The sequence below is a fragment of the Cupressus sempervirens genome, chromosome 1 (assembly GCF_028749045.1).
Source record: "Cupressus sempervirens isolate cs-2001-9-10 chromosome 1, ASM2874904v1, whole genome shotgun sequence".
Classification (NCBI taxonomy): Eukaryota; Viridiplantae; Streptophyta; class Pinopsida; order Cupressales; family Cupressaceae; genus Cupressus; species Cupressus sempervirens.
In genome coordinates this window covers 420445976-420734333 of record NC_143118.1, presented here as the reverse complement: position 1 = coordinate 420734333, position 288358 = coordinate 420445976, and the positions used below count along the sequence as shown (strand labels likewise).

General features: G+C 33.7%; 1 pseudogene; it reads right to left on the bottom strand.

Annotated features, from left to right (window-relative positions):
* Window positions 1-51377: 51377 nt before the first annotated feature.
* LOC149578079 (kinesin-like protein KIN-14R) lies at window positions 51378-251027 on the bottom strand (annotated as a pseudogene).
* Window positions 251028-288358: the final 37331 nt, after the last annotated feature.

The window sequence follows — 288358 nt, the reverse complement described above, 5'->3', positions numbered from 1 at the left end:
TAATAATCCAATTACCATTTAATTCATTAAATCAAATCTAATCTCATGCATAAAAAATTCATAACACTTGAACACAATAATTTGGTGACCCAAAAACCTTCCAAATAGAAAGTAAAACTAGGGTGGGGATGATACCCACAAAACTTTAATATTGCAGCATAAACTTGGCCTATTAATGCTTACAATGATCACTTCTGATGATTTTCCCTATTGGGAGCAATTAGGATTGCTAGGTCCACCTTGTCAGAGGTTTTACAAACACAAACTTAAGTATGCACTCGATAAAGAGATTTGTGAAGAAACTATTAAGTCTACCTTGTTAAACGATTTGAACTGGTTCACCTATCAGGATGAAACAATAGATCTCTAACTTACAATTAAATTGTTGATAGAGATTCTTTGAAGTACTAATCACCTTTATGTGATAGATGTGACTTTGCTACTCCTTTGCTAATATGGCCTTACAATACACTTTATATACTATTAATTCACATTCACATACTTCTATTTCACATTATTTTTCACACATTTATGCTTACTTGGATATGATACAATACATTACATATATATATATCAATCCAATTCACATAATTACAAAGTTGGCCAATATACATGTTAACACCATTATTACAAAGTTAGCCCATATGTAGATACTCGAGTTTTGAAGACTGACTTGATGAAGTTATGATAGTAAACATCCATTATCACTACTTGGGATCATCATGCATTTAGTAGAAGTAGAAGCTCGGTCCTTACTAATCATCTCAATGTAGTCTTGAACTTGGTCTATACTAGTGACTTGGTAGATACTGTATAACTTGGTAGAAACTAAATTACTTGTTTAGCATGATGGTACTTAGTAAACACTAATCATCACATACCTTGGTTAACACTTACTTTGCTTCACATGAACTCCTTTCTTGATAGAAACTGCAAAGCTTGGTAACCACTGAAATGTTTGGGTTAAACTACTGGACTTAACACTACTTGATTCTTCTTGGTTTGAACTACTATTCTTCACATTAAATAAATTCACTTGGTAACCACTAGAATGCTTGGTAGGAATTGTAGAGCTTGGTGGGTACAAAATTACATGGCAAACAATGTAGACTATTCAATGAGCTCGGTAGCCATACATAACCTAAATAAGTGTTGCCACTAATAAAGGACTACTAAATGTCAACAAATTAATAGCTCTACAAAATCTTTAAAGATCCAATTGAAGCACTAGCTAGTCTTGATCCACACTCTAGTAGAAACCTCCAAGGAAAATCTCAACTTGTGCTCATAAGCCCACAAAGCAATCTCATTGTTTTCCAAGCCGTAGCTACTAGCAATTCTAAAACTTCATCCAAGATTGAAGAGTAAACTACCACACATATAGTTCTCTATCCACACACTCTAAAAATATTTTCTCACTCAACTAATCCATCTTCCATGCTTTTCTCCAAGTTGGATGATTAATCAAAATCCTACTATAAACTACCTCACATTCAGTGCTCTATTCACAAACTTAGGAAAAACTCACTCTTCAGCTACTCTCCACACTCACTCCTCCAAATGAATGAATGAAGCATCACTAAATACTTCACCACAAAACTACTCATACCAATATAAGCCACAATTCAATCCAAAATGCTAAAATCTAAATAAATTTAATATTAAATACTTGAAGAGCCACATGGTGGCCTCCAACAGAAATTAAATTTCCAAAAATTGATACCGGAGTAAAATCAAAAAAATCTCCTAGCCTCAATTGAATTAGAACTTATGATTTGAACTAATGGTAGTAGTTTAGGTCCTCTACTAACATTTTAGTTCACTAAGGCTGATTCATTAAGGATATCTTCACATTCACCTCGGAAGTCACACATAGAAACCCATTGCGCAAACTACCAAAAATTGATACTCTAGGAGAATTTACATATCTCCAAACTTATAATGAATTTAGGACTTGAGACCTTAAACAAAGATATTACTCTAGGCCTTCTTCAGTCCTTGAACTTCGCATCCTCTAACTCATTGTGCAAAATTATTTACATGGCCTACAATAGGCACCCAAAAACCAGAAAATACATTTCCAACAGTGTGGTTAAACATCTCAAACTTCAACTCAATCCATCCAATCTCTATGCAATCATGAGGAAAGGTTCTCCAGTGTGTTTCCAACACATCACTAACCATGAAAAGATTAAATGCACCAAAATTCAAGCTTGATGCTCCTGCATTAGACTCCCCAGTTAAATAGTAAAGTATGTAACATACTTTGATGACCAAAGAAAGATCTGCAACCAACTTCATCTTTACCAAAGGCTTCCACCTAAACTAGAACAACTAAACCAACATGCAAATCATTCACATCTACATCACTCTATCAAATACTAGAATCTTGATCATCCAATAAGCATGCACACTCTTAGGAACAAGCTAAACATAATGCTTCATCAGAGACCCTCATTGACATCGACAACTAGTGAATCATTACTAGCAACAACAAACCCCACATCAGTAGCAACAAACTCTACATCTATAGAAATATGTAGATTTCCATCAACACATTGCAAAATCAAACACCAACAACCTCATTGCTCACAAAAATATTCTTTGCAACACACAACTCATCACCAATAGCAACCAAATCATCCATGACCAAGTGCTCTTTAATTTCCATGCCAAACCCAACCGACTAAACAAAAAATCCAATGTCTATCCCAGCATCAAAAAGGTTAAGAATGTCTTTAGCAACAACCTTCAACTACTCTAGAAGTTATATATCATACTCCACAATCTAATCAATAAAACCAAATTCAACCATGCTATGCCATCTTCTCTGACCAACAAGTCTCTTAACTAGCCAAAAAACTCTCTTCCAAATCGGTAGACTCTAGCTCCACAAAATTCTATGAAATTCCTTCCTCATACCATCCTTATTGTTAGAGTTATTTATTACTATAGTTTCTTTAGCTCTCTTAAGTGCATATAATTAATATTTTATATTAATTATAATGCACAAACCTAGTTTTCTTTCCTTCAGGGTTTTGTTCACCTTAAAAGGTTGAACTTTTGTATTTTTGTTATATAACTTAGAATACATTTTTCACTCTCACATTCTTGAGAACTTCTAAGCTCTACTTTTTTCATTTTATGGTTTCTCTTCATTGTAGGATATTTGCATGCAAGTGTTCTTGAGGATCTATGAAGTTGGTTTTCTCAACTTCTACACTTATCTCGATCAGCTAAACTAGTTTCAAATTGAGAAACCTCCTTATCTCAATTTGTCAAACTAGCTTCAACCCAAGTAGACATCATAGAAAACTTCCTTTCCAGCACATCAAGAATATTTACAATCATCTCAAGGTCTAATTCTCTTAGATCCATCTCCCAAGATCTTCGTAGACCCTCTGCAACAAATCCTTCCTACGCTCCTTGTGACAAAAATGAATTGTTTGCAAGTTAGGTCGCAACCTACCACCTCTCATGAACAATTAGGAACCACATCACAAGTCTAGGACCATGAATTTGCAATCCAAAAACTCTTTATGATCTTGCCTCAACAAGATCAATCTTCCATCTTTGCAACCATAGATACATCTGCATGTCCTCCCAAGGTCTTGGTGCAAACTACCTCAACTTCAATGATCTATCTACATGCTTAGTGACACCCTTTGTTCTAATGCCACCTAATGTAATGCAAGGTAGGAGAATCCCAAAAGGATATGTCCTAGCCCCTAGAAAATAAACATACAACAAAAACACAACAATGCTAGATCTGATATCAAAATAAAATAATTTATTCATAATATAAATATTACATGCAAGATGTTAGGCTCTAAGGCCTTCCTGGTAAAAGCCAAATAAAATGAAACTAATAGTTTTGCAAGATCCCTCAAGATCTAACCCAAACACTAGCTAGTCCAGATCCACACTCTAGTAGAAACCTCCAAGGAAGATCTCAACTTGTGCTTGCAAGCCTACTAAGGAATCTACTTGTTTTCCAAACCATAGCTACCAACTCTTCTCAAACTTCATCCAAGATCTAAGTGTAAACTACCTCACATTTGGCACTCTATCGACACACTCCAAAAATCTTCTCTCACGTAGCTACTGCATCTTCCATGCTCTTCTCTAAGCTAGATGATTAATCACAATCCTATTGTAAACTACCTCACATTCAGTGCTTTGTTCATAGAGTCAGGAAAAACTTGCTCTTTAGCTACTCTTCACACTCACTCCTCCCTCGAATGAATGGATCATCACTAAAGAATTCATCAAAACCCCACTTATACCAATATAAGCCACAAGTTGGCCTTAAATGCTAAAAACTAAATAAACTTAATATTAAATACTTAAAGAGCCACAAGTTAGCTTCCAATAGAAACTAAATGTCCAAAAATTGATACCCAAGAAAAATCGTGATATCTCCTAGCCTTGATTGAATTAGAAATTTTGCTTCCAAATAAAGTTTTTACTTTAGGTCCTCTACAATCCCTTTAGTTTCCTAAGGCTTATTCATTAAATATATCTTCTCATTCATCTTGGAAGTCACGCATAGAAACTCGTTGCATAAACTACCAAAAATTGTTACTCCAGGAGAATTTCCATATGTCCCAACTTATAATAAATTTATAACTTGTGACCTTAACCAGAAATATTAATATAGGTCCTCTTAAATCCCTTAACTTTTCATCCTCTAACTCATTGTGCAAAATTATCTACACGGCTTACAATAGGTACGTAGAAACTAGAAAGCACATCTCCAACAACAAGGTAAAATGGCTCAAACTTCAACTCAATCCATCCAATCTCTATGCAATCATGAGGAAAGGTTGTCCAATGTGTCTCAACACATCCTTAACCATGAAAAATATAACTCCATCAAAATCAAATCTCGATGCTCTTGCATCACCACCTTATTTAGGACCTAGGGCCCGTGTACCAAATTTAGTAGCCAAATAATCACTAGGAGAAAATTATTTGATGAATTACACTGAAAATTTACTTTTTTGATACACTTTTTATATAGGGCACTAGCACCCACTTGACTCTGTGGAAGGGGTCGACATGCGCATTTCCCTAATTATGTCCCCTAATGTAGCATGAAATGTGGCGGCCACACTACTTTAATATGTATTTTAATGGAATTTTGAAATTTAATGCACAATTTGCCTATCAAAATCAACAAAGATGAAAAACTAAAATTACCCTTTCCTACATCTCAAAATCATGAAACTAGGCATACTTTTTTTAGTAAAAATCAAATTACAAAGTAATGTTTAATTTAATAATAATTTAAGTAAGTATAATAAGTTTCCAAAAGTGGTAGACATAAAAATAAAATAAAATAAGTAAATCATATCCAAAAAATACAAAATTTATCTTCTACAATAGAGAAGAGAGTCATCTTCAAGAATATATAAAATTTTGATTTTTTGGTATAAATTTGATAGAGGAATGATGGTGGGAGATGAAACCTATCAATTTCAGAAAAGTTTTACATTGAAAAGTTCTAACACAAAAAATATAGATAGAAAATGAATATTTCTTTTCTCATGTAGTAGCTATACATGTTTTTAGATACTTATTTTAAGTTTTGATTAAAAATAATAATTGCATATAATTTATTTATTTATTTTGGGTGGGGCATAAAACCTCTAATTTTGACCAATAAAAAAATCTTAATAAATTTAAATAACATGTCAATCATTATTTTGAAAAAAATAAAAAATTATATTCATAATAGTCATCCTACATTATACATTTCTTCAATTTATATCATACTAAAATTCCTAATAAAAATATCATATTTTAGTAATTGAAGATTATGAGTTTTAATATTGTTAACATTTTCCTTTATGAAAGTGTGACAATTGAGAGTACCTTTACCCATATTAGGGATTAACACATGTGACAAATGGGAGTAACTAGAAGAAGCTTGAGACCTTGGGGAAATAGGTAAACAACCATGTACCACCAGCTAGGAGTGCCCATGGAAAGTTAATTGACGATCGATTATGCACATGTATATTGTAATGTTTAAGTCATCAATTCATGGGTAACATTGGATTTTAAATAAAGATTAGGAAATATGATGTCCAAAGAGATAGTTCATGAAAAATGAAGTATAAGGGACACTTTTATTAAAAAATATCAAATTCAAAGTGCTAAATCAAACAATAAACAAGAATGCTTAGGATATAACCATCTAATAGGTTTTTACTAGGTACACATCAAAATAGAATCTCACACAAAGATTTTAACATTTTAAAACACAAGGTAATGTTATAATAATCTAAGTATGAATATTTTATCGACAACACATGTAATATGTACCTATGTGATAAGATGATAGTAAATGTCTATCGTTACCTATAAGATTATTCAACCTGTAGATTTTTTTTAAAGTTAATTCAATTTTAATGAAAAACTACATATGGTATAGAATGTATTGGTGAGAAAATAAAAAAATAGAATGTATTGGTAAGAAAATTGAAATACAAAATTTTATGGTGAGAAAATCAAAACACAAATAGTGTTCTAGTGGACTTGCTAGTCCAATCCATACTACTTGTTTAGTAATTAAGGGCAATGGCTATCCATCCCCATCATTCAATGGGGCTCAATTTCATGGTCCATCATGAATGGCTTATTATCCATGTTCATAATTCCTTGAGCCTATAGCTACATGATTTTCATGATAGTACCATCAGTTGGTTGGTAGTGGCTAAATGATAAACTAAGCAATAAATTCAAGAGATTCTATAGAATTAGAAAAGTTTGAAAAAAAACATAAGTGTCCCCTTTGTAAATATATATTGTTAGTTTACTCTTTAGATTAACTATTTTACTGTACATGGTTTTTAAATTTTATATTAAGAAAATACGAATAAAAATATTTAAAAATATATCAAATATATAATTAAATAAAATGATTATATGTTATATATATATATATAAATCTTATTAAATTTGGTAAATTACAATTATTTAAATTTATTAAATATAATATATTTAATTTTTATCATTAAAATATATTTATTTTAGTGTTATTTTTCTCGTTTTGTACTTCATATTCTAATTTTTATTAAATATAAAAATTAAGTATTTTTACAATCCTCCAAATCCCTTTGATTTATTACTATGGACCATGGCATCCAACCCATCAAACATAATCATTGTTGTAATTAAGTATATGCTACTACTAGTGGCAAGTGAGAAAAATTGAATGAATCAACTCATTTTCATTGTGAACACTTCAAACTGAGTTAGATTTTATAGAGTGCATATTTATTCTTTTCATAAGTGAAAACTATATCTATATATCTATATGTATATCTCTAGTGAAAATTTTGCTCTCATATATCTAGTGAAAACTCCACTCTCATATCTCTATTGGAAGTTATGCTCTCATATCTATAGTTATAACTCCACTCTCATGTAATAAAATCTTCACCATAAAAAATGATATCTTGAGTACCATTAAATATAGCTACTCAATGTCACCAAGGACAAGAAATATAGATGAGGAATGACATGTATAGAGCTTCCTATTTATCTATTTATACTGCTTATGATAAACATAGTTCACAAATAAAACTACAAAGAATATTTGTGTAATGATAGTCACATTATGCAAAGAATATATTGCTAGTCATGGCTACACTAATGATCACTAGAGAGATGCAGTTTGGCTCAACATAATATTGTGGGTGCACTGTAAATACGTTCAAGAAGATACAAGGGTTAAGGCAAGTAGGAAAATTTATCCATGAATACATAGAGGAAATTTACTAAGTCCTTATTAGGGTAGGGCATGCAAAAGCAAACAAGGAAAAGGTTTCACATTACCTTAATGGGTTAAGACATAGGATTCAAGAGGAGTCAAGTATGGTTAGAATGAATAGTATTGAAGAGGAATACTAGTTTACCTTGCAAGTTGAAGAGAAGATAAACAAAAAGTTTGATGAAAGGAAAAGAGGGTGCAGTCAAGGAGCAAGGCATAGTGGTAGGGCATTTGGAGGCCAAAATAAGAACCAGAAGGAAAATGAAGATGTGGATTACATCCAAAACTAGAGGAATGAGGGTTTCAACCACTCCTATGATTAGAACTTTGGTGATCAGAGAGGAAGAGGTAGAGGATGTGGACAAGGTTCAAGAAGAGGATGCTTCCGTGGTACTTATTTTCACTGCAATGAAGAAGGTCATTGTGCCTACAAATTCCCTCACCACCAAGGAAGGACAAATAGGAGAGTTGATGGTCAAGTAATGGTTTCTCATGTGGATGATGATGCACAATCATCACATTTAGAGGATACAGAAAGACGAGAGGTTTTGTTTAATGAAAGGGTCTTGCTAAGTGGTGAGACTAAACCTAGACAAAGGAGGAGGTTTTTTTGTACTAGGTGCAAGTGTGAGGGTAAATTTTGTGATTTGATTATTGATGGTGGTAGTAATGAAAATTTGGTGTCAAATGAAATGGTCTCAAACCTAAAGCTCAAGAGGGAGAAACATCCCCAATCCTATCAGATTGCTTACATACAAGATTATCATAAGGTCCTAGTTAGTGAGAAATATTTGGTAAAGTTCAAGATTGGTAGTTACCATGATGATGCTCTTTATGACATTATCCTAGTGGATGTATTCAATTTATTGTTGGAAAGGTCGTGCTAGTTTGATAGACATGCTATACATGATGGTCATGCAAATATATATGTTTCAACAAAGGATGAAGTTTTCCACAAATTGAAGCCCTTAATAAAGGAGGGTTAAAAGGTATGAAATAGTGCTAGGGTATTTCTTGTTGATGGATGAAAATTTTTGGATGGCATGAAACATTACCATATGTGTTATGCTTTAATTCCTAGAAAGGATAAGGAAGGTAGTAGTGGAGTTCCACTTGAAGTTTTAGGTTTATTAAGTGAACATGGAGATACCATCTCTAATAATGTTCCATAAGGGTTACCACCAATATGGGAAATTAGTCATCCAATAGATTTAGTCCTTGGAGCTAGTTTTCCTATAAAGGATGCTCATAGGATGACTCCTACTATGACTAAGGAGCTAAACAAACAAGTTCAAGAGTTGTTAAGGAAATGTTTTATTCGAGAGATCTTGATTCCATGTGCACTACCTATAGTGTTGGCACCAAATAGGGATGAGAGTGGAGAATGTGTATAGACTCTCAGGCTATAAATAAAATAACTATTAAGTATTGATATTCATTTCCAAGGATAGATGATCTTGTGGACTACTTGACTGGAGCTTAGTACTTCACAAGGATAGATCTCAAGAGTGGTTATCACCAGATATGGATATGAGAGGGAGATGAGTGAAAGACTACATTCAAGACCAAGGAGGGTCTATATGAGTGATTAGTCATGCCCTTTGGACTAACCAAAGCACCAAGAACCTTCATGCGGCTTATGAATTAGGTACTAAAGATTTTTTTGGGAAAATTTGTTATTGTCTATTTGGATAATATTTTGATTTTTTAGTAAGTCTTTGGATGAACATTTATTGCACATTTGTAGTGTCCTCGAAAGGTTGAGGGAAGAGAAATTGTTGATTAATTAGAATTACATATCATTGTCAAAAGGGAGTTAGTCTATTTGGGGTTTGTTATATCAGTTGAAGGTCTGAAAATGGACTGAGAGAAGGTGAAGGTCATCTTGGAATGGCCTACTCCAAGGTCTTCCACTAACATGAGGTCATTCTATGGCCTGGCTAGTTTTTATAGGAAGTTCATTAGGAAATTTAGTAGTATATGTGTGCCCCTAACTAAAAAAATGAGGGGGGATAGAAAAGAGTTCAAGTGGACTATAGGAGCTGTAAGGAGATTTGAATTGTTGAAGAAGAAGGTGACAAAGCAACCTATGTTGGCACTTCCTAATTTCAACAATGTGTTCCAAGTGGCTTGCAATGTTAGTGGTAGTTCTACTAGGGCTATGTTGAGCCAAGAAGGTAAACCTATTGCCTATTTTGGTGAAAATTTTAATGATACAAAGAAGTATTATGTTTATGATCAAGAGTTCTATAAAATAGTTTAGGCCTTAAAGAAATGGAGACATTATTTGTTTCCAAAAGAATTTGTTTTTTATACTTACCATTAGGCATTATAGTACCTAAATATCAAAGGTAAATTGAATTAGAGATATTTGAAATGTGTAGAGTTCATTCAAAGATATACATTTGTATTGAAACATAGAAGTGAAAGGTCTAATAGGCTAACAGAAATGTAAGTTAAAGTGGTTGGGCTTGATGAACTCAAGAATTTGAATCCTAAGGACCTTGACTTTGTAGAGGTTTGGAAGGCTTGCAAAGAACCTATTACTCTAGACAAGATTAGGTGGATAGATTACATGATTCAAGATGGTATGTTGTTAAAGGGTAGTCAATTGTATATTTAAAGGAGTTCCATGAGGGAGAACTTGATCAAGGAGAAACATAGTGGAGGGATGATAGGATACTTTGGTTAAGATAAGACCATTGCCCTTAATAGTGAACATTATTTTTGGCCTCAATTGTCACAGGATATGAAGATGTTTATGCAAATTTTTTGGTTTTTTTAAAGAGCCAAAGGATTTAGTCAAAATATTGGACTCTATCAGCCATTTCCTATTCCATCAAAGCATTGGGAGTACATAAGTATGGATTTTGTTCTTGGATTGCTGAGGAAACAAAGGGGTAATGACTTAGTATATGTGGTGGTTGATAGGTTCTCCAAGATGGTACATTTCATTCCATTCCACAAGACTCATGATGCAATGAATATGGCATATTTATTTTTTAGAGAGGTGGTGAGGCTACATGGTCTTTGAAAAAGTATTATTTCTGATAGAGATACTAAATTTGTTGGGTATTTTTTGAGGAAATTTTGGAAGAAGATAAAGACTGAATTGAAATTCAGTTCTACATATCATTTGCAAATTGATTGACAAAAAGAAGTAGTGAACAAAAGTCTAGGCAATTTGCTGAGGTGCTTCATAAGAGATAAGCCCAAGGGATTGGTTTTGATTCTACCACAAGAAAAAATTTCTTACAAGAGGAGTATTGGTAGATCACCATTCCAAATTTGGTATGGGAGTAGTCCAAGGATTGCACTAGGGATAAGGAAGATGGAGCAAGGAGAGACACCAAGTGCTAAGGAAAAAGACTTTGTTGAACATGTCAAGAACCTATATGAGGAGGTGAATGCACATATTGCCAAGATGAACCTAGAGTATAAGTATAGTGTAGATCAAAAGAGGAGATGTAAGGAGTTCCAAGTTGGGGATTTGGTTATGGTATACTTGAGGAAGAAATGATTTTCGGTGGGTACCTACAACAAGAAAAAGATGAAGAAATTTGGTCCCTACAAAATTTTTAAGAAACATGATTCAAGAAATGCATGTAAGGTAGAGTTGCTAGATAGGATTCACATTTATCCTATTTTTAATATTGTGGACTTAACATAATATCATGATGATGTTGTAGAGAATGAGTTGATGCTAGAGCCATGCCCAATTCCTACTCCTGGGAAGGAAGTGATTGAAGAAATTCTTGATAAACATGTTGGCCAGAGTACCTGAAACATGTAGGTGAAATGGAAAGGATTATTATTGGAAGATTCAACTTGAATATCTATGGCAAATGTTTCCTATTTGCATTTTCCTCTACCATCTATAAAGTAACAAGGTTACTTTTCAATTTACCCCAGGTGTCTAATGTAGGAGCATCTAGTGATGTAAGGACAATCCTGTATCACCCAAAAATATGCTTAGTGTTAGTTTCTGTTTAATGTGCTTTTATTTCTAGATACCCATTTGGGTCAAATAGATATTCCAACTCTCGTAGTTCCACTATTGGTTTTTTGGGTTAGTGTTGTTTAGCACCTTGGGATATGTGCCAATGTAGAAAATAGGATATTTTGTAATTGAGCCATAATTATGATGAGTTAGAGGGTGTAATTTGGAGGGGTGATTATACTTGTAATTTAAAGCTCTGTAGAAAAAGAATCAAGTCAAAAGGCTTTATGGTTTGAATGTTATTGCAGTTTTGAGTTAGCTGGAGACCCCTTAAGAGTGCTTCAAAGTTAGATTTGAGGCACTAAGCATCCTTTTAGGGGCCTAAAAAATGGGGGATGAGTGATTCTCTTACATAGGCTATATAAAACTTGGAGAGATTTCCAAAAATGTAAATTGTTTATCAATCAGTCTCAAATCAAAAGCTACGCATTCCACAAGTTGGACTACCATTTCTATATTCTTCTAATATTGCACCAACTTCTTATCTATTTTCTAGCACCTTCTATTTTGGTGGGGGATTCCAAATGATATATTCTAATATTTTCTCCTAACCCTAAACCTGATTTAGGTTACTTAAGGTCATTTCTGGCATTGTAAATGCAATTTTTTCGGTGGAGTTTGGGAGAAGGTACTGTGAGGAGTGTTTTTGTCTAGAATTAGAAAACATTGTATGCCCCTAGGGTAAATTATTGAGTCTATTTTCATTGTACTAAATATAATAACATATCACTTATGATAATAATATTCCCCTTTTTCTATTGTGTTTATTTTGTTTTGGGTTGTGCCCTCATCACGAATAAACTCAATATTTGTGAAATAGTCTTTTCAAGGGATACAAACTAAGATTTGTACTTATGAAAGGTTTGGTTAAAATAAAATTCCATCTATAATAATATTATTTCCTTTAGTTCTCCCCATAAATAATTTTCTATCTATTTATTGAATATAAATATAAGAGTCCTTTAGAACCCATAACAATCATGTCTTAGTGTTATAAAAGTTAAAAAATTCAACATGTTCAAGAAAGAAAAGCATGGCATGAAATAAATAAAGATAGTTATTTTAAAAAAATATTAATCACTTTAGATATTTTTTTTTGGAAACTTCAAAGGATTTGTGTGAATTCATTGATCCTAGTAGTAAAATAGGGCAAAGTAACACATTTTTAAATCTTACACTTTTTGATATTTAAAAAAAAATGTACATATTCTATCAAATAAAGAAAGAATATTTTTAAAAATATTAATAGTAATATTTCTTTGAAAAAAGATATAAAATCCTTACCATAACCATGATATATTAGCTTGTTGTTTTACAAAGAGTTATGTAACCATTGCACTGCCTTACAACACTATGTATGAAAAACATACCTATCTGATGAATGAGATATTGAATATATTATTTCTCTCTTCCTTATTACACATTTTTATGATAGAAACTCTAGAAAGGGCTCCGATAATCCATTTAGCACACAATATTTCCAAGGGACTCTCTAAAATCCATGATGCTCAAAATTTGAGGCCCATAGGAAATCTCTAAGAAAGTTCTAAAGTGTAGACTAAAAAGCTAGAGTGGGAATCTAGTAGGAAGAGTAGTAGATATGGGTAGGAGGAAAAAGCTTGGAGAAAACATTGAATTTACCAGTCAATAAATGAGGTTATGTAAGTCAATAATCCAATGTTTTGGAAATATTTTGAAGCATAGAATTCCAAATGACCTAGGCAGAGCTTGAAGGGCATACTGAATACCCAAAAAATAGAACCTTTCTCCATGTCCAATCCATTTCCACTAATATTGTACAAACCATGATAGAGTAGGTAGAAAGGAGTGCTTGTAGTAGAGCCCCCTTTTCCTTTGAGTTAAAGACCTAGTCTGGAGTTTCTATCAAAACTCCATTACAAAAACTAATTGGCATTTTAGATTTTGAAGAATTTCCTCCCTCCAAAAAAAGTGTAACCCACTATTGTGAGTTCACCTAGAAGCTAAACAAAAAGTGTTGAAACATTGGACAGCATTCAATACATTATCCTTTTCTATAAGGTGAGTGAAAAAAGGTTCATCAACATAATGTCAATTGACAAGATGAGTAGGAGACTCAAGAAAGGTTCATTCCTTTAATATGAGTAAAGGATATGGAATTGGCTAGCAGGTACCCAAACCCTTCAACAACAAAAACTTACAAAGCTAGGGCAATAGGACATCACTGACGGACTAAGTGATAGAGGATAAAATCTTCATATTGCCTAATATTGATGGTGATGCAAGTAAAAGCATCCCTAGAAAGAATCTCAATAGATTGGAGAAAGACTAATCCAAATTCTAAAGTTTTAATAATAGAAATAAATCTCTAGTGATTAAAGTAAGAGAGAAATAATCTTTTTGTGATGATTATTGGAAATATTATTAGATGCTAAGTTACTAAGAGGGGAGGAGTGAATCAATAACATGTAAAATTTAATCCTTAAATACCAATTAATCCTTCATATGTATTATGATCTAGTTGCATGCATGAGAAATTGAAAAGATGAAAGCATAGATAAAACTTTTATCATACAATTTGGTGACCCAGAAACCTTCCAAATAGAAAGTAAAACTATGCTGGCTTTAGTGGTGCAGTATAAAGTTGGCATGTTAAGGCTTACAATGATCACTTATAATGATCCGCCCTATTAGGAGCAATAAGCACAGCTAGGTCTACCTTGCTAAAGGATTTATGAACATACAATAAAGTATGCACCCAATAAAGAGATTTACATAAGACTATTATGTCTATCTTGTTAAAGGATTTGACTGATCCACTTGTTAGGGTGAAACAATAGCTTGATCTCTAATCTATAACTTGGTTTTCTGAATGAGATACCTTTGATTGTAAATTTACCTTTCTATGATAGATAAATATTTTCTACTCCTTATACTACTTATGGCCTTATACTTCACTTCTTCTACTCTCTTCTTCTTATTACATTACTTTTGATACTCTATTTCACTTTTTTTTTCACACTTTGAATGTGATACAATACATCACATATATACCAATCCAATTAATCAAATTACAAAGTTGGCGAAAATGCAAGTTTACACAAAATGCACAAAGTCAGCCCATACTATAGGAACTTGAGTTCTTGAGACTGACTCAGTGAGGCTCTAATACTCAACATCCACTACCAATGCTTGACATCATCATGCACTCAGTAGATGTAGAAGCTCAGTACATACTGATCACTTCCAAATAGTCTTAAATTTTGTCTGCACTACTGACTCAATGAATACTGTGAAACTTGGCATATAAACTGAATCACTTGGTTGACACTAAGTTTCTTGGTTAACACTAGATTCTCACTATTGTAACTAGGAACTTGGTAGTAAATATAGAGCTCATTTCAAATTGGGATGCTCAACACAAACTAAAACTATCCAAGGGCCCAAGTAGCAACTGGAATGCTTGGTTGACACTATTAACTATACAATATGATCGATAGATGCTTACAATCTCAATAAGTGTATGCCACTAATAACAAACATGATTGTAGTGTCTACAATCTACCCCTTTGGCATCAATGAAAAAAGCACTTATTAGTCAAAACTAAATTCAAAAAGTTCATTAACACCTTTATCCATCACTGTATGACTCCAACTTGGTAGAGTATACTAGTTTTAAAAATTGGTTTTGTAAGAGATGTACTTTTATACATGAATAATGTGATAATGCTCCCCATACATAATATACAATATACTTTACATCTGATATATACATCTTATCTACAATCTTCAATCTTTTCCCTTTTATTCAATCTTCTCCCCCTTATTAAATATACATCTTTAGTGTTCAATCTTCTCCAATCTTCTCCCCCTTTTTGACATTAATGCCAAAGATTTATGCTATATATAATATACAACAATGCCAAAATGTGACAAGAAATATAAATGTACCTTCAAGATTAGTGTGAAAGTCTTGTCCCAATTCTCTTCCAACACCTTTCTTGTGTGCAATGCAATCTACACTTCTACTGATAGATCAATCATATGATCTATAATGGATAATTTATTGTCATGGATGAGCATTTTCTCATGTGCAATGTGTTTCGACAATACATCCATGTTTAGGAGAATCATGTTCTGAATAGATATCAATGTAGCTCTTATTCTTGCCTCTTCTCTTAGCAATTCTGCCTACTTATCAGTTAGAAATCTAATTTTATTAAAGTGGTTAGAGCTTGAACTCAGGTCAAGTTGCTACTATTGTGCACTTGCCTTAAGATCCTCATCAATTTTTGACAATTTATCTTTTATTTCCTAAGTAAAATTTGATATGTCATAAAATTTACCAAATAGAGAAGATACATTGTTGTAGGTGGTCTCTAGTGAGCCTAGAATAGTAGATAATTCTACTTGATGGATGGCAATTTTTTGAGCAATAAGTTCCAAAACTTTATTCTCAAATATCTTTTCAGCTCTCTACAATAAATTCTCTTGTCCATTTAGATCTTCATTGTATCTTTGGACTACCTCTGATAACTAATTCAAAATTGGTTGAGAAGTATAAACCTCTATGGCTATAGCCTTTGAAATGATATTCTTGGCATCCTCTATTATCTGGAATTCTTCATTCCACTCCTCTCTAAGCCTCTACTACTTGGATTTCTTCTGATGAAGTTCTTTGAATGTTTTTATTTGATTAAGATTGAGATTATAAATATCCTGATTAGGAATGCCAATCTCCTCATCAAGATCTATGTCTTCTTCCTTTTCTTTACCTTTACTCAAAAATGTTGTGCTCGGGCGAGGCTTGGTCTCAATTGTCCTTGCACTTGTTAATTGCATGCTAGGAATAGAAAAAAATATAGAAATGGTTGGGCTTGCAAAAAAGTAAATATTGTACTTATTTCCAAAATAGAAATAATAGAAGTTACCAAAACTACTGTAAAAGGGAGTGTTTTCTACTTGGTAGATGAAGTTCCTAACACTTCAGTCAATGTGGTGCTAAGCTTGATAGGTACAAAGATTGATTGAGTGATTGTGCCAGCTATATTTGACATAATCATTCCTATTGAAGCTTTCTTTGGGCTAGAATTTTTCATAACTTTTCTTTAAGAATGAGGAAGTGGGGCTATGACTATTGCAACAATTTTCACTAGGTCAGTCTCCTCAACATCTTGTACATCTTCCTTGATAGCTTCCTACCCCTGTTCATCTTCATCATCAACATTATCAAAATGAGTGACTTCTTCATCATCAATCTCTTCATCCTTTTGTAGTTCATCATCATCCTTCTCCTTCTCACTAACACTAAGTACAAAATCACTTAGCTTGTGAAGAAGATAAACATTCTCCCAAGTGTTTGTGGTATTCCTTACTATATGATCAATATTATTTAATAATACAAGACAAGTATTGAATTTCAAAGTGAGCTTTTCTTCATTTTTCATTAGAGATTCATTTACCTCCTTGTCACTTAAATGTGGCATGACTTGCCTCAAGGTTTTCTCATATATGTATCTTGCTATTTTCATGGAAAATTACCATCTTAGCTTTATTTTTTCCATGAAAACATTAGGAATTTGAAGTGCAAGTTGGTCAGGAGAGTACTTCCACTTACCCACCTTAGATATAACCAATTATTTTATTTTCTTATACTCCTCTTTAGTCCTAGTTTCATACTTCAATTCTTTGAAGTTTGTTATACCAGCCGTCAATTCTAATTCCTTCAACCTTTCTTGGAAGGTGGGTGGAGGCTTCTTGAATATTATATCTCTTCCTTCCTTGTCTTCTTTCTTCCTGGATGCCTGGTGCAGGAGCACCTAGGTATTTCTTTATTTTTGGCTTGTAGTGATGCTAGCCACATCACTATTCTAATAATAGGTCCTATGTGGTCCTTAGGTGAGTTTAGGAGACTTGGCAAGACCCAAAGTGACCAAGTTGCTAGAAGTTGCCGACTATTGTCAACTAGGTGACTTAGGTCCGAAAAAGGCTAAAATGGTCTAGAAAGGTTCCAATGGCTTTGAATTATTTATTTGAAGTCATTTTATGCATATTATATGTCTACTTTGTTTTTGTGCCAAATTTGGAGGTCTAACTCCATGTAGAACAAAAGTTGCTGAAATGTTGTCATGTTGTCATGACAACATTTTCTTGCAAAAAGCAACTTTTTGGCATTTGTGTGTTTAGAACATCCTAACTGTTTAGAACAGTTATGGAACTGATGGAGGAGCCTTTAAAAATGTGAGGACAGCCATTTTCAGGGGGTTGGACAAGTTGGTTTTGCATTTTGTACAAATTGAGCAAGTATTTGGTTGCCGGTTTTATGCATTTGAAGGCATTTTTAATAAAGGAGGATTGAATGGCCTGATTTTTGTGTTGGAAAAGTTCTGAACTATTGTTTTTAATCTTTTGGTAGTGTTGGTTTGATCATTTTAATTCGTTTGCATTAGTGTAGAAAATTCTTTTTGTTCTTGGCAAGTTGCTGATCTGAACAGGGCTGCACTTAGAAAATGGGATCTTAGGGCCACTTCCCACCATTGGAAACCTCTGGTATTTTGGGATTTGGAACTAGGATCCATGTAAATTATGTATCAAGAAGGAGGGCCCTTGAAAGCATCAGCAAGCATTTTTAAGGTGATGCCCTAGGCAAGCCAAATGCAACTTGGCTAGGAATCACAGTTGGAAAATGAGTTATGGAGAGGATTGAGTGTACAAATACCTTAATCCGGCTGCACAGTGAGTAATGAGAAGGTCTAACCTTGCTCCAGCCCAAAGGAGAGGTCTTGGAAAGGTGTCTAAGGTGGTTTTCCATCACAACAGCGATAAAGCACTTGAAATCCTCATTTTTGGCCTAAAACTGTACTTTCATTGTACGGAAAGTTTGGAGGCTAGAAAATTATAGAATCTTGAAGTACTCTAAAAAGGGTATCAAAAAATATAATTTTTTTGTAGGGTTGTTAAGAAGTTTTTCAATAAATCTTGTTTCCAACTATTTAGGAGGGCTAATTCCTAGTAGCCTTTTTGGAGCAATTTGGTGTATCTTCCCTAGTAGATTGAATGCGCCTATGAAATCAGCATTTTTTAGGGTCACAGATGTTAGAAGGAGTCTTAAAAACCCCTAGATGAAGAACTGGTACCCTTGGAGCTATAGATGGACTTGAGGGTTAATAGCGGACTGGAGTCGGCTAGTAAAAAATTTGATGTTACTTTGTTGGTGTACCCCCAACTGAAGGATTAGGATCTCTTGAGCAAGGTCCTAGTAATTATAGGGTGTGAAGAAGCCCTAGTGGGTCTAGTGAATGACCTAAGGTAGCCCTGAGAGAGAGCTTGGGGTTTGGAAGCAAGGTTGGGGTGTTACATTAGAGTGGTATCAGAGCCAGTTAAAGATTTGGGAAAGGTAGTTAATGTTGGAAGCCACTGAAGAATCAGTAGGAGAATCCATGATGGTGACAAATGTGGAGTTAGCTAAAGAAGTTGATGAGCAAAGGCAAAGAAATCAACTTCTTGAAGAAGCACTAGAAGAGGTGAAGCAAAAACTAGATGCAGTTGTAGAGGCAGCCAAGAAAAGAGATGAAGAAGAAGATGGGAATGGTAAAAAGGTAGCAGAGGAAGATATTGTACTTGAACCTGATCCTATCTTGCAAGAAGAGCCCTTCTTGAAGGCAATCAAAGCCTTAGGAGGTAAAGCTTTGGAAGGAGTGCCACTTTTCAGTGGTAAGATGGATATTGATGCAGTTATGGATTGGTTAGAGGGTATGGAGAACCACTTTGAGTGTGAGGGTATCTCAGAGGCACAGAAGGTTAAGGTTGCTAAGTCAAGGCTTAGAGGCTCAGCCTTAACATGGTGGAAGTATGTACAAGATGAAAGAGTCAGCATGGGCAAGAATCCAATTGCAAATTAGAGTGCTATGGCAAACAAAATCAAGGAGAACTTCCTACCTGAAGACTTTGAGATCCAACTCCATAAAAAGAGGCAAGGACTGAAGAAAAAAGATCTTGATGTGACCTCCTACACTAAAGAATTTCAGAGGTTGTGTTTGAGATCCAACAAGCAAGAAGAGGAGTCACTCAAGGTGGCAAGGTATCTTGGTGGCTTGAAGTGGAACATTCAAGAGGAGCTTAGCTTATGGGCCCCTACCACTATCCAAAGATGTCATCAGCTAGCTTTGAAGGTAGAAGAAAAGAACAAGAGGAAAGGAGATTCTAACTTCAAAGATAGAGGCAAAGGCAGAAATCAAAAAAATCAAAGAGGAGACTACCAAGGCAAAGGTAGTGATCAAAAGAGCCAAAGTGAAAGCAAACCCATGGAGCAAACTATTGACCACTCTTCAAGAGGTGGTTATAATAGAGGGAGAGGAAATCAAGGAGGATCAAGTAGGGGTAGAGGAGGTAGGAGCAGCTCTTACTTTGCAACAATGAAGTGTTACAATTGTGGTCAACTAGGCCATCCTGCCTATAGGTGCCAGGACAAACCCTCTTCCTCAAGCCAAGATAAAAGGCTAGCATATGCACAAGAAGATAATAGAAGTTGCAAGGATGTTGACATAGACCATATTGAGTCTGAAAAAGGTGAGAAACTCATGTTTAGGAGGGTGCTGAACAAGCAACCAGCTTCTAATGAGCCTAGACATAGAAGGGCATTGTTTAGGATCAAGTGCCAGATCCTAGGAAAAGTATGCAAGGTGGTGGTTGATTCTGGATCAACTAATAATGTAATATCAGAGGAGGCTGTTACAAAGCTCAAACTAAAGAAGATACCTCATGACAACCCTTACAAGGTCACATGGCTTAACAAAGGGCAAAGCATCCTAGTGAATGAACAAGCATGGGTGGACTTCTCAATTGCAGGATATAAAGACCGCTTATTATGTGATATTTTGCCAATGGATGCTTATCATCTTTTGCTAGGGAGACCTTGGCAATTTGATAGGGAAGTGGTCTATGATGGCAAGGAAAATACCATAACATTTAAGAAAGGAAGCAAGACCTTCAAAATTCAGTCATTGTTAGAAGGGGATGAACCATAGTCCAAGGTGCCTAATGTGCTACTATGTGGAGAGAAAGAGTTTATTAGAGACCTCAAGCATGAGGAGAGCTAAGGATTTGCAGTCATACTAAAGGCTGCAAGTGAAGAAAAGCCAGTCCAAGAACCTTTACCAGCAGAGGTACAAGAGTTGCTTGTAAAGTATAAGGAGATTGTTAGTGATGGTACACCAGCTACCCTACCACCAAGAAGAGTTATCAGCCATCAAATTGACTTTGTTCTAGGTGCCTCACTACCTAATAAGGAAGCCTACAAGTTAACCCCAGATCAGAACCTTGAAGTGGCAAGACAAGTCCAAGAGTTGATGGACCAAGGTTTGATCCAAAAGAGCATAAGCCCTTGTGCAGTCCCGGTGGTTTTGGCATCCAAGAAGGGAGGAAAATGGAGGTTGTGTACTGACTCAAGGGCCATTAACTGCATTACAATCAGGTATAGGTTTCCTATTCCAAGAATTGAAGACCTTATGGATTATCTAGGAGGTGCTATGTATTTCACTAAGCTGGACTTGAAAAGTGGGTATCACCAAATTAGAATAAATGAGGGAGATGAATGGAAGACAACATTTAAGACTACTAATGGTCTTTATGAATGGCTTGTGATGCCATTTGGTCTTTCCAATGCCCCTAGCACCTTCATGAGGCTCATGAATGAAGTGCTCAAAGACTTCACAGGAAGATTTGTGGTGGTGTATTTGGATGATATCCTCATCTACAACAAGACCAAAGAGGAACATGTCAAGCATGTAGAAGCAGTTTTGAAGAGGCTTCATGAGGAGAAGCTATCTATCAACCTTGAGAAGTGTGACTTCTTCAAGCAAGAGTTGGTGTATCTAGGCTTTGTGGTGTCTAAAGGAACTTTGAAGATGGACAAGGAGAAAGTTGCTGCTATCCTAAGTTGGCCTACACCTACCACATCTAGTGAGGTAAGAAGTTTCCACGGTTTGTCTCAATTTTATAGGAAGTTCATTAGGAACTTTAGTGGTATTTGTGCACCATTAAAGGGGGGAGTCAAGTCCAAGTTTAGGTGGACTTTAGAGGCTGAAAAGTCATTTGATATGTTAAAAAAACAAGTAGCTACTCAACCCATCCTAAAATTGCCTAGCTTTGAAAAGTTGTTCACCTTAGAATGTGATGCAAGTGGCCTAGCAGTGGGTGGGGTGTTGAGTCAAGAAGGTAGACTAGTAGCCTTCTATAGTGAAAAGCTAAATGAGGCCAAGAAGAAATACTCATCCTATGATCTAGAATTGTATGCCTTAGTCCAGTGTCTTAGGAAGTGGAGACACTATTTGTTGCCAAAAGAATTTGTTGTGTTTACAGATAATCAAGCTCTTAGCTACATCAACACACAGGAGAAGTTGAGCTACAGGCACTTGAAGTGGATGGAATATTTGTAGGCCTTCACCTTTACAATCAAGCATAAGAAAGGACAAATGAACAAGGTTGCTGATGCATTAAGTAGAAGGGTTTTAACAGTCCAAGAGATTCAGCTCCATAGCATTGGAGTGGAGAGTTTTCAGAATCTTTACAAGAATGATGAGGACTTTGCTGAAGCCTATAAGGTATGCATGGATTTTGGAAACCACTTTCATAGCAGATTTTCAGAATACACTTTGCAAAATGGGTTGCTATTTAAGGGTAACTAGTTGTGTGTACCAAGAGGTTCCATGAGAGAGAACCTAATACAAGAGAAGCATAATGGCAGCTCTAGTGGGCATTTTGGTATTAGCAAGACAATAGAACTAGTGCAAAGGTTCTATTATTGGCCTAAATTGGTCAAAGATGTAACCAAGTATGTGGAGCAATGTATGGGGTGTATGAAGGCAAAAGGAGGAATGAGCAATGCAGGTCTTTACCAGCCCTTACCAATTCCTAGCAGACCATGGGATTATGTAAGTATGGATTTCATTGTTGGTTTGCCTAAAACTAAGCAAGGGTATGATAGCATTTATGTTGTTGTTGATAGATTCAGTAGAATGGGACATTTCATTCCATGTAAGACAACTAATGATGCAAGTCATATAGCTCATTTGTTTTTCAAAGAGGTTGTAAGGATTCATGGACTTCCATTAAGCATTGTGTCGGATCGAGATGTGAAATTCATGAGTCACTTTTGGAAGACTTTACGGAAGAAGCTTGGCACTAACATGTCTTTTGGTTCAGCTTACCATCCTCAAACTGATGGTCAAACTGAGGTGGTTAATAGAACTTTAGATAACCTTCTTAGGTGCCTAACTAAGGAGTATGGTCAGACTTGGGATGTTATCATCTCACAAGCAGAATATGCCTACAATGATAGCAAGAATAGGACTACCGAAAAGAGTCCTTTTGAAATTGTTTATGGCATGCACCCAAGAGGTGTGTGTGAACTAAGGTGTCTTGGAAACATGGATCAGATTAGTGGTCAAGCTGAAGACTTTGTACAAACCATGAAGGAGATTTAGGAGCAAGTCAAGAAGACTATTCAAGACAACACTCTAAAACTCAAAGCCAAGGTGGATGAAAAGAAGAAGGATGTTTAGTTTGCTGTTGGGGACTATGTGATGGTCCATTTGAACAAATCAAGGCTTCAAAAAGGCATTCCTATTAAGTTACAGATGAAGAGGGTAGGGCCTTGCAAAATATTGGCTAAATATGGAGCAAATGCCTATAAGGTAGATTTACCTTCCGATTTGGGCATATCCCCTATTTTTAATGTGCAAGACTTGGTGGCATACAAAGGTGACCCATCTCAGCTCAGTCCTGATGTTCATGAAGATCTTGAACTTGCTTCAACACCTACAAACAACAAGTTGGAGGTAGAAAAGGTGTTAGATTCAAGGGTAAAGAAGACTACAAGGCACAAGGTTTACATGGAACACCTCATCAAATGGACGGAGAAACCAATTTCAGAGGCTACATGGGTTGCTGAGATAGAGTTCAAGAAGGTTGGCATACCTCTAGATTTGTTGCAAACTGATCCACCTTGAGTTCTTTGTTGGAGGGGGAGTATGGTGCAGGAGCACCTAGGTAGGCTAAGTGTGAAACCTAGGTATTTCTTTATTTTTGGCTTGTAGTGATGGTAGACACATCACTATTCTAATAATAGGTCCTATGTGGTCCTTAGGTGAGTTTAGGAGACTTGGCAAGACCCAAAGTGACCAAGTTGCTAGAAGTTGCCGACTATTGTCAACTAGGTGACTTAGGTCCGGAAAAGGCTAAAATGGTCTAGAAAGGTTCCAATGGCTTTGAATTGTTTATTTGAAGTCATTTTATGCATATTATATGTCTACTTTTTTTTTGTGCCAAATTTGGAGGTCTAACTCCATGTAGAACAAAAGTTGCTGAAATGTTGTCATGTTGTCATGACAACATTTTCTTGCAAAAAGCAACTTTTTGGCATTTGTGTGTTTAGAACATCCTAACTATTTAGAAAAGTTATGGAACTGATGGAGGAGCCTTTAAAAATGTGAGGACAGCCATTTTCAGGGGGTTGGACAAGTTGGTTTTGCATTTTGTACGAATTGAGCAAGTATTTGGTTGCCGGTTTTATGCATTTGAAGGCATTTTTAATAGGGGAGGATTGAATGGCCTGATTTTTGTGTTGGAAAAGTTCTAAACTATTGTTTTTAATCTTTTGGTAGTGTTGGTTTGATCATTTTAATTTTTTTGCATTAGTGTAGAAAAATCTTTTTGTTCTTGGCAAGTTGCTGATCTGAACAGGGCTGCACTTAGAAAATGGGATCTTAGGGCCACTTCCCACCATTGGAAACCTATGGTATTTTGGGATTTGGAACTAGGATCCATGTACATTATGTATCAAGAAGGAGGGCCCTTGAAAGCATCAGCAAGCATTTTTAGGGTGATGCCCTAGGCAAGCCAAATGCAACTTGGCTAGGAATCACAGTTGGAAAATGAGTTATGGAGAGGATTGAGTGTACAAATACCTTAATCCGGCTGCATAGCAATTAATGAGAAGGTCTAACCTTGCTCCAGTCCAAAGGAGAGGTCTTGGAAAGGTGTCTAAGGTGGTTTTCCATCACAACAGCGATAAAGCACTTGAAATCCTCATTTTTGGCCTAAAACTATACTTTCATTGTACGGAAATTTTGGAGGCTAGAAAATTACAGAATCTTGAAGTACTCTAAAAAGGGTATCCAAAAATATAATTTTTTTGTAGGGTTGTTAAGAAGTTTTTCAAGAAATCTTGTTTCCAGCTATTTAGGAGGGCTAATTCCTAGTAGCCTTTTTGGAGCAATTTGGTGTATCTTCCCTAGTAGATTGAATGCGCCTATGAAATCAGCATTTTTTAGGGTCATGGATGTTAGAAGGAGTCTAAAAAAACCCTAGATGAAGAACTGGTACCCTTGGAGCTATAGATGGACTTGAGGGTTAATAGCGGACTGGAGCCGGCTAGTAAGAAATTTGATGTTACTTTGTTGGTGTACCCCCAACTGAAGGATTAGGATCTCTTGAGTAAGGTCCTAGTAATTATAAGGTGTGAAGAAGCCCTAGTGGGTCTAGTGAATGACCTAAGGTAGCCCTGAGAGAGAGCTTGGGGTTTGGAAGCAAGGTTGGGGTGTTACATCAATGCCCTTCTAGTGAACATAATAGTTTTGGTAGGCTTGGTAATGATTACCTTGCCTTTCTTCTTCAATGGATCTTCATCTTCTACTTCTTCATCTTCTCCTTTTCCTCTAGTCAACAAGAGAGGGGTGCTAGTTTTTAGCTTGGTAATCCTCCTTTTGCCCTTGTAGACTACCTAATGGAGTTTGATATCAAGCTCTATTCTAGCCTTTTCCTCATCATAGGTGCCAAAGTATGCAGCTTTAGAATCAATAGGTTCATTGACCAATGCCTTAATCATGTCTTTGGTTTCATCAATGTTTACCTGATAACAAACAAATGTATACTTTGTCACTATCAACCATCAAACAAATATCATCTTTATAATAATCAAACAACTTATTTGGAATCCTAAACCTATTGTTTATCTTTTCTTTGAATGCATCAAAGTAATTTTCCAAGATACTTGCATAATTCTCTCCTGTTTTGGCAATATATTCATTAATTTACTAAAGAGCTAGTACATCCTTTATCCAAATTATTATACCTTTAAAAGGGAAAAACTTTTGGACATTGAAGAATAAAAAAGTCAAGAGGGAACTAAAATTACATAGATTATTCTTGGAAGTTGTGATGATCTCCATGTTTTTTTTTAGCTACTTCAACATCAACTCAACAAGGTCATGTGACAGGTGATTCTTTACCACCTTGTATGCCAATTCAACAACTTCACATGATATTGTTCAGTCTTCTCAAGTTGTATATCTTGCATGTGATGATATGAATGCTGAACTTGAGTTCCATATCAATCACACTACTTATTTTTATTCCCCTTCTATCCCACTCGGCAAGGGTTTTCTTTTCTAGCTCAACCTGACTTAGGGTTTTTGTCATTTTCTCTTTTGTCAACGAGGGAAGACTAGTGATCCTATGGAACATCTTCTTAGTTATTGAAATTGGTTTTTCCAACCATATCTAACCATTTTGTGGATGACTATGGATACATCTTATCCATTTTATTTGGAATTCTTGTGGCATATGTAGAATATGGGTTAAATCTTTTGCTTCAAGATGTTGATGTTCCATTTTCAACACACCATTAACTCATAGTTTCTCAAGGGTTTCATCAATTTCTAATGTACTGATATCTTGAATAACACACTTGAAAGGCAAATGAATATCATATATTAACAATACCTTTGGTAGAATCTGTGACTGGGCTTCACTGAAATATAGGGTTTTTGCAATTCTAGGAGTTATCTTGAAATATAGTGCCTTCCATTTCACAACTCAAACCAACATGTCTAAACCTTTTTTTCACTTCCTACTGGTAGATTCCATCTTCACTCTATAGAGTTTGGGAGGATACGAAACAATTTTCCCAAATCACTTGAATGCTCAAAGAATCACTTTTCACAAATAGCTCTTGAGAATTCATGGCAAAAAAAGACTTTGATTTTTCCCTTTTTATAGAATTTCACCACAAATGCTTAGTATTATTGTTTACTTAAATGACATAATTCCATCCACTTCACTTGCATTAAATGCTTGGCAGAGTCTTTCATAACTTGGTAACCACACAAAACTTTAGTTACTCCCAACCTTGCTTGGTAGAGTCTGAAACCTAACCTTACTTGGTAAGATAGTAACTTGATAGTTACTACAATCTTTTACTTAGTGATTCCTTTGCATCTTGAATTCTTATCTGGATCTTTCATCCTATTAACTAGAATTGATATTAGATATCTTCTTCAGTATCCTAATTCTAGTACTCTTTTGATAAATCAAGTGTAAAAGGTGGAGTCACCCAATTCTTGAGTGAATTGTTCATCATAGCTTGGACTTACATTCTCAAAAGATTTTGGAACTCATTTTTGTCTCATTTTCTTTTTGATGTTATTGGCTATTCCTTCTTGTCATCTTCAATTCTTCCAATGTTCACACAATTCTTGGCAAGATAAGCAAGTTCAATACAAATGAAACATCTTCTGGTAGTATCTCTTGTCCTCATATGATTATTTATACAATTCATTCCAATGTGTCCAAATTCTCCATAGTAATTACATCTGCACCAAGTGTTATAGTCTGAGCCAAATATAGCTTTCACAATCTATTCTATTAGGTTAAGTATCATAGTTTTGCATCTTGATGACTTGTACCCAAGCTTCTTACATCTATGACATTTGCCTTCAAAATTAGGTTTATCTTTGCATCTATTATCCCTATGACCCTACTAATTGCAATTTTAGCACTTTCCATTGAATTTTGGTTTACCATTGCTCCAACATTTTTTTGATGTATGACCTATGTTACCATAGTGACTACAAGTAGATCTTTGATTATTTTGAGCTCCTTTCTTTGATGATTCACCTTCTTTTGTATATCCAATTCCTGCTTTTCCTTTTTGTCTATAATGACTTTTCTCATTCAACTAATTATATCTACTTGAGATTTCATCACTCTCTCATTGGTTTTCCTTTAAGTGTTTAGATCATTCTGCAACCTTTCATTCTATGATCTTAGATTCATGATTTATTCATTTGCATTGGTAAGTTGATTAATGGAGTTAGCTTGCTAAAGGAATAAATCTTGAATCTCATTATTCTTTCCTTCCATTTCTTCTTTTGTCTTGTTTTACTCTTCCATAAGTTCACATATTCTTATTGACTAAATTTCTTTCTCTCTTCTTAGTTTTCTTACTTCTTCTTGAAGTGAACCTTTATTTTATAATAGTTATTTGATTTCTTCATTGGCTTCATTTAGGCTGCTTGTTAAATGGAGCTCTTTAATTCTTTCTTTAGTGTAGAGATGGTCATTCGTTTGGATTGCAAGATCTTTTGTTCTTTTTAGGGATTGAGATAGTTGCTTTTTTTCTTTCTTGAGTTGTGTAATAGCCATTTCCAAATCTAGCTTCTCATTATCAATAGCCTTGTTAAGTCTGAATATCTCCATAGCCTTTGATCTTTTCTCAGTATGTTAAACTTTTCTCTAAGAACCACAAAATATCATATTCCAATTGTTGGAAATAATATGAAATTCTAAGTTATTAAGAGGGGAGGGGTCAATCAGTAACATGTAAAATTTAATCCTTAAATACCAATTAATCCTTCATATGTATTTTGGTCTAGTTGCATGCATGAGAAAGTGGAAACATGAAATCATACATAATAGTTTTAACATGAAATTTGGTTACTTAGAAACCTTCAAAATAGAAAGTAAAATTGGGGTGGATATGATACCCACAATCTTTAGTACTATAGTATAAAGTTGGCTTGTTAAGTCTCACAATGATTACTTCAGATGATTTTCCCTGTTAGGAGCAATAAGGACTGCTAGGTCCACCTTGCTAAAGGATTTACAAACATACAATGAAGTATGCACTCAGTAAATAGATTTACATAACACGATTAGGTCTAGCTTGTTAAAGGATTTAACTGATCCACCTATTAGGATGAAACGACAACTTGGTCTTTGATCTACAACTTCATTTGTTGAATGAGATACCTTTGAGTGTAAAATCACTTTGCTATAATAGATAAATATTTGTTGCTCCTTATACTACTTATGGCCTTGTACTTTGCTTATTTTTCTCTCTTCTACTTATTACATTACATTTTATATTCTATTTCATAATTAATTTTCAAACTTTGGATGTCGTACAATATATTACATATATATCGATCCAATTAATCAAATTAAAAAGTTGGAAAAAATACAAGTTTATAGAAAATGCACAAAATTGGTCCATATTGCAAGAACTCAGGTTCTGAAGACTAACTCAATGAGGTTATGATACTTGGCATCCACTATCAATGCTTGGCATCATCATGCACTTAGTAGAATAGAAGCTCATTCCATACTGATCACTTCGAAGTATTCTTTAACATAGTCTACACTGGTGATTTAGTGAATACTATGAAACTTGGTATATAAACTAAATGACTTGTTTAACGCTGAGTTGCTTGATCAACACTAGATTCTCACTATTGTAATTGGGAACTTAGTAGCAACTGTAGAGCTCAATTTACACTGAGATGCTCAATCCAAACTAAAAATTTCCAAGGGACTCAGTAGCAACTAAAAATGCTTGGTTAACAATGTTAATAGTACAATATTCTTGGTAGATGCTTACAATCTGAATAAGTGTATGTCACTAATAACAAAAATGACTGTAATTTCAACAATGACTATATTAAGGAAAATCCAATGAATGTATCTAAAAATATTGCAAATGAATATGTTTCATAGTGGGATTTGAAGGACATAGTAAAAAATACTCCTTTTGAAAATGCTAACATTGAGATTCATGATCCTATATATTTAGCTGATTATTAGAATGTTTTTGAATTAGTTAAGGTAGGTTTGTGGTATCTTTATATATATGTATGTATGTTCATTAAAATAAAATTTTATATTTAAATTTTCACTTTATAAACATATCTATTTTTATGTACATGTTAGAGATATTTTTTCTATCCAAACCTTAGCCAATAATGTAGAAAATGTAGACTATTATATTCTAGGATGCACAAACATAGAACACAATTTTCTAGAAGGAACTATAAATTTTGATGGATAGTCATATCCAATTAGATGAGTTATTGTTTAAGGAATATATTATAATAAAAAAAGGATAGACAAAAGTGGTATTGACTTTATTGAATACATGCTTGGGGAGTTTTTTTACATTACAATAACCATGTTATAGTGCCAAAGTTGAAATTTGACACAATAGAAATAAGAGGACATCATGGAAATCAAAAGTGGAAACTATCTATTGAAGAACATGAACAAATTCTAGAGATAATAAAAAATAGAGAGGATCCTAATAATACAATGTTTTTGGAGCTCTAGTTCGACTATTTGTAATTATTTTCCAAAGAGTTCTTGTACTTTTATATTTACTCCATACACATCATTTTGGATATATATTTTATAAATTTATATAAATTAAATCATGGATCTTGGATATGTACTAAATTATGAACATGTATTTTAGTTTATATTCTGTGTATGGTTTGATGTATATATGTATTTTGGATGATGTTATTTATGTTTTAATAGTTAATCATTTTATGTATACTCTTTTAGGAAATCCTCTTAGGGTCTTCCCTTAAGACATCATCTTAGGACCTCCCCTTAGGAAATCCTCTTGTGATTCCCCTTTAAGACCTCTCCTTAGGACCTCCCCTTAAGACAACCTCTTAGGACCATTTAGTGATTAAATGCTCTTGTCTATTCTTTAGTGTACATTATTTATGTTCACATGTATTCTTTACTAATTAAAGGAAATCTTATGTATTCTATAGCATGTATTACATTCTTTATCATCATATGTATTATTTATTATATTTTTGTGTTCTTATAAGTATTAAATTTAGTGATTAAATGTTGTAACACATGTATTCTTTAGTGTACCCTTTATGTTCTTAAATATGTATTAAATTTATTGATTAAATTTTGTAACACATGTGAAAAGAAACATGAACATAACATGTAAATCTACAAAATAATACATCTCTAAAACAAAAATATGAATATTGAAAACATACATGCATTCAACATGAATATGTGTAACATGTGAACATAAACATGAACATAACATGTACATCTATAAAATAACACATCTATGAAATAATCTACCCATGTAAAATTTATCAAAAATACCATCTAAAATATCTCCAAAATAGCACATCAAATGTATCCAAATAACCTAAAAACCATCAAGGTCTCCATATCAATTATACCCAAACAATATAACAAAACATGGAGGTCTCCATATCAAATGTATCCAAATAACATAAAAACCATCAAATTCTCCATATAAAATGTATCCAAATAACATGTATAGATTGTTGAAACAAAAAATTTAATTGCTTATTATCTTTGGCGTTACACAAAATGTGAAGTCTTTACAAGTTAGTGTCAAGATCACTTAGGAAATGAAGATAGTTTATAGTATCTATTGAGCATTTTAGATCAAAACCAAGTTTAAAGATAGTATATGCCAAGCTTCACTCAGTTACCAAAGGAATTCAGTTTAGGATGCAATGTTAACCGAGTTCATATAGTTAACAAAGAAATTATGAAGAAATTCTTTTTTGAGTTAGTGTTGATGGAGATGAGTTTGCCAATGAAGGATTTTCTTGAATCAATATATTTAGTTTGATGAATTTATTTGTTAAGACTAGCCAACTTAAGGGATAAATTTTGAATATTTGTAAGTGTATTCAAGTCGACTTGACAAGGAAAAAGATATAAGTATAAGCTGAATTTGTGGGATTGAATAAGAGAATCATGGGATTGAAAAGATAATCCTATGAAGTGAATTAGAAAGATAGAAGAATATCCTGAGTTGACCAAGCTACAATGTTTTATCTAATCAAGGAGGATCAAGTATTCAAGCAAAAATAGAAATCTATAATCAATGATATAGTTGAATCGGCAATTAGGTCATATCATTTTTACTCTCTAACAAATGTGCTAGCATATCAAATGTCTTAATAGAGTTATCTTAACAACTATTTTCCAAATCCTCTAACAAGGTGGAATTTCCAGATTGAAGTGTTTAAATACCTCTAGCAAGGCCACTCCTAATAGGGTGATTAAATCATTTAACATTTTCACACCCAACTATATGTTTTATAATCTTTAACAGGGTTGGTTCCTAACAAGGCTCACCTTAAAAGAGTGAAAAAAGTAACTAGTTACAATTGGTGGTTTCTTTCCAACTTGGCTTTCCATGTTAAGTCCTAGTGTCCTATGTGTTCATGTTATTTATTTTTGCAACTAAGATAATTGTGGTTAATAACATTAAACATATTAAGAAGCATTTATTTCAATGATTTTTGAGTAGTAGAAATTCTTAGTGTTTTCTGAGTGATTCAATGGTAATCGAGTTACAACAGTATCTTCAATTTCAACAAATTTTGGTTTTGATTTGTATTGACATCTAAGGGATCTAGGATTTATTTTTGTGGTAACTAATTCACCCCTCCCTTTTTAGTTACCCATCTTATATTTCCAACATATATATATCAACATCAATGAAATAGAAATCTAAAATAAAACAACTTTACTATAGATATACATGTAGATCAAACACATCACCCTCCTAATCCATGACCCTAAAAGGCTCTATGATCTAGGTTTGAACCCTATGTTAAATGAACGAAATTTGTTTTAAATCTAGAGTTATAAATTATGTATAGACATTATATCACATGTATATATCAAATATATATAAATTTTAATGTAGCAATGACTCATGTCATGTAGGATCTATTGGGTATTGAAGAGAAATGCAACATATTGTCACTAAGGCCCTATAGAACATATGTATGAACAAAAGTTAGATTGAATTAGGAATGTATGTATGTCTCTAGATACATGTATTTAAGCTCAATTACCTTAATCTTATAAGTGTAAATTATAGTAACAAATAATGTTAAACATTTATAAATATATTTATCATAGCATCATGTAATTATCTACCAATCTAATTGATATCTAAATCATGTCATGATAAAACAACTTGGTCCAAGTCCATCATTTTATCTAAAAGCATGATTTCATACCATGGGGGCCTGAGTATGGGGGGTTCTATAGGATGTCCTACAAGATCTAGGTGGGTGGGGGGTGGGTCTTGTAGGGCCTCACATAGGAGTAAGTGTTGTAGAAGGTGTAGGAGTGTCCTCCTATCTCCATGAACCCTATCATCATGTTGTGGATGATAGAATATAAATGATTTGTCCACCAATGTCACTAAGAGGAATCTCTCTAACTATCAATAATGAATGATATGAACCAAGAAGATTAGATGTTAAATAGAATGCCATATGATACAATGCATCCACATATAATATAGAACAAGCCTCTAGTGGAGATGGTATATCTTTAATCTCATAGGCATCAACAACTCCTATAGTAGAGGTTGTGACTATTGGAATGGTACCACAAGATCATAACATATATCTTCCTATTCAATCTAAAGGCACCTCCTATAACTACATAGAAACTATGACAATGCTAGAATAGATCTAAGTCCTGACTGTATCATCTAGAGCTATCACACATAGAAAAGCCATCTGTGGAGCTCTCAGCATCACCAAAAGGTTTGGACCCACCATTACCCATTTATGAATGGGCATAAGGGTGTCCATAGATCTAAATCTCTTTGGTAGTCTACTAAGGCCCTATCATTTATGATCCATAAAATCTATATAATCTACATCATGATGTAAATGAAATTCTACAATTAATTATTTTTAAAAATAAAGAGGAAAATCACCCTTCTCTGGCCACCTATAATGTGTAGCTAACCAACAAGAATATATAAATTGTAAAATAAGGTGATATATACACTTCATATCCAAATAACCTCTAACCATAGACCTATCTATATCAAATGGAAACATGCTCTTCACCATAGCAGTGGAGACATCTGTATCAATTTGTCTATATTTTAGAGTTTTGATGACACTATGAGAAAGAGAAGAGTAAAATGTCTCAAAACTAATATCATCATATTGGTTCTATGAACTAATCATCTAAATCATATGAAATAACTCATATTTCATAGCATTAATCTTCTCCCTATTAGGGAGGGTGGTAGAAGCCAAAAGTGTAGAACCTAGGAACACAATAGCCTGAGATAGCCTAGCAACTATATCTCTAAATAAATGGTCTCTCTCCTTAGTTGATGATGTTTTTCTATGCATTATATAAGACTCAGCACTATGATCCCCTCTCTGAGTGCTACTATCCCCTAAGGATGTATGTGTACCACCAATACTAGATCCCATAATGTATGATATACCAAGATGATATGTTTGTAAATGTAGAGCTAAGATATGTAAGTATATCAATTTGAAAGTTAAATTTAACTTAAAACATGTATGTATATATATGTACAAAGTTGAAAAACTAAAAAATATAGACCATCTTATTTAACACTCATGTTAAATATATATCACCTTGATGTATAGCTTATGTATGGGAACAAAAAATATACACATGTATGTGTGATAAAAAAATAATTTGAAATTAATTAAATATTAAGTTAACTTTGTACCTAAATTTTTAGTACATGTTAACTAATTTCTAGCTATATGTCTGAACAAATTTTCCAAGTTTCATATAGATGTAAGTCTATTATATATATATTGAAATTGGTTAAATTTTAAGTTTTCATGTTTGAACAACTAGAAGTTATTCTACTTTAGTTCTACCTAATGTTTCACTACATGTTAGTTCTAGATATGTTAAAAATGTTTGATATATATAAATACCTATATAGGTGGGTAAAAGTACAAAGTTGTGTCACCTTTTAAGCTGACTTATTAGAATGACTAAATTTGAGCATTTCTATCTAGAAATATTTTCTTTCAAACATATGATCTTGTTAAAATTATTCTAGCTGAGTTATATATGGTCTCACACTTTTCCAGTGGTAAATGTCTATTAAATGCATGTTTTATACTAGTTAGTATCCAATTACTAAAAAAATACAATTATTTCATAAAACTAACATTTCAATAACTCTTACTATTTATTATGATATTTTTTTAATAACATATATACACCATTTTATAGAGCTCAAAGTCAAAAATATTCTCATATAGAGTTCATAGTGTTCTAATTAGATATAGTATATTGTAATTAAAAAATTCTACAAGTACATATTTTAACACTCAAGAAGATGCTGATTTTGAGAAAGAAAAAATAATTTAAAAAATTAAAAATTATATGATGTTCTAGAGGTGAGAGTCCTCTTCCAGAATCTATAATTTTTTGTTTGGTTGGAATAGATTTATTTAGATTTATTTTTAAAAATGTGGTGGGAGATGAAAACTATCGATTTGAATAAGTTGAAATTTGAATAATTATAAAAGATAAAATATAGGTCTAAAGCCAAATTTTATTTTTGATTGTTCTAGCTATATATATTATTGATAACATTATCTAAGATCAAAGGTAAATAAGTTTATTTCCATATAGTTTTGTGGTGGGAACTAGACCCCTAATTTCCATCATTTTTCAACAACTAAAATTTATCTTTAAAAAATATGAAAATATATAATTTCTTATTCCAAATAATTATTAAAAATTATAGTCCTAAAATTCATCCATTTCTACACATTTCATTAGTCTACTTCATTCTAAAATTCTAAATAATATTACCAATTTTATTTCATTGAATGTGAACAACTACACTTTTGTTAGCCTTTTCCTTTGTAAAATGGTGACATAGATTTGTGCTTTTACCCAGGTTTACTATGTTAAGATTTTTTCAAATGTAATTAGTTTAATTATCTAGGTTTGAACTTGAGTTTTTTTATGTTTGATGTAAAATCTATATGTGTGATTAAGTAGATATTTAATTAAAAAATACTATAGTACTCTATCCAAAATTTTATTTAACTATATGAAAAAATTAACTAGTCTAAATAACTAACTACAAAACAAACAAAAAAACTAGCTACCACTTATAGTCAAAACACCCAAATCCACTCCTCAAAATCTGAAAGCTACAGTAGTGAAAATGACCTCCCAAAAGCAATTTTGGTGTATATATATATTGTCTTGTACCCTTTTGGCCATAACTATCTTGGCCAAAAGGGTTTCAGCTGTAACCTTGGCTTCCATGTCACTGTAGGAAAGCAACATATATGTATGACTGATATTGTTATGGTGAAAACCTTTTTGGTCATAGGCTCATTTTGGTTCTAACCCCTCAAGATATCCCAATGGGTGACACATGTTTGTGATTTTACCCATGTATTTGTATATGTGTCTATGTGTTTGTGTGTGTGTGTGTGTACAAACATATATTACTTACATGCAAAACCATTAGACTAAATCTTATGTTGTCAAATATTTATTCTTTCTTGATCAATGTTTTCAAAAGAAAATCTAAATTAATGAGTCACATAGCTCCTATCATTTATCTTATCATTATGAATATAGAAATTCACCTCCTTGATGATAATGTAGTCATTTTTAATACTTTCTACCCCATTCAAATAAAATTATATATTTATATAGGTCACTTCTATAAATATCTAAACTTGGTTAGAAACAAATATTGTGCTTGAAGCTATGATTGAGAGGAAAAGATGTAGTTCTAAGAAAAATATACAATTAAATGAATGTAACTACATGGTTAAGAATTTTTAGATTCACAATGATGTTTGGCTTTCCATTGTGCACCATGATAATTATGAATATGTGAATAAATTATAGTACCAAAAATGGTCATCAAGTCAAGATAGTCTATCCACTCTCCTCAAATACATTTTTTTTGTATTCTTCTTGAGTCTTTATTTTGTATAAATTATATTCAAATTTCTTCCACCTAACTAATTTTATAACATAAATATTCTCAGTTTGAAATGGAAATTTCTTTAAATATCCATAATGAGTGCATTCACATTTTATACACTAGACATTGAATGCATCTCCATCCTCTAACTTATTAGATTGACTGGACTTCACAAATTGCTTTGTACTCCCAAAAAAAATCGTATCTTTATTTTCTTCTTCAAGGAAATTTTTGTATGATGTACAATATAGATGAAACTCAATATGATTTCTAAATTAACAAGATTCATGAACCTTAATTATGAATTTCTTTTAACTACTTTCACATGCATAAATTATTGCATGAATGGACCAAACAACTCACCTTGTGTTGTATCAATAAAATGTTTGAATGTGAAACTTTTCTATCCTTATCTACATCTTTTATTTGTATAACATCCATTATATTAGATGATTTCTTACATTGTTGGATATTTTGTCTTTTCAAGGAATTTTGACAATAATTACCTTGTTGTTTTCAATATATTTGTCCACAATATTTATTATTTAAATATATTTTTGAATGGTTATTCCTTATACATTTAGTAAACCAAAAATTGCTTGAACTTTTGTTTTACATTATAGCCTCAATATAGATATCATATTCATCAATGCTCTATGTTCATTAGCAAAATCATTTCAATATAGATATCATATTCATCAATGCTCTATGTTCATTAGCAAAAGCATTTCTTTGACATTTAATATTAACATTCAAAGCACCAAGAAAAACTTCAACTACTATTTGTTTTACTTGACCTTCTAAGTTTTTCCTATTGTTGACTCCCAACAACTCTAGAAGTTGTGGAATTCCTTTTTTTCTAAATAATTTGACAAAGAATTATTCTTTCCCTATAAAAAAATTTATGACAAAAATATTGTTCCCACATTTTCTAAAATGTAATTTTATGATGGTATTAGGTAACATTTAGTCCATGAAACTTGATTAAAAAGATAATGTTCATTCAATCCCATCAAATTTTCTATTAAGAAAAACATATTTTGATTATAGGTACCAATATCTTCCTGATCTTTGTATGTGTTAAAATTGGTTAGACACACACTTCAACATGATCATTATCTGATGGATCATCTGAATGAACATGGGATTTTTCATCCAAAATAACCAAAAGGTTGATCTATTGTCTCCTAAATAGAATGATTTTGCTAATCACTCTTAGATTGAGAAGCTAGCAACCAGACATCTAGAATGACGTATGCAATATTTATGCTAGATGATATGCAATATTAATCGAGAAATAAAGAGACATTTTAATCTAAATGAATGCATAGTTTAGCTAGATGATATAGAAAATATGAGAGTCTTAAGCTAATAATGCAAGAGTAATTGAGTCAATAATTTAGCATAAGTTTGATCCTATTCAATTGCCAACCTTCTGAATGAGGAATTGAGAGTTTCTTAAATAGAATCTAAGAATTGATCAACAGTCAAGATCAAACTAAATGAATAGTCAAGAAAAACTAAAGAATATTCAATAAGAATAGAAAGTTTCCATATGATAAGGAAGTTAATTGATTTCTTTTGAGTGGAATAAGGAGTTAACTAATTTAATTCCTTTTCTGATTTCAGTCCACTAAGAGTTTCCATTTCTGAACTGAAGAGAAGATTTGGATAATATATTTAATTTAATAAAATGTGACCTCATAAATGTATAATCTTAATTAATTAAATAATTAAATTCAATAAACTAAAATGAGGATATATTTCATTAAATTAAATACATTTAAATCCTTAATGTGTATTTTAGGAAAAGGGATAGATTTAATTTAATAAAACTACTAGGACTCGTAATTAAATTAAATTGATTAATAGGTTTACCTTTGCCAATTCAATTAGACTTAGGAATTAAATAGAATATGTAATTAATTTAGATTAGAGATTTTTTACATTTGACATTTAGGTCAAGTAGCGATTATTAGAATTTAGAACTGCCTAGTAAAATAGGACTTTAAGATTTCAATTAATAGATCAAAATAGGTTTAGCATGGCAATGTGCTAGTTTTGGGGTATTACATTTTCCTCTCTTTGAATGAATGTGCGAGAAGCATGTTTGACTCAAAGAAATCAAAAGTATGAAGTATAGATCAGGAAATGAGATTGGTTTTGAAATTGATGATACAAAGACCAATTAATAAGACTTTTAAGGTTATCTCGAGAATGAAGCATAACCTTAGGGGATCCAAATAGAACACCTAGATACAAAAATTGATAAGCTTTTTAAGGATATCTCAAGAATGAAGTTTAACCTTAGGGAACTTAGATAGAACACCTAGATACCAAAATTGATAAGCTTTTTAAGGTTATCTACAAAATGAATTTTAGCCATAGGGACTCTAGATAGAACACTTAGATACCAAAATTAATAGAGAAAAGATTGTATAACTTCATAGAATTGTTCCCAAAATGAGACTCAATTCTCAGGAGTCAGGGTTAGACTATCTTGACACCTATCCATTAGAAGATTACAAGATTAATCATGATTCATAGAATTATCCTCAAAATGAGGTATAATCCTCAGGACTCAGGGTTAGACTATCCTAATACTTTTCCATTCAAAGGTGATTGCAATCAAGAGCTTAGAATTATCCCTAGAATAGAGCTCAATCCTTAGCAAGAGTTAGGATTATCTCTGGATTGAATCTTAATCCTCAGTAAGAATTTGGAATCATGTCTAGAACAAAGCTTAATCCCCTAGAGTCTAGATAGAACACCTAAATAATGGTCCATAAAAGAGATAACAAGGCCTATCATGAGTCATAGAATCATCCCCAGAATGAGTCTTGATCCTCTAGAGTTAGGGCTAGACTATCTTGATACATATCCATCAGACTATGGTAAGGATCATTATAAGTGTGATTAGTTGATCAAAAGGTGAGATAGATGACATAGATGTCACATAGAAGGAACAAATATTCCTTGAGTGATGAGATGCCCCAAGTGATGAGGACATAAGATTTAGATTGAGTTGAAGCTAGTTTTGAATGATTCAATGATGTAATCATTCAATCTCCTTAGGAGCAAAGTTGAAAGATAGCACATAAGAATAGTGATGCAGAGTAGTATAATGAGAGATACTACAAAAATCCAAGGTTTAGAAGAATATAGAAGAGATCAAAAGGATCATAAGAAAATTTGGAGTCAATTCAAAGTGATTTCAAGGTCCAAAAGACCAAGTTTGATCAAAGTTGACCAAATTTGACCAGATTTGACCATTTTGTAGAAATTTTAAATTTTTTTAAGAAAACATGATTTGAAAAGATTCCAAGATTCAAAATGTATTAGAAAAATGTACTATACAAGAATTCAATCATGTTGGTCCCAAAATTTTAAAATTTAATTTTGAGTTGTTTCAGTGTGTTAGATTTTGAATTTGATCCTAGAAATGAGTTTAGAGCAGTCATATTAGCCAAGGGGGTGATTAATTGATCACTTCTATAGTTAAGAAGATGATACATTAAAGTAACCAACAACCTCTCCTGCCAAAAGATGCAAGTAAAGTAGTGATCAAAATGTGCTCTTATGCAAGTGGAGTATGCAATGCAACCCTAAGTATGGTTACTAAAATCGTACAATTATCATCACCAAGTGTTTAGTGAAAATCACAAACATCATACAACTCTCACTAACATTGCAATCATGAGACTATGAATATGACACATGTTCTAGTTTTGTTAGGATTTAATGTAAGCATTCAAGGCACAAGAAGCCAAAATGACTAGAACATTTCTCCCTTTTCATATAACAAGTGAATATAAAAATCAAAGCATAAATGTTAGGATGACTAGAATGTTTCTTGCATGAAGACACACCAGACATAGGAGAGATCCTTCTTATACTAAGTAATTAGTAAATATTCTATCCACAATGACCCTTGCATTCATAACTTGATACTAAAATATGCTAAGTATACTTGGATGGTATGTGTATGATCATGGAGTGCCAAAAAGTGGCAATCTGAAAAATCTGGAGTTCTAAAATATCTCAAACCATTTCAAAATATTTTTCAACTTTTTTCCCACCCACCCTAATACTAAATGCAAAAACTTAATATATTTATAAGGTCTACTATATTTTTTGAGACCAAACCTATATGGTCAACTTTAAAAACATCTTAAACATGTGCTTTTGGCCTATTTTTATGTGATTTTTACTTCAAACATGTAGCTAACAACTTTATTTTCACCAAAATTTGATGAAATGAAAAGGGTTTCTTAAGAATGTTCTTATCCTTTCATAAATGTAAGGTTCATCAAATTATGATTTTAGTAAGTAATTATTACTTATTTTCTAATGAAATTACGTATAAAGTGCTAACTGACACACTACTTGAAAAGCAACTATAACTTTAAAAAGGTGAAACATTTTTTAAATCCAAAAGATGCATCACATTCTATGTTTCTTCTACTATAAGGAAAAAAAATGAAAAATTGAATTTTGTAGAGTTTTGAATTAGTTAAGGTGGTCAGACACGAGAGTTTTTTAATTCCAAAAATACTAAAGTCAAAAATTAATTACTAATTATTTATTTAGAATTAAAATACCCAAAAATATGTGTCACATCCAAGCATGAGTCTAATACCTATATCTAGAATATTATTTAAAAATATTATCATTTGTTTTTTATTAAGGTGGTCAGACATACGTCTACTTGTTATTTTTGTTCTGAAATTTTTGTAATATTGCATTAAAATTCAAAATTTTGACCAATCATTTTTTTTTTTTTTTTGAGATAAGTCCTAGTAATTTAGAAACTAGATTCAATTTTCTAGAGATTCTTTTCTCTCAAATTTTTGATATAAAGTTAATAACAAGTAGAAAATTACATGCCAAGTTGACATAACCTTGATTTTTTGATTTTTTTGCCACTTAAGAGCATAGTTTAGTTGAAGGGTTGAAGATTCCTCTCATGGGTATAACTCCAGTCACCTATATGTTTTCTTAGTAGGATGACTATCGATATTTTCTATAGCATAGAGAATTCACTCAAACAAGAAAGGAAAATAACCAAACCCAGTGAATGGTCCATATAAAATGAGATGAGGTACACAGGGCCATCCAATGCAAGATAGAGGCTCTTATAGAGGACACCCTTTAAATATGGATGCTTCAGATAATTAGAACTAAACCATCAAATAGAAAGAAAAGAAAATATCATGACCCTAGTCCTTGATTCTCTAATCAAAAGAGACATCATCAATTTTCTCAAAGGAACATGATAAAGAGAAAGAAAAACAAAGAAGGAAAAGCTTACAATAACACAGACCATGTTAATGTTTTAAGTAAAATATCTATGTTATAAGATTGATGTCAAGTGTTAATGTTTAGAACATTATGAAATAAATCTCTTTAGTAAGGTGACAAAACTAGATAGATCAAATCAGAACAATAGGTGATTGAAGTCAAGGAGGTATCTTTAGTCAGACAAACCTTAGTAGGAAACTAAGTGATAGTAGACAGACACAATTAGAACAATTGGTGACTGACATGATAGAGATTTTTCATGAGAGGAATCTCAATAGTGACATAGACAATAGTAGGAGATGCAATTAGAATAGTTGGTGATTGACATCATAGATCTTTCATGAGAGGAACTCAAAAGTGACACAAGAGATAGTACACAGATGCAGTTAGAACAACTAGTGACTAACGTGAGAGATCTTTTGTGATAGGAAATTTAAAAAATGTGACACAATTGATAGTAGGAAAAAATAGTTAGAACAACTAGTGACTAACACGATAGATATTCCCGTGACACTATAAGGTGTTTTCCCTAAGACTAGGACAAGACTAAGTCCATGGATGTAGAAGTGAAAGCAACAAACTAAAGCAAGAAAGTAATAGTACAAGAGCTAGAAGATGTGCTGCAACATGTAGCATTCAAAATAAGAGGTGCATGTTTACTAGGTTTTCACCTTCTTTGAAAAGATTCTTTTTTTACTACCATCATGCCTACTTCCTAGGTTTTCATCAATGGGACTATTTTGTTTTTCAACTTTTTTGGATTTTTTGGACTTTTGGATTTTTTTGGGTATTACCAAGGTGCCTATTTCTAGGTTTTACTAGGACAATAATTTTTTTTAGGACTTTTTGCAATTTTTTGACATTTTTCGAACATTTTTAAAATTTTAGAACTTTTTTAAAGATTACTAACTCTTAAGAAGAATCATATCATTATTTTCAAGTGTCTAACAAGGTGTAGGACAAGACATATTAGCAAGTTGGTGGATAAGTAGAGATGGATAGACAAGGAGTATGAAGTGAGTGAAAGTGATCCTCAAGAGTTGGCTCTCCAAGAGTACCCAAGCTAGGGAAAATGTAAAATAGCCATATGAAGTAGGTTTTGGATAATCAATGAAATTTGATGAGAGAGATAGAATGATTTCATGAAAGAAAGTAATCCAAAAGAGTCGACATGTCAAGAATGCTCTAAAAATAATAATTTACCTTTACTTTTGATCAAGACCAGGGGGTCAAGTGGATGGGATAGTGATAGGATAACATGATTAGAATTGAAGGTAATGGAGGCTATGACTAAGTGACTTGGGATAATAGGGATGGTGATAGAAAATTTGGTGGATCATATAACCCATGCTCATGAATAACTAAAAAGCATCAAGATTAAAGAGGAAAAATGGAATGGACAAATTAGGGAAGAATTTTGCTTGATGCCTATTTGCTAAGTTTTCATCATGGTGCTTGTCCAAGGTGTTACAAGAAGTAGTTCTCACTATATGACAAATTTATTTATCTTTAATTTTTCTACCAAGGTGCCTATTTCCATGTTTTCACCAAGGAACTTTTATTTTATTTTATTTAATATTTTATGTTTTTTGGAAAGAATTCAAGCCTTTTTCAATTTGAATAGTACTCCTATTGGAGAGAAGTTATGATAAGACAAGACCATAGAAATGTATGCTCAAATATGGTGATAGGGTAATGGAAGGGAGATAGTAGAAAAGATATATGGAGGATAAGGTTTTAGGCTATGGATGAGATAAATGGGATGGAAGGATAAATGGTGGTAGGATAGGTAATAGTATATTTAAAGGGATGTACAAGGGATTAAGAAAATGTGGGCAAGATAAACATTGAAACACACCTTGAAGGGTAGTGGAATGATGGAGCAAATATGGATAAAATAGTTTGAGGTTTTGATGTATAAGACCTAGTAGAATAATTTTGGAGAAAGATGGAGTGGAAGACTTTAGAATCTTTGGAGGAAGATGAAGTGGAAGCCTTTGGAAGATGGAATGTAAACTTTGATTTTCTTTCAAATTTCAAGTCTTTCAAAAGAGACATGGGAATCCATATAACTTTACAGTTATCTTTACTTTTGGATGCTTTAGAGCATATTTCTTCAACGGTGTATTTAGGAACCCATATTTTCTTCAATTTTTTTTCTTTTTCTAGTGGACCTTTGTCATCTCTTGAATAGTTTTGTTTTTGAATTCACATGTCAATTAGAGGAGACATAGTGATCATTTTTAAATGGATTCTAATGTTTATTTTTAATTTGATCATCCAAATTACTTCTAAAAGGCTTGGGGCTTGTGGATGAAGAAGTTTGGTATGGTTGGTTTAGATGGAACACTTTACGTGAAGGACTCAAGGATGTATGTCTTTGTTGATCTTGAGATAGGGTAGGAGAAGTAGGTAATGAGATAATAGTGGAATTAGGAGATGAAGGAACATAAGGCCCCAAAATAGATGGAAGGTTTGAGGGCTTTATCTTAGATGGATAAGGACCAAGAATAGATTTAGAAGATATAAATGGATATTGGATATGGATATAACCATTATTAGAGTGAGCAACATGGCCTAGGCCATTTAAAGACTTGTGAATAACTTTAATAGGAGCAACACCTTTGATAGAACTTAAAGATTGAGTATAATTTTGAAGTGAGTATGGATAAGTGGAACAAGAGGGGATACTTTGATCTTGACAAGAATTTTTGGATAGCATAGGAAAAGTATTTTTCTCTTGATCTTCAGTAATCTCATTAGGGATGGTGGAAGGAATAACTTGATCTTTCCTAGTAGTGAGGCATGATATGGGAGATGGAGGATTATGTGGCTCTTGAGATGGAGGGATGACATCTTGAGGGATATGAGAGGGTTCTTGATCTTGATCTTTAGATTTTTTGAAATCTTCTTCAAATGGATCCATTTCTAAGGACAAGGTAGAATGCAGAGTTTTCATGGTAGGTTATTGAAGAGAGGGAATAATACGAGTACCAAGGCATGAAAATTTTGGATCTTTAGTTTGAGTAGTATGAGAGAGTTTTGTAGCTAAGTCAAGACTAGCTTGGGTTTCTTTTAAAGGCAACCATTGAGGGTAAACATAGTCAATAGAAAAATAATTAGGTACTTTGTTTGGTGGAGGTATGCTAGAAAGCTTAGGTGCTTTAGAAGGTGATGGAATGCTGGAATAAGTAGAAGTTTCATTTGAACCATTACTAGACATGGTTTCATGATCTTGATCAAGCTTGAGAGCAGCATGTTTAATAGATAAGTTCTTAAGTTTTTCAATTATCCAAACATCATATAGGTCTTGGATTTTATTTTTCAACTCCATGTAATGTGAAGTTTTATGTAGATTGTGTCTATGATAGGAACAATAATTACTCATAAAGAAGACTCTATCCAAATGGACTTTAGCTAACACAATTAGTTTCTTTTGAAGAAGTTCTTCCAAAGTTGATTCATAAGATCTTCCCAAAAGGGTGAAATCAAACTTTGGTTTAGGTTCCCAATGTTTTTCTTCAAATATATTTCTATATTTCTTCGGTGTTTCTAAATTTTGTTGAGATGGATTGGACTCAACATTATAGGAAGGTCAATAATACCACAAGGAAAATTTGTTTAATGATGTTTCATCTTCCTCTGGCATTCTTTCACATTGAACACTCATTGATTGGAATTTTTTCTTCACTTTTGCAATGAATATCTTTTCTTCCTCACTAGGGATATTGGATTTAGTGCATTTTTTTGTTAGCCATTGTGATGGCCTAGGTTTATGTGAACCTACACACATAAAAGGTTTGATAGGTTTAGTCTAACGCAATACCTAAAATGTAGTCTCAAAGTAGGTTCAAGTTAAAACAAGGGTGGTGTTTCCAAGATATAAATATTTGAAAGAGTGGCTAGAACAACTGATAGATTGACTATCATGACAATAATGGACAACAACATAGTAGAAAAAGTAGAATAGTGGAGAAAAGAGACTTGTTTAGATGTGGGTAATAAGTGTTCAACTGAGATAGTTTAGTTTGAACTAGTTGCAAATAGAGTTGTGTAGGGAGTCTTCTTAACATACACCAATGAAGATTCAAGAAGATAGTAGAGTTATCATTTTCAAGTAGTTTCTCATCAAATGTTTAACTCAGCATTTCAACAATTTTGACCTATTTGATGTTTATGCATATTTTGGACTTTGAATACTCAAACACTCCAAAAACATCAACATTCCTATCGTGGCTTTCAACTAGAATATACAAAGCTCAACTATAGGGTGTCCTTGATATACACAAGGTATGTGACGCTCAAATTTGTAGCTGAAAGAGAATAATGCCACACAGTTAAGAGGAGATGATAACCTAATTCTCCACCTTCACTTCCCAAGGGTGTAAAATTCATTGGGGCTTAGCCAAGAGTGACAAGATTATACTTCCAAGAGAGGTGTCTTTTGATTCACCTCCTGATATTTAGACTTCGCTAGAAAATGAGAGGTTATGTCATCCCAAGGGGTGATGAAATCCCCAAGCAAGCCTCCTAAAAATAAAACAATTTCACTTATTTCTTGTGCACTCAAGATCACTTGAAGGTGTAAGAGAAGTGAATATGTAGGTGGCCTTGGGGTTTAAAAGACACTTCTTCTTTCCCAATGAATCTTCACATTTCATAATCTATTCTTGAAGACATTCGTGTTTAGCATATAGGGTTCTTTCTAGCTTATAGTGTAGTCAACAGAAGAAATTGAGAGTTCAACAACAAAAGTAAATTGACCATCATCAACATAAGAAATTGATAGGGAAAAGAGCTTGTTCCTTTATACATTCAAGATTGAATGAGTGTTCTTTTTAAGCACCAAACTTGAGTGTTAAATATTCATTCAAATGAAAGTACGTAAATTTCCTTTAATCATTCAAGGTTGTGTTTTAGCATGTATTCTAGTAAAACAAATTAGATTTTAGTTCATGGCATACAAGATTAATTTTAGCAAACTTAATTTAATGAAAAACTTATCAATTTATTAATATACACAAGATTGAATTTGATTGTTCTATGTTTGAAGAAATTCAAGAGTGTGTTTGGATTTTGGATTTAATTGGAGCATTCATTCAAAGACAAATGATTAATCATTCAATTTCATTCCTTCCTAATTTAAAATCCTCCCATGTCTTCTTCCTTGCCACTTTACACAAATCCGCAATAAATTTGTGTTGATTAAAAGTCCAAGATTTGCATCGTGAGTTAATCTTCTTATGAAATACATTTAAAAAAATATTAAAAAATTATTTAGAGCAAAGAAATCTAATTTTTTTATTGTGAGCTCCTAATAGCATCCCAAACTTGCACTAAAATTTTCAATGATTTGTGTGATAAATTCTTATGAAACATCATAATTTTTTTTATTAAAGATAGCCATTTCATCAAAAAAATCTGAAATTTTTACTAGAAGCTCCTGAAAGTGTCCCAAATACTCAATAAAATGTCTAGACCAAAATTCCTTGATTTGGGTGATAAATGAATTTTTTTATAATGAAAAATCATAACAAAATTATGAAAAATCATTAAAAAATCACAAAAAATAATCTAAAATAAAACTTTTGGATCACAATCCCATGATTTGGGTGATAGATGATTTTATTATGAAAAATCATAAATTTTTTGACTAAAAATAGAATTTTGATCAAAAAAATCTAAAATTGTTTCTGTTACTGATGCATATCCATATAAACCTAAAAAGAATATTCTATTGTTTAATTCAATAATTTGTGTCCAAAATGATATTTTTAATGAAAAATAACATTAAAAAAATAAAAAATTGAAAATCAAACCACAATTTACTTTTTTCTAATATCTGAGCATGTGCATATAAGACAACAAAATTCTTTTTTCCCAATTCATTGATTTGAGCCCAAAATGATTCTTTTTTTGAAAAAATCATAAAAATCATAAGAATATCACAAATCAATCCAAAAAATTTGATTTTTTTTTTTTTTCTAAAAGCATCAAGATAAACTTGGAAAAGGAAATTTCATTAATAATTTCCATGTCTTTTAGGAGATATGAAAAATTCTTTAAAAAATTGCAAGAAAAAGTTAATCAGCATCTGAAAAGGAAAAATTTGATGCCAAATATCAAGTTCAGCCCCACAGTGGGTGCCTAAAATGTATGTGCTAAACTTGGTTAGACATAGACTTCAACATGATCATTATCTAAGAGATCATCCCAGAATGAACATGGGATCGCTAGTACAAAAACAACAATATATTACTAAATAAACTACTAAAAATTGTAGATATGTGACCAATGGTAGTTTATTTCTAGATATTTATCTCTCAACCAAATTTATGACTAAACTATTTTAATCATTGATTAGGTCATTGGTTTAGTCATTTATTTTTGGTACTTGGTAGTTTATATGGTAGTTTATTTGGTAGTTTTTTGGGTAGTATATATGGTAGTATATTTGGTAGTTGATTTAGTAGTATATTTGGTAGTATATATGGTATTATATTTGGTAGTATATATGGTAGTTTATCTGGTAGTATATGGTAGTATATTTGGTAATATATTTGGTAGTTTATTTGGTAGTTTATTTAATCATCAATTTAGTCATATTAGGGCACAATGGAATTGAACCACCATCCTCCTACTCATAAAAGTAGGCGCTCTTCCATTGAGCTAGTACCCTTTAAAGAATAATGCAAAAAAATTATAAAGTTGTCTTCCCAACATTAGATCTACTATGTTCATGGTCACTGTAACATGATATACTATTCTCAAAGAACACAAATTTTAGTTATTATGAAAAAAAAAAATTCTAAATCTAAATATCAATAAAAATTCAATAATTTAAAATTCTTCTATTAGCAATTTAGTTGATCTTACTTAACTATATGAAGTTAGATGTCATTTAATTTGAGCGACATCATGGATTCTAATAGGTCTTAATCGATACCATATTATTATTGCAATATACTTGGTCACTTCCCTAGATGCCTACATCTACACCTAAAAGGTAGCATATCAACACAAAATTACTTGATTCTTATTATTAATATAACATATTATAACTAAATAAAATATTGATTTCTTACCATAAGCTAATTACACCATTTAATTCATCCTCCAACATATCCCTAATCAACTATTAAGCTGTCAATACCAACTCTAACCCATAACACCTTCTAACATCTAATATCCACAAGGTTACTAACCTAAGCCCCCTCTAATTTATTATTATTATTTAGAAGATGTTGACCAAAAACATCAAAATATACAAATCATACTTATAAGGCCTAGTTTCAAAACTATACACATTTAAAATAGAACATACTTTTTCTTCTAACACTAGTTACCTCTAACACATCACTTCGATTAATAACTAAGAACCCATACCTTTCCAATATAAAATTCTAAATTCTAAATACCAATAACAAAACATATAATTCTAATTCTAATTATCATACTAACATTCCCCTCTTGCTAAAAATATATACTATACCACTGATCAACTACATTATTTTAATTGTACTAATTATTATCTTACCTATTTACACTAACTTATCTAAATCTACTTGCTTATCACTAAAATCCAACTAATCTTCTAATCAATTGACATGCTAATAAATGTGTCACCAATTAAATCCTTAACTAACTCACCATTAACTAAACCTAAATGCTAGCTAACTTATCTTTACCACCCATTCCAGCCACTAATTACAATAATGCTAAAAATTTACAAAGTTGTCTTCTTGACATTAGATCGACCATGTTCATGGTCACTGTAGCATGATATACACTTCTCAAAGAACACAAATTTTAGTTATTATGAAAAAATAAATCTAAATCTAAATACCAATAACAATTCAACAATTTAAAATTCTTCTATTAGTGGTTTAACTAATCTTACTTAATTATATGAAGTTAGATGTCATTTAATTTGAATGGCATTATGGATTATGTTAGGTCTTAATCGATACCATATTCTTATTGAAATATACTTGGCCACTTCCCTAGATGTCTAAATCTGCACCTAAAAGGTAGCCTAGCGACACAAAATTACTTGATTCTGATTATATACATAACATATCACAACTAAATTAAAAATTAATTACTTACCATAAGCTAATTACAACATTTTATTCATCGTCCAACATATCCCTAATCAACTATCAAGTTGTCTATACCAACTCTAACCCATAACACCTTCTAACATCTAATATCCACAAGGTTACTAACCTAAGCCCCCTCTAATTTATTATTATTATTTATAATATGTTGACCAAAAACACCAAAATATACAAATCATACTTATGAGACCTAGTTTCAAAACTATACACATTTAAAACACAACATACTTTTTCTTCTAACACTATTTACCTCTAACACATCACCTCAACTAATAACTAAGAACCAATAACTTTCCACTATAAAATTTAAAATTATAAATACCAATAACAAAACATATAATTCTAATTCTAATTATCATACTAACAATCCCCTCTTTCAAAAAATATATACTATACCACTTATCAACTACATTATTTAAATTGCACTAATTACTATCTTACCTATTTATACTAACTTATCTAAATCTACAACTTATTACTAAAATCCAACTTATCTTCTAATCTACCTTCCTACTTCTAATCAATTGACATGCTAATAAATGTGTCACCAATTAAATCCAACTAACCATTAACTAAACCTAAATGCTAGCTAACTTTTCTTTACCACCCATTCTAATGACTAACTACAACATTCTTTCGTAAATCTAGTCACTGGCTTCTTAATAACTACCTACTAATTATCTAATACCAAGCTCTTCTTCCATAAGCACTTACTCCCAAGTCATGGGTGCAATCTCCTAGTCTAGTACCTTTCTAAGCTATCAGCGCAAAAAGGTATGCATGGGGGTTTGCGATCAACATGGGATGGGGGGAGTGTAAAGGGGATAGAAATAATGTGGGGCAATGTAAATTTTTTCACAATTATTATCGCAAAATCAACTTTTTTGGGCCATGCGAGACACCCCTTCCTAGGTATCTTGCCACATTCATGTGAAATGTTTTTTTAATTTTTTTAACATGTGTAAAATGAGATTTCATTGGGAGTCTCAGTGGATGACCACACACAGGGATAAGACACCCTTCTTTATTAATATATGTACTTTTTTTGATGTGACTAGAGAACCCAACATAAATCATGGGATTCTCATGATTTAGTCTCATTATTAGTTTTATAGGTTATTATTAAGGTTAGTATATGATATTTACTTTATTTCTTCTCTTTCCTATCTGTTAGATTCTTTAGAATATTCCTAATTATTATTTTGATCTGTATTAGAGACTGGTTGGGAATTACTTCTCTTCACTCCCATACAAAAACCACAGAGTTGAAAGTGCACCTACAACATGTGATTACTTATGAGAACTTACTCTATATTGTCTATTTGGTTCTATGTCTTGAAATCTACTAGAAAAGTAGGGTGAGCACAATGTTTCACTTATATCATTTTTATTAGGACTGATTTGTACAAACATGAGAGCTTTTGAGTCTCCTGCAAATATAACTAATCTTAGATTGTCGCAAGTTGTTTCAATCAGCTCAAGATAGAGTAACAACTAAAAAAAAGAAAATATAAATCTAGACATTTAGAAAGGAAAGGTTCACACCTAATGAATCTTGTAGTAGATGTGTTAACTTGGAGTTTTTGTATCCAAACAAAAGATCATAGAAATTGAGAAAGTTGCACTCTTTCAATGTATAGAACATAAAAAATAAAGAGAGAAAGAGATTTTGTTATCAAAAAAACCTAAATGGAATGTGACTATTCTTGGTTGCTAGAGAAGATATTACATCCCCAAGTGTAGAGAGTGATTTTTTAATGTTTTGTGCCTCTTTAAGGTGCTCTCTTTGAACATTAGTTTTAGCAACTCGCTCACTACCTGCAAGATCCACGAGCCAAAGCTTGCTTCTGGTGCACTCTCCATTAATCAAATTCTCACCTCTAATCATCAAACAAAGTATAATGAAAAATACCAATACACAAGGAATTATTGAAAATCAAACATATGATCCAAATCCAATGCACAAAACAAAACATAAAAATTTCAAATGATTTTTATGTAAGATATTGTAGTAGGATTGAAAATTTTGGAGTAGTTATGTGCCAAGGCATCAAAAACCTAATTTATGAGTGAGACTAAAGCATGAGATACAAATTAAAGCATTAAAATTTTGATTAAATTATCTTTAGGGGTATCACATACCAGTGTGAATGACTAATGTGTTCATTAGCATTAGTTGAGCTAACAGCTTGAGCACTACTTCCAGTTTGCAACACCTCCCAGACCTCACTCCTACTATCCACTTGAGATCCAACAAGCCCTGGAACATGATGAACCCTTTCAACTACCTATTTTACCTACAACCTATCAATAAAACATGCAAAAATTTCAAATAATTTGGCTTATTATCAATATTTGAGAGCTATATAATGACAAGATAAATCATGAAGCAGTAAATGTGTTTAGGATTTACTTCATTATGGTTTGTCCTATTTGAGCAGGAGCTACAAGTAAATCTTAGATTTTCTCATTGTATACATACTTTTAGAACACTAATAGAGATATCATACTTCACTTTTCCTTTTCTTTCATGAGCTACTCTGAAGAGCTCCTCCAATGTTTGATAGTTGACACCTCAGTTTTCTTTTGTTCCTTCTATTGCAAATGTCTTCCCAGTTCTAGTTTGTCCATATGCAAAGATGCAAACATTGTACACATCCAAAATTGGAATGGAAATAGGTGTAATATTAGCAAAAACATCCTCTACCAGAATAATAATAGTTACAAATGAGTTGTTCCTAAAAATTATGTACTTCTCTTCTTGACATGACAATAAAAATGAGTTTCAACTTAATAATTTACAAATCTTATAGCATCTGTAAATAACATATACGTTGATTGTCTTGTCAGGTAGAAACTGAATCAAATCTGAAGACTTTTTTTTTAGCCCCATTTTTCCATATGATGATCTCACAGTCTTTGGCATCATCAAACTCTACTACAGAAATGACTCCTTGCATGTCTCTTCAACACTCAATGGGTGGCACCTACAGAAGACTCTAAAATTTCCTATAGAAAAAAAAAACTATGACTTCAACATTTACCCCAATGACCTAATTGTTTCAATGTAGATAATAAGAAACATGAAATTATTTACATGCCTTTGAGCTCCAACAGTTTAATATAGAATTTCTTGCATGCTTTACATTCTTATACAAACCTTGCTTTTAGTTCAATGAACTAGACTTTCAGTTCTTCGTGCTGATCAACTATAGAATAAAAAATTATAAAAAATACTAGCTCCTTGAAGGTTTGCAATGAAAAATAAAAAATAGTTCAAACATTTTAAATCTTATGTAGAGCTTGCACAACATAATTCATTCCACTCATATCAGAAAATGATGAGACATGAGAATTGGCCTCCTTTGAGACTTTACCATAGTCACTCTTCAGCATCTGCTATTCCTAGAAACAAATCAAAAGAATGCTTAGATTACACAGTGTATGCATAGAGAAAAACAACTTTTTGATAATACAAAATATTTTTCTTAGTTCCTACCTTTAGTTTTTTCACTCAATAGGTGCATTTTAGAGACCCACATTTTCTTCTCACTCTCATGCTAGTCTTGCAGACCCACAATTAAATTTATCTAAATTTTAGCCACTCCTATGTTTGTTCATACATGCAACATGCTTTGAAGTGGTTTATTAATGAAGTAGGGTACTTATTACAATGAATCACTTAGATTTGAAACCAGGTATACAACCTCCACATTAAATGGTTACCACATTGATGCGGCTTGGAAAATGTGGCAATGAAGTTAGGTTTAGATGAGGCAGCAACCTTCCTGGCTATTGTTACAAAGACTATAAAGTAATACAAGGGTGGCCCAATCCTAAATAATTAATAGTTAAGTTTGTAGATAGGCCTAAGTAGATTGAATTCACATTTGCCTCCATAAAGCTCATATTTTTGAAATCAACACAACAAGATAAACCTTCAGAATGCTCTGACTAACAGAAATCAAGAAATGACACTCAAATTCAATAGGCAAATAGGTTCTCAAGACAAAATATCTTCTCTTCTATCATTCCTTATCCATCTTATATTAGTCTCAAGGATACTAATCTGTTTCCTCATATAAGATTTGAAAGATGACAAGGGACTCCTTTGGAGTGGAACATTTGAAATATTCTACAACAACATCATTGTTTGTATGGAAAAAAATCTTAGCAAGTAGTGGGAAGGAACAAAAATGAGAAAGAAAAAGTTTCCAAATCTTCACAAGATGATTTTTTTAAGCATCTACCAATTGATTCCTTTGATGAACAAACACACATGCAAATATTCATCCATATGATGGGGTTTCTTACAATTAAAAAGTACTTGCTAGTTTTAACCAATTGCTATGGTTTGAGGTGAATAATTACTAATTGATGCATTCAGTTAGAAGGAATTTTTCTTTGGAGATTGACATCCTCCATTGTTCAAGGATATGATGATATGCCATAGGAAATTACTACTCTAGATGCCACTGAGGTAGGAATTTGAATTTTTAGTGATGACATAAAGTCTTGAAGTTGTGTTTTATATCTATCTATTTCATGGTAATTTATTTTCACCTTTCATCAACTATTAGATGCAAGTCAAAAAAATAAGTTCTAGTTGATATTTTATGTATGTTTATAGTTAGGAAAAAGATAAGAGTGACTATCAAAGGAGAATACATAGGATATATAGGGAAAAAAAAATCATATCAAACAATTGTACAAGCAATAATCTAACCTTTAATAGTGAATAATGAGTAACAAAAATACTCCAACATGAATTTGGAATTCCATAGCTCACATTCGATTGCATATACATTTTTATAAACTCAAATCCAACAATTATCAAGCCTATGCAACAAATCCAATACTTGTATAAGAATATTAATAAAATAAGGCATATTAGGGTGAGTACCTTAAATGGATGGTTATGTGTAGGAAGGATTAAAAGGTAGAGTGGTGCCATTAGACATGATGATGCGTCACTTTTCCAACACTCCAATACCTATCTGAGTTGGCACATTTTTTGGCTTCTATGGCCCATGTTTACACCTCTTATCATTTGAGGGTTCTCAAAAAATATTGATGGTATACTTTGTCTTTGCACTACAGTTGAAAGGCTTGGATCTTGGATCTTGAGGATCCACAACTAATACCTTGGCTTCCTAGGTCTCTTTTGATGGTTGATGTTTGGAACAACTTGACTTTGACTCCTTGTTCTACTCTTTAGCTACTTCTTGATTTTTTCTTTACCTTTGCCATATTTAGGTTTCGCCTCTGGTGCAACCACCTCTCTTGTTGCTGCCATTGAACATCCTTTTTCTTGCTCCATTTGGTTTCTTTGTTAAATTCTTTAAAAAAATTATTTATTGCATGGATGAACTTAGGGTTTTGAGAAGTAGTCACATCAAAATTGCTTACCTGCACACCACATCTTGGGTTTCTACTAAGCTATTCTTTGAATGTTTCTACAATAATCCAATCAGATCAATTCAATCCCTAACTAGTCATTGGGTATCAAGTATGTGCAACAATAGCCTATATTGTAGGTAATCCTATAAAAAAAAAAATTGAGTAGATGTTTTTGGCATCAACATGATAATTTCCCCAACATCTACTTGCCCGGTAAATTAATGATCTTGTAGATTTAGAATGAAAAGGTTATATGGAAGGGTTATTTTATTTTCAGCTATATATATATATATATATATATATATATATATATATATATATATATATATATATATATATATATATATATATATATATATATATATATATATATATATATATATGTATGTATGTATGTATGTATGTATGTATGTATGTATGTATGTATGTATGTATGTATGTATGTATGTATGTATGTATGTATGTATGTATGTATGTATAATTTTTTTTTAATTTCTTTATTTTTCTTTATTAAAATGATATATGTTAAGTATAATTTAAATAGAATGCTTTGTTTTATGAATAAAATATTTATAATGTTAGGTAATTATTATGTAAATATCATTTGAAAATAGTAATTTGATATATATATATATATATATATATATATATATATATATATATATATATATATATATATATATATATATATATATATATATATATATATAATTATAATTATAATTAAAAATTATTAGATAAATAAAATAAAATCATTTGTAATCTGTACAAATAATTTTTTTTGTTCTAGTCAAGTTTAATACACAATAATAATTAGCAATTAATCTAGGCTTCATTAGCAATTAAAAAAGAAATTCTTTTCTTAAGGAAAATCTCAAAATTTATCATCCATCACCCTATTTTAGCTCTTGATGGTTCAAATCAACTCTCATTATTGTCATTATAACTTTCTTTCAATTAGATCACCACTATACTTTCTCAATATAACCATACACATGACTCTATCATCTCAATCTAAGAATTTATGTTACCACTTCAAGCTAATCATAATAGATAGTCTAAGTATTACCCATCAACTTAACAAATAATAGATTGATTTTAGTGTGCTTTAGAGTTCCTTTTATTTCTAGCCTCAAACATTTGAATTAATGCAATAATGAATGTTTTTCAATATTAAGAAACTAGTGAAAACAAAAATTTGATCTCTAGTGTCGTGGGACTAATTTTGAGTGTGACATAGATGAACCTAGGTAAAGAATCACCATGTTTTCATATACAAAGGAGCTCAAAAATATTATTAAGAGATGATTTGGTTAATAGAAACAAGAGTTTGAGTATAAGACAACATAAGTGTATTTTTGACATAAACAATTTAACATAGTTGTTATTAGTAGCATATATTTTCTATAGCTCTTATTTAATTTGAAAAATGAACCACCTTAGACATTTTAAAGTAAAAAATAAGTTTTAAATTAAAATATAATAATAAAAAAACTAAAAAATATATTCATCTAATTATTAATAAATAATTAAATCTTATTAAGTTATAATTAATAAAATAAAATAGAAATTATATCTAAATTAAAAGTTAAAATGTGATAAGTTAGAGGTTCAACATAAAAATTTAATTCTAAATTTTATTAAAGTAATATTAATAAAACTCTTAAATTATGTAATAATTATATAAAATTCATAAAATATAATTAAATAAAAAAATGTAAATTAAATCTAATAATAAAGTGCATTCAAGATGGAGTAGTATTGCGATGAGTGACCTCCTAGTAAGTGTTGATCTTTCACCTTTGTAAGCATCATCAAGATGTAATGAGTGCTAAGTGTTGTGTTCATTCTCATGAGGGATGAGTTTATGTGATGAACTACTAATCATGAAATATGGGTCAATGGGTTTGTCTAGAAAACTACATAATTAAAAGCTAATAGCAATATGCCAAGCTCTAGATTATTATAAAATTTGAAGGAAATAAGAATATAGGTGTGACATTAATGATTTAGTAATATTTTTGGTTATTTATTTGGTCATTTATTTAGTCATTTACTTTTTCCTAATCAATTATTTAATTGTAATTTATGTAATCACCAAATTAATCATTTATTTAGTCATCTATACTTGTAAATTACAAAATAATAGTAGAATTTGATCATTTTTAGTCATGTGACTAAAATGTTTAGTGTTGTGACTAAAAATTTTAGTCACATGGTCATTTATTTACCAAATTTCTACTAGTGGATTGTTCATCTGAAATAACCAAATAGTCAATCTGTTTTCTCCTAACTAAAATGATTTTGCCAATTGCTCTCAGATTGAGAAGCTAGCAATGAAACATCTATAATGGAGGATTTTATCTATATGATATGCAATATTTATGCTAGATGAGATGTAATATTAATATAGAAATAAAGAGAGCATTTTAATATAAATGAACACATGTTTCAGCTAGATGAAAGTGCAAATATGAGAGGCTTAAGCTAAGAATTCAAGAGTTATTGAGTCAACAATTCAACATAAGTTTGATACTATTCGTTTGCCAATTTTATGAGTGAGGAATTGAGAGTTTCTTAAATAGTATCCAAGAATTGATCAATGATCAAGATCAAATTGAATGAATGGTCAAGATCTGAAGAAGATTAAGTTAGAATAGAAAGTTTCCCTATGAAAAGGAAGTTAACTGATTGTTTTTGAGTGGAATAAGGAGTTAACTAATTTAATTCCTTTTTTGATTTCAGTCTACTCAGAGTTTCCATTTATGAACTAAAGAGAAGATTTGGAAACTATATTTAATTTAATAAAATATGACCTCATAAATGCATAATCTTAATTAATTGAATTATTAAATTCAATAAACTAAAATTAGGATATATTTTATTACAAAAAAATACATTTAATTCATTAATGTGTATTTTAGAAAAAGGGATAGACTTAATTTAATACAATTGCTAGCACTCATAATTAAATTAAATTTATTAATAAGTTTACCTTTACTAATTCAATTAGACTTAGGAATTAAATAGAATATGTAGTTAATGCTAATTAGAGATGACACTTAGGTTAAGTAGTAATTATCATAATTTAGAATTTCCTAGTAAAATAGGACTTTAAGATTGATTAATAGATAGAATTGGTTAGCATGGCAATGTGACAATTTTTTGGTATTAGAATCTTAACTTGTATTTTTGTCAACATTAATAGGTACATTTTCATTGTCAACAACTTCTTAAGCACATTTTGTATGTCATTTCATTTTTTTGTTTTTTAGTCCTTCAAATTTCCTTCCCTTATTGCTTTGATTGCCTATTACACTTGAAGTATTCAAATAAATATCTTTAATACTCAATGAAAAATTTGTTTTTCACTACTTCATCCCAAAGCACCAATTTAGTAGCCAAATAATCTCTAGGATTGAATTATTTGATGAATTTGATTTAAAAATTACTAATTGGATGCCTTCTTTAAATGAGCTGTTAACACCCACGTAACTGTCTGGAAGGGACCAACTTGTACATTGGCTTAATTGAGTCCCCTAATTTGGCTTGCCACATGGAAACCACATTACCTAAATATGTATTTGAGTGAAATAATGAAATGTAAGGTTAAATTGTCCTATTAGAACTTAAAAAACTATTTAAAACTAGAAATACCCTTTCCTAGATATTAGAATGTTGAACCTAAGCATTTTTTTAAGAAATTGGATTAGAAAGATAATGTTTGATTTATTAAATAATGAAGGTAGGTATATTCAGTTTCCGAAAGAGGAAGACTGCAAAAGAAAAGAAAATTAGTTAAATTATATCCAAAAAATAAAAAAATTATCTTCTATAATAAATGAGAGAGTCATCTTCATGAATATATAATATTTTTTAGGGGAATGATTGTGTGAGACAAAAGCTATCAATTTCTAAAAAGTTTTACTTTAAAAAGTTATAACTCACAAAATATAGATTAAAAATAAGCTTTATTTTATCTTGCAATAGCTATTCATGTCCTCTAGTACATATTTTTTAATTAAGATTAAAAATAATAACTAGATATATTTTTCCCAGGGTGCATGAAACTTCTAATTTTTAGCAATAAAAATTATCTTAAATTTTTTAAAGAACGTGTCAATCTTTATCTTATAAAATTAAAATTTTATATTCATAATCTTCCTATTGGTTTATAATTTCATCAATTTACATCATATTCAAATTCTTATTAGAAATATCAAATATTGGTAATTGAAGTTTATTAGTTTTAACATTGTAATGGTTAAGTCATTAGTTGATGGGTAACATTAGTCTTTAATTAAGGATTAGGAAATATGATATGTCAAAAGAGATAATTCATGAAGAATCAAGTCTAAGGGACATTTATATTAGGATATATCAAATTTGAAGTGGTAAAACAACCAACAACCAACAATTCTTAGGATATAACCATCAAAGAGGTTTTAACTAAGTACACATCAAAATAGAAGCTCACATAAAGATTTTAAAATTTTAAAACTTAAGGTAAAATTATAATAACCTAAGTAAGAATATCTTTAGACCACACATGTAGCATGTACCTATGGGATATATTTCCCTTCTTATATACCTAAATGAAGTTTGTTACTCTTAATCCTTTAGTCAGATTCATTACACAAGCACTTAAAATTCCTTTATATTTTGAAGGTTCCAACAACCTCTACAGAGGAAGAGGATACAAATTATGTAAACTCTTAAATTCTATATTCTAAGGATGGAAATTAAGGCATTGAGGTTAATTTAGATTTGTAACCCATTTCCCTTATGTATAACTATAGAATTTCTTAGGTTTTCAACAAGAAAATCCTTATCTTTTAAAATATAAGGGCTCCTCTCTACCCCATTTTACATAGGCCTTCTTTGTATGAATCACCTTACTATGTCTAGTAAGAGTAAAAAAATTCATGTTTTTAGGATAGTGTTTCGATGGAATAGAGGCCATATTTCAAAGATATCTCCCTAAAGACTCTCCTCCAATGAATTTTGATTTGAAAAGGTTCCATAATTTTTAGAAATTGAGAGAAATATTGTGGTGTATTAGTCTAGAACAAATAAGTGGATACTTCACAAATTCAATAAGATAAATTGAAGCATACAAAAATAAATATCATTTAGAAAGGAGTAAAAAGGATTCCTTTGTGTTGAGGGAAATAATATGATGAACTCTCTAAGTCAAGTGTTGAAGCAATGAAGACAACTATGGTGCTAATTCGCCCCTAAGAAAAAAAATTGAAAACTGTTAATGATAATCTCTTCATTGGACTATATTTTACCTAGAAGGTCATTAAGCATATCACAAACAACATTAGGATAATGGTTACCAAGTATGCAATAATAAATCTATGATATGGACTGATTGTTGATGTAGAAGTAGGAGATATAAATATGCAAGGGTCTATTAATGGGGACAATGGACCATGTAGTAGAACACAGAGAAATGTGAAGATAGTTGGAGTCCAATTTTCTAGTGACATAAATAATTTCAAATAGAAGATTGTTGACAAATCCTAGCTTGAGGGTGAATCCATCTTGAGGCTTTCAAATGCTTCATGAATTTTTTTTGTGTTTTTTTTTTAATAATATTTGTCTTACTTTTCTACTAATATTTTTCTGTAATGCTTATCTTCTTTAATTCTAGGTATTATTTTTGTAAATACAATTTTGGATTCCATTGAAACCTAGTTGAATATTGTATACAAAAATTGTCAATATAAAAAAATAATAATATAAAACTATATTATCAACCCTACTTATAAAAAAAACATTTCCTTAAATTTTTCAAAAAAAAAAAAAGGTTATAAAGAAGCATTCCAACAATCTAATTTAATAAAATAACTTTTATGATATATAACACTAATAGCTATCATTACCTACATGACTATTCAACCCATAGAAAACTAATAGCTATAAATTTTTTTTAAGTTGCATTCAATTTTAAAGGAAAACTACATATGGTATAGAATGTATTGGCAAGAAAATGAAAACAGAATGTATTGGGGAGAAAAGTGAAACATAGAATATGGTGGGAAGAAAATTGAAACACAAATAGTGGTCTACTGGAGGGACCAGTCTAATCCATAGTACTTGTTTAGTAATTAAGGGCAATGACTATCCAAAAATATCATGAAATGCTATACTAAAATAGATAAATCATCCTCATAAAATATTTTATCACCCAAACGATAATTTAGTTACATATATCATGTAGATTAAATTTAATATGACAATTAGATTGACTATATATGAGATTTCTATCTATTTTGAGTAAATTATACATATGGAACACAATAATTATTACCTAATATTTTATTTAATAAAGTTCATAACTAAGCCAATACAATAAAGGGATCAATAAGTAATATTCCTTCTATAGGATCATGGCGTGCTAAAAAGTGGTGATATGAAAAATATGTTGTCTTCAAATGTCTCAAACCATTTCAAAATCTAATCCAACTTTTTTTCCCAACCACCCTAATAATAAATGAAAATAATTATTACCTTTATAATGCCTAGTATATGTTTTGATACAAAATCTAAATGTCAACTTAAAAAATGTCCAAACAATGTATTTTTTGCCTATTCTTATTGTTGAAAATAATTGTTCAATTGTATATTGTCTTTGTTGTTACATGAAATTTCATGTCTTTGCTAGTTAGTGTCTTTCAAGCTCACTTGAGTGATGGAGATAGTTTCTAGTGTCTGTTGAGCATTCTAGAGATGATCAAGTTCAAAGATAGTATCTGTCAAGTTCACTCAGACAACAAAGGAATTTTGGAGGAAGATAGTGTCAATTGAGTTCACTAAGGCACTAAAGACAATTTGGCATAGAACCAGTGTTAACCAACCTTAATCAATTGTGAGAGAGAATTTAGTTTAGGATGTAGTGTTTACTGAGTTCACATGGTTAACAAATGAAATCTGAAGAAAGTTTTTTTCTAAGTTAGTGCTGACCAAGTTGGGTTAGCTAATGAAGCTTTTGTTGAATCAACAAATTTTGTTTCATGTATTTATTTATTAATTCTATGCATCATAAGGCATGAATATTGAATATTTGTAAGTGTATTCAAGCTGACTTGACAAGGAAAAATATATAAGTATAAGGTGAAGTTGTTGGATTAAATAAGAGAAGCCTAGGATTGAAAAGATAAATCAAGGAAGCAAATTGGAAGGATAGAAGAGTATCTTGAGTTGACCAGGCTACAAAGTTTTATCCAATCAAGGAGGATAAAGTATTCAAGTCAGGACAAAGATCTAAAATCAGCAATATAGTTGCATCAACAATTAAGTAGTATCATTTTGACTCTCTAATAATTTTAGTATTGCATCAAATCTCTTAATAGAATTAGCTTAACTATTTTCCAAATCCTCTAAAAATATGGCATTTCTAGATTGAAGTGTCTAAAGACCTCTAACAAGGCCACTCATAAGATGGTTATTAAATCATTTAATAGGGTCACACCTAATAGTTTGTTCTTTAACCTTTAACAAGTTTTCCTCCTAATAAGGATCACTTTAGAAGAGTGAAAAAAAAAAACTAGTTTCAATTGGTGGTTTTTCTAAAATTGGATTTCTATGTTAAATCCATGTTTCATGTGTTCGTGTTATTTTTTTCATGATTCTACAACTAAGTTAATTAAGGTTAATCACATTAAACATCTTAAGAAGTATTAATTTTAGTGATTTTTGAGTAACAATAATTCTTACTGTTTGCATAGTGATTCAATGCTAACTAAGTTACAACAATATTTTCAATTTTAGAAAAGTTTGGTTTTGATTTGTATTAACATCTAAGGGATCTAGGAAATATTTTTTGGTAACTGATTCACCCCTCCCATATTAGTTACTCCTCTTATATTTCCAACAATTGGTGTCAAAGCTTTTGCTGCTTGTAGAGAAGGTTCCAAGGACCTAAGTTAAAGATTAGGATGTCTTACAGAAGGGAGATTGCTAAGATAAACATAGATAACTTCAAAGCTCGGTAGGAAATCATGAGATTGCATTTGGAAATAATTGGAGACTCAAACTTAAAGTACCTAGACACCAAATAGGTGGCACCTACTGGACTTATGACTATTGAACAAATTATAGAAAAGAATAATCATAACATTATCATGATTTTTATTGCCTCAACTCAAATATGCTAAATTTGATGAATTCAAAGACTATGGTACTATTTATGAGATGTGGATAAAGATGAAAGTCATCTATGGAGGAGAAGATAATGTGAGGAGACCTAAAGTAGAAAGTCTTAGAGGTTAAATTGATCAAAACAGGATGAGAGAGGATGAGAACATTGCTAAAGATTCTTATAGTAGTGATTAAGATGAAATGGTCTACATTGTTGTTAATGATGAATTAGATGATGAGAATGAAAAGATGACCCTTATCTCACATGTTAGTAAGAATGATACATGGATTATTGATAGTGGTTATTCTCACCATACGATTGGTGAAAAATCTAAACATGAGAACTTGGTATACTATGATGGTTGAAGTGTTAGGTTTGTCAATGATGAACCATGCTATGTGAAAGGTAAAGGTTGTATTGCACTAACCAATGATCTCAAATGTGATAATGATTATTTGGTTGAAGGACTAAAGTATAATCTGCTTAGTGTGGTTCAATTGAAAAACATTAGATTTAGGGTAGAATTCATGAATAGATAGGCTAATCTTTTGGATGGGAAAGGAAATCTGGTTGGGATTGGGAAGAAAACAAAAGGTAACCAATTCAACCTAGATCTAAATGAAATTTCATGTTTCCTAGATCAAGTAGAACAAAGTTGGAGATGGTATAAGAGGTTATATCATGTTAACTTTGATAACTTGGTAAACATAAGAAAGAATAAAAGGGTTAGAGGCATTCAAATCTCAACAAACTTGACATGGGCATATACAAGAATTGTCAAATTGGGAAGATGGGAAAGACAAATTTTAAAAGAAAAAACTATCATTTTGAAGTAGTGCTGGAGTTGGTTCATAAAGACCCTTGTGGAACTATTAGCATAGAAAGCTACACAAGAGATAAGTACTTTATTTTATTTGTTGATGGTTATTTTAGAATAGTGATAATTATGTATTTGAAGGATAAATCAAAAGATTTTTAAAAGTTCAAATGTTATCTGGCTAGAGTGGAGAAAGAAATAGGAATAAACTAAAATGTTTAAGATTAGACAGAGGAGGAGAATTCACTTCTAACAAATTCAATGAATTTTGCAATGAATGAGGAATCAAATGAAAAGTGTCTACACCTAACACACCTCAACAAAATGACATTGCTATCAAATACTAGAAGAAAGAAAACAAAACTGTGGTTCATACCTTGAACCAATTAAATTTGGAGAAAGAATTAGAGAAAACACCGTATGGGTTATGGTATGACTATAAACCTAATTTTTTTAATTTGAAAGTATTTAGAAGAAAATGTTGTATTTGGAAGTAGTCAAGAAAAGGAAAATTTAATGTGAAAATTGATGAAGGTATATTTTTGGGATATTTCAATACAAGAAAAGTATACAAATTTTTGAATATACCTACTCATAAAGTTATAGAAAGTGTACATGTAAAAATTGATGATTTTGTAGAAAAGAGCAAAAAGCAAAGTAGTAAGGAACATAAAAGCTATAAAAAATTTATTTACTATGATCATGGAACTTTATCTAATGCAATTGGAAGTTAGCAGTCTTCACCACCCATGTCCTTAAAATCTCCAGTTCAACCTAAGCTGCAACCAATGCAACCTGATTCATTAGAAGGACCTGAGTTTTAGCTAGTTAAAATTGAGTCACAGTATGATGCACCTGAGTCATAATCAATGGGATCTGATCATGTTTCAAAAGATCATGGTGAACCTAGTGATTTCAAAAATAAGGAGCCTAGACTTGTTGGATATGTTAGAAGGTATCATGCACCTAAGAAAATCATTGGAGATTAGTCAATTGGTACAATGGTAGGGAAAAAATTAAAAGGTACATGTTTTCTTACTGAATTTGAACCAAGACCTTTTTAAAAATGCAATAGAGAATGGAAGTTGGATTAAAGCAATGAATGAAGAAATTGATTAGAAAGAAAGGAGTAAAACTTGGACTCTTATTCCTAGACCCAAGGATGAAAATGAAATTGGCACAAAATGGGTATTCAAAAATAAGTTGAATGAGGATGGAGATGTTTCAAGAAATAAGGCAAGGATAGTTTGGAAGGGTTAAGCTCAAGAGGAAGGCATTGACTATGGAGAAACGTTTTCTCTTGTTGCTAGACTAGAAGGTAGAATATTCCTTGCATATGTAGCACACAAAGCATTTAAAGTGTATAAGATGGATGTGAAATCAATATTCCTAAATGAAATCTTAGAAGAGGAAGTCTACATTGAGTAGGCATAAGGTTTCATTGATCCTAGAAAAAGGGACATGTTTTGTAGATTACACAAAAAATCTCTATATGGTCTCAAAAAAGCCCCCAAAGCCTAGTATGAGAGATTACATAAGTATCTCATAAAGATTTCTTTTCAAAAAGCCAATGAGATCAATAACCTATACATCAAAGAAGGACCAAATAAGAAAATTATGTTGGTAAAAAATCTTTGTAGATGATACATTGTTTATTGGAAATGATTATTTGTGCAAATATTTTTCGAGGAAATGAGTAAGAAATTTGAGATGTCAATTTTTAAAGAGATCAAATTCATAATTGGCTTGTAGATTCAATAGAAGAAGGATGATATCTATAGTAATCAATTAGAATATATCAAGGAGATACTAAAGAAGTTTGGAATGGAAGATTCTAGACTAGGTGGAACACCTATGTCTACTAGATATAAGCTTTCAAAAGATGATGATTGAAAAGAGGTAGATAAAACTATATACATATTAATGATTGAAAAACTTAGTATGATGTGCATACAAGACTTGATATAGAATTAGCAATTACAATGGTGGCAAGCTTATCTTTTACTCAAAAAGAAAATTACATGATGGCAATAAAAATAATCATGAGGTTTCTAAATGATACTCAAGATGATGGTTTGTGGTATAAAAAGAGAGGTAACTTTGAATTGAAAGTATTCACTGATGGTGATTAGGAAAGAAGCATTAATGATAGAAAGAGCACTAGTGGTGGGGCATTATTTATTGGAAAGAGGCTAGTGTCTTGGAAAAGAAAGAAGTGGAACTATATTTAATAGTCTATATTAGAAGCTGAATATGCTGCAGCAGCAGTCAATTGTTCAAATATTGTTTGGTTCAAACAACTATTGACAGGTGTGAAAGAAGAGATCGAGGATCCAATTTTTTTTCTATGATAACATTGATAGTGCAATTAACATTTCCAAGAATCCTAAGATGTATACCAAAACCAATAACATTACAATTAAGTATCATTTATTAAGAGAGTTAGTGCAAGATAAGGACGTAAGATTAGAATATGTGAATACAAAAGAACCAAATGCAAACATATTCACCAAACCAATACCTAAGGATGCATTTTTTAATCTAAAAAGTAACCTAGGGGTCATTCCCCTATCTAAATATCACTATTAAAATTTTAGTGATGCATCAACCAAGCATGTTGAATATCAAAAAAGTTGATGCAATATTGCAAAGGGAAGATTGCATATGAATCAGTACATCAAGTACATGGGAAGTCTATTCAATGCTATTTTTGGCATCAGATGTCAAAGAGAGAGAGTTCATCATCAATATCAAGAAATATTTTTTTTTTAATGCTCTTGGCATAAAGGGGGAGTTTTTGGTCAAGTCACATGAAGAGTAAAGAAGAAAGTTTTTCGATAGAGGTAGAAAATGCAATTGAAGTAATCAAAGAATCATTATAGAGGGAGAGATTGATATCAGAGGGAGTTCACACTGATAGAAGAAGTTCTAGTGTATGAGAATAAAAATGAAACTTAGTTTATTTTCTTTCTATTTTTCTCTAAAATTTTATTTTACTATAACATGTTATATTTTCATCAATGCCAAAGAGGGAGATTGTTGAAAATAGTTGTTCAATTGTGTATTGTCTTTGATGTTACAAAAAAATGTCAAGTCTTTTCTAGTCAGTATCTATCAAGATCACTTGGAAAATGAAGACATTTTCTAGTGTCTATTGAGAATTCTAGAGATAATCAAGTTTGAGGAAAGTGTCTATCGAATTCACTCAAGAACCAAAGGAAGTTTGAAGGAAGACAATGGCTCTTGAGTTCACTTGAGAACCAAAGAGAAGTTGGCATGGAACCCATGTTAACAAATATCACTTAGTTACCAAAGAAAATTTAGTTTATGATATAGTGTTAACTTAGTTCACATAGTTATTAAAGGAAGTTTTAAGAAAGACTTTTCTAATTTAGTGGTGACTGAGCTGGGTCAGCTAATAAGAGATTTTCTTAAATCAACACATTTAGTTTAATGAATTTATATCTTAAGTCTAGTGAACTTAAGGGATGAATATTGAATATTTGTAAGTGTATTCAAGCCAACTTCACAAGGTAAAATTTATAATTATAAGGTCATGTTGTGGGATTGAATAGGAGAAGCATGGGATTGAAAAGATAAATCAAGGAAGTGAATTGGAAGGATGGAAAAGTATCCTTAGCTAAATGAGTTGCAAAGTTTTATCCAATTGAGGAGGATCAAGTATTCAAGTTAGAACAAGGATCTAAAATAAGCAATATAGTTGCATCAATAATCAGGTTGTATCATTATTAATCTTTAATAATTGTATTAGTGTTTCAAATCTCTTAACAAAGTTAGGTTAACAACTATTTTCCAAATCCTCTAACTAGATGGCATTTCTGGATTGAAGTGCCTAAAGATCTCTAACAAGGCCACTCCTAAAATGGTGATTAAATCCTTCAATAGGGTCACACCTAATAGTGTGTTTTGTAAAACTTAATATGGTTGGATATGAACAAGGCTCACTTAAAAAGAGTGAAAAAAGTAATAACTAGTTGTAATTCATGGTTTTTCCCAAATTGGCTTTCCATATTAAATCCTAGTGTCATATGTGTTCATGTTATTTTCTTTATGATTTTGCAACTAAGTTAGTTAAGGTTAATCACATTAAACATCTTAAGAAGCATTTATTTTAGTGTTTGTTGAGTAACAATAATTAATAGTATTTGTGGAGCAATTCAATGCTAACTAAGTTACAACAATATTTTTAGTTTCTATAGAGTTTGGTTTTGATTTTTATTGACATCTAAGGGATCTAGGATTTATTTTTATAGTAACTGATTCACCTCTTCCCTGTCAGTTACACCTCTTATATTTCCAATACTTGTGTGTTTTTTACTTCAAACATGTAGCTGATGACTTTAATCATCAAAATTGAATGAAATAAAAGGTGTTTCTTAAGAATGTTCTTAGGTTCCATAAATGTAAGGTTTATCAAATTATGAGTTTACTAAGAAATTATTATTTATTTTCTAATTAATTAATGTATAAAATGTTGACTAGCACACTACTTGAAAAACAACCATAACATTCAAATGGTACAACATTTTCGAAATCCAAAAGATATATCCTATTCTATGGCTCTTTTGCTAGAAGGAAATAAAAAAGAAAAATTGAACTTTGAAGATTTTTGAATAAGTTAAGGTGGTTAGACATGAGAGCTTTTTATTCCAAAAATACTAAAATAGAAAATTAATAATTATTTATTTATTGAGAATAAAAATACACAAAAATATTTGTCACATCTAGGCATGAGTCTACTTCCTCTATCTAGAATATTATTTAAAAATATTATCATTTGATTTTGATTAAGGTGGTCAAACATATGTATGCTTCTTATTTTTGTCCTGAAATTTTTGTACTATTGCATTAAAATTCAAAATTTTGACCAATCAATTTATATTTTTGTCAAATAAGGCCTAGTAGTTTAGAAACTAAATTCAATTTCCTACAGATTATTTTTTTTCAACTTTTTGATATAAAGTTTTTATAAAGTAGAAAATTACACGTCGGGTTGACATAACCTTCATTTGCTAATTTTTTTATTGCCACTCAAGAGCATACTTTGGTTGACCATGATCCTGCACATACCCTTATCTTAGATATTCATAGTCAATGGGTACAAGTTAAGATCTATACTTACTCCTCAAAGGTTAAATTAAAATAAAATTCTATCTCAAATAAGATTATTGCCATTATTGTGCTCCAAAGAGCATTTTTAATTTATTTATTACATAAAAATAGAGAAGTGCTTCAAAATCCATAACTATCATCTACTAGTATTATAACAGTTTAAAACAAAACAACATTTTCTAGAGAGGAAAGTATGTGACCAAAGATATAAACATAATTATTTTTCGTAACTCTCAATCACTTTAGATTTTTATTTTTTTATGAAATTCAAAGGATTCATGTGAATTCATTTATCCTAGTAGAAAAATAGGGAAAAATAAAGCACTTTTAAATATTAAATTTCTTGATTTTTTTTTAAAAAATGTACATATTCTAGCAAGACAAGAAGGAATTTTGAAAAGTAATATTGTATTGAAGAAAAAACATAAAATTCTTACCATGACCATGATTTTACCTTGTAGTTATGAAAATAGTTATGTAATTAGTTATGTAACCATTGATCTGTGTTACAATGCTATGTATGAAATACCTACCTATTTGATAAATGAGATATTAAATATATTATTTATCTATTCCTTCTTTGGTATTTTGTATGACAAAAACTCTAGAAAGGGCTCTGAAAACCCATTTAACACATAAGGAAATACCTTGTTTTTGGGTAGAAATCATGCCAAACCATTAAGACTTCTTGGGTGAGAAACAATATTCGTAGATGAATTTTTGAAATCCATGATGCCTAGAATTAAAATCCTAGAGGAAATCTCTGACAAGCTCCTCTAGTTTAAAGTAAGAGGATCAAGAGGGAGCCATGTAGGGAGAGTAGCATACATGGGTAGCAACCAATATGTTGGACAAAATTTTGAATTTACCAACCAACAAAAGAAGCTTGGTAAGCCAAAAAAATAATATTTTGGAAATGTTCTCAAGCACAGAGTTTGAAAGGTCCACATCCAAAGGATGATAGGAAAAAATAATACCAAAATAATGAAACATTTCTCCATGTTGAATCTAATTCAACTGATATTGTTGAAGCCACATTAGAGAAAGAAGAAAGGACTTTTTTTAGCAAAGTGTATTGTTCCTTTTAATAGAAGACCTAGAAGAAGAAAAAAAAGTGTCTAGTCATTGGAGAGCATTCAAGACATTATCCTTGGGAGGGGCAATGCATTTAACATGACTAGAGGAGATGGAATGAATCAAAAAGTACCCAAACCCTTCAATAGTCAGAATATATGAAGCAAAATTTAGAGGAATTTCCTAGTGGATGGACTGAATGAGGATAAAAAACTCATATTTCCTACCATTGATGGTGATGCAAGAAAAACCATCTCTAAAAAGTATCTCCATAGATTGGAGAAATATGGTCAAAATCCTAAATCTTCAAGTAAAGAAAGAATGAAATGACATTCTATATTATCATAAGACTTGGAAAAATCAATTTTGAGAAAGAGAGCTTGCCACTCAAAACTATAGGCCTATTGCCTACCTTTCTAGACAATAATGATGTTTTTCTAGGATATATAAGAATTTGATTAAACTAGATTACTCTGAATGAACAATAATTGGTAGGAGATGATAAATTTTAAGCATTAGGGCTTTGGCCATAATCTTGGTGGAGACATTTAGCAAGGTAATGGGTTTCCAATTATAGATACCTTTAGAATCATAATATTTAGGTATGAATTTGATATTTTCTTCATCAATAATGTTACCTTAATACTTAGAATGATAGCCTTGTAGGTAGACATTTTATTTTTAAATGAAAGTTAAAAAAGGAATGAAATATGTAACTCATTCAATAGAAATCATGTTTGATAAAAAATTGTTGTTTTGGATAGTGCATATGTAGAAAGCCTCTTTTTTTTCCATACTAAATGAATTCATTCTATAGTACAGATAGCCGCACATAATGACAGATCAAGGCCATGTTATTAAGAGCTTGTGGTAAAGATGGGTTTCATTCTAACACCTGGAAATAATATTCTAAAGCCTTAGTATGCTCCCCATTACTTGTGTGGAGGAGGATTTTCTTAGTCTAGATCATTTTTTAATAGGTCCCATAGGAAACATCCATCTTTTAAAAAATTGTACAAGATTTACACATATTATTTAATTAAGTCTTTTGTTAAAAAAAATTTACACCATTCTCTTCTCTTCTATCTCTAATTGAATGTGATAAAAACCAACATGTTTTTCTTTTTCTCAAATACCCTAATATTTATCTCTACATAACCTCGATTAACCCATAAAAACAAAAATTATGACTTCCACATTGTCCTACACTTCTAAATTCTTATCTAACTAGATAGAACAATTCATTTTTCAACAAAACCCTCTTGCCTACCTTGTTATAATTTGCATTCTTCTCACCACCTCATCGCCTTTGGAATATTATCTCTCTCTCTCTCTCTCTCTCTCTCTCTCTCTCTCTCTCTCTCTCTCTCTCTCTCTCTCTCTCTCTCTCTCTCTCTCTCTCTCTTTTAAACCTTTGATTTCAGGTTAACAAGAGCTCTACAACTTCCTACCTTTGTGCCTAATTGAAACCATGGTGCATTCCTTTTCTATCCTTGGCGGGGTGGAGTTCTCCTCCCTCACCCCTCCCTCCTCCACAAGGCTAGGTGCAAGACTCTCTAGACTTTTTTCTCGTCCTTTCTACTAATACTTAGAATGTGTAAGATGGGTCTTGGTCTACTCAAGGTTTTAATCTACTTAAGGAATTTGGGGATCCTAATGAGTTGACATGTTTGGGACCCCGACCCCTTAGGGGACCCACAAAGGATTTGAGTCACATGAGAATAGATCCCCTCAAACAACACTAGAAGGAGGTAGTTGTTGGATCCAAGAGTCCTATGGAGACTAGGGAAAAACCAATGGTGGTTTCAGGTGTTACAGGGCTAGAGATTTCTCTCCTAGATTTTGTAGTTGGCTTAATTTCCTTGGGACTCACTATTGGCCTTATTGGTAAATTTGATTCTTTTAGACCTACTCTAGACATGGTTAGGAAATGGTCCTCTTCAAGATAGAGACTATTTGGATTGGTAATAGCCATCCTAATTATAGGCTCCCTCTTCCTATTCAAATTCACTATCAAGATAGACTAGAACACCATCTTTGCAAACTCTTACTATTATGGAAATGATAATGGGGGTTCCCTTCATTTAATAAAATCACAATAAAAACAAGGAAACAACAAAAAATGCGAGAAAAAAATATGGACTTCTTATTATCACTGCAAATGCTAAATTACAAAATTCACAAGTATAATTTGCTAACCCACATAGGCACCTTCATTACAATAATCTGCAAGAAAATGCTATGAGCTACACTGAGAGCTATCATAGAAAATGTTAGATCCTTTTCTAAATAGGAATTTTTGTGCCACCTGAGAAGGTTCTAGACATAGAAACTTAATACCTAGGGATGACATACCCTAACAATGCATATAGATTCTGCCAAATACATCTTTCACAATTATTTTAGATGCTTTGGGTAGCCCTACTTTGAAAGGCCATAACTCTTGCACTGTTGCTTTGATTGGCTATTATAACCACTTTTCAAAAACTCTAGCTCCTGATCTACAAACTTGGAATGGCACAAGTACCCTTCCCTCAAATTTTTGAACCTCATCCAATTACTCTAAGGCCTCCAACAATGAGCCTAAAAGATTTTCTACAAACTTTTCTATCATTGAGATTTTTATCGTAGGCTTAGAAGTCTAAAATGAACCTTCGTGTAGAAAATTAGTACATTTTGAGCTTGTATGACAAACTTACTAAAAATTGTAAGTTTCCATAAATAGTAGTCACCCTATCTACTTGTCCTTACTAAAATAGAAAGACTAAAAATAAGAATATTTTTGGGTGATACAAGATTGCTCTTACTTTGAGAAGTGGCTCCATCATGTCTAAGGTGTTTAGAGAAAAACCATTATGGTTAACCTCCTCCCATGCTAGCCAAGATGAATCCTCTACTGGCCTTCCTTTCCATTTTACTAGATAATCCTCATAAGTTATGTTCCTTATAATTTTTTCAACATGACTATCCAATATCTCCTCAATCTCCTTTGTAGCCAAACTAGATGTTGGAATACTCTACTACACTTTTGCAACTTCATCTCCATCACCTCATTCGTAATACTCTATCAAATCTAAAATATTCAATTCAACAGGCAACTCCACTTCATAAGCATTTCCAAAATCATGCTTTTTCACTATCTTGCACTATCCAAACTTCTTCATCTTCAACTTATTATATGTTCCCATGGGAAAACACTCCTTTCTCAAATGAAAGATGAGTTCATCTTCAATCTAAAATTCCTTATACCTCCTTTTCACATCTTCCTTAGCCTTATACTATATATTCATATTGATGATGTGCTTCCTCACCTCCTCATGGGTGTTCTTCAAATGTTCAGCAAACTCTAATGCTTTAGCACTACTTATCTCTCTTTTATCCAACTGCCTCAATTCAAAAGCATTCTTGGGAGTACTCACATATATAATCTGGAATGGTGATTTACTAGTACTTCTGTTGACAAAATTATTATATGCTAATTCTACATATGGTAAAATCATATCCCATCCTTTTGGCTTGTCTCCAACCAAACATCTCAATAAATTTCCCAAACTCCTATTCACCACTTATGTCTATCCATTAGACTATGGATGGTTTGATGAAGTGAACTTCAACTTTGTCTTTAATTTCTTCCACAATGTATCTCAATCTAAAACTATACTCTTTGGTAGAACATGTAGTCTAACCACTTCTCTAAAAAAAAAAAAAAATTTGCTACATGAACAACATCACTTGTCTTCTTGCAAGGAATAAAATGTGCCATCTTTGAAAACCTATGAACCACCACAAAATTATAGTCATGCCCACACTATGTCCTCGGTAATCCAAGAACAAAATCCATGCTAACATCCTCCCATGACTTTTTTGGTACAAGTAATGGTGGATACAACCGTGTATTCTACTTCACTCCTTTTGCCATCTGATATACCCTACAACTCTGTACAAACTTCTTCACATCTTGTTGCAACTATGGCCAGTAATAATTCTCAACAACCAAAGCTATGGTTTTATATCTGCCAAATTGTCTAACCAATCCTCCACTATGCTTCTTCTTGATGAGATTCTCTCTCATTGAACTTCTAGGAATGTACAACTAGCTTCCCTTAAACAACATACTATCTTGGATCTTGAAATACAACCACTTTTTCTTGTTAAGTGTAACAAGTTTTGTACAAGCCTTCCATGCTTCACCAAAATTAAGATCATCTAGATGCAAATTACTAAGTTCTTTGAACCCAACCACATCTATCTACATTTCTGTCAGCAAAAGTTGTCTTCTACTAAGAGCATTTGCAACTTTGTTAGACTTCCCACTCCTGTGTTCCAAAACAAATGTATAACTCTACAAAAACTCAATTGACTTTGGTTTAATTGTCTTTGACTATTCAAATATTGTAAAGTTTGATGATTAGTATACCAAAAAAAATCCTTAGGAAGAAGATATTGGGGTAAAAGTACAAAGTTGTGTCACCTTTTAGGCTCACTTAGTAGAATGATTGAATTTGAGTCAATTTTATTCAAACATATGATCTAGATAAATTATTACTAAATAAGTTATATATTCTCTTACACTTTTCCATTTGGAAATGTCCATTAAAAGCATAGTTTATACTAGTTTGTATCAAATTACTAAAGAAATAAATTTATTTTAGAATAATGGAATTTCAATAACCCTTACTATTTTTTATGATGTTTTTCTAATAACATATAAATACCATTTTATAGAGCTTAAAGTCAACAATATTCTAATATAGAGTTTATAGTGTTTTCATTAGATATAGCATATTGTAATTAATAAATTCTACAACTACATATTTTAACACTCGAAAAGATGTTGATTTTGATAAAGAAAAAATATTAAATCATATCAATTTTTTTAAAATTATATCACATTCTAGAGGAGAGAGTTCTCTTATGGAATGTATAATTTTTCTTTTGGTTAGAATATATTTAATTGGAAAAATGTGGTGGGAGATGAAAACTATCAATTTTAGATAAGTTGAAATTGAATCACTAAAAAAAAAGAAAATATAGGTCTCAAACTGATTTTTATTTTTTATTGTTCTATCTATATATGTTATCTATAACATAGTGTGAGATCAAAGGAAAATAAGTTTATTTCCATATAGTTTTGTGGTGGGAACTAGAGCCCTAATTTTTAGCATTTAGCACCTAAAAATTTATTTATAAAAATTAGGAAAATACATTAGTTCTCATTCCAAATAATTATTAAAGTTTATAATCCTAAACTTCATCCATTTCTATGCATTACATTAGTTTACTTCATATTAATATTCAAAATAATAGTCCTAGTTTTATATCATTGAAGGTGAATAGTTATACTTTTGTTAGCCTTTTCCTTTACAAAAAGGTGACATAGGTTTGTGCTTTTACCCAGTGTCTCCACTTCTTCAATGCTTGAACTACAACATAAAATTCATGATCATAAACATAATATTTTCTTTTTGCATAATTCAAATTCTCACTAAAATAAGCAACACATTTACCTCCTTAGCTCATAGAAGCTCCTATTAGAGTACCAATAGCATCATAGTCTACTTGAAACACCTTGTTAAAATCAGGAATTGGTAAAATACACTGCTCAGTAACTTCAACTAATTAAAACTCTTATTTACTCCTATAACCCACTTAAATTAGTTTCTATTCCCTCTCATTATTTTAGTCAAGGGTCCACAAATATTGCTAAAACCTCTTATGAACTTTCTATAAAAACTAGCCAATACATGAAATGATCTTATCTTTGTCACACTCCTTGGAGTAGGCCATTAAAGGATAGCCTTCATTTTCTCTGGGTCTATTTTTAGCTAAGACTACAAATCCATCATTCGTTATAAAACTACACTTCTTCAGGTTTATCAACAACTTTTCTTCCATCAACTTATAAAACACCTTTCAAATATGAATCAAATGATCCTACAATGTCTTATTAAGATCAATATATCATCTAGGTAAACAATGAAAGGCTTACCTAGAAAGTACTTCAGTAACTCATTCATGAGCCATATGAAAGTGCTTAGTTCATTGGTTAACCCAAAAATCATGACTAACCACTCATATAATCATTATTTTGTCTTGAAAGTAGTCTTCTACTCATCACCTTCTCTGACACGAATCTGACGGTATCCACTCTTCAAATTAATCTTTGTGAAACACTTGGCCCCACTAAAATAGTCCATAATATCATCCATCCTTGGCAACATAAATCTATACTTAATTGTAATCTTGTTGATAGCATGAGAATCTATGCACATCCTCTATTCTCCATTCTTCTTTGGTGATTATATGGATGGTAAAACACATGTACTTAGACTCTCCTAAATCAACCTCTTCTACAATAACTCATGAACTTTTCTATTCAACTCTTCACATTCTTTTGGTGTCATTCATCTTTGGAGAATTAGATACTTGAACCAAATCAATCTGGTGATTGACTTTCCTCATTGGGAGCAATCCATCAGGTACATTATCTGATACAATGTCAAAAAACTCTCCCAACATATCTGTAACTTTTGCAAGTACCTTCTCTACTTCTTCTTCATTATCTTTAGGAATTATAGAAAACCACATATGTTCACACTTCATACCTTTGAGAAACTCCTTTTCATGAACAAAACATATTCTGGCTACACTACATACCTTTTCTTCTTTCTCCTTGAATGGTTTGAACTTATGTTTCACTCTATCCTTGGTCAGAGTCTACATATTTGCTCACCCATTGTGCACATCATGTCTATCAAACTACCATGGCCTACCTAGAAACATATGACATATATCTATAGGTATGATATCATATAATATCTCATCTTGGTAGCTTCCAATCTTGAACTTCATTGAGCACTACCCATTGACCATGATGTTGTGGTCATCTTGTACCCAAGAAATATGGTATGGACATGAATGTTTCAATTTCTTCAAATTCAACTTTGTTACCATCATTTTTGATACCAGATTGTTAGTACTTGCACCATCAATGAGTAGAATAGAGCACTTATCTTCACATATGCACCCTATGTGAAACAAGCTCCTTCTTTGATTAGATCCATTCTCACCACTCAATAGGAGTCTTTTGTTAACTAGGACTTATCCTCTTTTATCATCTTTAGAATGTGATGATTTGGCATCTTCATCAACATGTGCAACTTTGGCCTAGCCTTCTATTCTTTAATATGTCATTCCTTGGCATAGGGTACATTCAAATGCTCTATTCCTTTCTTCTCCATAGTGAAAACATTTCCCATAGAAACATATCATCTAGATCATTTTCCTTTGCCTCTTCCTATTTAATCTTGATTATTCTGATCATGAAAATGATTGGATTTATTTCCCCTCTAGTTTAAACTACTACTTCCATCATCATCCTTATTCTTATAAGCATCATTAAAACCACCATAAGATCATCTATTGAGGATTCCACCATGACCTCTTCCACTATTCTTGTTGTCAAACTTCCTGCTTAGTTTCTCTTCCACTCTTAGGGAAAACTGCTATGCTTCCTCAATATTGTTCAATCAAACTAGATTTAGCTTATCTTAAATACTTGGCCTTAACCCATTAAGATAATAGGCCAGTTTCTCCTTATTAGCTTCTACATGGCTGATTCTAATGAGAACTCAGTAGAACTCTTCAGTATACTCTTGAATAGATTTTCTTGCTTGCTTCAACTCATGCAATTTCTTCAAAATATCAAGCTTATAATCCACAAGAATAAATTTTCACTTTAGTTAAGCTTGCATCCAATCCCACCTAGTGATTTTGTCCTTTCCTTTTCTATTTCACTCCAACTGAACCTCCTACCACTACATCTTCACATATGCCTTCAATTTCACCTTCACAAACTTGACCCTATCAAGATCATCAATATCTTAATACTAAAAGCACTCCTCCAATTCATTGATTCAATCAATCAACTTCTTTGGGTTAAGATTTCCCTAAAATGTTGGAACTTCAAACTTAGGTATTTTTCCAATCTTAGAGATGGCCTTAAAAAGCCTTTCTTCCTCTAGGTTTAGAACTGCCTCTAGTTTGGCATTTTCTTCTTCTTCATCCTTATCGTTGATTTCATCTCTTATGGGACAATTTATTGCTCTGCACATTTGTTCCTTCAATGTTTTCATTTGTCTTTGGAGGGCTCTCTTCATGGAGGCATTTTCGTGCTTTCACTACAACACTAGTGGAAAATGCCTCATAGTTAGTGATCTATCTACACACTCAGCCCAAACCATGGTCCTAGTGAAAACTACCTCATAGTTAGTGATCTATCCACAAACTTAGGAACTCTAGCTCTAATACCACTTGATGACAGGTGCTTCCCTTGATTCCTCAAACTCATATCAAAAAAAAAGAAACAACATCAAATGCAAGAAAAAAATATGGACTTGTTATTATCATTGCAAAAGTAGAATTAGAAAATTGACAAGTATAATTTGCTAACCCACTTGGGCACCTTCATTTTAGTAATTTGCAAGAGAAAGCCATGAACTACACTTAGATATGTCCTAAACAATGTTTGAGCTTTTCTTAAATAGGAAATTTTATGCCACCCGAGAAGGTCCTAAACATTAAAACTTAATACCTAGGGATGACATACACTAACAATACATATAAAGCTAGCCAAATACATCTTTGACAATTATTTTAGATATTTCCGATAGCCTAACTTTGAAAAGCCATAACTCTCAAACCATTTCTTTGATTAGCTATTATACGACTTTTCAAAAATACTAGCTCCTAATTTAAAGGCTTAGAATGGTGCAAACACCCTTCCATTGATTTTTTGGAGCTCATCCTAGTACTCTAAGGCCTCCAATGGTTAGCTTGAAGATTTTTCTACAAATGTTTCAACTAAAAATCTGCAATAAATTCTTTGATACTTAAGCTAGAGAAATGATATTTTTATGGTAGGATTATAAGTATAAAATGAACCTTCATGTAGAAAATGAGAACATTATGTGCTTGTATGAAAAACTTACTAAAAGTAGAAAGTTCCCATAAATAGTAACCACCCTATCTACTAGTCCTTATTAAAATAGAAAAAATAAAAGTAAAAATAATTTTTGGTGATGCAAGATTTCTCTTACACTTAGGATGCTCCTATATTAGGAAAGCATCCATTGATTATCATTACATGGAAACCAAGGTTCTACCCTAATTGAGACCTATTCAGTTTGGTGTCTGTTTGGGTTAGGTTACCTAGGTTTCTATAACAATATTGGGATGAGAGACTATTTAGATGGATCAGGGATTCCATTGGACACTTCATTGATGTAGATTTAACCACTAGCTCCAAGACCAAGCTAGGTATTGCTATAATTTGTGTGAATGTAGGGATGAATAAAAATTTACTAACTATAGTGGCTCTCAAATTAAAATGGGGGCTTGGTCACAATAGATTTATACATTAATGTAGCTCGCTATTTCCAAAACTATAATATGTTTGGTCATTTTATTGTGGACTACAAGTAGAATGAGAAATTTAAGGAGAAAGTCTCCTCACCTAGAGTGGTTATGATGGAGTGTTCAAAGAATTCATATCCTAAGGACTAGGCCAAAGGGGGTACCCTAGTGATCATGGAGATGGTGGAGGTATATGCTTCTAGTGAATAAGAGAAACCCTTGAAAGAGGATGAGAAATGAAAAAAGGAAAAGGAGTGCGAGAGGACCCTAGAAATGTGAGATACCAATAACTTAGAAAAGGGGGAGACTACTAAAAATACTAATATGGTTGAAGAAAATTTCTTAACTTGAAGAAGGGGAGATTTATGCATTGCATATGAAGAAGGTTACCCATTTTGTTAGGGGAAAGAGAATTTATTCTTCAACTTCTTTGATGAGGAGGGATGTCTCGAGACTACAAAACCCTATCACATCTCCCAGGTAAAGGGAAATTGCTTACCTTTTAGGGATGAAAATTGAGATGTGGAACTATTGGATATTATTGAAATAAATTCATCAACCTAGAATAGAAATAGTTTTGACATTCTAGATAGGGATGGTTGAACTATCCCAAAAATGAAGGGAAGAGGAGGTAAAAAAGAAGATGTTGGCACACTAGTGAAAGCAAGGAGGCCACCAACTAGAAACCTCTAAATTAAGGAGAGAACATAAGATATAGAAAAGGTAAAATAGAGTACATTGGTTGAGATCCAAACTCACAAAATATGAAGATAATATCTTGGAATGTGAGAGGGATAAATAGCCCTAGGAAGTAGTATGAAGTCAAACAAAAGATTACTGAGCTTAAGGTTGACATTATTATTTTGCATGAAGTGAAAGTGATGAAGTACATTTTCAATAAAGTGCCTAAATATTGATGGCCAAGAACTAAGTTATCTTATAGTGTTGCGATGGGTGCTTTAGGAGGCATAGTGAAACTCTAGAACCATACAGAGTGATGGGGAGAGAAATCTTCCTAAACCCCCATTTTTTGGTGGTGGGCTTGTTAGAAACAATAGTCCACAAAGATAATTGAGAAAGGGGGGTGGGGGGGGCTGAATCAGTTATCCAATTAAAACATTTATCATCCTTAATTAATCTTAAACATTCATCCAAAGTAAATAGCAACCATAACAAGATGCACATACACAATTACACTAGATTTGTTAACTAGGGAAACCCTTGATTAGAGAGAAAACCCCAGTGGAAATGATTCCCACAAAGATATATATATAACTTGTTAAAGGATGGACCCTATTACGAGCCTATAAACACATTTAGTACATAAGAGTGACTGTTAGGAGACTTTGAATCCCTATTAGGAGATTGTAACCCCATTAGGAGTTGTGTTAACCTTGTTAGGAAAGACCATTGAACTTAGTGTCCAACTGATCTCTCAACTATTACTTGTAGAATAATTGTTTGTATTTTACTTTAACATCTTTCCTCTATCCTATAAACTAGAACAATCATTTTTAGACCTTATAGACTAGGTCACGAACCTCAAATCCAAATATCAAACCTTAGATCACTAAATAAAGCTTTAAAATGAAGTCTTCTCCAACTTCGCTCTGCTTTGCTTATCCTCACATATCAAATTGTTTGCACTATTTTTGTTTCTTTCAATCATTCATACCATCATAAAAAAAGCAAAGGAAAATGCCCTTCCTTTATATTGAATCCATAAAACAATTCCTTGAGTTGGTTGTTACACCATCTCAATAAATTATTATAGGACCTCATTAGGAACATGTTACACTTAGTGATAACATTAATCAGTCACCTTGTAACTGGGATAACTTTTTGTACATGTAATATTATGATGAGAGACCTTAGCCACACCACCACCAAAATTATTTCTACATGCCTTCAACCTTGCTTCTTAGAATAACAACTCTACTAAGAAATATAACAAGTTTACCAAAACATGCTTCTGTAAACTCTATCTTAGAACAATCATCATCAAAACTTGCATAACTTCTTCTAGACATAATTTATTTTTCTCCTAATTTTATCTTCATATACAAGACACTTATTAGTATCTATATTTAACCTCACTAGTGATAGTACTCAATGATCTATCTTTACCAACTTCATATTTCTATTGTTATTCTATCAAATACCATAGAAAATTGTTATGTTGACATCAATGAAAAATAGAGTCATGAATGTAACATACCATCACAATAATGATCTAATCATGTTTCTACAATACTCCCACACAGAAGTATCATTAGAATTCATGGTTCCAATAGGGTTTCACTGGAAAATCTTGTAACAAGAACTTATTTAACTTCTGTGCACCCTATACTTGTAATGGGTGGCTTTTGGTCTGAGAGGAGGAAATAATTTTTTTCAATACCATGAGGTATAAGAGTATTTTATGTATGAGATACTTTAATACCCTTTTGTATCATTTAGAAAATTTGGGTGGGTTGGAGGACTTCTTTGAGAGTATGCATGACTTAGCAAGTTTTCTTAGGAGAAATGATTTAATATATATTGATCTTCAAGGAACCCCTTACACCTAGTTGAGTAATAGATTAGGGAACAATCAGATTTAGGTTAGGCTTGATCATATCCTTATCTTGGTGAGATACAACATTATCCCACCCACCTCCTTAAATTCCTACATGAGGACTATCCCTAATCACTCCATGTTTTTTTTCTCATGGAAGTAGAACCAGGTAAACACACAAATACCCTTTAGGTACTAGATAATATGGAACTCTTGAATAGAGTTCAGAGAATGTGTTGCCCAATCATGGAGCATACCAGTCCAAGGATCTACTATGATTTGCATGGCTAGGAAACATGAAAGAATTCACAAAGAGGTTAGAGGATGGAGCAAGGCATCTTTTTGCAATATTGTCAAGGAAAAGAAGATAACTAAAAAGAAATTAGAATCCCTCCAAGCTAGTATTGCAAGTGGTGTTTCCTCTATGGATCATTGTAATAAAGAAAAGAAATGTTAGACTAAGTGTAAATCACTATTAGAATAAGAGGAAATATTTCAAAAGCAATAGTCTAGATTTTAATGGCTAAAGGAGGGTGATATGAACACTACCTTCTTCCATAGATTAGCATCAAACTAAAAAAAAGAGACACACTATCAATCTATTGGAAGACAAAAATTGAAAGGAAATGTTAGAGTTGAATGAGATAGAGGATTGGCCCTCTAAATACTTTTATGAGATCTACAACCCTCGCCATGTAAAATTAGTTTTAATACTCAAGAGGATGTGTTAAGGGTTATGTACATGATGGTGAATGATAAGATGAACAATGATTTGACTACCAAATTTATGGAGGAAGTGAGGAAACTTGTTTTTAGTATGAACAAGTTCAAAGCACCAGGCTTGCATAGATTTCCTCCTTTTTTTCAATAATTTTTGGATATTTTCAAGTATGATGTTACACATGGTGTAGGTAAATTTTCTAAGAATGACCAAGCTACTTAAGGAACTCAACCAAAATATCATACTATTAATAGCTAATATAGAGAGGGACCAGGATATCTTGAGGAATTCAGGCCCATAAGCCTCTATAAAAAAATTTATAAGATCCTCTCTAAGGTCATGTCGAGTCATATAAATACTTTTCTTAATAAGTTTATTGCTTCATACCATAATGGTTTTGTCCTTGACATACATATTCTTGATGTGGTCATCACCACCCATGAGGTGTTACATTCTTTGGAAAGGTATAGGAACCTAGGTATGGCTCCAAAACTTGATATTTCCAAACCCTATGATAAGATAAGGAGCAAATTTTTATTGGACATTCTAATCAAATTAGGATTTAAGGAGAAGTTTAATAGTATTTGCCAGGTTATTTTTAATATTGTTTAGTTCTCAATCCTAAAAAATGGGGCCCAAGAATTTTTTTTTCCTCCTCTCAAGGGCTTAGGAAAGGGGACCCCCTCTCTCCTTACTTATTCATTAGTGTAGTGGAGGTGATGGGAAGAAACTTAAAATCCTTGGCTGGAAGTAGCATGATAAAAGGAATTAAGCCTACCACATCTAGCCCCATGCAGGCGATCCAACAATTTGTCAATGAAACCTTCCTATTTGGCCAATCTTCTATTCATGAAGCTAGATCTTGGAAGACCCATCTTAACCACTATAAGAGGGTTTCAAGACAATGCATAAACTATCAACAAAGACAAGTGTATTTCCTTAATACAGATATGGACCTAAGGAGGAAAATCATCAGAACTCTAGAATGCCAAGAGGTGTGCTTACCAAATACCTATCTTGGTCTCCCTATCGTAGTGAAAGAAGTAACCTCACAATATTGGAATTGGCTAGTGGAACATTTATAGAGAAAGCTTGTAGACTAGATAGGTAAAATTATAAGACATGTGGGAAAACTTTAGCTTCTTGAACCCTTATTATAGGGCATCCTCATGCATTCCCTCTCACTCTTTAAACTCTAGGGAAGATACAAAGAGATTAATAAAAAAATTCAAATAAATTTCCTATGGTCTAGAATGGAGGAAGAGCACATAATAAGTTTAGTTAGCTAGGAGAAATTTTGCCAACCTAAGTCAATGGGGATCATTTCATGGTGGGAAAAGGGAACAATGTTGATTTTTGGGAACAATGTATATTAAAATGCCTCCTCATACATTGTCCCTCTACTATGGAGGTTTGGAGGGAGGTTCTCTCCTTGTGGGAGACTTAGTGGCTCTGTTAGGATTAAACCATGAATAGAAATAATAATTATATTGTAAAAATAACCAATAACAAAATATAATAGATCACACAGAAAAGAACACAACACACCAAGATTTAATGTGGTTCACTCAATCCCTAAGCTACATCCACCAAACAACAAGTCTGATATTCTTACAATCTAGTGATTACAACCTGATTACAATCCGTAATCCCTTACAGCTTAATACCAACACAAGAACTAATTTTGCATCACAACTTATGAAAATAATTCCTAACCCTAAGCTATTTTATACAAGTATTAAACAGCTTTAGGGTTACTACATGTTGGCCATAAATTAGTCATTACTTTAGTGGTGAATCTACGAATGTTAAATCTATGAATAGCACAAAAAAATAATTCTTTGAGCCTCAAAGAATTTTTTAAGTATGTACAATACTTTCCAAATTAGTCACCACATACTAACAATCTCCCACTTGGGAAATGATTAGGCTCCACACTAGACAACAATCTCGCACTTGGAGACTGATGCTATAGCTATGTTGCTACTCCATGAGGCTCCCACTAGATCCACCCACCCTGGACCCTACTATTCTTTTATTCATGTTCAATCTAAAAGACCAACCAAAGCTAAAGAGGAGTTCAACTTCTCCCTTGTTACTCCCTTTGTCAACATATCTGTTGGATTTTCATTTGTACGTATCTTCTCCAGCTTGAACTATCCATCTTCCAAAATTGATCAAATGAAATGGTACTACAGCTATATGTGTTTGGTCTTGGAATGCAAAGCTGAATTCTTTGCAAGATGAATGACACTTTGACTATCTATAAACAAATAATTATCCTTCTGAGGATGTCCCAATTCTTCTAAGAAGAACTGAAGCCATATCATCTCCTTGGCTACCTCTATAGCAACAACATACTCTGCCTCTATAGTGGATAGAGCATTAATCCTATGTAACCTAGAAACTTAGCTCATGGCTACCCCACCAACAGTAAAGACATAACCTATAGTACTCCGCATAGTATCAATATCCCCTACCAAATTTGAGTCAACATAGCCTTGTAAATCAATAGTAGAGCCCAAAAAGTGTAGACACTTATTTGATATTCCTTTCAAATATATGAGAGTCCATTTGACTACATTCCAATGCTCAATTCTTGGATGATTCATATACCTACTAACAACTCCCACTACATGTGATGTCTTATCAATGCAAAAATCAAGCTTCCTATAGCTGAAGCATAGGGTAAAGGTGTGTTGAAAACCTTAGCATTCTCCATAGAGAAATGTTGGAACACCTTCTCAACATAATCAGCGTGAGATAGCATCAATGTTCTATTCTTCCTATCTCTACAAATCTTCATACCAAAGATTTATTTTGTTGCCCCCAAATCCTTCATAGAAAATTCATGTGCTAACTGGCATTTTAGTAGCTTAATATGATCCATGTTAGACCCATCTACAAGCATATCATCAACATATAAACATAAAATAATTTAGCTATAATCATCCAACCTCTTAAAGTAAACATTGATCTGACTGACACCTACTAAAACCATGCTCATGCATAAAACTATCAAATTTTAGATACCATTGTCGAGGTTCTTGCCTCAAGCCATATAAACTTTTTTTCAATTTGCACACTAAGTTCTCCTTACCTTTGACCTTAAATCCCTGTGGCTGTGCCATATATATTTCTTCATCCAAATCACCATGAAGAAAGGCTATTTTTTCATCAAGCTACTCTAAATGCAAATCTTTAGTAGCCACATGACTTAAAATAGTACAAATAGAAGTCATCTTAACAATAGGAGAAAATATCTCATCAAAATCAATTCCTTTTTTATGTGCAAATCCTTTCACAACTAACCTAGCTTTAAATATTTTCTTACCTCCTTCCTCTTCTTTCAACCTATAAACTCACTTATTCTATAAAGCCTTTTTATCTACAAGCAACTTACACAAATCCCATCTCTTATTCTTTAGCAAAGAGTCCATTTCATCTTTCATTGTAGACTCCCATTGAATCTTAGTGTGCACTTGCACAACTTCATCATAACATTCAGGTTCGCACACGTCAGCTAGTAAAATTGAATACAAAGAGGGAGAAAATCTTTTTAGAGGTCTAACTTTTCTAGTTGACTGTCTAATATTCACCGATGTGTGTTGTATTTTTTGTTTTGGTTGTTGCACATTATAAGGAATGGTTGGAACTTCAACTTTTGGTGTATCATCCAGTACTACATAATCATCTTCTTTCTTCTCATGTTGCTACAACAAATCTTTGTACAATACTTTCTCATTGAATATGACATTCCTAGTTCTTAAAAATTTATAATTTTCAAAATCCCAAAGCCTATAACCAAATTCATTAATGCCATATCACCCAAATACACATTTCTTTGACTTAGCTTCTAGCTTGGTTCTATTTTTAGAATCTATGTGAGCAAATACTTCACAACTGAAGGTTTTGAGAAAAGAATAATTTACCTTCTTACTAGTCCATGCTTCCTCTAGAATACCACAACCCAAAGGAGTAGAGGGACCTCTATTAATCAAAGATATAGCAATATTGATAGCCTCCACCCACATGTGTAAGGGAAACCTAGCATGCAACCTCATGCTCCTTGCATGCTCCATTATAGTCCTATTCGTGCATTCAGCCACTCCATTTTCCTATGGAGTTCTTAGAATAGTTTTCTATCGACAAATACCATTAGTGGAGAAATAATCTTCAAATTCATGACTGCAACATTCACCACCATTATCAGATCTGAGACATTTTAATTTCTTACTAGTCTTATTTTCAACCAAGCATTTCCATTTTTAAAAAGTTTTAAATACAATAGCTTTCTGTCTAAGAAAATAAAGCCATACTTTTGTAGTTCCATTATCAATAAATGTAACATAATAATCAAAGCCACCAAGGGAAGATACATGAGCTGGTCCCCATACATCAGTATGCACGAGCTCTAATTTCTCCCAAATCTTCACAAAACCCACTCTCTTTTGTTTTCCAAACATGCAACTTTCACAGAAATCCATATTAACACATTTTAGATCTAGTAAAACTTTCTTTGAATGAATTACTTTCATACCTTTCTCACTCATGTGCCCAAGTCTATTGTGCCACAGTACTGTATAAGAATCTACACTAGCTATTTGTTCTTCCTCCTCAACTGTAGCAATTGTTCCTAAATATTCATTTTTTTCTAAAACAATTAAAGTAGAAGGAATAATATGAACTATACAAAGATATAAGGTGCCTGCTCTCACACCTTTTTCTACTACAAGGGAACCTTTTGAAACCTTCCAATTTTTATCATTAAAAGTAACTACACAACCCTCATCACTAATTTTCCCTGCTAAAATTAAATTCCAACTTAGCCTTGGAACATGTCTTACCTCATGTAGTAGCCAATGATTCTCATTTTGTAACTTAATCTTAATTTTTCCCTTTCCAACAATCTGATAGGGTTCATTATCCCCCAAATAAACAAGTCCAAAATCCCCTTGGACATAATCAATAAAATAACGTGTATGAGGTGTAGCATGAAATGAAGCACTAGAATCTAAAACCCATGAATCATCAAAACTTTTTAAAGATATAATCAAAGAATCCTCTTCAAATTTGTTACTTACCACATTTGCCTCCTTATCTCCATCTAGTTTATATCCTTCACTTTTCTTTTGATTCCAACAATCTTTTTTTTTGTGACCTGGTTTCCCAATGTAATTGTAGTCATTTGGTCCTCTTGATTGAAGCCTCCTCCCCTTTGACTTTCCTCTTGATTTCCTATGACTTCCAAAATTACTTCCTCTCTCAATCTATGAGGCCTCTCCCTAACCCATTGTAGCATAGTGATAATTTATTATTTTGATACTCATGACTTGATATGTTGAGACACTATTGGATACACTAAACATATTGTGTTATTTCATATTGTGTGATGTTTACTTTTAGATATTTAATTTTTTCATTTAAATATTTTATGAACATGTATTTTGATGAAGTGAGTGAATTCAGAATTAACACTTTGATTATGCAATTTTAATGATTGAGAATATGAGTAGAATGAGATGAACAACTGATTATTTGAAAGAAGAATATTTTAATTTATGAGATTTCCATAATATGTTATCTATATATGTGCATGTGATTTTCTTGAGCTATTGATATGTACAATGAGTGTACAGGATATTTTAGCCAAGAAACCTAACAGAGAAATAAAATTGAACCCTATGCACCATTTGTGAAAACCTCATTTTTTGTATTTTATTTGTATCATGAGATGTATGAAGGTATCATTCTGTAATTAGTAAATGTTAATGTTTCGTAACAATGTTCTTATGATTTTTCTTGACACTCGTGAATTGTATATGCATCCCAACATGATAGTTAGGGTTAATTGAGTAACCTAAAGATCTAAGTTAGACTAAGTTAGTGACTCTATTGCTAATCAATTTATAATCAAGATTAATTACCCCTAATATAGATTAGTTTTTAATCTACATTTTTAAGGTTGTTAGATGGTCCTAAAATTTCCTAACAGGCTCATCTCAAACTTGTTCATTTTCCATAACCTAATTTTTGAAGGTAGGAATACTTCACCTCTTTTGGTTTCATGTTGTGCTTCATGTTTTGATTTTATTGCTTATGTATGATTGTGTGTGTGTTGAGTATGTTGTGAGGATTGGAAACAAATTTTCTTAAATGTCTTTCCTTTGTGTTGTGTTTTGAAGTTATGAAGGGATTGTTTGGGTGTATTTGCATTACTCACCTTTGGATAGGGAAGAAGTGGCCATGTATGGGGAAATATCTTCAATTGGACTCCAATAGTGTAGAGTCTCTTCTCAAGATGAGAAGAGGGAGAGAGGGTAGGGTGTTGTGGGCCCCTACTCATTAGCACAAACCATGTATGAGTTTTGGCATGTAACAATGGAAGAATAGAAGTTATTTAGTTTATAGCTCCGATAGGGCATCTATTTTGGTATTGTGTCTGACATCTCTTGTTAGAAAAATCCACCTTCTCCCTAGTTTTGGTTCAATGTCAAACCTATTGTAAAAACCCAGTATGGGAGTGAATGTCTAATTTTGTATTTATGTCATGATTAGTTGTCTCCTGGTCAATTTATATTCTCTCCACGATCATCATGATGTTTTGAAAAATTTGAAATGGATCCCTTGTCAAGGGCCAAGAAAGAAATTCAGCTTGTTATTGAAATTCAGTTTTGTTGAGGAAATTTCTCCTTGGGATTGAAATCATGTGTAAAATGTATTTAAACTTATTGTTGAAGTGGCAACGATGTCGAGTTTTCTTCCTAGTTCTTTCCCGGTAGAGAATTTGAATCAAGTGGTCAATAAAATAATGATTGAGTAATATCATTGCTTATGAGATCTATGTATTTTCAATTATATGCACATGTGTATTGAAAAGTAGATAAAAATTGTGACATGCAATTTATGCAATTTTGAGTTCAATTATGTTAAGAAAAAATAATGATATGGTTGATATTTCAATTCAATTTCTTACTTATTAGGACATAAAATAAATCTTGCATTATTGTGAAAAAAACTATTGAACTTTATGTTATAAACTCATTTAGAAAAAAAAATAAAAAACCCCTTGTGTTTAAAATAAATTGTTTGGAAAATTCTATACTTAAACAACATAAGCACTAAAAAAAAAAACATTTCCAAGAGCCAAAATAGCCTCTGGATTTTGTATGGGAGAGAGACTAATTACTTTCTTTGCAACAGAGCATCAAAGGATTCTTTGAAATATTCCTTTTTGATATTTTTGTTAAATTATATAATAAAATAAAAGAAACCAAACAAAAAAATAAATAAAAAAAAAAAAAACAAAAATCCTACGAAATAAACTTTTTTATATTTAATGCCCTTACCCTTAAGTTTTGTACAACCCTGCATAGCCTTGTGCATTCATTATTTTATTCTCTGGCTAACCTTTCATACCCACTGACTAGCAAAGAAAGACCTTCTTTTAAAAAAAAATTTGGGGGAGGGGGGGCTACAGTTTGGTGGAAGTGCATTTAAAGCACAGAGTTAATGCAAGGGGGGGGGGGGGGGTACATTTAACATTTGAAATTTTAAAAAAAAAAACTTTATTTTAAAAGAAAGTGATGTGGGGGGAAATTAATTATATAGGTTAGTACTTTTGCTAAGTTAGTTCTAATTTAAGTTAGTTTTGAATTGAGTTTTAGTTAAATTTAGTTTAAGTTTAGTTTTTTTTATTATATTATTAATGTTACTTTAGATTTGTTTTAATTAAGTAGTTTGTATAATAAATTTAATTTATATGTTTTTTCTTTATTATTCTTTTATAATTTAGTTTTGTTATAATGTGATTATTAGTTAGTATTATTTAAAGTAGTGGTTAGTAATTGTATATTGAGTTTAGTTTAGGTCAGTTATTTAAATAAAGTTTTAAATTTAGTTTTGTTTAGTTAGTATTTTTTTTTAGATATGTAAGTTAAATTTAAATGTTTTCTTAGTATTAAGTAATTAGTACGTTTTAAATATTAGCTTACTTTATTATTAGATTTTAATTTAGTTTTAGATAGAATGTAGTATTAGTTTTAGAATACTTATTAATTTTTAATTTAAAAGTTAAAATTCGAATATTTTAGATGGTGTTAAAAAAAACATTAAGTGACATATTTTTTTTATTATTCTTTTGTCTTAGTTATAATAAAAGGGTGTTTTGTTGTATTAAATTAAACAAATTTAATTTGACATATGATAGATGTGATGTTATACTAATTAATGAGTTCCTTTTTCTACTTTCAAATATTTAGATCTGTATTTATTTATATTGTGATTTGAATGATTTAAAAGTATTATTTATTAACATTTTTTTAAAGTAAGTAAAAGTGGCATATGTTAATTTTTTTAATAAATTGAATTTGGGTTGTTTAAATTAATTAATCGATTATACAATGAAAATTTAAATTTGACAATCTATTCATACACATTGGCTTTAAACTAAAATAGAAATGTTAGGACACTGTTGGGGGAACCATGTTGTTGTCTAAATGTATACCTATGTCTTAACTAATTTAAACTTATAAAACTTAGTGAGCTTAATTATGATTACTTTAAAAACAAAAATAAAAAACACGTGTTTTTGCCCTTGCATTTTGGGGATGACATTTTGGTATCAGAGCCTATGTTTGAACACTAGGAACCATAAACCATTATGCTTTTGAAACATAAACTAAAATTTAAATTGTGTATGATGCCTCCCATTACACGAAGCAACCAATGAGGTAGAGGTCATAAGGCAAGATGTGGTAGAGCAGGATAGGAGGACGGACCACCAAAACCTCCACCACCACCACCGAACCCAAACTAGGACATTTTGGATGCCCTTCAAACATTGATTGGTGTAGTGTAGTAGAGGGTAGTACTTGTAGTACAGCCAGGGTAGCAGATTCTATAGTGAAAGTAGAGGGACCTGGAAGAGGCAGAGAGAGGAGTAGGAGTCCCCCACTGAGGCAGGTAGAGGGATGAGGCGAGCATGAGGGTGATTCAATACATCAAAGAGGACCACTACTTGATAGACCTCCTAGACATATAAGAGATGATATCAGGGAGTTGATATGACTCAAGCCACCATTCTTTACTAGTTCCATAGAGGGAATAGTAGTAGAGGCTTGGTTACAGAGTCTTCAACGGAGCTTTGGATTATGTCCTTATGGGAGTAATTTGAAGGCACGTCTAGCAATCCATCAATTAAGAGGAGATGCCTCCAATTGATGGCATTAGGAAGAGACTATAAGAGTAGTGAGGATGGATACCCTCATATGGAAGTCATTCTTGAAGAGATTTTGAGAGAGGTACCTGTTTGATCACTTCAAACAAAAGCAGATAGAGGAATTTCATTCTCTATATCAGAGGGGTCTTACAGTAGCTTAGTATGAGAGAAAGTTTCTTGAGCTCCTTTCCTATGTTGAATACATGAAGGATGAGAAAATGTGAGTTCATCACTTCATCATGGCCCTAAATTTCTCACTCTAGGGTCTAGTCTATTTTCCCTTCCCTACCACCTTCAGACAGTTAGTTGAGATAGCACTAGTTGCTAAGGATACTTAGGGTAGACAAGAGTCACGAGATCGATCTTAGAATCAAAACTCTACCCAGCAAAAACCCCCTTTGAAAGGGAATCAGAACTATACAATAGGGTCCTTTAAGGGCCAACAGTCTTAGTAGTAGAAACCAAAATAGTAGTAGTAGAAACCTTCACAAGATTATCAAGGCTCCAAGCCCAAATAGTGGCATTCATAGGGCCCCAGACAGGATCAAAATGTTCAGGTCCCATAGTCACAGTCAGTGAAGACTCAATAGTCTTCTAGGGGTGGATATAGTGGATCTAGTAGGTTAGGAGGCCTAGAGTAGTCTGGATCATAGGGTGCAAGATCTTATACCCAAAGACCATGCTACACTTGTGGTGGCATGGGTTATATAGCTAGAGAGTGTCTGCAGGGACAGTCATCCCGTGGCCAGAGAGGAGCTTTTTTAGAGCTAACAATTGGTGACATGGGTAGATCCCATAGAGTTTTTGTAGTAGTTAACAACCACCAGGTTGATCATTAGGCCATAATTATTGAGGCTACAGGTATATTACAAGGTAGTATGGTTGTTTTTTATTCTATTTTGGAGCTACTAATTCTTTTATATCTCCATATGTAGTGGAGCGTTACAGGCTAGTGGTAGTTAGACAAAATGTCAGTTGGGAAGTAGAGTTAGCCTCAAGATTTAGAGTGTTAGTTAGTTCCATGGTGCATGATTGCCAGATTACGCCCATAGCGCCAAGATGGATTATCGACAGAAGAGGGTGGAATGTGTGGATGAAGATGGTATCTCTAGAGAGATCTTCAAGGTAAAGATACTAGTATCCCTTCCTATGATTTTTTCTATGCAACTTATGTGGTGCATGTGAAAGAGGTGTTAGTTGTTTGCTATCACCATTAGTGATAGAGAGGAAGATTCAGAGGGAAATCCATCCCTCGATGATTTTCCAATCCTACAAGAGTTTGTAGATGTGTTTTCCTTAGAGCTCCCTGGTATACCTCCACCTAGAGTAGTGGAATTTCATATAGATCTTGTGCTAGCAGCCAAGCCAGTTTCAAGAGCACCATATAGGATGACTACTCATGAGCTCAATGAACTAAAGACTCAATTGGAGGAACTCTTAGAGAAGGGGCATATTCAACCTAGTGTGTCACCTTGGGGTGTACTAGTGATCTTTATAAAGAAGAAGGATGAATCACTTAGGTTGTGTATTGATTATCAGCAATTGAACAAAGTAACCATCAAGAACTAGTATCCTCTTCCTAGAATTGATGATCTCTTCAATCAGTTGTAGGGTGCCCAAGTATTTTCAAAGATTAATCTGAATTCAGGTTATCATCAATTGAGGATTGTGGATAGTGATATCCCCAAGACTACATTTCGTATGAGGTATGGTCACTATGAGTTCACCATGGTACAATTTGGCCTCATGAATGCTCTAGCTGTATTCATGAGCCTCATGAATTAAGTATTCCACACTTTTTTGGATAAGTTTGTGGTTTTTTTCCTTGATGAAATTATGATATATTCTTGTGATGAGAAGGAACATGAGGAGCATGTTAGACAAGTATTGCAAAAGTTGAGAGAGAATCAGTTGTTTGGCAGCTTATCAAAGTGTGTATTCTATAGACCTAAGATACATTATTTTGATCATGTCATATCAGGTGATGGTGTCTCAGTAGACCCATCAAATATTATGGTCATCATGGATTGACCAACACCTACCAGTATCACTGAAGTGAGGAGCTTTATGGGATTAGCAGGATATTACCAATGCTTCATTGCAGGATTCTCTAAATTGGCACACCCTATCACCTCTCTTTAGAAGAAATGGAAGAAGTATGAGTGGATAGAGAAGAGTGATAGAGCTTTTCAAGAGCTCAAGAGAGCCCTCTTGAGTGCACTAATTCTTGCAGTACTAGATCCTTCTATAGATTTTATGGTGTGCACAGATGCATCTTTGGATGGTAGAGGGGTAGTTCTTATGTAGGATGGATGACCTATTTCCTTTGAGTCTAGAAAGTTGAAAACTCATGAACTCAACTAGCCTACTCACAACCTAGAACATGTGGTAGTGGTTCATGCCTTAGTGAGGTGGAAACACTTCCTTCTAGGTCATAGATTCAAGCTCCATTCTGACCACCAGAGCTTGCAATACATATTTACTCAGTCGAACCTTAATGCTAAGAAAAGAAGGTGGATGGAGTTCCTTTGTGAGTACAATTTTGATGTTCATTACATTAAGGGAAAGGAGAATGTGGTTGCAGATGCCTTAAGTAGAAGGAATCATGAGATTTCCTTTGTGACTACTTGCACTAACTTGAGAGAGTGGATCCTACATCATTTGCCAGCAGATGAGCTTTATGCAAAAGTTAGTCAGATAGTGCATTCTTAGAGACCCTTGGAAGGGAAGTATTTAGAGTATTATTTGGATTCTAATGAACTTTTATGTCATAGAGGACATATGTATGTACCTTCCATTTGGGGGTTATGTGATCTTATTGTACTTGAGGCTCACAGAGCACCCTATGCAGCACACCCCAGTGTTAAGAATTTGCATGCAAATCTAAGGTAGTTGTATCACTAACCAGGCATGAGAGTGCAGATTGCTAACATAGTTGTGAGATGCCTTTAGTGTTAGAGGGTGAAGGTAGGGCACTGTCATCCTAGTTGGCTTCTTTAGACTCATGAGATTGTAGAGTAGAAGTGGGATGCTATATCTATGGATTTTACTATTGGTCTCCCCATGTCATCTCATTTCCATGATGCCATTTTAGTGACAGTTGACACATTGACCAAGGTTTCCCATTTCTCACCCATGTGTAATACATACAAATCACAAGACATAGCTCAAGTGTTCTTGCAAGACATTGTCAGACTTCATGGTATTCCCCATAAGATCATCTCTAATAGAGACTCATTGTTCACTTCATCCTTTTGGAGAGAGTTGCAGGTAGTTTTGGGCACTAGGCTCAATTTTAGTATAGCGTACCATCCTCAGACCGATGGTCAGATCGAGTGAGTGAATCATGTTTTGGAGGACATGTTATGCATGTACATGATGGATCATTAGGTCAAATGAGAGGAATACCTACATCTTGTCAAGTTTTCCTATAACAATGGGCACCATTCCTCCATAGGTATACCACCTTATGAGGCCTTGTATGGAAGAGCTTGTAGGATGCCCTTGAGTTAGGATAGGATTGAGGATTGAGTATCTATTGGTCCTTAGTTAGTAAAGGAGATGGAGTCATAGGTGACCCTAATAAAACAGTGACTAAGAGAGGCACATGATAGGAAAAAGAAATATGCTAATGTGAAGAGGACAGATCGAGAGTATCAGGTTGGAGATAGAGTTTTCTTGAGACTGTGACTACACAAGATTCTGATTCGATTCAGAAAGGGCTCTAAGTAGGCACCTTGGTTTGTTGGAACATTTGAGATCCTAGAGAGGATAGGACCAGTTTTTTACCATTTAGCCTTGCCATCTAGCCTATCACGCATCTATGATGTGTTTCACATTTTAGTACTTAGAGGATACATTTATGATGAGTCTCATATTATAGATTTGGATGCTTTGCAGATGGAGATGAATGGACAGCTGGCACTGGAGCCTATCTATATTATTGCTTGACAGACCCTAGCTCTTCAAGGCAAAGACCTGGAATAGGTTAGGATCCAGTGGGATTGTTATGATGAGGTCATGGCTTCATGGGAGGATGTAGCATAGATGTGATCTCAATACCCTTATCTTTTTTATGAACTCTAGGAGGAAGTTCATGCCTAGTGGGGGATGATGTGAGGCCTCGCCTAGACCCATCATAGAATAGTGATACTTTATTATTTTGATACTCTCAGATACACTAAACATATTATGTTAGTTCATATTGTCTGATGTTTACTTTTAGATATTTGATTCCATCATTTAAATGTTTTATGAACATGTATTTTAATGAAGTGAGTGAATGCATAATTAACACTTTGATTATGCAATTTTAATGATTGAGAATATGAGTAGAATGAGATGAAAAACTAATTATTTGAAAGAAGAATGTTTTCATTTATGAGATTTCCCTAATATGTTATATACATATGTGCATGTGATTTTCTTGAGCTACTAATGTGTTCAATGAGTGTGTAGGATATTTTAGCCAAGAAACCTAATAGACAAACAAAACTGAACCCTATGTACCATTTGTGGAAACCTTGTTGTTTGTATTTTATTTTTATCATGAGATGTATGAAGGTATCATTCTATAATTAGTAAATGTTAATGTTTCATAACAATGTTCTTATAGTATCACTTGACACTTGTGAATTGTATATGCATCCCAACATGATAGTTAAGGTTAATCAAGTAACCTAAAGATCTAAGTACGAATAAGTTAGTGACCCTATTGCTAATCAATTTATTATCAAGATTAATTACCACAAATTTGGATTAGTGTTTAATCTACATTTTCAAGGTTGTTAGATAGTCTTAAAATTTCCTAGCATTTGTTAGGTCCCTAATTTATCTTATGGGCCTAGAATCATGAAATCTAAGTACCCAAGGGGTATGGGTATGGATTGGGAGCATTTTACACCCCCTTAGCCCCTTTTGTTGACTTTTATGGTCACTCAAAAACCTAATTTTTGCTTAATTGTGAAAATTTATAGTTCTCATCATGAGTTGGATGACTTTAACTCCACCTTGAGGTTAGCCTTAGGTCTAGTGGAGTTTAGAAGCCTCTAAAAATTTTGAGTAAGTGGGGGAGTTATTTCTTTTTAGAGGTGGTTGAGTTTAGGATCTTATTTAGAGGAAATTTTGAGAAGATTTTGAGTGTTCACCCAACCTCTAGTTTTAGAGAGATTTTCAGAATTGAAGGAGAAGGAGAGGAAATAAAGCTCATCCCAAACTTGTTCATTTGCTATAACATAATTTTTGAAGGAAGGAATAGTTCGCCTCTTTTGGTTTCATGTTGTGCTTCATGTCTCGATTTTATTGCTTATGTATGTTTGTGTGTGTGTTGAGTATGTTGGGAGGGATTGGAAACATGTTTTCTTAAATGTCTTTCCTTTGGGTTGTGTTTTGAAATTTTTAAGGGATTTTTTTGGTGTATTGGCATTACTCACCCTCGGATAGGGCAGAAGTGGCCATGTATGGGGAAAGGTCTTTAGTTGGACTCCAATAGTGTAGAGTCTCTTCTCAAGATGAGAAGAGGGAGAGAGGGTAGCGTTAAACACATCCTCCCACTTACAAGAAAGTGATGTTGGGGGGGGGGGGGGTGCGAAGATGTGTTTAACATTTGAAATTTAGAAAAAAAAAAACTATTTTAAAAGAAAGTGATTTTGGGGCGGGGGGGAATTAATTAAGTAGGTTAGTACTTTAGCTAAGTTAGTTCTAATTTAAGTTAGTGTTAATTTAAGTTAGTTTTTAATTGAATTTTGGTTAAATTTAGTTTAAGTTTAGTATTATTTTATTATATTAATAATGCTATTTTAGATTTTTTTTAATTAAGTAGTTTTTATAATAAATTTAATTTATATGTTTTCTCTTTATTATTATTTTATAATTAAGTTTTTTTTAAATGAGATTATTAGTTAGTATTATTTAAAGTAGTGGTTAGTAATTGTATATTGAGTTTAGTTTAGATTAGTTATTTAAATAAAGTTTTAAATTTAGTTTTGTTTAGTTAGTATTTTTTTTGAGATCTGTAAATTAAATTTAAATGTTTTCTTAGTATTAAGTAACTAGTATGTTTTAAATATTAGCTTACTTTATTATTAGTATTTAATTTAGTTTTTGATAGAACGTAGTATTAGTTTTAGAATATTTATTAATTTATTAATTTAAAAGTTTAAATTCAAATATTTTAGATGGTGAAAAAAAAAACATTAAGTGACATATTATTTTGATTATTCTTTTGTCTTAATTATAATAAAAGGGTGTTTTATTTTATTAAATTAAAAAAAGTTAATTTGACGTATGATAGATGTGATGTTATACAAATTAATGAGTTCTTTTTTTTACTTTCGAATAATTAGATCTGTATTTATTTATATTATGATCCAAATGATTTAAAAGTATTATTCATTAACATTTTTTTAAAGTACGAAAAAGTGACATATGTTAAATCTTTTAATAAATTGAATTTGGGTTGTTTAAATTAATTAATTGATTATACAATGAAAAATTAAATTTGACGATCTATTAATACACATTGACTTTAAACTTAAATAGAATTGTCAGGACACTATTAGGGGAACGATGTTGTTGTCTCAATTTATACCTATATCTAAACTAATTTAAACTTATCAAACTTAGTGAACTTAATTATGATTACTTAAAAAATATATATATAAAATTAGTTTGTTTTTGCCCTTGCATTTTGGGCATGACACAATCGTTCTACTCCTGCTTTGTGCATTCAAAGCACTTCCTGATGTAGACCTGCCTGAGGATTTCCTATGAGTTTCCTCACTCAAAACAACACTAATCACATCTTTACATTTTAGGGTACTAGATCCAAGAATAGAATTACTCACAGCCTTTACCAAGCCATTCCAACTTTCAGGCAAAGAACACAAAATCAAGAGAGCCCTAATTTCTTCTTCAAAATTTATACCCATAGAAGATAACTAACTAGTAATAGTATTAAACTCATTTAAATGATCTACAATAGATCCACCTTCTACCATTTTCATATTAAATAAAAATTTCATGAGAAATTCCTCATTTGAAGTGGAGGGTTTTTTCATACACTATTGCTAGGGTTTTCATCAACTTTTATATTGTCTTCACTTTTTATATATTAAATGCCATCGATGGTGCCAGGCATAATCAAATGCTTCCAAGTTCCATTCTATCCAAAAGTTCCTTGATTCTTGGCTATGCCTTCCAATTGCTTCCATAAATCCTTATGATAAAGATAGTCATCCATTTGCATCTTCCACAACTAGAAGTTCTTCCCATTAAACCTATATACCCTTAGCTTACCCTCGTCTGCCATCGTTCCCACTTGATTGTGAGACTCCTACTTAATCGTGAGACTTTCCTACAGAGGATAACTTAAAAAAAACTTGGCTCTAATGAGCTATAAGGGATTACAGATTGTAATCAGGTTGTAATCATTGGATTGTAATAATATCATACTTCTTGTTTGGTGGACGTAGCCCAGGGATTGGGTGAACCATGTTAAATCTTGGTTTCTTGTGTTCTTTTCTGTGTGATCTATTATTTTCTTTTATTGGTTATATTTTCATGTAATTGTTATTTTTATCTGTGGTTTAATCCTAACAGGTGCTTCAATGAGAAAATTAATTAGTTTATTAGTTGCAATTATACTTTTAACCACCTATACCTCAAAACATTGTGGAGAGTCACCCCCCTTATCTGGTATGGAAAATATGGAAGGAACAAAACAATCACACTTTTAGGGACAAGGCTTCTTCTAGCAAGGTGGAGACCCAACAAGTGATCAAGATATTGAAAGAATCTAGTGAGATCTAGTAGTGAAAACTCCCTTTGAACCCCCCAATAGAGCAAGACATGAGATGCACAAATTCTTGGGATGTAGGTTTAAAGGTGGTCCAAGATTTGACAACTCTAAAGACAATTCTAGATGCAAAATAGTTTCACACCTCTCCCCTAGAAGATTTGTCAAAACTTAACATTTATGGATTGACCATCGTTGGCAGACGATGATTAGAGGTGTTGTTTGGGATAATACCCAAAAGGTTGTGATTGCATATTTTGGGAAATGTCAGGGGAGGAGCCACAAAAAGAAGTGGAAACCTTGTATCTATTATGGGGAGCAAGGATAGCAAAAGCTAGAAGTATTAATAAATTGGTTGTTCAAGGAGATTTTATGTTGATTATTAATACTACAAAGGATAGAGCTAGAAGGTATAACTAGAAGACAAAAGTTGCAATTGAGGAAATGTACAAGCCATTGAATGGGATTCTTGAAGCCTACATGAAGCACATATATTAGAAAGGATATGGTCTTGTCGATTACCTAGTCAAAGTGGGTCATAATGTTGAAGGAATAAAGGAATGGGATAATGTTAGCCAAACCCCACCATCTACACAAATGATGGTGGAAAGAGGATGTGTTCTAGTGCAATGTAATGAAGTATAATAAATGGTATATTGATGTGAATCCAATTGAGTAGGAGAACCCAAGAGTGAAAATTCATAAAGTCAAGATTTGGAAGGATATAGTGTATATGTTAATATAGAAACATCATTGTGAGCATTTATTGCTATGGTAAGATGATGATCCATGTGGATTTAGTCAGAACAATAAATCTAACAAAGGTGGTTGTTGTAAAAAATAATAATGGAAATTACATTACCCTTCAATCAATACACATCTCACAATTATTAACTTTGATGGAAAAGGTACAATTCACACGTGTTCAAGCTAGTAAGGGATTTGAAAATGTGAAGCCTTGTGATTTCTCTATTTTTAGATTCATTGTGAATATTATACCTTTAAATGGCCATGGCTTCCAATTCTACAACAAGGGAATATCATAGAATACTAAGTATTTATATATTGAACTTGGGGGAAAGATGGGTGCCAGTGACCCCATTGAACCAAAAAAGATTGAAGATTGTATCATGAAGAGTGAGATGACATGGGTTTATCTACATGAAGGTGGATTGTTGTCATTCATGGAGGTTATTGAAGGGTATGATTAATATGTATCATTGTAATTCATTAATACCTAGGATAATAGGGAGGTGACCATTAATGGGGTGGTGTTCGAAATAATAGAGGAACTCGCTACAATGATTGGTAGGTTATCTCTCGAGGGTGGGAGTTGGTGCAAGAAGGCTAGGGTTTCTGATGAAGCAAGTATGAGAGAATTTTTCCATTCTAAGGAGGTTCCTATTGAAGTGAGTGGTGGAATTTTTAGGGAGGACCTACCCAAATCTTGAGCCAATGTGTGCTATGCCATCATCTACTATATAATTCCTAAAGATTGACATCAAGTGTTGTATTATTATCATTTTCCTATTCTAAACCATTTTAGGAACTAGGATTTTATTTCCTTCTCGCACCTTATTTTAAATTCAATGGAGGATAATGTATTTAAGGTTAGGAGAAATAGAGAAGAAGGTAGATCCTTTTATACCCTACAACCAAAAAGACTCTTTCCAATAGGTTGAAACCCTAGTGGAGTTCTCCACTAAATTCATGTACTAGGTAGCCATGATTCTTTATTTTTTGTAGCTAACCAAGGCTGAGAAGGATGAGGGGAAATAGAGTGAGATAACCCACTCCCTCTATAGCTTCCTAGCAGACAGTTGGATCAAGACACTCTTTTAGAAACCTGTGAAGGTGGAAGCTAAGAAACTGACCATGGAGGACCTTGATGAAAAGAAGAGAGGAAGGACCTGCATGAGATGGAGGGGAATTAGCCCCTATGCTTTCTCTTTTTTTTATTTTTTAATGTTATGTTTAAATATGAACACTGTGCCCTTCATGGCAATTTTAGATATTATGGATAATCATATTAGTAGTAGTGTCTATAATATTGGCTACTAGACCATTTTTTGGCATAGTATTAATGTTAAGGGTAGAAAAGTAGATACTAGTGTTTTGAAGGTTAATACTATGGGGTTAAATATTAAGATTTTTTAATGTTTTGTATGACTAGAAAAGGGATTGGTTAGATAATGAGGGGTAACTTCCAACTGGTCTTTAGCCTGTTGTATTATTGTGGTCTCATAATGCACGTCCAAATTCTCCTAGAAATGAGGACCCCTTCATAAATTTTTATCTAGAAGACTCATATTTTAGAGTCTAGGTCACTTTTGACTTTTCCCAAGAGTCTAAATCAAGCCCCAGTATTTGACTCAGGAAATCTAGAGAGGCAAAGTCTAGAGAAAGAGTAATTTTTTAACTTACATGTCCTTAAGTGCAAATTTGCACACATGTGCATAGTGCACAAGTGTGCACTGAGTCTCCTTTTAGAAATGAACACATGTACATATTCACATGTTCCCACCTCTAGAGGGTGCCCATTTTTGAAGGTGCATACCTGTGAATATGTGCATAGGGCCTGAGGTCTATATAAGACCCTAGATCCCCTTCTCCCTTTAACTTGTCCATTTTGTTCCCTTATTGTCCACAACTCCACACCCTTCAACATGTGCCCCTCTCAGCCCCTAACCTCTTGCACAAGAAAACAAAACACATACCATGGTTAGCTCTTAGTGAAGGCACACACATGCACACCTCTACACACCAAAAACCTAACAAAGCTAACCTAAGTGCTTTAAAGGTGTGCACATGTACACCTCCACAAGGTGCACATGTGATCACCTCTATATTCACAAAATTTAAATAAAATTGAATCTTCCCTCCCCCTAGTTCCTATGCAGACTATAGATGTCCACAACTACACACATGCATGTGTGGGTAGTTGCATACAAAAGGCTATTCAAAGCCTAGATAAGTGCACCTATATATAGACTAGAATGTATTCCTTCCAATTTGCATTAAGCCTAAAGAGAATACCACTATAGAATAAACACTTATGCACTCAGGCCTTGTGAATGTAGTATCTCATCCAACATCAACCGAGTCCTCAAAACTCGTAATGACCCTCGCAGAACACTATGTATCAAGAGGAAAGGGTTTCATGAGTATTATAGGAGATATAGTCCTAGACCTATGACCTTGGAACATTGATTAAGTATTTCATCTCTTCAGCAAGGATCAATACTTAAAGATAACATATGATAGAGCATAACAATGGTAGAAGGAAAATCTTAAAGAAGCATAGGAAATAGTACAATCTTGCTTCTTGATTGACACAACACGAATGGGTTCTTGAGTACAAAAATTTGATATGACAAGGGGGTATATGAAAGATGACATCAGATATGCAATTTTCCTTTTAAGAAGATCCATGGGACTTGTTGTAGTAGGACATCTTCAAACTTGGATGGTTCACTTTATAGAAACTATCAAAAAGATAAAGATGCCAATTGATTGGGATACCATCCTCACTGATAACTTGGATGAGAAACTTGCAACTATCAAAGTTGACCTACATTTCTACATGATATTATATATGGTGTACTTAATTATGGCTTAGACCATAGATTACCTAGGGATTTAGAAAAAAGGGAACCATGCAAGATGTTAATTCTTGGCCCTATGTGGTGTATCCATAATTGGTGAAGAAGAAGGTCCCACTATAAAATGTGAAATATAGGGTGGTGAATGACAGCTTCATATGTGCAATCATCAAGTTCAAAGAAGTTGATTATGTTAAAAGAATGTCAGTAGAAGTAGTAGCAAGGATCATAGAGATCGGTGCTTACTACATTTATTTTTAAACATTCACCTATCTTAGAGTAGTCAATACTCTATAAATCACAAAGAAGCTCCCATGATATACATCTCATAGGTAAATTTTGTTGGAGATTGCATGTCAATCCACTTGTGCATACGACATAGTGAGAAGACAATATAAGAAGACATGGGTCTGTCACATCAAAATTGGTGTTTTTCAAGTGAAACAAAAGCACGATATTATCACCTTCATTTCTAAGTGGGATCAATATCCCCTGGAAGAGTACAACTCCCCTCGCCCCTACTTGTACAATATTGGGATGGTATAGTACATGGCAGGGAAATATTTCATACATGAGGATACATTAGAAGACCACTAGATGAATGCAATAAATGACTATGATATTTGGATAAGGTAGTATTATAGGATGCCTCTATATCTAGCAAAAAAGATGTTGAAGATTAATATTCCTCTTAAATCCATGGAAAAGGATATTGAAGATATCATGGATCCTTTATATAATAGGGACAATATTTATGATCAACTAATAATGATTGTAGAAATAGGGAGGGATGAGAATGCAAATATAAATCATCAGCCCAGGCATATAGTCCAATTGATAAAGGAATGGATCAAGCAACCTTTCAGAATGGACCTAGTTTCTCAGACTATTCCCCTACAAGCCACAAAAAGTCAAATCAAAGGAAAAGGTTCATTAATCACAATGATAACATTTCTTGTATAATCCCTAGTAAGGCTAGAAATGGTGGATCAGAATGAGAGGGAGGTCAAGAACTTTGGAGATGATAGGGGCATGAAAAGGGAAAGAGTACCTTCTAAGGCTAGGAAAGCAAGTCAAGCTCAAGTGCCTCAACAAAAATAGGTACAACCTAAACAAGTAGAGGTTCAAGATGAGCCTAAAATTGAAGAGTCCATGCAAGATCCACAAGTTCCTCCATAGTTTGAATGGGTAGAGGAAGAGAAGGTAGAGGAGCAGAGGGCACCACCAGTGGCAACACAAGAGGAATAAGCCTCCTAGGTCATCTTGGAGTTGTACTCTTATCTTCTTATTCTTCTATTCTTTTGTGTCATGTAAAGGTTAGCAGCATTTAGAGAGTTAGTTTGTATATAATTTGGCTTTTTTAATTAGTTTTTAGCATGTGTTTGCATTTTAAGAAGTCTCACTCCTAACACAAAGGGAGGAGACGATTTCTTAAAAATACATGGATGTAATATGTACTCTAGGCTATAATTTTGATGCAATAATATATGCTATTGGTGCTCTCATTCTCAATGTAATTATTCTTGCTAGAGTGTGTTGCTTTTGTGAATGTATGTCAATGAATAGTAATGGAGCCAATGGTTTTATTGTGTTGTTATGATTGTGTGAGCTTTTACTTTTGGTGTTTGCCTCATGTTAATGAGTTGTTCTCGCATAACAAATTAGATAAAAGATCACCCATTTCTCTTGCATAGCATCTTGTCTTAGATGAACATACTTTCTATTGCCTTTTCATTTGATGAAATGTGAAATATCTTTCGGTTATTATTGGGTTCCCTTTGATGATTGCATCAGTGGAGTTGAGAAAGCATTGCTCCTAATTTCATTTGTTTTCTACTCGATCTTTTTGATAATTTAATTCATAGACATGTTGTTATCATGATTTATATCTGTTAGGAATTTTCCTTTCAAGTTATTTTCTTTAATTTCTCATTACCTTACCTTTTTTATTTTCTTTTCTAACACTTGGTTAAAATAGAAATTCATATAGTTGCATCTATAAATTACATTCATCATAAAAACAAAAAATACCAAAAAAATATTTCTTTTGTGGTTACTTTTTCAAATAGCAATAGATCAAATAGATTATCCAAAATGTGTTCGAACTAGCAAAGGCCTCATCATGAATATACACATTTATCTTCAATTGAGTAGCTTTTAGTAGGTCACAAGATATCCCAAAACCTTGAATTTGATCCTCAATTAGCTTTTCAAGAGAGAAGTTCAAAAGGATTCCTCTCTATCAGCATTAGGAGGGCCTATAAACCATTTGGATAAGAAAAACAACTATTTTGAAATTTTGCAATTTTCATAAGTTCAAAAAAATTTCCATCTAAGACTATCAGAAGGTGTATAGGTGCACTATTCTGAAAGAGTGTGCTTAGATATACATATACTTTCCCAAGATTGACAAAAACTAGAAGATCCTTATCCACCATCTCCATTTCAATGAGCTTCAAGATCTTTAGATAGTTAACCAAAATTCTTAGAACTCATTTGCTTGCGCAAGCCTCATGGTGACAAATGATTACCAATAACTCTACCACTTCCATTCCAAATTTCATCATGTCTAGTTCCATGTTTGAACCTATCTCCACCCATCAGTCCATCAAATTATCCACCAATGGCCTTTTTTGCAAATGTAGTAGATTCACCAATTAACTTTCAAGGTGTAGTTAATGACCCTCCCAAGAATCTTGATAAATTATGTACAAGGTTCATCTATAGAAAAACATGAACAACTAAGGACCATATGAAAGTCTTCAAAAAAAATATGCAATCTAAGGCAAGTTTAACAAGAGAATGTGGTCCTTTTTTTATTCCCACTCATTTGGATAAGTTTCCTTGAGGTGGTAGAAGAGTTTTCCACCAAGATTTATCCAAAATTGGGCTGCCTTTGTTCCTTGAGAAATTTAAAACATTTGTCAACCTAAATGTGACACATCATCAATTCATATAAATCAAAAGGGATCTAGTAGAGACCATTTCATGTCTTAATCATCACTTTCACATGGCATACTAGAAGTTGGAAAAACCTTATACTACACTAGTTCAGGCTATGATTCAAATTTATCTTAATGCTATGCATGGACCATCTTATGTCTATCTTCCTATGAAGGCTAATTGTTGCAAACATTGACACATTGGAAAAAGGTCTTCAAGGAAGAAATTATGTCTACTAAACAAACTAATCCTAATGGATTAAAAATGGAGGTTTGAGCTCAAAATACTACAGTAGTACCAACAAATCTTACTGGAGTACAAGTTATGCCTAGTCAATTCATTCCAATGAATCCAGTCCCATTATAATAGACACAAATTGTACTAGTTCTAGCCATAACTTACCCAAGATATGAACATCCAAAATTTGATTTCTTTGAGCAGAAGGTAGCAATATCCACTAAAGAAAAAAATAATGTCACATTTAAGATTGGCCAAATGAAAAAAACTATATCTCAAATTACCAATGTATTAACTAGTTTAAAGTTGTCACAATGGTAGAATAATAACTTTTAGAGAATGAATGTAGGCCCTTACAACAACAACTATGGTCAAAATTACAATAAGAATTTTAATGAAAATAATAATGTAGCAAATAACAATACAAGGAACAATTTCAATGCTCTAGATCGTAACGATTAACAATACAAGGAACAATTTTAATGCTCTAGATTGTAATGATGATTTTCAAAGACATAATCGACAATGGAACAACCATCCAGATAACAGAAGCATTCCTACTAAAAACAACAATAATGCTCAATTTGTAGACACCAATCAATATGACATTAATCAAAATATACCCAACCATGAAGGCTTATATTTCAATAGAAATTAAGAAGTGAACCAAAATTCACAAAGCAATAGTAATGAGCCCCACATACAGTTCAATACTATGGTATTGGAATCTTATGATTCACCACATAATTTTGGAATGGAAGAATAGGTCAGTGAAGATTTTACTTTTTTATTCATTCAAGAATCAGATCCTCAATTAAAAGGGGTGCTTGCTTTGTAAAATGACAATCAAAATAATATCATGCTCTTTCTGATCATGATGATGGATCATGTAGTGTGATCTGAAACATTGATGATAAATAAACACACACAATCAAATCCAAAAAAAATAGTACTTTACAAATGGATTGTGGAAATCTATTACTGTTAATCAAAATACTTATAATTTGTGGAATCAAAGGAAACCCATGATTGATGGGATTCTTCTTATTGTACAACTAATGTCTCTAGATCCAAGGGATAATAACAATCTAGTACCTACCAAAGTGCCCTATGCTGGACAAAATAATGAAAACCATTGAAATGTGACTATAAATCTCAAGAATCCTACTTGGTCAACTAAAAAGTATAGTGCAGTACAAGATTTAAAAAGAATGAAGGTAAATATATCCTTGTTCAACATGCTACAAAATATCATAATTAAAGCGAAGCACTGATTCAGACTCTTAATCGTACAAAGGAAATGCCTAGTGCGAGTCCTCAAAAGATAGTATCACAACAATTCAATACTTTTGAGGTAATACCAACCATGTATAAAGACAAGGCTAAAGTCCCTCTTTTCTTTCTTAGCATAAGAACATTTGGAAGAAACCTTCACAATTATCTCAATGACTCAGGAGCTTCTTGTAACATCATGCCCCTTTTGATAGCTCAAAAGTTGAGAGTTACTCCTCAACCTACAAATAGAATAGTGAGTCAACTTGACAAGATGGAAATAAAGGTTATTGGGGTATTGAATGATATTTGAATATAGTTGACTACAAACCTCAAAATCCAAGATATAATAGATATACATGTGGTGGAGATTCCAAAAACATACAAATTATTGATTAGGAGGGAATGTACAAAATACTTAAGAGGATGGTTCTCAACTAATTTTACTCAACTATGGCTACCTTTGAAAGGACTAAATAATCATATCAAGATTGACACTAAGCCAAAACTATAGATAATGATCATGGAATACAATTCACCAAATAAGGTAGCATATTTTCAAGCTGATTTAGGTTCCTACAAAGTGATGGCTCTAAAAATAACTTCATCCAAGAGATTGGACAATCTTGATAAATAATCTATGATCCCTACCCCAAAAGTAGAGGTCATCACTCAATTTATAGATAGTATGGTTTTGAACTTAAAATTCATAGGTGAAGAAGTAGACCCAAAGATTTTGCTTCTTCTAGAATTTTGTAGGTTAGACAAAGTCATTCATTCAGAATTTGAATGCTCACATTGCCAAGAAGCAATTTCAAGGTTACTGACTCAAAAAATGCAATTATAAAATGGTCACAATCCAAGTGAGATACAAAAGGAAAGTTCAAGTTCAACATCCATATCTGAATTTTTGGGGACTAATGAAGAAGAAAAAGAAGATTCTAATGTTTCATATAGTGACACTTCTTTAGATGGTGGAGATTTATCTAATCCTCCACCAGGGATGATCAAATTCCTAAGGAGAAGATGTTTTGTAAAAGGTCAAGTCTAGACCTTAGTGATTGTTCATCCTAAACCAAAAATTGATAAAATCACTAAATGAATTGGTCATATTCAAAATCAACAAGAAAAATTAGCAACCCCAATATCAAAAAAAAACAATAGAAACTTGCCAAGTTGATGATGCAAAAGATTTCATTGGATCCCAAATAAACCATCCTTCAAAGTTCAAGTGAAAGAAATTATTAGAATGAATAAACATAAGTCTACAAAGCCAAAGGAACAAGCAATTTGGACACTCAGGTTTGACAACTCTAAATACAAATTAGGAGCTGGTGTAGGTATTCAATTAATTAATCCCAAAGGTAGGTATTTTTATGCAACATATCACTTATAATTTAGATGTACCAACAATGTTGTAAAGTATGAAGCCTTGATTCATGAACTTCTCTTCACATTAGAGAAAGACATCAAAACTCTCATAATTGAAGGAGACTCTCAGTTGGTTATTAGACAAGTGAAGTAAATGTATTCTCACAATGACAAAAGATTACTTTTGTACCAGAAAAGAGTTTGAGACTTATTGGAATATTTTGAGGCCTAAAGCATAAGGTCCATTTTGAGGAAGAAGAACATGGTATTTGACACCCTTTCCATTTCAACAAGTGCATTGCAACTCATTGAAGGAACAAAACTAAAGAGGTTTTTAGTGGAATTGGTTGTTGTCCTATCTATTCTAGGTAACATTATGAACTCTCAAGTTTTCCAAGATGACCAACATATTCTTGAGTTCATTATATGCAATGGCCTTTTCAATGTACAAGAGATTGATGATACTCCTGATGAGAGACCTAAGGACGATGAGTTAGAGGATGAAGATGGGATTATAGATTTGAAGACCAATACTATTCCTAACTTAATGGTAGATTTGGAATGTATCTTCAATTGAGATGAATCATCATGTAGTAAAATTAAATTTGAAGAAAAGTGACAGAAGAATATGATTCGTATAATTTGGGTATTGAAGAAAATCATAAGCTAGTAAGAATCAACAAGCATGCAACCTTGAAGAATGAGAAAGTATGTTTCAATTACTTATAGAATACAAAGATGTCATAGCATGAAATTATGAAGAACTCAAGATATGTAATCCTAAAATTATCACTCATGACATCTTGTTGAAGCCTGATTGCAAATCTTTTGGTCAAAGATAGAGACTAGGGAATCCCATAATTGAGGCTTTGATAATGAAAGAAGTCCAAAAGTTACTTCATCCTAAAATTATCTCCCTAATCCAATATTCTACATGGGTTTCTAACTAGGTTCCATTAAGGAAAAAGTTTGGAGAAATTTTCCTTTGTGTGGATTTTTGCAATTTGAACCTAGCTTACCAAAATGATAACTACCCTTTTCCCTCATTTTATGAAGTATTGAAAATTATGAATGCATCTAAAATGATGTCTTTTCTAAATAGATATTATATATACAAGAAATTAATGGTTGATGAAGAAGACAAGTTGAAGACTATATTTACAAAAAAATGGGGAATCTTTGCATAACAAACAATGCCTTTTGGATTGATCAACATAGGAGCAACATTCCAAAGAGTGAAGGACGAAGCATTCAAAGGGCTGATAAAAAAAGGTATAGTTATCTATATGGATGACTTAACCATCTTTTTGAAAGATCAAAGTACTCATATTGTTGATTTGAAACAAGTAATCAACTGATGTCAAAGGTATGCCATGACTTAATGCCAAAAAATATTCATTCAGGGTCACAAAAGAAAATCTTCTCGATCATAATATTTCTAAAGTTGGGATATGCATTGTGTTGACATATCAATCAAGTTTATTATTAGTGACATACACTTAATCAAATTGTAAGTATATACCAAGCTTATTGTATAGTTAATAGCATTTACCAAGCACTTCAGTGTATGTCAAGTTTACCAGTGTAAACCAAGTAGTGGAGTGGTTATTGAGTTCATAGTTGATGTGATACAAGTGTAATCTTAACTGAGCTACTTAGTGTTAATAAAGTGATTCATTTTACACTAAGATTATAGTAGAAACATTGACCAAGCCAAGTAGTGAAAATAAAATGTTTTAGTTTATATGTCGAGTTACATAGTATTCACCAAGTCTCTAGTGTAAACTAAGTTCAAGACTACTTGGAAGTGATCAGTATGGACCAAGCTTATATTTCTACTAAGTGCATGATGATTTTGAGCATTGATAGTGGATTTTGAGTATCAGAACCTCACTAAGTCAATCTTTAGAACATGAGTGTCTACACTTTGGCCAACTTTGTAATATTTGTGTAAACTTGTATTGTCACCAACTTTGTAATTGTATAATTGGATTGATATATATGAAATGTATTGTATCATATCCAAGTCATCAATGTATGTGCAATGTAATTGAATAGAAATTAAGTAGAGTAGAAAGAGTGAATTACAAAGACCATAGCAATATAAGGAGTAAAAGAGATATATCTATAACAACAAGGTGATTTGTACATAAAGGAATATCATTCAAAAAACTCAGTTTTAGATCAAAGATCAATTACTTCTTCATCCTAATAGGTGTATTAGTTAAATCCTTCAACAAGGTATACCTAATAGTCTTATGAAAATGTCTCTACAGAGTGCATACTTCATTGTATGTTTGTAAAATCCTCTAACAAGGTGGACCTAATAGTCCTATTGCTCCTAACAGGGAAGATCATCAAAAGTGGTCAATTGTGAGACTGAAAAGGCCAACTTTATAATATATTACTAAAGCTTATGGGTATCATCCCCACCTAGTTTTACCTTCTATTTGGAAGGTTTATGGGTCACCAAATCTATGTGTCAAAGTGTTATGAATGCTTTCATATTTTCAATTTCTTATGCATGCTACTAGATTAGATTAAATGAGAAGGATTAAATGCTAAATAAAATAAGTGAAAGTTTGAAAAGTTACTAATTCACCCCTCCCCTCTTAGTAACTTAGCCTTTATAAATATTTCCAACACTTGGTATCAAAGCATTCTAATTCTCAGAAGAAAGTTAACAACTTGAGGAAAGATCAAGGCCATATAGATATTTAGACTTGACAAAGCTATTGACAATAAAAAGTTGGATTTTGAAATGGCTATTACCCAACTCAAAAAAGAAAAGGAGAAACTCTCCCAATCCCTAAAAAGAAGAAAAGATCTTACAATTCAAATGAAGAGAAAAACAAGACAAAAGTTGAAATAGAAGGAAAAGATAATGAGATTCAACATCTATCCCTTCAGTAGGGTATGTGCAGGATCATGGTGTGCCAAAAAGTGGCAATCTAAAAAATCTATAGTTTTGAAATATCTCAAACCATTTCAAAATTTATTCCAACTTTTTTCCCACCCACCCTGATACTATATAGAAACAATTAATATCTTTATAAGGTCTACTATATCTTTTGATACTAAACCTATATAGTCAAATTTAAAAAAATCCTTAAAATGTGCTTTTGGCCTATTTTTATGTGATTTTTACTTCAAACATATAGGTAACGACGTTTTTTTTACCAAAATTTGATGAAATGAAAAGGGTTTCTTAACAATGTTATTATCTTTCCATAAATTTAAGGTTTGTCAAATTATGAGTTTAGTAAGTAAATATTACTTAGTTTCTAATGAGGTTACATATAAAGTGTTGACTAACAAACTACTTGATGCATCACATTCTATGTTTTTTCTACTAGAAGGAAAAAAAATGAAAAATTGAATTTTTTAATGTTTTGAATTAGTTAAGGTGGTCAAACATGAGAGTATTTTTATTCCAAAAATGCTAAAGTCAAAAATTAATTAATTATTATTTATTCAGAATAAAAATACCCAAAAATATAAGTCACATGCAGGCATGAGTCTACTAAATATATCTAGAATATTATTGAAAAATAGAATCATTTGATTTTGATTAAGGTGGTCAAACATATGTCTACTTCTTTTTTTTTGAAAATTTTTTGTAATATTGCATTAAAATTAAAAATTTTAACCAATCAATTTTATTTTTCTAAGATAAGTCCTAGTAGTTTAGAAACTAGATTCAATTTGCTAGAGATTATTTTCTCTCAAGTTTTTGATATAAAGTTAATAATAAGTATAAAATTGCACATCAAGTTGACATAACCCTAATTTTGTGTGTTTTTATTGCCACTTAAGAGCATAGTTTGGTTGACCATGATCTTGCACATACTTAGCATGTTGACTTCACTAATTAGCTCACCAATGCAAATGAAGAAATCATAAGCCTATGATCTGAGAATGAAAGATTGCATAATGATCTAAAATCTCAAAAGAAAATCAATGAAAGAATGATGAAATCTCAAGAAGACATGAATAAAGTGAATGAGAAAAATATCTATAGACAAAAGGGAAAAGCATGAATTCAATATAAAGAATAAGGTGAATCTTCCAAACAAGGTGCTCAAAAGAATCAAATACCTACTTGCAACCACTATGGTAAGATAGGTCATACATCAAACAAATGTTGGTGCAATAGAAAAGAAAAAATCAATGGAAAGTGCTACAATTGCAATCAGCCTGGTCATAGGTCTAATGAATGCAAAGAGAAACCAAAATTTTAAGCCAAATGTCACAAATATAAGAAACATACACACAAGTCATCAGAATGCAAAAATCAAGATACTGAATCTAGCAAAAAAAATTGTGAAAGCTATATTTGGTTGGGACTACAAGACCTAGTGTAGGTATCATTACTGTTGAAAATTTGGACACATTGGTATGAATTGTGTTAAACATCGTATGAGGGAAAGAGATATTACCAAAAGATGTTTCACTTGTATTGAACTTGGTGATCTTTCCAAGAGTTGCATGAATACTAGAAGGATTGAAGAGGAAAAGAAGGCAAAGGCTGAGCACATTCGAAAATAGATGAGACAAAAATGGGTTCCAAAGTCTACCAAGAGTGCAAGTCCAAGTAATGATGGTCAAGTCACTCATGAATTGGGTGACTCTACCATTTCTACTCAAGTTCTCAAGGGAGAAATGGAACCAAGCTATCAAAGAAGACATCCAAATTAGTTCTAATTGAAAGGACTAAAGATCCAAATCTATATTCAAGATACAAAGGGTTCATTGAGTAAAAGGGTACCAATTACTACCGAGTTACTTTGTCTACCAAGTAAGGTCGACTCTTAGACTTTACCGAGCAGGGTCAGGAGTAACAAAATTTTATGTGGTTGTTGAATGATGGAAGACTCTACTGAGTAATTAATCCTAACAAGTGGATAATAGTCTTTAAAACCAATCTACCATTCATACCAAGCATTTATAGTGAAATTTGATAAAAGCAATGGATTCAAAGTCATTTTTATCATGAAATTTTTTAGAGCTATTGCGTAGTGTGATCTTTAGAGCATCCAATTGATTTGAGTGAATTGTCAACAAAAGTTTTTGAATTCTCTCAAACCCTACTGAGTGAAGATGGCATCTAGTAGTAGCAAGGCAAAGTGAGGTTTAGATATGCTAGTTCATAGAGATGAATGGAAGCCTTCAAACTTCAAGCTCACCCCTACAATCATAAAAAACCTAGATCTGAGTGGAGTGCAATCACAATTCTCTCCAAAGGTATTGTTGATCAATGATATCTGAACTCACTTTAAATGTGTTATTCAAGAGATTGGAACTTTTGAAATGGATGATGCCCTCAGTAAACTATGTGTAAATGGAGTTTTGAAACCCAAGCACCAACTCCTAGAATCTAAAGGGTTAACTCACATTCCTTACATGCCTCATAAATTTCAAGTAAAGTGGATTAAGTTTATTTTGAGTCAGGTGCATAGTGGTCAGTTATGGTTGGAGCAGCTAGTATTGATAACAAAGAAGATGATTCATCGCATTATTGATCTCCCTATGCTGATAAAATCTAAGAAAACCAAAACCCTAGGTTGGGTTGAACTTGAAAAACAAATCCCTAGTAGAATGGGACAATAGAGGCATGAAAATAAGTAGTGTCACTAATGTAGAATTAAAATTTGGCATCCATATTATTGCACATAAGTTTTATAGCTCGAGTAGGTTAAACAATGTGTCGTGTGAAGTAGTTGATCTTGCATACAAGGTAGTAAAGAACAATCTATCTTTTGACCTTATCAAGCTTCTATTGAAATAGTTCAACAAGAGCATAGAAAGCATAACACATCAAAGAACAACTTGTGTAAGTTTGGCTCCCTGTTAACATGCTTATTCTTTTATGCTGAAAAATACTTTTCCCTCAAAAGGTACTATTGTATGGAGAAAAGATGTCCCAGTGTTATATTAGATCAATGAGTTAATTGCTAATACGGTTGAGAAGTATAATAGTATTATGGAAAAATATTTTGATATATTTAAGGAGAAAATGAACAATAAATACAAAATTCCCAAGAAACTTGTCGAAGATTATAAGGATGATGTGTGTTTCATGGTAGATAGTGATAAAGTTTACATTTAAGTAGTCAGGCCTAGAATAGCATGGGTGAAACCTCCTAGATATGAGGTTAACATAGATGAAACCAAAGATATCATTGAGGCACTTGTAAATGAGCCTTTTGATCCAAAGGAAGAATATTTTCGTATATATGATGAAGAAAAAACTAGGATAGAGCTGAAATTCAAGCTCCCTCGGGTGGAAAACAAAGGCAAGAAAAGAATTTCTAAATTGAAAACTAGTTCATCTCTTTTTTTGATCGAGGGAAAAGGTGAGGATGAAGAGGTAGAGGATGATGCAAAATTAGAGGAAGAGTAACCACTAAAGAAGAAGGACAAGCTAATCATTGCCAAGCCTTTGAAGCCATCCACTACTATGTTCACTAGAAGATCAAGGACAAAAATTGATAAGGAAGGAGGAGACATTATATTCAATAGATCTCCACCCACCTTCCAAGACAAGTTGAAAGAACTTGAAGCAAGAGCAGGTATAAGAAATTTTAAAGCATTAAAATATGAGATCAAGACTAACAAAGAAAAGAATAAAATAGAAGATCTAGTCATGGATAAAATGGGTAAGTGGAAGTACTCACCTAACCAGGTTACATCTTAGATTCCTAATGTTTTAATCGAGAATATCAAGCCAAGATGAGAATTTTCCATGCAAACTGTTAAAGATATCTATGGGAAAACTCTAAGCTAGCTTATATTGAGTATATTAGATATAGAGGTAAAAGAGTCACTAAAGAAAAGTGAAGAAAAAATGACTCTAAAGTCTAATACTTTCCTAGTTTTAATGAAGGATTTTGAACATGTTGTAAGGAATGCAACAAATACTTGGAGAAATATCTATCTTCTTCATAAACCAAGTGATTTTCCTATGAATGTGAATGATGATTATGAATAAGATAAGGAAAAGGTTGAAGAAGAAAATGATGATGAAGAGCCAACACATTTTGACAATGAAGAAGATGAAGAAGACTAAGACAAAGAGGCTACCGAGGAAGCAACACAAGATGATGAGGAAACTAATCCAGTCAAAATTGATGTAGAAGTTATTACCTCACTTCCTCACTCTCCAAGCAAGTTATTGACAACATCAAGCATAGAGGTAGCCTTAGCAAGATTGATTGTGACTACTAGTGGTAATACAAATGTCCAATCACTCTTTACTCCAATTTAGCTCCACACATTATTGACAAACATCCAATCACTCTTCTACTAAGTTGGCTACATCAATTTTGAATACATCAATTTTGGATTCTACAGGTATTTTTGCAAGTATTCCTTCAATAAGTATTATATCAATTTTTATAGCTAGTCTGAGTATGTCTACAATTGTTTCTATTCCAGGCGCACAAGCAATAAGTGCAATGACAGTTGAGATTAAGCCTCAACCGAGCACAAAAATTTTGGGAAAATGAAAAGAGATGGAGGAAGAAATAGACATAGATGAGGAAATTGTAATATCTAATTGGAACATTTCCAAGCTTACTCTAGACCAAATGCAGTCATTTGGTGAAATCCTCCAAAAGAAAGCTAAACAATAGAGGCTAAGAGAGGAAGGGACAAAGAGATCAAAATTATTGAGGATGAAAAGAACATTTTGGTAGATGCCATAGGTTTAGACATTGATTCTTTATTGATAATTTTGTATCAATTAGCTAAGGATATTCAAAAGTTCAATGAAGATACTGATGGGTAGGATAAGATATTACATAAGGCAAAAAAGAAGTTCAATAATAGAGTGTTGGAGTACATTACTCAACAAATAGCTATCTATCAAGTAGAATTGTCTATAATTTTGGGTTCTCTAGAAACATCTTGTACAAATGTATCATTACTTTTTCGTAAGCTATGTGATGCTTCCAATTTTATCAAGGAAATAAATGAAAAATTGTCTAGTATAAATGAAGACCTTAAGGCAAGTTCTCAATAGTTATAGCTTGACCCTAGTACAAGTTTTGCACACTTAAAGAAAATAAGGTTTCTAATAGATATACAAGCATAATTTCTTAGAGAAGAAGCAAGGATCATATCTACATTAGTAGATATATAGAATATGATTCTTTTGAACATGGATGCATTGTAGAAACACATTGTACATTCAAAAACTCTCATCGACGAAAATAATTTCTCCATAGGATACCATATGATAGACTTGTTTGCAGAAGTGAAAATTGCACTACAAAAAAATAAGGTCTTGTAGGAAGACTAGGAGAAGACCTTGGCAATAATTCTCAAGGTACATTCAGATCTCCTATCTCATTTTGGCATTAACATGTAAATATATAGAATAAGTCTTTGGCATTAATATCAAAAAGGAGGAGTATATAATGTGAATAAGAAGATATGAGAAAGATGTATAGGAGGAGAAAGATGTGAAAGAGGAGTGTACAATATGTATAGTAGGTATATATATTGTAAGTAGCAATGGAAATGTAATTAGATGTATAGTATACTCTACTGAGCTAGTATCAAAGGGTGATGGGTAAACGTATTTAGGAAACCTTTTCTAATTTAGTTTTGGCTGATAAGTGTTTTTATCACCAATACCAAAGGGGTATATTGTTGACATATTAGTCAAGTTTTTTATAGTGACATACACTTAATAAAATTGTAAGTATCTACTAAGCTTATTGTATAACTAATATTGTTTACCAAGCATTTCAGTGTATGCTGAGTTTACCAGTGTAAACCATGTAGTGCAATACTTACCAAGTTTGTAGTTGATGTGATGTGAGTCCAATGTTAACCGAGCTACTTAGTGTTAACCAACTAATTTAGTTTACACTGAACTCATAGTGGAAGGATTGACTAAGCCAATCAGTGCAAATCAAATGATTTAGTTTATATGCCAAGTTGCACATTATTCATTAAGTCTCCAGTATAGATAGAGTTCAAGACTACTTGGAAGTGATCACTATGAACTGAGCTTCTATATCTACTAAGTGTATGACAATGCCAAGAATTGATAGTGGATGTTGAGTATTAGAACCTTACTAAGTCATTCTTTGAAACCTGAGTGTCTACACTTTGACCAACATTGTAATATTTGTGTAAACTTGTATTGTGATTGACTTTGTAATTGTATAATTGGATTGATATATAAGTAATATATTGTATCATATCCAAACCATCAATGTATGTACAATGTAATTGAACACAATCAAATAAGAGTAGAAAGAGTGAATTATAAAGGCCATACCAGTATAAGTAGCAACAAATAATATCTATCACAACAAGGTGATTTGTCCATAAAGGAATCTCATTCAAAAAAATTAGTTGTAGATTATGTTGCTTCTTGATTTAACAGTGATTATCTCCTACCAGTATACAACAAAATGCAACATACCTAGAGGTGGCCAATGCTCATGGTTAGTATAACACACTGTCTCTGGGCAAATAATATGAAGCACTATGCCTCCTACACTTTTGGCTCTACAAAACCAAGGTGGGAGTACCTTTAGGCATTTTAATTTATTTTCTAACTCTTACCCTTAATCCCCAAAAACAACAGATATGGTCCAATTTCTCTAATATATGTGAAATAAACATGAACTATAATAGCTAACAATATCTCATGAATTCTCACACACAGATGATGAGCACCCTTATACACTAGATATAATGCTTGATAGATTTAGAATTTGAATATAAATTGGATATGTACAGTAAGATTTACTTCAATTTGTATTTGATTCATATGCTCAGTGCCTTATCCATTGTTACATAAGGTCAACTACTAGTAGGGGATCTAATTCAAATAACTTGTAGATGAATTTACCAACTGTAATAACCAATTCCTATTCTTATGAATTATTCTTTCTATAAACTCACTGACCCTACTAACTTATTAAAGCACTTCCTTAATTCCTTGAATCAAAAACAACAACAAAATTAGCATATAGCCTATCCAAATTACATTCAATCAATTAAACCTTATTTAATTGACCTTAAAGTAAACAAGCTCATAGAATGGAGATACAAATTAAAAGGGAAAACATAATGTAAGTACCCTTCTTGTATTTTCCTTTGAATAGATTGATACAATAACCAATAGAAACTCAATGAAACTTAGAATATCTTGTTGATCTTGACATTGAAATATAAATATTAGAGAATACAAGACTTGAAAATAAAACTCCAAACAACAGAATATCTTGTTGATCTTGACATTGAAATATAAACATTAGAGAATACAAGACCTGAAAATAAAACTCCAAACAACTACAAATAGGTGGACAAACTATACTTTTCTTAAACAAAGCACAAATTATACAACTCCAAGACCATCACAATGCCTTGAAAACTCACTTATATAGACATGAGTTGCAACAAGAAAAGGGAAATTATGACTGACAGTTGTCCTTTTTGCAAAGATAGTTTAAACTTTGCAAACAACCACAGAAGGACAAAATTTTGTGTAATAGAAAGTTATTACGTCAAGTAATTCTTGTAAGTAGGTCCCATTTCTATCACATCTCATCATGTTGTTGATTCTTTGATTTTCCACTTCTATTCTAAATCTATGACATATGTATCTACTATACTGGCCAATGATGAATCTTGTTGCAGCACTTGCAGATCAATTTATATCCAAGGGATTTCACTATTTTCATCCTGAACATACAAAACTACTTTTACTCTTGTTTGTTCCTCTATCATGTCCACATCCTGGGCCTCTAACATTGTAACTGAAATTGATTGCTTACCTTTATCTTCATCCTCTTTCTGATCTCATGCTATCATATCAACAATTTGCACTTCATCTTCCTACACCTCATCATCATCTATTTTAGCTTCTTCCAACTATTCATCAGGAGCAATATCTACCGTCCTTTAATTTGTTGATGAAAAAAAATTGATGAAAAACTAGCCATATATGATATTAATTTCATCTTAAAACATAATTCTGCACTTTCCATTAAGAACCCCCAAAATCACAAATTTTCCTATAGCTACTTTCAGCAAATTCCTACATAAAATTTGACTACAAAAATGGATAGTTGGTTCCTTGTTGATTCCAACGGTATGCTACACTACATATTTTGGATAGAAATCTTGCCTCTTTGACCAATCTAAGAATCATAGCTCTTGGACCATAAACAACATTAAAATTGAAAGATTTAAAAGTTCATATAGTCAAAATTATATAAAACTTAAATTCATTTTAAAATATCTCAATTCAAAAATTATGAGCATTGAAAACATTTGGATTTTTTATTATTTTAATATTTCCAATTCTTCATTCCACATTTCTTTCCAAGTGTCGATCCTCCATTGGCTAGGCCCCACATCTACCATGTATTTTCTTACTCCTGTAGCATCAAAGACATCCATTTTCCATGCCCTAATATCATGAAAAAGTCAATTTTTGTAACATCATAGGCCCTTGAATTTCTCCTGGCAATCTCATGATGATAATGAACCTCATAGCATCATAGGCATTAAATTTTTTATTCATGACCCTACGACTAGGGCCCCATCATAGCATCTTAATGCCTTTCTTTTGACCTTTCGATCCTGTCACATTTGCAATTACATAGCATTGTGCACCTCTGACTAAGCCTCCCTGATCTCCTAGTTTCTAATTGTTATGATGAAAACTTTCTCCGTCATAACATCACAATGTTTGAAACTTCTCTCAACCATACGACAAGCTTTTCAAATGGCCCCATTTTTGTTATATCTTAATGCCTTGAGTTTAAATTTCTTGACCCTATGACAGGTATCCAATTGTAACATTGTAGCACTTCATGCTATATTTCTCTGATCACATGACAAGAGGCTCATCACAGTATCATATCTCTTCAAAATGAAGCTCATAACCTTCTAGCATGGTTGTGAGATCACATATCTTGTAACATCGTGACCCTCTGATTTTTGCACCCCATTCTCATGACAAGTTTCCTTCATCATAGTATCACACATCTCATTTTTGACATTCCCAACCTTATGCCAGTCGTAGCATTGGGGAACTTCATATTTTACTTTGCAATACTATGATTGGTCATAAGATCATAGATCCTCCTCACTTTGCATCTCAATCCTCTAATCCTACACTTCTATGATGGCATTGTAGTACCACCCTACTCCAAGCTTGCATCTCTAATCCTTCAACCATCTCGATCTTATGATGTAATTGTAACATCATGCATCTTTTCAAAGCTAGTCCTTTATCACATGGCATGGTCATAACATCGGAGCCTCCTTCATAACCCTAAGATCTCATGATGAAGGATTCATCATAAGATTATAGACCATAATTTTCTTCCCAACTTAAACCTTTTCTAGTCCCACTAATTCTGACATCAAACACACCTAGCTCTCATACATTTTCTCCGTCCAATCAAGAAAAAGATGCTTGTCTGACAACTCATCACTTTATTTGCCTTTATCACCTTTACGATCCTATGATAACATAGTATTGTGTCATTGCAACATCTTCATATTTCTTTTATGATCCCATGATGAACACCTTGCCACAAGAATATAGATACCCTTTTAACTACTCCTGATACCATGGTAAACCTTTCATCATAACATCAGAGAAGGAAATAATGCAAGCCACTCAAAATGTTATACAATCATATGATACAAAGGATATCATATGATTGGGGAAACTCAAAATTTTATCTATGATAACATGATACAACAACAATCATGATATTGTAAAAGGCTACAACCCTTGCTTGTGATACTTCACTAACCCTCCATTGTAACATTGTAAGAAACAATGTATTTAAAGAAAAGGAAACCCGTTCATTCAAATGTCTTAGGGTTATGGTTAGGGCTTGAATCAATTCATCAAGTTTATGTTAAAACTAGGGTTTAACAAGTTTTTTCAAAGGTTAATAAAATTCAAGGCCAAAGAACCAAATTCCCTAGTAGGCAAACAATGAATTCAATTCTTATTTTTAACCTAAGATTTTGAAAATTTTATTTTGTAAAAACTAGACCAATAGTGGCTCTATTTGGGGATGATAAACTACTTGGTTTTGAATGTAGAATTTTTAGTAGAGCATACCACATACTTGATACAATAATGACAACTTTTTCAGAGAGTGCATAAACAAAACAACAAAATCATGGAACAAGACTATGTACAAGAAACTACACAAAGACCAAAGAATTTACAAATGTACAAAAAAACCCTAGACTACTATTCATGGAAACAAATATACTTTAAGAAAAATATCTCTTCAAGAATTGTCCATGAATAGGGAATTGAAGAATATCTCTAGTTAGATCCCTCAGATAATATGAATCTTCACCATTTTTCTCATAAATTTCATATGGACCAAGCTAGATAGGATCAAACTTACCATGCTTTCCTTTATCTTCCATCCTAGCATTCCACATCAATACCATATCACCTATTTCAAATTTCCTTTCAATAGCTCTCCTGTGATACAGCTGTTTCATCTATGACTACATTTTAGCATTCTAAATAGAGGAATCCCTTCTTGTTTCTTCTAATTGTAGGAGATCATTCATCCTAAGCTTCATATCATGAATGATATCATCTTCATAGATTTGAATAAACTTATACATCTCCTTCAAATTATTTTGTGGAAGTCTAGCCTATATACCATAAACTAAATCAGAAGGAGCACATCCAATGGCCTTTTTCACAGTAACCCTATCAACCCACAAAGCTAATGGAAATTTGGAATCCCAAGCTTTTTTATTCTCTCCTAGAATCCTCTTGATAATCTTCAATATAATTTTATTGCTTGATTCTATCTGACCATTTCCTTAGGGGTGATAAGATGAGGATGTGTATTTTGTAATGTTGTACTTCTTACAAAAAAATTTATATTCCTCAAATCTGAAACACATAGCAGTATCAGTTACAATCTTCTATGGATATCCAAACCTGGTCACAATATTATTTAGAATGAAATTAATCACTACTTTACTTGTTGCATTCTTAGCAGGAATTGCTTCAGCCCATTTAGTGAAGTAATCAGTAGCCACTAGGATCCAAGAATGTCCACCACTGGATTTGTTAAAGATCTCACCTATGAAGTCAATTCCCCATTGTTGAAATGATGCCTGCACTTTAATAGGTCTTAATAGTAAATTCCCAAAAAAAATTAAATTTGCACTAAACCTTTGACAAGAATCACAAGTTTTACCAAATTCTTAGGCATCTTTGAAAAGTGTTGGCCACCAAAAACTAGATCTAAGGACCTTGTGAGCTATGGTCTTAGCCATGTAATGACCTCCACACACACCTTCATGCATATCTCTTAAATTTTTTTCAGACTCAATTTCATCTATACATTTCAAAAGGATCGCTTCCATATTCCTCCACCACAACTGCCCCTTTACTATAAGATATCTTATAGCCTACAACTTTAGAGATCTTTTCTAGTTGTTTGTTAATCCTCATGGGGATTTCATGTTTTGCAAGTAATAAATCACATCTCTATACCAGTCAAAAGTATCCATATGAAAAATATTATCCTTGCAACTATCATCAAGTTGATTAATTTTTTTTGCCTCTAAATTGGCTTCTATCATCAATTTGGCCAAACCTTGACCCCGAACTAGTTTGGTGATCTAAATATCAATGTTAAATTATTTTATTATGTTAATCCACCTAAATCTTCTGCCAGATACCTCTTGCTATGAAAAGATATCCTTTACAGTAGAAGTGGGAATAAATGTAACATTAGTGGCTCTCATTAGGTAACACCTAAAAGCTTTTACCCTTTTCACTAGTGCATATGCATGTTTTTCATTTATATCATACTTGAGTTCTGATGCCTATAAAAATAATGCAATGGGATGTTCATAACCTTCCTTATTTTTCTGTAACAATACTACAACAATGGTGTGAAATGAAGTAAAAGAAAATATATGCATTGGTTTATTATAATTAGGTGCTCTAAGAATAGGAGCATCTTTAATAGCTTGGTTGATCTTTTGGAATGCAAGACTAGACTCTCCATCCCATTTTATCTTAGATTCCCTTTTTAACATCCTTGATATAAGCCTACTAATATTTTCAAAATTAGTCACAAACCTACTAAGAAAGTTGATTTGCCAAAAAAATGATTGAATTCACTTAACACTCTTAGGTTTCTAAATTTTGTCTATTGCTTATACCCTTTTAGGGTCAATCCTCACCCCATACTTACCAACTAAATGCCCTAACAACTTCCCTTCAATAACACCAAAATTACACTTTCTAGGATTCAAAGAAATGCCATATTTGAGAGCTCTAATAAATATCTTTTCTAAATGCATGCAATGATCATTCTCATCTTTAGAATAAGCAGTTAGATCATCCTGATATATAGCCAAGAATTTTTCAATAATGTCATCAAAAGCCACATCCATAGCATGTTGAGAAGTAGCCCTGACATTAGTAATCCCAAAAGGCATCTTCACATACACATAGGCACCCAATGGAGTAGTAAAGGCAGTTTTAAATTGTTTTGATTCCTTAACAACCACTTGATTATAACTTGAAAATTCATCCATCATGGATATAAGTTCAAAACTAGTAACCTTTTTTAACATAGCTTCCATATTTGGTAAACCATAATTATCCTTTAATAAAGATATATTAAGATTCCTAAAATTAACACAAAACCTTATGTCTCCATTTTTCTTCCTAACAGGGACTAAATTGGACACCTAAGAGGAATGTCTAATAAGCTTATGATACCTACATCTCTTAACTTGATCAATTCCTCTTGAATTTTAGGGGCCAGAGTTGGATTTATTGGTCTTTGTTTCTATCTAAAAGGCTTAGCATCTAGTTTTAATGGAATTTCATGCTGAAAAAGATCTTCCATATAAGCCTTTAGGTCATTATATGACCATGCAAACACATGTCTATACTTCCTTAATAAACCTATCAAACCCTACCTTATTTTAGGAGACAACTTCTTACCAATATACACCTTCTTAGGTGCTTCTTCAATTCCTAAATTTATCTCCTCCAAGTCCTCACTAGCATCCATTTGGAATCTATCTTGGCTGTCAAAAACAATTTCTAAAACAACTAAACCCCTTGGGATTTTTTTTTTTTCAATTGCACAACTTTTTGTCCAAGAAAAATATCTTTCCCATTTATATTCTCTGCATAGGCTACATAATCAATTTCTTGTCCTAACAACATATTTTCACAATTCAAAAATCTCAGAGTGTCCTTATCATCTTCAAATACTTGCCAATTCTAGACATTATCAAGAACAGAGGGCCTAGTTTGATTCTCAATTTTAGACATAACAAACAATGTCATGTCATCAAGTTTTATTTCTATATTTTCTAGAAATTTTTCCATCTTTTTGTTAGTCCTATCTTTCCAAACTATCCCAAATGCATCAAAATATTCAATCATTTCCCATACAATATTTATGTATTGTTTTAATCTCTTGTTTTTTGACACATAAACATTACTTACTTGACATACAACCAATTCAAAATCTGCTATAACATGCAAACATTTTATCCCATGCTCGTGTGCTAAACTAAGTCCTAATAACAAACCCTCATATTCTACTATATTATTAGTACAAGAGAATATCAATGTAAAAGAGAATTTATATGTTACCCCTACAGGAGAGATCAATAAAATGCCTACACTAGATCCATCTTTATAGTAGGGACCTTCAAAGAACATAGTCCATAAATCACCTTTATTTGTTTTTGTATCAGCTTTTACTTCCATCTAAGATTCATGCTTGCCTTTCTTCAAAGCTAGAACTTTAGCTCAGAATGCATTGACAGCTGTACCCACAAAGTTTTTCATATCATCCTCTATCTCCTCTTCTATCATGTATATACTCTTAGGCTCTTTATTTAATTTTACTAGATTCCCATCAATGTTAAAAGTAGCAAATGATATATCACATTGTAAGCTCTCTCCCATGGCAGGACTCCACTTTCTAGACAACTACATGCCATACTGAGGTGGAATATCAACAACCAATATACTTATAGTAAGCTCTTTGTATAGATAAGTTGTTAGCTTGTATGGTAGAGAATTAATAATGCCTATGACTATCACTTCTCTTTTCTCCATAGTACAACATCTTCCTTGAGTAGCATCAACTTTCAAGCCTAATTCCTTCATTATTTCAAAAAGCATGACACTATTTGAACTACTAGAATCAATCATGCAATTTTTTTATGTTTTACCATTTACTAAGATACTCAAGAAAAATGGTTAAACACTTCCTAAACACTGATTTACAAAGCTATCTAAGAACATTTGGGGAATTTGAGACACAACAACTTTAGTTTCTTTGTCTATTATCTTTTCTTCATTGTTTTCCTTAGGAGCACGATCTCTATTACAATCATATTTTATCTTTTCATTGGTACTTCCTACCCATGCTATGGTTTTATTTTGTTGTTCAAGGATTCTTAATAATTTAGACAAAGGAACCTTGATGGTAATTTGTGATGAAACAACAAACATATCTACAAAAGAGTCAAAAGGGATATCAATAGTTACATCCCTTTTCTCATAATTTTTATGAAAAATACTTATAGCACCCTGATGATTTTTGTCATTTACATCTGGTATTTTTGATATCTTCTACTCCAACTTCTAAGGACCATCATTCTGAAGCTTAGGAACCTTGGGATTATCTACCTTCCTTGGATCTCATTTCTTGTCTATAGCTTTGACCTTCTAAGCGAGGACATGCTTAGGATTTACAACTTCATTTTTCTTAGGGTCAACTTTCTTCATAAATATACTACCCACCTTATCATAATTAGCACTCTGAGCCATATGCCTAGTCTATACTTGAGCTACCATCATAGCAGTGATCTTATCAACCTCTTCTCTAGAAGGATTCCTTAGTATCACCTCCTCTTTGGTATATGCCATGTTACATATATTGTCCTCAACATCACTCTCCTCATCATAAAATACCTATTCTTGCATATGATTTTGAAATTGTCTTTTCTCCTCTACATCTCTATCATGATCATCACTATCATAATGATCATAATGTGACTCAAACATATATCATGCTACATCACCACTATTGTCTTCATGTTCCGAATTTTCTTCTACCTTAGTTTGATTTCTAGTAAATGACAAAGCTACTACACAATATTTAGGAGCATGAGGTAATTGACAAACAAAACACCATGTAGGTTTAGAAGTGAACTCAGGATCATCTACCACATTTACAAAAAAAATTGATAAGGCATCCATGGTGACCTTGTTACTGGTGTTCTAAGGAGGAACATTAGGTTGACCATCCTTCCAAGTATTGTTATAAGGGAAATTTTATAATCTATTCTGTCTACTAAAGTCAGACTGGTAAGGGACCTTATTTTATGTGGGATTTTTATCATTCTTTCCCTGAGGAAGATTCAAACCTTTTATAGCATTTAGAACTTGACTCATCTCACTAAGCTCTTGCATGTTTCCTCCTGTAGATTTGTGTTCTCCTTTTCTATTTCCCTTGCTTCCAAATAACCTAGGATCATCTCTTCTTCTTTCCAATCTCCCTGAAATCCTCAAATTATTTTCTATATTGATAGCAATTCTGAAAGCTTCTCTTAAGGTCCTAGGCTCCTTATCCCTAAGTTAGTATGCCATTTTACAATCAAAAGCATTCAAATAAGCAATCATACATACCTTATTATCAACTGGCATGGTGATGGGAGACCCCTCCAACATGGCCAATCATGGCAAGAGTTCACAATATTGGAGAAATTTCAAATCTAGGAACCATGGGGTAGACATGGTTTAGAAACTTGAAGTATATGTTTTAATGGTTATGTATAGCATTAAGATGTATTTTAAAAGCATTTCCATTAGAATAGGAAAGCGATCTCCATAAGGAGAGAATGTTGGAAACATAGGGCTTAAAAAGTGGAAATATGGTTTTAATAACCAACCTTGTATAACCATCGGCAACTCTTTAAAAAGAAAGAGTGGGAACCGAATGGCACAGTTGGAATTAAGAGAGTGAGAGAGGAGAAAGATTTGAGAAGACTTGGCTCTCCGGCCTTTAGCCAGAGAGCCACATATGTAGAAAATAATTAGCACCTAAATTATATATTCTAGTTTTTCTTTTGTTGGTAGCTTCGTGTTTGTCTTTCCCTCTCTTTGTGTTCGGTTTATAAAACTTGATACCAGTAAAGAGAATAAGTTGGTGAGATGTGTCAGGGGCTATATGTTTTACATGTTCACATTGGCATCTAGAGTTCAGTGTGAAACCTGATACCCATGAAAAAAAAATTAAAATGGTGACCTCACAACTTGATGGATCCAAGGAAGGAGCCCAGCTTGTAGTTATGGTGAACTAGCTGATAGAAAGGTGGCGGACTGCAAAGGTGGAAAATGATAGCACCATGTACACTCTGTGTCAACACCAAGTATGAAGAACTCGATTTCTCCTTCGAGATTGTGAATTGCAATTTGTTCATTAAATGTGGTGACTCCTTCAACCAGCCTGATAACTATGGTGGAAGAGATTTAATGTCTCTTAGTTATTTGTGTATGCATTGGAAGATTGAGTTTTTGTGCTAAGTGCAGCCCGAGATGTATGTAGACAGTAGCATACTTGTTAGTAAAATGGAATCAGGTAGAAGAGGTCAAAGTTTGGCATGTTAGTTTGGGAAGGAAACCCTTTTTTTTTTTTATCTTGTGACAGTATGGAAATAGAACAGTTGGGTGCAGAGTTGGGAAGAAGCCGAGTGTGGAGGAAGCTCTCTGAAAGAGACATCTTAGGTGTGGCTTTATTATTTGAGTCACTACCATACAAGGGCAAGAAACCAAGGATGGAGCCTGATAGGAAAAAAATAGCAAGCCACATGCACCATGATTTAAATGGGTGCTAAGAATGGAAAGACCCGATTTCAAGTAAGAAATAGTGATGAGGATCGGTTCTTTGGACAGTTAACAAAGCCCAAACTTTATAGATTATTCATCAATAAAGACCCGAAAGAGGTGATATCTGAGTTGATATAAACATATAGCGGTGAGTTTGGTTATAGAAATGGATGGATGGGAATATTTTAAGCCCATCACATTGATGTGGGGTATCTTCGGTTACATTTTGTAACCATGAACGTAGAATTAGAGAGCTTCAATGAGCCTGTTACATCAGAGTGGTATCAGAGCTAGCGAATGGTCTGGTGACATTGCAGTGGGAAGAAGCATAAATGGTTGCATTAATCCATCAAGCTGCAGGAAGAACGAAGAGAGTTCTTGGGAAGGTCTTAGGAAAAGATCTTGGTATTGTCTCCATGAGGATGAAGCTGGGTAGAAGGTGCAAGAAGCAACCACTGAGCGAGAGTGGGAAGCATCTTCCAAAATCTTCGATGGCTACGATGACTGTATAGTAGCAGTATGAAGAATGGTGGACAGCAATGACAATGCAAGGACATCATCAGAGTGACGCAATGAAAGCTAAAGAGTGAAAGACCACAAAGAAGAAGCAAGCACATTTCCTTGGGACAAGGAAATTTGTCAGTCCAGGAGTTTGATGGGAGACCCCTCCAACATGGCCAATCATGGCAAGAGTTCACAATATTGGAGAAATTTCAAATCTGGGAACCATGGGGTAGACATGGTTTAGAAACTTGAAGTATATGTTTTAATGGTTATGTATAGCATTAAGATGTATTTTAAAAGCATTTCCATTAGAATAGGAAAGCGATCTCCATAAGGAGAGAATGTGGGAAACATAGGGCTTATAAAGTGGAAATATGGTTTTAATAACCAACCTTGTATAACCACCAGTAACTCTTTAAAAAGAAAGAGTGGGAACCGAATGGGACAGTTGGAATTAAGAGAGTGAGAGAGGAGAAAGATTTGAGAAGACTTGGCTCTCCGGCCTTTAGCCAGAGAGCCACATATGTAGAAAATAATTAGCACCTAAATTATATATTCTAGTTTTTCTTTTGTTGGCAGCTTCATGTTTGTCTTTTCCCTCTCTTTGTGTTCGGTTTATAAAACTTGATACCAGTAAAGAGAATAAGTTGGTGAGATGTGTCGGGGGCTATATGTTTTGCATGTTCACATTGGCATCTAGAGTTAAGTGTGAAACCCGATACCCATGAAAAAAAAATTAAAATGGTGACCTCACAACCTGATGGATCCAAGGAAGGAGCCCAGCTTGTAGTTATGCTGAACCAGCTGATAGAAAGGTGGCGGACTGCAAAGGTGGAAAATGATAGCACCATGTACACTCCGTGTCAACACCAAGTATGAAGAACCCGATTTCTCCTTCAAGATTGTGAATTGCAATTTGTTCATTAAATGTGGCGACTCCTTCAACCAGCCTGATAACTATGGTGGAAGAGATTTAATGTCTCTTAGTTAATTGCGTATGCATTGGAAGATTGAGTTTTTGTGCTAAGTGCAGCCCGAGATGTATGTAGACAGCAGCATACTTGTTAGTAAAATGGAATCAGGTAGAAGAGCTCAAAGTTTGGCATGTTAGTTTGGGAAGGAAACCCTTTTTTTTTTAATCTTGTGACTGTATGGAAATAGAACAGTTGGGTGCAGAGTTGGGAAGAAGCCGAGTGTGGAGGAAGCTCTCTGAAAGAGACATCTTAGGTGTGGCTTTATTATTTGAGTCACTACCATACAAGGGCAAGAAACCAAGGATGGAGCCTGATAGGAAAAAAATAGCAAGCCGCATGCACCATGATTTAAATGGGTGCTAAGAATGGAAAGACCCGATTTCAAGTAAGAAATAGTGATGAGGATCGGTTCTTTGGACGGTTAACAAAGCCCAAACTTTATAGATTATTCATCAATAAAGACCCAAAAGAGGTGATATTTGAGTTGATATAAACATATAGAGGTGAGTTTGGTTATAGAAATGGATGGATGTGAATATTTTAAGCCCATCATGTTGATGTGGGGTATCTCCGGTTACATTTTGTAACCATGAACGTAGAATTAGAGAGCTTCAGCGAGCGTGTTACATCACATGGCTTGCATCAGCTTATACATCGTCTTTTGGAACCTAGTGTTGAAGTTAGTAATAGATTCATTATGCAACTTCTTAATATTATTGAACTCACTTAAAATATAACTCAAGTTTTATTTATCACCATATTATTCCTTGAAACAACATTCAATGTCTTTCCAGTTTGTATTGGATGACTTAGGGAACCTCTTGAACCATTCTCTAGCATCTTAAGCTAATGATTGAAAAGATAACTTCATGATAACATCTTTACCCTCAACCTCATAATCAATCATCATGTCAAGCAAATTCCTAAAGTGATCCTCACAAGTGATAGGATTATTTCCAGCAATCTTAGGCAATATTTCCCTCATTTCTTATGGGATAGGGTTAGGGAAACTAGGAATACCCTCAAAGTGTATCTGCCTATAACCTTCTAACTGAATAGGTCTCCTTTGTAGATAAATCTTAGAGCTGTTAACAACATTTCTTTCATTGGTGTTAAAAGTATTACTAGTACTAGTGTCTACAATATATTTATTAAGATCCATTTTCTATGATGAAGAAGACAAGAAAGAGGCAGAAAACTTAGCAGCATTCTGATTTCCAATATTTCATCTATCATTATCTTCAAAAATAAATGCAGATTGCTTCCTAGCATTCTCTAGAAACTTAATCTTGTTATTCATCTCAGCTATGGCTATGTCATTCTCTGAAATTTCCAATTTCTTAGCCAAAGCATCCTTCTCCTTCCTCCTTATCTTCATCTCAATATCAGAAGGTGACAAAGAATCATGGATCTTGATAAAATTTGTTGGTTCATTGATCCTAATAACAACTTCATTTTGTTTTCCCTTATCTTGAATATCAATAGCATGGTCTACATCCCTTTTAACTTCTAGTGTCTTATAACTCTTAATTTGTTGTACCATAGGACCCTCTTGGTTTTTATCTTCACTTTTTATCAACTTTTGCTCTTTTAATTTAAGTTGTTCAACTTGACGCACAATTTCAAGCTGCCAAGCACTAGCTACTATCTCATTCTTCTTCTTCAAGGAAAAAATTTTCCTAAGTAATTTTTGCTTTTCTTCATAATATTTCATGATCTTTCCTTCCCTTTCCTTTTGAAATTTTCTATCAATAGTCTCTTTCTTAGCAAGATGCATTCTCAAGATTTCATTCTCATCAAGGAACTCAAAACTAGAGGTCTTTTCATCATTGAAACTCTCAAGTGCTAAATGTTTAGGTCTTACTCTTTCACAAGAATAATTTGACATGAAAAGCTTCACACTATGTTGGAAAAGATTATTAATATTCTTATCATCCAGACTAAGTGCATGTAGTTCCATAACTTTCTCTTGACATATCATTTCAGAAGTATTATAGAAATCATCATTAAATAAACTTGGATGAGATCTAGGACCCTTGCAGAAGGGTTCCTTTTCAACAATAGAAAGGTAAGTATTATCTTTCTTTTCCATTTGCTCCTAGGAATAATTTCCTTTCTACATTTGAGCTCCTTTCACATCACAATTTTTCTTTCCTTTAGGAGTAAGATCAGTCTGTAACTTAATAGCTAGGATTTTCTTGACATTTGCTCACATATTTTTCACACTTCCCATGATCTAAAAACTTCCTTAAATTTGACACTAGTTAAAACCTTTTTAAGTTGCCACCCACCTAGGGGAAAAGCAATGCAATAATTTTTCTAACCTAATGAAAATATTATGAGATTATCAAGAAGAAAACTAACGAATAGAATGCAACCGATCACAATTGGTTTTGGGACTGCAACTCTTTCTTGATGGATAAGACACCTTTACAAGGACCATACATATTAGTGTACACTTGTGGTGTGGTGTTTTTCTCTTTTTCCTTTTAAATTCTCAAGGTTTGTCACTAGAAAAGCCCACTAAAACCATGGGTAATTCCCAAAAGATTTGACAATTGAAATATTCACATGGCCAAGGAAAATATAGTAATTCTACACCTAAGCAAGTGTTGTACAATTTCTTCCCCTATAGAGTTGCCAATTTTGTTGGCTCCTAATTTAACATAGAATTATTTACTAATAATAAACAATAAAATGTATCATACCTAGAGGTAGCCAATGCTCATGGTTAGTATAACACACTATGTCTCTGGGCCAATAGTATGAAGCACTATGCCTCCTACAATTTTGGCTCTACAAAACCAAGGTGGGAGTACCTTTATGGATTTTAATTTATTTTTTGACTCTTACCCTTAATCCTTGGAAACAAAATATTTTTTCCAATTTCTCTAATATATGTGAAATAAACATGAACTACAATAGCTAACAATATCTCATGAATTCTCACACACAGATGATGACCACCCTTATACACTTGATATAATGTTTGATAGATTTAGAATTTGAATATAAATTGGATATGTGTAGCAAGATTTACTTTATTTTGTATTTGATTCATATGATTAGTGCCTTATCCATTGTTACATAGAGTCAACTACTAGTAGGGGATCTAATTCAAATAACTTGTAGATGAATTTATCAACTATAATCACCAATTTCTATTTTGATGAATTATCCTTTCTATAAACTGATAGACCCTACTGACTTATTGAAGCACTTCCTTAATTTCTTGAATCAACAACAATAATAAAATCAGCATACAACCTATCTAGATTGCATTCACTCAATTAAACCTTATTTAATTGACCTCAAAGTAAAAAAGCTCATAAAATGGAGACAGAAATTGATAAGACAGACATAATCTAAGTACCCTTCTTGTATTATCCTTTGAATAGATTGATACAACAACCAATAGAAACTCAATGAAACTCAAACTATCTTGTTGATCCTATCATTGATATATAAACATTAGAGAATACAAGACTTGAAAATAAAACTCAAAACAACTACACATAGGTGGACCAACTGTACTTTTCTTGAACAAATTTTTTTTATACAACTCTTGAACCATCAAAATGCCTTGAAAACTCACTTATATAGACATGAGTTGCAAAAAGTAAAGGAAAATTGTGATTGATAGCTGTCTTTTTGGCAAAGATATTTTAAACTTTGCAAAAAACCATAAAGGGACAAAATTTTGTGTAATAGAAAGTTAATACATTAAGTAATTCTTGAAATTAGGTCCCATTTCTATTACATCTCATCATGTTGTTGTTTCTTTGATTTTTCACTGCTATTCTAAATCTTTAGCATATGCATCTACTATACTAACCAATGATGAATCTTGTTGTAGCACTTGCAGATCAATTTCTACCTAAAGGTTTTCACTATTTTCATCCTAAATTGACAAAACTACTTTTACTCTTGTTTGTTCCTTTGTCATGTCGACATCTTGGGCCTCTAAACTTGTAACTACAATTGATTTGCTAACCTTTATCTTCATCCTCTTTTTAATCTCATGCTGTCATATCAACAATCTTTACTTCATCTTCCTGCACCTCATCATCATCTATTTCAGTTTCTTCAAACTGTTCATTGGGAGCAATATTTCCATCCTTTAATTTCTTGATGAAAACAAATCTAATGGAGAACTAGCCATATGTGATATTAATTTCATCTAAGAACATAATTCTACACTTTCGACTGAGAAGCCCCCAAAATCACAAATTCACCTATAGTTGCTTCTACCAAATTGTTGCACAAAATTTGACTACAAAAATGGATAGTTCATTCCTTATTGATTCCAATAAAATGCTACATTGCATATTTCAGATAAAAATCATGTCTCTATGAACAATCTAAGAATCATAGCTCTCTAACCATAAACAACATTAAAATTGAAAGATTTAAAAAGTTCATATACTTGAAACTATATAAAACTTAAATTCATTTTAGAATCTTTTGATTTGAAAATTATGAGCATTGAAAACATTTGTATTTTTATTATTTTAATATTTCTAATTCTTCATTCCACATTTCTTTCCAAGTGTCAATCCTCCATTGGTTGGGCCCCACATCTACCATGTATTTTCTTACTCTCATAGCATCAAAGACATCTATTTTGCATGCTCTAATATCACAACAAAGTCAATTTTTGTAACATCGTAGGACCTTGAATTTCTCCTTGTGATCTCATGATGACAATGAACCTTGTAGCATCATAGGTCTTAAATTTTTGATTCATGACCCTACAACTGGGGCCCCATCATAGCATCTTAATTCTTTCCTTTTGACCTTTTGATCCTATAACATTCATAGTTTCATAGCATTGTGTACCTTAGACTAAGCCTCCCCAATCTCACAGCTTCCTGATGTTACAATGAAAACTTTCCCCATTGTAACATCACAATGTTTGAAACTCCTCCTCCTGACCATATGACACAATTTTCAAATGGCCCCATTTTTGTGATATCTTAATGCCATGAATTTGACTTTCTTGATCCTACCATGGGTATCTAATCATAACATCGTAGCACTTCTTGCTGCATTTCTCTGATCACATGACATTAGGTTTGTTGCAACATTGTATCTCTTCAAAATGAACCTCACAATCTTTTGACATGGTCGTGAGATTGCATGTCTCATAACATCATGACCCTCTAATTTTTGCACCTTGATCTCATGATAGGATACCTTCATCATAGTATTACACACCTTATTTTTTACCTTCCTAACCTTACACCAGTTGTAGCATCGGGGCACTTCAAATTTTACTTTGTGATCCTACAATTGGTTGTAAGATCATAGATCCTCCTCACTTCATGTCCTGATCCTCTGATCCTATGATTCTATGATGGCATCATAGCATCACACCACTCAAGGCTTGCACCTTTGATCCTTCGACCATCCTGATCTTATAATGAAATCGTAACATCATGCATCTTTTCAAAGATGGTCCCTCATCACACAACATGGTCGTAACATCGGAGAGCATAATTTTCTACCCAACTTAAACCTTTTTCAGTCCCACTAATTTTGACATCAAACACACCTAGCACTCGTACATTTTCTCAATCCAATAAGGAAATAGACACTTGTCTGATAGCTCATCACTTTATTTTCCTTTATCATCTTTATGATCCTATGATAACATAGTATCATGTCATCCAAAAGCCTTCATATTTCTTTTACAATCCCATGATGAACACCTTGTCACAAGATCATAGATGCCCCTTTAATTTCTCTCAATACCACATTAAACCTTTCATTGTAACATCAAAGAAGGCAAGAATTCAAGCCACTCAAAATGTTATATGATCATATCATACAAAGGATATCATATGATTTGGGAAACTCAAAATTTTATCTACAATAACATGACACAACAACAATTGTGATATTAGGAAAGGCTACAACCCTTGTTTTTGATACTTTGCTAACCCTCCATCATAACATCATAAGAAATAATATATTTAAAGAAAAGGAAACCCTTTCATTCAAATGGCTTAGGGTTACGGTTAGGGCTTGAATCAATCCATTAGGTTTATATAAAAACTAGGGTTTAACAAGTTTTTCAAAGGTTATTAAAATGCAAGGTCAAAGAACCAAAAACCCTAGTAGGCAAAAAAAAGAATTCAATTCTGATTTTTAACCTTAGATGTGGAAAAAATTACTTTGTAAAAACCAAACCAAAAAATTAGAGCTCAACTACTACTTCATCCTAATAGGTGGATTAGTTAAATCCTTTAACAAGGTAGACCTAATAGTCTTATACAAATCTTTTTATTGAGTGCATAATTCATTGTATGTTTGTAAAATCCTCTATTAAGGTGGTCCTAACTGTCATATTGCTCCTAACTGGGAAGATCATTAGAAGTGATCAATTATAAACCTTAACAGGCCAAATTTATACTATAGTACTAAAGCTTGTGGGTATCATCCCCACCCTAGTTTTACTTTCTATTTGGAAGGTTTTTGGGTTACCAAATCTATGTGTCAAAGTGTTATCAATGCTTTCATATTTTCAATTTCTTATGCATGCTACTAGATCATATTAAATGAGAAGGATTAAATGCTAAATAGAATAATTGAAGGTTTACAAAGTTACTAATTCACCACTACCCTCTTAGTAATTTAACCTTTCTAAATACTTCCAACACATTGATCCTAAAAGGATAAAAGTGATTCTTAATTTGTCACCTCCTCATAGTCCTAAAGAGCTAAAACTATTCTTTCGTAAGATCAATTTTGTGTGTAAGTTCATTAATGGATTTGTTAAGATAGTACATAGCCTGAATGACTTTCTCAAGAAAGGAGAAAAGATTGAATGGGTTCCTAAAATAAATAAATCTTTTGAAGACATCAAAGTAGCCATCTCTACGGTTCTAGTAGTTTTAAGTCCAAATTAATATTTACCATTCAAAATCTATTCATTTTCTTCAAAACATTCATGTATTGAGATTCTCACTCAAAACGAAGATAAAGAGGATGAAAAGCCTATTGGATTCATGATTTTTCCATTAAAGAATGCTGAATTAAACTGTTCCAATCTTGACAAACAATCATTTTCTCTAGTAAAGGTACTCAAGAAATTTTGTCATGGTATATAATTAGGAGAAAGGTATATATAATTGTGCCAAATCATACTATCAAAACATTACTTATGCAGAATGAGTTAGGCAAAAGATTTTGAGATTCAACCAATGAAACTAGTGAGAGGACAAGGACTGAATAAGATGATAGCTTATAATGAGAGTAATGATAATAAAATTAAATTTTATCACAAAATCAACACTGACAACCAACAAAAGATCATAGTGTTTCAAGTGAATATGATCAAGGAAGAACTATAGATGTGTGCTATCAAGATATTATTTATTATATTTTATAGAATCAATACCCTAACTAGATAAATAGTTCCCAAAAAAGAGGACTTAAGATGAAATGTGAATCTTATATGCTTCAAGATAGAAAATATTAGAAAAGAAACTATGAAGAAACTTATTTAAGTTATTTGTGATGCAAAGAAGAGAATCAAGTTTTTTAATAGTTTCATGATTGGTATGGCATGACACACCAATCAACAGAGGCTACCACTCACATTATTTTGAGATCAGGTTACTTATGGCCTACTATTTTCAAGAATGTATTTAAACATACATATGTTCTTGCAACATTTGTAAAACAAGTGGTAATAGAGAGAGACATCTAGCTATGCCACTACAACAAAAGTTTGAGGTATGCCCTTTTTCCAAGTGAAGCCTAGACTTTATAGGACCAGTGAACCCACCATCATGTGTAGGATATATGCATGTCCTCATGGCTACAGACTATTGCATGTGCTAGATAGAAGCTAAGACTTTTCAAAATTGCACAACAAAATAAGTTATTTATTTCTTGAAAGAATACATTATCACAAGGTTTCGTATACTATTCTTCCTTGTATGCAACAATGTGTAATATTTTGGATCAATATTCCTTACTCAATGGGCATTAAACAATTAGGTCATAATCAAGTCCTCATCTAATTACTATCCCCAAGGGAGTGGTGTGGTTGGGTGCACCAATAAGAACTTGATCATAGCAATAATGAAATTGCTAAAAGAAAATTCAAAAGTTTGGCACACTCAGCTAAAATATGCATTATGAATGGATAGAGTCAGGATCAAAAATACTTTAGGGATGTCTCCACATCTACTCATCTATGGTCTATTAGATTGGGGTTCCTGATTAGGAAAGTACTATACATACTTCATAAATTCTTTGGGGCTTAGGGCATCACCTTGAAAAAAAAAATTGGGCCCTATTTTATTGGGATTTTGGGCCATGGAATTATTAATTATAACCCTAAAGTAGTAAAAATACTTGTATAAAAGAGCTTAGGGTTAAGTATTGTTTCACAAGCTGTGATGCGAAATTGGTTCTAGTAGTAGTATTGATCTATAACGGATTACAGATTGTAATTAGGTTATAATCACTGTATTGTAATAATATTGGACTTGTTATTTAGTGGATGTAGCCCAGGGATTGGGTGAACCATGTTAAATCTTGGTGTATTGTGTTCTTTTCTATGTGATTTATTATTTTCTTTTATTGGTTATATTTGCATGTAATTGTTATTTCTATCCATGATTTAATCCTAACAAGTGGTATCAGAGTGAGGTTTTTTTTTCAGTTATACTCTATAGGAAAGTCTCATGGTTGAGTGGGAGCCTCATAGTTGAGTGGGAGTGATGGTAGATGAGGTTAAGCTGAGGGTTGACAAGTTTAATGGGTAGAACTTCTAGTTATGGAAGATGCAAATGGAAGACTATCTTTATCAGAGGGATTTATTGAAGCCATTGGAAGGAAAAGCCAAGAATCAGGGATCTATGTCAAATGATGAATGGGATCTTCTGGACAGAAAGGCACTTGGAAGCATTTGATTATGCCTGGCACCATCAGTGGCATTTAATATTACAAAAGTGAAGATGACAGAAGAATTGATGCAAACCCTAGTGAAACTATATGAAAAGCCCTCCACTTCAAATAAGGTATTTCTCATGAAGCATTTATTTAATATGAAAATGGCAGAAGGTGGATCTGTTTGAGATCATTTAAATGAGTTTAATACTATTACTAGTTAGTTATCTTCTATGGGTTTCAATTTTGATGAAGAAATTAGGGCTCTCTTGATTTTGTGTTCTTTGCCTAAAAGTTGGAATGGCTTGGTAATGGCTATGAGTAATTATGTTCCTAGATTTAGTACCCTAAAATGTGAAGATGTGATTGGTGTTGTTTTAAGTGAGGAAACTTATAAGAAAACCTCAGGTGGATCTACATTAGAAAGTGCTTTGAATACACAAAGTAGGGGCATAATGATTGAGAGAGGAAGTAACTCTAGAAATCATGGGAAATAGAGAGGAAAGTCAAAGGGGAGGAGGTCTCAATTGAGAGGACCAAATGGCTACTAGTGTTGTGGGAAACTAGGGCACAAAGAGAAAGATTGTTGGAATCAAAAGAAAAATAAAGCAGATAAACTAGATGGAGACAAGGACGCGAATGTGGTAAGTAACAAATCTGAAGAGGATGGTTTTCTTCTAACTTTAGAAAGTGTTGATGGTTCATGGGTTTTAGATTCTAGCGCTTCATTCCATGTTGCACCTCATAGAGGTTACTTCATTGATTATGTCCAAGGGGATTTTGGACTTATTTATTTGGTGGATAATGAACCCTGTGAGATTGATTAATTTTCAAAATGGGAATCATTGGCTACTACATGAGGTAAGACATCTTCCATGGTTGAGTAGAAATTTAATTTTAGTAGGGTAGCTCAGTGATGAGGGTTGTGTAGTTACTTTTAATGATAAAAAGTGGAAGGTTTCAAAAGGTTCCCTTGTAGTAGCTAAAGGTGTGAAAGTAGGCACCTCATATCTTTGTATAGGTCATATTGTTTCTTCTACTTTAATTGTTTAAAAAAAAATGAGTGTCCAGGAACAATTGTTATCATTGAGCAAGGAGAACAAATAGCTACTGTAAATTTTGATACAGTGTTGTGGCACAATAGACTTAGGCACATGAGTGAGAAAGGTATGAAAGTACTTCATTCAAAGAAAGTTTTACTAGGTCTAAAATGTGTCAATATGGATTTTTGTGAAAGCTGTGTGTGTGGAAAACAAAAGAGAGTGAGTTTTGTGAAGACTAAAAAGGAAACAAAAAGGAGAAATTAGAGCTTGTGCATACCGATGTATGGGGACTGGCTCAAGTATCTTCCCTTGGAGGATCTCATTATTATGTTACATTTATTGATGATGCAACAAAAAAAGTATGGGTTTATTTTCTTAGACAAAAATATGATGTATTTCAAACTTTTAAGAAATGGAAATGCTTGGTTGAAAATGAGACTGGTAAGAAATTAAAATGTCTCACATTTGATAATGGTGGTGAGCATTGTAGTCATGAATTTGAAGATTATTGCTCCACTAATCATATTCATAGATAGAAAATTGTTCCAAGGACTCTACAGGAAAATGGAGTGGTTGAACGCATGAACAAGACTATAATGGATTGTGTAAGGAGGATGAGGTTGCACGTTGGGTTGCCCTTACACATGTGGGCAAAGACTATCAATACTATTATATATTTGATTAATAGAGGTCCCTCTACTCCTTTGGGTTGTGGTATTCCAGAGGAAGCATGGAGTAGTAAGTAGGTGAGTTATTCTTTTCTCAAGACCTTTGGCTGTGAAGCATTTTCTCACATAGATTCTGAAAATAGAACCAAGCTAGAAGCTAAGTCAAAGAAATGTGTATTTGTTGAATATATAATTAATGAATTTGGTTATAGGCTTTGGGATTTTTAAAATTAGAAAATTTTAAGAAGCAAGGATGTCATATTCAATGAGAAAGTGTTGTACAAAGATCTGTTGCAACAACATGAGAAGAAAGAAGATGATTATGTAGTATTAGATGATACTCCACAAGATGATGTTCTAGCCATTCCTCATGATGTGCAACAACTAAAATCACAAATACCACACACACCAGTGCATGTTACATTGTCAAAAAGGCAAACTAGACCTCCAGAAAGATTTTCTCCCTCTTTGTATTATGTTTTATTAACAAATGTTGGTGAACCTAAATGTTATGATGAAGCTATGCAGGTGGATACTAAGATTTAGTGGGAGTCTCCAATGAAAGATAAAATGGACTCTTTGTTGAAGAATAAGACATGAGATTTATGCAAGTTTCCTATAGGTAAAAAAGCTTTACAGAATAAGTGGGTTTATAGGTTGAAAGAATGAGATATTTTCTCTTGTTGTTAAAATGACTTCTATCCATACTGTTTTAAGTATTGTGGCTACTGAAGATTTGCATTTAAAGTAGCTTGATGTTAAAACAATCTTTCTTCATGGTGATTTGGATGAAGAGATATATATGGCTCAGCCATGGGGATTTGAGGTCAAAGGTAAGAAGAAAGTGGCATCCAAATTGAAGAAAAGTTCATATGGCTTGAAGCAAGCACCTTGGAAATGGTATTAGAAATTTGATAGTTTTATGCATGAGCAAGGATACAATAAGTGTCATTCAGATCACTGTGTTTACTTTAAGATGTTGGATGATGATAGAAACATTATTTTAAGTTTATATTTTGATGATATGCCTGTAGATAGGTGTAACATGGATCACATTGAGGGGCTGAAATGCTAGTTAGCACATGCATTTGCTATGAAGGATTTGGGGGCAAAAAAGTAAATCCTTGGTATGAAGATTTGTAGAGATGGGAAGAATAGGAAATTGATGCTATCTCAGGCTGATTATGTTGAGGTGGTGTTGCAACATTTCTTTATGGAGAATGCTAAGGCTGTCAGCACACATTTACCTGGTCATTTGATGTTGACTAAGGAGATGTGTCCTAAGACACAAGAAGAGGAGGATAAGATGTCCAAGGTACCCTATACTTCAGCTATAGGAAGCTTGATGTATGCCATGGTATGCACTAGGCCATATATTGCACATAAAGTGGAATTTGTTACCAGACATATGAGTCATCTAGGAATTGAGCATTGGAATGCCATTAAATGGATTCTCAAGTATCTTAAAGGATCATCCAATAAGTGTCTATACTTTTCCTGGGCTCTACTACTAATTTACAAGGCTATGTTGACTCAAATTTGGCAGGGGATATTGATACTAGGCATAGTACTATAGGATATGTCTTTATTGTTGGTAAGGCAACTGTGAGCTAGGTTTCTAGATTACAAAAGGTTAATGCTTTATCCACTATAGAGGTAGAGTATGTAGCTATAGAGGTAGCCAAGGAGATGATATGGCTTTAGTTCTTGGAAGAATTGGAACATCCTCAGAAGGATAATTATTTGTTCATAGATAGTCAAAGTGCCATTCATCTTGCAAAGAATTCAGCTTTGCATTCGAAGACCAAACACATATAGTTGTGGTACCATTTCATTCGGTCAATTTTGAAGGATGGACAATCAAAGCTAGAGAAGATACATACAAATGAAAATCTAGCAAATATGTTGACGAAGGTAGTAACAAGGGAGAAGCTAAACTCCTCTTTAGCTTCAGTTGGTCTTCTAGATTGAACATGAATAAAAGAATAGCAGAGTCCAGGGTGGTTTGATCCAGTGGGAGCCTCGTGGAGTAGAGACATAGCTACAGATCAGTCTCCAAGTGAGAGATTGTTAGGTTGTGGTGACTAATCAAGAAAGTATTGTACATACTTCATAAATGCATAAGTTGTGATGTGAAATTAGTTCTTGTGGTGGTATTGAGTTGTAAGGGATTATGGATTGTAATCTAGTTATAATCACTGGATATTAATAATATCAAACCTACTTTTTGGTGGATGTAGCCCAAGGATTGGGTGAACCATGTGAAATCTTGGTGTCTTGTGTTCTTTTCTGTGTGAGCTATTATGATTTTTTATTGGTTATATTTGCATGTAATTTTTATTTTTGTCTGTGACAAAACCAATGTTCTCACTCAATCTCAGGATTCCAATTTTGAAATTCATGGGGTTTTTATGCTAAGAATGCTAACAGAGTTTAGATTAGATTAACAAATATCTTAGAATTGGATGAGAAAAGGACAATCACTTTAGAGAATAAAGTAAAACATCAGGTTGTCATCAAAAGATGGTTTGACAAGCAAGCCACAATCAAATCTTTCAAAAAAATTGACTTTGTTCTCTTATGGGACAAGCTAAAAGAAAAGCTAGGCAACCACACTAGGTTTTAACACTTGTTGATTGGTCCTTACCAAATTGTGGAGATTTAGGGAGAAAATTCTTTTAGGCTAAGTTCTCTACAAGGGGAATTGGTCCCATTTCTAGTTAATGGCCAATTTCTAAAACATTACTTCGAGGCTTAAAAGTGGAAAACAATTTTAAAAATTTTAAAAATTATAAAATAAAAAAATAAAAAGTAAACTTTCTACAAGTTTTTTTTACTTTTGGTTGTAATTTTTAAAAAAAGTTATCTATTGTATCATACCAGTCTAGGGGTTAGATGTAATCAAGATGCTTTCTTGATGCATCCAATAGATAACTCTTTTTGGTTAAGACTTTTGGGAAGAGGTATTTCTTGGTCAAAGCATTCAGATGATTTTTTTTCTTGTACCAATTGAAAATGGATATAACCTGCAGTTGTAAAGGAAATTCAATCTCAAAATTAGAGCTGCAGATCAATAGCTCTCAAATGCTTTACAAACTCTAATGATTGACTATCTTTGTGATTTTCAAATGTAGGTTGACACTAGCGAGGGATTATCCCAACTTGTGAGTTTATACAAAGGGTCTCTTCAAAAAATTGCTAAGATCATTGTTTGGCATGAGAGTTTCCAAATATTGGAATAAAAAAGGAATGTAAGGGTTATTAAATTGAACAAAAAACTTGGGAAGATGACACCAATGCCTTGGCCACATAGCCTAAGCATGGTCAAGGTATAGAAGAAAGAAAGAAAGAAATTTATATAGTATTTAAAAAAAAAAAAAATTGTAATTAGACAAAGGGGATATGCACTCCAAAATGGCTATCCACCTTCATACAAAGGAATTCAAGGAAGAATCTGTTGGCACTCAAAATTGAGGCCCTTATTCTAAGTACCATAATAAATTTTGAGTCTAATTGAGCTCTATAAGCACTTTCATGCATGTGTACCTATCAACTTTTTTGAGACCTATGAAGTGTTTCATGTTTCTAATACTTTTCATTCAGAATGTTCATGCATTCCATAATCATAAATTGTCATTCCAAGTCATCCTATGAAGTTTCATTTTGAGCATTGTTCAAAGCTCCATCTTTACCCAAGTGTCAAAAAGTAATAGGAAACATAGTTTACACGTAGTGCCTACCCTCGTTCACATCTTTTTTGCACATTGTTGTTGTTATTATCAGACTATGATGGACTAGTTTTATGTTGATGGATTAGTGGTATTGTTTTGAGACTATCAGACATTATGTTATGGATTCAGAGATTATGTAATCATATCATTTAGACTTTACATTTCATGCATACATGATGATCATTATATTGTTTCAAATATTATTGATGGTTAGTTGATGGTTATTATCTTATGTGTTTTATTATGGATACTTACCCCATACTTCCATGTGTATGGTGTGCGTGTTTTCTTATTGTATGGCATTTTTGATGTGGTTAAGGAAGGGAATCGTAGTCACCTACATAGTTAGGATCTACATGATGCACCACTTCCTACCATTGTCTGTTTAGCTTAGCATTATATATTGTATGTACATGCATGGTTTTTCTGCACATTGCAGGTACCGGATATCGACTTCCCTGAACTACCAGGATGAGCGTACCCTATTATACTATCTCAATGATAAGAGAAGGGAGATAAATTCTCAAGTCCGAATCCCAAACCTTTAAGCCAATTGTCCTAGTGAGGTAGGACAAGTATCTAGATATTTTACCTACCGAATGTGTCGGATGACATAATTCATGATTTTTAACCCTTTAGACTAATTTTGAGTGATTTGCTCTATGATGTGTTTTCATATTTTATCTTGGAGGTCTATCGTGAATTTTCCATTAAATAAGTCTTAATAAATAGATTTAATTAATAAATTAATTATTTGAGAAAATTAATATAAAATATCATGTTATTTGATATTTTGATTATAAATAATTAAATGAGAATTAATTGAGGAAAAAGAATTAAATAAAATAAAATTAGAAGTTAAAATAATAAAATAATAATAATAAGTAATATATAAATAATAATAAAAGTTATAAAAATTAAAATGAAAGTTATAAAGATTAAAATAGAAGTTATAAATATTTAAATAGAAATTATATAAAAAGTAAATTGGAGTTATAAGCTTGCATGGGAGTTAACACACTTTTCTATTTCTCAAATGTCAACAACACAGGGGTTAGTGTATCAACTAAGCACATGGTGTCTACAACCCTATGGCTCATCTTGAAGGTTGGAAAAGACCCATGCTTAGTTGGTGACACCTTCTAGCTATTTCTAGAGGCATTCTAGATGTTTCCTGAGAGCTCTTTATATTTAGGCATTCATAGAGGCTTGGATATAGGGGTTGGAGTGCAATTGGAGCATTAGAGGACTCGAGAACTCTGAAGAAGGGAGGAGCTTGCTCTGCAGGTTTCTAAGGAAGAGCGAATTAGCATCAGAATTCGGGTAGATTCTTGTGATTCTACTTATGCTATTTCCACATCATACATTCCCTGTCTTCTTCGTGTCTTCCATAGGTCTTCTAAAGAATTTCATAATTTATTATGCATTCTCAATATGGGTAGATTAATTTATTTGAGAATTTTATATGCATGGATCTAAAAAGAATATGAGGCTAGGGTTGAAATTCATACTCCAACCCATTAGATTAATTACTAAAAATTTTGGGAGATCAAAATTTTATGGAGGAATTCTAAAAATTGAAGTTGTATTGATATATTGTCAATTTTCTTATAGTTACATATATTTGTTAAAAATGGATAACATACCCATGGGTGAAAACATTTTAAACCAAATCGCAAAAGGAAATTATGTTAGCGATTTTAAATATAAACATTTTATAAATATTGAGTCAGGGGGGGGGGGGGGGGGGGGGGGACAAGACCCGCACCCCCCCATTGCGGTCGTAGTGCACCCCGTCAAAGGTACTACGATGACATTGGTACGCAGTACCACTGACATCGTAGGCCCTGCGACCCCAGGGTCCTACGTACCGGCAGTCATATCATATAATGTGTGTCATTTTTTAAAAAAATGTCTTCCATATTCGATTTTGGCATTAATCGAATTTGATTAATTCGATTTTGTTAAATGATAAAATAATTAATATATTCATATATGTATTTATATGTATATATTTTAATAAATATATATAGATATATATATATATAAGTATGTATATAATATGTAAATACGATTATATGTTTTATAATTGTAAATTGATAATTGATTTATATCAAGGCTCATGAATAAAAATTAATTGTTCTATTAAGTATATTAAATATTGAATTGGTGGGGGACGTTTGGATTAAAATTATAATTAAAGAATGGATTTGTATTCATGTATAAATGTTCCTTCAAATTCTTTTTCTAAACTTGGAAACATAAACCGAGACTTTTGCATTTAAATTTAAATTGTAAATTTAGCAAAACCAAAACATGTGTTTGCATTGTGTATTCTTTATGCTATTTTTTTGAGTTTTGGGTTGACTAGTGTTGACCAGTATAGGACGCCTACCAGAGGCTTGGGGTTATGTGATTGTGATGTCATGATGATGTTTTAATCTTGATCTTTATAAACCCAACCATGGTTATGTGATGGAATGCTCTATGTATTGTTTGTAATTACTGATTGTTATAGTTGAGATTCTTATGTATGAGACACTTCACTTAACCATTATTTTTTGTCATCGATCAGTTTACCTTGGTTATTTTCTAGTCGCCATGATGGGACTATGATGTGGATTTATTCTTGATGATGTCATGATGTGACATGTTTGACTCAATCATATTTGGAGTCCTCGATCAGTATGATTTAGATATATTTTCTTTATTGAGAACCATTGGATACTTTTGATTATTAGTGATACTTCAGTTGCCAATAAAGAGTTGTTGTGTTCATGATTTTCTATGGATGTTTGCTCATGGAGAATTGATGCCTTTATGCATATTTGATGATTTTATTATGGATTATCTTTTGTGAATTTGAGATTTATGAGTCCATGAGCATTAGGGTAGGATATCTGCATGTAGTGACGGAAGTGGCTTGCAATAGCGGTTGGGGCCCTAAGAGGCTGCTAGGGTAACTCATTATAAGTTGGATTAATAAGTGATAACATTCACACCTAATACTAACTGAATGAACCTAAAAAGATAAGTGTTTTGTTCTCTCCCATGCCTTGAGTGCTTGTACAGGCTAGGATGGGAGTAGTGAGATGCATGGTTGCGACCTTGCATTCCATACTATGCCTTGTCAGTATGAGAGGATACTAGTGGTCGCATGAAATTAGTATGGACCCATGGAGTTTAGCTAACTGCCAGGGTAACTTGTACATGATAATTGCAATGACACTTTCTCGCTTGCATAGTAGGTTCCTACATGTCATTGTGTACCTCTAGGGATTAGATGTCAGATTTTGTGTTTGGAACCTTTGAGTTAGTATACTTTTAGGATTCCTGGACTTATAGAGATTTGTGCTATGTGATTTTGATAGCCTGTTTGGGACTTGAGATTATCTCCTCAGCATGATGGGAGTGGACCACTTAGGTACCACGCGGTCGAGTGGTAGTGTATTTTCCACTCTTATCATTTTGAGATTTATTGAGACATTATGGCTGCTGTGTCCTTCATGATGGTGGATATGTATCCTTTTATTGATGATTAGCATATGTTAGATGATGTTATCTTATGCTTATATTTTCATGTTAGATTACTTTCTATATATGATGTTATATATGTTAGGATTGACATTCCTACTATGTTAATATCGATGATCTCTTCGGTGATTTGGAATGTTATGCACGGAGGGATGGCTAGGATCTGCGATGGTCTAATGATGCTACTAATGGTTGGGAGGAACTGTGCACTTAGTTTATTATGTTTGATCTTTATGTTGGATGTATATGTCTTCTATGATGATGTATCATGTGTATCATGTGATTATCTCTACTTTGATGTATCATGGATTAAAATAGGAAGATGTACCTTATTCTGTGTATGTATATTCTTTTGAGCTTGTCATACCTTGTGACATGTACAGTGGATGATTGAGTATTTGAAATGTAATGTATAAACATTGGACTTATCATTATTATTTCATGTGGATGTTATATTAAATGGATTCATGTTTCTAGATGTAATCCAACATTAAGGGATCTTAAAGAATGTAATCTATTATGTATGTTATGTTTACTTTCAGATGGACATTACTATTGCTTTCGTTATTGTGCATAAGTTATATGTGGTATTTACTTTCAAAAAAAAAAAAAATGCTACTAAACTTAGTGAAATTCTAGGTTAATTCTTTGGATCCCTTGGCGGGGCATTACATTTGGTATCAGAGCTCAAGTTTCTACATTGGGAGCTCTGGGTATTTTGGAACAACTAGAACTTTGAACTATTAAGTGAATCTTTCCAAACTTGAACTAGGTGAACTGAAGCAGAACATGAACTGTTACTTGAATATTCTTCATACTTCAACACTTAATTTTCAAAACTAGAAATTTTAACTTAAACCTAAAAATAGAACTGAACTTAGTACCTTGTACTATTGTAAAATGGTATCTGGGACTAGGTCTTCTGTTAGAGGCCATGGTAGAGGTCGTGGTAGAGGTAGTGGTCGTGGCAGAGCTATTAGTTTCCATGAGTTTGCCCATGAGGGATTGGCTCATGTAGAGAGCAGGGAAGAGAACTCTAATAGAGCAGGAAGAGAGCCATAGAGAGGACCAAGCTGAGTCTGAAGAGGTTGGTTTGAGGCAGATGATGCAGACTATTCTAGAACATCTACCTCCTATTCAAGAGCAGCCCAAAGTGCACCAGATAGAACAAGAGCATAGACCTAGATCTAGAAGTCCACGGAAGGATCATTAGAGGTCCATTGTGTCCACACAGATGAAGGATCTTTCAAGATCCAAGGTTAAGCCTTTCAATGGGCAAGGTTTTGGTTATGTGGCCGAACAGTGGCTTATTTCTCTTGACAGGATTTTTTCCATGTAGGAGTTTGACAGCAATGTTAAGGCAAGATTTGTGATCACTAATCTAGAGAATTTTGGGGCCACTTGGTGGACAATAGAGGAGAAGAAGTTGGGAATCGATATGAACAGTGTTACATGGGAGTTATTCCTAGAAAGTTTTCGTGAATGATTCCTACTATAGGAATGGAAACAGAAAAGGGCTGATGAATTTCATAATCTTAGACAGTATACCTTGTCAGTGATCGAGTATGAGCGTAAGTTTTATGAGCTCATGTCTTTTTCAGGGTTCAGTGAAAATTCAGCTCAGTTGACACAACATTTTATTAGGGGTTTGAATAACCATATTATTGGGGGAGTTAAGGTAATTGAGCCAAAAACCCTCAAGGATGCGTTGCATCGAGCTATCCTTGTTGAGAAAAGTGTCAACCTTGGTCAAGGTGGTTTTGTAGGAGGGCCAGCAGCATTAGGATCTAAAAGCAACTACAATTCAAGTGGTAACAAGAAGTTTTCTTTCTCTATGGGGAAACAGTATCAGTAGTAGTCTCAATAGACAAAGCAATAGAAGAGATCAAATTCTCAAGCTCAAGGTGGTGGAAAAGGTTCTAACACCAAGAACAACTGCAATTCCCAACGCAATAAACAAAATCAGTTCAATCAGCCAGCTCAAAGTAGCCAGTCTTCTGTGACTAAGAATAGTTGTCAGCAATCAAATGTACAACCTATGGGTAGAGGTTCTAGCAAAAACACATAATGTTTTTCATGTGGTCAGATTGGACATTATGTAGCTTAGTGTCCTCAGTGAGCACCTCAGTTTTTAGGACCTAGACCTACCGTTTTAGAGCCTACAATTGGTGATGCAGGTAGAGCTCATAGAGTTTTTGTAGCAGTTGATCAGCATGAGGAAGATCATCAGGGAACAATGGTTGAGACCACAGGTGCTATTAGAGGTATATCTCTTTCAGTATTGTTTGTTTCAAGAGCTACAAATTCATTTATTTCACCATCTATAGTTTTTAAGTGTAAGCTAGATGCAATGAAGCAAGATCGTGGTTGGAAAGTGGAACTAGCCTCAGGCGTTAAGGTCTCCGCAGATTTTTTTAGTTCATAAGTGTGGGCTTAGCTTAGGAAGCTTTAATACAGTAGTGGATCTTCGACTCATACCCCTTGGTTCCTATGATGTGGTGTTAGGCATGGATTGGCTTGGATCTCATAGAGCTAGTATAGATTGCAGGAAGAAGATTATTTTGTGCCAAGATGACCATGGGAATGATGTGCAGTTAGTTGGGATACCGAGGCCTATATCTCTACGGATGATTTTTGCTATGCAATTGAAGCAAAGTTTTCGTAAGGGATGTCAGATATTTGTTGTTATGGTAAATGATCTTGATGAGGAAGATTCCATGAGGAAAACTTTGGATCACCCAATTTTGCAGGAGTACACAGATGTTTTTCCAAGTGAGATTCCAGGCATGCCTCCAAAGAGGGACATTGACTTTAGTATTGATCTGATTCCTAGAGCAGAGCCTATCTCTAAAGCTCCTTATCGCATGACTGCATAGGAATTGGGTGAGCTACATCTTCAACTAGAGGAACTTTTGGCCAAAGGGAGCATTCAACCTAGTGTATCACCATGGGGAGCTCCAGTGCTCTTTGTGAAGAAGAAAGATGGTTCTTTGCACCTTTGTATTGACTACAGACAGTTGAATAAGGTGACTATCAAGAACAGTTATCCTTTACCTAGGATTGATGACTTATTCGATCAGATCAAGGGAGCTACAGTATTCTCCAAGATTGATCTTAAGTCAGGATATCACCAGCTTCGCATTAAGGAAGTAGATATTCACAAGACTGCGTTTCGAATGTTCTATGGACATTATGAGTTCACAGTGGTACCTTTTGGGTTGACTAATGCTCCATTGGCTTTCATGAGTTTGATGAATGGTGTGTTCCGATCTTATCTGGATAGGTTTGTACTCATATTTCATGATGACATATTGATATATTCTAAGACTCAAAAGGAGCATGAGGAACACCTGCGGTTGGTTTTGCAGTGTTTGAGGGACAATTAGCTTTATGTCAATGTAGCTAAGTGTGAATTCTTCAAATAAGAGATTCAATATTTAGGGCGTGTTATTTCAGGTGATGGTATTTCAGTAGATCTTGCAAAGATTCAAGTGATAATAGATTGGCCTACACCAGCTAATGTGTCAAAGATTTATAGTTTCATGGCTTTAGCCGGTTATTATCGCAGATTTGTCCAGAACTTCTCTAGGATAGCACATTCTATCACTTCTCTTTAGAGGAAAGGAAAGAAGTTCGTGTGGATAGAGAAATGTGATGAAGCTTTTCAGAAGCTCAAGGAGTTCTTGACTAGTGCATCGATTCTAGCTGTACCTTATCCAGAAGGTGATTTCATGGTATGTACAGATGCTTCGCTTCAAGGGATTGGGGCAGTGTTGATGCAAAATGGATGGGTGATTGCATATGAATCACATAAGCTCAAGGATCATGAGTCAAATTATCCTACGCATGATCTTGAGTTAGCAGCAGTAGTTCATGCTTTGACTAGATGGAGACATTTCTTGTTGGGGCACGGATTTGAGCTACATAGCGATCATCGTAGTCTTCAGTACTTTTTAACTCAGCCTAATTTGAATGCTCACCAGAGGTGATGGATGGAGTTTCTATGCGAGTATGATTTTGAGGTTAAGTACATTCAAGGTAAGGAGAATGTGGTGGCGGATGCTTTGAGTCGCAGGAGACATGTGGTTTTATTGATGACCCTTAGTGTGGATTTGAGGAGTCAAATTCTTCAAGCACTTCCTACAGATTCTTGGTATCACAAAGTGTGTAAAGAGATTGATTCAGGAAGATCTTTGGAAGGAAAGTTTGCAGGTTATGTTCGAGAATTATATGGTCTTTTAAGACATTTGGGGAGGATATATGTGCCATTTTTAGATGAGCTTCGCACCTTGATACTGGCAGAAGCCCATCGTACACCTTACTCAGCACATCCAAGTGTCAAGAAGATGCATGCTGATTTGAAACATTTGTTCTTTTGGGCTGGGATGATACGAGATATTTCTGATTTTGTGGCTAGGTGCCTTGAGTGTCAGAGAGTTAAGCCAGAACATCAGCACTCGACTAAACTTTTGCAGCATAATCGCATTCCTTCTTGGAAGTGGGATATCATCTCCATGGATTTTATAGTAGGATTACCTATGAATATTTGGCATCATGATGCTATCATGGTCGTCGTTGATCGATTAACTAAGGTGGTGCATTTTTCACCGATTAGGTCTTCCTACACAGTAGCTTCTGTAGCTAATGTCTTTATGTGTGATATTGTGAGATTACATGGTATTCCTAGGAAGATCATTTCTGACAGGGATCTTGTATTCACATTTTCATTCTGGACATCGCTGCAGTATGAGCTTGGAGCGCAGTTAAACTTCAGTTCAGCATATCATCCAGAGACTGATGGTCAGATAGAGAGGGTGAATCAAGTTTTGGAGGATATGTTACGGATGTATGTAATGGATAGGCAGACACATTGGGAGGATTATCTCTACCTAGTGGAGTTTTCTTACAACAATGGGTATCATAGTTCTATTGGCATGGCACCATTTCAGGCATTATACAGACATCTTTGTCATACACCACTGAGTTGGGACAGTCTTGAGGATCGCATCCTGTTGGGTCCTGAGATGCTCTGTGATATGGAGCAACAGGTAGTGCGTATTCGTGAGCACTTGACTATGGCACAGGATAGGCAAAACAACTACATCGATGCTCATAAGACTGATAAGCAGTTTGCTATGGGTGATAAGGTTTTCTTGAGAGTGCGTCCGCAAAAGAGTCCAATCCAGTATGGAAAGGGTTCTAAGCTAGCACCTCATTTTGTGGGACCATTTGAGATTCTAGAGAGGATTGGCCTGGTTGCTTACCGACTTGCTCTACCGCCCAGCCTAGCTCGCATTCATGATGTTTTCCATGTCTTAGTGCTTCGGCAGTATATTCTTGATATTGTAAATGTTCTTGATTGGAATGCATTGCATGTAGAGGACAGGCAGCTGGCTTTGGAGCCGATTTGTATTCTGGAGTAGTGGGAGTTGACCCTCAGGGGTCGAACCATTGAGCAGGTAAGGGTCCCATGGAACCCTACTGATGATTCTTCAGCTACTTGGGAGGATGCAGCCAGATTGAGGGAGTTATATCCCTACTTATTTGTAGGCTTCCAGGATTAAGCCTAATCCAAGTGGGGGTGGATGTAGTGCCTATCCTCATTCACATCTTTTCTAGACATTGTTGTTGTTATTATCAGACTATGATGGACTAGTTTTATATTGATGGATTAGTGGTATTGCTTTGAGACTATCAGACATTATGTTATGGATTCAGAGATTATGTGATGAGATCATTTAGACTTTACATTTCATGCATACATGATGATCATTATATTGTTTCAGATATTATTGATGGTTAGTTGATGGTTATTATCTTATGTGTTTTATTATGGATACTTACCCCATACTTGCATGTGTATCGTGTGTGTGTTTTCTTATTGTATGGTGTTTCTGATGTGGTTAAGGAAGGGAGTCATGGTCACCTGCATAGTCGGGATCTACACGATGCACCACTTCCTGTCATTGTCTACTTAGCTTAGCATTATATATTGTACGTACATGCATGATTTTTTTGCAATATGCAGGTACCGGATATCGACTTCCTTGAATTGCTAGGATGAGCGTACCCTATTATACTATTTCAATGATAAGAGAAGGGAGATAAATTCTCAAGTCCGAATCCCAAACCTTTAAGCCAATTGACCTAGTGAGGTAGGACAAGTATTTGGATATTTTACCCACTGAATGTGTCGGATGACATAATTCGTGATTTTTAACCCTTTAGACTTATTTTGAGTGATTTTCTCTATGATGGGTTTTCATATTTTATCTTGGAGGTCTATGGGGAATTTTCCATTAATTAATTCTTAATAAATAGATTTAATTAATTAATTCTATTTGAGAAAATTAATATAAAATATCATGTTATTTGATATTTTGATTATAATTTATTAAATGAGAATTAATTGATAAAAAAGAATTAAATTTAAAAAAATTAGAAATTAAAATAATAAAATAATAATAATAAGTAATATATAAATAATAATAATAAAAGTTATAAAAATTAAAATGAAAGTTATAAAGATTAAAATAGAAGTTATAAATATTTAAATAGAAATTATATAAAAAGTAAATTGGAGTTATAAGCTTGCATGGGAGTTAACGCACTTTTCTATTTCTCAAGTGTCAACAACACGGGGGTTAGTGCATCAATTAAGCATATGGTGTCTACAACCCTATGGCTCATCTTGAAGGTTGGAAAAGACCCATGCTTAGTTGGTGACACCGTTTAGCTGTTTCTAGAGGCATTCTAGATGTTTCCTAAGAGCTCTTTATATTTAGGCATTCATAGAGGCTTGGATATAGCAGTTGGAGTGCAATTGGAGCATTGGAGCTTGCTCTGTGGGTTTCTAAGGAAAAACGAATTAGCATCAAAATCTAGGTAGATTCTTGTGATTTTACTTATGCTATTTCCGCATCATGCATTCACTATCTTCTTCGTGTCTTTCATATGTCTTCTAAAGAATTTCATAATTTATTGTGCATTCTTAATATGGGTAGCTTAATTTATTCAAGAATTTTATATGCATGGATCTGAAAAGAATACGGGGCTAGTGTTGAAATTCATAGTCAAACCCATTATATTAATTATTGAAAATTTTGGGAGATCAAAAGTTTATGGAGGAATTCTGAAAATTGTTGTATTGATATATTGTCAATTTTCTTATACTTACATATATATATATATGCTCATATATTGTGATATTATTAATTTTGCATATATTTGTATATATATACATACATATATATATATATATACCTTTATATATATATGTATGTATGTATGTATGTATGTATGTATGTATGTATATATGTATGTATGTATATATAATATATATTTGTTAAAGATGGATAACGTACACGTGGGTGAAAACATTTTAATAAACGTTTTAAACCAAATTGCAAATGGAAATCGTGTTAGCAATTTTAAATATAAACATTTTATAAACATTTTAAATATAAACTGCGGTTGTAGTGTACCCCGTCACAGGCTCTGCGACCGCAGGGTCCTACGTATCGGCAGTCATATCATATAATTTGTGTCATTTTTTTAAAAAATGTTTTCCATATTCGATTTTGGCATTAATTGAATTTGATTAATTTGATTTTGTTAAATGATAAAATAATTAATATATTCATATATGTATTTATATGTATATATTTATATATATATATATATATATATATATATATATATATATATATATATATATATATATATATATATATATATATATATATATATATATATATATATATATGTATATACTATGTAAATATGATTATATGTTTTATAATTGTAAATTGATAATTGATTAATATCAAGGCTCATGAATAAAAATTAATTGTTCTATTAAGTATATTAAATATTGAATTGGTTGGGGACATTTAGATTAAAATTATAATTAAAGAATGGATTTGTATTCATGTATAAATGTTCCTTCAAATTCTTTTTCTAAACTTGGAAACGTAAACCGAGACTTTTGCATTTAAATTTAAATTGTAAATTTAGCAAAACCAAAACATTTGTTTGCATTGTGTATTCTTTATGCTATTGTTTTGGGTTTTGGGTTGACTAGTGTTGACCAGTATAGGATGTCTACCAGAGTCCTGGGGTTATGTGATTGTGATGTCATGATGATGTTTTAATCCCGATCTTTATAAACCCAACCATGGTTATGTGATGGAATGTTCTATGTATTGTTTTTAATTACTGATTTTTATAGTTGAGATTCTTATGTATGAGACACTTGACTTAACCATTATTTTTGGTCATCGATCAGTTTACCTTGGTTATTTTCTAGTTGTCATGATGGGACTATGATGTGGATTTATTCTTGATGATGTCATGATGTGACATATTTGACTCAACCATTTTTGGAGTCTTTGATCAATATGATTGAGTAATATTTTGGTTATTGAGGACCAGTGGATACTTTTGATTATCAGTGATACTTCAGTTGCCAATAAAGAGCTATTGTGTACATGATTTTCTATTGATGTTTTCTCATGTTGAATTCATGCTTTTATGCATATTTGATGATTTTATTATGGATTATCTTTTCTGATTTTGAGATTTATGTGTCCATGAGCATTAGGGTAGGATATCTGCATGTAATGACGAGAAGTGGCTTGCAATGGGGGCCGGGGCCCTAAGAGGCTACCAGGGTAACTCATTGTAAGTTGGATTAATAAGTGATAACATTCACACCTAATACTAACTGGATGAACCTAAAAAGGTAAGTGTTTTGTTCTCGCCCATGCCTTGAGTGCTTGTACAGGCTAGGATGGGAGTAGTGAGATGTATGGTTGTGACCTTGCATTCTATAGTATGCCTCATCAGTATGCGAGGATAATAGTGTCCGCATGAAATCAGTATGGACCTGTGGAGTTTAGCTAACTACCAAGGTAACTTGTACGTGATAATTACAATGACACTTTCTCACTTGCATAGTAGGTTCCTACATGTGATTGTGTGCCTCTGGGGATTAGATGTCAGATTTTGTGTTTGGAACCTTTGAGTTAGTATACTTTTAGGATTCCTGGACTTATAAAGATTTGTGCTATGTGACTTTGATAGCCTGTTTGGGACTTGAGATTATCTCCTCAGCACGGTGGGAGTGGACCACTTAGGTACCACGTGGTTGGTTGGTAGTGTATTTTCCACTCTTATCATTTTGAGATTTATTGAGACATTATGGCTGCTGCGTCCTTCGTGATGGTGGATATGTATCCTTTTCATTGATGATTAGCATATGTTAGATGATGTTATCTTATGCTTATATTTGCATGTTAGATTACTTTCTACATATGATGTTATATATGTTAGGAGTGACATTCCTACTATGTTAATACCGATGATCTCTTTGGTGATTTGGAATGTTATGCACGGAGGGATGGCTAGGATCCACGATGGTCTAATGATGCTATTAACTGTTGGGAGGAACCGTGCACTTAGTTTATTATGTTGATCTTTATGTTGGATGTATATGTCTTCTATGATAATGTATTATGTGTATCATGTGATTATCTCTACTTTCATGTATCATGGATTAGAATAGGAAGATGTACCTTATTCTATGTATGTATATTCTTTTGAGCTTGTCATACCCTGTGACATGTACAGTGGATGATTGAGTATTTGAAATGTAATGTATAAACATTGGACTTATCATTATTATTTCATGTGGATCTTATATTAAATGGATTCATGTTTTTAGATGTAATCCAATGTTAAGGGATCTTTAAGAATGTAATCTATTATGTATGTTATGTTTACTTTCAGATGGACATTACTATTGCTTCTGTTATTGTGCATAAGTTATATGTGGTATTTACTTTCATAAAAATAAAAAAAAATGCTACTGAACTTAGTGAAGTTCTAGGTTACTTCTTTGGATCCCTTGGCAGGGCATTACCCTACAACTAAATATCTTGTACTTGGTAAAGATTCATTGGTCACCATTTTGGGATATTTTAGTACACATTTAAGAGAACCTATGTTTTAATTTTCAAGTCTTTTCAATATATGTTTTGACTAAGTTTTGAATCCCTCAAAGATGATTGTGTAATATTTGACTAGTTATAACTTTGACGTAGTTGACCAAACTGGGAAAATTTTCTTTTTATTATATTCTAGGGGTCAGACACTTTCTATGTTTCATACTTGAGCTTATGAAAAATCCATTTGACTAGCTTTAAAATGTGATTTTGAATTTAATTTATCAAGTTTTACCAGTGTATAAAAGTTTAGATTTGATTGGTATCCTTGTTTGGGATGTCACAACTCTAAATCCATGGTAGATGAGAACAATTGGATTTTACTATTATTATTTTCTCTAGAAATACTTTAAGTGTTCCAATTTAAAGTCTTGATGAATCCATTTGTACACTTACCCAGATCTATTCCATTTGTAAAAATCATTGTTCTGCTAGTGTTCCCAGCTTTGCATTTTAGAGTACCCCACTTCGCACAGTTGCCAAATTTTCCCAATTATTTTTTCATGATCCCAAATACTAGATTCATACTCTCCTCATGGTAGTAAACTAATGCCCCAATTTTTTTGACCCCAAGTGTCTATTTGACCTATTTTCAAAGCCCAAATCAAACACACTTTATTGTTTTCTGGCATGTTTGTTTGCAGGCATTTTCAAGTGACCAAATTTGATGGTCAATATCATTTGACCCAAATGTAATGATCAGAAAAAATATAATAGGGTACAAAAAAATGGAACAAAGAATCAAGGTATGTGCAGGATCATGGTGTGCCAAAAAGTGGCGATCTAAAAAAATTGTAGTTCTAAAATATCTCAAACCATTTCAAAATTTATTCCAACTTTTTTCCCACCCACCCTAATAGTAAATGAAAACAATTAATATCTTTATAAGGTCTACTATATATTTTGATACCAAACCTATATGGTCAACTTTAAAAACATCCTTAAAATGTGCTTTTGGTCTATTTTTATGTGATTTTTAATGACCAAAATTTGAAGAAATGAAAAGGGTTTCTTAAGAATGTTCTTATCTTTCCACAAATGTAAGGTTTTTCAAATCATAATTTTATTAAGTAATTATTACTTATTTTCTAATGGAGTTACATATAAAGTGCGGACTGTCACACTACTTGAAAAATAACTATAACTTTCAAAAGGTACAACATTTTTTAAATCCAAAAGTTGCATCACATTCAATGTTTCTTCTACTATAACGGAAAAAAATGAAAATTTGAATTTCACAAAGTTTTGAATTAGTTAAGGTGGTCAGACATGAGAGTGTTTTAATTCCAAAAATGCTAAATTCAAAAATTAATTATTATTTATTTATTTAGAATAAAAATACCCAAAAATATGTGTCACATTATGGCATGAGTCTATTACTTATATCTAGAATTATTAAAAAATGTCATCATTTGGTTTTGATTAAGGTGGTTAGACATACGTCTACTACTTATTTTTGTTCTAGAGTTTTTGTAATATTGCATTAAAATTCAAAATTTTGAGCAATCAAGTTTTTCTTTTTGGATATAAGTCCTAGTAGTTTAGAAACTAGATTCAATTTTCTAGAGATTCTTTTCACTCAACTTTTTGATATAAAGTTAATAACAAGTAGAAAATTGCACATCAAGTTGGCATAACCCTAATTTTCTAATTTTTTATTGCCACTTAAGAGCATAGTTTGGTTGACCATGACCCTACACATACCCATCAATTTTCTTCTTTTTATGATCAAATTACTATTTAGTTAGTTTTTAAAGCCAATTCACAGGGTTTTCTAGAAAAAAATCTCAATTTGTAGGAAGGGGTAAGGTGATTTTTAAATGATTAGTTAATGAGTGATTTTAATCCAAATTGAATCTAGCTAGTTCAGGGACTCAAAATAGTGGATTCTAGGAGTCAAGTGTTTCAGTTTAAATTGTTTTTAGGTAGATCAACTTTGGGGCACAACTAATTCCATCATATCAATATAAATACCATGGATAACAGGGGTGTCTTAAATATGTTAATAATTGTGATTATTAAATGTTTTAGAATTCTTATACTTCTAATTGAAGTCAAACAGGTATGAAGGATTATAAACATAGTGAAAAAGGATGAGAATGTTAGTAAGTATGATGATTTGGATGTCTACAAAGACAAAGATCTACTAGACAATGTGCTTGTTACCCATCATAATTTTGGCAAGCCAACAAAAAGTACTATTTACAAAAATGATGTATAATGGTTGACTGACACTTCAGTTGAGGTTCTACAATAGTGATTTAAGGAGCAACCAATGTACTTTCTTAAGTTTTGGGTTCCCTATTCATAATAAGAATTTTCATTTCAATTATTGAGCATCCACTATACAAAAATTGCCTAATAAGTTCCATTATTTTGAGAGCCACCAAATACTAATGTCATTCTAATATCGCAGGGCTTTTGAATCTTGTTTCAAAATGATAGGGAGGAGGCATGCCCCTTATGTTGAAAATGTTCATGCCCCTCACCTATCACTAATTTTGGTTGAAATGCCTCATCATTATACTTCATTTTCTAAAGATCCTTATAATTTGAATTCATACCCAATTAGAAGTCCATTTGGTGGGATACTTGGGGACCATGGAATTGATTCTTGGTTGGAGTTGATTTTTGATTTTCAAAGAGAGTATCCTATTGTGAATGATACATATCCTAATGTAATCATGAGGGATTTGCAAAGATAAGATGACTATGTGGATCCATATTAGCAAAGGGAATCATTGCAATAGGGAGCAACTTTGGTTGGTCTATAGTAGTTTACAATGTGGAGGAAAAATTTAACACTGACCTTTCTTAAATTTACAAGAACTTCCCAAGGAGTTGGCATAGTGTGTTTGGTGATGCAAAAATTATACATGGTTCAAGGATATTTGAATTGGCCAAGTGTAGCATTTTATGACTCCAATAAGCAACAATGGTCACCTATTACTTGATTCCCTTATAATTTTTATAGCTTTCATTACCATCTTCACTCTCCTCCCTTAGTTGTATTTGGGCATTTATTCTCTACTATAGATCAGAGAGTTATAAGGGAAAGTAAGGTGCCAAAAGGCATTTGGTGTGCAAGGAAACCAAATAGGTTTGAGCAACTCTAGTCATCTTTTTCATGTACAAGCATTGACAATAGCCACAGAAATTTATCTGACATTGGTGAGATGATAGAATTTTTACCTTTTAAATGCACAAACATAAGCTCCTTAGTGTCTAAAAAGGCACAATCTTTTAAGACATAGGGGCTCGTGTGGTGGGGCCAAGAGCCACATAAGTAGACCAAGGGAATTTTTGACCAACCACACTAACCAAAGAGATAATGTCAACAATAAGGTGGCAGCTAAGTAGCAACCAACTAGGCAACAACATGTGTGGTGACAAGAGAGAAAACTATAGTGTGACACATGGTAGATGTCTCTAGGAATGGCATAGAAATTGAGGAGCTGATGACATGGTGATGTGTAATATGTGACTCACCAGATTGTGACATGTGACAAGATAAATGGTTCTCGCCTTGTCATGAATAAAGATGTCGACAAGATAACCATAGAAAAAAAGAGACAAGGTGACATGTCTTAGTGAGTGATTATGTGGCACTAAGAATATCAATACAAAATATTGTGACATGTGGCACGATCAACAATTGTCCCTATGTCACAAAATAAAGTTGCTCACTAGTTAACCAAAGCAACAATGTGATGACAAATCATGCAGTGATATGTGGCACTATGTCAAAGGTCATTGAGTAGGTAGTGGACCAATTAGGTGTCACCACATGGTGGTAACATGGCAAGGTACCCAGTTAGATGATGATGTGGTAGTGACTGTGCATGAGAGAACTAATGGGAGACTACCACGTGGAACTAAGTTAGGTGATAGGTGGCAATTTATGGACCAACAAGAAGGTGTCATGTGGTGCCTAGGTGGTGGGTGATAGTGCAGAGATGGACAAATCAAATCACAACATGTGTCATAAGAAGGTTGATCAAGTTTGACCCAGATGTAAAATTGGAGGAAAAATTCTAGGAGCGCATAAAAAGTAATTTTTAATTATTTTCTAGATTTGAATGTGCAAAAATATTTTAAATCAAAGAAGATTATACTATAAAATTTTAACTTTAGGAAAAGTTTATTTTTTGCACAAATACAAATTTGAGAACTATTCATGGACTTGAAATTATTTTGGTCACCCTAGGCATCCCCTTAAGGTGGAACTATGAAGATCATATAAAGACAGAAGGGTCTCTGAATGAAATTTCCACGTTTGTCATTTATTTTTGCATAGGAAAAAGTATGTGCCATATATTAGGGTTTTGTCTAAGGTACCTTTTTTAACATCATTCTCATATTGTAGTTTAGACATGTTTTATGGTGAAATGATGAAGTTGGTGTGTGCCAAAGTTAGTGGAGATGCCATTGGTGATGTCTTTTTACCTCCAAGTTAATTTAGTGAAGGATTTATCAAAATTTTAGATGCATATCTGATATTTTCATTAGAGTAAGGGTTTCTCATCACATGGAAGAGGTATTTTGAATTTGTTGAAGCTAAATGATGAGATTACATTCAGACTTTGGTTGTAGAGAGAAGAGAAAGGCTTATAGTTGAAGGCAATGGAGATGCAAGTGGATATGTGTCACTTCCAAATTAGATCTAGATTCTTCATCCTCTTATATATCTTTCTCTTTCTTTTTTATTATGGTTGGTTCTAGTTTACTAGAAAGTTTTTCATTGTTCTTATACAATCTAGGGTCAGTTCCTAAGTTTTGAGAAAGTTCTTAGTTGGGTTTCCTCCATTTCTCAACATTTTCTCTCTTGTATGGCCATAATTTAATGAAGTTTTGTGTGCAATTATGATCTATTGAGTTATTTCTCAGTTGTTTATGTGCATCTTCAATATATTTTTTCAAAGAAATGAATATAAGGAACATCAAATTTCTTAGTTTCATTCTGATTCTTGTCTCATATCTCTTTTGTCTACAATGTTTTGTGGTTTAGGAAAAAAAAAAATCTTAAACCCAGTGACAATTCCTTAAAGTTGCATGTCTCAATATACTTTGTTATTGGAACATAGAGCCAAGTAAATGCTTCATATATTTAATAGGGTTTCAAGTTTCATGAGAAGGATATTTCAAGAGTATGAGTGTTTTTATGAACACTAATATTTGATTCACAAAGTGATGGGATAGATCAAGTATCTTGATGTATGGGATATGAAACTGATATCATGGATGTATGTTTGTGATTTGTGGAATTTCTCATGAGGCACTAATCAGTTATAGGATCAAGATGCTCTTTTTGTTGCATATTTGGATTTTTTTTATATCAAACTTAAATCAATTATCCACTTCCATTTCCATTTAAGAGCTAAACGGATGCCCTCACTTAGCTTGTGGATTTCATAGGATTTGAAATTTTCTACTACATACATTTGTCATTACATAAGTATAGGAGAAATAAGGGTTTTATATGCATTGTATAGATTCATATTTTATGCTTTTGAAATTGGTACCATATGACTGAATGTATAGGTTCACCCACGTAGGTCTCGTAGAGCTTGAAGGAGTATAGCCTTATAGTTGGCCCCAAATGACTCAATACATATGTTGAACATGGGAATCAGCTACCCCTAGATGTATTTATCCCTATCATAGGGTTATTCAAAAGCAATTAATTCAGGAGCCAAAAGAATCAAGTGAATACATCAAGCACACATTGAGCTTGAAGATTCAAGATTTTGATGTTTTGACTATTAAGGAACTTGAAAACCATTTGAAGTGTTTGGAATTTAGTTGTCATTTGACACATGTCAAAGGAATATTTGTTGATGAATAAATTTCTTTTTCATTTCTTTCCTTTTGTTGAAGCTATTTGTTGTGGTCTCACAATGCATGCTCTATTTCTCCTAGAAACAGGGATGCCCCTAGTAAATTTTTTGTCTACAAGACTCCTAGTCCAAAGTCTAGGTCACTTTTTGACTCCCCCAAAAGTCTAGGTGAAGCCCTAGTATTTGACTAAGGAAGTCTAGAGAAAGAATGAGTTTTTTTAACATACATGTGCCTAAGTGCACACTAGCACACGTACAGTACATCTCCTTCCAGAGATGTGTACATATACATATATGCACCTCTAGAGGGTGCAGACCTACAAAGGTGTGCACCTCTGGATAGTAGGCACCTACGAAGGTGTGCACATGTGGAGATGCCCATAGGGACCAGGGTCTATATAAGACCCTAGACTCCCTTCTCCCTCTCACTAGCTTATTTTTGTCTCCTATTATTGTACTTCTGCACCCTTCAATGTGCACTCCTCCTAACTCATGACCTCCTACACAAGAAAACAAAACACACACCAAGGTTAGCCCTCAATGAAGGTATGCACATACACACCTCCACACACCAAAAACCTAACAAAGCTAACCTAAGCTTTATGATACTATGCACTTGTGCAGCTCCATAAGCTGTGCATGTGTGCACCTTCCTAACATGAAAAAAAACAAGTAAAATAATAAATCTAAAACTTTGAAGGCATTAGAGGTGTGTACATGCACACGTCCACAAGGTGTGCATGTGCACACCTCTATGTTCAAAAACTTAAGAAAAAAACTAAGTCTTCCCTACCACTAGTTTCCATGTGCACTACACACATGTGCATGTGTGTACCTCATCAAGGTGCTCAGGTGGACAACTATGCACAAAAGGCTATTCAATGGCCATATAAGCATACCTGTGCATCCATAAGGGTGCACTAGGTACAATATACTACATTTCAATGGATTTGGGTGTGATTTAACTATTATTTTTTCTTTCTAATTGTTTTTAACTAGTGTTAGACTAAATTAAGGTTTGTTTTAGGTTAAATTTTAGCTTTTTTGAACTAATGTTTTCCTCTCTTGTGAAAATAAGATGGCATCATCATCCTCTTCAATGGTATAAAAGATAGCTCCAAAACTAGTAGCATTCAAGTACCAAGAGTCACCTAAAAAGTTAAGATTTCAAGATGGACATCCCAAGATCAAAGATACAAAACTCGGGCATATAGATTGGAATGTGTTCCTCACAATTTGTAACAAGCCTAAAGAGAGGTATACTATGGTATCTTCACTTACATTTTCAAGCCTTGTTAACATAGCATCTCATGTACCATCATTCCAGTCCTTAGAACTCATTATGACCCTTACAAAACGCTATGTATCCAAAGAAAAGGTCATCAAGAGTTGTACAAGAGAGATAGCCCTAGACCTCCAACCCCATAACATTGAAAATATATTCCATTTCCCAAGGGTGGATCAATATTTAAAGATAAAATATGGTAGAGAAAAATGGTGGTACAATGAAAATCTCAAAGAAGCACAAGAAATAGTGCAATCTTCCTTCATGATTGATAGAACACCAATGTGTCACCGAGTAGGAAAAGTTGATATGAAAACAAAGTATATGAAGGATGACTTTAGATATGCAATTGTGCTTTTGAGAAGAGCCATGGGACTTCCTATAGCATGACACCTTCAAGCCTAGATGGTCTAGTTAATAGAAACCATCATAATGAAAAAGATGCCAATTGACTGGTCTACCATCCTAAGTGATAACTTGGATGATAAACTTGTAGCCATTAAAGCCAACCTATATTTGTACATGACATCATACATGATTTACTTACTAGAGGCTCAAACCATAGATTACCTACAACTTTACGAAAAGAAAAGAATGCAAGATGCTAATGCTTGGCCCTATGTGGTGTATCCACAATTGATAAAGAAGAAGATCTCACTATAAAGTGTGGAATATAGGTATGTGCAAGATCATGGTCAATGAAACTATGCTCTAAGTGGCAATAAAAAATTATAAAAATAGGGTTACGTCAACTTGATGTGCAATTTTCTACATGTTATTAACTTTATATCAAAAAGTGGAGAGAAAAGAATCTCTAGGAAACTAAATCTAGTTTCTAAACTACTAGGACTTATCTAAAAATAATAAAAAATTGATTGGTTAAAATTTTTATTTTTTATGCAATATTACAAAAAATTCAAAACAAAAATAAGAAGTAGACATATGTCTGACCACCTTAATCAAAATTGAATGATAATGTTCTTTAATAATATTCTAGATATAAGTAGTAGACTCATGCCTGGATGTGATACATATTTTTGGGTATTTTTATTCTAAGTAAATGATTAATAATTAATTGTTGACTTTAGTATTTTTATAATAAAAAAACTCTCGTGTCTGACCACCTTTACTAATTCAAAACTCTACAAAATTTAATTTTTCCTCTTTTTTTTTCTTATAGTGGAAGAAACATAGAATGTGATGCTTCGTTTGGAAGTTATAGTTGTTCTTCAAGTAGTGTGTTAGTCAGCACTTTATACATAACTCCATTAGAAAATAAGTAATAATCACTTACTAAACTCATAATTTGACAAACCTTACATTTTTGGAAGGATAAGAACTTTCTTAAGAAACCCGTTTCATTTCATCAAATTTTGGTGAAAAAAAGTTGTTAGCTACATGTTTGAAGTAAAAATCATATAAAAATAGGCCAAAAACACATTTTTAGGATGTTTTTAAAGTTGACCATATAGCGTTGGTATCAAAAGATATAGTAGAACTTATAAACATATTAATTGTTTTCATTTAGTATCAGGGTGGGTAGGAAAAAGTTGTAATATATTTTGAGATGTTTTCAGTAATTTCAAAACTACATATTTTTTAGACCGCCACTTTTTGGCACACCATGATCCTACACATACCCATACAGGTTGGCAAATGACAAGTTCATAAAAAGTTATTATGCTAAAAAAAAATTAGTACAAGTAGCAACTAGGATCACAAAGATCAACACTTACTACATTAACTTTAAAGCATTCACCTATCTCAAGGTATCATGTACTCTAGAAAACCCAAAGAAGCTCCCAAGATATCCATTTGATAGGTTAATGCTACTGGATATTGTACACCAGCTCACTTTTTCTTACGATAGTGTAAGAAGATAAAATAAGAAGACATGGTTCTTGCCCATCACAATTGGGGCTTTTGAGGTGAAACAAAAGTAAGATATTATCACCTTCATTTCTAAGTGGGATTAATATCCCTTGGAAAAGTACAATTCCCTTTGCCACTAATATGAAAACATTGGGATGGTACAACACCTAGTAGGGAATGATTTCATAAATGAGGATGCATTAGAAGACTACTAGATGAATGCAATAGATGTCTACGATACTTGGATAAATGACTATTGTAGGATGACTCTATATCTCATAGAAAAGGTGTTGAAGATGAAGATTCCTCTTAAAGCCATGGAAAGGGATACTAAATGTATCATAGATACTTTATATAATAGGGACAAGAACTATTATCAGAAAATAATGAATATAGAAATAGGTAGAAATGAGAATGTGGATATAAATCATTGGGCTAGACATATAGTGAAATTGAAAAATGAATGGATTAAGAAATCTTTTAAAATGCATCAAGTTCCTCAAGCTATTCCCATACAAGCTATAGCAAGGCCAATTAAAGGAATAGGCATGCTAATCATAGTGCAATTTTTCCCTTCTCAATCCCCAGTAAGGCTAGAAATGGTGCATCAACATGAGAGGGAAGTTGAGTACTTTGGAGCTGATAGGGGAACACAAAGGAAAAGTGTACCTTCTAAGGCCATGTAAGAAACTCAAGCTCAATTGCTTCAACAAGAAAAGGTACAAGCTAAATGAGGAGAGCCTCAAGCTTAGCCTAAAGCTCAAGAGCCTGCATAAGAGCCACAAGCACCTCCATAGATAGAATAGTTAGATGAAGAGAAGGTAAAAGAGAAGAGCATAGCACCAGTGGAACTACAAGATGAAGAAGCCTCCCCCTCAGCTCCCAAAAAGGAAAGGACTGAATCTATTGTGGTAGGAACACAAAGAAGTCAATTAAAGAAGAAAAACACTCCATGCCCACAAAGCACCTAAGACAATCCCAGAAGCAAAGGTAGAAGAAGAGGAAGTGGTGCTAATTCAAGCTATTCCCTTAAGCCAAAGGACTTGCTTGGCTAGTGACACAAAGGAAGAGAGGATAATAATCTCCATAGTGACATCAAAATAAATAGATGAGAAACAACAATGGATAGATGATATAGAAGGACAACAAACTAATGTCTTTGACCTCTCTCACTTTGAGTTCATGCTAGTGGGCACTGAGATGGTGGGAGATAAAATAAGAGATACTCCCATGAGTGAACCCTTAGGAGAGGACTTGAATTGAATGTCACCTCTACCTTAAGGACCTCTAGGAATTTCACCAACAACATCTTAGGATTTGGAATTTTGAGATAAAGGATGAGTGACTCCACTTCCTTAGGATACAAAACAAGAAGAACAAGTGATAGAGAAAGGGGAGCCCCATCAGCTGCATGCTGATGAAGTATCTAAGGAAGGGAATATAATTGAAGAGCCTCAACAAAATCCTTAGAATACAATGGCTAAGACCTTAGCCCAATTAGATACATAGACTCAAACTATACATCTTTCTCAATGAAAAAATATTCTAGAGAGGAATGATCAGGGGAAGAAACCTATAGTAGAAACAACCTCTTCAATGAAATACATGTCTCCCATGGGACCACACTGACATGGGCAAAGAAAATAGTCATGTTTCACCAAAAAATGAAGATGAAACTAATAGTTGAGGAGGGAATGAAGGAATTAGTTATAGTGTTCATGAAGCCTGAGCCACCTATCAGCGATGCATGAATAATGGCCTTCATAATGAAGAACCAAGAATAGGATTTTCTTTCACAAATATCCAATCTTTCTCTACCTACTGATACCAAAAATTTGAATCCTAAAGACAAGAAAATTAAGAAAGTCATGTTGGGAAGACCCATGGTAGACACAACCAAAGTGATGATCACTATGGGTATGAAAGAGGTATTTAGTCATATGGACTAGGATGAGTCCAAGTTGATAGCATTGCAAAAGAAAAATAAGATATTATGAGGCTATCTACATGAATTTGTGGGCCTAAACAACTTGAATAATCTAGTGATCACTCTTACTATAGCATTAGAGAGAAGAGGAATAGGGGCATCACAAATAGATCCATTTTTGGAAGCATGTCAACAATAATGTGATAATTTTGGAGAAAAAGGTGTGTGGATCATAAAGGGAAATTTAGGTTTGTTACACCACATTGAGTCAACTGTCGATAAGTTGGTTTCTATAGTGAACCAAGATTTTGGGTTAATGGATGAGGTTAATACCTAGGCAAATGACCTATAGGCTTTGAAACCAATCAAGGGCCAAAGGTATCGAATGTTAATGGAGGTATATGTGGTTGAGGAGCTTGACAAGTTAGATGATTGGATAGAGAAAATATCTATAGGCATTAGGGTTATGGAAGGATTGCACATAGAAATCTAGCACATTAAAGATAAGGCTCAAGAGTAGTTTTTGGATGTAGAAAGATGCTAAAATGCTTCTAGCCTTGAGATTTTTAAGGATTACTCAAATACCAAGCTTTTTGCGGTGTAATTAGATGTTCAACAATTTAGAGGTACATTTGAAGAAGCTTCATTAGAAGATGACATCAGACAAGCCTTCAAGACTAATGAAGCACTGTTGGAACTAGACACCAAGTTTAAGGACTTTGTGGAAACAAGGAATGAACTAAGCAGTTACTAGAAATTTGTGAAGAATAAGTATGAGGGTTTCAATTTTCCAAAGGCTACCCAAGTGGTAGAAATAATAGAGAAGTTTAAGAGCAATTATCCAGACATCATTTTGGCCTAAACAAGAAGAAACCCCAAATGCTATAAATTTAGTTGACACGTAGAAGAATTTTGGATTTTTGGAACCTATCACCAAGGTGCATAGGAGCACAGGTGCACTAACAATTTTGAGTAGGAAGGAGTGCATTGATAGTTAACTATTAATGCCTAGAAATGCCTAGAGAAGGTTGAGCTTCCATTTTTAGAGCTTCTAGAGACTCCTAGATCATCTTGTAGCTACATTATTTTTATCTTCTTATTCTTTTATTCTTTTATGTCATGTAAAGACTAATACACCCATTAATGAATATAAAATAGGGGTGGAGACCTACCTAGCACCATTTAGAGAGTTAGTTTTTATATAATTAGATTTGTTTTATTAGTTTTTAACACGTGTTTACATTGTAAGAAGTCTCACTCCTAACACAAAGGGATGAGATGATTTCTTATAAATACATAGACATAATGTGTACTCGAGGCCTCTATTATGATGCCATAGTATATGCTATTGGTGCTCCCATTCCAAGTGTAGTCATTCTTTCTAGAGTGTGTTATTTTTATGAATGTATGTTCATGAATAATAATAGAGCCAATGTTTTTATTGTTTTTCTATGATTTTGTGACCATATAGTTCTTGTGTTTGCCTCATGTTAATAAATTTCACTTATGTAACAAATTAGAGAAAAGATCACCTATTGTTATTGCATAGTATCTTGCGTCACATGAGTGCACTTTCTGTGGCTGTACGATTTGATAAAACATGAAACATATTTTGGTTCTTATTGAGTTCCCTTTGGTGATTGCATCAATGGAGTTGAGGAAGAATTGCTCCTAATTTCATTGGATTTCTGCCTGGTCATTTTGACAATTTAGTTCATAGATGTGTTGTTATTATGGTTTATGTTCATTAGTAATTTCCCTTTCAAGTAATTTTATTTAGTCACTTGTTACCTTATCTTTTTTATTTTCTTTTCCAACACTTTGTTAAAATAAGAATTTATATAGTTACATCGATACATTGCATTTATCATAAAAATAGAAAATAACAAAAATATGTATCTTTTGTGGTTACTTGTTCAAATAGCAATACATCAAACAGATTATCCAAAATTGCTTTGAACCAGTAAATGCCTCCTTGTGAATATATACATTTCTCTTCAATTGAGCAAATTTGAGTAGGTTGCAGGATTGCCTAGAATGTTGGAATTTATCCTCGATTAACTTTTCAAGAGAGGAGTTCAAAAGGATTCCTATCATTCAGCGTCATACAAAATGATAGCTCAACATGTACTATGGGATCAGCCCCCCTTTTTGACTGCTATATAAATATATCAAAAACCTTTTCTTTTAGGCGATAGAATTTTCATATCAATTGTACTATTATGAGAACCCAAGAATCTAAAGTGAGCCATACAACAATTAAATATGACTGCTCAATTTCAGCAATGACAAGAATTTAAGACAACAGTTATTGTGTACAGGCTTTCTTGTAGACCTATATGGACCACCTCACAACTGACATGCAATTGACAAATATAAAGAAAAATATTTTTCAGCCATGGTGAGATATACAAAGATATTAATGTTAATTATGAAAATGATGGTAGTCCTTGGAGAGATGAAATTTGTGTCTACAGATTTGTTTTGGGTGCCCTAAAGAAATGTGTTGCAGCCAATATGGTTACTATGGAACCACAAATGATTTATGTGGAAAGGGTTCTTAGAAGGGCCCATGTAAAGATAAATGTTCATCAAATGAATACATTATCACCAAGGACTTCTTTAACAATAATAAATCTGGAAGAACTTCCTCTTACATTATCATCAAGGTATCCAATGCTAGCAATTTCCCTGCCTTTGGCACCATTGAAAGTGTTGATGTTCTCAATAGAGAGCTCACCGCTTTCTTCACCCACATCACCCACAAGACTGGACGTATGTAAAAGCTGGTTCACTTGTATTGTAAACAAATATTATTCAAGGATTTTATTGGGGAATTATGAGAATATTTATGTTTTGTTTTTGCAAATCTGAGACATATAGAAGAAGCTAAAAATGACCCCTATTGTGAGCATTCAAATTAATATCAATTTGCAAGTGGAAACAAATACTATGCATGAGGGCCGCTGCTGCTAAGATATGGTTTGCCTGGAGTTGGACGTTGCGGTGAAGAATTATGTGTGGTTTTGGATGAATGGCAGTGACTATAACAACGTCATGACTTCTACCAGCGATGAAAAAATATTTGTTGGAACGATCAGAGAAATCAATGGTGAAGAATACAGTCCAATAACATTATCGATAGAGTAGGATTGGCATCATCTGTACAAATGATTGTATAAAAGGATGCATTTTGACTCCGGTCTCGATATCTCTTGCTAGTTCGTCTTTGGCCTTCAATGAATAAATATTGACTATTAACTAAAAAAATTGAACCAGTAAACTCTAATGTTTGGCAATTTATTTTATGAATTTTAATATTGTAGTTTCTTTTTTCTATTCTACGATATCTTATGGGCATCCTGTAGAGATGCTCCTTAATTTTTTCTGTTTAACATTTTTGATTTTATGGTATCTTATAGCCTTCTTACAGGGGACCATGCTTCTTGTTTCTTTGCATTTAGTAATGTAGATTCTATGCCATCTTATAGGGCAGTTGTTCAAGTTAGATGGAGCTAATAATTTATTTATTTATCCTCATGTGACATACTATTATAACTAATTAAGGCACCTTTTGTTTAAGGCTTTTTTGTGACACATGTTTGTGTTTATATATTCCAAGTTTCTATATTTAGTGTGTTGGGTATGTGTTGTGGCAAACAATTTACATGATTTTTTGAATCATTAACAAACAAATTTAGACTACGCTTAAACTAGGTGGAGTTTTTTTTTTTTATAGATTAGATGGAGTTTCTTTTTATTAGATTAGATGGTATTAATATATATGTTTTTATGTATATTATATATCTAGATTAAATTAAGTAATGTAAATTATTTTTGTTTAGTTAACACACTTTTTACACATAAAATAAAAATTCAATATAAAGTAAAAGGAGTTAAACAAATTAATTTAATCTTACGTTAGTAGGTAATTTAAGGATTATATTTTTGCATTTATTAAAAGAATGACTTATTCAATTTTATTAAGGATTATACTTTTATTTTTAATTATTAGTTGGGATATAGTAAGATGTTTAGTATGAAGTGTTCGAAATTAAATTATAATTAAATTATTTTGGCATGTGAATTGTTTTTAGTTTGTCATTTAATAGTATAGATTGATAAGTGTTGATTGTGAAATTATTTAGGTTGCTTCAAAATAAAAGTTTTTCTATTACTAAGAATTTTTTTACTCATTACTATATTAGTAATCATTTTCTAGATATTTTATATTGCCAATCATATACATTTATACTTAGTGTAATATAATGTATCAATATTTTATTAATAAAAAAAGTCCACTAGTACTACTTCTTTAACACATATCAAAGCTATCACTATAAAGTTTCACGGTCATCATATATGTTCCATAGATCATTCTCGCTAGTATAGGGTTCAATTTGGAACTTTAATTCATCTTATATTGAGTTATCTTGCTTACAAGTTTAACATCAACTTCCTTGATCATTTCAAAATTCATGTTTCTTCCATTTGATATTGATTTTAGGTTGGTTTCCACTAACTTTTAAACATTATGAACATTAACAAGGTTTTTTTTTATATAAAGAAGCAACCAAAAATGGGGTTGACCCAAAACAAAACAATATATAGACTAAGAATTAGTCAAAAGTCTTCACCATGCTACCACCCAATTGTTGATCTCATTTTGGTTTTGACAAGGAAGTGATAAAACACTTAAATCATTAAAGATCTCAAGAGAGTTTGATGCAACAATTACAAATCTGATGAAACAAAAAGGTGTCCTAACTCAACAGGTCAGAAATATTAAGATAGAACAAGAAGTCCAATCAATATTGTTATGTGAGGTGACCAAGTAGAAAAAGAAAGTTGAGGAAGAAAACATCATGTTTGAAGATGATAGAATAACATTGACCAACAAACTAGAAGAGAAGACATTAGAGATAAATAGGAATTCCCACATGCAACTCGAAATAATGAATCAAGTGAGGATTGTCAATCATGAATCGAATGGAAAGGAAATTGAGATAACAACCTTGAAGTTATAGAATGAACAATTGAGGAATGAATTGAGAAAAGAAAAGGAATTTGCTAAAAGTTTCAACAAGCCTAGTGAAGCCATAAAATACTTTGAAAGACTGATGAGATCTCCTACATCCAAAAATGGTACTACTAGATTAGGATACACCAGTACTAAGGAAGGAGAATCATCTAAAACTAGTGAACAAAAACATAATAAAGGTAAGAACTACAAACCTACTTGTCATAATTGTGGAAAGTTTGGTCATACAACAAATGTTTGCAGGAGTAATAATGCAAATCAGAACCCTAAGAAGAAATTTGAGGGTTACTATCATAAGTACAACAAGAAAGGACATTAGGCACATGAATGTAGGACCAAGACCTTGAGAACACAAAGATTTGAAGGATATTTTCATAATTGTTAGAAATATTGACATAAAGCATATAAATGCAGATCTAATGCCAATTGGACATTAAAAAAAGTAGAAAAAGGTCAAACATAATGGAAAATTCTACAATTAGGATTACAACACAAGGTACAATTTTCACTATTGTCAAGAGTATGGACAAGTTCCTAAGAATTGCATTAGAAAAAATTTTAGAGGAAACCACAATAGATGGTTGAGTGAGACTACATGCTTTAGCTATTTGAAAACTAGTCACATCAACAAAAATTGTCCAACTAGACCACCAACGCCGAGTAACGATAAAAATAAAGGCAAAGAAAAGGTCAATGTTGAGAAGATCAAAGTGCATATGAAAAAATCATGGAAGAAGAAGGAATATTGCAACACATCAAGTTAAAATGAGGTCACTACATCCAATGGATCAGGTGATACATCACCCTAAACTAAGCAATCAAAAGGCATGTGTGGAATTGATATTTCAAAGTTATTTCATACATCAATTCTAAGAATATGAGCTCTAAAAAGATTATATATGGATGAATTAATATGCAATATATTGGTTAGAACCTAGAAGAGATCGATAGTTTTGTTATTTTTCATGTTGTTGCCAAGTGATGGAATTATGTTAGTAGTAGTTGAGCTCATTGTGGTTTCCAAGAAGAGTGGAAATTATGTATAAGTAGAGTGAGTAGGAAATCCTATGATAGAAAAGCTTACAATTGTATAAGCATTACACATTTATTGCCAAATATCAAGGGTTATATAGTCAATTTTTTATTCATTTGCATTCATCAAAGATTCAAGAATACATAAAGAGCATAAGGCAAACTAAGGAGAAAGATTCAAGTGTTTTCAAACTATATTTAGCTCGTACTCATTATCATTCATCGAATTTGAAAGGTATTTCACTAGTGTCGAGTTTTCTGTTTGAATTTTTGTGGACCATAAATGCATAAAATGGTCTCTAGGTCTTTTGTGAATGTTAGGAAGGAAGAGAAATGAATTTTTAATGTGCAGTTAATCAGTAATAAAATTAGATACCACCCTTCTGAGCTATTCCTAAAATAGCATATAAGGGAGACCTATTTGGTGCACTTTCAATGATACCACCAAAGGTTTTAATGATATAAGATGTTAGATGCTACTACACTATAAAGAGAGGAGGTGTTAGAGACATGGAAATAAGAGATGCATATAGTAAATTATGTGATAGTGGAATTTTGAGGGAACAGAAAGGGTTAAATCATGCCCTTGATTTTCCTCAAGTCCTTAAGAATGATTGGATACACATTGTTTTGAGTCATATTCATAAAAATTTCATTTGGTTGGTGAATGGACCCATTAAGATAATTAAAAAGATCATCAACCAATTAACAGGGTATATAATCCTAGAAAGACCCAAAACTACGTGGAAAGATGCAAAAGAAATAATTGAGAGAAATACAGGGGCAATATGGAATAAGAGAGGAATGTCTGAAGATACAATTTCAGATACCCTAATTTACTTTTCAATGAGATTAATTTCTCACAAGTTATTTCAATCAATCATATTGAACATTATATCATGCATAACTATGGATTTGGGATACAAGATAGTTACAAAAGATCACACTTATGACATTGCCAAGTTACAACTTTAGCAGTTATAAGAAAAATTCAAGGTCATAAGAAAGACAAACATGCAAATTTGGTTCACTAGTTTTCTGCATATTTTTTTATGTGCATAATACTTTTCCAACATTTGGTCAGATTGTGTGGAAGACCAATAGGATAATGGAATTATAGATTGTAGATCTAATTAAGCAGCTTGGAGACAATCATGAAATAATAATGAAAAGCTAATTTGAAGACTTTGAGAAGTTTATGAAATAGAGGCTAATGATTCTTGTATCAGTAGTTAAATGATAATACAATGATTTTTTCTTTATAGTTGATACATATTACACATATGTATAGATAGCCATACTTAGGGTTAGATGGTTGAGGCCCTTTCCTTATGAAATCAATGTAGATGAGGCATCTGCAACTATTACAATTTCACTAGAAAATGAAATTGACAAGAGTTCCACCTCATTTCAGAACTATGAGAAAGCCAAATCAAGAATCACTATAGAGTTGAAGATAGCTATTGTAATAAGGAAGAAAAACAATTTTTTAAAGAAGCTTAAGGATATATTTGGTTAAGGGGGAGAGGAAGAAGATGAAGATGATGAGGAAAATTATATAGATAAACATCAAGCTGAAGCTCCACTGGCACTCACTTGAGTCCAAGGAGAAGATCAAGAAGGGAATATTGAAGGTGTTGAGGAAGAAGAAGTGGAGGAAGTGCATAAGCTATTTGAAAAGAAGAAGAGGAAAGAAAAAGGAGCTTGAAGTGGAGAAACCCAAGAAGAATCTTGTAAAAGTTTCACAATAGAAGCCAATAGTACTTGGTACTGGGTCAAGCATGAGGAAAGCCACCAAGAAATTAAAGGAGGCTAGTAAACCAAAAGGAAACAGAACTATTGCCTCAAAAAAGTCGAGGCAACCTGCAAAGAAGACATATACATGAAGATATTACGTTGCTCGAGCTAAGTGGGATGTGGAGACTACAAAATAAAATGACATTGGTCAATCTAAGGAGGTAAGCCACAATCCCTCGTTAGATATAGAAAACTTGTGAGAAAATGTTAAGAACAATGCAAATTTGTCAACTTTTGCAATGCTTTATTTGATAAGTTACGAAAGATTTATTAGAATAAGGTGGAGGAGCTATACGTAATATGATGGCTACATTTAAGACCACACCTATTGAGATTTACAACTCACAACAAAGAGTCCTTATGACCTAGTTGAGCTAAAGTGATAGTATAGTTTGACAACAAAAAGACAAATTAGGGAGACTATACTTGCTAGAGTAATGCCTTCTATGGATAAGATAATGCTGAAAAAATCTATGAATAAATTCAAGGGGAGATTTTCCCCCAAATATAGAACATTTTACATTTTCCAAGATAACATTGAAGAGGTTGTCAAATAGAGCACCTAAATATGGAAAGTCATCTATGGGTTGACAACAAAAAATCCAAGTGATAAAGTTCCTGAGGAATTTGTAGATTAAAAAGATGAACAAGGGCAAGTAGTCCAAGTCAAGGATGGTCATGTTAGAGGTACTAAAACAAAAATAGCAATATAGGCCACAACTAAGGATGATCAATGAGATGATCAGAATGTACAAGAGGTACAAGTTTCAAGTGCTAGCCCTTTACATGTAGACCAATTGAGTTGCAAGGACTCAATAAAAATTAAGGATGTTCCTAACAACTCTACTCAGAATATTAATCCCTTGATAGAGGAAGACATGAAGAAACTTTTGATTGACTCCACTACTATAGCTAAATTATCTAGCCATCCTATATTGGGGAGAGTAGATGAGATTAAGAAGGTAGAATTGGTATCTGTAAGGGAGACATCACAAGAAACATCCAAAGTTTCTCCTCAATCTATAAAAGTTAAAGATCAAACAAGTGTCACAAATAATACACAAATTGCATTGCCCATTGTGATATATCAAGTGAAGTATGTAGTAATACTAGATATTAATGCATTAGTTCCAAATCCTTTAATGCAAGAAGTATTAACTATTGAGAAGTATGGGGCGAAATTCCACATAGGTCAGGAATCCAGCCGTACACCTATGTCACAATTGTAAGGTCAAGATGACAACAAAGAGAAGAAGAAGGATAGGACTAAAGAGTTATTTTTGACCACTAAGACTAAGGAACAAATTGCTATACAAACCTTGGTTATCCTACCACCTTTTGTATCTCCTTTTACTAGTCAAACTCTTTAATGACTGAGTACAGATGCTACACCACTAAAGATATCATAGCCTAGTCCTAGTACATCTAAGTATGTTGCATTACATATTATGGAGATCTAAATTTAGATGAGGTGATTGAACTACCAAAGTTTGATCTTGCAACAATCACCATAGAAAAAGTGAGCATTCTACAGGAAGTTCTTGAAAGGAAGAAACAAAAAGAGTTGCTTAGATGAGAGCATAAGAAGAAGCAAGTACTTCATGACATAAAAGAGATATTTCTTGATGCATTCACTCTACTAGAGCCAAGTGAGGAAAAGCCAATCATTGGGCAACTAGTCAATATTGTTGATAAGATCAAGGATGAATACCTAGATTACAATGTTAAACTTCTAAAATGGTCTAGAAATAAGTTTCACCCTAAATTTCTTGATAATATTTCTAGTGCTATTGCACTAAGATGTGTTGACTTAGCAAACAAAATGGAGGATATGAAAAAGGTGTTGGAGAATACCTTTTCTCTATACACAAATCTTTATGATGTGAATTTATTCCAACAAGAATTACAAAGGGCTATGACTAGATGGAAGGAGATATATAGTCCACAAGTGTAATAATGAAACTATCTTCGTGTCAAGGCTAGACTCATTTTTAGAGACTGCTATCTACTTAAGGTAAGCTATCCCAGCTGCAAACATAAGGGCTACCTTAATTAGTATCTAGTCCACGTTGATCCCACACATGGAAGTATTGCATAAGGAAGTAGCCTTCACTAAAATATTGATGAAGAAAAATAATCAACTTTCAACACATGATGGCCTAGCTAGATGTTCAATACCACTCTATAGAGATAGCATGCAATAACTGGGATGCAACATTGAAAACAAGTATGGAGGTCCACAATTTTTTTTTTGGATAAACACAATATCAGTGTACCATCCAAATGACATAAATTTCAAAAATGGGGGATTATAAAGGTTTTTGAAATGAAGGGGAGTACAACTTTGAGTAAGGAGGACTACTCATGAAAAAATAGGGAATAGATAAAGATCACACACTTACTCAATAGGAGTACAAAATTCATTAATAGAAAGGAAATATCAACTCAAGGTGAGTTATTAAATTTTGGTAAAATAAGGTATGATAGTTACATCACTAGTTTTGCAAATTTTTTAATTTTGTATGGGATCCAAGTTATAAATATATATATATACACCACATAAGGAAGGTTGTATATGCATGACAAAGTTTTTTTTCCACTCATGTTGGCGGGGGAGATTGTTGATTTCATTTTGGTTTTGACAAGGCAATGACCAAACACTTAAGTCATTACTTAATAGAACTCAATATGTGCTAAGTAAGTAGTGTATGCCAAGCAATATGCATAGTTAGTGCTGAGCATTGGTGTGTGTTGAGTAGATGGTATGTGCCAAGTCACTCAAGTGTTGAGAAAGCCATATATGCCAAGTAATTCAGATGCTAAGTAAAAAAATTGATGCAAAGTCATTGAGGAGTTGAGTTACAACATTAAGGATATAGTGAATGCAGAGCATCAGAGCTTTCAAGTACTTAGTAAAAAAATTTTGGCATAGTTATTTGTAATGGAACAAACTCCTATGTAAACCATTTTTGGGCCAACTTAAGTTTTTTTTTAATGATTCTAGAAGATATATACAAAAGTATATTGAGAATCCCTGTGCAGTACATGCAACTAATCACAATCATTGATTCCTACCTAATCCTATCTTTCTTGAGCCATCTCAAGTAGGGAAAACCCTAAAGAGTATACATGTGCATATGAGAAGAGAAGGATGAATGCTAGGTGTAGAGAGAGAGAGAGAGAGAGAGAGAGAGAGAGAGAGAGAGAGAGCATGAGCATTCATGGTGACATAGGATTTTATGGTAGAGATATGAATTAAAAAATCAATTAGAGATAACATAGTAGAGAAGTTAAAGGATAGAGGATACATATCTGATTAGGAGGATCAAGGTGTTGGAAATATTCAAGACTATGCTAAGTTACTAAGAGGGGAGGAGTAAATTAGTAACTTCTAGAGCTTCAACAATTTTTATTCTTAATTCAACAATCTAATTAGCATTTGATTCATCACATTTAATATGATCTAATTGCATGCATAAGGAATTGAAAACATGAAGGCATTCATAGCACTTTGACACCATGATATGATGACCCAAAAACCTTCCAAATAGAAAGTTAAACTGGGGCGGGGATGATACCCACAAACTTTAGTATTGTAGCATAAAGTCGACCTGTTAAAGCTTAGATTGATCACTTCTAATGATATTCCCTATCAAGAGCAATAAGGACTGCTATTTCCACCTTGTGAAAGGATTTCCAAACATACAATGAAGTATGGACTCCATAAAGAGATTTATAAAAGACTATTAAGTCTACCTTGTTAAAGGATTTGGCAGTCCATCTATTAGGATGAAATAGTAATAGATCTCTAGTCTATAACTTGGATTGTTGAATGAGATTCCTTTATGTACTGATCACCTTTCTATGATAGATATGCCTCTATTGCTCCTTATACTCCTATGGCCTTTGTAATTCACTCTTTTCTGCTCTTCTCTGATTCCATTCGATTACATTACACAACTTACTAATACATTTTTATATGGCACAATGCATTACATACATAACAATCCAATTTAGATAATTACAAAATTGGCCATAATACAAGTTAACACAAATATTACAAATCCGATCCACATGAAGACACTTAGGTTTTGAAGATCGACTCAGTGAAGTTCTGATACTTGGCATCCACTATCAATGCTCAAAATCATCATGCACTTGGTAGACATAGAAGCTATGTCCATACTGATCACTTCCAAGTAGTCTTGAACTTGGTCTACACTAGTGACTCGATGAATACTATGAAACTCAGCATAAACGGAATCACTTGATTCTCATTTTCCTCTATGAGCTCGGTGTAAATTGAATCACTTAGTTAACACTAGATAGCTTGGTTAATAATGTATTTGCATCACTTCAACTACGAACTTGATAAGCACTATAATACTCAATTTATATTGATAAACCTAACATATACTAAGATGCTCGATCTAGACTATGAAACTTTAGTAAGACTAAAACTGGTTAGCATGCACTAGAATTTGTCCAATGGTCTCAGTAGCAACTATAGGATTTGATAACAATTGAAATGCTTGGTATATACTGATAACTATACAATAAGCTTGGTAGCTATATACAATCTAAATAAGTGTGTGTCACTAATAAAAAGCTTGGCTGATATGTCAACAATCTCTCACTTCGGCATTAGTGACAAAAACACTTATTAGCCAAAATTGAATTTAAAAATGTTTTCTCAATACTATCACCTTGTGATTCTTGACTCGGTAGAGTATCTAAATACATATACAATATATATACCTATTATGCATGTTGTACACTCATCTTTCTCACATCTTTCTCCCCCATTGATTTAGAACTTATTACACTTTATCCCCCATAACTTATTCACAATATATATAGTCCCCCTATGCATATATCTTTCTCCCCCTTTTTGATATTAATGCCAAAGATTTACTTTAATAGTTTACAAAGTAAAACCAAAATGAGATAAAAATTCTAAATGTACCTTGAGAGTTATTGCCAAGGTTTTATCCCAATTGTCTTGTAGGATCTTACATGTGTGAAGTGCAATTTGGACTTTTGCTAACAATTATATCATATGGTCTGCAATGGAGAAGTTATTGTCATGAATGAGAGTTTTTCAATGTACAATATGTTTTTGTAATGCATCCATGTTGGGAAGAATCATATTTTGTATATCTATCAATGTGGTTTTGGTCCTTGGTTCTTCTCTTAGCAATTCTACTTGCATATCTGACAAAAATCTTATTTTCTTGAAATGTGTAGAGCTTGAACTAGGGTCAAGTTATAGCTGCTAAGCACTAGCCTTTAGATCTTCATCTATTTTGGACAATTTGTCCTTTATTTCCTTAATAAACTCAGAATCATCACATAGCTTTCCAAAAAGTGATGAAACATTTGAACAAGATGCTTCTAAATTGCCCAAAATTGTAGAAAGTTCCACTTGGTATATAGCTATCTATTGAGCAATTTACTCCATCACTTTATTATCAAACTTATTTTTAGCCTTTTGCACTAGCTAAATATTGTCCACTAGTATCTTCATTAAATTTTTGCACTACTTCTGCTAGCTAATACAACATAGGTTGAGAAGAGTCAACATCAATATCTATGGCTTCTGTCAAAATGTTCTTAGCATCTTTAATAATCTTAAATTCCTTATCTCTCTCCTCTCTTAATCTTTGTTGTTAGCCTTTTTCTAGAGGAGTTCACCAACTATCTGTATTTGGTCTAGAGTAAGCTTGTAAATATCCCAATTAGGGATTATTATTTCCTCCTTTAAGTCAATTTGTTCCTCTATTTCCTTTTCTTTCCCCAAAATTTTGTGCTCGATTGAATCTTGGGCTTAACTATCCTTACACTTATTTCTTTTGTGTCTAGAATAGAAACAATGGTAGCCATACTAGGGCTAGCAGTATACACTGATACTATATTTATTGAAGGAATATTTACAAAAATACCTAAGGAGTCCAAAATTAATTTGGCCAAAATTGTAGTACCCAAAACTGATGTATCTAAGGATGATGTTGCCAACTTGGTTGATGAAGAAGGAGTTTGTAGCTCGGTAGATGAAGTGGAGGTTACTTCTATCAATGATGTGTTGAGTTGCGTAGGGGCAAAGAGTGATTGGATTTTTGAGTTGTCACTAGTGGTCACAATCAAAATTGTTGAGGCTGTCTCCACGCTTGATGTGGTCACTAGTTTTCTTGGGAAGTGAGGAAGTGACCCAATTACTATTGTAGCTATCTTAACTAGATCAATCTCCTCATCATCTTTCTTTTCTTCCTTGGTAGCCTCTTGACCTTAATCCTCTTCATCTTCTTCATCATCAAAATGATTTCTTCAATATTTTCTTCTTCATCCTCTTCATCATTATCATCTTTAATATCAATAGGAAACTCACTTGGTTTGTGAAGATGATAAATATTTTTCTAAGTGTTTGTAACATTATTTACCACATGTTCAATATCCTTCATCAAAATTAGATAGGTATTAAACTTTAGAGTCAAATTTTCATCATTTTTCTCTAGTGTCTCTTTTACCTCTACATCTGATATACTCGATAATAGCTGCCTCAACATTTTTCCATATACATCTTTGATAGTTTGCATAGCATGTTCCCATCTTGGCTTGATTTTCTCCATTAAGACATTGGGAATGTGAGAAGCAAGCTAGTCAGGGGAGTACTTCCACTTTCCCATTTTGTCTATGACTAGATCTTGTATTTGCTTCTTCTCTTCATCAGTCTTGATTTCATATTTCAATGCCTTGAAGTTTGTTATACCTGGTCCATCCTTCAATTCCTTTAATCTATTCTAGAAGGTGGGTGGAGGTCTACTAAATATGATGTCTCCTCCTTCTTTATCAACTTTCTTCCTTGACCTTCTAGTGAATACTACAGTGGATGGCTTTACTGGATTAGTGATGATCACCTTGGCCTTCTTCTTCAATGGTTATTCTTTCTTAGATTCTTCCTCATCCTCTACTTCCTCATTTTCTCCTTTTCCCTTGGTCAACAAGAGGGTGGAACTGGCTTTCATTTTGGCAATACTTCTTTTTCCTTTGTTGACTTCTTAAGGGAGCTTTATTTCCAATTCAATCATGGCCTTTGCTTCATCATATGTCCAAAAATATGTAGCCTTGGAATCAACCAATTCATTAACAAGAGGTTCAATGATATCCTTTGTTTCATCAATATTAACCTCATAACCAAGAGGTTTTACACACACAATTCTAGGCCTAGCTACTTGAATGTACACCTTTTCACTAACCACCATGAAGCATATATCATTTTTATAGTCTTCAACTAACTACTTGGGAATTTTGAGCCTATTGTTCATTTTCTCCTTAAATGCATTGAAGTAGTTATCCATAATATTTTTATAGTTCTCACTCATCTCGATAATATACTCATTGATTTGATAAAGCATAGGTACATCTTTTCTCCAAGCTACAATGCCTTTAGAAGGGAAGAATTTTTGAACATAAAAGAATAGGAAAGTTAACGAAGAACCAAACTTACACAGGTTGTTCTTTAATGTCTTTATGCTTTCCATATTTTTGTTGAACTGCTTCAACAACAACTCAGCAAGGTCAAAGGATAAATTATTCTTTACCACCTTGTATGCCAAGTCCATAGCTTCACATGACACATTGTTTAACCTACTAGTGTTTTATATATTGTGCACAATGATGTGAATAGAAAACTTTAATTCTACATCTGAAATACTACTAATTTTCATTCCTCTACTGTTCCATTATACTAGGGTTTTCTTTTCTAGTTCTACATGACCTATTATTTGATGAATCATCTTCTTTGTGATCAACACTAGTTTCTCTAGCCATAATTGTCCATTATGCACCTAACTAAGGATAAACCTGATCCATTTAACTTAAAATTCATGGGGCATGTGAGGGATATGTGTTAACCCTTTGGTTTCCAAGTGTTGGTGCTCAGATTTGAAGACTCCATTCACACAAATTTTATCTAGGGCATTGTCCATTTCTAATGTACCAATCTCTTGAATAGCATATTTGAAATGAGTGCAAATATCATTGATCAAAAGTACCTTTGGGGGGATCTAAGGTTGAGCTCTTCTTGAATCTAGGGTTTCTATAATTGCAAGAGTGTGCTTAAAATCCGGTGCATTCCATTCCACTCCACGAACCAATGTGTTAGATCCTTGCTTAATCTTGCTACTGCTAGATACCATCATCACTCAGGGTAGAAGCATAGATCTATGTCACCACTTATGACACCAAAATCTATTTTGGTCAAATCTCATTTCTCTATCAAAACTCAATTTTTTTCAAAAACTAAAAATAGCCTTTTATAGATCTTAGATTCAATATCATCATTATATAGATTTTTTAGTGTTTTGATTAGTTATAATATGTTATAATCTCAAAATATTATAAGTTGATATTTCAACATTTTAGAAGATGCTTCATCAAAAAAGGAAAAAAAAATAGTAAATCATATCAAAAAAACTAAAAAATTATATCTATGTCTAGAGGAGAGAATCCTCTTCATGAATATGTAATTTCTTTCCAAGAAAGTATAGATTTGATAGGGAAGTTTTGATGGGAGGAAAAAACTTTTGGATTCTGATAAGGTCAAACTTGAGTACTTATAACAAAGAAAATATAGATCAAAAATAATTATTTCTTTTTTTGTTCACTAGCTATACATGTCATCTAAAAGATATTTTCAAATCTAAACAAAAAAAGATGATTTGCTACTTGTTTGGCAGGAACTAAACCCTATGTTTTTTACAATTAAAAAAGGGACTTCAACATAAAATAAAATGAATAAATTCTTACTCAAAAAAATAATAAAATAAATAGGCATAAAATTCATCCAATTCTCCACATTTCATCAGTTTACATCATCTTCATATTTTAAACACAAATACCAATTTTTTTGCCATCAATGTTGAATTGTCACATTCTAATATCTTGTTTCTTTATAAAAGGTGACACATTTTTGTGCTTTTACCCCTTGGTAGATTGAAAGAATTCAAAAACTTTCACTAGAAACTCACTCAAATTTCTTTGGTCACACTAAACATTGAACTTTGCAATAAAACTCAAAATTTCATGATAAGAAATGACTTCATTTCTATTCCTTTTGTTGAAATTTTTCCATTAATGATTGGTATTAAAGTAGATCAAATGACATCATGTTGACACAAGGTTGATCGTGTATCATCCACTACTTTGTATTGATCACTTGGAAAAGTCTTCAAGACTCGGTAACCATATGTATCTTCATTACTCCCAACCTTTCTTAGTATAGTCTTCTATCATTAGGTGATCATATAAAGTTTTAGTTACTCCTGACCTTGTTTAGTAGAGTCTATGACCTAACCTCACTAGGTAGAGAAGGTAGCTTGGTAGACATTAGCATTTGTATCACTCTATGATCCATTTATATCCTGAATATAGATTTTAATCTTTGTTACCTTTTAACCGGAACTACTTTGGATGTTTTCTTTGATAGCCTAGTTCCAGTTCTCCCTTGAGAACCTAATTAGAATGGTAGAGTCACTCAATTCTTGAGTGACTTGATCATCATTGCTTGGATTTGTATTCTTGGTAGACTTAGTAACTCATTGTTGTCTCATCTACTTTTGGATGTTATTAGCCTTTGTCATCTTTTCATCATCAATTCTACCAGTATTCATGCAGTTCTTGGAAAGATGGTCAAGTTCTATACAAATGAAACATCTTTTAGTAGTATCTCTTTTCCTCATATGATGTTTAACACAATTCATACCAATGTGTCCAAATTCTTCACAGTAATGACATCTGCACTAGGTTTTGTAGTTCCAACTAAATATAACTTTCACAATTTGTTCTGCTAGATTTAATGTCTTAGTTTTTCATTTTGATACCTTGTGTCCATGTTTCTTACAATTGTGACACTTACCTTCAAATCTTGTTTTCTCTTTGCATTCATTAGCTGTATGACCATGTTGATTGCAATTGTAGCACTTTCCATTAAATTTTGCTTTACCATTGCTCCAACACTTGTTTGAAGTATGACCTGTCTTACCATAGTGATTGCAAGTAGGTTTTTGATTCTTTTGAGCATCTTGCTTGGAAGATTCACCCTCTTCTTTGTATCCAATTCTTGCTTTTCCCTTTTTTCTATAGAGATTCTTCTCATTCAACTAATTCATGTCTCTACTACTCCTTATACGGTTATGGCCTTTGTAATTTTCTCTTTTCTACTCTTCTCTAATTTTGTTTGATTACATTGCACAACTTACTCACATAGTTGGATGTGGCACAATAAATTACATATATACCAATCCAATTTACATAATTACAAAGTCATTCATAATACAAGTTAACACAGATATTACAAAGTCGTCTCACATGAAGACACTCAGGTTCTAAAGATTGACTCGGTGAGGTTCTGATACTCAACATCCACTATCAATAGTTGTCATCATGATGCACTCAGTAGACATATAAGCTTATTCTATACTAATCACTTCCAAGTAGTCTTGAACATGGTCTACACCACTGGCTTGGTGAATACTGTAAAGCTCGGTATAAAATCAATCACTTGATTCTCATATTCTTCTATGAGCTTGGTGTAAACTGAATCACTTGGTTAACACTAGATAGCTCAGTTAACACTACATTTGAATCAGTTCAATTGTAAACTTGGTAAGCACTGTACTAGTTGGTTTACATTGATAAACTTGGCATACACTGAGATGCTCAATTTACACTACTCAACTTCACTCAGATTGAAACTGCTTGGCATGCACTGGAATTTTTCCAACAGACTTGTTAGCAACTATGGGACTCGATAACAACTAAAATGGTTGGTAAACATTCATAACTATACAATAATCTTGGTAGCTATATACAATCCAAATAAGTGTGTCACTAATAAAAAACTTGACTGATATGTCAATAGAAGGATATACTTGGAAAAAGAAGATCTAATATCTAGGAGTAGAGTGCTAACTGAAGGATCACGGTGTTGAATTATTCTAATAAGTGATGTAGTGAAAATCTCTTAATAGAGTAGTCTTAACAAGATTGTGAAAATCTTAACCAAGTGCTTGTTTTATTGCAAGTTTATGTCCTCTAAAATACTTTTAGCAAGGAGTTGATATCATTTAAGAGGGTAAGATAAATAACATTCTTTGTAAGCCTTTAACAAGGAAGACCTTGCATAGGGTAGATCATAGTTTGTGATCAAACAATTGTAACCTTAATTGGATACACTTTACAATTACAGAAGTGAAGATTTGTAGATGTCATCCCCACCCCACTTTTACCTTCTCATTGGAGGATTTATAGGTTAAAAAAAAATGTTAGATGTGTTATTTACTTCATTCTATGGATGAACATGTGTAGTTAGCTATTTTAGTTTACATGATAAATTATGAGATGGATGTGTGGTGACTATTTTATGGTTAAATTTTTGAAGTACTGATTCACTCCCCCTCTCAGATTTTACTTTTCCCTTATTATTTACAACACCAACCACCTTCTTAACCATAAAAGAAACTCCATGATAAAGTGCTTTTAACACTACTACTAGTAAAAACCACAAGAATGTCGACTTTTACATTAACTTGGTCAAAATATTCATAGTAGTCATTAAACCAATCTAGTAAAAACTAATAGAGAGAGCCTTTAGGTCAATAAAAAAAAAATTAATAAATATAGAAAAAAAGACTAAATTGAAAGCACTCAAGAAAGAATTAACCCTCCTTTCTCTAGTTCCCTAGATTCTCCTAAAGTAGTCACAAATTGTCATAAGCCATGAAGTCATATATTGAGGGAGTAATCTCAATGTCATTACCAACATCAATACCTTGTTATTTTGCATGAGGTATAGGGGTTTGGTCACTGAATGGATCACCAACACTAATAAATTAGCTACTCTATCAAACTTATCTTCCAGCTCCATGTTCTTCTTGACCAAGTTAGAAATAGAGTTTCCCAACTTCTCATTCTTTGGGTTCCTCTACTCTTTGTCTATTTTTCCTATAGTGTCCTCCTATAGTTGCACATGGTCTCACATCATTTATGTATATTTATAACCATCCTCTCCCCCAATAACCTTCACTTTATTTTGACTGCCCAAGTTTTCAATTCACATAGTCGAAGTAACGGTAGCTTGCTCACCAACATTCCCCACTATCTCAAAATCTGTGGTAATGGTGTTTTTTTTGAAGATGTCAAAAACCCTAGAGGGAAATGGGCTATGTGGTTCCTCCTCCATTAATTACTCAGGTTATTTTTACTTTATCTTTCATCCTCTGCCTACTCCCGTAGTTCCTTCTAGTGGCTTTTCATTTGGGTCTGGGGAAAAACTTTCTCCTGGAATTATCAGTTGAAGAAGATTTATCTAGTTTAACCAAACCAGGGTTGGAAAAGTCATTGTTTAGCTTAGATTTTTTTTCTTAATCTATTGGTTTCATTCTTGATAGTGGTACTAGTACTTTTAACATCAAGGACATTATTGTTTTCAATTTTTATCTTCGAAGAAGAGGAAATAGATCCCTATCACGCTGGGTCCATGTGGAGGGGGAGGAAATTTGACCCATATTAGTAATTTTTAGAGAAAAATGACTTTGGATTTGGATTTGGGGATAAAATCCTTTGTAGAAATTAAAGATGAAAAAAATCAAGGCTTGGTGATAGTCAAAATAGTTTTCTCCCTCCCCTCTTTTACACCCTAATGCTAGTCCAATAGAATTAGAAATTAGCTCTTTAGTGACCTCAAAGGAGACCCCATTAATGTTAACCCACCATTTTATCCATGAGTCCACAAATTTCTAGGTCACCATCTCATCGTGGCCTTTAATACTCTCCATGAACAAAATAAGAACACCTTCCTTCAAATGCATCCATGCTGCCTTGTCCTTTTGAAAAGCTGCTTCAATTATAGGTAGTTCAATCTTCACATTAATGCCTCCATACCTTCCTCCTCCCTGATATTAATAACAAGGTCCTCCTCTTCCTCCTTCAACTTGACCACCATAGCCTTAACAAATTTCCATATCTCCCCAAAAACCCTAGGGCCAAGACTTCATACACCAGATAATGCAACTTGAAAAAATGAAAGGCAAAAATGTTCACCAAACACTTGGTTTTCACATAATTTAATTCAGAAATAAATTTTATTTTTTTGGCCCCCAAATCACAATGCTTCTATAATCCCCCCTTAAATGCCTCCCTCAAAATCTAGAAATTTTCTTTCTTCGATGCATGAAAATATCATCCCATATATTGAATTTATTACTAAGGTTTAATTTTCTATCACAATTAACAATCAACATATTAAAGGAAGAGATGATTCCATAATAATTTATTGACACTAGCACTTTAGTTAAACTTAGCAATGTTAGTGGTGTTGAAAGTTCGGCTAACTAAATGTATAATGATGGAATTCATCCTTATATTTTTAATAAAAGTGGACATCATTACTTGGAAAGATTCTTCTTGAGACAGTGATTTAATTTTGACTAGAAGATTGTACTAAATTTCTCACACTTGAGAATTTATACCCTCATGTCCATACCACATAGGTCATTTGTCACTTGATTTCCTTCCCTATAGATATATTGAATATGAACTTTATTAATCCTATTCAAAAAAAATTGGGCATCTCTAATTATCAACATGCAATGCTAGCTCATCCTATTATCTCCCTTATAAACTTCAATTGTAGGGTTGTTTCCCTCATTCCTTAATCCACCTAATTTGTGAGTCATGTAATAATTTGTCATAATAGGCATGTTGGCTATCCAGAACATATCTTCATATATATGGCTCATAATTTTCCTTGTCCACTCATGGTTATCAAAGTCTGAATAAAATACATGGTTAGTGATGTTTAGGTCTCCCAAATGTCCAAACCCTTATTTTAGTGTTAGATCATTATTGTATACTAGATTAATTCCTTCATTAATGTCATTCACTAATTGACTCACACTTATAGTCAAAGTAGGTACAAATGTCTTCTACGTGCCAAACCTTATTAGGCACTCATGAAAATGCTTCTAATAAATCATCTTCTAATGAAGTATATTGATCCTTCTTGAACTTATATCTAGGTCTCTTACATCACAGATAGTTGGCCTACTATTCTTTTTAAATTAAATATCAAATTAAGATTGCACAAGTGATAAATACCTCAAAATTATGAAATTGGGGATTTTTAAAGTAACTTTCTAGTCTACTTTAAAACACTTTAAATTTTCTCTTATATTCACTCTAAATACTACTTCACTTCTTTCAAGTTCAAATGGTACTCAAAAACTTGAATTCAACATCTAAATCACTTCCAATTAACTTCTTTAGTAATTGTGTCAGTACACATGAGACAAATAGCTATTTATCTTCACTAGTGGACTTCTTTTAATTTGTACACCCAAATATAAAATATAAATCTCATGTGGACCCAACCATAACTTCCTTACATACTTCTCTACCTCATATTAACTTCATAAGCAACAATTCTTTCCCTAAAGTTTCTTATGTTGTTCTAATCCTAATTCTCTTATATTAGTTGACAAAATAAATTCTTCAATCAAACTATGATTGGTTGGGGACTATAACTAAGTTCAATCTATTTTGAGATATTTCACTTGACTAACTTTCCAACACACCATATAAATGTTTCGGTTCCTTAGCTTCAACAAATGATTCATCAAGGTTTCCTACAAGATATTTTGCATTCTCTTTTTGACTAATATTGTGATTCACATTCCTACTATTATTGCTCATATTCCTTCTATTTTGGTTTCTCATGTTATTCCTCATGTTATTAGGAATTATCATATTGTTCATCCTACAAAACCTTATTGTATGACTCTTTGTAATCCATGATGCTCATATTTTGAGGCCTAGAGGAAACCACTAAGAAGTTTTTTGAGTTTAGAGTAAAATTCTAGAGTAGGAGTCTAGTTGGATGGGTATTACACATGGGTACTAGCCAAAACCTTGGAGAAAATTTTGAATTTACCAACAACAAAAGAGCCCTTGTTAGCAAATAATCCAACTTTTTGGAAATATTCTCAAACATATAATTCCAAAGGTCCATCACTAGAGCTTGAAAAGAAAACTAAATACCCAAAAAAATGGAAGATCTCTCTTTGTTGAATTGATTTACACTAATATTGTGCAAGCCACAAAAGACCAGCAAAAAAGGATTACTTTTAGTAGACCATCTTGTACCTTTGAATAGTAGACCTAGTTAAGAGTTTATATCAAAACTCCATGAGAAGAAAATTTGTATTTTTTTTATTTTGAAGAATTTCCTTCCTCCAAAAAGGACATAACTAATCATTGTGGTTTCACCTAGAAGCCAAACAGAATATGTCCATACATTGCAAAGAATTTGTTACATTATCCTTGTCCTCAAGGTGAGTGAGAAAAGAGTCATCAATGAAATCCCCATTGACAAGTTGAGTGGGAAACTCGGGAAGGGTAGTTTCTTTGACATGAGTAGAGGAGATGGAATGGGCCAGTAGGTGCCCAAACCCTTCAGGAACTAAAAAATACAAAGCTAGGGCTAAAGGACACCCTTAGTAGATGGACCAATAAATGGAAAAATCCTCGTATTTTCTACCTATGCCACCCTTTTACAAAGGAAAAGGCTAGCAAAAGTATTATTGTTTACCTTGAATGACATAAAACTGGTATTATTATTAAGAATTTTAAAATGAAGTAAACTAATGAAATTTGTAGAAATAGATAAAGTTTAGGATTATAATTTTTTATATTAATTGAAAATAAAAATTGATACATTTTCCTATTTTTTAAAGATAACTTTTTATTTGCTAGAAAATGTTGAAAATTAGCAGTCTAGTTGCCACCACAAAACTATATGAAAATAAACTTATTTCCCTTTGATCTGAGATTATGCTATATATAACATGTGTATCTAGAACAATCAAATATATAAATTGGCTTTAAACTTATATTTTCTCTTTTGTAATGATTCAAATTTCAACTCACCTAAAATCGATAGTTTTCATCTCCCACCACATTTTTCAAAATAAATATATTCCAACCAAAAAAAAAATTATGCATTCTTGAAGAGGACACTCTCCTCTAGAATGTCATATAATTTTTAATTTTTTTATATGATTTAATACCTTTTTCTTTCTCAAAATTGACATCTTCTTAAGTGTTATGTACATAGTTGTGGAATTAGAATTTTTTATTCATAATATACTACATCTAATCAAAACACTATGAAATCTGTATGAGAATATTCTTGACATTGAGCTCTATAAAATGGTCTTTATGTGTTATTAAAATAATATCATAAAAAATAGTAAGATTTATTGAGATCTGAATTTTTGAAATAATTTTATTTCTTTAGTAATTGGATATAAACTATTAGAAAACATGCATTTAATAGACATTTCCAATTGGGAATGTGTGAGACCATATATAACTAAGCTATAATCAATTTATCAAAATCTTATGTTTGAACAGAATTGATTTTCAGATAGAAATACACAAATTTAGTCATCCTAATAAGTCAGCCTGAAAGGTGACGCAACTTTGTACTTTTACAATTTAATAATAGATAAAATGCCTTATAAAAATCAATTTTGAGAAAGAGATCTTGATGCTCAGACCTACAAGCCCATTCCATACCTTCCTAGACAACAATGATCGCATCTAGGATATGGTCGGATTTGTTAAAATTGGTCTTCTTTAGATAAATAATAATATGCAAGAGATGAAAAATTTTAAGTGTCAAGGCTTTGGGTATGATCTTGTAGGAGACATTCAACAAGGTAATGGGTCTCTAATCACAAATATCTTTGTGGGAAGCATTATGTATGAATTTAATATTTTCTTTATTGATAATGTTACCTAAAGTCTAAAATTGATAGGCTTGTAGGCAGACCTTTTATTTGTAAATGAAAGATTAAAAAATGAATGAAATAAGTAATTCATTTGATAGAAGCCATGTGTGAGAATGAAGTGTTTCTCAATCCAAGCCATTGTTTAATAGGTCCAATAGAAAATATGTATCTTTTAAAATTTTCACAAGCTCTACATATAATCTTTAATTAAGTCTTTTGTAAAAAACATTGATGTCATTCCCCTTACATCTATCTCTATTCAAATGTGGTACTAACCAATTTTTTTTTCTATTCTTCAAATACCCCAACTTTTATTTGTACATAAAAATTATAACTTCCACATCACTATACACTTAGAAATTATTACAGAGAAATAATACCAAGGCATCTAGATTCCTTGGGTAAGCAACAATACTCCCTAGTGACTTTGTTATATCCATAATGGTCAGAATTGGATGCCAGAGGAAATCTTTGAAAACCTTCTCAAGTTTAGAGTAAGAGGCTCAAGAGGGAGCTCAATAGTAAAAGTTGTACACATGGGTAGCAGCCAAAACCTTGGAGAAAAATGTGAACTTACAAGCCAACAAAAGAGGATTGGTAAGCCAATAATTAAACATTTTGGAAATTTTCTCCAGCATGGAATTTTTTAGGTCCATAACAAAAGATTGAAAGGAAATTGGAATACACAAAAAATGGAATATTTCTCCATGTTGAATCCATTTCCACTAATATTGTGCAAGCCATGATAGAGAACGAAGATCAAGAAGCTGAACACAAAGTAGATAGTGATTGAAGAGAATTTAAGACATTTTCATTGTCCTTAAGGTACGAGTGAGAAAAAAGTCACCAATATAATACCCATTGACAAACTAAGTAGGTGGTTGCAAAAGGGCAGTGCCTTTAACATGAATAGAGGAGATGGAATGGGTCAGTAGGTACCAAAACCTCTCAACAACCAAAACTTATAGATCCATAGTGTTGGTTTGATTTTTCACCATTCAATTTTTTTTGCATATTACATTGAAAATTTAGCTGCTTATTCAAAATTAGGGTTATGTTTCAAGATTTTTTTGTCCTAAATCAAAAACCCTTAATTTTATGTTACCCTAATATTGTTTGTGCTCCATGTTTCCAAGGGTAGGGTTTTCATTTGTTTGAATTCAAATATGCGTCAAGAAGTTTTAGACCTTTTAAAATATTTTATTTCAAATTTTATGCGTATATCTTTTAAAAATCCTTTCCCAACCATTTTACCCTGGTCACCTTTATCCTAACCATGGTTATTTTATTTAGTGTTTCATAAAGCATCTTAATTATGATGGTTTTTTTTGGGCTAGCCATTGACCTCTCTAAGATCAATGGTGGCCGCATACCCACATTTTGGATCTGTTCGACTTTTATGTAATGTGGGAAAGCACCTTTGTGTCATGTAGCACTTGGTGACATTGGGTTATAATTGCATTGTAAAGACTAGGACTTGTAAGTACATTGTCAGAACTTTTTCAAAGCTATCAGTATGGTCATAGCACATGAAACTTTCCAAAAATATCATTGGTCAAATCATACAGTGGGGTCACTTTTGGGCATCACATCTATACGTCGTTGATCTTTGAAAGATCAATGGTGGGCTTATTCCTACTTCATGAAGGTGCAATTTTTTTAACTAAAGTGGGAAAGCACCCTGGTGACACTTGTCAATAATGATGTCAATTCATGCAGTTCAAAGGGAAAGATTTATCATGTTGTTGATCTGAAGGAGATGAATGGGTGGTGCATGACCACAATATGAAAGTGCACGAGTTTTAAAGAATGCGGGCAAGCGCCTATTTTCCATGTGGCATAGTGGGACCAAGCTTTAAGAAGGTTGTTGAGTCACACTAGGTGGTAAAGTTTTGTTGAATTAAAGTGCATTTATTGGTGGAACACAATGAATATATGCCAAGTTGCAAATGATTTCATAGGCATGTAAATTCTCACAATTAATATTGTAGTATGTGCCACTGGAAGACTTGTCAGAGTACATTCATTTAAAAGGTGACATCCTATTGGACAAAATAGCTGATTGGATGATGTAAGGGTACAAGTTTCTGTGATCATTGATTTGTGCAAGATCAAATGCTAGCACTTGCCTGTATTTTCAAGATGCAAGAGATTTAAATAATGCAGGGAAGCACCTTATGGACACGTGTCCATGATGATGTCAGTACCACAAGACAAACCAGCACTACTAACAACTATTCTCCTCCTATATCACAAGTGTCAAAATTCCATAAGTTGTTTAGGCTAACATGGTTTCCAAAAACATCTCTTGGCTCCATCGTTGATCTTGACTTAATCAATAGAGAGTGCTTTCCTGATTGGTGAAGTTGCATGATAGATAAATAAAGCAGGTAAGCACCTTACTAACATTTGTCCTCACTAATGTCATTACTTTTATCTCAAATTGTCAAAAGGGTTTAAGCTATGCCACTATTGATCTTTCAGAGACTGACGGCTGGTGCTTGCTCACATTTTGAAAGTATTCACTGGGTAGATATAGTGGGGAAGTGGCATCCTAATGCATGGTGAATGTGATGCCAGGAACCCACCTCTTCAAAAGATAATAAGGAACCCACTTGCGTGGAGTTTGTAAGAATGTACTACTTCATGTGGAGGTTTTCTATTTGTTGATATAGTTGATTGCGTGTTATGGCAGAACAAAATAGTATGATCATCAATCTTACTAAGATCAAGGGTTGGCACTTACACACATTATCACAATGCAAGGAAGTGCAAACATGACATGTGGAAAAGTGGGACCAAGTGCAAGAAAAATGGGGTCCTAAGATCATACGATAGGGGAAGATTAAGATATTTCAAATGCATGGTGGATGTGGCGCTTGACAAATCAAAGGTGGATGCTTGGTATCGAATGATTGGGGGAAAATGGAAAGGGACAAAATAAATTTTTAAACCAAATTTTTTTAATCTAAATGCACCAAAATTTTCAAAGTCAAAAATTTTAAATAAGTTTAAAAGTTTTATATAGTTCAACTATATAGTGGTCTGGGAACTAGAATTTCAAATTAGTCTCAGGGGCATGATATCAATGCAAAATATGTAGTGTAGCATACCATTGGAATTGGGTGGAGATAAGATATCCATTTCTGGAGCTAGTTTTAACACAGAAGGTCACCAGTGCTTGCTACAAGGGGTTGATATTTTTAGTGGTATGCTCAGTTCCAGGAAATGATTTCATCAATGCAGTTATAGAATTCAGCTAGGATGTATTTGATATTCTTTGTTGGCTTAGTTTGTTCAAAATTTGATGCACAATGATGTGTTTTACTGCAAATATTTCACAATTTTTTTGATTTTGATGGAATTTCTTAGAATTCTTTTCCTTTTGCAATCAATTATGATTTCCATCAAATATTTGAGATATTTTGTGCTTTTGGAAGCCAAAATGATTAAATATTTGATATGCAATTACAAAGAGAAGGTAGAGAGAGGTTTTTCAGCTTCTTGGGAAGGAATTTCAAGTGGACACATGTTAGTTATAGAACAGATCCTGGAATTCACTTCCTCCTATATCTTTCTCTTTCTTTCTCCATTGTAAGGGTTCCAATTTTAGAGAAGTTTCTCACTAGTGTGATACCAAGTTGGTAGTTTTCTTTGCGGTACTAGCAGGGTTCTAGTTTTCATTATGAAACCAAAGTTGTTGTTGGTTTTACTTCCTATCTATTGACCTGAGCTCTAGTAGTGAACGACACACATCCACTCTTGCGCAAATTTTCATTTCATTTTATGTCTTATTTCTCTGAGATATTGGAAATTGATGTTAGATTATGTGAAGTATCTTGAGTTACATTTAGTTTTACTAGTTGATGTATCTAGTCTTTCCAAGGATGAATAGAAAGGGGATTTACAATGAATTATCTAGGGTTTCTTATTTTGTCTCCTAATTCTTTATATGCTATGAACTTTAAGATTGAATGAATAAGGTTCATTTGATTTAAGGTAGCTTGGATGAGTTGTATGTTAGATCTATTGTTGCTTTTGACTCAAGGAGTTAAGTAAATGCTTCAATGTTCTAATAAGGTTTCTAGGTGTATGAAGGGGATATTTCGTAAGAATGGAATTTGGGAATTTTAGTTGATAAACTTAATTGTAAGGAAATCAAGTTAGGTCATCTTGCTAGTAATGACTCTATGTTCCAATTGATAAGTCACTGATCACTAAATCAGATGCAAACTGGGGTGAAAGTTATTTGCACAAATCATTTTAATCAAAAAAAAGTAGCTTTTCATGTTTTGTAGTGGACTAAAAATAATTAACCCTCTCTTAGCTTATGATTTCATAGGTTATGATTTGTAGCTATCTTATTTCTATGTTATTGCATAAGTATCAGAAGATAAAAGGGTTGCATCTATTGTTATTAGGTTTAGATTGTATGTGTAATTGCACTATTACCATATACTAGAACCTCAAGGTTAACTCGCCTAGGTCTTGCAGAGCCTGAAGTGAATAAGGAGTTATGCCTTATAGTTGGCCCAAGATTCCAGTCGAGTGTATTAGTCATAGGAATTTGCTAGCCTTAGATGCATTTCTCTAGTTTCTTGGTTATTTTCAAAATAGTTAAATCAAGAGCCAACACATAGTCAAAGAACATCCCTAGAAGATGGACTAAAAGAGGATAAAATCCTCATCTTTCATACCATCAATGGCGATGTAAGAAGAAGCATCCTCAAAAAGAACCTCCATACTAGGCCAAATCCTAGAATCTTTAAGCATAAAAAGAATGAAAGACCATTATGTACGATCATAAGAATTGGCAAAACCAATTTTGAGAAAGAGAGCTCACTATTCAGATGAATAATTGGTAGCAGATAGTGGATTTTAAGTGCCAGGTCTTTGGCTATGATCTTGTAGGAGAGAATCAATAAGGAAATGGATCTCTAGTTATAGAAACCTTTAGGTTTGTAAGCTTTATGTATGAATTTGATATTTTCTTTATTCATAATGTTACCTAAAGCCTTCAAATGATAGGCTTGAATGTAGACCTTTTATTCGTAATTGAAAGATAAATAAGGAAGTCATTTGTGAGAAGGATGAGTTTCTCAATCTATGCCATTGTTTAATACATCCCATAGAAAACATGTATCTTTTAACAATTTTTACAAGCTCTATATATATTCTTTAATGACACCATTGTCCTCACTTCTATCTCAGTTCAGTTTTGGTACAAACCAATGTGTTTTCCTATTCCTCAAATATCCCAACATTCATCTATGCATAACTTCAATTAGACAACATAAAACCCAAAAGTACAACTTCTACATATTTCTACACCTAGAAATTTGTATCCCATTAGATTTTAAAATGTATTTTTCAATAGAAATCTCTGACCTACCTTGTTATAATTTGTATTCTTCTAATCACCTCAACACCTTTGGAATATTATTTATTTCCCTCTGTCTGAAACCTCCACTTTCATGTGATAAATTTACCATATTAATTTTATGATTACAAGGTCCCAAGAATCTAAAGAGGGCCATACAACCATTAAAAATAACTTCTCAATTCCACGAATGACAAGAATTTAACATGAAAGTTATTGTGTACAAACCACCTCACAAGAGACACACAATTCAAAAATCTTCAGAAGGATAGTTCTCAACCATGTTGATATATACAAAGCTATTAATGTTAATTACAAAAAAAATGGAAATCATTGGATAGACGAAATTTGTGTCAATGAAAAATTGTGGGTGCTAGAAAGAAATGTATTGCAGCCAATATGGGTACTATGGAACAACAAATGATTTATGTGGAAAGGGTTGTCAGCAAGGCCCATGTAAAGATAAATCTTCTTCAAATAAATAAATTATCAGCAAGGACTTCTTTAACCATATTAAATGATGAAAAAATTCCTTTGTGTTTGAAACCATTCTACATATATGATGGCCTTATCAAGGTAGCCAAATCTAGCAATTTCTCCATCTTTTGCATCACTCTGAGTGTTCCTATTTGAAATAGAGAGCTTTCCACTTTCTCCGCCCATGTCACCCATGAGTTTGAAAGTATGTAAAAGATGGTTCACTTTAATTCTAAATAAATATAATGTAATATTTTTATGCACATGGCTATCCTCCTCGCGAATTACACGATTGACTAAATTTTGAAAAAAAAATGAAAACACAATTATTTAAAAAAAAAATCAGCATTTGGTCTTCACGATCTATATATTTTGTGATCAATTTTTTTTTTTAAATTGAGAAAATTTCACTGTGTTTTTGTGAATCTAAAAAAGAATCATGTTTAGCTTCTTCTTTTTTTTCTTTAGTGCAATTTGTTTGGAAATTAACCATCGCCGATTTTTATTTGGGAATTACAAAAATATGTATGCTTGTTTTTGCAAATCTATGTCATATAGAAGATGTTCAAAAGATCCCTATTACAAGGATTACATTCAATATCCCTGCACAAGTTGAAAACAAAACTATGGATGAGGGCCTCTACAACTAAGATGGTAATAATTTTATCTATCAATTAATTATTATTTTTTATTACTAGTTTTGTTCTTTGAGATTCCCATGCTACCAGAGGTGTCCTAATGTAATTGTAGGAATTACAACTATGGAGAAATGCATGATTATTTCAAAATATCTATACTAAATAATATAGATATGGGTTTGAAGAAGGTAGATGTTGTCATAAGTCTATGTGGTTTTGGATGAATTGAAGTGACTATCATGACATCATGACTTCCACCATCGATAGAAAAATATTTGTTGGTATGAACACAACAATCAATAGTGAAGATTGCAATACAAAAGAATCGTTGATAGAGTAGGACCAACTACATCTGTACAAGATATTCTATAAAAATATGCATGTTGACATTAATCTCAATATCCTTTGTTGGTTTGTATTGGGCTTGCAATGAATAAATATAAACTATTAGTAGAAAAAAATGAACTAAGAAACTCAGTTGTTTGGCAATTTCTTTTATGAATTTTAATATCATAGTTTCTTTTATGGATTCGATGATATGTTATAGGCATCTTATAGAGATAGTCCCTATTTTATCCATTTAATATTTTTGATTATTTGGTGTCTTACAACGATCTTATAGGGGACTATACTCCTTGTTTATTTGCATTTAACTTTGTAGATTCTATTGTATCTTATAGTGGAATTGCTCTAGTTAGATGGAAATAATTAATTTTTCATTTGTCCTCATGTGACATAATGTTCTAACTAGTTGACTTAAATTTTATTTAAGAATTTTTTTTGAGACATGTTTGTACTTATATATTCCTTTTCTAATTTTAGTATGTTGGGTATATGTTCTTCTTATAAACTTACATGATTCTTTAGTATGTTGGGTATATGTTCTTCTTATAAACTTACATTATTCTTTAAGCGATTAACAAAGGTGGATTATTACACATAAACTAGGTGGAGTTTATTTTTATTAGATTGCATAGTATTATTGCATGTGTTTGTGTATATTATATATTTAAATTAGATTAATCAATTTGAATTATTTTTATTTAGTTAACACTCATTTTATAAAATGAAAATTTTAAGTATAAAATACAAAGAGTTACACAAATTACTTTATGATTATGTTAATAGCTAATTTAACGATTATAATTTTTCGTTTTCTTAGAAAAATGTGTTATTCATTCTCATTAAGGATTATAGTTTTATTCTTAATTATTAGTTGGGATATTGTAAGGTGTTTTGTGTAGAGTGTTTGAAATTTCATTTTGTTTTTTTGAATCTAAAAAAGAATCATGTTTAGCCTTTTTTTGGTTGTCTTTAGTGCATTTTGTTTGGAAATTAGCCAGAACCAATTTTTATTTGGGAATTACAAAAATATGTATGCTTGTTTTTGCAGATCTATGTCATATAGAAGATGTTGAAAAGACCCCTATTACAAGGATTACAATCAATATCCTTGCACAAGTTGAAAAAAAAACTATGGATGATGGCCTCTACAATTAAGATGGTAATAAATTTATGTATCAATTAATTATTAGTTTTTATTACTAGTTTTGTTGTTTGAGACTCCCATGATACTAGAGGTGTCCTAATGTAATTGTAGGAATTACAACTATGGAGAAATGGGTGATTATTTCAAAATACCTATACTGAATAATATAGATGTGGGTTTGAAGAAGGTACACATTGTCATAAGTCTATGTGGTTTTGGATGAATTGAAGTGACTATCATGACATCATGATTTCCACCATCAATAGAAAAATATTATTTGGTATGATCACAACAATCAATAGTGAAGATTGAAATACAAAAGAATCATTGATAGAGTAGGACCAATTACATCTGTACAAGATATTCTATAAAAATGCTCATGTTGACATTACTCTCAATATCCTTTGTTAGTTTGTATTGGGCTTGGAATGAATAAATTTCATTGTGTTTTTGTGAATCTTAAAAAGAATTTAAAAAAGAATCATGTTTAGCTTCTTCTTTTTTGTCTTTAGTGCATTTTGTTTGGAAATTAGCCAGTGTCGATTTTTATTTGGGAATTACAAGAATATGTATGCTTCTTTTTGTAGATCTATGTCATATAGAAGATGTTGAAAAGACCCCTATTACAAGGATTACAATCAATATCACTGTACAAGTTGAAAACAAAACTATGGATGAGGGCCTCTACAACTACAATGGTAATAATTTTATCTATCAATTAATTATTATTTTTTATTACTAGTTTTGTTCTTTGAGATTCCCATGATAGTAGAGGTGTCCTAATGTAATTGTAAGAATTAAAACTATGGAGAAATGGGTGATTATTTCAAAATACCTATATTGAATAATATAGATATGGGTTTGAAGAAGGTAGACGTTGTCATAAGTCTATGTGGTTTTGGATGAGTTGAAGTGACTATCATGACATCATGACTTCCACCATCGATAGAAAAATACTTGTTGGTATGATCACAACAATCAATAGTGAAGATTGCAATACAAAAGAATCATTGATAGAGTAGGACCAACTACATCTGTACAAGATATTCTATAAAAATATGCATGTTGACATTAATCTCAATATCCTTTGTTGTTTTGTATTGGGCTTGCAATGAATAAATATAAACTATTAGTAGAAAAAAATGAACTAGGAAACTCAGTTGTTTGGCAATTTCTTTTATGAATTTTAATATCATAGTTTCTTTTATGGATTCTATGATATGTTATAGGCATCTGATAGAGATAGTCCCTATTTTATCCATTTAATATTTTGGATTATTTGGTGTCTTACAACGATCTTATAGGGGACTATACTCCTTGTTTCTTTGCATTTAACTTTGTAGATTCTATTGTATCTTATAGTGGAATTGTTCTAGTTAGATGGAAATAATTAATTTTTCATTTGTCCTCATGTGACATAATGTTCTAACTAGTTGACGTAAATTTTATTGAAGGAAATTTTTTGAGACATGTTTGTACTTATATATTCCTTTTCTAATTTTAGGATGTTGGGTATATGTTCTTCTTATAAACTTACATGATTCTTTAAGTGATTAACAAAGGTGGAGTATTATACATAAACTAGGTGGAGTTTCTTTTTATTAGATTGCATAGTATTAATGCATGTGTTTGTGTGTATTATATATTTAAATTAAATTAATCAATTGGAATTATTTTTATTTAGTTAACACTCATTTTATAAAATGAAAATTTTAATTATGAAGTACAAAGAGTTGCACAAATGACTTTATGCTTACGTTAATAGTTAATTTAATGATTATAATTTTTGGTTTTCATAGAAAAATGTATTATTCATTTTTATTAAGGATTATACTTTTATTCTTAATTATTAGTTGGGATATAGTAAGGTGTTTCGTATAGAGTGTTTGAAATTAATTTTAAATTAACTTATTTTGGTATGTGAATTTTGTTTAGTTTGTCACTTAATAATATATTTTGATAAGTGTATATTGTGAAATTATATAGTTTTCTTAAACATAAAGGTTTTTTCTATTACCAAGCATTTGTAGAGGTTACTATATTAGTGATCATTTTATAAACATTTTTATATGGGTAAGTGCAAGAAGTTGGGTCCCACTTTTGGACAAAAACTAGAAGTGCTTTTCTTGTTTTTGGAATTTCTTGTCAATTGATATAAAAATTTGAAGCACTTAGAGATTGAAAATAAAAGAATTTAGTAATACAAATTATATTGCTCAGGGCCTACTTTCTAATATGCAATTTATTTTTATACCCATATGATAGAAAGGTTTTTTGGTATACATATTTAAAAACCACATTTTCAAAATGCAGGAGAATACCACACTCATGTACATACATCATAATTTGACACAAATTATTGAATTTTTGTAAATCCTTTTATAGGAAGTTAGCTAACAGACCAAAGATTGATCATAATATTTTTCATATTTTTGTTTATAATATAATTTATTTTTTTGTTAATTTTTAATTGGAGCTACTAAGCTAATTTATTTAATTGGTTTTGCATAGACATCACAATTTGATCAAAATTTTACTATTTTTCAATAAAACTTCAGCTTCAAAAGAATTGTATGTAGATTTATGACATATAAATTAATTTAATAAAAACCCTAAACTATAAAAGTTATTGAAGTTTTAGTGAATGTCACTATTTTACACTTAAGTAACACCTTTGATTTAAAAATAATGCAAAAATAGAAAAACCGAATTATAACACTATAAAAGTTATAGTTTTGAAATTAGGAGAATGAAAGCTCTAATGAGTTTTTATTTTGTCAAAAAATTTGATGGTTAAGACCCTCAAAAACTTATGAAAACAACTATATTCACCACTTTAATGCCTTAGCGAAATCTTGAGAGGTCAAAGCATAGGCTTGGTCCAACCAAACCAAACCTAAACAAAAAATGAAGGCAAGAGAAAAAAATCCTTCTCATATTTTAAGAAATTGCCACTTGTTATTGAAAATTCAAAAAATGGGTGCCTATTTTTAAAATCTAAAATAAACATTTAAAAATGCACTTTAAATTCTTAAAAAAAAAAAACAAACAATTTGAAAATGGGTGCCTATTTTTTCAAATTTTTGTGATGTCCCCACTCCTTGGGATAATTGTTCCTAGATAAATCATTAGCAACATAGACTATTAAGTCCATTTCTAGTGATTAATATCTCATAATTCTAACTAGGAATGTCACCACATCTACCAATCCTTAAGGATTCCTTTAACCAAGCTTTGTAACCCTTTGGGAGGATCCCCTATGTCCCAAGGAACAATCCTCAATTAGTTGGCCTTCCTCTTTGAAACTACCTTTCAAGTCAAGCTTCATATTCCTCTGAGAGGACCCTTTATGTTCAGTAGAATGACCATCAATTAGTTAGCCATCTTCTTAAAGGGTTACCCTTAAGGTCTATGAGATTTCTCTATCCAATCTTCTACATTTATATCATAATCAACCATGAATCCTTAATATTAATAATCCAATATAAATATATTTATTTCTATTATCTTAGTTTATTAATACAACATGATCATTATTAATTATTAGGAATCCTAATTAATACCTTTAATACATTGTGATATTTATTATGATAATTATTTATCTCATAAGAAATTATATTGATATTTTATAACCAATTAATTATTCTTATAGTATAAAATATTTAACTATCACTCTCTGAATTAAAAATAAAATTTCCAAATATTATTAAGATAAAATAAATATATTTTGAAAAATTTCCAATATGAGTTCATATATATATAAATAATTTAAGATCAAGAAAAATATATATTAAAAACTTATTTAACAAATTTAACAAAAAACCTTTCTAATTAAATAAATACATTTACCTTTTTATTACATACCTTCCATCTTTTACTCCTAAAATATTGGCTATTATTTCTCTTCCCTCCTTATTTCGTGGACCTCCTTTTATTTATGCATTTCTTTATTAAATTTATTTTCCATACTTTTACAATCCTTTCCATTCCTATTTATACAAGGTGCTTGTATATTTGTTTCATGTTTTTCATTCCCCACATCTTTTTGCATGTCATAATGTTATTTAAATACCGTCCCTATGTTGTTTTCAAGGTACATGACTTTTCAATGGTGTTTCCCATTAATCCAAATATTAGTTTATTATAAGTATCATTTTCTAGTTTATTATTTATTATTTTATATGCTTGTATTTTATATATGTTTGTTAGTTGTTATGCTTTTTTTTATTAAATAATATAGAATTTAAACAATTAATACACGTAGATTCAATATTGCTTATCTAATAAATTAAAAATTATTAATCTTAATTGATGATATTTAATTATTAGTTTAGATTAATATTAATATTATTTTTTTTTCTATTATATAGATTTATCAATCAATTAGCTATTTTTATTAAATGATTATTATTAGAGAGGATATTATACTGCTATGCTCTCAAAATTGCTTGTCCTTAAGCAATTACAATTTCCATTTGATATGTTATATCATAATGGACCCTTACATCTTGTTATTACAACTTGTTAGATTTCCAAGATTTAATTTTACAATATAACCATGTGTTACATGAGAAATTGATAAGTGCATTCAATGAGCAAGTTGACATTGTATGATAGATTCATGCTTAATGATGAATGATATTAGATGATTGTTCTTTATAGCATTGATATATTTTCCTTGATGATTCATTTAATGAAATATATAGGTTAGCATATTGAGATCAAGTCCTTTTATGCTTCATACATTACCTCCTTAAGAGGTTGAAAATCCTAATGTCATAGGGCACTAGATACATATCTATGAGTAGGCTCCCTCAAAGCATTGAGACTACATGTTCATACCCATCTTCAATTCTTTTCTCAAGGATTTTGGAATCATGTTCTTACCTATCTTGGACTCTTTCCTTAAGGAATTTGAAAGCATTTACTCACCCATCTTGTACTCTTTCCTCAAGGCATTGGAACCCATGTCCTTTGCTATCTTGGAATCTACCTATCTCGAGTGGATTTACTCAACCTTTCTTGTCTTGATAAAAAATCACTTGTATGAACTTAGAATCATTATTTGTTTAAACATATTTCCAAGATTCTTTTACAATTTTTTTCAATAGTTTTATCCCTTTTATTGATTCAAATGTTTATAATCTTCACCCTATAGGATGGCAAGATCATGCTTTGATACCACTATAATGTCCCCACTCATTGGGACAATTTAACCTATAGAAATCATTAGCAACATGGACTATTAAGTCCATTTCTAGCAATTAATATCTCATAATTCCATCTAGGAATGTCACTACATGTACACATCCTTAATAATTCTTTTAATCAAGCTTTGTAACCCTCTAGGAGGATCCCCTATATCCCAAGGAACCATCCTCATTTATTCGGCCTTCCTCTTTGAAACTACTTTTCAAGTCAAGTTTCATAATCCTCTGAGAGGACTCTCTATGTTCCATAGGATGACCCTTGATTAGTTAGCCATATTCTAAATGGGTTACACTTAAGGTCTATAGGATTTGTCTATCCAATCTTCTGCATTTATACCATAATCAACCATTAATCCTTGCTATTAATAATCCAATATAAATATATTTATTTCTATGATCTTAGTTTATTAATACAATATGATCATTATTGATTAATAGGAATCCTAATTAATACCTTTTATACATTGTAATATTTATTATGATAGTTATTTATCTCCTAAGGAATTATATTGATATTTTATAACCAATTAATTATTCTTATACTATCAAATATTTAGTTATCACTATTTGAATTAAAAATATTTTTTCCAAATATTATTACGATAATATAAATATATTTTGTAAACTTTCGTGTGTGTGTGTGTGTGTGTGTGTGTGTGTGTGTGTGTGTGTGTGTGTGTGTGTGTGTGTGTGTGTGTGTGTGTGTGTGTGTGTGTGTGTGTGTAATATCAAGAAAAAAGTATATTAAAAACTTATTTAACAAATAAAAACATAAAGAAAACCTTTGTAATTAATTAAATACACTTACCTTTATATTACATACATTCTATCTTTTACTCCTAGAATATTGACTATTATTTATCTTCCCTCCTTATTTGGTGGACCTCCTTTTATTTATGCATATCTTTTTTAAATTTATTTCCCATAGTTCTTTACTATAATATTCCCTCTAATAATATTCATTTAATAAAAATAGCTAATTGATTGATAAATCTATATAGTCAAAAATTAAATAATATTAATATTAATCTAAAATAATAATTAAATATTATCAATTAACATTAATAATTATTAATTTATTAGATAAGAAATATTAAATCTACATGTATTAATTGCTTAAATTCTATATTATTAAATAACAACAAACATAATAACTAACAAACATATATAAAACAAAAATATATGAAATAATAAATAATAAACTAGAAAATGATACTTATAATAAACTAATATTTGGATTAATAGGAAACAACACTCAAAAGTCATGTAGCTTGAAAACAACTTAGGGATGGTATTTAAACACGTGCCATGTAGTGACATGTACTTGTAATAGATTAGAAATTAATTACAATGTAATGTTAGGACCAAAATTAATTTCATAATTTATTTAGTTAAAAAGTTAATATAAAAGAAAAATAAAATAGAATTGTTGTAATCCTCTTTAAATATGACATTATGTTAAAACAAGATACTTGGTCTTTTAAAATACTGATGTGTATATTTTGTAATAGATTACAAATTAATAACAATGTAAGATCAGGAAAAAAATTAATTTCATGATTTATTTAATTTAAAATTTAATCTAAAAGAAAAATAGAATTCTTATAATTCTCTTTGAATTATTGTGTAAATGATGTTCAAGTTTAATTATATGTCAACAAGATACTTCATAATTTTAGATATGATTTTTTTAAAAATAATAGTGTTTAATATATATAAATTTTGCATACATATATTTTATGTTATAATGATGAAATATACAGTTTCAATTTTTATTAGATTTAGGTGTACCTTTTTTGGAGAAGGAGATTATTGAGAATAGATTGATACAAGTATGATAAATATCTTTCAATCATTGTTTTGTCACTGATGTCAAACCTACCATTTGTTGGTAAGACAACTGCTTATATTATTTAAGTACTACTACTTATTTAATTGATGAAGAAGATTTGATCAAAAGATGTAACAATAACACCTAGAGGAATGGTTGAGTTATGATATAGAAGGTGTATGCACCCTAAAATGGTCACCTAGACTATGGGCCCCCATTATTCAATTTATCAATTTATCAAATTTTCTAAATCAATGGTTTGCAATATTTTATTAAATCAATTCAAATCAATTTTTTTTATCAAATTTGATTATTTCATTTCTGAGGTTGATCATTTTATCCTAAATTTTATTTAATTAAAAGAAAATCTCCCTTTAAATTAAATAAAATAATTCCCATATAATTAAAAGAAAACCTCTCTTTTAATCAAATTCATCCACATTTAATTAATTAAGAGAAAAAACCCTCCTTTAATTTAATTAAATATTTCTTATTTAATTAAAATAACTTACTCCCTTTTAATTAAATAAAATCCCATGTGAAAAAGGAAATGAAACAAATGAAAATTAAATAAATTATTTTTTCCTTCCCTCATTTAATTTTTCCTCCTTTTTTCTCATTAGTGGAATTTTATCTTACATGGATTAAACTCTATTATCTCATATTGGTTGTGAGAAGCCTTCCACCACCACATTTTCCTTTATAAGGGAGAACCCTCTCCTCATTTTTGACATCCACGATTGATCCACGATTATACATCTATTTTTATGCTATTTTTATGCTACATGTTTGAAGAAAGAGATTGAATACTAAAGCTTTTTATGGGAAACTTCTATCTTCTTGTCTTCTTCTCTCATGCATCCATGGCTTTCATCATGAGGTTCCATGCATGCATTTTCATATTAGCTTAGATTCATATTTGTTTTCATAGATTAGTATTGCATTGTTATTACATTTCATTTCTTGCTTTATTTTGTATTGTTATTATTTAGATTAGTTTTCATCTTCATTTGCATGCATATTGGATCCTTGAATCTCTTGTTTCATGATGTACTTGCATGATGTACTCCATGAATAGAGAGCTATGAGCCACCATTCAAGACCTCATTCTTAAAAAATCTTAGATATAATGACTCATAGAAGTGTGCCCATATTTTAGGCATACATTTTTGGCACCCACCATGCGGCTTAAACCCACAACCTTAAATATAAAGTCACCTTTTAATTTTTAATTTATTTAATGACTTTATAAGATATTAATTAAACTATTAAAGAGGGGACATTACAGTCTGCCCTCCTTGAAATTGCTTTTCCTCAAGCAATCCAACAATACAATGAACTTCAACATCCATCCGGATCCGAAATGAAGTAGTATGTGACATCCTTATGGACATTAAACCAACTATAAACTAGCATCATTAGGACCAACCATATGTCCTTTAGCATAGCACCCAAAACTTGTGTTGATGATGTAGAAGTCAAAATGTCACCACAAGGCAACTCCGTAGAAGATCTATCAAAATTGTTCTTCCTTGTATCCACCCACATAATATTGAGAACTATTATTATTTCAGTAGTTGGTTGAGTTCAGTGGTATCAAAGCTACCCATTACCAAGGTGTCCATTACAGTGGTATCAAAGTAGTTCTTGAGGCATTCTCAAGGTGCCCATTATAGTGGTATTAGAGCTGCCCATTATAGTGGTATCAAAGCTATAAGTATTGCCATCCCATGGAGGTCTTATAGGGAATTTGGAATAGCCAGATAGAGGGAAAATTATTTGAAAAAATGCTTAGACAATTATTTGGTACATTAGAGGCGATGCAGTGTTTGCAATAGGAGTAGAATAGGCAAATGGATATGATGTTGCAGCTTATGGCTAGACAGATGGGCATCAATATTAATCAAGATGAGGCTAATAATGAAAAAATAACAATGAAGCAAATAACAACAATAGGGGAAATAATAATGGAGGCCTAGGCAACAACAATGGTCTTGATAATAACATTAATGGTAATAATGGACTTAATGAGAATGAGGCTTTATCAGGGGATGGCGATGCAACAATAGTGGGATTACAAAAATGTGAGAAAACTATCATATCAGCAACCACTTCTGTGTCAGTTGAACCATCCAATGAGGATTTTAGTAGTATGCATGTAGTGGTTGATGTGTGTTCTAATGATAGTGCACATGTTGATTATGATTTTTCATTAGCTACAAATTTGGTTAAGTTTTCTATTGCAATAGTTAGTGTTGTTCCTATGTCCACATATTTTTATGCAGATACACCTATTGTTAATACAGTTCGCATGAGTGCATATGGTTCACTTTTTGTTACATCTTCTTCAATGCATGTTGGTGATGATGGTGATTCTAGTCCAATATATATTATGTGGGTGGATACAAAGAAGAAAAGTTTGCATAGATCTTCTATGGAGTTTCCTTTTGGTGACATTTTGACTTCTATAGCACAAATTTTGGGTGCTAGGCTGCAAGACGTATGGTTGGTCCTAATGATGTTGGTTTGTAGTTGGTTTAATGTCCATAGGGATATCACATACTCCTTTAGTTGGGATCTAGGTGGAGGTTGGAGTTCATTGTGTTGTTGAATTTCTTGAGGGCAAACAATTAAGGAGGGTGGACTGTAATGATCCCATCTTTTAACCTTCACATTCTCCAAAGTCTAAGTGGAGCATAAGAGGAAATTAAATTAATTTCTTAAGAAGTCATTAAATAAATTAAAATTAAAAATTAAAAGGTGACTTTATATTTAATTAATTTAATTAATTATTGTATTACAAGGGAGAAGCTTCTAGAGTGTGTATTAATTACTAGAAAGGTGGGAGCCTCTAGTAAATTAATTTTCTAGAAGCACAATTAATTATTGTTTTGGACGGGAGGAGTTTCTAGAGAATGCATTAATTATTGAAAGGGGGAAGCTTCTAGAACTTACAATTAATTAATGTTTTAGTTCCTTCTAGAAGGGTGAACTAAAAGGATAAATAGGGGTGAGAGTCTCAATGTTGAGCATGGGGATAATTGTATTGGATTTTGGTGAATGACATTTGATAAGAGCTTCGATGTGTGAGTAACATATCTTTCTTGGCCATAGAGGACATTCATCCTCTCTTGTAACATTCTAGACATCATTCCCTTGGGGTTTGGCCTTTGGAATACATTGCTTCATACTTGATTTTATCATTGTGAAAACTAATATTATTTCAGCAGTGATTTAGTCTTCAATTGGCATAAATTCCTTCTTGCTCATGTTGTGTGGATTGAATCCTATGCAAAGAAATTTAAAATCAATTTTAAAAATTGTTTAGTTCTTGGAAAAATGCATGCATAAAATGTGTGCACACTTCTATGAGTCATTATATCCAAGATTGCTCAAGAATGAGGTCTTGAATGGCCACTCGTAGCTCTCTATTTATGGAGTGTAAGGATTTGTAATGGAAGCCCTCAGTTTGACCTAGTTTATGCCCATGCAAGTACACCATGAAACAAGAGATTCAATGATCCAATATGCATGCAAATAGAGATGAAAACTAATCTAAATGATGACAATGCAAAACAATGCAAGAAAGGAAATGTAATAACAATGCAATACTAATCTATGGAAACAAATATGGATCTAAGCTAATATGTAAATGCATGGATGGAAGCTCATGATGGAAACCATGGATGCATGAGAGAAGAAGACAAGAAGATAGAAGTTCTCCACGAAAAGCTTTAGTATTCAAACTCCTTCAAAAACTACTCTCCAAACATGAAGCATAACAATAATATAAAAATGGATGTAAAATTATGGATCAATCATGGATGGCCAAAATGAGGAGAGGGCTCCCCCTTATAAAGGAAAATGTGGTGGTGGGAGGCTTCTCACAACCAATATGGGATAATAGAGTTTAATCCATATTTAATCCCCTAATGAGAAAATAGGAGGAGAAATTAAATGAGGGAAGGAATAAAGAATTTATTTAATTTTCATTTGTTTCATTTCCTTTTTCACATGGGATTTTATTTAGTTAAAAGGGAGCAAGTTCTTTTAATTACATAAGAAATATTTAATTAAATTAAAAGAGGGGTTTTTCTCTTAATTAATTAAATGTGGATGAATTTGATTAAAAGAGAGGTTTTCTTTTAATTAAATGGGGACTTAATTTATTTAATTAAAAGGGAGATTTTATTTTAATTAAACAAAAGTTAGGATAAAATGATCAACCTTAGAAATGAAATAATCAAATTTGATCAAGAAAATTGATTTGAATTGACATAATAAAATATTGCAAACTATTGATTCAAAAAAATTGATAAATTGATAAATTGAATAATGAGGGCCCATAGTCTAGGTGACCATTTTAGAGTGCACATAGAAGGGATTATAAGAATCAACTAAGAAAGTGATATTATAATGTATTGACAATCTACTTAAGGTTGCAAAGGTTGGTTACACTAAACAAGTTTAGAAGAACAAGTTAAACAAAGTTTGTTTGCAAAGCTTGGCTAAGAGGATAGTAGGATCCAAGAAAAGTTAGTGCAAGATGAGCAAAAAATATTTTGGAACCGAGTAAATGACTATATTCTAGTGTATGCCAAGAAAAATAGTGGATGCCGAGTAAAGCTTAGTTGATGTCAGCAATAGTAAACTTTAGTTCATGCCGAGTGATTTTCTAATGGATGTCGAGCAACATAATATGTGTCAAGCATTAGAAGCAAGTTGATACTGATTGGCTACATTAGTTGAAAGATCATGAATTTGATGGATCTAAGCCCCAACAAGATTTTTTTCTCAAATTATGTGAACCAAGTGGAATATAAGATTAATAAGCTGGTGGCATAGAATTCATGGTAAACCATTTTGAGACAAATTCAAAGAGGATTGAAGGAGAATTTTTTAGAAGTAATATGGATTTATGGATAGATTCATTGTATCCTACCTAATCTATCCTAACACTAAATTTGATGATGGTGAATGAATAGAAAAATATCTTGATTTCCTATTTATAGGGATAGTTGGTCAGAAGCAAAAGTTGTCATGGGTAACAACCTAAGGAAGACAAGAAGTCAAGGGTTTTCCTTCATCTAGTGGCTTAAGAAAAGATTCTACATTGGAATGTTAAGAAAGAAGGCTTAAGAGTATGGATTTTTGAAGTGTGAACAAGCTATTATAGTTGAAGGGTGTGAAAGCCAAGCAGAGTGGAGGACTAAAATAGAGATCTGTAATATACAAATGGAGTTGTAAGTTGTTATGAAATCAAGCCTTACTATTACTTTTTAATAATTGTATCATTCTAGGGTAAATCCTTTAGATTAAGGTGTTGGAAATATATGTGATAGGCTAAGTTACTAAGAGGGAAAAGGTGAATCAGTGACTTGTAAAACTTAATCCTTATATTAACAACTAATCTTTCATTTATATTTTGATATAATTCCATGCATGAAAAAGTGAAAGCATCAAAATATTCATAACACTTTTGACACACAATATGGTGACCCAAAAACCTTCCAAACAGAAAGTAAAACTACAATGGGGATGTTACACACAAGCTTTAAAATTGTAGTATAAAATGATCCTATTAAGACTTACAATGATCACTTCTAATGATCTACCCTGTTAGGAGAAATAAGGACTACTGGGTCCACCTCGCAAAAGGATTTAAAAACATACAATGAAGTATGCACTTGGTAAAGAGGTTTACAGAAGACTATTAAGTCTACCTTGTGAAAGGATTCAACTAATCCACCTATTTGGATGAAATAGTGGCTAATCTCTGATTTGCGGCTTGGTTTGTTGAGTGAGATCCCTTTGAGTGTAATTACCACCTTCCTATGATAGATAAATATTTTCTTCTCCTTATACTATTGTAGCCTTTGCACTTCACACTTTTTCTCTCCTTGTTACATTACTTCCATATTATCTCATACCTTTGGATGTGATAAAATACATTACATATATACTTAACCAAATTTCAATTGAACAAAGTCAACTATAATACATGTTTACACAAAATACACAATGTCATCCCAACTACAAGAACTTGAGATCTAGAGACTAGCTCAGAGAGGTTCTAATACTCAACATCTACTGTCAATACTCGACATTGTCATGCATTTGGTAGATATAGAAGCTAGGTCCATACTGATCACTTCCAAGTAGTTTGAACTCAATTTGCACTGGTGGGTATGTGCAGGATCATGGTGCATGAAACTATGGCCTTAAGTGGTAGTGAAAAATTAGCAAATCAAGTTTATGTCAACTTGACACATAATTTTGAAGTGGTTATGGACTTTATATCAAAAATTTGTAAGAAAATAATCTATAAAAAATTGAATGTAGTTTCTAAACTACTAGGCCTTATCAGGAGAAAAAAATAATTAATTATTCAAAAGTTTGAATTTTAATGCAGTACTAAGAAAATTTCAAGGCGAAAATAAAAAGTAAGTGTATGTCTGACCACCTTAATCAAAATCAAATCATAATATATTTTTAATATAATTATAGATATGAAAAGTAGACTCATGCTCGGATGTGACACATATTTTTTGGTATTTTTATTCCAAATAAATAATTAAATATAAATTTTCTACCAAAACTTTTTCGCAAAAAAAAAAGTCCTGTGTCTGACCACCCTAACTAATAGAAAATTTTACCAAATTTAAATTTATTTTATTTTTCTTATACTAGCCGAAGTATAGAATGCGACGCAACTTTTAGATTTAAAAAATGTTATACCGTTTGAAAGTTATAGCTATTTTTCAATTAGTATGTCAATCAGCACTTTACAATTATCTTCATTGATAATTAAGTAACAAATACTTATCGAACTCAAAATTTGATAGAAATTATATTGATGGAATCTAGAGAGCGATATTAAAAAACTCTTTTCATTTTATTTAATTTTGATCAAAATAACATTGTTAGACGGCTACCCGAAGTCTGAGTATCACTAAAACCCTCTTCAAACATGTCTTTGGGGTTGACCGGGTAGGCTTGGTAAATACCAAGCCTAATTGGATATTCGATTCCAAATTAGATATTCCATTTAAAATTGGATATCCAATTATAAATTTGATATTTGATATGTTGCGGTGGCATATTTAAAATTTCAACCCATTTTGGACGAAAAATTGGGTTTAAACATCATAGCTTATTATTTATAAATTATTTCACTTATATTACTATGTAAAGACGTATTTTAATATATTATATATATATATATATATAATAATGTAATATATTAAATATAAATATATAATATGTATTATATGTATTATTATATTAATATATGTGTGTGTGTGTGTGTGTGTGTGTGTGTGTGTGTGTGTGTGTGTTATTAATAGATATGTATATTATTAATATATATGAGTCAAAGGGGGTCATAGGTCAACCATTAACCCCTTTTGATACATTAAACGAAGACAAATGTCCTTAGGGGTCAAGGAGCCCTAGGGACATATTACAATGGTTAATATGGGTCAAAGGGGGTCATAGCGTGACCTATGACCCCTTTTCACCCATTAAATGATGATATATGTCCCTATGGCTCCTAAGACCCCAAGGGACATATTTGAATAGTTCATATGGGTCAAAGGGGGTCATAGGGTGATCTATGACCCCGTTTGACCCATTAAATGACAACATATGTCCCTAGGGGTCCTCGAACCCCTAAGGACATATTTGAATTGTTCATATGGGTCAAAGGGGGTCATAGGGTGACCTATGACCCCCTTTAACCCATTAAACGATGACATATGTCTCTAGGGGTCCTAGAACCCCTAGGGACATATTCAAATTGTACATTAGCGTCAAAGGGGGTCATAAGGTGACCTATGAGCCCCTTTGACCCATTAAACAATGACATATGTTTCTAGGGGTCCTATAACCCCTAAGAACATATTTGAATCGATCATATGGGTCAAAGGGGAACATAGGGTGACCTATGACACCCTTTGACCCATTAAACGATGACATATGTACCTAGGGGTCCTAGGACCCCTAGAGACATATTCGAATCATTCATATCTTTCAAAGGGGGTCATAAGGTGACCTATGACCCCCTTTGACCCATTCAACGATGACATATGTCCCTAGGGATCCTAAGAATCGTTCATATGGGTCAAAGGGGGTCATAGGGTGCCTTATGACACCCTTTGACCCATTAAATGATGACATATGTCCATAGGGGTCCTAAAATCCATAGAGACATATTCGAATCATTCATATGGGTCAAAGGGGGTCATAGGGTGACCTATGACCCCCTTTAACACATTAATCGATGACATATGTACCTAGGGGTCTTAGGACCCTTATGGATATATTCGAATCGTTCATATTGGTCAAAGGGGGTCATAGGGTGACCTATGACACCTTTTGACCCATTAAATGATGACATATGTCCTTAGGGCTCCCAGGACCCCTAGGACCATATTCGAATCGTTTATATGAGTCAAAAGGGGTGATAGGGTGACCTATGATCGCCTTTGACCCATTAAACGACAACATATGTCTCTGGGGGTCCTATAACCCCTAAGGACATATTCGAATCATTCACATGGGTCAAAGGGGGTCATGCGGTGCCCTATGACCCCCTTTGACCCATTAGACAATGACATATGTCTCTAAGAGTCCTAGGACCCCTAAGTACATATTCAAAACATTCATATGGATCAAAGGAGGTCATAGGGTTCCTTATGACACCCATTCACCTATTAAATGACGACATATGTCCCTAGGGGTCCTAGGACCCATAGGGACATATTCGAATCATTCATATGGGCCAAAGCCCAGTAAATGATGACATATGTCTCTAGGGGTCCAAGGACCCCTAGGGACATATTCGAATGGGCCATATGGGTCAAAGGGGGTCATAGGTTGACTTATGACCCTCTTTCACCCCCTAAAAGATGACATATGTTTCTAGGGGTTTTAGTACCCCTAAGGACATATTTGAATCGTTCATATGGTCAAAGGGGGTCATAGGGTGACCTATGACCCCTTTTGACCCATTAAACAATGACATATGTATCTAAGCGTCTTAAGACCCTTAGAGACATATTCGAATGGGCCACATGGGTGAAAGGGGGTCATAGCGTGACTTATGACCCCCTTTGTCCCATTAAACGATGGCATATGTCCCTATGAGTTCTAGTACCCCTAAGGACAAATTCAAATTATTCATATGTGTCAAAAGAGGTCATAGTGTGACCTATGACCCCATTTGACCCATTAAACGATGACATATGTCCCTAGTGGTCTTAGGAACCCTAAGGACATATTCGAATCGTTCTTATGGGTCAAAGGGGGTCATAGGGAGACCTATGACTCCTTTTGACCCATTAAATGATGACATATGTCCTTAGGGGTCATAAGATACCTAAGGACATATTCGAATCGTTCAAATCGGTCAAAGGGGGTCATAGGGTGAATTATGACCCCCTTTGACCTATTAAATGATGATGTATGTCCCTAAGGGTCCTAAGACCCCGAGGGACATATTCAAATCATTCTTATAGGTCAAAGGGGGTCATCGGTCACCCATGAGCCCCTTTGACCCATTAAACGATGACATATGTCCCTAGGGGTCCTAGGACCCCTAGGGGCATATTCGAATGGGCCATATGGGTCAAAGGGGGTTATAGGGTGACTTTTGACTCCCTTTGACCGATTAAACAATGACATATGTCCCTAGGGGTTCTAGTACCCCTAAGGACATATTCGAATCGTTGATATGGGTCAAATCTATTAAAAGACGACATATGTCCCTACGGGTCCTAAGACCCCTAGGGACATATTCGAATCATTCCTATGGGCCAAAGGGGGTCATAGGGTGACCTATGACTCCCTTTGACTTATTAAACAATGACATATGTCCTTAGCGGTCATAGAACCCCTAATAACATATTAGAATTATTCAAATTGGTCAAAGGGGGTCACACGATGACTTATGACCCCCTTTGACCCATTAAATGATAACATATGTCCCTAGAGGTCTTAGGACCCCTAGGGATATACTCGAATCATTCATATGGGTCAAAGGGGGTCATAGGTGACCTATGACCTCGTTTGACCCATTAAACAATGACATATGTCTTTAGGGGTCCTAAAACCCCTAGGGACATTTCGAATTGTTCAAATGGGTCAAAGGGGGTCATAGGGTGACCTATGACCCCCTTTGACCCATTAAATGATGACATATGTCTCTAAGGGTCCTATAACCCCTAGGGACATATTCGAATCGTTCATATGGGTCAAAGAGGTTCATAGGGTGACCTATGACACCCTTTGACCCATTAAATGATGAAATAGGTCCTTAAGGGTCCTAGGACCCCTAGGGACATATTAGAATCGTTTATATGGGTCAAAAGGGGTCATAGGTCACCCTATGACCCCCTTTGACTCATTAAATGATGACATATGTCATTGACGGTCATGGGACCCCTAAATACATATTCGAATGGTTCATATAGGTCAAAGTTAATGATAGGGTGACTTATGACCCCCTTTGACTCATTAAATGACAACATATGTCCCTAGTGGTCCTAGGACCCCTAGGGACATATTCGAATGGGCCATATGGGTCAAAGGTGGTCATAAGGTGACCTATGACTCCCTTTGACCTATTAAACGACGACATATGTCCCTAGCGGTCCTAAGACCCCTAGGGACATATTCGAATCATTCATATAGGTCAAAGGGGGTCATACGATGCCTTATGACCCTCTTTGACCCATTAAATGATGAAAAATGTTCCTAGAGGTCCTAGGACCCATAGGGACATATTCAAATCTTTCATATGGGTCAAAGGGTGTCATAGGGTGATCTATGACCCCATTTGACCCATTAAATGACAACATATGTCCCTAGAGGTCCTAGGACCCCTAATTACATATTCAAATCGTTCATATGGGTTAAACCCTATGACCCCCTTTGACCGATTAAACGATGACATATGTCTCTAGGGGTCCTAGAACCCCTAAGGACATATTCAGATTGTTCATTAGGGTCAAAGGGGGTCATAGGGTAACCTATGAGCCCTTTTGACCTATTAAATGATGACATATGTCTCTAAGGATCCTATAAACCCTAGGAACATATTCAAATCATTCATATGGGTCAAAGAGGAAACATAGAGGGACCTATGACATCCTTTGAACCATTGAACGACAACATATGTACCTAAGGTTCCTAGGACCCTTAGAGACATATTCGAATCGTTCATATGTGTCAAAGGGGGTTATACGGTGACCTATGACCCCCTTTGACTAATTAAACAATGACATGTGTCACTAGGGATCTTGAGACCCTTAGAAACATTCGAATTATTCATATGGGTCAAAGGGGGTCATAGGGTGCCTTATGACACCCTTTGACTCATTAAATGACGACATATGTCCATAGGGGTCCTAGGAACCATAGGGACATATTTGAATCATTTATATGGGTCAAAGTGGTTCATAGGGTGACCTATGACCCCCTTTGACCCATAAATCGACGACATGTGTCCCTAGGGGTCCTAGGACCCCTACAGACATATTTGAATCGTTAATATGGGTCAAAGGGAGTCATAGGCCCCTTTGACCCATTAAACGATGACATATATACTTAGGGGTTCTATGACCCCTAAGCACATATTCGAATGGGCCATATGCATCAACGGTTGTCATAGGGTGACTTATGACCCTCTTTGACCCATTAAATGATGACATATGTCCTTAGGGGTTCTAGTACTCCTAAAGACATTCAAATAATTCATATGGGTCAAAGGTGGTCATAAGGAAACCTATAACCCCTTTTGAACCATTAAATGATGACATATGTCCCTAAAGGTCCTAAGACTCCTAGGGACATATTCAAATTGTTCTTATGGGTCAAACGGGGTCATATGGTGACCTATGACTCCCTTTGACCCATTAAATGATGACATATGTCCCTAAGGGTCATGGGACCCCTAAGGACATTTTTGAATCGTTCATATGGGTTAAATGGAGAGTCATGGGACAACAACATATGTCCCTAAGGGTCTTAGGACCCCAAGGGACATATTCGAATGGGCCATATGGGTCAAAGTGTGTCATAAGGTGACTTTTGACCCCTTTTGACCCATTAAACGATAACATATATCCCTAAGGGTCCTAGGATCCCTAGGGACATATTCTAATCATTCATATGGGTCAAAGCGGGTCATAGGGTGACCTATGACACTTTTTGACCCATTAAACGATGAAATATGTCCTTAGGAACATATTTGAATCGTTCATATGGGTCAAAAGGGGTGATAGGGTGACCTATGACCCCCTTTGACCCATTAAATAATGACATATGTCCCTATGTGTCTTATGACTCCTAAGGACATATTAGAATCTTTCATATGGGTTAAAGGGGGTCATAAGGTTCTTAATGACCCCATTTGACCCATTAGACAATGACATATCTCTCTAAGGGTCCTATGACCCCTAGGGACATATTCAAAATGTTCATATGGGCCAAAGGGGGTCATAGGGTTCCGTATGACACCCTTTCACCCATTAAACAATGACATGTCCCTAGGGGTTCTAGGACCCATAGGGACATATTTGAATCATTCATATGGGCCAAAGGAGGTCATAGGTTGTTTATGATCCCTTTTGACCCATTAAATAACGACATATGTGCCTAGGGATCCTAAGAACCTTAGGGACATATTTGAAAAGGGCATATGAGTCAAAGGGAGTCATAGGTTGACTTATGACCCTTTTTGACCCATTAAACGACAACATGTTCTTAGAGTTCTAGTTCCCCTAAGGACATATTCAAATCGTTCATGTGGGTCAAAGGGAGTCATAGGGTGACCTATGAACCCCATTTGACCCATTAAATGATCACATATGACCCTAGGCATCATAAGACCCTTAGGGAGATATTCGAATGTGCCATATGTGTCAAAAGGGGTCATAGGGTGACTTATGACCCCTTTTGTCTGATTAAACGACGACATATGTCCCTAAGAGTTCTAGTACCCTTAAAGAAAAATTCAAATCATTCATATGGGTCAAAGTAGGTCTTATGGTGACCTATGACCCCATTTGACCTATTAAATGATGACATATGTCCCTAAGGGTCCTAGGACCCCTAGGGACATATTCTAATCGTTCATATAGGTCAAAGGGGGTCATAGGGTGACCTATGACACCTTTTGACTCATTAAACGACGACATATGTCTCTAGAGGTCCTATAACCCGTAAGAACATATTTAAATCATTCACATGGGTCAAAGGGGGTCATGGGGTGCCCTATGACCCCCTTTGACCCATTAGACGACGACATATGTCACTAAGGGTCCTAGGACCCCTAAAGACATATTCAAAACATTCATATGGATCAAAGGGGGTCAAAGGGTTCCTTATGACACCCATTCAACTATTAAACGACGACATATCTCCCTAGGGTTCCTAGGACCCATAGGGACATATTCGAATCATTCATATGGGCCAAAGAAGGTCATAGCGTGACCTATGACCCCTTTTGACCCATTACATGATGACATATGTCTCTAGGGGTCCTAGCACCCCTAGGGACATATTCGAATGGGCCATATGGGTCAAAGGGGGTCATAAGCTGACTTATGAGCCTCTTTAACCCACTAAATGACAACATATGTTTCTAGGGGTTCTAGTACGCCTAAAAAAATATTTGAATCGTTCATATGGTCAAAGGGGGTCATAGGTCACCTTATTACCCCTTTTCACCCATTAAACAATGACATATGTCTCTAAGCATCTTAGGACCCTTAGGGACATATTCGAATGGGTCATATGGGTCAAAGGGTGTCATAGGGTGACTTATGACCCCCTTTGACCCATTAAACAACGACATATGTCCCTACGAGTTCTAGTACCCTTAAGGATAAATTCAAATCATTCATATGTGTCAAAAGAGGTCATATGGTGACCTATGACCCCATTTGACCCATTAAATGATGATAAATGTCCCTAATGGTCGTAGGAACCCTAAAGACATATTTGAATCATTCCTATAGGTCAAAGGGGGTCATAGGGAGACCTATGACTCCCTTTGACCCATTAAAAGATGACATATGTCCCTAGGGGTCATAAGACACCTAAGGACATATTTCAATCATTCAAATTGGTCAAAGGGGGTCATAGAGTGACTTATGACCCCCTTTGACCCATTAAATGATCACATATGTCCCTAGGGGTCTTAGGACCCCGAGGGACATATTCGAATCGTTCTTATAGGTCAAAGGGCGTCATCGATCACCCATGAGCCATTTTGATCCATTAAACGATGACATATGTCCCTAGGGGTCCTACGACCCCTTGGGACATATTCGAATGGGCCATATGGGTCAAAGGGGGTCATAGTGTGATTTATGACTCCCTTTGACCCATTAAACTATGACATATGTCTCTAGGGGTTCTAGTACCCCTAAAGACATATTTGAATCGTTGATATGGGTCAAACCCTTTAAATGACAACATATGTCCCTACGGGTCCTAAGACCCCTAGGGACATATTTGAATCGTTCATATGGGTTAAAAAGGGTCATAGGGTGATCTATGACCCCCTTTGACCCATTAAATGATGACATATGTCCTTGAGGATCATGGGACCCCTAAATACATATTTGAATAGTTCATATAGGTCAAAGTTAATAATAAGGTGACTTATGAGCCCCTTTGACTCATCAAATGACAAAATATGGCCCTATGGGTCCTAGGACCCCTAAAGACATATTCGAATTATTCATATATGTCAAAGGGGGTCATACGGTGCCTTATGACCCCCTTTGGCCTATTAAACGATGACAAATGTCCCTAGTGGTCCAAGGACCTATAAGGACATATTCAAATCTTTTATATGGGTCAAAGGGGGTCATAGGGTGATCTATGACCCCCTTTGACTCATTAAAATACAACATATGTCCCTAGAGGTCCTAGGACCCCTAAGGACATATTCGAATCATTCGTATGGGTCAAAGGGGGTCATAGGGTGACCTATGACCCTGTTTGACTCATTAAACGATGACATATGTCTCTAGGGGTCCTAGAACCCCTAGGGACATATTCAAATTGTTCATTAGGGTCAAAGGGGGTCATAGGCTAACCTATGAGCCCCTTTGACCCATTAAACGATAACATATGTCTCTAAGGATCTTATAAAACCTAAGAACATATTCGAATCGTTCATATGGGTCAAAGGGGGAACATAGGGTGATGTGTGACACCCTTTGACCAATTAAATGATGACATATGTACCTAGGGGTCCTAAGACCCCTAGAGAAATATTCAAATTGTTCATATGTGTCAAAACGGGTTATGCGGCGACCTATGACCCCCTTTGACTCATTAAACAACGACATATGTCACTAGGGATCCTGGGACCCTGAGGGACATTCGAATCGTTCATATGGGTCAAAGGGGGTCATAGGGTGCCTTATGACACCCTTTGACTCATTAAATGATGATATATGTCCATAGGGGTCCTAGAAACCATAGGGACATATTTGAATCGTTCATATGGGTCAAAGGGGGTCATAGGGTGACCTATGACCCTCTTTGACCCATAAATCGACGACATGTGTCTCTAGGGGTCTTACGACCCCTACAGACATATTTGAATTGTTAATATGGGTCAAAGGGGGTCATAGGGTGACCTATGACCCCCTTTGACCCATTAAATGATGACATATGTACCTAGGGGTCTTATGACCCGTAAGCACATATTCGAATGGGCCATATGGGTCAAAGGGGGTCATAGGGTGACTTATGACCTTTTTTGACCCATTAAATGACGACATATGTCCTTAGGGGTTCTAGTACCCTTAAAGACATTCTAATCATTCATATGGGTCAAAGGTTGTCATAAGGTAACCTGTGACCCCCTTTGACCCATTAAATGACGACATATGTTTTTAGAGGTCCTAAGACTCTTAGGGATATATTCAAATCATTCCTATGCGTCAAAGGGGGTCATATGGTGACCTATGACTCCCTTTGACCCATTAAACGATGACATATCCCTAAGAGTCATGGGATCCCTAAGAACATTTTCGAGTCATTCATATGGGTCAAAGGGAGTCATAGGATGACCTATGACCCTGTTTGATGCATTAAATAATAACATATGTCTCTAGGGGTTTTAGGACCCCTAGGGATATATTCGAATGGGCCATATGGGTCAAAGGGTGTCATAGGGTGACTTATGACTCCTTTTGATCCATTAAACGATGACATATGTCCCTAAGGGTCCTAGGACCCCTAGTGACATATTCTAATCGTTCATATGGGTCAAAGCGGATCATAGGATGACTTATGACACATTTTGACACATTAAATGATGACATATGTCTCTAGAAACATATTTGAATCGTTCATATGAGTCAAAAGGGGTGATAAGGTGACCTATGACCCCCTTTGACCCATTAAACAACGACATATGTCCCTATGGGTCCTAGGACCCCTAAGGACATATTAGAATCTTTCATATGGGTCAAAAGGGGTCATAAGGTGTCTAATGACCCCCTTTGACCCATAAGACAATGACATATGTCTCTAAGGGTCCTAGGACCCCTAGGGACATATTCAAAACGTTCATATGGGCCAAAGGAGGTCATAGGGTTCCTTGTGACACCCTTTCACCCATTAAACGACGACATATGTCTCTAGGGGTGCTAGAACCCCTATGGACATATTCAAATCATTCTTATGGGTCAAAGGGGGTCATAGGGTGACCTATGACTTCATTTGACCCATTAAACGACAACATATGTCCCTAAGGGTCATAAGACCCCTAAAAACATATTCGAATCATTCAAATTGGTCAAAAAAGGTCATAGGGTGACTTATGACCCATTTTGACCCATTAAATGATGACATATGTCCCTATGGATTCTGGTACCCCTAAATACATATTCGAATCGTTGATATGGGTCAAAAGGGGGTCATAGGGTGCCCTATGACCCCCTTTGACCCATTAAAAAACAACATGTCTCTAGGGGCGAGAGGACCCCTAAGGACATATTCAAATCATTCATATGGTTCAAAAGAGGTCATAGGGTGCCTTATGACACCCTTTGACCCATTAAATAATGGCATATGTCTCTATGGGTCCTAGGACCCATAAAGAAATATTTGAATCATTCATATGGGTCAAAGGGCGTCATAGGGTGACCTATGACACCTTTTGACCCATTAAATGATGACATATGTCTTTAGGGATCCTAAGACCCCTAGGGACATATTCAAATAGTTCATATAGGTCAAAGGGGGTCATAAGGTGACCTATGACCCCCTTTGACCCATTAAATGATGACATATGTCCCTAATAGTCCTCATATGACTCAAATGGGGTCATAGGGTGACCTATGACCCCCTTTGACCCAATAAACAATGACATACATTACTAGGGGTCATAGGACCCGTTGGAACATATTCAAATCGTTCATATGAATCAAAGGGGGTCATAGGGTGACCTATGACCGCCTTTGACCCATTAAATGACGACATATGTTCGTAGGGGTCGTAGGACCCCTAGGGACATATTCGAATAGGTCATATGGGTCAAACGGGGTGATAGGGTGACCTATGACCACCTTTGACTCATTAAACAACGACAGATGTCCCTAAGGGTCCTAAAACCGCTAAGGACATATTCGAATCATTCATATGGGTCAAAGGGGGTCATAGGGTGCCTTATGACCCCCTTTGACCCATTAAACGATGACATATGTCTCTAGGGGTCCTAGGACCCCTAGGGACATATTCAAATCATTCATATGGATTCAAGGAGGTCATAGGGTGCCTTATGACACCCTTTCACCTATTAAACGGCGACATATGTCGCTAGGGGTCCTAGGACCCATAGGGACATATTTGAATCATTCATATGGGTCAAAGGGGGTCATACGGTGCCTTATGACCTCCTTTGACCCATTAAATGACTACATATGTCTTTATGTGCACTAAAACCCCTAGGGACATATTCAAATTGTTCATTAGAGTCAAAGAGGGTCATAGATCCCTTTGACCTATTAAATGATGACATATGTCCCTAACGGTCCTAGCACCCTTAGGGACATATTCAAATGGGTAATATGGGTCAAAGGGGGTCATAGGGTTATTTATGACTCTCTTTGACTTATTAAACGATGACATATGTCATTAGGGGTCCTAGAACCCCTAGGGACATTCGAATGGGTAATATGGGTCAAAGGGAATCAAATGGTGACCTATGACTCTCTTTGACCAATTAAACAACGACATATGTCACTAGTAGTCCTTGAACCCCTAGAGACATATTCGAATGGGTCATATGAGTCAAAGTAGATCATAGGGTGACCTATGACCCCCTTTGACCCATATGAACGATTCCAATATGTCTCTAGGGATCCTAAGACCCCTAATGAGATATTCAAATCATTCATATGGGTGAATGGTGTCATAGGTGACATATGACCCCTTTTGAACTATTAAATGATGACCTATGTCTCGAGGGGTCCTAGAATCCCTCGGGACATATTTGAATTGTTCATATGGGTCTAAGGGGGTCATAGGGTGACCTATAACCTCCTTTGACCCATTAAACCATGACATATGTCTCTTGGGGTCTTGAAACCCCTAGGGACATATTCAAATCGTTCATATGGGTCAAAGGGGGTCATAGGGTGATCTATGACCCCATTTGACCTATTAAACGATAACATGTCCCTAGTGGTCCTAGGACGCGTAAAGAAATATTCAAATTATTCATATGGGTCAAAGGGGATCATAGGGTGACCTATGACCCCCTTTGACCAATTAAATGATGACATATGTCGCTAGGGGTCTTAGAACCCCTAGGGATTTATTCAAATTGTTCATTAGGGTCAAAGGGGGTCATAAGGTGACCTATGAGCCCATTTGATCCATTCAATGATAACATATGTCTCTAGTGGTCCTATAACCCCTAGAAACTTATTCAAATCGTTCATATGGGTCAAAGGAGATCATAGGGTGACTTATGACACCCTTTGATCCATTAAATGACGACATATGTCCCTAGGGGTCCTACGACACCTAGAGACATATTCGAATCATTCATATGTGTTAAAGGGGGTCGTAGGGTGACCTATGACCCCCTTTGAACCATTAAACGACGACATATGTCCTTAGGGATCCTAGGACCCCTAGGGACATTTGAATCATTCAGATAGGTCAAAAGGGGTCATAGGGTGACCTATGACTTCCTTTGACCCATTAATCGATGACATATGTACCTAGGGGTCCTAGGACCCCTAGGGACATATTCGAATTGTTCATATAGGTCAAAGGGGGTCATAGGCTGACTTATGACCCCCTTTGACTCATTAAATGATGACATATGTCCCTAGGGGTCCTAGGACCCCTATAGACATATTCGAATGGGCCATATGGGTCAAAGAGGGTCATAGGCTGACTTATGACTCCCTTTGACCTATTAAACGATGACATATATCTCTAGTAGTTCTAGTACCCCTAATGACATATTCAAATTGTTCATATACATCAAAGGTGGTCATAGGGTAACCTATGACACCCTTTGACCCATTAAATGATGACATATGTTCCTAGGGGTCTCAGGACTCTTAGGGACATATTTGAATCATTCATATGGGTGAAAGGGGGTCATATGGTGACCTATGATTCTCTTTGACCCATTAAACGATGACATATGTCTCTAGAGGTCATGGGACCCCTAAGGACATATTCAAATCATTCATATGGGTCAAAGGGAGTCATAAGGTGACCTGTGACACCCTTTGACCCATTAAACCATAACATATGTCCTTAGGGGTCTTAGGACCCCTAGGGACATATTCGAATGGGCCATATGGGTCAAAGGGTGTCATAGGGTGACCTATGACATCCTTTGACCCATTAAACGACAATATATGTACCTAAGGGTCATAGGACCCCTAGAGACATATTTTAACCGTTCATATGGGTCAAAGGGTGTCATAGGTGACTATATCCCTTGGAGTCTTAAGAACCCTAGGGACATATTCGAATTATTCATATGGGTCAAAGAGGGTCATAGGGTGACCAATGACCCCCTTTGACCCATTAAACAAAGACATATGTCACTAGGGGTCCTCAGACCCCTACGAACATATTTGAATCGTTCATATGGGTCAAAGGGGGTCGTAAGGTGACCTATGACCCCCTTTGACCCATTAGACGACAATATATGTCCCTAAGGGTTCGAGGACACCTAGGGACATATTCAAAACGTTCATATGGGTCAAAGGGGGTCATAGGGTTCCTTATGACACCATTTCACCCATTAAACAACAACATGTGTCCCTAGGGGTCCTAGGACCCATAGGGACATATTCGAATCATTCATATAGGCCAAAGGGGATCATATGGTAACCTATGATGCATTTTCACCCATTAAACGACGACATATGTCTCTCGTGGTCCTTGGACCCCTAGGGACATATTTGAAAGGGCCATATTGGTCAAATGCAGTCATAGGTTGACTTATGACCGCCTTTGACTCATTAAACGACGAGATATGTCTTTAGGGGTTCTATTAACCCTAAGGACATATTCGAATCGTTCATATGGGTCAAAGGGGGTTATAGGGTGACCTATAACCATTTTTGACCCATTAAATAATTTTATATATTCTTAGGGGTCCTAGGACCCCTAGGGACATATTCGAATGGGCCATATGAGTCAAAGGGGGTCATAGGGTGACTTATGCCCCCCTTTGACCCATTAAATGACGACATATTTTCTTAGGGGTTCTAGTACCCCTAAAGACAAATTTAAATCATTCATATGGGTCAAAAGAGGTGATAGGGTGACCTATGACCCCATTTGACCCATTAAACGATGACATATGTCCTTAGGGGTCCTAAGAACCCTAGGGACATATTCGAATTGTTTCTATGGGTCAAAGCGGGTCATAGGGTGACCTATGACTCCCTTTGACCCATTAAACGATGACATGCCCCTAGGGGCCATAGGAGCCCTAAAGACATATTTGAATTGTTCAAATTGGTCAAAAGGGGTCATAGGGTGACTTGTGACCCCATTTGACCCATTAAGTGATGACATATATCCCTAGGGTTCTTAGGACCCCTAAGGACATATTCGAATCGTTCATATGGGTCAAAGGATGTCATCGGTCACCCATGACCCCCTTTGACCCATTAAACGATGACATATGTCCCTAGGGGTCCTAGGGACATTCAAATGTGCCATATGGGTCAAAGGGGGTTATAGGGTGACCTATAACCATTTTTGACCCATTAAATAATTTTATATATTCTTAGGGGTCCTAGGACCCCTAGGGACATATTCGAATGGGCCATATGAGTCAAAGGGGGTCATAGGGTGACTTATGCCCCCCTTTGACCCATTAAATGATGACATATTTTCTTAGGGGTTCTAGTACCCCTAAAGACAAATTCAAATCATTCATATGGGTCAAAAGAGGTGATAGGGTGACCTATGACCCCATTTGACCCATTAAACGATGACATATGTCCTTAGGGGTCCTAAGAACCCTAGGGACATATTCGAATTGTTTCTATGGGTCAAAGCGGGTCATAGGGTGACCTATGACTCCCTTTGACCCATTAAACGATGACATATGCCCCTAGGGGCCATAGGAGCCCTAAAGACATATTTGAATTGTTCAAATTGGTCAAAAGGGGTCATAGGGTGACTTGTGACCCCATTTGACCCATTAAGTGATGACATATATCCCTAGGGTTCTTAGGACCTCTAAGGACATATTCAAATCGTTCATATGGGTCAAAAGGGGTCATAGGGTGACCTATGACCCCCTTTGACCCATTAAATGATGACATATGTCCTTGGGGGTCGTAGGACCCCAAGGGACATATTCAAATCATTCTTATGGGTCAAAGGGGGTCATAGGGTGACCTATTACTCCCTTTGACCCATTAAATGATGACATATGTCCCTAGGAGTCATAAGACCCCTAAGGACATATTCGAATTGTTCAAATTGGTCAAAGGGGGTCATAGGGTGACTTATGATCCCCTTTGACCCATTAAATGACGACATATGGCCCTAGGGGTCCTAGGACCCCTAGGGACATATTTGAATCATTTTTGGCCCATTAAACAACGACATGTGTTTCTAGGGGTCTTAGAACCCTTAGGGACATTTTGAATTGTTCAAATGGCTCAAAGGGGGTCATAGGGTGACCTATGACCCCCTTTGACCCATTAAACGGTGACATATGTCTCTATGGGTCCTATAACCCCTAGAGACATATTCAAATTGTTCATATGGGTCAAAGGGGGTCATAGGGTGATCTATGACACCCTTTGACCTACTTAACAACGACATATTTCTCTAGGGATCCTAGGACCCCTAGGGACATATTCGAATCATTCATATGGGTCAAAAGGGGTCATACTATGAGCTATGACCCCCTTTGACCCATTAAATGATTACATATGTCCGTAAGGGTCATGAGACTGCTAAGGACATATTCGAATCGTTCATATGGGTCAAAGTTAGTGATCAGGTGACCTATGATCCTCTTTGACCCATTAAATGGCAACATATGTCCCTATGGGTCCTAGGACCCCCAGGGACATATTTGAATGGGCCATATTGATCAAAGGGTGACTTGCAACCCCCTTTGACTCATTAAACAATGACATATGTCCCTAGAGGTCCTAAGACCCGTAGGGACATATTCAAAACATTCATATAGGTCAAAGGGGGTTATACGGTGCCTTATGACCTGCTTGACCCATTAAATGATGATAAATGTCCTTAGGGGTCCTAGGACGAGTAGGGACATATTCAAATTGTTCATATGGGTTAAAGGGGTTCATAGGGTGACCTATGACCCCCTTTGACCCATTAATCAACGACATATGTCCCTAGGGGTCTTAGGACCCCTAAGGACATATTCGAATCATTCATATAGGTCAAAGAGGGTTATAGGTCACGTTTGACGCACTAAATGATAGCATATGTCGCTAGGGGTCCTAAGACCCCTAGAGACATATTCAAATGGGTAATATGGGTCAAAGGGGGGATTAGGTCCCTTTGACCCATTAAATGATGACATATGTCCCTAGTGGTCCTAGGACCCTTAGGGACATATTCGAATGGGTAATATGGGTCAAAGGGGGTCATAGGGTGACTTATGACTCTCTTTGACCCATTAAACGACGACATATGTTGCTAGGGGTTCTAGAACTCCTAAGGAAATTTGAATGGGTAATATGGGTCAAAGGAGGTCATATGGTGACCTATGACCTGCTTTGACCCATTAAACGACAACATATGTCACTAGGAGTCCTCAGACCCCTAGTAACATATTCGAATGGGTCATATGGGTCAAAGAGGGTCATAGGGTGACTTATGACCCCCTTTGACCCATATGACCCATTCGAATATGTCTTTAGGGATGTTAAGATCCCTAAGGACATATTCAAATCATTCATATTGGTCAAGGGCGTCATAGGTGACCTATGACCCCCTTTGACCCATTAAACAATGACATATGTCGCTAGGGGTCCTAGAACCCGTAGGGACATATTCAAATTGTTCATATGGGTCAAAGGGGGTCATAGGGTTACCTATGACCCTCTTTGACCCATTAAACGACGACATATGTCTCTAAGAGTCCTATAAGCCCTAGGAACATATTCAAATCGTTCATATGGGTCAAAGGGGATCATAGGGTGACCTATGATACCCTTTGACCCATTAAACGATGACATGTCCCTAAGGGTCCTAGGACCCCTTGGGACATATTCGAATCGTTCATATGTGTCAAAAGGGGTCATAGGGTGACCTATGACCCCTTTGACCGATTAAATGACGACATATGTCCTTAGGGATCCTAGGAGCCCTAGGGACATATTCAAATCGTTCATATGGGTCAAAAGGGGTCATAGTGTGCCTTATGAAACCCTTTGACCCATTAAATGATGACATATGTCCATAGGGGTCCTAGGACACATAGGGACATATTCGAATCATTCATATGGGTCAAAGGAGGTCATAGGGTGACATATGACCCTTTTGACCCATTAATCGATGACATATGTCCGTAGGGGTCCTATGATCCCTAGGGACATATTCGAATCGTTCATATGGGTCAAAGGGAGTCATAGGATGACCTATGACCCCCTTTCATCCATTAAATGATGACATATGTTCTTAAGGGTCATGGGACCCCTAAAGACATATTCGAATCGTTTATATGGGTCAAAGTTAGTGATAGGGTGACCTATGACCCCCTTTGATCCATTAAATGACAACATATGTCCCTAGGGGTCCTAAGACCCTTAGGGACATATTTGAATGGGCCATATGGGTCAAAGGGGGTTATAGGGTGACCTATGACTCCCTATTGAACATATTCAAATCGTTCATATGGGTCAAACGGGATCATAGGGTGACCGATGACCCCCTTTGATCCATTAAATGATGACATATGTCCTTAGGGGTTCTAATACCCCTAGGGACATATTTGAATCGTTCATATGGGTCAAAGGTGGTCATAGGGTAACCTATGACCCCCTTTGACCCATTAAATGATGACATATTTGCTTAGGGGTCCTAAGACTCCTAGGGACATATTCGAATCGTTCCTATGGGTCAAAGGGGGTCATATGGTGACCTATGACTCCCATTGATCCATTAAATAATGATATATGTCCCTAGGGGTTCTAGTACCTCTAGGGACATAATCGAATCGTTCATATGGGTCAAAGGTGATGATAGGGTAACCTATGACCCCCTTTGACCCATTAAATAATGACATATGTCCTTAGGGGTCCTAAGAACCCTAGGGACATATTCGAATCATTCCTACGGATCAAAAAAGATCATAGGAATATATTCAAATTGTTCATATGGGTCAAAGGGGATCATAGGGTGACCTATGACTCCCTTTGACCCATTAAACGACGACATATGTCCCTAAGAGTTCGAGTACCCCTAGGGACATATTCGAATTGTTCATATGGGTGAAAGGTGGTCATAGGGTAACCTATGACCCCCTTTGACCCATTAAATGATGACATATGTCCTTAGGGGTCCTAGGACTCTTAGGGACATATTCGAATTGTTCATATGGGTCAAAGGGGGTCATATGGTGACCTATGACTCCCTTTGACCTATTAAACGATGACATATGTCCCTAAGGGTCATGGGACTCCTAAGGACATATTCGAATCGTTCATATGGGTCAATAAAATTCATAGGGTGACCTATGACCACCTTTGACCCATTAAATGACAACATATGTCCCTAGGGCTCTTAGGACCCCTTGGGACATATTCAAATGGGTCATATGGGTCAAAGGGTGTCATAAGGTGACCTATGACCCCCTTTGCCCCATTAAACAACGACCTATGTCCCTAGGGGTCCTAGGACCCCTAGGGACATATTCTAATCATTCATATGGGTCAAAGGGGGTCATAGGTCACCCTATGACACCCTATGACCCATTAAATGATGACATAGATCCCCAGGGGTCCTATGGACATATTCAAATCGTTCATATAGGCCAAAGGGGGTCATAGGGTGACCTATGACCCCCTTTGACCCATTAAACAATGATATATGTCCCTAGGGGTCCTGGGACCCCTAGGGACATATTTGAATTGTTCATATGGGTTAAAGGGGGTCATAGGGTGCCCTATGACGCCGTTTGACCCATTAGATGATGACATATGTCCTTAAGGGTCCTAGGACCCCTAGAGACATATTCAAAACGTTCATATAGGTCAAAGGGGGTCATAGGGTTCCTTATGACACCCTTTCACCTATTAAATGATGACATATGTCCCTAGGTGTCTTAGGACCCATAGGGACATATACGAATCATTCATATGGGCCAAAGGGGGTCATAGAGTGACCTATGACTCCCTTTGACCTATTAAATGATGACATATGTCCCTAGGGGTCCTACTGGTTCAATGGTTGTTCCTAAAACATGGCTGCAGACATACATGCTTAGAATGAACAGAACTCCTGCATTCGAAGACTATCAAAAGCATAAAGTAATTCTCATATATTCGCATCTTATTATAGCAACAAATGTAAAGTTATTGAAGCATCAAGGAAGACCAAAAGTAAAAGAAATTTTTACTATTGCTAATGCTGATCATGAAGCCCTATTAGAGACCCTAAAACAGAGAGAGGACCCTATTGGAATACTCGACTAGGTATATATACTTCTTATGTTATTTTTTTCATAAAGATTTAATGAATTGATGATTATCTTGTTTAATACAATAAGTTACTATTTTTTTTATGATATTGGAATGTAGGTACATTATGAAGAGTTGGAGGGGGGTGGTATTGGGGAGAATTTCTAAATTTTATGATGTAAAATGTCTACTTTTTTTGTATATGGTTTTTGTATTTTGGTAGGTTCTTTGTAAGGAATTATAAAAGGAAAATATTGAACAAGTTCTTGCAAATCATATTTGCATGTGATACAAGGCTATAAGGAGAATTTTAAGAGCATTTATAACTATATGAAAGATAATTGCATGTGGATATCTTATTACAGATTTGGTTTTTTCCTTATTTGACATAAAGCTGACATTATGATTATTGAAACTATTTTTATCAAACTAATCAAATAAGAAAAATTTAGCAAGTATGGATGAACAAGTAGAATACTTGATTTCTTCCATTTTGCAACCAATCATAGCATTTGAAAGCATAAAGAGTCATAATATTGTATAATGTTTTGAAATACTTTCATATTGAAAATTTGTATGAAGCACATTTGGGATAAGCCATGAAATCCATGAAAGAAGATAGCATGTAGGATACACAATTAAAGCCAATAAGCAAGATAGCACATGCATAATGACATGATATGAAGTTGGATATGAAGGCTATGAGTGAATGAGAAAGTAAAATAGGGAATCTCATGGATAAGATAATGGTTTTCACCAAGGCACATTTTTTATCTTCTTTTCTATTTTTATTTTATTTTTTAGAAATAGCTCAACTATTTTCAAGTTAGATAGTGTTCCTAAAGGAAACATAAGTTATGATAAGCCAAGACCATAGATAAGTATGCTCAATGATGTTGATGGGGTGAAGGAAGTGAGATGATAGTAGGATAAGAGTTCATTCCTTGGAAGGATTGTATGAGTATGGATAGTAGGTAAGTGTAGCTTTGAAAACATTGCATAAGGGTAGGTGAAAAATTGGGGAAGATCAACATTTACACACACCTTGGAGGGTTTCCGAATGATGGAGGAATGATGGAGGAAATGGATCAAGGTTTAGATGTATGAGCTGGTAGGACAATGTTAAAAGAAGATTGAGTGCAATATTTGTAAGCTTTTGAGAAAGATGTTTGGAAGAAAATGGAGTGGAAGCCTTTGGAATATTGAATGTCAACTTAGGGTTATGTTCAATATTAAAGTCTTTCAAGAGAGACTTTGGAGAGCTAGAAGTAGAAAGTGTAGGAGAAGGTTTGAAGACTTTAGATTAGATGGATAAGGACCAAGGATAGAATTATGAAATGCAAAGGGATAGTGACTAGGGATTTCAACATCTTTAGAGTGAGTAGCATGACCAAAGTCATCAATAGACTCATGAGTACCTGTTATAGGAGAAAGACCTTTGATAGGAGTGTTTGAATATTGAGCATAGTTTTGAAGTGGATATGGAGAAGTAGAACATGAGGGGACACTTTGATCTTGACATCTTTCTTTATATAGCATAGAAAGATCACTTTTCCCATAAGTTTCAGTAAGCTCAATGGAGGTAGTGGAAATGGTATCCTCATCATATGTAGGAGGTGGGTAACACACAAGATATAGAAAGGTGAAATTTTGGATGAGATGAAAAGGTGTTTGATCTTGATATTCATTTATATATTTTTCTTTTTGACAGTCATCTTGATATGGAGCACCTTCTAAGGACAAGGGAAAATGTGAGGTGTGCATGATAGAATCTTAAAACAATAATGCAAGACTAGCTAAAGTGGATATAGTAATCATAGTATTGCATGAATTTTGAGGATCTTTAGTCTTAGTAGCATGGAAAAGGTTTGCAGACAAGTGAAGGTTAGCTTGATTTTCTTTTAGTTGTAGCCCTTGAGTGTACGCATGGTCTATATCGAAAGAATTAGGTTCTTTGTTTGGTGGAGGCATTTTTGAAAGCTTTGACACTTTAGGAGGTTCATTAGTGTTATAAGAAGTGAAGGTGTCAAGGAAATCATCACTTGACATAGGTTCATTAGCATGATCTTGTGACACATGAGTCATTAGAGGTATCAACAATCCCATCATAAATGAGATCTCTGATTTTATGTTTCAACACTATGGAATCTTTAGTTTTATGAAATTTTCTTCCATGGAAGTGGCAGTAATGATGATTTCTCCACCATGGAGGTTTGATTTTGGGTTCATAAGGTCTAGATTTATCTAGTAATGTGATGGATTCATTATCAAGAAGTGTTTGCAAGATGTTATCATGAGAATCTTCCAATAGAGTAAAAGTTCTCTCAAAAATTTCTCCATGATAATTTTGTTGTTTCTTAAGTGAACAGAATGCATCCATGTCTTCATCACTATCTTGGTCAAAGATAGGTCCATAATGAAAGTTTGACATAGCCTCAAAGGAGGTATCACTTGCTTGTTCTCTAAAGAGGTCTTTAGATCTAGAAGATGAAGATATTTGATGTCTTGGCGTAGAATATGTACACCTTGAAGAAGATGACCCGTGTGTATCTAAAGGTCTTAAGGGAGATTAATTTAAGAATGCAATATTCTCCTCTAACCTTTTCTCAAGTTTAGAATTGATTTCTATCATGTGCTTAGAGAGATGAAGGTAAGAAAGATTATTTGTCTCTTCTAGCTCTTTGTATTGAACATATAGATCTTGAAACTCTTTAGTGGCGTGGAGGATATCATGATCGTCTAGATTTGGTTGAGGTTTGGTAGCACAAGGTTTGAATACCATAGTGGTAGATAGATAATAAAGCATGAAGGAGACTAGAGGAAGCTAATAAGGTGACACAAGATAACTTGATGTCCAAATTAGAGAGGTAGAGTGTTCACATGTCAAAAAGAGGTAGAAATGAATGAGTGACTTGACAAAAAAATTGTCCAAGCAGGTTACAACACTAGTGACTCAAGTCAAGAGCTACGAAAAAATCCCAAATAGCAATGTAGATAAAGAAAGAGAGATGACAAGTGAACAAATTTAAGTGTAGTCAATAGATCAAGGAAACCATTTAGTGAAAGAAATTCTTAGTATGCATATCATAGACCATGAAGTTAGAAAATACCAATAGCCCTAAGACCAAAGAGCCATTTTAAGCATGTTCAAGCACTAGAGACATAGAAAATCAAATTCAATTTATGAAACTCCCCTTAGCAAAAAATGCAAACAAATATTTGCACTTGATGTTTTGACTTGGTTGAGAAAGTTTGACAATAATTGATAATATTGCTAGCTTGATGTTCAAAAGATTTTTTTTTCCAAGAAAGATAGTGACACATGGAGTAGTCTTCAAAAAATCAAGCAAGGCACAAAGCAACCTTTCATGATACAAGTCAAAGGGGTTAACCTTTCTTGACAACTTTTCAAAATCTAACTCCTAACAAATACAAGTCAGTGCCATTAGCTCCGAGTGGGTGGGTGAACCATAGTGACACCCTTGTTCCAACCACGAAGACCCTCTATCATCTGTGGCCACCCCATACTGAGGAGTCCCCAAGGTTCTCTAAGTGTGTTTTGAGGTCGATCTTTTGAGGGTCATAACTCAAAGCTCGTGAGGGCTATCGATAAACTATCAAATGCTACAAGATGCTGATATTGAGGCCTAAAATAACCTATCTCATTTTTGAGAGATCACATTCTGTTTGGATTCGAAATAGCAATGTTTCTCGATACCAAAACTCGCAGTGTGCCTTAGTTCATAGGTGCACCGCAGCGTAACTTTGAAACCGCTGATCTTGGCATCGAATGGTCAGTCCCATTAGCTCCAAATGGGTCGGTGAACCCTAGTCACACCCTTGTTTAGGCCATGGAGACCATCCATCATTTGTGGCCAACCCGTAACGAGGAGTCCCCAAGGTTCTCTAAGTGCATTTTGAGGTTGATATTTTGAGGGTCATAAATCAGAGCTTGTGAGGGCTATCAATGAAATGTCAAATGCTACAGGATGGTGATACTGAGGCCTAAAATAACCTATCTCATTTTTGAGAGATCACATTCCATTTGGATTCAGCACAGTGATCTCGCTCAATGCCAAAACTCACAGTGTGCCTCAGTTCATAGGTGCACCATAGCGTAACTTTGAAACCGCTGATCTTGGCATCGAATTGTCATTGCCATTAGCTCTAGATGGGTGGGTGAACCCTAGTCACACCCTTGTTCTAGCCACGAAGACTATCCATCATTTGCGGCCACCCCATACCGAGGAGTTTCCAAGGTGCTCTAAGTGCATTTTGAGGTCGATCCTTCGAGGGTCATAATTCAGAGCTTGTGAGGGCTATCAATGAGCCATTAGAGGAGAAAAGTTTGTAAGGATGGAGTGGCTTAGTGTTTTTGCTAAAATAAGTTAGTGGGAAGGCTTTATTAGAGGTTCTTGGCCAAACTAGTGGGGTGTTTTCCCACTCTCTAATTTTAGAGACAGTTAGGTTTTGGAGGGAGATTAGGGGAGCTCTACTACAACTATCCTTACCCTAGCTTGGACCAAGGTTGGTATCTCAAACTTGCTTCTTTTCCATTTCTTTCTTTTAGCATGGTTAAGCAAATATGCAAGTGTGGAGTTTATCAATGGAGTATGCATTGCATTGCATTGTGGAGTAGCATTCATGTGAGTTCTTGAATGGTGTTCATTCCATGTAGATTAGTGTGACACCATTGTGCATCTTTTTGTATTGTGTGGAGTATTGTGAGTATGAGGTTTGGATTTTGTCTATTTCCTTGTTGTATTATGGGTGTTGATATCGTGTTGTGAAAATGTGATGTTCTCTTGAAAATTTCTTTTTTTATTTCTACTTGGTTTTGTTTTCTTGTTTTGTGCTTGAGTATTTTTATGGGTGTGGGACTTACACTCACCCTTGTGGGAAGGGAAGAGAAGTCCAGGGTGAAGGGCTTAAGTTGGGTTTGAAAAATGTATTGAGAACCTTGGAGTATGGGCTCCATTGTATGCCATAACATTCATATCTTGTTGGGGGTGATAAGGAAAGTATGGTGTAGAAAGGAAGTTTGTGGAGTTACAGCTGATGGTAGTGGGTTTGGAGGAGGAAATGTGGAGGCCCCAAGAGGGCATTAAATTGTTTATTTATGATAGCCCCGAGAGGGCATGAATTTTGCTGAATTATGATAGCCCCGAGAGGGCATGAAAATTGTTTATTGCAGATATGGTTTGGTATGGTAAGTCTCCATTTTAGAACACACCTTCACCCTATGTTTATGGTTCCATCTGTGAAGTCGTTGTGAAATAGCCTTGGAGGGAAATTGTTCAAGTTTGAAATGTAATGTTTATGCATTGAAAGATTGTATGTGTATCCCAGTTTGAGCCTTGTTCCCTAGTGCGGGGGTGGTCTCTTTGAGGCCTATGGTTGGGTGGAAAGAATCCATGGTCCTTGTTATTTTGTTGTGTTGCATATGCAGATTTTTTTCCAAGGGAGCAATGGAAATGGCTTGGAATGATCATCTTACAGATTGATGTTGGATGAGAAAACTTGACATTGTGCCCTCATTTGTGAAGGAGGATTCACTAGCTTGTTCATGTTCTCAACAATCATGTTGGACAATGTTCATGCTACTCATTGTCCATATCTTTCAATGTCCATGTTCCTTATGATTTTGAAAAGTCCCTTATGTTGCCCCATTGTGATGGAAGGAGATTGTATCATTGTTACCTAATGTACATGTAGAGGAAATAATCGATAAGGTTGTATATGCATGTTTCATTTGGAGTTTATATTGTTATGAAAGCATTGGTACGAGTCACAGATTTGCTTTGACATCATTGTTATCATTTGAAAATGTGAAAGAAATTTTTCTCCTTGTGGTATTGTAAATGACTAGTTGATAATAACAATCCATAGATGTTATGTGATACCATTGATTGTATAAATTTAAAACTTAGTAGATTTCTTACAATCTTGTTGTGCACTCAATAATTTGGAAGGAAAATTTTATGTTCATATCACATGCATGGATAACATTGATTTTAATTATCAAGCTTAATGCAATTCTAAGCAAGGAAATCATCAAATTAATTTCATGATATAACAAAATGAAGTTTGTTGTAAGAGAAGACACAATAAAATCTATGAGATACATTGCTGTAGGCATGCATTTTCCTCTCTAGAAAATGTATGGTAAAGGCAAATAAATCCCTTCTTTAATATAGAGCAATAAAATATTAAAGAATATTCCCAAATTCTAGACTGCTATCCAATAAAAATAAAAATAATAATAGCATATAGAGACTAATGAGTGTCCTAGACTAATATATTTCCTAAGTGATAGAATGGTAAACATTACAATCTTGTGACCTCTAAGTCACATCCAACACTCAAATAATAAATTATTAATTAAATAAATAAAGGCATATTAGTGTGCATGTTAGAGAATATAAAAAATTTAAATATTTAACTCAAAAAAAAATAAAAGCCAAGATTGATCTTGACCGCCCTTCTATAGTAGCCCCCAACATTTCCTAAGCCGTCATAACGCAAAAAAATTTTCTCCACTCCCCAAGGCGTATTGTTAAATTTGACATGTCATGTAAAAATTTTTATCCTTGAGCTTACCTTCTTGAAAAGGGGTTTCATCCCCATTAATATACTTGGATGCATAGGAGAAAGGGTTTATGTCACATCCTTGTCTTATGCACTAGTCATCCCCTCCTTGCAACAGTGGTCATGTGTTCCCAAGCATAGGTAGTCGACTTGAAATTAAGGGGGAGTGGGATAGCAATTCCAAGGGATTTTTACTTAGGAGAATGTCAAGTTGAAATTTAATATGACTTGTTCACATTAGGATTTTTGATTGGAGGGATGGGAAGAAGATGTCCTAAGGCTTGGATTAGTCAAAATTCTGAACATGACCCACGTGGGCCTTGTGGGGACCACGTGTAGGAAGAAATGTGGCCTTTGTAAGAGTTAGGGAATGATGAGGATTTAAGATAGATAGGAGATTCACCCTTTAGATTTTTATTTTATTTTTATCAGATAATTATTTAATCATTTCAAGTCTTGAATAGAGGGATAATGACACTTAGTGTATTTGACCTTAGTTTAACGGTAATGTTTATATCAAGGGGCTCATTTAGAAACATGTAACAATTAAACCATATGGTAATGGAAAAGCTCAATATAGGAAAATAAATTAAATGAAATAAATAAGTTTACGAGAATGCATATATAACTGAACATGATGTTAAGTATGGAGGGTTTAATTAAATTAGTGTTAAGACTGTAAATTAGGATAGTTGGATGTACATATAATAGGGTTAATATGAAGTAAGCTGTCGGAATGATGGGATTGGAGAATCCAGGATAAGGATGGATGATGGATTAAAATAATAACTCAAATCTAGTTTTATCTAGTCAATAAAACACATTGATAGATAAGAGTTAGTAGATAGAATTGAATGCATGACAAACTTGTGTAGATGTTGGATTTAATGTCAAGTGAATTTTATATTTGGCTTCAGGGAAAGTTAGTTAGATAATGAATGTTGTGGATTCGATTGAAGATATTAGTAGAATATCAAAGTCGATAGAATATATATACCAATTTGAAAATGTAGTGTAAGAATAAAGCATTAGTTAGCTAGTATGTAATAAGGGTCAATAGGCATGTCATTAGAGGTAGCTCGTCAGCTCATGTACCCTATGTATAATTAATGATAATATGATTCATGTACACCACATTTTACTATGTTAGTTGCATGAAATGATGAATACATATATGTCAGAATGACAAGGTATGTTATATACAAACCTTATTTATACACTTGCACCTAATCCTTGCATAAACAATTCATCTAACAAATTTAAATTGACACACTCAATAAGATGGTGTAGTAGGATGTGTTTAAATACAAATCATGAATTATTATTGAGTTAAGTTCTTTGAATTGGCCCTTAGACTTACTAAGAGTTCCTCATTTTATGTGCTTACTAATTCATACTATGAAACTACTTTGAATCTTAACATGATTTGATAATAATAATATTGATAGTGAGAAAGTGAGCTTATGGTGAATAATTAGATGTAATAATGTAAAAAGTAAATGTAATAGTATAGTAATTATAGTAATTAAAATAGTAAATGTAAAAACATGGAAATGTAGCTAGATTAGTTAGTAGTTGATGTGCTAGATAGTTAGTAATTGTCTTTTGCTAGAGTGAGTTTAATTTATGTATTGAAATAGTAATTTTTGTGTTTAGGAAACTGTAGTGAGTGCTAGTTTGGTGAGGAAGCAATGTTGATAGAATGCATAAGGATGACTAAATAGAGTAAAGAGGGAGAAAATGACTCAGTATTAGTCCAATCTTCAAGAGGACCTGTAACCAGTAAGATATGGATGCAAGCACATGATACACATTTGGCACATAAAATAAATTGTTTATTTCATAAGTTGTGTAACTAATGTTTTGAATGATGGATACTATCAATTCAAGTGGCCCCTTCTCCATCATGTAGACTTTGAAGCTACCTTTGGGGCATATCTTTCCTAATTTCCAATGGTTAGATCTGATATAGTGTGGTAGATAAGTGCACATTTTCTTATTTGACTAAGGGTGCTCATGTGATGAGTACTAAATCTAAATTCTCTAGATACATGTGTTTAATCGATTAAGATATACTACACTTCCACACCATATAATAATTTTCACATTAATATATATTGTAATGATTAATGAATGTGTGTACATTGGTAATGAGGATAATAAGTAATTCTGATCCCCTTCCCTTACATGTTAGAATCATGACCTAGTCCATATGATACAACCGACAGCCCCTAATAGAATATTAGTATTAGAGGCTTGTTAGGATATGAATTACCTCACTAATTTATGAGTGTTGTATCTTGAACTTTCTCATTTGATTCGTGACGCTAACTTGAACTAGACTGTCATTCAATCTATTTGAAAACCACCTGTGACTAAAATGTTACAACTGGATGACACTATCCACATGAGTCTTGAACTCCTATTCAATGATAACCTTGTTTTACAATATTTAATTTCTTATGCAACTTCATAAGCTACAAAAAAAATTAAAATTTTATGTTTTTACTAGTAAAATTTAGGGCGTGACACATGATCCATGATAAATTGAACAATACTAGATACTAAATTAATATGTATATCATTGTGCACATAAATGACAAAAATATATATCAAAATACATGTATCCATAGACAAAATTTTACACAAATATATATCAAATATCATGTATCCATAGACAAAGTACTCAAATATATATCAAAATACATAGATCCATATAGAAAATGTGGTTGATCATGCCATCAGAATGTGTATAATATCAATGTTTCTGTATTCAATGTGGCATATGCCATCTCAAAATGTCTCATGATGCATCCTACAAGAACTATACTATCCTAGGGTGCTGGTGGATGATCAAAATGCAGCCTCTTTGCTGCACTAGGTGGATCGGATGCCTCCTACATAAACAAAAAAGGAAAACCCAAAGTTAGACTACTAAATTTATATGATTCTACATATCTAACATTGAATTACTCAAATGCATAATGATCTTTTCTATAATGGACATTAATACTATCAAAATTTTATAATAAATACCTCTCTCATCGACCTCCTGCACCGGTTGGGAGTCCTCTTGTATGCCCTTGGCAATGCTGGTACCTCTTTGATTTTGGGCTGTATATGTTCAAATACCTTTGTCAGATGAATCTACAATTTAAACTATAACATTATAATTCATAGCATGCTAAATTTATAACATATTTAATCATGAATTCAAACTACAACTTATTATTGTAGGCTCCTCCTCAGGAGTGAGTGGCCACATCATCAAATGTACATAACTATCTTGTTGGACCTCATGTGCACTAGGAGTCTCCTATGAGATACAAAATAGTAGTTGTTAATATCACAGAAATTAGTTTTGAATTTATTTATGAAGATAAGTTATGCAAGAGCATCCCATGCTCATCAGGGGAACATCGAAGATCCAAGGCATTACAGAGGTCATGGAGCATCTCTTGAAGTCAATTGGGTAATCCTTGCACCAATTATGGCTCATGGAAGCATACAAAGTTATAATGTTGGACTCATATGTGAAAAAAAGTTGTAATTGGGCATGAGATAGGATTTTAGGATTTCATATGGTAGATGAGTCATTTGATAGGTTCATTTAGGTTTTCATGATCATATCTTGTCATTAGACAAGTCAAAACATTCAATAAGCCCATTAAAAGCATAGTTTAATAGTTAGAAAGTTGAATAGTAACGGTTATGTGTTTTTTGGAGGGAAACTCCATAATTTAAATTTTATGAAGAGTTAACAAATGAAACTGATTGGAGGTGGTTGAGGGGGTTACTAACCATCCCTTGAAACTTATAAATTGTGATTGTACAGCTTGGAGGGTTAGATTTGTACGGATTGTCTCAGAAAATTGAATGAAAGTGCTTGGTTTTCAAGAGCAACTTGAAGAATCCTTTGTTTTGTAAGTTCTTTCTAATATTGGAATGAGTGGTAATATCATCTTAGATATTTAAATTCATGGTTAATGCTGAAGGAGAAGTTCTAGAATTGAGTTTTGGGGTTTGAACAAGCAGGCCCTGGTTTTTAAGCCATTTTAAGGAGGGTTTTGAAGTTTGGATGTTTAGGAGTGTGAAAAAGACCTATAATCTTGAAAATCCTTTGATTTAGATCATTAATAGAGACTATGAAAAAGGATTAAGTCAGATTGCAATTTTGAAGGGTACTTGCTTTGTAAAAGTGGTCTAATTAGGCCTAATTCTAAGACAAACTGCCCTGTTCTGTACAATATTTCCAAAGGAGTGATATCTGATTTTTGGATATGTTATAAAACTAAAAAAAGGGTATCTAAAAAGATAGTTTATTTTCTTGGTGTTTTGTAAAGTTTTGGAGAAAAATTAAGAAAATAGGGTCTGCTGATCCAAAGAAGAGAATAGCCTAGTAAAGGGAAAAACTGGTCTCTTTTGTATCTACTAAAGATTTGTGGGTTTGAAAACCTTAGAAAAATGTTGGTTGAAGTTTTTAAAGGTGTGTAGAGGTGGAGGGAACACTTGGTGAATGTAAATCCAAGTTTGGAGTCTTTGGTGGCATTGTGTGCATTTGGGAACACCATTGAAACATAGGGGTTGGGTCCATATTGTGCTTGAATTTGCAAGTTTTTGGTTAGATCCTCCATCCTTTGCATCAAATGGTATCAGAGCATCAACAAGGTCTTTTGGGAGTAGATAAGTTGTAGGTTTCATCATCATAGGAGTCTTTGTCATCCTTAGTGTGCTGGTCCCTTTGTTGAAGCCTTGGCATGTCTAATTCCTCCTTGCGTGTCCCAGAGTTGAAAGGTACATAAGTGGTGTCCAGAGATTTCTTGGTGAGGAAAGAAATGATCCCTATCAGAAATGATCTTTCTAGGAATACCATGTAATCTCACAATGTCACGCATGAAGACACTAGCTACAGAAGCTGCTGTATAAGAAGACCTGATAGGTGAAAAATGTGCCACCTTAGTCAACCGATCAACCGTTACCATGATAGCATCATGACGACGAACTATCAAAGGTAATCCTACAATGAAATCCATGGAAATAATATCCCACTTCCAAGAAGGAATGAGATTTGGTTGCAAAAGTCCAGCTGGGTGCTGATGTTCTTCCTTGACTCTCTAACACTCAAGACACCTAGCCACAAAATCAGCAATATCTCGCTTCATTCCGGACCAAAAGAACAAACGTCTCAAATCAGCATGCATCTTTTTAACACCTAGGTGTGTTGAGTATGGTGTACGATGAGCTTTTGCTAGAATTCAATTGCGAAGCTCATCCACTAGAGGCACATAAATTCTACCCAAATGTCTCGAAAGACCATCTGATTCCCGAACATAGCCTGCAAACTTTTCTTCCAAGGGTCTTCCTGAATCTATCTCCCTACACACTTCTTGATACCATGAATCCGTGGAAAGTGCCTGAAGAATCTGACCCCTCAAATCAACACTAAGAGTCATCGATGATACCACATGTCTCCTGCGACTCAAAGCATCTGCCACCACGTTCTCCTTACCTTGAATATACTTAACCTCAAAAATGTACTCGCATAGAAACTCCATCCATCGTCTCTGGCGAGCATTCAAATTAGGCTGAGTAAAAATATACTGAAGACTGCGATGATCGCTATGTAGCTCAAATTTGTGCCCCAACAAGAAGTGTCTCCATCTTGTCAAAGCATGAACTACTGCTACTAACTCAAGATCATGCGTAGGATAATTTAACTCATAATCCTTGAGCTTGCATGATTCATACGCTATCACTCGCCCATTCTGCATCAATACTGCCCCAATACCTTCAAGAGAAGCATCTGTACACACCATGAAATCTCCCTCTAGATCAGGTACTGCTAAAATGGGTGCACTTTTTAAAAGTTCCTTGAGCTTCTGAAACGCTTCTTCACATTTCTTTGTCCACACAAACCTCTTTCCTTTCCTTTGAAGAGAAGTGATAGGATGTGCTATCCTAGAGAAGTTCTGGACAAATCTACGATAATATCTAGCTAAACCCATGAAACTACGAATCTCTGACACGTTAGTCAGTGTTGGCCAATCTATTATCGCCTGAACCTTGGCAGGATCCACTGATATACCATTACCTGAGATAACATGCCTTAAATATTGAATCTCTGATATGAAGAATTCACACTTGGCTGCATTACCATAAAGTTGGTTGTCTTTCAAACACTATAATACCAACCGCAAGTGTTCCTCATGCTCCTTCTGATTCTTGGAATATATCAATATATCATCAAGAAACACAAGTACGAATCTGTCCAGATATGATCAAAAAACACCATTCATCAAACTCATGAATACCGATGGAGCGTTAGTCAATCCAAAAGGTACCACTGTGAACTCATAATGGCGATAGCGAGTTTGAAAAGCGGTCTTGTGAATGTCAGCTTCCTTAATGTGAAGCTGGTGGTATCCTGACTTAAGGTCAATCGTGGAGAAAATTGTAGCCCCCTTGATCTGATCGAATAGGTCATCAATCCTAGGCAAAGGATACCTGTTCTTAATAGTCACCTTGTTCAACTGTCTATAATCGATACAAAGGCACAAAGAACTATCTTTCTTCTTCACAAAGAGCATTGGAGCTCCCCATGGTGATACACTAGGTCGAATGCTCCCTTTGGCCAGAAGTTCCTCTAACTGAAGACGTAACCCTGTGTAGTCATGCGATAAGGAGCTTTAGAAATAGGTTCTACTCCAGGAACTAAATCAATGCTAAAGTCGATATCCCTCTTTGGAGGCATGCCTCGAATCTCACTTGGAAAAACATCTATGTACTCTTGCAAAATTGGGTGATCTAAAGTCTTCCTCACAGGATCCTCCTCATCAAGATCATTTACCGTAACAGCAAATATTTGCCATCCTTTATGAAAACTTCGCTTCATTTGCATAGCAGAAAACATCCGCAGAGATATAGGTCTTGGTACCCTAGCTATCCTTACATCATTCCCTTGGTCGTCTTGGCACATAATTATCTTCTTCCTGCAATCTATACTGGCTTTATGAGTTCCAAGCCAATCCATGCCTAAAATCACATCATAGGAACCAAGGGGTATGACTTGAAGATCCACTACCGAAACAAAGCTTCCTAAGCTAAGCCCACACTTATGAACTACAGAATTCATGGAGACCTTGATACCTAAGGTTAGTTCCACTTGCCAACCATGATCTTGCTTCACTGCCTCCATCTTACACTTAGAAACTATAGATGGTGAAATAAATGAATCTGTAGCTCCTGAATCAAATAATACTGAAAGAGATATACCTCGAATAGCACCTGTGGTCTCAACCACTGTACCCTGATGATCCGCCTGATGGTGATCAACTGCTGCAAACACTCTATGAGCTCTACCTGCATCACCTACTGTAGACTCTGAGGCTGTAGGCCTAGGTCCAAAAAACTGAGGCACTCGCTGCAGACACTGAGCTGCATAATGACCAATCTATCCACATGAAAAAAATTCTGTATTCCTGCCAGACCCTCTACCCATAGATGGTACATTTGATTGCTGTCGGTTGTTCCTGCTAACAAACGACTAACTACTCTGAGCTGGCTGATTGGGTTGATTTTGTTTATTGCGTTGAGCATTGCGATTGTTCTTAAAGTTAGAACCTTTGCCACCACCTTGAGCCTGAGGATTAAATCCCTTCTATTGTTGCGTCTACCGAGACTGCTGGAGAAACTGTTTTCCCTTAGAAGAGAAAGGCTTCTTGTTGCCATCTGAATTAAAGTTGCTTTTAGATCCTGACGCTGCTGGCGCTCGTACAAAACCACCTTGACCAAGGTTGATGCTTTGCTCAACAAGGATTGCTCGATGTACCACATCCTTGAGGGTTTTTGGCTCAAATACTTTGACACCCCCAATAATATGGTTGTTCAAACCCCTAATAAAATGTTGTGTTAACTGGGCTGAATTTTCACTGAATCCTGAAAAAGACATAAGCCCTTTGCTATTTCCATTCTTCTGGTAGGAATCGTTCTCGAAAACTCTCCAAAAATAGTTCCCAAGTGACACTGCTCATATAGATCCCTAGTTTCTTCTCCTCAATTGTCCACTAAGTGGCTCCAAAGTTCTCTAAATTAGTGATCACAAATCTTTCCTTAACATTACTGTCAAAGTCTTGCATAGTGAAAATCCTGTGGAGAGAAATTAGCCACTGTTCGGCCACATAACCAGACCCTTGCCCATTGAAAGGCTTAACCTTTGATCTTGAAAGATCCTTCATCTGAGTGGACACAATGGACCTCTGACAATCCTTCTGAGGACTTCTAGATCTGGGTCTATGTTCTTGTTCTGTCTGATGCACTTTAGGCTGTTCTTGAACAGCAGGTAGACGTTCTAGAATAGTCTGCATCAACTGTCTCAGACCACCCTCTTCAGAATCAGCTTGGTCCTCTCTTTGGTTCTCTTACTTCTACCTATTAGAGTGCTCTTCCCTGCTCTCTATACAAACCGATCCCTCATGGGCAGACTCATGGGCGCTAATGGTTCTGCCATGACCACGGCCTCTTCCATGGCCCCTACCTCGGCCTCTAACAGAAGACCTAGTCCCAGACACCATCCTGCAATAGTACAGAGTACTATTACAATCAAGAGCCACATGTTACAATAAACTAAGTTTAGTTTTATGTTTAGGTCTAAGTAAATTTTCTATTTTGACAACTAAGTGTTAAAGTATACAACTGCAGTTCAAGTTCTGGTTGTTCCAAAATACCCAGAGTTCCCAATGTAGAAACTCGGGCTCTGATACCAAATGTAATGCCCCGTCAAGGGATCCAAAGAATTAACCTAGTATTTCACTAAGTTTGGTAGCATTTTTTTTTAAAAAAGTAATTACCACTTACAACTTATGCACAATAATGGAAGCAATAGCAATGTCCATCTAAAGAGTAAACTTAACATCTACAACAGATTACATTCTTAAGATCCCCTTAACGTGAATTTCTTACATGAATCCATCTAGTACAACATCCACATGAAATAATATGATAAGTCCAATGTTCAATTATTACATATCCAACTGCTCATTCATCCACTGTACATGTCACACGGTATGAAGGCTTAAAAGAATATACACATGTAGAATAAAGTACATCATCCTATTCTAATCCATGATACATCACATGATACTCATGATACATCATCATAAAAGCCATTTACATCTATCAGAAAGATCAAGTAAATAAACTAAGTCAACGGTTCCTCCCAACCATTAATAGCATCATTAGACCATCGTGGATCCTAGCCATCCCTCCGAGCGTAACATTCCAAGCACCAAAGAGATCATCGGTATTATCATAGTAGGAATGCCACTCCTAACATCCTACTAACATAAAAAGTAAAGCATAAGATATCATCATCTAACATATGCTAATCATCAATGAAAGGATACATATCCACCATCACGAAGGACGCATTATCCACAAAGTCTCAATGAATCTCAAATGATAAGAGTGGAAAATACACTACCACCCGACCGCGTGGTACCTAAGTGGTCCACTCCCACCGTGTTGAGGAGATAATCTCAAGTCTCAAAACAGATTATCAAAACCACATAGCACACGACTCTAAAGTCCAGGAATCCTAAAAGTATACTAACTCAAAGGTTCCAAACACAAACAGAAATCTACTTCCCAGAGGCACACAATGACCTGTAGGAACCTACTATGCAAGTGGGAAAGTGTCATCGCATTTATCTTGTACAAGTTACCTTGGCAGTTAGCTAAACTCCATGGGTCCATACAGATCTCATGCGGCCACTAGTATCCTTTCATACTGACAAGGCATACTATGGAATGCAAGGTTGCAACCATGCGTTCTCTCTACTCCCATCCTAGCCTATACAAGCACTCAAGGCATGGGCAAGAACCAAAACTCTTATCTTTTTAGGTTCATTCACTTAGTGTTAAGTGTGTGAATGTTATCACTTATTAACCAACTTACAATGTGTTACCCTGGCAACCTCTTATGGCCCCGGCCCCCATTGCAAGCCACTTCTCGACACTACATGTAGATATCCTACCCTAATGCTCATGGTATCATAATCATAAAGAAAATCCACAAAATCACCATAATAAGGAATCAACAAATATCCATGATTAAAAATCATTAAATATGCATAAAAGCATCAAATCACCATGAGCAACATCCATAGAAAATCATGATCACAACAGCTCTCTATTGGCAACTGAAGTATCACTGATAATCAAAATATCCATTGGTTCTTAAGAACCAAAATATATCTCAAAATCATACTGATCGAAGACTCCAAAATGGTTGAGTCAAAACATGTCACATCATGACATCATCAATAATAAATCCACATATTAGTCCCATCATGGTGACTAGAATATATCCAAGGATAACTGATCGATGACCAAAATAATGGTTAAGTCAAGGGTTCCAGACATAAGAAATCTCAACTATAACAATCAGTATTCACAATCAACTCATAGAGCATTCCATCACATAATCATGGTTGGGTTTATAAAGATCGAATGAAAACATAATCAAGACATCACATTCACATAACCCCCAAGCCTCTGGTAGACGTCCTATATCGGTCAACACTAGTCAACCCAAAATCCAAAACATTAGCATGATGAATACACAATGTAAACACATGTTTTTGGTTTGCTAAGTTTTCAAATTTGAATTCATATGCATAATCTCATTTTTTGTATTCCAAGAACATTTTCCTACATTTTTCCATGTATTATTTTTTTTGGATGGATTAAAAATTCCCTCTAAACTTTAGTTTCCCAATTATAACATTTAAAAGATGTTTCGACTAATCTAAACTTTCATATGCTTCATTAATCTTATGATCTTAAACTATTAATTCCTCATAGTTAAAACTATAAAATTACAAAACTATTCATCATTAAAAAGAGATGAATTTATAAATCTTTTAATAACAGCTTTAAATCATTATATATATATATATATTACATATATACATATATATATTTATATTTAAACATATACATACGTACATATATAATATACTTTTATTTTGCATTTTATAGCATACAGAACCAAATTTTATTAAATCTGATTCATAAAGGAAATCGAATTAACAAGGTTTCCTTAGACCAGAGCCGAATCAATGTACCGTCGGCTGTCATTGTGGCGACCATTGCCGCGGGTACCCTGCTGTCCTAGGTACCCTGCGACCAATGTAGTCACAGGTACACTGTGCAGCAGGTACCGCATGCCCCATAAATACATGGGTACGGGGTGCGAATTCTGCCCCCACCCAATATGCATAAGTTTTTATGAAAACAAATAATCGCAGCGCGATTTAACAAGTTGCGATTCTGCCATAATAAGGATACCATTATATAAATACATATCATATATATATAACAAGGTTTATGTATATATATATATATATATATATATATATATATATATATATATATATATATATATATATATATATATGTATATATATATACAGAATCTCAGATTGTTTATAAAATTACAAGCTTTCATTATCAGAACCTCTCTATGAACTTGTTCTCTTAAGAATTTCTCTGATGACTAATTCTAATGGATTTGTCCATGAATTTGCAACCCTAGTCCATATTATTATCAGATCTAAACATATAGAATTCTTAAATAAAACTTAATTACCCCAAATTGAAAATGCACAATGAAGACATATGGAAAATACAAAGAACACAGGGAAAAGCAAGATGCAGGAGTATCATAATGAAATCATAAGAATCTAGCCAGATTTTGATGCTAAACTCACTTATCCTCAGACAACCCGCAGAGCAAGCTTCCCTTCTTCAAAATTTTCTCGAATCCTCCAATGCCTCAACTATTCCCCATGCTAACCATACTATCCACGCTATGTCTTCGCTCTCTCTCCAAGCTATTAAGGAATGCTCGAATATAAAGAGCTTTTGGATAACCCTAGAATGCTTCTAGAATCATCTGGAAGATATCACCAACTAAGCATTGACCTATTTTCAGCCTTTTAGATAAGCCCTAGGGTTGTAGACACCATGTGCTTAATTGATGCACTAAACCCCGTGTTGTTGACACATGAAAAATAGGGAATTGCATTATTTCCCATCCAAACTTATAACTCCAATCACTTTTAAATTAATTTTCATTTAAATATTTATAACTCCCACTTTAACCTTCATACTTTTATTTAAATAATTTTTTAAAATTTTATTTTTTATAACTTTTATTATTAATATTTGTTTATTAATTAATTAATATTTTATAATTTATTATTTATTTTAATTTCTAATTTTCTTTTAATTTAATTCTCCTTTAATTAATAATCAAAATATCAAAATCATGATATTTAATCTCTCAAATAATTAATTGGTTAATTAAATCTATTTATTAAAACTTAGTTAATAGAAAATTCACCATGGACCTTCATGATAAAATATGAAAACCCATCATAGAACAATTCATACCAAATCAGTCTAAAAGATTAAAAATCACAAAATATGTCATCTGACACATTCAGTGGGTACTCAACTCAGATACTTGTCCTAACTCATTGGGACAAATGGTTTTAGGGTTCGGGATTTGGACTTGAGAATTTATCTCCCCTCTCTTATCATTGAGATAGTATAATAGGGTACGCTCATCCTAGCAATTCAGGGAAGTCGATACCCGGTACTTGCAACCTGCAGAAAAAGCCATGCATGTACATACAAAATATATATATAGTGCTAAGCTAAACAGGCAATGGCAGGAAGTGGTGCATCGTGTAGATCCCGACTAAGCAGGTGACTACGACTCCCTTCCTTAACCACATCAGAAATGCCATACAATAAGAAAACATGCACACCATACACATGCAAGTATGGGGTAAGTATCCATAATAAAGCACATAAGATAAACAACCATCTAACTAATCATCAGCAATAACTGGAAACAATATAGTGATCATCATGCATACATGAAATATATAGTCTAAATGATCTCATGACATGATAACTGAATCCATAATATAATGTCTGATAGTGTCAAAAAAATACCACTAATCCATCTATATAAACTAGTCCATCAAATTCTGATAACAATAGCAATAATATGTCTAGATAAGATGTGAACGAGGGTAGGCACTACATCCACCCCCCCTTGGGTTAGGCTTACTCTTGGAAGCCTACAAACAAATAAGGATATAACTCCCTCAATCTAGCTGAATCCTCCCAAGTAGCTGAAGAAACATCAGTAGGGTCCCATTGGACCCTTACCTGCTCGATGGTTTGACCCCTGAGGGTCAACCCCCACTGCTCTAGAATACGAACCGGCTCCAAAGCCAGCTGCCCGTCCTCTACCTGTAATTCATTTCAATCAAGAACATCTACAATATTAAAAATATACTACCTAAGCACTGAAACATGGAAAACATCATGAATGCAAGCTAGGCTGGGCGGTAGAGCAAGGCGGTAAGCAACCGGGCCAATCCTCTCCAAAATCTCGAATGGTCCTACAAAACGAGGTGCTAACTTAGAACCCTTTCCATATCGGATCGGACTCCTTCGTAGTCGCACTCTCAAGAAAACCTTATCACCTACTGCAAACTGCTTATCAAACCTGTGAGCATCAACATACTTCTTCTATCTATCCTGTGCCGTAGTTAAATGCTCACGGATACATACTACCTGTTGCTCCATATCACGAAGCATCTGAGGACACAACAAAATGCGATCCTCAAGGTTGTCCCAACTCAAGGGTGTACGACAAGGACGACCATATAATGACTGAAAAGGTGCCATGCCAATAGAACTATGATATCCATTGTTGTAAGCAAACTCCACTAGATAGAGATAATCCTCCCACTATGTCTGCCTATCCATCACATACATTCATAACATATCCTCCAACACCTGATTCACTCTCTCCGTCTGACCATCAGTTTCTGGATGATATGCCGAGCTGAAGTTTAACTACGTTCCAAGCTCATGCTGCAACGATGTCCAGAATGCAGATGTGAATACAGGATCCCTATCAAAAATGATCTTTCTAGGAATACCATGTAATCTCACAATGTCACACATGAAGACACTAGCTACAGAAGCTACTGTATAAGAAGACCTGATGGGTGAAAAATGTGCCACCTTAGTCAACTGATCAACCGTGACCATGATAGCATCATGACGATGAACTGTCAAAGGTAATCCTACAATGAAATCCATGGAAATAATATCCCACTTCCAAGAAGGAATGAGATTTGGCTGCAAAAGTCTAGCTGGGTGCTGATGTTCTTCCTTGACTCTCTGACACTCAAGACACCTAGCCACAAAATCAGCAATATCTCGCTTCATTTTGGACCAAAAGAATAAACGTCTCAAATCAGCATGCATCTTTTTAACACCTGGGTGTGCTGAGTATGGTGTACGATGGGCTTTTGCTAGAATCTAGTTGCGAAGCTCATCCATTAGAGGCACATAAATCCTCCCCAAATGTCTCAAAAGACCATCTGATTCCCAAACGTAGCCTGCAAACTTTCCTTCCAAGGGTCTTCCTGAATCTATCTCCCTACACACTTCCTGATACCATGAATCCGTGGAAAGTGCCTGAAGAATCCGACCCCTCAAATCAACACTAAGAGTCATCGATGATACCACATGTCTCCTGTGACTCAAAGCATCTGCCACCACATTCTCCTTACCTTGAATGTACTTAACCTCAAAATCGTACTTGCATAGAAAATCCATCCATCGTGTCTGGTGAGCATTCAAATTAGGCTGAGTAAAAATATACTAAAGACTGCGATGATCGCTGTGTAGCTCAAATTTGTGCCCCAACAAGAAGTGTCTCCATCTTGTCAAAGCATGAACTACTGCTGCTAACTCAAGATCATGCGTAGGATAATTTAACTCATGATCCTTGAGCTTGCATGATTCATATGCTATCACTCGCCCATTCTGCATCAATACTACCCCAATACCTTCAAGAGAAGCATCTGTACACACCATGAAATCTCCCTCTGGATCAGGTACTGCTAAAATGGGTGCACTTGTTAAAAGTTCCTTGAGCTTTTGAAATGCTTCTTCACATTTCTCTATCCACACAAACTTCTTTCCTTTCCTCTGAAGAGAAGTGATAGGATGTGCTATCCTAGAGAAGTTCTGGACAAATCTACGATAATATCTAGCAAAACCCATGAAACTACGAATTTGTGACACGTTAGTCGGTGTTGGCCAATCTATTATCACCTGAACCTTGGCAGGATCCACTGATATACCATTACCTGAGATAACATGCCTTAAATATTGAATCTCTGATTTGAAGAATTCGCACTTGGCTGCATTACCATAAAGCTGGTTGTCTTTCAAACACTGTAATACCAACCGCAAGTGTTCCTCATGCTCCTTCTGATTCTTGGAATATATCAATATATCATCAAGAAACACAAGTACGAATCTGTCCAGATATAATCGAAAAACACCATTCATCAAACTCATGAATACTGATGGAGCGTTAGTCAATCCAAAAGGTACCACTGTGAACTCATAATGGCTATAGCGAGTTCGAAAAGCGGTCTTGTGAATGTCAGCTTCCTTAATGCAAAGCTGGTGGTATCCTGACTTAAGGTCAATCTTGGAGAAAACTGTAGCCCCCTTGATCTGATCGAATAGTTCATCAATCCTAGGAAAAAGATACCTGTTCTTAATAGTCACCTTGTTCAACTATCTATAATCGATACAAAGGCACAAAGAACCATCTTTCTTCCTCACAAAGAGCATTGGAGCTCCCCATTGTGATACACTAGGTCGAATGCTCCCTTTGGCCAGAAGTTCTTCTAACTGAAGACGTAACTCTCCTAGTTCCTGTGTAGTCATGCATTAAGGAGCTTTAGAAATAGGTTCTGCTCCAGGAACTAAATCAATGCTAAAGTCAATATCCCTCTTTGGAGGCATGCCCAGAATCTCACTTGGAAAAACATCTGTGTACTCTTGCAAAATCGGGTGATCTAAAGTCTTCCTCACAGGATCCTCCTGATCAAGATCATTTACCATAACAGCAAATATTTGACATCCTTTATGGAAACTTCACTTAATTTTCATAGCAGAAAACATCCGCAGAGATATAGGCCTTGGTACCCTAGCTATCCTTACATCATTACCTTGGTCGTCTTGGCACAATTATCTTCTTCTTGCAATCTATACTGGCTTTATGAGTTCCAAGCCAATCCATGCCTAAAACCACATCATAGGAACCAAGGGGTATGACTCGAAGATCCACTACCGAAACAAAGCTTCCTAAGCTAAGCCCACATTTATGAACTACAGAATTCGTGGAGACCTTGATACCTAAGGCTAGTTCCACTTGCCAACCATGATCTTTCTTCATCGCCTCCAGCTTACACTTAGAAACTATAGATGGTGAAATAAATGAATCTGTAGCTCCTAAATCAAATAATACTGAAAGAGATATACCTTGAATAGCACCTGTGGTCTCAACCAATATACCCAGATGATCCACCTGATGCTGATCAACTGCTGCAAACACTCTATGAGCTCTACCTGCATCACCTACTATAGACTCTGAGGCTGTAGGCCTAGGTCCAGAAAACTGAGGCACTCGCTGCAGACACTGAGCTACATAATGACCAATCTGTCCACCTGAAAAACATTTTGTATTCCTGCCAGACCCTCTACCCATAGATGGTACATTTGATTGCTGTCAGCTGTTCCTGCTAACAAACGACTGACTACTCTAAGCTGGCTGATTGGGTTGATTTTGTTTATTGCATTGAGCATTACGATTGTTCTTAAAGTTAGAACCTTTGCCACCACCTTGAGTCTGAGAATTAAATCCCTTCTGTTGTTGCGTCTGCCGAGAATGTTGGAGAAACTGTTTTCCCTTAGAAGAGAAAGGCTTCTTGTTGCCATCTGAATTAAAGTTGGTTGTAGATCTTGACACTGCTGGCGCTCCTACAAAACCACCTTGACCAAGGTTGATGCTTTTCTCAACAAGGATTGCTCAATGTACCGCATCCTTGAGGGTTTTTGGCTCAAATACTTTGACACCCCCAATAATACGGTTGTTCAAACCCCTAATAAAATGTTGTGTTAACTCGGCTGCATTTTCACTGAATCTTGAAAAAGACATAAGCCCTTTGCTGTTTCCATTCTTCTGGTAGGAATCGTTCTCGAAAACTCTCCAAAAATAGTTCCCAAGTGACATTGCTCATATCGATCCCTAGTTTATTCTCCTCAATTGTCCACCAAGTGGCTCCAAAGTTCTCTAAATTAGTGATCATAAATCTTGCCTTAACATTGCTGTCAAAGTCTTGCATAGCAAAAATCCTGTCGAGAGAAATTAGCCACTATTCGGCCACATAACCAGACCCTTGCCCATTGAAAGGCTTAACCTTTGATCTTGAAAGATCCTTCATCTGAGTGGACACAATGGACCTCTGACGATCCTTCTGAGGACTTCTAGATCTGGGTCTATGCTCTTGTTCTGTCTGATGCACTTTAGGCTGTTCTTGAACAGGAGGTAGACATTCTAGAATAGTCTGCATCAACTATCTCAGACCACCCTCTTCAGAATCAGCTTGGTCCTCTCTTTGGTTCTCGTCCTGCTACCTATTAGAGTGCTCTTCCCTGCTCTCTATATGAACCGATCCCTCATGGGCAGACTCATGGGTGCTGACGGTTCTGCCATGACCATGGCCTCTTCCATGGCCCCTACCTCAGCCTCTAACAGAAGACCTAGTCCCATACACCATCCTGCAACAGTACAGAGTACTATTACAATCAAAAGCCACATGTTACAATAAACTAAGTTTAGTTTTATGTTTAGGTCTAAGTAAATTTTCTATTTTCACAACTAAGTGTTAAAGTATACAAGTACAGTTCAAGTTTTGGTTGTTCCGAAATACCCAGAGTGCCCAATGTAGAAACTCGGGCTCTGATACCAAATGTAATGCCCCATCAATGGATCCAAAGAATTAACCTAGTATTTCACTAAGTTTGGTAGCATTTTTTTTTTTAAAAGTAATTACCACTTACAACTTATGCACAATAATGGAAGCAATAGCAATGTCCATCTAAAGAGTAAACTTAACATCTACAACATATTACATTCTTAAGATCCCCTTAACATGAATTACTTACATGAATCCATCTAGTACAACATCCACATGAAATAATATGATAAGTCCAATGTTCAATTATTACATATCCAACTGCTCATTCATCCACTGTACATGTCATAGGGTATGAAGGCTTAAAAGAATATACACATGTAGAATAAAGTACATCATCCTATTCTAATCCATGATACATCACATGATACTCATGATACATCATCATAAAAGCCATTTACATCTATGAGAAAGATCAAGTAAATAAACTAAGTGCACGGTTCCTCCCAACCGTTAATAGCATCATTAGACCATCGTGGATCCTAGCCATTCCTCTGTGCATAACATTCCAAGCACCAAAGAGATCATCGATATTATCATAGTAGGAATGCCACTCCTAACATCCTACTAACATAAAAAGTAAAGCATAAGATATCATCATCTAACATATGCTAATCATCAATGAAAGGATACATATCCACCATCACGAAGGACGCATTATCCACAAAGTCTCAATGAATCTCAAAAGATAAGAGTGGAAAATACACTACCACCCGACTGCGTGGTACCTAAGTGGTCCACTCCCACCGTGCTGAGGAGATAATCTCAAGTCCCAAAATAGATTATCAAAACCACATAGCACACGACTCTAAAGTCCAAGAATCCTAAAAGTATACTAACTCAAAGGTTCCAAACACAAACAGACATCTACTTCCCAGAGGCACACAATGACATGTAGGAGCCTACTATGCAAGCAGGAAAGTGTCATCACATTTATCTCGTACAAGTTACCCTGGTAGTTATCTAAACTCCACGGGTCCATACAAATCTCATGCGGCCACTAGTATCCTTTCATACTGACAAGGCATACTATGGAATGCAAGGTCACAACCATGCGTTCTCTCTACTCCCATCCTAGCCTATACAAGCACTCAAGGCATGGGCGAGAACCAAAAATCTTATCTTTTTAGGTTCATTCAGTTAGTATTAAGTGTGTGAATGTTATCACTTATTAACCAACTTACAATGAGTTACCCTGGCAGCCTCTTAGGGCCCCGACCCCCATTGCAAGCCACTTCCCAACACTACATGCAGATATCCTACCCTAATTCTCATGGTATCATAATCATAAAAAAATCCACAAAATCACCATAATAAGGAATCAACAAATATCCATGATTAAAAATCATTAAATATGAATAAAAGCATCAAATCACCATGAGCAACATCCATAGAAAATCATGAACACAACAGCTCTCTATTGGCAACTGAAGTATCACTGATAATCAAAATATCCATTGGTTCTTAAGAACCAAAATATATCTCAAAATCATACTGATCGAAGACTCCAAAAGGGTTGAGTCAAAACATGTCAGATCATGACATCATTAATAATAAATCCACATATTAGTCCCATCATGGCGACTAGAATATATCCAAGGATAACTGATCAATGACCAAAATAATGGTTAAGTCAAGGGTTCCAGACATAAGAAATCTCAACTATAACAATCAGTATTCACAATCAACTCATAGAGCATTCCATCACATAATCATGGTTGGGTTTATAAAGATCGAGTGAAAACATCATCAAGACATAACATTCACATAACCCCCAAGCCTCTAGTAGACGTCCTATATCGATCTATAGGGCCCATTTGTCGTTGCACCAAAGGCCATGACTGTTAGTGAACATGGAACACCACATAATTAACCACCCGTGGGCAAGGGAGCGCGTCGCATCACCCAAAAATCTCCCCCTCGACGCACATACCAGGTGCTTACATGGGTCGGGAAGGCACCGAGGAGATTTGAACCCATGACCAGGCCAAAACCAGGCTCTGATACCAATTATAGGGCCCATTTGCCATTGCACCAAAAGCCATGACTGTTAGTGAACATGGAACACGACATAATTAACCACTTGTGGGCAGGGGAGCACGTCGCATCACCCAACTCGATCAACACTAGTCAACCAAAAACCCAAAACATTAGCATGATGAATACACAATGTAAACACATGTTTTTGGTTTGCTAAGTTTTCAAATTTGAATTCATATGCATAATCTCAGTTTTTGTATTCCAAGAACATTTTCCTACGTTTTTCCATGTATTATTTTTTTTGGATGGATTAAAAATTCCCTCTAAACTTTAGTTTCCCAATTATAACATTTAAAAGATGTTTCCACTAATCTAAACTTTCATATGCTTCATTAATCTTATGATCTTAAACTATTAATTCCTTATAGTTAAAACTATAAAATTACAAAACTATTCATCATTAAAAAGAGATGAATTTATAAATCTTTTATTAACAACTTTAAATCTTTATATATATATATATATATATATATATATATATATATATTTAAACATATACATACGTACATATATAATATATATATTTTTTGAATTTTATAAAATACGGAACTGAATTTTATTAAATCCGATTCATAAAGGAAATTGAATTAACAAGGTTTCCTTAGACCAGAGCTGAATCGATGTACCGTCGGCTGTCACTATGGCAACCATTACCGCGGGTACCCTGCTGTCGCAGGTACCCTGTGACCAATGCAGTCGTAGGTACACTGCGCAACAAGTACCACACGCCCCATAAATACATGGGTACGGGGTGCGAATTCTGCCCCCACCCAATATGCATAACTTTTAATGAAAAAAAACAATCATAGCGCGATTTAACAAGTTGTGATTCTACCATAATAAGGATACCATTATATAAATACATATAATATATATATATATATATACAGAATCTCAGATTGTTTATAAAATTACAAGCTTTCATTATCAGAACCTCTCTATGAACTTGTTCTCTTAAGAATTTCTCTGATGACTAATTCTAATGGATTTTTCCATGAATTTGCAACCCTAGTCCATATTATTATCAGATCTAAACATCTAGAATTCTTAAATAAAACTTAATTTCCCCAAATTGAAAAATGCACAATGAAGACATATGGAAAATACGAAGAAGACAGGGAAAAGCAAGATGCAGGAGTATCATAATGAAATCACAAGAATCTACCCAGATTCTGATGCTAAAATCGCTTATCCTCAGACAACCCGCAGAGCAAGCTTCCCTTCTTCAAAATTTTCCTGAATCCTCCAATGCCTCAACTATTCCCCATGCTAACCATACTATCCACGCTATGTCCCCGCTCTCTCTCCAAGCTATTAAGGAATGCCTGAATATAAAGAGCTTTTGGATAACCCTAGAATGCTTCTAGAATTAGCTGGAAGATATTGCCAACTAAGCATGGACCTATTTCTAGCCTTTTAGATAAGCCCTAGTGTTGTAGACACCATGTGCTTAATTGATGCACTAACCCCCATGTTGTTGACACATGAAAAATAGGGAACTGCATTATTTCCCATGCAAACTTATAACTCCAATCACTTTTAAATTAATTTTCATTTAAATATTTATAACTCCCACTTTAACCTTCATACTTTTATTTAAATAATTTTAAAAAAACAAAATTTTATAACTTTTATTATTAATATTTGTTTATTAATTAATTAATATTTTATAATTTATTATTTATTTTAATTTCTAATTTTCTTTTAATTTAATTCTCCTTTAATTAATAATCAAAATATCAAAATCATGATATTTAATCTCTTAAATAATTAATTGGTTAATTAAATCTATTTATTAAAACTTAGTTAATAGAAAATTCACCATGGACCTTCATGATAAAATATGAAAACCTATCATAGAACAATTCATACCAAATCAGTTTAAAAGATTAAAAATCACAAAATATGTCATCCGACACATTCAGTGGGTACTCAACTCAGATACTTGTCCTAACTCATTGGGACAAATGGTTTTAGGGTTCGAGATTTGGACTTGAGAATTTATCTCCCCTCTCTTATCATTGAGATAGTATAATAGGGTACGCTCATCCTGGCAATTCAGGGAAGTCGATACCCAGTACCTGCAACCTACAGAAAAAGCCATGCATGTACATACAATATATATATATATATATATAGTGCTAAGCTAAACAGACAATGGCAGGAAGTGGTGCATCGTGTAGATCCCGACTAAGCAGGTGACTACGACTCCCTTCCTTAACCACATCAGAAATGCCATACAATAAGAAAACACGCACACCATACACATGCAAGTATGGGGTAAGTATCCATAATAAAGCACATAAGATAAACAACCATCTAACTAATCATCAACAATAACTGGAAACAATATAGTGATCATCATACATACATGAAATATATAGTCTAAATGATCTCATCACATGATAACTGAATCCATAATATAATGTCTGATAGTGTCAAAACAATACCACTAATCCATCTATCTAAACTAGTCCATCAAAGTCTGATAACAATAGCAATAATATGTCCAGAGAAGATGTGAATGAGGGTAGGCACTACAGGGGGGAACAAGTATATATGTTGCCAGGCAACTTGCCACTCCATGAAAGTGAGGATTCAAGTAGATTAGGAAGTTGGAATAAAGGTTTGGTCCATATTTTACAAGTTGGTCTATGTTTTGTAATAAAGGCACATGTAAGGCCCACAAGAATTTTGGTGTGCTTATAAACCAAGTGACTCCATGGGACCAAAAGGCCTTAGAATAGGGTATTTAGAGTCTAAACAAATTTAGCAAAAAGTGGTTGTTTGTTTGTTTTATGGTTGGGAATGCCTATATGGTTGTTCCAATAGTTAGACCTTTATTTATGTCATATGTGATCTCAGTTGAAAGGGGGAGATCAAAGTGTATGGTGGTTTGGAGAAAAAACAATAAAAACTTCAATTTTCTAGAAATTTATTGGTAATCGCTTGGCTATTACACTAGTATGGATCTGTATGGAAATTTTATGATTTCTAAGTGTATCAAATAGGTTTAGGGGTGAGTTAGGAAACTTTTGGTTTTGGTTTGACTCAAAAACGAGTTGGGGTTTAAAAGTTATTCGCATTTTAGTAGAAGGTGGTCTGAAAAGCCTTGTTTCCTAGACCCTTCCACAAATGCATGCCTAACTTGCATTCCCACCAGTGGCACCCTCTAAAACTGAGGGATATACAATTTAGGAGAATAGGAAACATAATGCTAGAGGTTGGAGGCCTAGAGAGAAGGGAAACTATTTTTCCAGGTCGGCCCTAGGTCAAGCAAGCCCATGTGCTTGACCGGTTTTTGCAAGGTAATTGGTGACAGTCATGGTTGTAGGCACTTTTGATCAGTTTGAGTGCTGGATTTGGATGCATTGACTGTGTTGGAGATTTCCTTAAGTGTTTTGGATCTTGGGAACCCACCTTGCCCATTCTTCCTTGAAGCCCTAGCCTAACTTGATCAACTAGGCCTAGGTACCAAGAAGCAGTTTGGAGGGTGCTGAAGCAAGATCAGCACAAAAGCTTTTGGATTCTTAGTAGGTGCCAAGAAGGGTGTTTGGACCTATGGAGAAGTCCCTATGATATTAAGGGATACTGGGAGAAAAGTGCAGAGAAGCTAATTGGAAGGCTACAAGGTTTGTAGGCCTAGAAGTACAAAGGTGTGTTGAGAGTTTGGTGGAACCAAACAAATTGATGATTTTGGCTTGGAACAGTATGTGCATGATTGTCTCTATTTCTAGTGATAGTTGGTGAGGCTTTTGAAGTGGTATTTCCTTGTTTGGCTTGGAGGTTGAGTATACCCAGAGTGGGTAAGAGGACTTGTGAGAAGTCCTAGAATCCTAAGTTGGATTGTGACAACCATTTATTGGCTTTTGGAAGGTAGTTGTTGCAGACTCTGCATCAAAAGGGGATTGAATAATATTTTATATTGGGAGAGAATGATGACCATGGTGAGAAATCAATTCTTGCCATCTAATTTAGCAATCCAAATAAAGATGAGAAGGAACAATTTGAAACAGAGGGATATGGATGTCATGTCCTATACTGAGCAATTCCATACCTTGAGTATTAGGGGAGGACTAGAAGATGAAGATGAGAAGGTGGCTAGATAAATTAATGGCCTCAAGTACAATATTCAAGATTAAATAGGATTGAATGTACCAAGGACACTTGGAGAATATTTTCAGTTGGCAATCCGAGTAGAGGAGAAGTTGAAAAGAAAGAATGAGAGGCAAGCAAATCAGAGAGGAGGTAGAACAATGAGAGGAAGAGGTGTAAGAAGTTAGTTTGACACTTCAAACAATCAAGACAAAGATAAAGGAAAAGAGATTACATCTGAGACAAGAGGAAGTTTCAGGGGAGGAAGATTTGGAAGTGGAAGAGGTAATAGTGTTTTCACAGGTAAATGCTTCACATGTGGAGGAGTAGGCAATCAATCCTACAAGTGCCCTGAGAAAGGTGTGGATTTCAGGAAGTAGGAAAGGAGAGTTAGCTTGACCCAAGGAGAAGAGGAAGAAAAGAAGTATGATAATGCAGACCCTAAACTTGAAGGAGAATCTTTGATGGTGAGAAGAGGACCACAAATGCAACAACAAAAGGAGACCAAACCATCCATTTTTAGGACAAATTGCATGAGACGATAATAAATTTGGTACCAAATTGCAACGGTAGTGACTTTGCAATTTTTCTGTCACAAGCAATAGTGGATTCCTCTATATGAGAATATAAAGATCAAGCTATATGTGATGTCATTCTAATGACATGCAGCCATGTAATTCTTGGAAGGCCTTGGCAAGCCTCAAGGAACACTATTCATTTTGGCTCATCAAATGTTTATATAGTACACAAAGATGGTGTGAAGTTTAAGCTAAATCCTTTCACTGGTCATGATGAGGAAAGAGTTATTTTTTTTGGCAAGAAAGAGTTTGTGGACTTGTAGGAGCAGAGGGAGAGTAAACATGATATGAAAGATCTACCACTGAAGCCATCTCTTTTGGTTATGAAGGATGAGATTGTTCAAGACAAAACTCAAAAATTTTCGTATAAGCAGACAGTGATAGCAAAAGGAGTGATGATAGGAATAGTATGGTGTCCTTTGGTGATGAGAGTGAACGAAGAAGTGAACATATCCATGGAGGATAAGAGACAGGGTCAGCATGACCTCAGAAAACAAGTTATTCAGCCTTTGTCAAGGATAAAACATGACTGTTCACAATCAGCAGGTAGTAAGGTTACCATGACTGGTAACAAGGATCCAATGCTTTTTGTTTCTAATGATTTGTATGCAGGTGTGCAGGGTAATACATTGCAGCTGCAAAGTTGCAAACATCCCTCTAGAAGGATGGGAGGAAAGAAGATAGTACCCCTTAACTCTTGGGACAAGAGTTGCTTTGAAGGTGGGGTGTTTGGTGTAGGGGCACCTATTAAATCATCTAAGAGAGCCTTGGTACTAGATGAAGATAGAGGATCAAAGACATCATTTATTGTTAATTAGGATATATTAAAACCAATAATGGAATTATGTAATAAACAATTTACTTTGAAAGACAAAAGTCATAAAAGTCCTAGTAAGGACCTAAGGGCAACATGATGTAAAATGGCCGAAAGAGCCATATGGGGTAGTCTTAGGATAGTTTCATACTTAGTTGCATTTAATAAATCTATATGACCAATTTTGAGTCAATGGAATAGTTTAGAAAGTTAGGGAATGCATAAAAACTATACTTTGAAATTTTAATTTCAAATTCAAATGGTCATATTAGTTTTGGAGGGAAAGTAGTAATTTGGTATTTGTTTGAGTAAATAACCTTTGTAACCAACTTGGTCAGTTTGGATAGGTGCATATAAGCCTATTTAAGTTGTAATGAACATATGCAAGACATGAATCATTATTGGTACGAAAAAAATCATAGAAATTGTATAGAAAAACAATCATACTTTCCTTTGCATCAATAAGAAAAATTAAAAATAAATGATACTTATACATACAATGGGGCTCTGTGTGTGAATGGAAATCCCTGATGATATAGGATGCCAAATTTGTATAGGCTCATTGCTAGTGGCCACACCCTATATACAATAAAGAATGTAATTAAATGAGATTACCACAAACATTTTACAAGAATTCATCGATATTTAATCAATTAGAAAATATCTAATTACCTTTTCTTTGTCACAGCATGCTGGCTCACCCCCCGCACTTTGTCCCCCTGCGGCAAGTGGTATCTGCAAGATAAAAGAAAGATTAGCAGCCATATATGCTACAATATCAAATAGAAAAAAAAAATGCAAACACAACATAATGTACCATAGATGTCTCAAGGCTAAATGAAATGCCCGAGAGTGTAGCATCATCTATCTGTCTGAGCTCCTCCTCGATCATCAACTAAACATGAATGAAGATCACATACATGTAAAAGTCAGTATGGCTTAAAAATTAAAATTACTCTATTATAAAAATTAACTTTAAATCGCATATGTCATAACAAAAAAATGTATACACGTACCGACACTGAAGGAGTCCATGCCTCTGCATTCCCCTCCTCTCTCGCATCAGGGTTTGTAGCCTCTACACGTGCGTCTGGTGTATCCTCGTCTAATACAAAATGATACTCAGGAATATCACCTATGAGACCCAGGCAAATATTCTTGCATGTAATGCAAGTGTGAGGCACACAAACATGTGATGAGCTAGCCGATGATGAAATGGCACCAACATCATCAACACGAGGAGGCAAGATTGACCTAGCCTTAGATACCATTAGGCTACTCAGCCTATGAATGACTCTAATGGTCTGAGAGCTAGACTCTGCCATAATATTTGGATGCTGCACTTGAGGAGGGGGGGAGATATCAGGGGGGGGACAGAAGTGCCAAGTTTCTTCCACTGAGAAGAGGGTCTATCCTGAGGAGCTCCTAGTCCTAAGCCCATGTTGGGCTTCATGCTCCAATAGTTCACTTTAAGTTTCAACACAAATTCTGCATATAATTTTCTTAGGAAATAAAATGGTATGTCTAAATTGCCATGTGGAGGGATATCAAAGACCATCCACCAATGATCTCAAAAATTTGCACGTATGGCATCATTTGTGCACCATTTGATCGATAGTTTGGTTTTTTATGGGTCAACTGGTATACCCATTTTTGGGTTAGAAAAAAGGCTAGCCAAATCATCTTTGATTATGTTGAGGGCCACAACCTCATCATAATCCAAACCATCATCAAAAATCTAGTGCATTTCATCATGCAAATGAAGAGCAGCATTTTGTTGGTTCGTAAGGGTTTCAATGTTATCCACTATGGTGTTTAACGTGGATAACATAGGAGCCAGTACAGGTACATTATTATATGTTCTATGCAAACCTCTCAACTCGGTGAGATTTTCATTTATCAAATCCTCGATTTGAGGAAGGTTTTGAGGAGGTAGAGGATCATTTGGTGGACAATTTTGTGGGATACTGGATCGTTTGGTGGTGGGTTACGAGGAATATTATTCCCTGCCTTAGTGTCATCATTTTGATCAGCCATTCTTATTGAATTGCAAAATGTAATATATATTAAAAAAAATTCTAAATTTTAACCATTTTTGTCAAAAAAACCCTAGATTCAACTAAAACAAACAAAATCATCCTAAAATCTATTAAATTTAGGTTAAAAATGAGTTGGGGAAAAAAAAACATACCTGAATATCTGATATCCGATCTCGTATCTGATATCCGATCCATAGTGGTAATACTAGCCCCAAATTCGTGTAAAATGAGGGCCTGCGGGTCTGTGATTTTATTTAATCCAATGCATAGGTATCAGATATCCGATACTATATTGGATATCCGATATTATATCGAATATCCGATATTAAACATCAGATATCCGATATGGCCCAATAACATATAATGAGTATAATATATATAATATAATATATATTACATTATGTTACATTATATACATATATATATTTTTATTATATTTTATATATATTATATTAATTTACTATATATTATAATATAAAATATTATATTATATAATAATATTATTATTATATTATATTATTATAATTTAGGGTATGTGTAGGATCATGGTGTACCAAACTATGGCCTTAAGTGGTAGTGAAAAACCAGCAAATCATGGTTATGTCAACTTGACACATAATTTTAAAGTGGTTCTGGACTTTATATCAAAAAGTTGTAAGAAAATAATCTATAGGAAATTGAATCTAGTTCCTAAAATACAAGGCCTTATGTGGAGAAAAAATTATTTGATTGGTCAAAAGTTTGGATTTTAATGCAGTACTACAAAAATTTCAGGGCAAAAATAAAAAGTAGATGTATGTCTGACCACCTTAATCATAATCAAATGATAATATTTTTAAATATAATTTTAGATATAAAAAGTAGACTCATGCTTGGATGTGACGCATATTTTTGGCAATTTTTATTCCAAATAAATAATTAATTATGAACTTTCTACTATACTATTTTCAGAATTTAAAAACTCCTGTGTCTGACCACCTTAACTAGTTAAAAAAAAATCAAAATTAAGTTTTTTTTCTTTTTTTCTTATACTAGTCAAAGCATAGAATGTGACGCATCTTTTGGATTTCACAAATCTTATATGGTTTGAAAGTTAGAGCTATTTTTCAACTAGTATGTCAATCAACATTTTGTAGCTAACTCCATTAGAAAATAAGTAATAATTACTTACTAAACTCATAATTTGACAAAAATTACATTTATGAAAACCTAAGAACATTCTTAAGAAACCCTTTTCATTACATCAAATTTTGGTGAAAAATAAGTTGTCAACTACATGCTTGAAGTAAAAAACACATAAGAACATGCCAAAAACACATTTTCGGGATGTTTTAAAGATGACCATATAAAGTTGGTATTGAAAGATATAGTAGGAATTATAAAGGTATTAATTGTTTTCATTCAGTATCAGGATGGGTGGGAAAAAAGTGGAAATAGATTTTGAAATTCTTTGAGGCATTTCAGAACTACATATTTTTCAAATCGCCACTTTTTGGCACACCATGATCCTGCACATACCTTCTATAATATATTATACTTTTTTATTATATATTATATTATAAGATATTACTTTTTATTATTATATTATATCTTATATATATATATATATATATTATATTACATTACTATATATTATAATATATTAAATATTATATTATATTATTATAATATAATACATTATAATATTATTATTATAGTATAATTTTATATGATTATAATATAATAATATGATATATTATTTAATATTATATTATTATTATATCTTATTATTATTTAATAGTAATATTATATTAAATAATAATAATATCATGTAGTAAATATTAATATTAAATAATATATCATATTAAATAATAATAATAATTATTATAATAATATTAAATAATAATAATAATAGTGGCATAATATTATTACTCTAATTATCAGATATCTAGTCACATGTCAGATATTCGATTTAAAATTGGATATCCGATATTATCAGATATCTGATGTCAAATCGGATATCTGATGTCATATCGGATATCCGATAAGGCTCGGCCTTACCTTCCAGGTTTGGTTACTAGATAGGCGAAAAAAAGTCAGAGCGGATTTTGAAGCACTTTTAGGCGTCCTCAAACTCTCTTTTTTTCACATCGCCACTTTTTGGCACACTATGATCCTACACATACCCTGGTGACTTGGTGAATACTATGAAACTTGACATATTAATTGAATCACTTGATTCACACTACATAGCTTAGTCAATGCTATCACAATGAGCTTGATATAAACTAAATCACTTGGTTAACATTGAGTAACTCGATCAACACTAGATTCATATCGCTATAACTGCGAACTCAGTAAGCACTGATGAACCTAGTTTGCACTTTGGAACTCAACATAAACTGAGATGGTTAGTTTACATTGCTACTCACCACCTTGGTAGGAACTATTTAGTGTAAACTAAATACTATTCATTGAACTTGGTGACAACTATAGCACTCAATAAAGCCTAAAATGCTTCGTTAACACTGTTAATTATACAATAAGATTAGTAGATACAATCTATAGAAATTTAAGTGTGTGTCACTAATAAAAAACATGACTATAAAGTAAACAATCTCCCGTTTTGGCATTAATGAGAAAAACACTTATTAGTACAAACTTAATTCAAAAAGTTCAAGAATACCTTTTATTCATCATCTATACCTCCAACTTGTTAGAGCACTCCATTTTTGGGATTTTTCAAATTTTCTTTTGTAAGAGATGTTTCTCTAAGTATTTTTACATATATGATATGATAATTCTCCCCATACATATATATACAATATAGCTTACATCTTTTCAAATCTGATATATACATTTTCTCCCCCTTTATGTATACTACATCTTATATTATATCTTCTCCTCTTTACAATATACATCTTCTCCCCCTTTTTGATATTAATTCCAAACATGCATGTTGTATACTATACGATAATGCCAAAATGTGACAAGAAATCTGAATATACCTTGAGAATCAACACCATTGTCTTGTCCCAATTTTTTTGCAACACCTTGCATGTGTGCAATGCAACTTGAACTTCTATTGAAAGTTCTATCATGTGATCTACAATTGGGAAGTTGTTATCATGGATGAGGGTTTTAGTATGTGCAATATATTTCTATGATGCATCCATGTTTGGGAGAATCATGCCCTATATATTTACTAGTGTAGCTCTTATTTTGGCTTCTTCTCTTAGCAATTTTGCCTACATATCAGTTAAAAATTTGATCTTTGTGTAATGGGTGATGTTGTAACTCGGGTCAAGTTGCAACTGTTGTGCACTTTCCTTTAGGTCTTCATGAATCTTTGAAAGTTTATCTTTCATTTTCTTGGTGAAAATTGAAGTATCATAGAGTTTACTAAATAATAAAGTTACATTGTTGCAAGAGGTCTCCAATGAGTTTAGAATAGTAGATAGATCTACTCGATGAATTGCAACCTTTTGTGCAGTTAGCTCCAAAAAATTATTTTCAAATTTCTTCTTTGCTCCCTGTAAAAATTTCTCGTATCCATTTAAATCTTCATTAACTTTTTGGACTACTACCTTTGCTAACTAATCCAAAAAATTTTGAGAAGTGTTAACCTTTGTGTTAAGTGCTACTGCTAGAATATTTTTTGCATCTTCAAGCACTTGAAATTCTTTATTACTTTCTTCTCTAAGCCTCTACTGCTTATCTTTCTTCTAAAGTAGCTATCCAAATATATGCATTTGATTAGGATTAAGATTGGAGACATCCCAATTTGGAATAACAATCTCCTTGTTGAAATCAATTTCCTCTTCTTTTTCTTTTCCTTTACTAAAAAATTTTGTACTCAATTGAGGCTTTGTCTCAACTATCCTTGTACTTATTATTTGCATGCTAGGGATGGAAAAAATGGTAGAAATAGTAGGAATAGCTAAAAAGGTAGATATTGCACTCATTGAGGAAATATCTTGTGTAATCAAAACTAATGAAGGAGGAAGCATTGACTACTCAGGAGATAAAGTTCTTGTCACTTTTGTCAATGAAGTACTGAGCTAAATAGGTGTACAAATTGATTGAGTGTTGGTACTTGCAATATTTGACACAATCAATCTTATAGTAGCTTTCTCTAGGCTTGATGTTTTTAATGCTTTTCTCAGAGAATGAGGAAGGTAGCCTATGATCACTTCTACAATTTTCTTTGGGTTAGTGTCCTCTATGTTTTGAACTATAGGTAAATCTTCCTCTATAGCTTCTTTTTCTTGTTCCTATTCCTCATCATTTATGTGATCAAAATGTTTCACTTCTTCATCATCAATTTCCTCATATTTTTCATGTTCACCATCATCTTCCTTGTCACTGACATTGACAAGAAAATCACTCTTCTTATGAACATTATAGATATCTTTCCATGTGTTTGTAGCATTTTTCACTAAATGTTCAATTTGTTATTAATCAAAATTAGACAAGTGTTAAACTTCAAGGTAAGATTTTCCTCATTCTTCTTCAAGGATTCTCTTACTTCCTTGTCACTTAAACTTGGCATGTGCTGGCTTAGGGTTTTCTCATATATGTTTTTAGCAGTTTTCCTTGCATGATCCCATCTTGGCTTTATCTTTTTCATTAGCTCATTTGGAATCTATTGAGTAAGTTTATCTAGAGAGTATTTCTATTTTCCTAGCTTAGACATAACCATATCTTCAATTTTCTTATGTTCCTCTATAGTTATGGTTTCATACCTTAATGCTTTGAAGTATTCCATGTCGGCTCCAGTTTTTAATTTTTTCAACTTTTCTTGGAAAGATGATTTTTTTCAACTTTTCTTGGAAAAAGGGTGGTGGCTTTTTTAAGATTACATCTCCACCTTGTTTCTTCCTAGATGCCCTCCTTATGAACACAACAGTAGATGGTTTGGCAAGTTTTGTTATAATAACCTTACCTTTCTTCTTTATAGGCTCTCCTTCTTCTGAATTTTCTTCATCTTCTGCTTCATCATCCTTAATGTCATTTCCTTTGCCTTCAGTCAATAGAAGCATGGAGCTGATTTTTAGTTTTGCAATTCTGTTCTTTCCTTTGTTGACTTGCTAAAGGAATTTTATTTCAAGTTCTATTCTTGCCTTTGCTTCATTATAGGTGGTAAAGTATAAAACTTTTGGGTCAATAAGCTCATTTAACGGTGCTTCAATAATGTCCTTAGTTTCATCAATGTTAACCTCATAACCTAGAGGATTGACCCATACATTTCTTAGTCTAACTTCTTGAATATATACTTTATCACAGTCAACCATAAAACAAATATCATCTTTGTAATCATCAACAAGTTTCTTTTGTATCCTGAGTCTATTATTCATCTTTTCCTAAAATGCATCGAAGTAGTTATCCATAATACTATTATAGTTTTCTCCCATTTCAGCTATATACTCATTGATTACATAAATAATAGGTACATGCTTCCTCCATAAAATGGTACCTTTAGAAGTGAAAAATTTTACACATAGAAAAATAGAAAAGTTGAGAGTGAGCTGAACTTACAAGGATTGTTCTTTTAAGTTCTTATACTATCAATATTTTTGTTGAAATAATTCAACATCAACTCAGCAAAGTCAAGTGACAAGTTATTTTTAACCACTTTGCATATCCACTTCTTTGCAAGATACACTATTGAGTCTACTCAAGCTAATCCTAAACTTCAATTCCTTATCCATAACATAGCTAATCTTCATTCTCATTCTATTGCACTCAACAAGGGTTTTCTTTTCTAGTTTGAACCGACTTAAGGTTTTGGTCATTTTTGCTTTTGCTAATATAGGAAGACTAGTGATCATATAGATCATCTTCTTTGTTATCATAATGGGTTTCTCCAACCACAATTGATCATTGTACACATGGTTGAGGATAAATCTTATCCATTTGGTTTGAAAATCTCATGGCATGTACGAAATATGAGTCAAACCTTTGGCTTCAAGGTGTTGATGTTTTAGTTTTAGTATGCCATTCACACATAGCTTCTCTAGGGTTTCATCCATTACCAAAGTTCAAATATCTTGAATAGCACACCAAAAATGTGAATGAATATCATTTATCAACAGTACCTTTGATGGAATTTGATATTATGCTCTACTCAGATCTATGGTTTTTGTGATAGTTGGACTCAGCTTGAAGTTTGGTGCCTTCCATTCCATGCCTCAAATCAACATATCTAATCCTTTCTCTGATTTGCTGCTAGTGGATGTCATATTTCTTGGTAGGGTTTGAGAGAACATGAAATTTTTTTAATAGTAATTTGCATGGATCACTCAGATGCACTAAGAATGCTCTACACAAATAGCTCTCAAAAATTTACGATAAGAAATGAATTCAGTTTTACCCTTTTTTATCAAATTTTGCCTTCTAATCACCATAAATGCCTCGTATGACTACTTTGCTGATGATAGAATATCTTCCACTTGGCTTGAATTAAACACTTGATAGAGTCTTCCATGACTCAGTATCCACACAATAATCATAGTAACTCCCAACCTTTCTTGGCAAGCTCTACAACTTGACCTTGCTTGGTAAAGACTAGCATTTTCTTGAACGCTCGGTGATCCCTTTGCATCTTTAATGCTAAAATGGATCCTTCATCCTGCTTATAGGAACTGATGTGAGATATCTTATTTAGAGTACAAATTCCATTTCTCTTTGCAAGAGATCAAGTGGAAATTCTTGAGTCACCCAATTCTTAAGTGATATGTTGATCATTGAACATGCATGCATTCTCAGAAGATTTTGGAATCCATTGCTATCTCATCTTCTTTCTGATGCTACCAGCCTTGGCTTTCTTTTCATCTTCAATTATTTCAATATTCATATAGTTCTTGGCAATATGACCAAGTTTTGTACAAATGAAACATCTTCTAGTAGAATCTCTTATCCTCATGTGATGTTTTACACAATTCATTCCAACGTGTCCAAATTCTCCACAGTAATGACATCTACTCCAAGTGTTATAGTCCCAACCAAATATAGCTTTTACAATCTATTATGTTAGGTTCAATATCTTATTTTTGCATTCTGAAGGTCTGTGCCCATACTTCTTACATTTGTGACATTTTCCTTCAAATTTAGGTCTATCTTTTCATTCATTAAGTGTATGACCATGTTGATTGCAATTATAAGTTTTTCCATTGAATTTGGCTTTCCCAATACTCTATCATTTTTTTGATGTATTTCCTATCTTACCATAGTGAATGCAAGTAGGTCTTTGATTCTTTTGAGCTCCTTGCTTGGATGATTCTCCTTCTTTTGTATATCTAATTCTTGCTTTTCCATTTTGTCTATCTTGGATTTTCCCATTCAATTAATCCATATTTGCTTAAGATTTCATCATCCTCTCACTAATTTTCTTTTCAATGTTTAGGTCATTTAGTAATCTTTCATTTTTTGATCTTAGATTCATGATTTCTTGATTTTATTTGGTAAGTTGATTAATGAAGTCTACCTATTGAAGGGATAGGTTCTGAATTTCATTATTCTTTCCTTCTATCTCTTATTTTATCTTTTTTTTCTCTTCCATGACTTTACATAATATTACTAACTAAATTTCTTACTCTCTTCTCAATTTTCTTACTTCTTCTTGAAAGTTACCATTTTTCTCTAATAGCACTTTGATTGATTCATTGGCTTCATCTAAATTTTATAAATGGATGTTTTCAATTCTTTCTTCAATGTAGAGATTCATTCATCTAGATTGCAAGATATTTTCTTCTTTTTAGGGATTGAGAGTGTTGTTCCTTTACTTTCTTGAGTTTTCCAATAGTGAATTCCAAATTTAGCTTCTCATTATCAATAGCCTTATCAATTCTAAATACCTCCATAGCCTTTGATCTTTGCTCAAGCTATTAAACTTATTTCCTAAGAACCACAATGCTCTAATACCAATTGTTGGAAATATATGTGATAGGCTAAGTTACTGAGAGGGGAGGGTTGAATCAATAACTTATAAAACTTAATCTTTATATTAGCAATTAATCCTTCATGTATAATCTAATCTAATTGCATACATGAAAAACTAAATGCATCAAAACATTCATAACACTTTTGACACACAATATGGTGATCTAGAGACCTTCCAAATAGAAAATAAAACTAGGGTGGGGATAATACCCACAAGTTTTACTACTGTAGTATAAAGTTGGCCTATTAAGGCTTACAATGATCACTTCCAATGATCTGACCTATTAGGAGCAATAAGGACTCCTAGGTCCACCTTGCAGAAGGATCTACAAACATGCAATGAAGTATACACTCGATAAAGAGATTTACAAAAGACTATTAAGTTTACCTTGTGAAAGTATTTAACTGATCCACTTGTTAGGATGAGATAGTGGCTTATCTTTGATCTGCAACATGGTTTGTTGAGTGAGATCCCTTTGACTGTAATGATCACCTTGATGTGATAGATACATCTTTGCTACTCCTTATACTATTGTATCCTTTGTACTTTGTACTTTTTCTCTGCTTATCTTATTACTTTCATATTATCTCATACCTTTGGATGTGATACAATACATTAGATATACACCAAATCAAATTACAATTTAACAAAGTCAGTTGCTATACAAGTTTACGCAAAATACACAAAGTTGGCCCAACTACAAGAACTCAAGTTCTGAAGACTAGCTCAATGAGGTTTTGATACTTAGTATTTACCTTCAATGCTTGGCATTGTCATGCATTTGGTAAATGTAGAAGCTTAATCTATACTAATCACTTCCAAGTAGTCCTCACTTGATCTACACTGGTGACTCAATGCATACTATAAAGCTTGACATATAAATTGAATCACTTCATTCACACTACATATCTCAATCAATACTATCACAATGAGTTCATTATAAAATAAATCACTTGGTTAACTCTGAGTGGTTCTATCAACATTGGATTCACATCACTATAACTATGAGCTTGGTAAGCATTGATGAACTTTGTTTGCACTGAGGAACTTGACATACACTGAGATGCTTGGTTTACACTATTGATCATCAAATTGGTAGAAACTACTTTGTGCAAATTGAATATTGTTCCTTGAACTCAATAGCAACTATAGAACTTAGTAAAGCTTGAAATACTTGGTTAACATTGTTAACTATACAATGATCTTGGTAGATACTATCTGTTTGAATAAGTGTGTGTCACTAATAACAAACATTACTATAAAGTCAACATAAGGTTGACCTAATAGTCATTTGTAAATCCTTTAACTGGGTGATATTCCAAGTGAATGGTCTAAAGTCCTCTAACAAGGCTCACTCCTAACAGGGTGATGGAAATCATTTAATAGGGTAAATTTTAACAATGTCTATTGTAACATTTAATAGGGTTGGCCTTTCATAGGGCATAACTTCAGAAGAGTGAAAAAGAGTGGTGTGTTATTGGTGGTCTTTTCCAAATTGGGTTTCCACATAAATCATCGTGTCAAGTGTGATTATTGAATTTTGTATGTTTCATGTTTACATTTCTACAAATTGATTTGACAATAACCTACAAGTTTTAGGTGATTGCATAATCTTATGGATGTATGCATGATGATAAATGTTTTATGGGTTCACTAAGATATGAATAAATTTATTTATACATATGGAGCTTGGATAACTAATTCACCTCCCCTCTCAGTTATTCTAAAGAATTCCATCACCTTTATTTATAAATGTGAAAAATGAATCTTATTATTCAACATTTCTCCAAAAATTACAACAATTATGTACAATATATATTTAAAAAGAAAACTTTTAGTTTTGCAATTATTTTATATAATATGTTAAATAATAAGAGGAGTATAACTAATCAAAATATGTGACTTTTTATTATTATTATAATTGCAAATACAACATTGTGTTAGGAACAGAAAGATGATATAAAAATCATATAGTTTTTTTAACGGATTTCATTATATTTAATGAATTACTTTTTACATAATAATAAAAATTTCGTAATAAAAAATAATATTAACATAAAAAATAAAAATCAATACTATTTGAAAATATTTTAGAAAATGAAAAATCACTTTTACTAATGTATTTTTTATTAACGTCAACATTTCTATCTTTAAAATTATTAAATTATATTTTTAAAAAATAATTATTTATATAAACCATGCCTTATGAGGGTGGTGCCATTTAACCCAATTATATTACTTATTGCATGTGAATGCAAATTAATGTATTAATTGGAAAAGTACATTAAAAAATTTAAGCAATCATAAAATCTTCTCTAAAATAAATAAATGGAGTAATCCTCCAAAAAAAGGGGTCCTATAAGACAAAATTGATTGAGCCAATCATAATTGAAATAAATCAATTTTATATTAAGGGATAACAATGATGGCTTTGGATGAAAAAGGTGTAGGTGCATGAAAACAACCTGATGCAGGTGTTGATCAAGGCTTTCAAGGTGTCACTCATGGGAGCTCAAAATCAAGGTTTCATCTAAATAATACAACCAAGCTTCATGATGACTAAGCAAGTATATTTTCTTCAATGCCCTATGTATAACTGGTTGTGAGGGTTTTAGAAGATTTTTGGTTTGTAGGAAAAGGTGAAGAACAAGGTTTCCAAGCTGTAATTCATGGGACTTCAAAATCAAGGGATCATCTAAATCATATAGCCAAACTTCATGATGACTGGGCAAGTTGATTCGCTTCAATGCCCTTTGTTCAACTAGTTGCAAGGGTTTTGGAAGATCTTCGATTTCAATGGTGCCAATTTTGGGAATCAAATTTTAGTAAGGGGTTAAAATCAATCTTCCAAGGGTGAGCAATGGTTTAGTCTATGAAACTTTTTTTTCATAAATCCTCATTTTCATGATCAGTAGGTGAAAGGCAAATCTCTGGGTTGTGGGAATAAAGTGGTTCAATGGAAAGGTCTGTCACAGTTCGATAAGCAAGAATATTCTTAATAGGCTTCAATTTATAATACCAAAAATCCCCCATTTGAGCAGGAGATAATTTCAAAAATCTTTCCCTCCAATATTGATCACAGGAAAAAGGGACCCTCCTCTTCTCATCTAGGATTGAAGAAGGGGGCACTTGGAAATAACTATCATCCTCGTCTTATGAAACAACCAATTTTTGATATTTTCCCTAGAGCTCCACCCATTTCTCCAATGCCCATCTCTCAGTCCCCTATAAGAGAAATGGTCAATAGTTCTAGCTTGGAAAAGGGAAGGGATATTTCATCTTTTGCTAAGTTACTTGGACTAGATGGATAGAGATCACAACTTTTGTCCAATGTTTCAAACCCAGGTTGTGTGGCTCAAGCTCTATCTAGTGCTCCATTTAAACCAAAGAAACCTCATCAGATCTAGCATAAAAAGAAATTTCCTATAGTTGATTCCATTCAACCTCCTATGCAACATCCAAATCAAATGGAAATTACATCCTAAGCTATTTGTTGCAAAGCTCAGTTGACTATCTTCGATAATCTACTCTAATAGATAAGTTTTCATCACACCTGTTGGTGTTTTTTGATATAAAAATGTGGTCCTTCTCTTCATGATAAGACCTTAAAGATATTTTTAATATTGATTTGGAATCTAGATACTTTGTAGCTTTATTTGACTCCAAGATGTCTAGGGACTCTATCCATAAGCAAAAAAGTTGGTTTTGTTGTGGTGCAGGTCTTTTCACTATGGTTTGGATTACTAATTTCAAATTTTAGTCTGCTGATGTTCATTTTTATCCCTATTGGATCTCTTTCTTGTCATTATCGCTTGAATATCAGGACCCCCAAATTATTGAAATTCTAGCTAATAAATTGGGAATCTTTATTAAGCATGTCCTTATTCCTTATGATTGTCCACACCTCAATACTCAAGTTTTCCTACTTCTAGATATAAGAAAATATTTCCCCACACATTTTCCATCAAATCTCAATTAGGTATTTGGAATCAATCCCTTAAGCTTTAGGATGAGCAAACAATGCACAAATTTCAAACTTGATTAGGGAAATTTCAATTCTTAATGCCAAAATTTAGATCAGGGAGTACAATTTGTTTTTTCTGACCATAGTTTAGATCCCAACTTATGTTCAAACAAAGTAGTTCCAGATAAGGATATGGCTCCTATGGAATCATTACATGGTCATAATAGCTTGGTCTTGAGAAGAACTATAGGTTTTGAGTTCTTTCTTGGATTGAAAACTCTTTTGTTTTTCATTAAAAGCTCTTCCACCTGGTCGAAGGAGTTCCACTCTGATATGTCACTTAAATCAAATATATCCAACAAGGCTCCAATAATTTTGTAAAATCATTTAGAGTCTTCTAAAGCATAGGATTTGATGGTTAAATATCAATGTCTAGATTGGAAAGCTCTTCAAATTGGTGATCGGATTGTTTCATCAATTGTTTCTAATATTATTTATGAGATTGCAAAAGAAGAAGGTTTGGATTTTGAAGAACGGAATTCTCATGATCTTAATGACATGCTTAAGGAGTTCAAGTTTTGAAATAGCCAGATTATTCCTAAGAATGCTAACCACTATAAGATTTCAAATCTAGAGGAGAATACAGGTCAAGTTTATAAAGTGGAGTTGTTACTAGATTCCCTTATCAACAATGACCCTTTAGGAGTGGAGGACTATTTATTTCAGCAAGTAAAAAACAACTCATCCTCTCAATATGAGGACACAACCTTGGGAGAATGTGAGGTTTCTAGGGATTAGTCTGAATTATAGTCACAAAAATTCCTAAGCTCTTTTGACCACCATTAAACCTTCTCAATTGTTCAATCTCCTTCTCTCCATTAATATTCTTGCAAGACTACTAAATCTAGAGGTAGACCTAAAGGTTCTAAAACTATATTTGACATAGCTTCAAGGGTTCAATCTACATTGGATGATAAGTTTGTTATTTCTAAAAGAGTGCCAAGGAGAACAAAGGTTTCTCCTTGTTAGCAATGAAAATAAACTCATGGAATGTTAGAGGCATTAATGCCTCTAACAAAACGAATTGGATTCACTAGTCAATTGAAAACATGAAAGCTAAAATTTTTATGTAACCAAAGACCAAATTATCACAAGTCTCATTTGATAATACCCTTTCCAAATGGCTGAAGTGGTCTTTAGTTCATTATGCTAGCTGTGGAGCTTTTGGTGGCCTTGTTGTTCTTCGGAACCCTTTATTAATTCAACGACAGATTATCTTTCAACATTCTAATTTACAAGTGCTGAAGATGTCAAATTTTGATGTTTCCTTCACTCTAATAAATGTGTATGATCATAATTCTTCTCGAGAAAATCTTAAAATTTGGGATAAGCTTTCTTAGTTAATTCAATTGCAACATTCCCATCAAGTTATTTTGGGAGGTGATTTTAATGCAATCTTGAAGCAAGATGACAAGGTTGGTGGCATCTACCCTCCTCTAAAAACTACTCAATATTTTTCACAATTTTTGGCAAACAGTAATCTCATGGATTTTAAACCCATGAATGGTAATTTTACATAGACAAATAGGAGGGTGGGTTTTGCAAAAATTGCAGTTTAGTTAGATAGATTTTTTCTATCGCATGATCTAAAATTAGGAAATTATCATTTTTAGGTAGAAATTTTGTTAGCTCCAAATTTTGATCGTTTTCCAATCTCCATCAATATTAGTAAACTAGCTAGGTTAATTAGGTTTATCCTAGAGCCTCTTTTAAATTTGAAAGAATGTGGTTGCATCATCCACATTTCTTGCCACTTGTAAAACAATGGTGCATCAATGCTCCTTTTGTCTTAGGTTCAAGGATGCACCAATTTGTATGTAAACTTAAACATGTTAAGACTTAGATAAAAAAATTGGAATCAATACATCTTTAAGAATGTCTTCAAACAAAAAGAGGTAGTTAAGTCACAATTGGAGGCAGTCTATAAGATCATCATTCAATAGGGGATGAATCATGATATTTATGTGAAACAAAAAGGTCTCTAATAAGAGTGGGAAGAATTGTGTAGTAGTTAGGAGGAATATTGGTGTAAAAAATCTAGAGAAGTATGGTTAAAACAAGGAGACAAAAATAGAAAATTCTTTCATGCTTTCGTACAACAAAAAAGAGCTGCTCAAACTATCTAAAATTTGGTTAATATCTTATCTAATGCTCAAAAAATTAGAGATGAAGGTGTCAAGGTCCTTTTTGAATCTCCTTCCCCTTTTCAAATATGTATCTCCCATTCCTTCACAAGTGGATGATCTCCTTCAATATGTCCCAAAACTAGTGTCTTAGGAAGAGAACTCAAAACTTATGGCTCCCTTCACTTTGCAAGACTTGAAAGAGGTAGTATTTTCATTTCCTCCTAACAAAGCTCCAAGCTAGGATAGTTTTACCACATTTTTTCTTTCAAAATTATTGGGAATTTATTAGTTGGGATCTTCTAATTTCTTTGGAAGCATATCAAAAAACTAGATCTATACTCAAATACTTAAACTCTACAAATATTGTTTTAATCCCAAAAATTAACGAACCTAAAACATTTTCTGATTTCTGCCCAATATCTCTTTCCAATTTGACTTACAAAATTGTCTCCAAAGCTATTTATTTATGTCTTCAACACCTTCTCCCTCATATCATTTCCCTCGAACAAGATGGGTTTGTTCCCAATAGAGAAACTATGGAGGGAGCAATGGTTGTACATGAAGTTCTTCACTCTATCAAAATTAACTAGTCTTCCAATTTTTTCATCAAATTGGACATGTAGAAGGCTTATGATAGAGTTTTCTAGTCTTTCCTTTTTTTAGTGCTTCAGAAGATGGGTTTTTCTAAACATTGGTGTAAGTGGATTAAAGCTTTCATTTCAAGAGCTTGGTTATTAGTGATTGTCAATGGATCTGCTTCATGTTTCTTCACCTCTACTCAAGGTGTGAGGCAAGGAGATCCACTTTCTTTGGCATTATTCATTATCATGGTAGAAGTTTTTAGCAGAATTATCAAGCATTATCACTTGTTGGGTAAGTGGAATGGTGCAAAAATTGGGGGGACATCTATATCAATAACACATTCTTTGTTTGTTGATGACAATATTTTTTTTGGAGCCTCACAAGTCTTAGAGGCTTAACAAATTAAGAAAACTATTCAGTTATACTTAGAGATATCGGGGAAAAATATTAATTCTCTAAAATCTAAGATCTTTTTATTTAACACTAATATAGTTATCTCAGTTAAGATAGTAAGGATTTTAGGCTTCATGGAGGATTCTTGCCATCTACTTATCTTGGCATTCCTTTCTTTATAGATTCTAATAAATCAAGTTATTGGGAAGGTGTTCTCCAAAGAATAAAGAGCAAAATGGTGTGTTGAAAAGTAAGATGGCTTTCACTTTTAGGTAGAATTTTACTTATAAAATCAATGCTTTTTGCAATCCCAAACTGTTATTTGGTAGTTCTACAAGCCCCCTCATCAATTTTAATTCAAATTTAGAAATTAATTAGAGGATTCCTTTGTGTAGGAAATATGACAAATGAAAAGAAAATTTCTTTGATTTCACTTCAAGATATGGCCTTTACCCCTACAACTAGAGGTGCTGCTGTGCATGATTTGGCATTGAGGAACAAAGTATTTGGGGGTAAGCTAGTATGACAGATGTACTCTTAACCTCATTCTGCATGGTGTCAAATAATGCAACAAAAATATCTCAATAATTTTGATCCTTGTAGATTCTTTTCTATTTTAAATCCCCCTAAGGGATCTATTAAATGGGATTTTATGATTGCTTCGAGAGACCTTGTCCTTAGGTTTATTTCTTGGGAATTAAATTGTGGAGATAAGATCTCTTTTTGGAGAGACTCGTGGAATGGTAAACCTCTACTATTCATAATTCCAAATGTTGATGAGATGATGGTTGCTTCAAAATTAGCTTGGAGAAGTCTTGTTATTCATTTCATAGATAGAGTCTACCTTCATTCAAGGAGAGTTATTTGGGAAGATCTAGATCAACTATTATTCGATAACCAAAAAAAAGACATTTTTTTTTAGATTTTAGCGAGTAGACCTGTTGGAAATGATTGAAATGATCATAAGAAAAGTTTTTGGAATAATATATGGAATTGGTAAAGAGTGTCCTCAATCATTATTTTTTCATTGATGTCAAACTTGCTAATTGCAGGGATGACAATTTCTTTAGTGATCCAAATACTATCAATTAGTTGATTGTCAAGGTGGAGGAAATCAATAAGATGTAACTAGAACACCCAGAGAAAGGTTGAAGTTATGATGTTGTAATGAAGTACAAGGATCAACTAAGCCATTGATGAAAAAGTGTATTGGATGACATACTAAAAGATACAAATAATGGGCACATTGAAACATATCAAAGATTTAAGGATTTAGCTAAGTCTTTTTTAAAGCTCAAACTAAGTTCATTAGAGAGAAGGAGCCAAGCAAATTCCTAGTTAAGTGCCGAGCAATTTCAAATGCTGAGTGACACAGAGTTAATTAAGTGCCAAGCAGAACCAAGTGCCGAGTAGAACCAAGTGCCGAGTAGAATTAAGTGCCAAGCAGAATTAAGTGCCTAGCAAAACCAATTGCCGAGCGAAACCAAGTGCCAAGCAGAACCAAGTGCCAAGAAAAACCAAGTGCCGAGCAGAATCAAGTGCCGAGCAGAACCAAGTGCCAAGCAGGTATAGGTGTCGAGTAATACAGAGGTGCCGAGCACCAGTAACTCAATAATGCCGAGTTGCTGCATTATTTTGGAAATCAAAGATTCGCCAAATCTAAGCCGACAAGGTTGTTATCTAGAAATTTTTGAATTAAAAGAAAGATAAGAATGATGAGCTAGTGGCACAGAATACCATGTAGAACATTTTTAAGGATACAACTGGCAAAGTTTCTAGAAGAGAACAAGATATGGGGTAGATACATTGTATCCTACCTAATCCATTTTGAAAACCTAAAATTGGAGACGGAGAATTGAGGGACAAAGGCAAATCAGACTTTTATATAAGAAGACATAAGTTAATGAAAAGAATAGAGGGGATAGTGAGAGAGAGAGCCGTGGTCAAGCATAAAAGCATGAAATGTTGAAGAATGTGGTAAGGAGAAGATAGCACAGGAACTCTATTTGGATACACGACCACAAGGATGATTGCATTGGCAAGATGAGTAAGAAGACTCAAGGAGATGAAGCCTGAGAGGGAGACAAGCAGTCAGAGCTGAAGTTATTGAAGCCAAGCATAAGGATTGAACTCAAAGAGTGATCTAAAATCTACAAAGTATGTTGTAAGTTATATCATATCAAAAGACCATTATCATTACTTTCTAGCAATTGTAATAGTAAGATAAATCCTATGGACTTAGGTTGGTTTAACAGCCATTAGATAAATCCGTTAACAGGGTGACATTCCAAGTGAATGTTCTAAAGACCTTTAATCTGGCCCATTCCTAACGGTTTTGTGAAATCCTCTAACAGGGTCACATTTAACAATGTGTTGTAAGCCTTTAACAGGGTAGGCTTTTAACAAGGCATCACTTCAGAAGAGTGAGAATCAAGTAGCATGTTACTGGTGGTTTTTCCCAAATTGGGTTTCCATGTAAATCATTGTGTTATGTGTTGATCTTGAATGTTTTATCTTTGCATGTTGATTTACAGTAACTTGCTTATATGATTGATTTAAGTTTGAGCAGATAAAAAGGGTATGGATTCATTAAAAGTAGTAAAAAGGTATTAATAAGGCATTTGGACCTTGAATAACTGATTCACCCCCCCTCCCCCCTCTCAGTTATTCTAAAGAATTCTAACAATTGGTATCAGAGCTGACTGCTGATTTGGTTTAAAGGGACTACTAGCAAAAAAGATCAAAATGCCAAAAAGAGAAGTTCCCAAGCTCAACAAAGACAACTTTGTTGCATGGAAAAGTTTGATGAAGCTACATCTTGGATCCATAGGAGATTATGCCCAAAATTCAATTTTCACTAAACGTGTAGATCCAACAGGTGGTCCTACTACAGAAGGCATGAAAAACAAGCAAGAACACAATCAGACAATGCTAGAAATTGCCTCTGCACTCAGCTATGTTGAATTTGATGATATCAAAGGATATGACATTGCATTCAAAATGTGGAAAGCCCTATTAGACATCTATGGAGGAGATCAGAATGTACAAAGAGAAAAAAGAGAAAGTCTCAGAGGAAAGTTTGATGAGATGAAAATGGAAGAAAATGAGAATGCTGCTCAGTATGGTGCAAGAATAAAGGAAGTGGTAAGTGCAATAAGATGCTTGAATGGTCAACTAGATGAAGATATTGTTAATAGTAAGTTCTTAAGAACCTTTCTCCCTATCTATGCTATTAGAGTATCAACAATACAAGAGCTAAGATGTATACCAGGAAATAATCTAAGCTTTGAAGGTATAATAGGAAGACTCACTG